Below are 288,358 nucleotides of genomic sequence, written 5' to 3'. Positions count from 1 at the left end.
TGGTTGAATTAGTGTGCCTTTTTTAGATAGAAAACTTTGTTCAATCTGGAGCACTGCAGCTGAGTTGAGCTTAGTTGGTGATGGAGGTATATCATGATGGGGCTGAAATTCTAAAGATGACTAAAGCCAATGTTGTAAATCACTCAGAAAATTCCCTTTACCCTTCTGAATTTTTATTTAAACTGTCTTGCAAATCAGAGTTTGTGTGCCATTCTGCTAAATGAAGTAAATATTCCATTTAACTCTTTCCAACAGGCAAATGCTGCTTTATTCTCAGGAAGTGGGGGGAGACTGCAACTCTAATGAAGAGGACCTGTTTATTATGTAAGTATGTTTACATTGGGAGAGAGCTAAGAAATTAAATTAATTCTGATTAGGAGCCAGTTTATAATGCAATTTATCTTTTTCTATAGGTTTTTCATGGAACAGAATAATCGTATTTTTCAGATGTTGTTGGAAGTTTCAGCATGTCAGGATAAAACTCTAACAGCTGACCATGTAAGGAGTATGGGGCTGGACCCCCAGGGGGATCGCATCTTCCTGATGGATCTACTTGAGGTTTATGGGATTGATGTGATGCTGGTTATTGACAATCCTTGTTGTCCATGATCCAAGACTTGTGAACTGCTGTATAAACTGGACAGATCCAAGATACTAAGTGAACTGATGAATAGCCTTCAAAAATAATTTAGAAACCAAGTGCAATTGTACCTTAGCACACAACAGTTTCTTGAGCTGTGCCCAGGTCAGTTCACGAGTCACTTGCTTTTCTCCCTTTTCCATTTAGATTTTGAAACATTAACTAAAGGGATAAATCAGGATGGTTTCACAGGAAAAATGCTAATTTAAAGGATTTTTGTATTGCAAAGTGTTCTTGAATTTTATCTTCTGTTGCTAAAATCTGTTGTGACTTTTTTGTTGCCATTTGTGATAGCAACTGTGAATTGGAACATGCACATGTGGATTTTTGTGCATATACACAAGTACATTTCCAGGACACAAAGATTCCATGTTGTTCCACTGAACTGCAGGGAGATGCTTTCTTGTGTTATTCTCTAGACAAGATTGGATTCTGTTTTTAAGAAAGTGTTTCATTTGATATCACCAGGCTCTCACTAAAGTGCACTGAGGGCTTATTTGGTATTGTCAATCACCCACTTATTTTTAGCGATGAATTTGACCATGAAATAATGAAGTATAATGTGACTGGTAGGAAAGGAACCACTTCTTTGAACTGCCAACTTGAAATATTGTACGATTAATCTTTTAACTTATCCCTCTGGTTACCTATTGCTGATAACTTGATATCAAGTATTGCAGGTAAATTTACCTGGTCACCATGTATCCAAGAATTAAAAAATGTGTTGTGATTTGAACTATAGCCTTACAAAGATAGCGAAAAATTAATTTGAGAGAACAAGTTCAGGGTATTTACCATTAAACATCTGTTCAGTAATTGGTTTATAGGTCTGGCTACATTTTGTGTTTTATTGAATTGAAACTTCAAGCTAATATTGAGCTCTGTTTGTGGAATAATCCAGTTTCTCAATGTTAATTTTAAGAAATAAGGAATGCAAGTGATAGAGTTCACACTTTAACTAGGCATTTAGAATGAGAATCTGTTGAGTAATATTGTGCTAAAAGCTGGCCTTTTGTCATGAGTAAATAGTTGTTTGCAAGATTTTACTGCTTTGTAATTTATCTGATGAGTGAAGAAATTGAATCAATGTGACAGATCTAAACACAATCTGCTGGTGGGACTCACCGTGTTGGGCAGCATATCAGTGGGAGAAAGAGAATGGTCAGCATTGTGGGTGGGAACCTGTTATCAGGGCTGAGAGTGGAAGTGAGAGCTGGGGTTATGGGGTTAGGGAGGGGAGGAGAGAAGTGCCCAATGGAGGGGAGGGGATTATTAGTATAATAGACCATATGGAATGAGGAGTGGGAGAAGAAAATAATCCAAAGGGGGAAATGAGTGTGGAAATGGAAGAAGCCAGAGATGAATGAGAGTGGGGCGGAAGGGAAGAGAGAATAATGTCAATAGTTCAGAAGAAAGAGGGGACATGTTACCAAAAATTGGAAAATTTGGGGCTGTCAACCGCCAAGGTGGAAGATGTGTTGTTCGTCTAGTTTATGTTGAGCCTTTCTCTGGCATTGGGTGAGGCCCAGGACTGGCAGGTCACTGTGGGAAGGGTCATGCAAACAGGAGCTCAGGATAACCATTCCAGACAGAGCATGAATGCTCTGTGAGCCGGTCCAAATCTGTATATGGCCTCACTGATTCTCCATCAGGAGCTTGGAATGCAATAGATGAGGTTCACAGAGGAGCATGTGAATTTTTGCCTCTCAATGAAGGGCTGTTTGGCTGATGATAAGGGAAGATGTGCAAGAGCAAATCCTGCACTTTCCTGTAGTTGCTGGTGAAAGTACCTGGGGAGGGATGAGTAGACAAGGGAATCCTAAAGAGAGTCATCTCCACGGAAGATAGAAAAGGGTGGGGAGGAGAAAAATGTGTCTGGAGGTGGAGTGTCATTGCAGCTGGTAGAAATGGAGGACGATGAGCAGAATGCAGAAGCTAGCAAAGTGATAGGTAAAGATGAGGAAACCTTTCCCTGTTCTGTTTGGGGTGGCGGGGAGAGGAAATTTGGGAAAGGCTCCATTGACCACTGCAGAGGAAGCCGAATTGTTCAAAAAAGAGGACATTTCAGATGTCCTGGAATTGAGAACGATGCCCTAAAGCTGAAGAAACTGAGAGAAAGGGATCATGTCTTTACAGAGGGCAGATGGGAGGTGTAGTCTTCCGGTACGTTTCCAATGGTGGGAGGAAACTGGAACCCCTGGGGAAAACCAATGTTGGCCTAGGCAGAACGTACAAACTCCTTACAGTCAGCACGGCATTTCAACCCCAGTTCCGATTGCTGGTGCTCTAAAGGCACATTAATTGCTACGCCAACTGTGCAGCCCCAACTGAGATGGAGGCGTGTGTAGAAAGGGGAGAGAAGTGTTAGAAATGGTCCAAGTGAATTTCATAGTGGGTTCGTAGCAAAGTGGATAAAATTGGGAAGCTTGGGGGGTGGTGCTGGAGTAAGTTCCATTTAGCCAATAAAATAAAAGAGGCATTGCTTGGACCCATGCAAGTGCCCATGGCTGTGCTATTGATTTGAAGGAAAAGAGAAGTGTCGAAAGACGTTAAGGGTGAGGACAAGTTTTGCTGGGTAGATGATTGTGTTAGTGAAGGGAAACTTGCCAGAATGTTCCAGGGATAAACAGTGGACTTTCTTCTCTGATGGGAAGTGGAGGCAATCAGAGGCCAGACATCTGTGGTGAAGATGAGACAGTGGGAATCGGGGTGAGGGTTGGGGGGGTGGAAAGAGGGAAGTGATGAAAGTCATGGGAGGTATCCTGAATGTAGGTAGGAAGGGACTGAAAAAGGTGAGGAGGATGGTCAAGAAATAGGTTCAGTAGGACAAAAAGCAGTCAGAAACAATGGGACTGTTGTGGATCTTCATTAAGAACTAGAGGTGGAAAGTGCAGGTTTGGGACAGTATTAGGTTTGATGGATCAGATTTCATCTGATGCAATGAAATCTGTGGCCCTGTGGGAGGCAGTGGCCTGGCAGACAGTGGAGAGAGGGCCAGACATGGTCCAGGGGTAAATATGAGAAGGAATCAGAAAGATAGAAATGTCAAATTTGTATGGCATTAAACATGCATATATAATTGAAGATGGGTGTGTAGCAAAGAAAATTTTATAACAATTGAAGGGGTGAAGCTCTAAAAGAATATCCAATGAGGTGTTAAGTAAGATGTTAAATGACTATTGTGTGTGCTTATCTCTCCTCCGTATATTTTAATAAGAATGAAAATACGAGAAATGTTAGTGGAATTCCCAAAATAAACCAGGTAATTATAGGCTGTTTAGACAAATGTTATTCATTAGTTGATATTAAAAGCCAAATTGGCTTAATTTTATAACTTGTCCATTCCAATTTCTGCCTTGTTTTTATTTTAAGATCAATAAGCCCCTTGCAAATGTGGTGAAATTATTCACTCAGTAAAGTTAGGAATATGAGATACATTGAGATCAAAAAATGTTTTTCTTTTCCCAACCCTACCACGAAGTATCAATGTACTAAAAGAAGTCTAATAAAAGTACTTAAATTAAATGGTAATATTTAGTGAGGGTATCTGTTTAGGATCATGAAATGTCTGCACTTTATGCTAATAATACATTATCACAGGTTCAGAAAATTGAATCAAAATGAATAAATACATAGGAGATTGTGGATAGACAACTGGCATGTGAGAGAATGCAGATGCTGAAATGTGGAGCAAAAAAGCAATCTGCTGGAAGAATTCAGCACAAGTGGCATCAGTGGGAGAAAAAGAATGGCCCACATTAATGTGGAGATGTATTAAAATAAATTCTCTTTTAACAAGTTATCTGTTTCCAGAAAACATTGCTGCTGGAAATCTGAAATGTTAATATAAAATCCTGTTACACGAATTCCTACTTTATTTTCTACAAATGCTGCCTGACCTGTTGTGTATTTCTAGCATTTCATTTGATCTTTTTTTAATTTAAAAATGTCATTTGAAGAGCCAAACATTCAAAGCCACACATGTTTGCCATTCATTTTTTAAATAGCCCATTAGATGGTGATTCTAGAATTGTCAAATTTACTTTGGCCATTATCGAAGGGCAGTTAAAGTTAAATCCAATGTTATCTCTCCTTGTTACCAATTTTTAATCCTGCAGAAACGGTGTACACTGGTTCTCAATACCTTGTAGAATTTTGAAAATATATCATTGACCAAATGGATGTCTTAACTTTTGTCCCATTGAAAAGTGATCTTATTTTTCAAGAGTCTTAATACTGTCTCATTTATTTGTTTTTAACTGAAAAGCCTTCATTTACAATTTTATATTAACCTAAACATTCTAGTGTTGGTCCAGCATTTCACCATCGATGAATGATTATTGGAAAGGAAGCATGGTTTCCTTGCTTCTCCATAGCAATCTATGTACAGTGCCCTCCATAATGATTGGGACACAATACTCCACATTTTAAAATTTGTAATCCAGTAATTCACATGAGATTAATGTGCACATTCCAGATTTTATTCAAGGTTATTTGTATACACTTTTTAACCATGAGGAAACGACAGTACTTTTTAATACCTAGTCCCCTCATTACAAGGGACCATAATATTTGGGACTAAACAATGTTAAAGTAGTTGTGTGTAATACTTTGTTGCATATCCCTTGCATGCCATGACTGCTTGAAGTCTGTGATTCACAGACATCACCAGGTGCTGAGCATCTTCTCTAATGATGCTCTGCCAGGGCTCCACTGCAGACATTTTCAGCTCCTGCTTGTTTCAGGGGCTTGTTCCCCCCCACCCCCCTACCCCGAAATTTTCTCTTCAGCATATGGAAGGCATGCTCAATTGGATTTAGATTGGGTGAGTGACTTGGCCATTCAAGATTTTCCCCGTTTTTTTTAGCTTTGAAAAGCACCTTTGTTGCTTTAGCAGTATTTTTGGGATCATTATCTTGCTGAAGAATGAAGAGCCGTCCAATGAATTTGGAAGCATTTGCTCGATCTTGAGCAGATAAGATGTTTCTATATACCTAAGAATTAATTTTGCTACTGCCATCAACAGTAACATCAATGAAGATGTGCATTAGTACCTGTGGCAGCCATACTTGCCTAGTCTATAACACCCTCACCACCATGTTTCACAGATGAGGTGGTATGCTTTGGATTTTGGGCAGTTCTTTTATGCCTCCACACTTTGTTCTTGCCATCACTCTGATACAGATTAATTTTGGTCTCGTCTGTCCATAAGACCTTTTTTCCAGAATTCTGCAGGCTCTTTAAATACATCTTGGCAAACTGTAATCTGGCCACCCTGTTGCTATGTCTACCTAGTGCTTTGCATATTGCAGTATAACCTCTATTTCTGTTCATGGTTTTTTTTGGAAAATTTTATTTACATTTTAGGTCTCAATTTATATAACAATAATATATTGAATATAAAATCATAGAAAAACATTCATAAGGTCTGAAGAAATATAAAAAAGAAAGGAGAGTACCTCTTTTCCCAGCCCCCCTCCCCAGATTTGAAAGAAAGGGGGACAGACAGGAGGAAATAGAGGGAATAAAAAGAGAAAATAGAAAAGAAAAAGATACAGATGAAAGGTTCAATATCTCATAGTCACATCATTTTAAAAGTATTAAATTTCTAATAAGGAGTATACAAATTAGCAATTATTAAAATAAATTATACATCTGGGAATTTAAGTAATCTAAATAAAGTTATCAAATTTCAATAAACATACTCTATCTATTCCTAAGACTACAAGTAATCTTCTCAAGGGGAATACAACTTTGCACTTCCATGTTCCAGTGATCAATGTGAAGTAGTGAATCAGATTTTGGTTACCGTGATACATTTCCTGACTATTGATAACGCAATTTTAATAAATTTAGATTTACTTCTGGAGAAGTAAACTTTTATAACTGCCAAATTCCCCAGAAGAAACAATTCCAGATCGAGAGGGAAGTTCATACCAATATTTTTGTCAATCTTTCCCCCAATTCTATCCAAAAGGGTCTTAATTTAATGCATAACCAGGTGGAATGTAAAAAGATACCAATATCTATACCACACCTATCAGAAATTTCTGGTTTATGTATCTTTTGAGGTGTGAGATATAATTAGTGCATATAATTATTATGAATCCGTGATTAAGGTAGTCATACTATGTACACATCTCTGTTCATGAACCCTTCTGATGACAGTTGTCATTGACACATCCACACTTGCCTCCCGGAGAGTGTTTCTGATTTGTCGGTCAGCTGTTGAGGGATTTTTCTTCATTATGATGAGAATTCTGTCATCAGTAATGGAGGTATTCCTTGTCCTAACAGTCCCTTTGCAATTACTAAACTCACAGTACATTCTTTCTTCATGATATTCCAAACAGTTGATTTTTGGTAATCCTAAGGTTTGGGCAATGTCTTTTACTGTTTTATTCTTGTTTTTCAGCCTCATAATGGCTTCTTTGACTTTCGTTGGCACAACTCTGGTCCTTGTGTTGAAAAATGGCAACCACAGACTCCAAAGGTGATCAAAAGCTTAGAAGCAAGCCTAGCTCTCTTATACCTGCACCAATTAAGCAATTAAATGTACCTGAGTAATCGCAAATACCTGTGAAGCCAAATGTCCCAAACATGTTGCCCTGAAATGGGGGAACTATGTCTAAAAAGTGCTGTAATTTCTTCATGCTCAAACCAAAATGTCTACAAATAACCTTGAATAAAATCTGGAATGTGCACGTTCAGCACATGTGAATTATTTGATTACAAATTTAAAACTGTGGAGCACAAGGGCAAATAAAGGAAAAAGTGTTTTTGTCCGAAACATTATGGAGGGCACTGTATAAAACCCAGATTCTTGTTTAATTAGCAATTTTTATCCTACATGCATGCCCACAATATGTCACATGTGTGTCTCAAATCATCTGGAATATTATGGAGAGGTGAAAACATGGTCTCTATTCAGTTTGGATTTTCTGGCACTTCAACGGAGTGTGAAGCCAGAATGCTAACAAATGAAAAATGGCCCCAGTGTATAATTAGTAACCTGATATTACCAGGGTCTGATGGTAAAAAGTACGGTAACAATTTTCCTCAAGATACAAAGCACTCTATAATCAATCAGCTTACAAAAGTTTTGAAGCTTCAGGTGGTTCTAAATTGAATTCATTACTGATTTTAATTTTACTGAACTAATATACAATGGATCAATAGTCAATCTAGCTTTGTGCATGGGGAAATTGTATCTTGAAAATTTGATTGCATTTTTTTTTGGAGGTTATAAAGGATTTACAACGGAAGGAGACATTATCTAGGTGGAATTTAGCAAGACTTTTGACAAGGTCCTGAAAATTGGATCACATGCACTAGCCAATTGATTTAAAATTGGCTTGGTGGAAGGAGACAGGGATTGGTATTGAGTCCACTGCTGTTGATTATCTCTGAACAATTTGGATGACTTTGTCATTATAAGAGTTATCGTTTGCAGATGACACCAAAATTGGTATAGTGGACAGTGAATACATTTTTAAACAGGATTTACATCATCTGGAAAAGTGGGTCAAAGAATGACAGATGGAATAACTTGAGCAAGTGCACAATGTTGCACTTTGGAAAGTTAAATCAGCCCAAAACCTGTACAGTAAATGGTAAGATTACGAGAGAGAGTTTTAGAAATGTAACCTTGGGAATACAAGTACATAGCTCCCTAAAGATGGCTGTGAAGGTGGTATTTGACATGCATTCCTTCACCACTTCAGGCTTTGAACACAGGAGTTGGGACATGTTACAACTGTACAAAACATTGGTAAGACCACATTTGAAGTATTGTGTGCAGTTCTGATCACCCATCTATTCAAAATATATTGTTAAGCTGTGTAGGATGCATAAAGATTCATGAGGATGTTACTGGGACTGGTGGGCTTGGGTTAAAGGGAGAGGCTGGGACTTTTTTCTGGGAGTGTAGGAGGCTGGGGGCTGAGAATATGGAGATGTATACAATTATGAAGGATAGAAGGTGAATGGTGATGGTCTTTTTCCCAGAGTCTAAAACTCAAGGGCATGGGTTTAAGATGAGAGTTGAAGGACAGCGTCTTCACTCAGGGTGGTGAGTATATGGAATGAGCTGCCAGATGAATCTATCGAGACAGGTAAAATTATGACACTTAAAAGGCAGCTCAACAGATACAGTGATAGAAAATGCTCAGTGGGATATGGGACTGGCTCAGGTAGACATCTTGGTCAGCATGGATGAGTTGTTGTTGACTACCTTTTAACTCATCAATTAGAAACTGTTGACATAAATAAGTGCAATTTGACTTGTTAAAGGTATTTGTATAATTTAAGATCATGCCTTAAATTTTTGTCAGTTTTTGTTCTCCATTTCTTCTCAAGACTGGCTATTTTATTTTTTTTTAAAAGACTGATCTTTATACTTGTTTAAGTGTTCATGCTCTTTGGTCAAAGTTCAGAAAATACAAACCTGTGCGGCTGACTTCATATAAAATTATAATTTTAATGTTTGACCATAGATGTTTGAGAAGGGTATAGTAATTTCTCATCAATACCTTCTGAGCACAAGCCTTGCATCTTCTAGCTTCAGATTATAGATTTGCTTCTATTCAATAATTTTATAGTTTTAAAAGTGGACCTTTTAAAGGGAATGCAATCAAGGTCTTTTTTTAAAGCTGTGACTCAATATTCAAAAAATTAAAGGTTACTCTATGACAGATCTGTTCTAATGATGAGTTGTGTTTGATGCATTTTAAAATAGAGTAGCACAAGTGGAAGGTCAATACTTAAACAAACACTGGACTGATATATATTCAAGTTAGTGTATTACACTTTGCTAAAATGAATGTAGGATTTTGCACTTAATTAGGCTAAACAATTAAGCTATGATTTTTGAATCTATGATTCATTATTTATTTTCCTTGGTTTGAAAGTAACTTTTGGAATTGTTTCGTGCACTGCATGCATTGGCAGATGCTTCTGCCTCTGGTATGGGAGCATTTTATGGTAAAGAATGGATTTTGGAACATTGAAACATTTTCTTGACCAATGCTCTCTGTTTAATTTGGCAATGGTTTGTTTAATTGCTTCTAGGAGTAAAAGCTAAGCCTTGCACATAACATGATTTTATTAACCCCATTGGTAATGTTTACATGCTGTTACTTCATCTTTTAAACCATCAACCAGCTGTGTGGTCTGATTAGCAGTTTTTGTTGCCTTTAAAATAAAACTTTTGATAGTTCCGTCTTTTAGCGCTGCTGCAAAGCATTAATATTCCTTTTCCCCTCTAACAAGAGGTGATGTTTCTTGCAGTCAAAAAGATGCAATCAAGCAGTATCTGCATTGTTAGTAGGAGGTAGAGGGTGAGAGTGTTAATTAAACCAGGGGCGGGGGGGTGGGGGGGTGCAGGTGCTAATATTGCATATAACGCTCCAAAATATGTCCATGGAAAATGTGTCCAAATTCTCGATTTATGACCAGATTTTTTGTTCTCTGTCAAGTTCATCTTGAATTTAAAATAATCCGAAAAAAATGTACAGGAAGTTTACAAAACCCGATTAAGCAATTTGGGCATGAAATTTACTTGTACATTCACTTTTTTTTTGTTGTTCATTATGGTTTGCCCCTAGATGTGGATGTGTTTTTTTTCCAGCATGTCTATTTTTTTCCATCTAATTGCTCTACCACATGTCAATATGTCCAATAGCATATTATTGAACCTGCCTCAAACACTGCCTAAGATAACAGCAAACAAATATTTTTTAAGAATATTATTGTAATTGGCATTTCCAGACATGATAACATGGTGTGGAATTTTTCAGGCACCTACATCTATAATAAAACATTCCTAAAACTATGTCACACTGTAAGGTTTATAAGAGTATTTTATGTTCTGAATTGTGAAATGTATTATTTAATAAATCCAAGAAGCTGAGGTCAGTAAATATTTGTGACTTTTAAGTGTTTCTCTCCATTACTAATAGATTGATATTAGAGCAGTGGCATTCAAAATAGATGCAACAGACCCATTATTTGTAAATTTCATTGTCTGCTGTAGAAATTGCAAACTTTCAGCCATTGTTCAATTGGTAGAGAATAAAGGACTGCTCTTTAAGTGTATGATGGCAGATTTTGTCTTGGGTTATTAATAAGGTAAGGAAAATGTGTGATCTTTAAAATAAATAATTGCCAATGTGCTAGGAAGATGACTGGCCTTTTTCCCACTTTTGTCTCCTGTTTTAAGCCTTTGTTACAGTTTCAAAACAAGATGTATTAGTGGTGGCAATCTACTCAACAAATACTAAAATATTAATCACTTGTGGATGTGCACCAGTAATGTTAAAAAGTAATTAAATTGAAATTGGAATTCTGTAAAAATGACTGGTGAGGGAAATCTTTACATATCAGGATCATGATTAAAAATTAAAGCTTTTGATCTGACTGTGTTATGTAATTGTATGTTTTAAACATTTGTTAGTCTGCTTAAAACATTGATTAATATGAAAGTTTTGAATCCAATCAATAATGTTCTAAAGGTAAACGCTGCAGATGTTGCAAATGTGAAATTAAAAAAAAATATTTTTACCAGAACCAATCAGGCCAGTCAGAATCTCCAGAGAGAACTTGTCAGGTTCCTGACATTTCAAAAGAAGTTTGTTCAGATTGCTGAGTATTTCTAACATTTTCTACTTTTAGGCAGAAATGTTGCAGTTTTGAATTATGTGAAGCACACTGTGAATCTTGTGTTCTTTATTGATGGAGGAAGGGGTTTAAGAGAAGGAAGATCACTTAGATTTAAAAACACTGCTGTTAAAGGTATTTAAATTTTTACTTTTTAAATAAAGTATGTGGAGGAATGTAATTTTTTCACTGTCTTCTGTTAATTTTATACTCTGTAAATCTGAATAGATGTGCCTAATATATTTTCTAATTAAAAGTTATCTGTAGTAAATCTTTTTTGTAAGATGTGTTATATTCTTGAAATACTGATATTTCTGTTTTAAGACAAATGATGCACTTGTAAAAGAACACTAGTTTTAAATGGGCCTGTTCAAACTCTGAATGTATAGCACTACTGTATATTAAAGTATACTCCAGCTTTAGCCTGCTCAATATTTGTTTGCATTTAATATGTTCGGAAACAGTTAGTTAGGATGGCTACAATGGCCATCAGAAGCTTCCATATTTGCTTTTGTTAGATGATTAGTATTGTATGCAAATACCAGAAAATCAAGCTGTAATAATTTTTGTTCTCTGGTCTTGGTGTGGGATTTGAATTGAGGATATTCTGATTCCAATGGGAATGCTACCAACAGCCACAGCAATCATGGTGTGGCACATTAGCGCAGTGGTATTACAGTGCCAGGAACCTGGGCTTGAATCGAGCGCTGGCTGCAAGGACTTTGTACATTCTCCCTGTGTTGACGTGGGTGTCCTCTGGGTGTTCCTTTCTTCCCAACCATCAGAAATGTTTGGGGATTGTTGATTAATTGATGTATTTGGGGGGCACAGGCTTATGAGCCAGAAGGGCCTGTTGCTGTGCTGTATCTCTAATGTTTAAATGCAGTCTGCTGGAGGAACTCAGCAAGTTGGGCAGCAACAGTGGGAGAAAAAGAATGGTGGTTGTTTCATGCTGAAACCCTTTACCAAAGCTGATTAGATAGAGAAGAGACGGTGCAGAGAGGACAGAGTAGGATAGAGGCCTCATGTAGGATTGGTGAAACATGATGAGTAGTAGATTTGTAGGTACCAGACAAAAGAGGGAGAGAGTGGAGTAGGTGATTAGAAGCCCAAGACCAGTATGGAAATCTGATGAGACAATGAGTAGAGGCACAAAGAGATGGTCAGTAGAGGGGGGGTGGAGTTAAGAGAGCAGAAGAATTCAGTGGATGGAACCAGAGGAGAGGGATGAGAATGGGCAGGGAATAGAGGGAAGGGCAAAAAATAGGAAGGGAAGAGCAGAAGGGATGCAGAAGAGGGAGGTGGGGATCTTGTTACCTGAAATTAGAAAATTGTGTTTGTACCATTTGGGCTTAGACTGGAATAGGAATAGAAACCATTATTCCTCTGCTTTATGTTGAGAAGGGCAGAACTGTCAGGTTGGTATGGGATGGGGAGTTAAAATAGCATGCAACTACCGCAGCTGACAGGTTTATGAAATCCTATGGGTTGAGGTAAATGCACAATAAAATTAAATATCAACTTTAATTTCCTTTTTTTTGAGTTGGGGTAGGGGTGGAAAGGCAGTGGTGGACAAGTGATTTTTTTTTTTGCATAGCTGTTCAGAGATTGATAAGAATTGAATGTGTAAAGTCCCGATGTAGGTATAAACAGCAGAATACTCAAAAAGAATTATTCCTGTACCCTTAAGATCTGTTAGAAGCAAGCTGGGTCATTGTAGGGATAAGGCAGCCAGAAGAACCCAGCGATTGGAGATTTCTAAAGTGTCTGTCGCAGGCTTCCTGCTTTCATGGAGACATGAACCATAAAACATTACAGCACAGAAAACAGGCCATTCGGCCCTTCTAGTGTGTGCTGAAATATTCTGCTAGTCCCATCAACCTGCACCCATTCCATAACCCTCTAGACCTCTCCCATCCATATATCTATCCAATTTATTCTTAAAACTTAAGATTGTGTCTACATTTACCACGTCAGATGGCAGCTCGTTCCACACTCCCACCATTCTCTGAATGAAGAAGTTCCCCTAATGTTTCCCCTAAATCTTTCACCTAAAGCCATGTCCTCTTGTATATATCTCTCCAAAGTGGAAAGAGCCTACTCACATTTACTCTGTCCATACCCCTCATAATCTTGTAAACCTTCATCAAATCTCCCCTCATTCTTCTACACTTTATGGAATAAAGTCCTAACTTTATTTTTTCCCTGTAACTCCACTCTTGAAGACCCGGCAACATCCTGGTAAAATCTCTGCACTCTTTCAATCTTACTGATATCCTTCATGTAGTTAGGTGACTAGAACTGAAAACAATACTCCAATTTTGCCTCAACAATGTCTTGTACAACCTCATCATAACATCCAAACTCAATACTTTGATTTATGAAGGCCAAGATCCCAAAAGCTTTTATTTTTATAGCCCTGTCTACCTGTGATACCATTTTCAGGGAATTATGTATATGTATTCCTAGATCTCTTTGCTCCTCCACATCTCAGTGGCCTACCATTACTGTGTATGACCTACCTTGGTTTGTCCATCGAAATGCAACACCCCACACTTATCTGCATTAAATTCTATCTGTCATATACTGGTCCATTTTTCCAGTTGGTCCAGATCCCTTCCTCGCTGTCCACATCGCCTCCAATCTTAGTGTAATCAGCAAACTTGCTGATCCAATTGACCACATTATCATCTAGATCATTGATGTAGACAATAAACAGCAATGGTCCCAGCACAAATCCCTGAGGCACACCACTAATCACAGGCTTCCAGTCTGATAAACAATCATCCACTACCACTCTGACTTCTCCGATACAACCTCTCAATGCTTGAACCTTCTAAAGTAACTCCCATGTGAGACTTTGTCAAAGGCCTTACTAAGGTCCATGTAGACAACATTCACAGCCTTTCCTTCATCTACTTTCTTGGTAACCTCAAAAAAAATTCGCTAAACAGGACCTACCATGCACAAAGCCATGCTGACCATCCTTAATCAGCCCTTGACTGTCCAAATACTTGTATATCCGATCTCTCAGAACACTTTCCAATAATTTACCTACTATTGAAGTCAGGCTCACTGGCCTGCAATTTCCTGGTTTACTTTCGTAGCCTTTTTTAAACAATGGAACCAACATAAACAACCTGCCAATCCTCTGGCACCTCACCTGTTGCCAAGGACATTTTAAATATTTCTGTCAGGGCCCCTGCAATTTTGACATTAGACTCTCTCAAGGTCGGAGGGAATGAACAAAAGGGGAGAATGAGATAGTCGATTTGCAAGTGGCAGACCAATGAAAGGCAAGAGGGGGAAAAAAGTCAACTGGAGGATGAGAAGTTGTTCAGGATGGCTACATGGAAGATGGGAGGAAACAAGCTGCCAGTGCTAGAATATGATCATTAGTGAAGGTGATATAATTTGGGGAGGGGTGAAGGACAGATGGAATCAGGGAGGGGATTGAGTTGGAATGTGAGAAGAGGTTGAAATCTGATGGGGAGGGGGGTGAAAATGGGTCAGGGTTTGATGGAGGTGTGAAATAGCAATGAGACTTAAGGTCATTGATTTCACAGAGCAATCACGTTGACCACAATTCCATTCTGAACTACCCGTTAAATACCACTTTAACTTACTTTCCCATTCCCACATTGACCTGTCATCCTTCGCCTTCTCTGCTTCCAGATTGAGGCCCATCACAAGCCTGGAGAGTAACTCCATTTTCTACATTCAAGATTAATTTACTGTCATGTCATAAAACAGGTATAATACACAAAATTTGCTTGAGTCTGCCAAAAAGCATACAGTTTTGCCATTAGCAGGAATTACCAGGTGCCTCTTGCTGTCAGAGAAAGAGAAGCAAAAGAGAGTCGCTGTCTGGATGTGTCTACAGTACTCCCGCAGTCTCCGCAGCCGCACGGACTCCAGTCCAAACCACTGACAACCCAAGCTCCAGATCTGAACCTCCAACACGATCAGAAAGCCACCAGTGCCCTCTGCACCCTCTTGCATCACGGTTTCGATACCTGGTGCCCCTTTCAGCCTGTCCCCAGCACTCCTCAGCCTTGTACGAGTCATTTGACTGCAGTTGCCAGCAACCCACATGAGTTCCTCACCTTGAGTCACCTCCCACCTGTGTGTTCTTTAACACCGTAGTCAATCGCTGGTCTGCCACTGTGGTCACCAGTGAGTCATCTCTGCTTCTCAAATGTTGTGGGGTGGGGGTTGATGGTCTCCCGGTTTTCTGGTGCTCTTTGCCAGTCCTCTGCTTCCCTGGAGTCTGTAACCACTCGTGGCTGCTTCTGAACATGAATTCTGTCAATTTGGGCTCAAACCACGGTAACATGATTTTAAAATAAGCCACCGTTGGCTCCTTTAACAGCTCCAGCTGTGCCACTGTGAGTAGTCTACTGTCCAATGTTGTGAACATCGAATTTTCCCATTTCAGACATGTCTCTCTTTCTCTGAACTATTGTTCTTTTTCCTTTCTTCCCTCCTTTTTTTTTTACCTCCACCCATTTCATCTACCAGATCCCACCAACAGGATCCCCTTCCATTTCCACCTGTCCTTCCACTTTTCTCTAATACATCACCATTATCACCTTAACTATCAACAGGAATATTTTTCTTTCTAATTGTCTTGTGTGATCCAACTTCTTCCACCTGATCCCCTTTCTTCTCTATCTCCCTTTGTCTATGCTTTCAGCCCCCATTCTACAACACTTCTCACCCTCTCCATCTGCCCATCATCTTTCACCCCTCCCACGCTGTCCTCAAACTGTCTTGATGAGGGGTTCTGACCTGGAGCACTGACCATTCTTTTTCTCCCTCCCAAGTTTTTTTTTTGCTTCTGCATTCTTCAGTGGGCTGTGGCTCCTCTCACAGACACCTGAATAAAGGTGACTGTTCCCACAGCCCCCTCCCCAGTTCAGGACAGTAGACCAGCATGAATGTGCCTCCATTCTATTGCTAATAAAAGCCTATCAGTTTTACACAACTTCGTCTTTTGGCATTATTGATGGTATTAGCAATAGTACCTGGCGTTTAAATCATAACCTTGACTCGGTGTTCCTATTTGCCTGTAATAGCACTCCACTTCCACAATTAAGTATTTATCAAATTGTGTGAAAAATGCCAAAAATTGTAGTTGTGCCAAACTTGGAAGAGAGTTTAGAAGATCTGTGAACCTATTGAGAGGGAAGATTTGCCTCCTTTCTGCTAATGAAGGTGTTATTCATCTCCCTCAACATAAGGCTGGGGTTGGGGGAGTGGATGGTAAAAATAAGAGTGGATCTGGAAGTGCAGCAGTGCCATCTAGTGCTGAGAGTGCACAGAGGCTTTAAAAATCCTCTTTCAAAATTCATGCACTGCCAGACTGAGAAGCACCTGCATGCTGGAGCAACAACCCCTCATATTCCATCGGGGCACCCTCCAACCAGATGACAATAACAGCCACTGCTCTGGATTTTGATTCTACCTCTTTCCCCACCTCCCCTCCCTCGCATCTTTCCCTCTAGCTTTGTCTCTTTCTCCTTTTCCCTCTCTCCTTTCACAGACCGAAAAACAGCCACCCCAAACCCCTGCCCCAATCAATTCTCACCTTTCTTCCTATCCAATTAACACATATTCTGTGGTCTATTCTCCTCCCCTTCTTCCCTTTTCCCCCGACCATTTAACACAGACTCCTCTTATTTTGCTTATACCTCAAGGAAGGCCTCAGACCCAAAATGTCCATAATATATCTTTACCTCCTATGGACGCAGTGAGACCAGCTGAGTTCCTCTACCATTTCTGAGTTTTTACTCATTTTGAAATTCTGCACCTTCTGGGTAGTCTGTTGGGCTTCCACCCCATTTCTGCATTCTGGGTTGACTGAAGCCAATGAGAAAACTGTAGACTCTGTCATAACTTGGGCAATAGGTTCATGTTGGTGCAAGTGGATTGATAATTTTGTAGGTGGTGTACTCTTGCCCATATAGAAAAGACCCGTGTGCTTTCTTATGACTAGATTGAAGGATCTCAATGTGTTCCTCCATTTTTGAACAGCCATGGGACACAAGTTCCCAGAGGTGGGGGGAGGGTGGGAAATATCACATTTTTCATGGTGGCATTGAGACTTTAATTTTTGATGCCAACCATGTAAATAATCTGCCTTGCACATTGGAACTGACTGGAAGTAAGAATTTTGGATTGGACAAAATATTGATGTTTATCTTGGAGGGTTTTGCTTGATACAGCATTGATATGATCTCTCTAACATTCTGAGGTGCTTATAGACATCTGCATCTTTAAAGCATGAAGATGGATGCTATGTGGAAGATCAAAAACATTGTCCAGGGTTTAAATTTGAACAACGTACATGTCTACCACCTGTCCTTGTCAAAGTTCAGATTTATTGTCATGTATGTAGTCGGACATTGCATAAAACCCTGAGATTCTTTTCCCTGTGGGCCAGGCAGAATTTATACTTCTCAGTAATTCCCAAAAGAAAACTGCACTCAGGAATCTATATGAACAAAAGAAAGAAATGAAAACAATAAGGAAGTGAATGAAAACTCATCAAAACAGAAAACAATAATAAACACTGTGTAAATAATAAACACTCTGTAAATGAATCTCTGATTTAGCTTGTTGGAGTCTAATGATGGAGGGGTGGCAACTGTTCCTGAACCTGGTGTATTGAGTCAAGTGGCACCTATAACTCTTTCCTGAGAGCAGCAGTGAGAACAGAGCGTACCCTGGGTGGTGTGGATCCTTGATGATTGCTGCTACTCTCCAATGGCAGCGTCCCTGTAGGTTTCTTGATGGTGGAGGGAGTTTTGCTTCTGGAGTACTGGGCTGTTTCCACATCCTTTTGGAGTAGAGGTGCTTTCTTTATAATGCCATTTACATGTTGTGTCCAGGAAAGGTACTCCGAAATAGTGACTTACAGGAATTTAAATTTCCTCCCCTTCGCCTCCTCTGATTTTCCCCCCCCCCAATGATCACTGGATTGAACACCTCTTGTTTTTCCTTCCTGAAGTCAACAATCAGCTCCTTGGTTTTGCTGACATTGGGTTGTTGATGGTGCAGCATTCAGCCAAGTTTTCAATCTCCCTCCTGTAGGCTGACCTATCACCCCTTTTATTCAACCCACTACCATGGTATCATCGGCAAATTTGTAGATGGTGTTATTGTCGTACTGAGCCATACAGTCGTAGGCACAAAGTGAGTAGAGCAAGGGGCTAAGAACATAGCCCTGTGGTGGTGCAGTACTGATGGGGAATTGTCAATGCTCTTCATCACCTCTTCAACCAAAAAACTCAATCAAATTTCTAAGATGATTTCTCATATTCAAAGCCTTGCTGACTGTCCCTAAACAGTTATTGTCTTTCCATACAATGTTAGTGAAGTGCCAGCTGATGAAGTAGACAAAGACGATGTGGCTTTTATTAGCAGAAACTCATGGTACAATAATGAAAGACAATAGATACATATACAGTTATATGCAAGGAGAGTGTCCTTAGTAGAGATAATGCACAGCAAATGTTAGTACAGCAAGGCTCGCCAGAGGAGAGACAGGCAGCTTGGCTGTGAAGGGGATTGGCAGCTCTATACCTCCACCTGCTGGTCTGGGTTTGTGCCATTGGCAGCTCTGTACCTCCACCTGCTGGTTTGGGTTTATACTATTGATTAGCTCTGTACCTCCACCTGCTGGTCTTCCAGGTTTCTGCCATTGACAGCTCTGTACCTCCACCTGCTGGTCTGGGTTTGTACCAGTGGCTGTGCTGCCATTTTATTTGTACATAATGTGACACCAAAGCCTTCGACATCGTGAGCAGGAAAGGGCTTTGGCAAATACTAGAGCGCATCGGATGTCCCCCAAAGTTCCTCAACATGATTATCCAACTGCACGAAAACCAACAAGGTCGGGTCAGATACAGCAATGAGCTCTCTGAACCCTTCTCCATTAACAATGGCGTGAAGCACATTGACCACCGCCAGTGGGCTGATAACGCCTCAAACCGTGCATCTTGGCGCCTCACAGTTTGGCGGGCAGCAACCTCCTTTGAAGAAGACCGCAGAGCCCACCTCACTGACAAAAGGCAAAGGAGGAAAAACCCAACACCCAACCCCAACCAACCAATTTTCCCCTGCAACCGCTGCAATCGTGTCTGCCTGTCCCGCATCGGACTTGTCAGCCACAAACGAGCCTGCAGCTGACGTGGACTTTTTACCCCCTCCATAAATCTTCGTCCGCGAAGCCAAGCCAAAGAATGTGACAGCTAGTAAAACCAAGAGTACTTGTTGCAAACTTCAGCTTCTGCAAGCATGTAATTCTTTGACATTCACTAATATTTGGCATTTTAAAAAATCAAACTTACAATTCAAAACATAAATAAAAATGATCTAATTTCTCCACATTATTGCAGAGAACATATAAGGTTGAATTTGGTGATTTATCAGCAAAGCTATTGGAAAGTGTCCCATTACCACATCCCCACGTTTAAAAGCTGTAGGCCAGTCATTGATTATAAGTTAGATTAGGATTTCTTTGTTTGAGATTGATTGATGGTGATGAATGAAAATTCTAACAGATGTCTCAGAAATATGGGCAAAAATATGTATATATTGAGTTTTAGTGAAGATAGAGTAATTGATAATTTTGACCAATTTCAACTGAATTTAACTTGCTCCACCACTAACCTACTATCACAGTCTATTTATCCTTGTATCGCTCCCTGTTGTCTTCCCTTTCTACCTCTGGCTTTTCCCTGTCCAGTTCGTCCGCCCAGTCGGGACCGGTGAGGCGGGCCATGAGTGCTGACTTAAGATGGCAGTGCAGACGTTCGACCAGTGCATTGGCTTGCGGGTGGTAGGCCGTGGTGCAGTGTAGCTGGATCCCTAACCTGTTGGCGAGCTGTGCCCAGAACGCAGATGTGAACTGGGCGCCCCGATTGCTGGTGAGGTGACCCGGGACTCCGAACCGGGAAACCCAACCATGCAATGGTGCTTGGGAGCAGGAGTTGGTGGAGGCATCTGGCATCAGGATCGCCTTGGGCCAGCGAGTGGTGTGGTCCACCATCGTAAACGGGTAATGGTTACCCTGGGAAATGGGTAAGGGCCCGATGATGTCCACGTGAATGTGGCTGAACCGTTCCTAGACATGCTCGAACTCCTGTACAGGCGCCCTGGTTTGCCTGTGCACCTTGGACGTCTGGCAATGGGTGCATGTTCTGACCCAGCCCGCGATCTGCTTCAGCAGCCCATGCCATACGAACTGTTCTGCCACCATCCGGACCGTGGACCTGATGGACGGATGTGAAAGGTCATGGATGTGATGGAAGACCTGCCTGTGCCACTGCTGGGGAACCACTGGTCACGGGGTGTCCAGAGATGTTGCACAGGATGATGCCTTTGCCGCTCAGAGTCGGGAAGTCTCAGACCGCAGGCCCGTGATGATGGTCTTGAAGGCCCTCATCTCCTCATCAGACTTCTGATACCGGGAGAACTGGTCGAAGTTGAGTGCATCGGCAACCACATTGTCCTTCCCCGTCTTGTGCCGAATGCCGGAGATAAACTCCGACACGAAGGAGAGGTGATGCTGCTGGCGGGCTGACCAGGGATCCTTTGCCATCACGAGCACATGGGTGAGGGGTTTGTGGTCGGTGAAGATGATAAAGTTCCTCCCCTCCAAAAAATAGCGGAAATGCCGCACAGCCAGGTACATGCCCAGCAACTCACGGTCAAAGGCACTATACTTGCGTTCCAGCGGGTGGAGCAGGCGGCTGAAGAATGCCAGCGGCTTCCAATGTCCATTCACCAGCTGCTCCAGGATGGCACCGATGGCTGTGGCAGAAGCATCGACTGAGAGTGCCATATGCAGGTCGGTGTGTGGGTGGGCAAGCGTGGTGGCCTTCGTGAGGGCATCCATGGTGGACTCAAATGCGGTACAGGCTTCTGGGTTCCAAACGAGCGTTTTGTGCTTGGTTGCGATGAGGGCGAATAGCGGCTGCATGATATGCGCAGCTCCCGGGATGAAGCAGTTGTAAAAGTTAACCATACCCGTGAACTCCTGTAGCCCCTTGAGGCTGTCCAGCCGTGGGAACTCCCTGATAGCGGCGACCTTTGCAGCAACGGGTGTGGCTCCTTCGGCCGTGATGGTATGGTCCAGGAACTGCATGGACACTTTTCCGAACTGGCGCTTGACTGGGTTGATGGGAAGGCCGAAATCGGTCAGCCGGGAGAAAGGGGTCCGTAGGTGGGCCTTGTGTTGCGCCTGGACCTTGCTGGTGATGAGGATGTCGTCCAAATAAATAAAGACTAAATCCAAGTCCCTGCCCACAGAGTCCATGAGGCGCTGGAAGGTCTGCGCGGTGTTCTTGAGCCCGAATAGGAATTTGAACAAGCCAAAGGGGGTGACGATGGCCGTCTTGGGTATGTCCTCAGAGTGCACCGGAATCTGATGATATCCGCACACCAGGTCAACCTTGGAGAAAACCCTCGCACCGTGCAGGTTGGCCGTAAAGTCTTGGATGTGAGGGATGGGGTAATGGTCAGGAACTGTTGCCTCATTGAGCCGTCAATAGTCTCCGCAGGGACGCCAGCCGCCGGAGGTTTTCAGGACCAGGTGGAGCAGCAAGGCCCACAGGCTGTCGGACTGCCAAATGATCCCCAGTTCCAACAGGTGTGAAAATTCCTCCTTTGCCACCTGGAGCTTGTCAGACGGGAGCCCGCGTTCCTTGGCATGAACCGGTGGGCCCTGGGTGGGGATGTGGTGGAACACCCCATGGCACGGCGAGGCAGCAGAGAACTGTGGCTTGAGGAGTGTCGGGAACTCATCCAGGATTTGCTGGAACTCGTCTCTGGGCGTGCTGATTGTGGCTATCTGCGGCTGCTCTGTGCGGGAGGCGTCAAGGCGAATGGCCTGGAAGGTACAGGCGTCCACCAGAAGCCTGTGTGCGAGGAGGAAGTCTGCACCTAGGATGGCGGTCAGGAGGGACGAGACGGAGAACCTCCACGTGAAATTTGATTGGCTGATCTGGAAGTGGACTGTCTTGTTCTCCGTACATCCGGATTTATGTTGCATTGGCCGCACGGAGGGGAGATCCATGAAGTCTGTTCCTGGACTCGACGGCCATGGCCGGGTTGACGCTGATCTGCGTTCCAGTGTCAACGAGGAACCGCCAGCCACTGACTGAGTCCTGCAGGTAGAGGAGGCTGTATATTTGGCCAGCCCCTGCAGCCATTAACAACAGCTGGCCTGGTCATTTCCCTGGAACGAGCAGGGCTGACGACACTTCTGAGCCTTGGCTCCCCAGCACTGGTGGTAGAAGCAGAGGCCTGGACCGGATGCTGTGGCCTTGGTTATGCTCTTGGGGGCTCTTGCAGGGGCCGGATGCTCTACCGCAGCGCTAGGGGCAGGCTTGGCATGGTCATGCCCGTGCCTTGTGACCTGCTGGACCGCTGAACCCTCCAGGACTTGTGTGAGCCATAGCTCTTGTGCCTTCTGGGCGACTTTCTTCGGGTCGGTGAAGCTCTCCTGCACCAGTAGCGGCTGGATGTCCCCAGCCATATGGTCAAGGAAGATGCGCTCAAAGAGTGAGCAGTTGGTGTGCTCACCCATGAGCACGAGCATTTCATCCATCAGCTCCATTGGGGACCTGTCCCCCAGGGCGTCGAGGTGCAGCATCCGAGCAGCACGCTGGTGTCTGGATAGTCTGAGGGCTCCGGTAAGCACTCGCTTGATGGTCTCATATTTGTCTTCGGTGGGTGGATGCTGAACGAGGTGCAGCAAACGTCTGGTGGTGGCCTTGTCTAGGGCAGCGACCACATGGTGGAATTTGGTCGTGTCGGACGAAATCTGGCGAAGGTGAAACTGAGCTTCTGTATGGCCGAACCAGGTCTCCGGCTCCTGAAGCCAGAATTCAGGCAGTTTCACGGCTATAGCGCTGATCCCAGGCTCGCTCATGATGGGTTCAAAGACGTTTGAACCAGTCGGGGTCACCAATTGTAGCGGCAGCTACTCTGCTCCTGAAGGAACACACATATCCAGACGGGTTGAGCTCAGTGAGCAGACTGGTTTATTGCAGGTTTCTGGGCTGCACTTATACTCCCAGCCAGGACCTGGCTGAGAACCTCACTGGAGGGTGCTGACGTCACTGGATAGTGCCCCACTCACAAGGCAGCTAGAAAGGGTCTGACACAGTCAGCATTGTCCAAAGTCAACCGGTCCCTGACCTATCTCGGAGGTAGTCAGAGAACCCAGCTAAACGTACCCAGGATGTGTCAGCCGGCGGCTTGGACAGCAGAATGGCCGCTGGCGACACAGGGAAACCCAGGCTGAAGTGTCTGTGGTGATCAGGGTGGGAGACGGGTTGCTGCCAGGGCCCGGGGTGGAGAAGGTGGGGGTGAGAGGTCGCTGCCGCACAATTGACGGTGGGAGGGAGACTGACAGCTAGTAGGGGGCAGGGGAGACTAGTTTGTGTGACGCGTCACTTACTGCGTCATCACGGGTTGGTGATTTACTGGGGCTATATCCCTCAGCTTAAAAGGTGCTGAAGTGCCCCACTAATCGCACCTGGGTTCCAGGAGGGCTACCTGGGTGCTGCAGCTCAAAAGTGCCATGTCTTCACACTCTCTGCTTAGCCCCATTTTCTAAATCTCATACATGGGGAATTGAGTGGATTGGCCCCTTGGTAGAAGATGGATTATTTTGTCTTGGAGCATGAAATGAAACGAAACCCAATGCCAATTTGTCCATGTTGATTAAATTGCCTATCTGATCTTGTCTCATTTTTCCCATATCCCTATAAATCTTTCCTCTCCATGAATCAACATCATTTTTTTTGTACCTCCCACTAAAGTGTACCATTTACACACCACCCTCTGGGAGGGGGTGGGGGGGGGGGAAGGAGATACCCCTCAGTCCCTTTTAAATCTTATCCCTCTCACAAATTTTTTGCCCTCTAGTTTGATACTCCCCTTCTCTGCATAGACTCTGCCTATTATCAATGCACTTCCTTATTTTATGTGCAAGGTCACCTCTCAGCCTCTTACATTCCAGGGATAAAAGATCCCAGCTTATTCTGTGTCCAATAAATCAAGCCCTCCAGTCTTGGTAACGTCCTTGTGGGTTTCTGCACAGTTTTTAGTGTAATGATATCCTTCCTATAGAACTGCACACAGTGCTCCCAATTGTGGTCTTACCAAAGTTTTGTACAGCTATATTCTCCAGTATTAAGTTGATAAATGAAGGCTAGCATTCCAGAAGCTTTATTCACCACTGTCACCAATTCACCGAGCTATGTCCTGGCACGCCAATGTCACTTTGTTTTCCAGGGTCCTCCCATTTGCTGCCTTAGTTTGTAACACCAAGCACATCTGATATAAACTCTGTCTGCAATTCCTCAGCTTGCTTACCTAGTTGATGAAGACTCTGTTGTAATCTTAAATAACCCTCAATGAAAACTATACATTAACTTTAGTTTTGCAAACCTAGTAGCCATGTCACCTATGTTCTCATCCAAATCATTATTATAAATGAACAACAGTGGAGCAGCATCGGCCTCTGGTCACAGGCCTCCAATCTGAAAAAACAACCTTCCTCAACCACCTTCCTATACCTCCTACCATTCCAGTTTTGAATAGCGAGCCAACACCCTTGTGATCTAACCAGCCTACCATGCATGTAATTAAAAGCCTTGCTACACTCCATGAAGAAGACATCAACTACTTTGCCCTTATCAATCTTCTTGGTTACCTCTCTTTATTAAAAAAAATCATAATTGAAAGAGATGATTTCCCATGCACAAAGCCTTGCTAACTTTTTAATCTGTCCTTACTCTTCAGTAACTTAGCATTAACTGATTTTAAGATCACCAATCTGGAGTACCCAGGGCTTGTCCTTGCAGACTTCCTTAAGTAAAAATACAACAAGCCACCCTCCACTCTTCCCTAGCTTCCCATAATATCCTATGACCTACTTGATCAGCCCCTGTGAATTTATCAACCTTTGTGCTTAAAGACCTCCAGCATGTCTCTTCAAGATATTACCATTTATTTCAACCAGGTTCCTTTGCATACATGTTCTTCTCTAGGATAAGAAATAATGGTAAATATTCATTTAGGATCTCTCCCATCTGTGTCATTTAGGATCTCTCCCTCTGTGTGGATTGAGGGATCCTATTTTCTTGTCACCATATCTGGCCAGAATATCTAAATAAGATGCTTTTGAACTGTGGTTATAGCTTCTTAAATTTCTGCCTTTTTCATGTTTACCCTGGAAGATTATTTGTTGCACCATAAACTATCTTACACCCTCTCTTCTCCACCCACACTTAAATAATGAATCCAAAGATTGAAACTCATCCAATCTTGTCTCTTCCTGTCTCCTAAATATCCTGCTCGATAACAATCATGAGGTGTCTGTGCTCCTACAGCCTTGGCCTCTTGAACTTCACATGCCTCATATGTCACAAATGTTTTAAATAGACAAGGTCCTAAAATCTAGCATCAATATTTTTATTTGCTGATATTCTAGTGAATTATCTTGGGATTTTTTTGTAAAAATTGCTATCTAAACTAAATGGAAGCTGTTTTATGAATTCTTATTCCATATTTGCCCTATTATTGACCTTATACTTTCTGAATATAATAGAAATATAAACAGGACAAAAGTTTGGCCATTTGGCCCTTGTGCTATTCAAAATGTGTTTGTTTATTTTTTGACATCATCTTTTTTTTGGTAATATTCTGATGTCTCATGATTCCTGTCATTTTGAAAGCTCAAACATTGGAAACTGGTGGCAATATTGATTGGAATAATTTCTGCACTTGTCACTTTAATTTATCCTCCACTGAATTTTCAAGGTTATTTAGAAAAGTCAATTCTTGATACTTTCATTAAACTTGCTGACAAGGGTAATGTTTTTTGGTGAACCAATTTTTGTTGTGTTGAGAGAGAAGGTTTCTGCACTTGAGAACGAACTAAGGTCACTCCAACCTCGGACATTGAGCTGCAGTATGCAGCCAATAGTTATGTATTTGCAGAGGCGGAACTCTAAGTCAGTGGCAACTCGTTCATCTGAAATATAGGAGAGAATATGCCTTCCATTAAATTTCTCTAAACAAATATTCTCCCATCAACCTACCTCACTTCACAATAATAAAGGGGCCTGATGACACCTAATAAAATGTAGGCCACTTTTTTACATCTTGCCAAATAACCATACAACAATTACAGCACAGAAGTAGGCCAGTTTGGCCCTTCTAGTCCATGCCGAACGCCTACTCCCACCTAGTCCCATTGACCTGCACCCAGCCCATAACCCTCCGCATCTCTCTTGTCCATATACCTATCCAACTTTTTCGTAAATATTAAAATCGAACCCACATCTTCCACTTCGGCCGGAAGCTCATTCCACACTCTCACCATCCTCTGAGTGAAGAAATTTCCAATTATGTTTCCCCTAAACTTTTTCCCCTTCAATCTCAATCCATGACCTCTTATTTGAATCTCCCCCACTCTCAATGGAAAAAGCCTGACAACATTGATTCTATCTGTCCCCCTAATAATTTTAAATATGTCTATCAAATCATCCCTCAGTCTTCAGGGAATAAAGTTCCTGCCTGCTCAACCTTTCCCTGTAACCCAAATCTGAAACTCAGGTAACTTTCTTGCAAATCTCCTCTGCGCTCTCTATTCTGTTTGCATCCCTACTATAATTCAGCAACCAAAACTGCTCACAATATTCCACATTTGGTCTCACCAATGCCTTGTACAACTTCAACATGACTTCCCAGCTCCTGTCTTCAACAGTCTGATTAATGAAGGTCAACATTACCAAATGCTTTCTTCACCACCTTATCTACATGTGACTCAACTTTCAGGGAATTATGTACCAGAATTCCTAAATCCCTTTGTTCTATTGCACTCCTCAATTGTCTACCATTTAACGTGTATGACTTTTGCTGATTAGTTTTGCCAAAATGTAGCACTTCACATTTATCTGTATTAAACTCCATCTGCCATCTTTCAGCCCCCTTATCTAACTCTCCAATATCCAACTGCAAACTTTGATAATCTTTTTCACTGTCCACAACAGCACAATCTTTGTAACACCTTATCATATAGATCATTTATATATGAAAAACAACAATGGACCCAGTACCGATCCCTGAGGCACTCCACTTGTCACTAGCCTCTAATTTGACAAACAATTTTCCACTACTACTCTCTGGCATCTCCCATCCAACCATTGTTGAATCTATTTCACTATTTCAACATTAATACCTAATGCTTGAACCTTCCAAACTAACCTCTTATGCGGAACCTTGTCAGAAGCCTTACTAAGTCCATATAGACAACATCCATAGCCTTCCCCATATCAACCTTCTTAGTAACTCCTTGAAAAACTCTTAAGATTTGTTAAACATGATCCACCATGTATAAAACAGTGTTGACTACTCTTGATCAGTCTTTCCAAATAATTGTATATGTCACCTCTAAGAACACTTTCCATTAATTTACCCACCACCAACATCAGACGCACATGCCTATAATTACCAGGTTTACTTATGGAGCCTTTTTTTAAACAGCGGAACAACATGAGCTACCCTCCAATCCTCTGGCACCTCCCCCATGACCTGTGACATTTTAAATATTTCTGTCAGAGTCCCCACTATTTGTACACTAACCTCCCTCAGGGACCTAGGGAATATCTTGTCAGGACGCAGAGATTTATCCACCTTCATTGTCTTTAAAATAGTCAATCCTCATTAATCTGTATATTGACCTCACTACAGATTTCCTTACTTCACTTCGCTCAATATTCCTTTCCTTAATGAATACGGAAGAAAAATAATTATTTAAAAAACCCCATTTCTTTTGACTTCTCACATTCCCTACCCCTCTGATCCTCAGGAGCCCAATTTTATCCCTCACTTTTCTTTTACTTTTAATGTACCTGTAGAAACCCTTTGGATTTATTTTTACCTTGACTGCCAAAGCAGTCTCGTATCTCCTTTTAGCCTTTCTAATTTCTTAAGCTTTTTTTTACACTCCTTGTATTCCTCAAGTACCTCATGTATTCCCCGCTGTCTATACCTGTTGTCCACATCCCTCTTCCTCCACACCAAATTCCAATATCCTTTGAAAACCAAGGCTCCCTATATTTTTTAACCTTTCCTTTAATCTTCACAGGGCATACTGACTCTGTACTCTCCAAATTTCCCCTTATGAATATCCTCCACTTAGCTGTTATATCCAACCCTGAAAATAAATTATCCCAAATCCACACCGTCTAAATCCTTTTGCATCTCATCGAAATTTGCCTTATTCCAATCAAGAATCTCAACTTAGGCCCAGCCCTATCCTTCTCCATTATTAACCTAAAGCCAATAGTATTATGATCACTAGACCCAAAGTGTTCCCCAACACAAACCTCTGTCACCTGACCGATCTCGTTCCCTAATAGGAGATCCAATACTGTCCCCTCACTAGAAGGGAGATATTGGTAATGAGAGAATTGATAATGGAAGACACTGCCTTACTTTTATGCACTATTTTTTTTAATCATAATGTCATAATATGGTTGTAATATGTATGTTTGCACTGTGATGCTGACACAAAATACCGAATTTCATGACTTGTTCATGACAATAAATTCTGATTCTGAATATGTCCAACAATGCAGTCTACGGTCTTCAAAGTTGCTGTGGACTAAGAACCAATGATTCCCACCCTCCTGCACACTTCACATATTGACTGTCTATGCAAAACAGTGAAGTTGCTCTCTGAATTGTTGGCCTAGTCTATGTTTGGTCTTCCTTATATAGAGGTAACCACAATGGGAGCATCAATTGCAGTAGATTAGGTTGGAGGAGGTCCATGTGAATTTTTGCATAAATTGGAAGGTCTATCCACGTCCCTGGATGGTGGTGAAGGGTTGCAATTCTCTTAATTGCAGATGAAAGTGCTTGGAGTCATGGAGGGGTGAGTAGAGAGGAATGAGCACACCAGGAAATCAAAGAGAAAGTGGTTCCTTTGGAAGATGGGAAGTGATGGGAGTGGATAATGGGGTTGGTCCCCCGATCCCATAGAATCTGCCAAAAATTGACAAAGGATGATGTTCTGAGTGCAGAAGCTAGGTGAGGACAACGGAGAACTTTACCTCTGATCTGTTTGGAGGGAGGATGAAAAGAGAAGTCTGAAAAATGATTGGAAGAACCACATTTCTTGAAAAAGGAGGACATTTCAGATGTCCTGGAATGGAAGGTCTTCAGATCCAGTGAAATCCGAGTAACTGAGAGAAAGTTATAACATCCTCACAAGAGGCACTGTAATCTAGGAAGCTGTGGGAGTTATTGGGTTTGGAATAAATGTCAGCACTGAGCTTCACTGTTATTAATGTGTGACGCTGAGCTATCAGTCATTTTCGTGTAGGTTCTCTATCCTACTGTTACTTTAACACCTCTTTTCTCCGGTTCTAATTAAGATCAAGATAAGCTTGGGGAACAGCATCTCATCATTCTTCAAGGTTTGTTACAGTCTTCCGAACTCAATATAGAGTTCAGTAAGTTCAGATAATGATTCTGCTATTCTTCCTTGTGTATCCTTTGACCCATCCTTTTCTTTACTTATTCCATTATCATCTCATTTGTCATTTGATCTCTTCCTGTCTCCACCACAGTCCTTCCCTTCTTGCTCTTTCATCCTCTCATTACTTTTTAAAAGTTGATATAACTTTAACTTTTAACATTTCTGAAGAAATAGCATTGCCCTTGAAGGGAAATTCTATATTCCTCCCAGCAGGTGTTCCCCAATTTACTGTATGTTTCCTGGAGAATGTGAATTTCAGAGCTGGCGGCAGGACACATATCAATGTTCATAATGGTCAGCAATGTCTAAAAACAAATCCTGTATAAGATGACCCCTTGAATTTCCATCTTAAATGTAGGTTTTGAGTTATACTCACTGTATAACGCTACCCCAACTGTGGCACTTACAGCTGACCAGTGGACTGATGCAGCTGGGCACATTTGATAAACTAATTCACAATATTTGAAAAGCAAAATGCCCAGTAAAGGTTTACATTTTAATGGCATATTTTAAAATAAACCACAGTTGGCTCCCTTAACAGGCCATTTAAAGCCTGTACAGACCCAACAGCAGTCAAACAGAGTCGATGGATCGTGGGGGAGTGCTGCGACTTCACTGTTAATGTTCGGATTTTCATCTTGGTGCATAAGAGGACCCTTGGTTTTGGGATGACATTTTTTAAAGTTCAAGGACTGTGTCTTATATGCCAACATATATAAAACCATATAACAATTACAGTACGGAAACAGGCCATATCGGCACTTATAGTCCGCACAGATTTAAGTGAAACTCCACTAGTTCCACCTACCTGTTCCCTGCCCATAACCCTCCAACCCCCTCACATCCATGTACTCATCCATCCTCCTCTTAAATGACAAAATTGACCCTGCTGCAACCACCTATTCCGGAAGGTCATTCCACTCAGCCACCATTCTCTGAGTGAAGAAGCTTCCTCTTATGTTACTTCTAAAATTTTGTCCCCTAACCCTTAACTTATGACCCCTCGTTCCAATCTCTCCTACCCTCAAGGGGAAGAGTCTATTGACATCTACTCTATCTATTCCTCTCATAATTTTGTAGACCTCTATCAAATCCCTCCTCAACCTTCTACGCTCTAATGAATATAGACCCATTCTACTCAACGGTGTACTCAATATACAGTAAAAAGGCAAGGAGATCCAAGAGGTGTATTCTGCTACAACATTAAAGGATTTGAACATTATCCAAATATGTATAGGTGGACAAATATATGCTTTCATGGAAGCACACCATATTTGTGGAAGAAATTTTTGCTTTATCGAGAAAATACTACCATACATCTTCCAGCCCTTGTCAAAACTAGTGAACTCACTACTTTTGAAGGTGTCAGAAAACATAAACATGGCAATAAATTTGCTCCTTTTGACAGTCATTATATGTTATAATTTGTACATGTACAAATAATAAATGCATACTCTCCTCTGTCATTTCTCAATTGCCAAGTAAGTGCAATGCTATTACAATCCCAGCAACTTAGGTTTGAATCCGGCACTGTCTGTAAGGAGTTTGTATGTTCTCTCTGTGATCTGTACAAGTTTTCTCTGGGTGCTCTGGTTTCCTCCCATCCTCCAAAGCGTACTGGGCTGTAGGTTAATTGTGTGGCACGGGTCTCAATGGCTGGAATCGGCTTCCATTGAATTGTAAATAAAACATTTTTTTTTAAATCTTGGCTTGAGATTTAAAAACATTATTTTCCAGTGCAGCTTGTTCTCCACCTTTAGTTAGACTCAGCATGCAGTATGTTTATCATAGGCGTAGTACAGAGATCCAGTAATCTTAAACAGCTGATATAAATTAGAGGAAAAAAGTTTAAATATTTGTCTTGCATCTTCCCAGTCATTCATTTGAGTCATTGAACATGGCTAAACATCCTAAGAGCATTATGGGAAATTATGTAATGGGTGCCACGTGAATTATAAGGTTAGGGAATATGGTCAAATAGTTTCAAGAAGCATCTTAAATGAGAGTAAAAAAACAAGGTATTTGGAAGGAATTCCAACGCTTAAGGCTGAGCCACCTGAAGGCACAGTGGCCAACATTGTTTGGGGAGGTGGGGTGAAGGAGGTATTACTCAAGTACAGGCTTCGAGCACACAGTGATATTGGATTGTTGTTGGACTAAACATTATCAGACACAAGGGGCCTCCTGCTTACAAAAGAATTCTGCCAAATGTTTCCAGAATTTTAGAGATTAATACAATAATCATTAAATATATTATAACATGTCTTTGGAAGCATCAAGAATCCTATATAGATATATATATTTCTTCATATAGCAGGTCAGCAGTTTGTCAGGGGAAAAGATGTAATGAGAATAAGAATTTTCCCTTGGCATTTTCACATTAGTGCTTATATTATTAAAACACAGTTATAATTAAACAAAATGCAAATGGTTAGCTAAATAAAGTAGTTAAATAATTTGTTTTTTTAAAAAGTTCCCTGGAGGAAATGAGTGGGATGCAGAGGAGTTGAGGGCTGGAGCATGATCCCTAAACTGCAGGAGATGTGGGCTACCAAAAGTGATGAATATATTCAAGAAGATGGAGTTGGTAGAGTAGCATCGTTTGGAAAGCAGGTTTGGATTAGAAGTGGCAACAATGAAAGGGAGACAATGACTCTGAAGGTATGTGATCATAATGATAGCTTCAAACAAATTATGGATACCAAGAAACATTGTTTGCTTGCACAGATGTCCTGGAAAGCAGGTTGAATTTGTTTTTGTAGGAGGGAACAAATAATGAACTCAATCTTCCTATCCATTGAACTGGAGAAAATTGCATTTGTCAAGTCATTTCACAGTGGAGGCAGTGAAAGAGGTTGGGGGAAGTGATGGGTTCGTAGGGATGGATTCCATCGATATTGGTAAGATGATCCACTGACTATGTCTGATGTTGCTTAGGCACAGAGATGGCAGTGATGGGACAAGAGGAGAGTACTGGTTATGATTGAATACCTGAGTGATTGTCGATTTGTATTGTGAACAGCTGAGCCCCAATTACCAATCCTTGTGCTAACCTAAAAATGGGCCATTTTTTCCTGTTGTTTCCTGTCAGTCAAGTTTCCATCAATGTCAGTTTCCAATCCCAAATTCCATGAGCATGAATTTTGCATACTCTTTCCTTACGTGATACTGCATGAAAAACCATCTGGAAATTCAAATACATCACATCCACTCATTCGTTCTCATCAGGAACAAAGCAAACCCTAGTTGGTCTTGTTGAAGTATTCAGCTATCATAGACCACAAAAGGCTTTCAAACCAACAGTCAAAGGACAAGCCCCCAAAACAAACAGATCTCTGTCATGAGTCAAGGCTCCTCCGACACTCTCCGAGCCGGAAGCATCGGTTCCTGTTTTGACCCCATCAACTCCTGTCAACCGAAACAGCGATGGTGTCGCCCAGGATGACAAGCTGGTTGATGCCACTCATTGGGCTGACGCTTTTTTAAGTGTCTCCTTATCCCTGCTTAGAAAGATTCACGCCGGTCAGAAGCTTTGTCTGCAAACTTGGGGGGGGGTTAATTATGATTTTGTTGTTCATCTTTTGGGCAGCTTCGTGGAGGGGAAGGAACCTGCGTGTGAAGTTATGGTTAAATGTTTTCAAAGAACCTGACTGCAATTGAAACAAAATGCTTTAAGGGTGATATGTTCATGCAAGTGAACTTTATTCAGTGTAAGTACAGTCTAGTTTTTTTGTCTATTAAACTGTTTATTCTTAACACAGGTGCATTAGTTGGGATTTTTAAAAGTAACTCTCAAGCAGCTGGAAAATATACTTTTCCGGTATCTACCAATCGCCATCGTTGGGGTTTTATCTGAGTCTTCTTTCTTTGGCTTGGCTTCGCGGACGAAGATTTATGGAGGGGGTAAAAAGTCCACGTCAGCTGCAGGCTCGTTTGTGGCTGACAAGTCCGATGCAGGACAGGCAGACACGATTGCAGCGGTTGCAAGGGAAAATTGGTTGGTTGGGGTTGGGTGTTGGGTTTTTCCTCCTTTGCCTTTTGTCAGTGAGGTGGGCTCTGCGGTCTTCTTCAAAGGAGGTTGCTGCCCGCCAAACTGTGAGGCGCCAAGATGCACGGTTTGAGGCGTTATCAGCCCACTGGCGGTGGTCAATGTGGCAGGCACCAAGAGATTTCTTTAGGCAGTCCTTGTACCTTTTCTTTGGTGCACCTCTGTCACGGTGGCCAGTGGAGAGCTCGCCATATAACACGATCTTGGGAAGGCGATGGTCCTCCATTCTGGAGACGTGACCCATCCAGCAGACTGCTCAAACTACAGGGGAATCACGTTGCTCTCCATTGCAGGCAAAATCTTCGCTAGGATTCTACTAAATAGAATAATACCTAGTGTCGCCGAGAATATTCTCCCAGAATCACAGTGCGGCTTTCGCGCAAACAGAGGAACCACTGACATGGTCTTTGCCCTCAGACAGCTCCAAGAAAAGTGCAGAGAACAAAACAAAGGACTCTACATCACCTTTGTTGACCTCACCAAAGCCTTCGACACCGTGAGCAGGAAAGGGCTTTGGCAAATACTAGAGCGCATCGGATGTCCCCCAAAGTTCCTCAACATGATTATCCAACTGCACGAAAACCAACAAGGTCGGGTCAGATACAGCAATGAGCTCTCTGAACCCTTCTCCATTAACAATGGCGTGAAGCAAGGCTGTGTTCTCGCACCAACCCTCTTTTCTTCTTATCTGAGTAAGGAGACGAGAACTGCACACAATAATCCAGGTGCAGACTTGTCAGAACCCTGTAAAGTTGCAGCAGGACCTCACTGCTCTTAAATTCAACCCCTCTGTCATTGAAAGACAACATTCCCCATTTGCCTTCTTGATAACGTGTCCCACTTGCAAAACAACCTTTTGTGATTCATGCTCAAGCACTCTCAAGTCCCTCTGCATAACTGAGTCCAGAATGAATATAGTCACAATTCTGTCTCAATCAACCTTCACCCATTCCAAAACCACTCCCATTTAAATAAATTAGTCAGGCTACCCAGTCACTAAAATAGTTTCACTTTCATTTTGTACTTCTCTCTCCAAGAAAAAATGTCTCTCTCAAAGCTCTCGAAGTATATCTTCAAAGTTCTCTGTTCAAATAATGGGTCATTGTCCTACGAGGAGCTCTGCAGTGCAATGTCTGACATCAGAACAGTATCTGACTTGAATCTTAGCTCTATATTGTCAAACCAACAGCTTTTTCTCATTGTCTCGAGAACTGAAAACAGCAATGTTACTACATCTGGACTGACTTCCGACAGTCAAATTATTTCTGCCTCCTGCATCAGGCTGTGTAAAAACTATCCAGACAAGGATTGTCCAGATTGTGGGAAGCTACATCTCTGCAGGTTTTTTATACTTGGAAATTGCAAGTTTGGAGAAAAAAGGTAAATTGATGTACAAGTTAATAGTGGTGAGAACAGATGTGAAAGTGAAATGACTATTTACAGTTACAGATGGTCCATTTGTGGTTTTTAATTATCTACCATATATGCCGTTGAATAAGATGATAATCAAAACTTTAAAAAGTCATCTTAAAATCGGGTCGTCCTATACAAATTGTCTTAAGAAAAATTTTACCATGGCTCCGATGCAATCCCATGCTTGCCCCTTTCGTTATTTGCGGTCTCAGCGCTCCTTCACAGGGTCCATCTGCTCGGTCTGACTGCTGTCAGCTATGTACAGGCTTTAAACAGCCTGTAACAGGAGCCAGCAGTGGTTTATTTTAAAATATCCAAATAAAATTTGAACCTTTTAAATTATCGTTTGTTATTAAAAATTGTGATTTGTTTTTAACTGCATCCACTGGTCAGTAGTAAGTGCCAGATTTGGGGCTATCTTATACAAAGGGTATTGCTCAAATACCATTTTGGGTGGAAATTCTGGGGTCATCGTGTACATGAGTCGTTCTATACAATGGCATATACAGTATTTTCCACTTTGCATTTGTGTCTTTAGAATTTGAATTATAAGTTAAGTTTTTATCAGTGTTAGATGGAAATTTTCTTGTATTGTCTGAAGCCAGTGTTAATTGGATACTGCAATAAAAGCCAAGAAGCCAGGTTACCTGCTCTGGCAGGAAGCTTGCTGTGTTGGGTACAAATGACTGCTGGGCTAATCACCTGATATTCTCTAATCATGTCATCAACATAGGACTATAAATTCAAAGCAGCATAATCAACATTATTTACTACTAATATATCAAAACTGTATTTTGCTCCATGAATGAATGAAACACTGTAGCTGCTGGATGTGGCAACCCAGTTGTAGGCCAGTAGTATGAACAGGAGCAGGCTGAGCATACAGCCCTGAGGTGCACCAGTGGTCAGCGTAACGGTGCTCGATGTTCTGCTACCATTAGGAAGTCCAGAATCCAGTTACGGAGAGGGGAGTTGAGTCCCATCAAGGACAGCTTCTCCACCAGCATTTGAGAAATGATCATGTGAAACAGCAGGACAGAATGAAGGGACATTGTGGAGACACTAGTAATGATCTTCCAAGAATCAATAGATTCTAGCACGGTGCCGGAGGACTGGAAAAACGCAATGGTCACTCTGCTCTTTAAATAGGGAGGGAGGCAGCAGACAGGAAATTATAGACCTGTTAGCCTAACATCAGTGGTTGGGAAGTTGTTGGGGTTGATTTTCAAGGATGAGCTTATGGAGAATCTGGAGATGCATGACAAGATCGGCCAAAGTCAGGATGGTTTCCTTCAGGGAAATTCTTGCCTGACAAACCTGTAATTTTTTGAGGAAACCATAAGCAGGTTTGACGATGCAGTCGATGCAGTTTATTTGGACTTTCAAAAGGCCTTTGACAAAGTGCTGCATATGAGGCAGCTTAACACGACGATAGCCCATGGAATTGCAGAAAAGATGTGAGTATAGGTGGAGCATTGGCTGGTCAGCAGGAAACAGAGAATAGGAATAAAGGGATCCCATTCTGGTCGGCTACCAGTTATCAGTGATGTTCCTGAGGGATAAATGGCTTTGTGGCTAAGTTTCCAGAGGGACAGTTAGTGAGAGAAAGTGAAAAGGCTGCAGGGAGACTTCGATTAGGAGAATGGGCAAAGAAGTGGCAAATTAAGTACAATGTTGGAATGTGTATGGTTATCCACTTTGGTAGAACGACTAAAAGGGCAGACTCTAGCGACTGCTATGGCAATACAATGGAATAAAGAGATGTCCACGTGGTGCGAGGGTGAACCAGTAACTGACTTTATTATTTGTTGAATTCCTCATGCCGCACACAGGGGAACACCCACTTCCAGTGACGTGTGCGCTGGTTTCTGGAAGTAACATCGGTATGTTGTGGCGTCATTCCCTGGCTGGCGGTGCAGCATCCGGAAGCAGGGAGTTCCCCTGGGAAATGCGTGGCATCAACCGCATGCTTCTCCTGGGGAATGATGGGGGATCTGCGCCATCTTGAGTCGACCAACTGGGGTGGCAATTCAGCCTGTCTAACTGCGTAGTCTCTCGGCCAGCTACAAGACCATTATTTGGATGGGGAGAAAATTCAACATCTGGAGATGCACAGGGATTTGGGAGTCCTTATGCAGGATACGCTAAAGGTTAAGCTACAGGTTGAGTCAGTGGTGAAGAAGGCGAATGCAATGTTGGCATTCACGTGGTGGAATACGATACAAGAGCAAGGATGTGATGTTGATTGCACTGGTGAGGCCTCACTTGGAGTAAGGTTTCAGATAAGGGTTCAGATAAGATTCAGAAGAATGATTCCTGGGATGAAGAGATTAGCATATGAAGAACATTTGATGGCTCTTGGACTGTACTCCGAGTTCCGAAGAATGGGGGAGGACCTCAGAGAAGTATTCAAATGTTGGAAGGCCTGGACAGAGTAGGTCTGGCTAAGTAGTTTCCTATGGTGGGGGAAATATAGGACAAGAGAGCACAACTTCATGATTGAAGGGCACCAATTTAAAACCAAGATGCAGAGGAAGTTCTTTAGCCAGAGTGGTGAACCTCTAGAATTTGCTACCTTGGGTGGCTGTGGAAGCCAGGTTATTGGATGCATTTGAGGTAAATATTGATAAGTATCTGAATAGTCAATGTATCAAAGGTTATGGGGATAAGGCAGTGGAGGGGGCTGAGTAGGAGAATGGATCAGCTCATGATCAAATGGCAGAGTGGACTCTAGGAGTCAAATAGCCTAATTCTGCTCCTATATCTTGTGGTCTTAACACTCCCTTTAGAAGGCAGCACAGCATTAGTGGAGCTACTGCCTCACAGTTCCACAGCCTTGGTTCTATCCTGACCTCTGGTACTGTGAGAAGTCTGGAAACAAAAGCTATGATTTCTTCCAGCATCCAAATATGTCTGTGTCGATAGGTGGTAGAACCTGGAAGGAGAATGTTCATGAGAATTGTCTCAAAAAAAATGTAAATGATTATCCTGCAATGACAGTTGTTTTCTTTCTCTCTCTCTCTCTCTCTCTCTCTCTCTCTCTCTCTCTCTCTCTCTCTCTCTCTCTCTCTCTCTCTCTCTCTCTCTTCCCCCCCCCCCCCCCCCCCACCCAATGGACTCTTAAACTTTCAGGCATTACATTATTTACTTAGATTCAGCAAATTCCACATTAAAGCATTTTTGTTTTATATTTGACCACTAAATAAAACAAATAATAGCACTGGACAACAAAACAAAGGTTTTCCTTCTTGAAAACAAATGGTGATTATGATGGTCAATTTCAAGCTAAACACAAAGATGATTTAAAATTTCCTGTATCGTGTAGAAAGTTGGAGAAACATTAAAAATACTGACACATTGTGTTAGTTCAACTGACCTAAAACTGTATTGCCACTGATTTCCATTTGTACCCAGCATCTGATGCCTCACATATCAGTGTCTAAGAATAATTGGCCACCTGCTTTCAGTTACCAAAACATGGTCGTGCATGCATAGAAGCAAGATGGCTGTCTTCTCAGTTCTCTCATCAATCATCTCTCATCTGAATTTCATATTTGGTTCAAGCAAGCTTCCCACCAGAAAGGAAAATTAGGTTGTGGGTCTCTTGGTAAGGAAAGGATGGAAAAGTCTAGTTTGAGTTTTTAATCTCTGAGTTAATTGTTTCTTATTTTCTTTCAGCAATACCTGCAAATATTCCCATGATATCCATGACTTTCACAACTGGAACGTCATCAGTCTCAATTCCCTGCAGGAACTGAATGTGAATGAGCTACGTGTACTTCTGCTTCAGAATGACTTGTCCCTTTTACCTGAGGTAAAGACCTAGAATCCTAGAGCCTAAAAATAGGCATTGCAGCCCATCTTGTTACTGCTAGCCATCAAGTGCCTATCTATACTAATCACTTCTTCCAATTGATGCAGTCTATGCTGTAGCTTTTCAGATGTTTGTCGATTCACTAGTTAAATGATGTTTAAGTGCTTACCTCCATCAGAGGTTAGATTCAAAGATTACTGCTTTCTGCACCTGATAATTGGACAATAACACCTCTAAAAATTTCTAAAAATTCCATTTACTAAATGTGAATGGAAAATGTATTTGTATGATGCATATTTTCACTTATTTTTGTATCTTTGTAAGAAGGAGGGCTACAGGGAAAAGTTAGAAAATTAATAATCTTATTAATCTTATGAAGTAAAGCACGAAATTCTGTAGAGACCCTGGTTGAAGTAAAAACACAATGCTGGAGAAACTCAGTCGGTCAAAGAGTGTCCTTTGTTTAGGCAAAGATAAAAATACATAACCGATGTTTTGGGCTTGAGCCAGTCATCAAAATATGGAAAAATGTCAGTGGGCATTGACACAACAGACTTGAATTTTATAAGTTGTAAAAATTCAGCATGTGATAAATACCCAAAATTCATTAACATTTGCTTGCTACAAAGGCACACAAAGAGGCCTCACTCAGTGAGCCCCTTCAGAGATGCTGGGTGTCTGTGCCTCCTGCACTCCTGCAGCCTTTGCATCCATCTTCTGTCTGTTCCATTGATAATCCTGATCTTACAGTTCCAAACCTCTGATATGGTCAAGAAGCTGATTTAGCTGAAATACAGAATTACATCTTTTCTAAAACCAGACTATTAAGAAACTTGATTTGAGATAATTCCACTACCAACCTTTACTCTCAGCAAGTCAGAATCATGCCAAGTCCTATTATTTGAGTGAAGTTGCCAGATTGCTCAGCTGTATATTGTGACTGAAGCATTGCTTGAGACACTTAGCAAACTTTGAGAGTGCAGGTACTCCCCGACTTGCGACCGTAATTGGGACCGAAGGATCAGTCATATCACGAAATGAACGTAAATTGGAATTTTGCCAGTGCATAGAATACCGAAGTCTTAAAGCAAACTCTTTAATCAAACGTTGCATTTGACAAACTATAACAGGGATACAGGGCATGTAAGAGCCAAAATGTTGTTAGTTGGCATTAATTTTTATTTTTTTTCTTGTATCTATTTAAAAATTTGATCGTATGTGCAAATGGATGCAAATCGCATGGGTCACAAGTTGGGGAGTACTTATATAGCATCTGTCTTCTGATCAGTTTTTGTTGTCAATGAGGAAACATCAAGCAATGATTGTTTTCCTTTTTTTTAATATTGCTACTATTGCATATTTAAAGCAAAATGACCACATTTGTGTCTCTGAACCAACGTCTGTTCTAATTAGAGTCCCCGCCCACAGCTATCTCATGAAATTACCATGGAACTGGAGTCGTATTTCATTGCCTGCCTCAGACCCATATCTTTGTAAATGGTCTGATTGATATTTTAGAATTTCATTGGTAACCCCATTGGTCTAATTGGTATCCTAATCAAATTCCACATCTACTAGCAATATTTGGAATAGATTCTGTTGCTATGCTGAGCCAGGATTAAATATTAAAAGGGGCAAATTTTATACACAAAGGAAGGAAAAAGGAGGAAACTATAGGCCTGTTTACTTAATGTTTGTCAATGGGGAAAATGCTGGAATCTTTTACCAAGGAAGTAATAGCAGAACATTCAGAAATCCTGACTCAACTGAGCCATCAATGCGATTTCAAGAAAAATAAATATTCCAATAAAATTTCAGGTATCCGGCACCTATGGGGGAACTGGTCGATGCTGGAAAAGTGTATTTTCTGGTTACTCGAGACTTTCTCTTACACCTGCATTAAGAATAAACTGTTTAAAAGACCAAAAAAATCGAACAAACTTCACTTGCATGAAAATATAAACCTTCAAGCATTTTACTTTATTTTCAGACAAATTCTTTGAAACCATTTAACCATCGCTGCATCTGCAGGTCCCTTCCCATCCACAGAGCTGCCCAGAAAACGAGCAATGATATTGTCGATAATTAACTTCCCCTTCCCCAAGTTTACAGATAAAACCTCTGACCTCTGTAATTCTTACTAAGCAGGAACAAGGAGACACTTTAAGAGAATCAGCCCAATGATGAGCAGCATCAACCAGCTCGTCATCCTGGGTGACACCATCGCTGTTTCACACAACTTTATTCAAGCAGATGCCACAAACAAAGCCTGACCAAGGCCCTCCAATGGCTGAATATTTACTCCAAACTTCACCAAAGGTTTATGTTTCTTCAGAGAACATTTACTTTTACAATTCTAAACTTGCGTATTTTTTCAATTCTATTTATTGATTGATTGATTGATTGATTGCTGGTTGCTTGAATTCTGGATAACAGGTATTTTACTGTACTTGACAAATTTAATTTGATATATAACAAGCAGGCTGGATAAAGGAGACCTTGTAGATGAAGCGCATTTGAATTTTAAAGAGACATTTGTTATGTTGTCACATAGAAGGTTACCGCACAAGGTAAGTGCTCATGACATTGGCATAATACATTGCCACAGTTAAAGGATTGGCTAACTAACAGAAAATAGAGTCAGGAGAAATGGGCTATTTTCAGGGCAGCAAGCTTCGTGAGATTCCGCAGGGATCAGCCAATGGACATCAGCCACATGCAATCCATGTTAATGACCTGGACGAAGAGACTGAATGTATTGTGCCCAAATAATGACTATGGAAAAGGCTAGGTTGATAAAGTGTAGGACGGACATAAAATTCACACTGATGGAAAGCTAGCAGTTTTATTGAAAACTGCCAGGTGGTTGCAGGGCAGAAGTTGGTACATTCACGTCTTCCACATCTGAACCATTGCAACTGAAGCTGATGGGCTTGGACTTTTCCCTTCAGTTTTAGGCCAGCCTTGTCTGGCTTTTCATTATTTTGAAAGGGCTACTTTCCTCAATGGACAATGTGAGTGAAATAAAATGTTTTCTTTATTTTATTACTATTAATGTTCTTTGAATAACTAACATTAAAAAAATGTTTTATTAATAATCTATCCCTGTTAAATATTTTGTATCTTAATGTATTTCAATGGATTTTTAATGCCAATGAACGTCGATGATATTTTGAGGCATTTGGAAAGGATTTTGATAGCTCATACAATTTCAATAGGAGTTAACAAATAAATGTTCATGGCAGAACTGCTTAATTTCAATCTGATCTACTTTCTAAATAGAGTTTCTATATAAGAGGTTAGTTCAGGCGCCTTGCTGTTTGGTGTGGGAGATCATGTCTCTCCATCCATCACAGTTGCTGCCTCCCCTGTTTCTAATCATGGTGTGAATCCATCTATCACTTTCATTCTCTGCTTCTTTTTCCTTCCAGCTTTCAGTAAGAGGTACAAAGATTTTAATTAAAATGTGTTTGATGAATATAGACTCACAGAAGGCAGTGCAAAATCCAAATGAACTGGTTTAATAACCAAGATTTATACTATTAATACTAATACAGAGATCGTCTAATTGGTAATAAAATTATTAATGCTATTTATTTTATCTCAAGTCTACTGAGGGGAAATTATCAGGGACAATTTTTTTTCATCTGAAACTGCAGAGTGCATATTCCATTCCAGTTATAGCATAACCATCAAGCATCTTTTTCCAGCGGGAAAATTGAGATAATTGTGATTATTACCCCCACCTGGCTGATAACATCTAACTTCATTCAAAGTGTTAATCCTGGGATCTTTTTGTGATCACCAGGTAGAGTTCATCCCAGATTTCCCATTCATCTGTTCCTATGTCACAAAATGTGTAAGAAGCCTGATTACAAAGCATTTCATTTCCATTTTCCCATTTCTTTACAACATCGGAGGTATCCATTTCAGCCTGTTGACTCAGGTGAAGCAATTCTGTTCCCGACTCACTTTCACTGTAACTCTAAAATTCTCATAATTTGCTCCCACATTCTAATATTTATCTACAGACTAGAAACAATTTTACAGAGACTAATCCTACCAAACTGTTCATCTTTGGACCATGTGCGGGGAACCAAAGCATGCAGAAGAAGTGCGTGCATGCTCCACACAGCTTTGGGATTGAACTTGTGTCACTGGAGGTGAGAGACATCAGCTCCACCTGTAGCAGTCTGCCCTGCCTCTAAAGCAACTTCCTTCAATTGAGGAAAATGGCAAAAACAGTCTGAGAACAGCATACAGTTGTAGAGCTCGTTGAAAGAATCAAAGACTTGTTGATCCAAACCAAGGCTTTTATTAGCAAAAGACAGGAGCTCTTCACAGGTGGCTGACCATTCCGGAATGATCCGACCTGGCTAGGGACACAACCCTTTAAGGCCCAGACAATAGGTGTGGCTTAGCTCTCAGCCAATCGCTGTAAGCACAGTCTAGATACAGTAACTATATACACTATGTACATTGGTGATAGATCTGTACTATCACAACAGTAGAAGTCCGAAAATCCAGACTGCTTGGGAAATGGGTCAGTCTCGAACAGTATTATTAAAATACAAATTTAAGGAGGAATAAAGCTGCACAGCTTGTGGGTGGAACATTTTCAGCTTCTACTGCACCTGCTGTACTGCTTGATGCTTCTTTTGCTTTCTTTAAATACTTTCGTGTAGAACCTCGTTTACAACTTAGTAATATCCTTGTGATAAGAGTATTCCGCACCATGTGCGTATGCAGGATGTCTTGAAGACTAATGCTAGGGTTTTGTTGCACAAATTTAATAACCATTCACATGGACTTTTTTTTTTGTAATAGCTTTTTTATATCATAAATTTTAGACCTTCCGATGTCATATGTTTCCATTAGAACAGTATTCCTCACACCACATTCTAGTTTCCTAATTATTTCAAGTTTATCATTCATTTTCTCTTCACACAACATTTATCTACTTTAGAATCCATTATTATGGGTTTGTAAATATGTATGATATATTATAGACCAATGAGTCTGATGTCAGTAGTAGGTAAATTATTAGGGATGATCAACATGGCTTTGTGCATGGTCGGGCATGTTTAACCAATCTTAGAGTTTTTTGAGGAGGTTACCAGGAAAGTTGATGAAGGGAAGGCTGTGGATGTTGTCTACATATACTTTGGTAAGGCTTGGACAAGGTCCCACATGGGAGGTTAGTCAGGAAGGCTCAGACACTAGGTGTTCATGGTGAAGTAGTGAACTAGATTCGAGAATGTCTGGAAGGAAGAAGCCAGAGAGTAGTGGTGGATAATTGCTTCACAGACTGGAGGCCTGTGACTAGTGGTGTGCCTCAGGGATTGTTGCTGGGACCATTGTTGTTTGACATCTATAATCAATGAACTGGATAATAATGTGGTAAATTGGATCAGCAAGTTTGCAGATGACACTAAGATTGTGAACAGCAAAGAAGGTTTTCAAAGCTTGTGGAGGGATCGAGACCATCTGGAAAAATGGCAGATAGAATTTAATTCCAACAAGTGTGAGGTGTTGCATTTTGGAAGGACAAGCCAAGAAAGCACGTACACAGTAAATGGTAAGGCACTGAGGAATGCAGTAGAACAGAGTGATCTGGGAATACAGATACATAATTTCATGAAAGTAGCATCACAGGTGCATAGAGAGCTTTTGGCATATTGGCCTTCATAAATTAAAGTATTGAATATAGGAGTTGGGATGTTATAGCAAAGTTGTACAAGCATTGGTGAGGCCAAATTTGGCATATTGTGTACAGTTTTGGTCACCTAACTACTGAAAAGATATCAATAAAATTTAAAGATTTACTCAGATATTGCCCAGATTTCAGGTTAGGACGTTTTTCCCTAGAGCATAGAAGAATGAGTGGTGATTTGATAGGTTTTTAAAATTATGAGGAGTATAGACAAAATAAATGTCGGTATGCTTTTTCTCACTGAGGGTAGATGAGGTTTAAACCAGAGGACATGGATAAGGGTGAAAGGGGAAAAGTTTAGGGGGAACATGAGAGAGTGGTGGAAGTGTGGAATGAGCTGCCCCCTTAAGTGGTGATTTTAATGTCTAAGAAGAATTTGGACAGGTACATGGATGGGAGAGGTATGGAGGGCTATGGACCGTGCACTAGTCAGTGGAACTTAGCCAAAAAATACTTCGGCACAGACTAGAAGGGCCTTTTTCTCTGCCGTAATGTTCCATACGGTCGCCACTGTGGATCTGCGGCACTTATTCCATGCACACAAAATCCCACTACATTTTAAAAGGTTGAGAGCTTTTGAGAAGTTTGGATTTGTGGCATTCAGATTTTTGGACTTCTAACATATTATTTTCCTGTAACCTCAGTTCAGTTCAATTTTAATTTTGTATTTGAAAACGTTCCAGATCTGCCTGCATTACAATAAGGGAAATGAGAACCGTCGACATGGAATATGTTCCCGTCAAGAGACCTGCAATAAGATGCACATTTGCTCTCATTATATATCTGGAAATTGTAAGTTTGGGGCTGAGTGCCGTCGCTCTCACAGTTTCTACGGTGATGACGTAAGTGCCCTACTCAAGAAATTGCGTTTGGATGAGAATGTGATCCAAAACCTGCTGAAGATATATCAGAACAGGAACTACCTTAAACAATTTCACAGCTCTGCTGGTAAGCATATGGTCAGAAGATATTTCTAATTTATTTTTGCATGCACATTGAATTACACTTCTGCACTTCCTAGCTGTCCTGCAGGCCTTAGCGTGTAAATTTTATCACAAGTCAACGTGCATGCTTAAGATAGCAGTTCTGAAGTTTACATTTATTCTCAGCGTCCTTGTTAGTGATTGTGAAAGTGCAGAAGGCAGCACATTGACAAGATTGAATTAAAACTTGAAATGACTCACCAGGTCAGAGAGCATCAGTGGAAAGTGAAAATGAATTCTGAAGGGTCTTGGGCTTGAAATGTTGACTCTGTTTCTCAGGCTCTGCTGACCCTGAATGATTCACCTCATCCATCTGACCCCTTTGTTTTTCCTGCCTCTTCCCCACCCCCCTCTCTCCCCATCTCCCTCTGTCTGCCAATCTACTGCCTCTGTCCATCATGTTTCATCTCTGCCTTGTTCACCAATTCCATATGGGGCCCTGGCCTAGTCTCTCCCGCCCTGTCCTGATTTCACTGGCTTCTGAATTTTGGTCCTGATGAAGAGTTTCAGCTCACGTAGTTGACCATTCTTTTTCTCCCACTGATGCTGTTCAACCTGCTGAGTTCCTCCAGCAGATTGTGTTTGGCTTCAGATTCCACCACCTGCAGTCTCTAGTGTGTCTCTGGTTCTCTTTCTGTAAATGCTGTCTGATTTGCTCCAGCATTTTCTATTTCAAATTCCCAGTATCTACCGTTGGTTTTAATTTTTTTTGTAATTGAGTGGAGTGCTTTATTATACTGTTCCATATTGCTTTGCAAACATTAAAAACAGGATATACTGAAGTTCAAAGTCCAGTAAGTCATTTACAAGCAGCTTCCAAAGTGCTGTATTTTAGGAATTTTCCTGGACTCATTAATCAATCACAGTAATTGTAAATCTATCTGCAGCGAAGTATCAACCACTCCACTGTCATTGTGTTATACCACCACCAGGATGAAACTGCAGTACTGCTCCTGCTAGCTATACAGTCTCCTTCTTGCACCACTGCCGAGCTACGATACAAGGCAAGCAGGCCCTGAGCAGTGGAAAGCAAGGATCCATCCCTGTGTCTGATTGTTATTACTCATTTGATTTGTTATGAAAATTTGTTTGGTTAATTCCTTTTGGCTTGCATTTTATAATGAACGTAAAGATTTCTTAATTACTGTAAAGTCTTTGTTATCCAGAATTCAAGTAACCGGCAAAAAAAATCGCATAAAATAAATAGGTAAGAAATCGGAAAGTTTGAAATGACGCCCCCTCGCAGTTAGTTCGCCAGTCAAGCTACATACAATCTCAAGCAACTGGCAAACTCTCTTATCTGACATTTACCAATCTCCATAGGTGCTGGATACTGGGGATTTTACTGTATTTGTTTCACTTGCTCACCTGCAGTCTTGTTTGTTCGCCATCTTTCTCTTTTCTCTGCCATCTCATTTAATTTCCAGCTATTGGCATTTGATATTGATTCATGGTTTTATAATGTAACTGATTAATTCAGCACACAGTTGAGAGTCAAGCATCTGATGACCTTCCTGTGTGAATTATCCATTTTGAAAGATTTCAAAACGTGCTATATTGAGCAACTGGAAGAATCTATGGTTCACTTTGGATTTTTTTATTTGCACAAGTTTCATTTTAGTTGAGCAAAGAGTTCTTCTCCAAGATGGTTACCTCTTTAACAGGAAGTATGAGAGTTTCAACACTTCTGGTTTTTGTAGGAAAGGAGGCTGCTACTGCTTTTGATTCCATGAGAACCAAAGATAATACAAGCAATGAGGAGATCTGTCTGTATTTCGTCCGAAAAAACTGCAGCTTCAAAGGTACTTGTAAAAGCAGGTTGAGTATTTTAGCGATATTTTCTCCTTCTATACCAGGGTTTAACTACACAATTAAGATTTTTTTATCTATTACTTTGTATGTATATGTATGTATATAAAGCACTGAAGTTGCACCTGCAGGCATCTTGAATAAACAAAGAACTGCAGGTCAGACAGCATCCATGGGTTGAAATTATTAGTGAACATTTCAGATCAGGACCCGTTATCTGGAATGCAACTACAAGTTAAGGGATCCTGACTCAAAACGTTGGCTGATCATTTCTACCCGTGGATCCTGCCTGACTCAGAGTTCCTCAAACAGTTCATAAGAAGGTGGAGTGTTAAGGTAAATGAGACAGTACTGTCTTCAAAGAGACAACAAGCTGAAGCTGAAGATTTGTTCCCCTCATTAAGCAACACGTGGATGCTACCGGAAATGCTACTTTTGGAAATCCACATCATCTGTGATTCTGTTTGAGAACGGAATCAAAAACTTGATTGCTCTGTTTTTATTTCTGGTTTCAAGGAAATATCAAACAAAATTATAATGTAACTGATTAATTCAGTTATTTGCATATTAAGCATTGGTGGGAAATTTGTTCTACAACATGAACAATATATTTTTTTATGAATCTAGCTGCCTTGGGTTTATAATGTTAGCTGTATAAACACTTGGATGAACTTAACATAGCATTACAAAGCATGCATGCTGTAAGTGGTTCATTGGGTTTACTTTTTAAAAAAAACATGATCAATAAGAATAATTTCAAAGGGCATATTCTCCAAATGCAGCATTTCCTTGAACAGTACTCTACACACCCACACTTCTTGTCAACTGAACAGCAATTCTGACCATTAGAATCTATTACTTAGCCTTTCATCTTGCAAGCTACCACCATATCACTCTCCAATCATACTGTATCTATAAACTTTGCACCCACATCACATGCAGTAAAACTCCAATTATCTGAAATAGTCGGCACTAACCGGGCCCATTTCAGATAAATGGTTTTTTGAAGAGAACCGGTCCTTTTTTAAGAACAGCCCAGTGGCAACAGAAAATCACTTGTAACAGCATTAAAATAATGTTTAATTCTCACCACTGAGGCCCAGCTCATGCTGGGAGCATAAGGGTTCTGCTCCTGCCTGGGAACTTGAGGTCCCCACTGTCGCCGGGAGCCAAAGGTCCGCTGCTGTTGGGAGCCTGACATTCGGCTCCGAAAAAATTTCAGATAAATGAGGATTTCGGAGAATCCAATTTCAGATAATCGGAGTTGAACTGTAATTTGAACCATATCATCTTCAGCTGTTCTATTGCTGTGCAAAGTGAAGTTGGGCATTCATTGTCTGAGTTTTGCGATGGAAGCTCAGATTTTGTCATGGAAATTCATCTGCTTCCACATAAATTCAATCTGCTTTTATTGGCTCTTGATCACAATGTCTAGCTATTTGTTACTTAACACCAATGGATTAAAGCGATCGTTCAAGAAGATGGAATGATTCCAGTATAAAGAGTAACGTAATTTCATCCTTATGCTTTTATAGAAAAGTGCATCCGAGTTCACTTCAGCCTTCCCTACAGGTGGCAGATATGCAAGAAAACGTGGCAGGATTTGCCAAACATGGAAGAGATTGAAATGGATTTCTGTGACCCAAACAATATCACCAGGTATCTTGTTTTTTTTCATAATTTTTTGTTTATTACTGCACCGTGAAACCACATCAACAACAATACGTACCAGTGTTTATTGTTAAAATATACACGGTGAGATCTCCTTTCCCCCACCCCCATAACTTAAAATAAGAATGAAAGAAAAAACGAATAAACAATAAAAGCATACAACCAGGTATCTTGTTGATTGTGTAATTATAATGAGTGTATCCCCTGTGATTTAAAAATGGAATTAATTGTGCTCTGTAATCTCATTTAATTGTGTACTTCTTTCTTTGCGGTTTTTGTGACCTACTTTAATTTCTAGAATAATGTAAAACCCAAACTGTTCTGAAAATTACTTGAACAGGCTTAAATCATTAAATAATTCACTAGCAATACTATATTTTCTATTTATACCTCAATTTATTGAATCAACTGGAGTATTTCCTTGTCAAAGGCAATAGCCCCTTTTAAATTGCAGCACCTGGGGTAGCCTTCCTGGGACCCGGCTGCGATAACTGGGGCAAAGGTGATTTAAGGGGGATCCAGCCCCACAATGACACGTCACACACTCACCAGAAGTACTGCCGAACATTCAGATGCTGGCTACTTAGTGACGCATGCACGCAAGCGCTGATGTCACCGGAATAAGCAGCTCAGCCATTTTCCTGTTCAAATCGCCCGTGGATGTGACCTAGGTAAGTTTAACTGGGTTCCCTGACTATCTCTGAGGTAGGTCGGGGACTCGGTTTCATTCCGACAGGGTTGACTGGATCAGACGCTTTCTAACTGCTGCATAACTGGGGCGCTAAGTGGGCAAATTGCCCGATTAACCCCATTTTACACGGCAGTTTGAAAGGGCCTAATCAATCCAAATGTGTCTCCATTAGTTCATACTGCAAATGTTAGGCATGTGTTTTATCCTTTCAGTGGGATAATTTCATTAAAACCATTAGCAATGGAAACAAATGGGGATTCTGTAACAATAAGGTTTATTAAAAATTTAGACATGCAGCACAGATACAGGCCATTTCAATCCACGAGTCCATGCTGCCCAATTTATATCCAACTAACCTATATTCCTGGTACGTTTTGAATGGTGGGAGGAAATTAGAGTCTTCATGGAAAACCCACGCAGATACTAAGGGAAAGTACAAACTCCTTACAGGCAGCACAGGATTCGAACCCTGGTCCCGATCACTGGTGCTGCAAAGTTGTTGCACTATCTGCTACTTGATTTTAAAAAAATATATATTTCCAGTTGATACTGAGCGAGACTTTCCATTTGATGCCTGAATGTAAAATTGACTTTTTTTTGTGCTAAAAATCAAATGGTTTGAAAACTTGAGCTTCCAAATTGGTGATTTTCAAACTTTTTCTTTCCACTCACGTACCACCTTAAATAAACTCGATGCCATAGGTGCTCTGTGATTAGTAAGGAATTACCACGAGTGGCAAGTAAAAGTTTGTAAATCACCAATTTGGAAGCTCAAGTTTTCAAGTGACCATAGTACTATGAACAAATACTGACATGTTAGTTTTAGATTAACACTAAAATTAAATTAATATGTGGAGAAGGAAAAGGCTACTTAATTCTTACCCACCTCATATACAATTCAAGGCAAAAAATTTTAACTTGGTGAAAATTACTGACATCCATCATAGCATTTTAAAGTAAACAAAAAAATCTAGAGATCATTACATCTTCATAATGTACAAGCCCTGCTGGCCTGTGTCATGTGTCAATCTTGGCTCTGTTGTCATCTTAACATGGAATATTTGGTGAATGTCTATCATCATTTACCCCTGTACTTAACAGTCCTGTTACAAAACAGAATGTCTATTTACATTAAATAAATTTGTTTGTGCTTGTTCTACAGTTACATTACTCTGCCAGGAGATGCAAAGTGTAATCTTGAATGCTTCCTTTGGTTTCTGCACTTAACCGTATATAATTTCTCGCATTTTAAAGACTTGGACCATCTCTCCTCCAAATTTTCTTTTCCAAATTATTTTAACAGCTCAGCGATTCCTCCCATTAACTTTGAGACAATGACGTGTGAGTCTTACCAGGTGAGGCGTCTCTCTACTGCATCCTCTGTTACTAAGCCCCCACACTACATCCTGACCACTGAATGGCTGTGGTATGCAAAGAATGATTTTGGAACATGGACTGAATATGAAAACCAGGTACGTTTTTTTTGTTCCTTTTCCTTCCCTGATCAACAAAAACAATTCTAAAAACTTTGTAGACTCACTCCTTGCCTAATCAAAATAGTACCTTGGAGATAAATTTTCAACTTGCTATATAGGTGTAATATTGGCACTGAAACAAGAGCAAACTATCTGCAGAAAAGTGCATTAAGAACAGGAAGATATTAAATATTGATTTTTAAAATTTTATCTTTTTAATAAAACTATCAATTTAAAACTGAATATCTTTGCACTCACAAAGTGTAAACATATATATTAGTTTGTGGCGGCATGCCACTAGGCAGGTGAACTGGCCCCACTTGTAATCCACGCAGTGGGGCAGCCGGCCAAAATGGGGCCATCGGGGGTTTCCCCTTCTTCTCAGCACCGGGCTCAGAAGCCCACGCTGGGGGAACAACGTGACGCCCGAGTGACGTCAGCCCCCACCCCCCCCCCTACCACCCCACCCCCAGCGCAGTTCTCAGCCAGGTCCGGGCTTGGAGTACAAGTCCAGTAAACCAGTTTTCTGCTCACTGAGCTCAACCTGTCTGGTTGTCTGTTCTTTCAGTAGCAGTGTAGTTCAACTTTTTCATCAATTGCACCCTTGACGGTGACATAGGACTCGCCGGTCTTTAATTCTCAGTATACTCCCTATGGCCAAGGAGGATGGAAGGGTCATAGCTGATGCCCCAGCTATGTCTTCTTTCCTTCCCTTCCCACAGCTTCCGGGGGTATATCACATCTGGCTCCGAAGACATAAATCTTAATGTTTTCAAGAAGATCCAGCACTTTTTCTTTCCTAATCTCAACATCGTTCAGCACACAAGCCTATTCTATTTTGACTTCACTTTGATCAAGGTCATTTTCTCTGGTGAATATTGAAAGCATTCATTAGGACCTCCTCCACCTCGAGCCACATGTTTCCTCTCTTATCCTTAAGCAGCCATACCTTCATTTTTTTCATCCTTCAGTTTTACACGTAAGCATAGAATGCCTTGGGATTCTCCTTAATCTTGCTTGCCAAGGCCTTCTCATGCCCCCTTTGAGCACTCCTAAGTCCTTTCTTAAGCTCCAGCCTGGCTATCATATTCTTCTCATGAGCCCTTCCTGTTTTGTTTTTGCTTCCTAAATTCAATGTATGCTTCATTATTCCCTTTTCCTACATTCTTTTCCCTGTCTCAGTAGGACAAACCTATCCTGAACCCCACACATCTGGTCACAAAACATTATCCACACTACTTCAGTGCTTTCTCCCGTGACATCTGATCCCAATTTACTCTCCCTAGTTCCTGCCTCATCCCATCGTAATTAGCCCTTCCCCAATTAAACACTTTCCCATTTTGTTTGCTTTTAACCTTGTCCATAGCTAAGAGAAAGGTCAGGGAGTTGTGGTCACTGATACTGAAATGCTCCCCCACCGAGACGTCCAGCGCCTGTTCGGGGTCATCACTCAGTACTATATACACTATGACCTCTCCTCTAGTCAGCTGGTCCATATACTGTGACAAGAATCCTTATTGGACTCACCTGACAAATTTTGCCCCTTCTGCCTTTCTCGTAGTCGAGAGGTGCCAGTTGATATTATGGAAGTTGGTCTCCCATATCATCAATCCTTTATTTTCTACACCATTCCAAAATCTGCCTTCTTATCTGTTCCTTGGTGTCCTGAGGCCTATTTGAGGGCCTATAGGCTACCCCCTTTACAGTGATTACTCCCTTCCTATTTCTGACTTTCACCGTCTCTGACTCAGTAGACATTCCCTGTACAGCATCCTCCCTTTCTACAGCTGTGATACTATCCTTGACCAGTAATGTTACTCTTCCCACCCCCACCTTACATCCAACCTATTTCTTTTAAAATACCTAAAACCTGGTACCTGCATCAGCCAATCCTGTCCTTCCACCAGCCAAGTCTCTGTGAAGCCCACAACATTGTAATTCTATGTACTGATCCATGTTCTAAGCTCATTTCTTTTGTTCCTAATACTCCTTGCTTTGAAATAGACACATTTCAAACCTTTCATCTGCCTACGTTTATGCTTTCTCATTTGCCTGTCCTTTCTCACAAACTATCAACACATTGCATCATACTTTCTACCTTCTGCTCTCTTCTCTATATTCACCACCTGGTTTCCATTCCCCTGCCAAGCTAGTTTTAACCCTCCCAACCGTTCGAACAAACTTCCCTGCCAGGATATTGGTCCCTCTCCAGTTCAAGTGTAGCCCTTCTTTTTTGAACAGGTCAGATCTGTCCCAGAGAGATCCCAATGATCCACAAATCTGAACCCTTGCCCCTGGCACCAACTCTTAAGCCACACATTCAACTACCACAGTTTCATATTCCTACTTTCACTGGTGTGTGGCACAGGCCGCAATCCTAAGATTACCACCCTTGAGGTCCTGCTTTTCAGCTTCCTTCTTAACTCTCTTTATTCCCTTTTCAGGACCTCATTCTTACTCCTATCTATGTCATTGGTAGGATTGTGGACCATGGCAGCTGCCTGGTCTCTTGCTTGAGACCTTGAAGGGAAGCTTGCCTCGTATACCTTCTTTGAACTCTGCCCTCTGGTATTTGTTTTTCACTGGGTGGAAGTAGACTCGCATTATCTCTGTCATCTATAGCTCTCATAATTCAAGATTCAAATTGATTCCACTTTCCTCAGCTCCAACACTCCAGAGAAAGCAGCTGTACTGACAATAACCACAACAGCAGTGCGAGTATAAGACAGCTTTAATAAACTAATATATACACTAAGAGGTCTTGTCTCTCTGCCAGACAAACCTGGAAGGCTAGACTGTAGCTCTGGACTGCTTTATATACAAGGTCACCAGGATGACCCCTGGTGACATAATGGTGTAATTACATATCACCACAGCAACAATGTACATTTGGAAAATATTATCTGGGCATAATTTTTCTCAAAACAACCAATCTTCCTTAATCTTCTATAATCTAAATTTTAGGCTTCAAAGTTGAGACATTTGCTCATAACTGTCAACCGCTGTGTGTTTATTGTTATTTCTGGGAGGGAACAGAATAATCATCAGGTTGGTATGTTTGATAGGGTCAGAAATGTTCAGCAGACCTGGAGAATTTCTACTTGATTGAAAACAGTGAAGGAGAATTCAATGGAAAACCAAATTTTAAAGGTACATTTAATGTCATTTGTGTTATTTTATTGCAAGTTAATAAGCACATAATATTATCCAAATGTGATTCATATTTTCATGTGTCTGCAGTAAATAAATTGCAACAATGGAGGAAAGGTGTCCACACTGGGATAATGCAGTTTGGGGGAAGTTTTAATGCTCCAAGATATGTGGAAGGGGTAAATATAGCAAAATATATCTGAATGACAAGATGGATCCAGATTAGCTCTGTGGTTCTCTTAGCAATCCTATTCCCCACAAATTTTCCTTGTGACCTATTCACTCCACATTATTTAATTTAAAAAAAAATTAGACATGCAGCATGAAAAGAGGACATTTTAGCCCACTCAATTTACACCCTATTAACCTACACCCCCAGTATGTTTTGAACGGTGGGAGGAAGCCCATGCAGACACAGGGAGAACATACAAACTCCTTAAAAACATCACAAGGTTCAAACCCTGATCCGGTATCTGATCACTGGTGCTGTGCCAACCACTGTGGCAACCCATGCCACCCTTATCATTTTGCAAAACCATGAAATGAAAGACTATGGGGACAGGAAAGGAGTGGAGTCATATAGAATGGGTGGGGAGGCTGGAAGGGGCCATATGGCCTATCTTTTCCTCATTCTAAAGTTTTGTAAAAATATTAGTGAATTAACAGCTTAGTAGTACAAGTTTAATTCAGATGGAGAAGTTCCCAGGACCATTGTTTTTTGAAAGTCTTTTTAGACTTCGTTTTCATATGAGAAGTTATTGTACAGGTCTGAAGTACTAAAGTTTTTCTTCTCTTAGAAATATTTCAGAATTTTAAATCTTTCAAAAGAGATGCTGATTTTCGCAGAAGGCCAAGATTTGTCTCTAAACAAGATGTGGAAAGAAAAATACAAAGGTATTGAATCCAAATAAGCTCCTAAATGATCGAAAGAACTATTCAAAGATAATACTTCTGACAATTTTGCTTCTGCTTTTGTTTGCTTAGTGTCCCGGAGGGGGGGGGGGGGGGGGCGTTGGAATGGGTCTAGCACAGACAATTGCCACACTTGCTAGGTAAACATGCCCAAGGCAGATATCAGAGGAATTTGCATACTTACATGCTGGAAATATGTGCATTTTTTCTCTGTTGCATCATGTAGCTTTATTTATTTGATCTTCTTTACTTGTGCGGCAGAACCCCAAAAACACAAGAAGGAGCCAATGTCTTGGAATCAAAAAATATTCCAGAAAATTGGGACAAGTCAGCTTTGGTGGACATAGGATTCAAGGTAAAAACTTTTACTTGCCACATTACATTGATGTGGCAGTGAATTTGCAGCAGTTTTTAAAAATTAGATTTTGAAGTTTCTGTCAAAAGCAAAATGCTGCTAATTTGAGGCATTAGAAATGCTTAAAGTACCCAACATGTCTGGCAGCATTTTCAAGGTGCTGATGAAAAGAAAATTGTACAATGGCGCCAGTTCTTTGCCTGTCTGCTGATCATATTCTGACCATTCCTTAATGACTCTTCAAAGGCCCTTTTAAACACTGAGGCATTTTGGATCTACTCTGTGCTTTTGGACAAAAAGTCTTCATCGACTACTTTTGATGTGTCAATCCTATTTTTCTTCCAGCATCAATGTTCTCCTGAAGTAGCTACAACAGGGCACCTGCCATGGTGCATCACCTGGAACTTCTGTACAAGACTGTGTAGTAGATGCATGGTTGCCGATCTTTGCTTCCTTGATGTTGTCATTGGAGTATCTCTGATTTGGAATCTTTTATTGCTAGTAGTGTTTTCTGATCTGTTATTGGGGTAAATTAATTGCCCAGTCAAAGCTGATGGAATTTCTAGACTCCAACCAATATTCTATTTGCTTCTCAATTTGTTTACAATTATTGAAAGAGAGCAAGTTGTTAAAGCAATGGGTTTCTTTTGCTCTCCAGCAGTTAGAATCAGAATTTATTGTCATGAACGTGTCACAAAGTTCAATGTTTTGCGGCAGTTTTGCAGATAAATATTGCTATAAAACTACATTAGTGCAAAAAGAGGGAAAAAAAGTGAGGTTGTGTCTATGGTTCATTGTCCATTCAGAAATCTGATGCTGGAAGGGGCAAAAGTGGTTTCTCTACTGTTGCGTGTTCATCTTCAGGCTCCTGCACCTCCTTACTGACGGTAGCAGAGTGAAGAGGGCATGGCCTGAATGGTGAGGGTCTTTAAGGATAGAGGCTGCTTTCTTGTTTTAAAATTTTATTTAATTGTTTGCATCATTACAGGAAAAAAATGAATAAAACATTAATCAAATATCCACAGCCAGTGATACAAAAAAGTACTTTTATATATTTTGTCCCCATCCCCCCTCCCACCCAAAAATAAGAAAAGAAACACCAATAATTTAATATGCAATAATATTAGCATTAATTGTTATTAAAAATTACTAATTAAGAGGAGTGGATAAGATAGAAGAGGTGGATGGAAAATTATCCATAAAATCCATATATGGTTTCCAAATAGTATATAAATTTTCAGCTTGATTCCAGAGGTGTACAATTTTGCATCTTGTTATACCATCTACTTAATAACACTTCTCCGTCACCTTTCCATGATATCGCTGGACATTTCTTTGCAGTTGCTATTGCAAAACTTAAAAAAAAATTTCTTGGTATTTGTCCAATTTTAATTTTATATCCTTTTCATAAATATCTCCAAGTAAAAATATTCTTGGATCCTTTGATATCTTTATCTTCATAATTTGCCCTAGTAATAAACTCCGTTCATTCCAAAACCTTTCCACAAGACCACAGGGAATGCAAAAAAAATGTCCCTATTTCTTTTGCACATCAAAAACCCAGTGTGTAAAAGTAGATGACACAAATTTCTTATTTATTTTCATTGTGAGATGACATTGTTTAATGGGTTTAATGTATCATATATGTTGAACGGTGGGGAGGGGGGGTGAAGGAGGGGGGAAAAGGAGAGAAAATGACACTGTATATATTCAAGAGGGAAATGTTTGTGTGTATTTTGGTCAGTATGGTTCATAGTGTGAAAAATAAAAAATTGAACTTGGACACAGAAAAAAAACACTTATTTGAATAATTAGGATTAAGTCCATTTAACTTGTGGCTGTTTTCTTGAGACCTGCCTCTTATAGAGTGAAGACTGATGCCCATGATAGTACTAACAGAGTTCACAACTTTACCTGTCCTGTGCATTGGCAACTCCACACCAGACAGTGATACTACAAGTCGGAATGCTCTCCACGTGTAGAAATTTACAAGAGTCTTTGGTGACATATCAAATCTCCTTGAAAAGTGTAGCCTTTTCATCGAATGGACATATTGACACCCAGGACTTTTAAGTTCTTAACCCTTTCCACTGCTGACACCTCGATAAGGACTGGTTTATATTCTCCTGATTTCCCTTTCCTAAAGTTCCCAATCATTTCCTAAATTTTGCTAAGGTTGTTGTTGTGACACCACTCAACTAACTGATGTATCTCACTACAGTATAGTGTTACTATTCTTTGGCTTGGCTTCGCGGACGAAGATTTATGGAGGGGGTAAAAGTCCACGTCAGCTGCAGGCTCGTTTGTGGCTGACAAGTCCGATGCGGGACAGGCAGACACGGTTGCAGCGGCTGCAGGGGAAAATTGGTTGGTTGGGGTTGGGTGTTGGGTGTTGGGTTTTTCCTCCTTTGCCTTTTGTCACTGAGTGTTACTATACAACCTACGATTTCATTGAAAGTAAATAAAAGGTTTCAAGCCCATGATTTTTGCTGTTGTCTTTCTTCCTGGGGGTGTGAAATTGCAGAGTGACCCCTATTGAGCAATGTTTAGTTGGTTGTCCTTTTGTACTGATGATCTGCTTTCCTTTCACAGTGTATTCAGATCGCACAGTCCTCTGAAGAGTACAAAAAGATCGAATCCCTTTTCCAGAGCAGCTTGCAGTCAACCAGAATCCAAAAAATCGAGAGAATCCAAAACCTTGGACTTTGGGAAATATTTCAATGGTTAGTATAATATTAGACATGATATTTATCGACCTAGATAACTTGTATGACAAATTCAATTACAAATCTTTCAATGCAGAAGCCAGGTCAATAACAGAAGCTTCCAGAAATAAGTATCACTTAGAGGTAGTCTTCATGGGTGTGACACAGTGATGAGATGAATGTTTCACACTTATTGTTCCTTCTGAGGAACAAGGAGTACATGAATTTGTACAAGTGTGGAAGAGAAACTATTGCAAATGTTTAAAAATTGTTTTTAGCATTTTAATAGAAATAAAAGTGAGATCTATAATGATGCCCAGTGGTTTAGCATTGGATCTGATACCTATCATTTCCTCAAATGTTTAGAACTATCATTTTTGGCCAAGGGCGGGAATGTGGCAAAGCTTGCATTCTGACATGTGAAAAAGGAAAATAATTTTGCAAGAGATTATAGAAAAAATAATTTGGCCTCATCGTTACATAAATCTCTGTACTCCATTTGTATGAATTTGTGCTAGAGACCTTTGGAGTTCTTCTCTTAATTTTTGGAAGTAGGCACTGATTTTTCTTTTTGGTGATTATCCCTAGTTTGAAATCTACTTTAACAATTTTCAGATTTAAATCCCCCAAATTAGGTTTCTGCCCAGCCAGGGTCCTCGAAACTGAATTTATCAGCGTCGTAACATCCATCATGAGGCGGGGGGGCAGTGATAAATTATTATTCGTAACCTTGCTGCAGCATTTGGCATAAATGACTAATTAATCTTTCTCTAAAGATTGAGCGGTTGAGATAGGTGATTCCTTGGTTAAAACTGGTTAGAGAAGAATGGAATCAGATAAGTGTAGTGACATCTAGCTAGAAGGTCTAGATTAGTGGTTCTCAATCTCCTTTTTTCCCCCCAATCACATGCCACCTTAAGCCATCTTTGACTAACCACAGAGCATCTATGATATCCTTGGTGGGCTGCAAGACCAGCCTCATTCAAGGCCGATACATCTGGAATCACAACCAGGTGCTACAGTCCCATGCAGCAGTGCTGGAATAGCGGCAGACAAATGTCAATTCTGTGCCTCCCCCTTCATCCCATTGACCAGGAAGGTGAGGGTCAAGGCAGAATCGCCACATTAAGATCAGACGAGGCGGTTTTAGTGTTGCTGACGTTGGGTAGAGGGAGCATGTAGGGTCCTCTCCATAACCTCTGGAGATTCATGGCAGATGGCAAGACATTGTATGCAGCCCTGATGGTGAAGCTTGTCCTAAATGTCTCCCATCTCTCCCAGCTCTTTCCAGGATATCTTCCTTTTTTCTACCCCCTCCCATCTCACCCATTTGCCCTTGCCTTGCCTGAGTGACAGCCTTAGCGAAACTTGCTGCCTCCTCCTGCCGACGTATTTCCTGCATCAAAGCCTTATGACTCTGAGACGGAAGGGCCTTGTTCTAGGGTGATGTACTGGCCCAAAGACCAAGACCATTCCTCCTTTGCTGCACTCACTCCACTATGTTCCTTTTGCTCAAGTGCCGCCTTTGCTTGCTTAGTTGTTTCTGATGAATTCCATTTCCTCTCAGTATCCAGGATAACAGCAGCTTGAGCTACAAATGGATCACTCACCTCTGTTAACATTTCCAGTTTTATTTTGGTGCAATTGTACTCCTCTGAAAGACTGGTCATGGGTAGCTCTAGGACTCCTTTGCTGCGGGGGCACCTGGGAAGACCAAGCCACTTCCTTAAGTATGAGTTGATCACCCTCTCCAGCTTTTCCACATTTGAGACCAGAACTTCATACAGAATTAGTGGCCACATGAGGCTTGGAAAGAGCCCAAGTTGCCTACACCAGAGCTTCTAATTAAGTTCTGCACAACAAATTACAAAAAGCTGGTGTGAAACAGCTTTAGGATAGTTTTCAGCCAAAAACAAGCTATATGGTAAAATTTGCATGACTCACGACAGAATCTCAAGCCCAGTTCTCATTTCTCCAGGCACTTTGGATGTCATCCAAGGGAAGCCAAACACACTGTGATATGGAAGAGACAATGGCAATAGGGAACAAAGGAACTATAACTCAAATAACTATGCATCAAAGAAACTAACATCCATTTAAATAATTGGTGAAGCAAATTACTCCTCCATGTTATAATTGGTGTAGTTGGACCATGGAGAAGATCACTGGGTTTGCACAAGAGGATTTTTCAGGTTCTTTATGAACCTTCTATCTTATCAGCGAGTTTCTTTGTTCATTTAGGAGATGAGTCAGTGGATGCTGAGCAAGAACATCTCTCTGACAGCCCCCATTGTCCTGCTTCTCTTCAGGCCCTCGGGCTTCCTGCTGCTCTTCCCTGGCATCAGCTGCAGCCTTAGCGAGGTTTGATAGCGTGGATAAGCCAGAGACTCCAGTTCAAATCCTCCACCATAGCTGTAGAATTTAAATTTGGATAATCTGGAACTTGGAGAAACATCTGTTAGTCTTGGTCATATTGTTTATATAAACCACTTGCTTGTTATTTAAAAAAATAATAATTGGTTCACCAGCATTCTTTAAAGGAGGAAATCTGTCATTCTTATCTAATTTGGTCTGTCTGTGACTCCATGTAACAGATTCTTAAATGCTCTCTGAAATGGCTGAGCAAATTTGCCACAGCCTTGGATTACAAAAAGATATCTTTGGGGCAGGGATGAGGAGAAATTTCCTTAGGACAGGGATGAGAGCAGTGAATCTATGGAATTTGTTGCCATGGATGACTGTGGAGGCCAAGACATTAAGTATATTGAAGCAAAGGTAGATAGGTTCTTAATCAGGAAAAGAATCAAATGTTACAGGGAGAGGCAGGAGAATGGGATGGAAAAGGATAATAAAGCAGCCTTGTTGGAATGGATCCCTCGCTTTTATGGTCTTGCGGATCAATCAAAAAATGAATAGAACAGAGGGACCACTTGTCTATGTCCTCTCCATGACAAGTCACACTCCGCCCAGTCAGTGTGACTTGTCATGGAGACTTTGCAAACTTTCCCTTGCAAGCTCCAGGGAACTGGTGTCCAGATTAGGAGAGCTGTGCACGTCCTAGTTGAGCAACACCCCAGCATGTTGTACTTGCAGAATCATACATAGAACATGGAGCATTACAGCACAATATGGGCCCTTCAGATAATGTAACAGATCCCTACTTTATAATCCCCATATGCATCCAGTCTTACTATCAGGACAAACCTTGCAGAGGTGACAACATTGTAGGAGAGGTGTGGCCCATGGGTAGTCAATATTGACTCTATTGAGCAAGACTTCTCCTAAATACCTCCAAGCATCCTTTCTCAGTTGATGAAGCACTCTTGCAATGAGGACTGAAAGTAGAAAGGGCACAGCATGTCCTCTAGATCCATCATCAAGAGTGGCTTGGTACCACTCTCACAGACTAACTAGGTTCTGCAAATTGTGGTAAGTGAACTAATTTGAATAGGTAAACCTAATTGACCTCCTCATCTGCATCAACCTGTGGCAGATGAACCTGCCTTGATAACATTAGTCCACAGGGAGACAAAGTCTAGCTTTTGCACTAGATATCCCTCCACACTGTTGTGGGTCACGACTAAATGGGATAAACCAAGAACAAATTTGGCAGCACAAAACTACCGAGGGTGCATGATGAATATGGGAAACAGGTCCTGGTAAGTTTAATGAGGATGTGGCAAGTGAGCCCAGTTGGTTTTTAAGGAACACAAGAAACAAGACAGCATTTAAAGGCAACGTGGGAAATGTGTGCATGGGAAATTAGAAAAAAAAGCACAGGAAATAACACCTTGTAAATTCTGAAATTCTGCCTGGCCCACAGGAAAAAAGAATCTCAGGGTTGTCACGCAATGTAACCTAGATGCTAAATCCTGGGATGGTTTCTGAACTTTGGGATTGTGGATTATTGGAGTTTTCATATACTCAATCAATGATTTCAAATTGCATTTGGTGGAAAAAAAATCACATGCTCAGTATTCTTGTTCATTTACAATCAATAGCTCCTCAGGACAGAATTTTGTTTGCTTGCCTATTCCCACAAAGAGAGACCTTTCAGCCCATCATTTCATGCTGGCATCCAGCAGACCAATCTTCTGCAATTTATTCCCTCCCACATACTCATCAACTCCCCTTCTCTTGCCATTTGTCTACACTGGGGTAACTTGATGTAGACGGTTAACATTGAAGCATGTCTTTGTGAAAAGTCTAGAAAAAATTGGTACAAAAAGATTCTATAAATAAGATCCCATAAGATAATAAACTCAAAACCAATCTCTTGTAACTCTCAAGGAAAATTTTGGCATTGAATTTGCTTTTATTTTGCATGTATTGGTTTTCAGGAAAAAAGAGCAGATGAAGAAAAAGAATGGATTCCAAAATGTGAATGAGCGACATCTTTTTCATAGGATCACAACTCCCACCATTGTTGATGCCATTTGCAACCAGAACTTTGATTGGAGAATCATGACACATGAAGGAACTTTATATGGAAATGGTTGGTATTGTTGCTTTAATTAATTCTTATATTTTATCATTAACCTACAAAGAAAATTAATTGGGTACATCAGATGTGTTCTGACCCCAACTAAATTGTAATTTTATCTTCACCACTGTGAACTCTTTGAATCATATTAACTGTCAACTGAAGTAGAAAAGGCATTGAAAGATGTACAAAGTGATTATAAATGACATGCAACAGTCCTCATTCCCATTTTCTGAGTAAGTGCTCAGACACTGAGCAATAAAATCTCCAATCAATTGGTTAATGTCTGTGGTGGTAGTGCAATTAGGCTCTAAAGGTTGTCATAGCTGAAGGGTGGTAGTGGGGATGACCACCCACTGCTACACAAGTGCTCTTCATGTTGTGGGGCTTGCAGCTTCTGACAACCAAGTCCAACTCCTGACTTTCACGTGTGGCATAGTTCTTGTGCCTGGCAGAGCTGTTCTCACTGACAGGAGAAGGGACAAAGGTGGGTCACTGGCACCTTGAAACCAGTTGCTTTGGGTAGATGGGGCTTGTTAAGCATGGATGGTAACTCATCTAGGAGAGAGAAAACTCCAACTTCAAACCTTTGCTGCCTTGTGGCTATACCCGGTCATAGGAAAGACTTTGAGAATAAACCGTGAGGAAAAATCTGGAGACAGTGCCCCGAAGGTGGCTGACTGCTGTACCCAGCACTGGCATGGCAACTTTTGCTATGCTGCTGGCACCAAACTGTATCGACTTTTGTCATTCCTTTGTACCTGTCATTAGCACGAAGAGGGGGACCCTACTGCATGGGTAACTGACGGACCTCTACATCAACTCTGCCCTGGCTTGCGCCCTGGAGAGGCCACTCCAGTTACTACCAGAGGTGCAGTACCTATGGTCTACCATGACTGACGGAGGTCACAAGGTGCAATTGATGTTTATCATTGCAGGAGTATGAGAAAGAAATGTTTAATTATGGCTCTCACCCCATATCATTACTTAAAACTGAAATAAGGATGAAATCCTTTTTTATTTTTAATGTTTCTAGCTGTTCAAGAAAAGACTCCACACTTGGCTTGGTATTTGATATTCTGATCACCGTGCTACAGGAAAGATGAAACTAAGCTAGACAGGGTACAGAAAGGATTCACAAAGTTGTTGCCAGAACTGGAGGGCTTGAGCCACACAAAGAGATAGCGACTGTTTTTCCTGAGTGCAAAGAAAGCAGAAGGATGCCCTGAAAGAGGTTTATAAACTTGAGGGATAAAGATAAGACGGATGGTCAAAATATTTTTTTGTAGGACAGGGGAATCCACAAACTGGAAAACAAAGGTTTGTGAGGGGACAGATTCAAAGAGACCTGGGTACCAAGTTTTCCCACGCAGTGCTGGGTATATGGACCGAACTATCAGAGGAAGTAGTAATTGCGGGTACAATTACAATGTTTAAAGGACATTTTTGACAAATACATGGATAGGAAAGGTTTCAAGCCATACAAGTCGAATGCAGAGAAATGGAACTAGTTCAGGAAGTTAGTTCAGGAGTTAGGCTGAATGCTGTTTCCCTACTGTATAACTTCTGTGGCTTGAATTTCCTGCTGACATTTGTTGTTAAGGTCAAACTCAAATAATAGCTGTACTAGAAGTAAGCCTGCCTCCATGGGGATGGCTTCAAAGTGAAACTGAACCTTCGGGAAAGTAAAATGGAAAGTATATCCAAAACATTCCCGCCAGACTTTCAAATCAAAATTTCTGCTTACAGAGAACTGGAGAATAAATGAGGACATAAAATCAGCAAGCTCCTCTCTTTCACTCTTCTCAACCACTCAATGAGATTATTATTGTTCCTGCACCTCATCCACTTTTCTCCCTGATTCCCTCGGTGTACAAACATCTATGCATGCCAGTACTGCATTTGGAACCACAGAACATTACAGCACGGAATCAGGCCCTTCAGATCATCGAGTCTACACTGAACTATTAATCTGTCCAGTCTTGTTTGTTTATTGACAGAACATCAACGTCCCTCCTCGATTTAAAAAATTGCAAAAATTCACAGGCTTCTGCATAAAGATATTTCTATGTATCTCTAGATGGCTAACCTCCTTTATCCAGTGCTAGATTAACTGAGGAACTAACATCTACTGTAACCATCCCTTCTGTCAAATCTTTTGGAATTATGTACGCTTCAACTAACTCACTTTTCTTCTAAAATCGTGAATACAGTCCAATCTCCTTCATTGTCATCTAATGTGACAGCCCCTCATCATAGGAATTTAACAAGGTAATATAACATTAGCAAGGTAAAAGATTGGCTTTGGGACACAACATGGAGAAAAGGAGCAGGTAAGTTTTTTCAAGTGGGCACAGTGACCACAATTTGATGTGAGACCGTACCATTCTATACATGATTTCCTTCCTTTGTACTCTAACCACATTGCTCACCCAATAATAAAGGACAACACAGCATGCTCCTTCCTAATGCTGGAATTTAGAGCAAAACCTGGTCCATCATGCACTGAACTCTCTGGGACCCCTATCCCCGACCTGTAGTGTTTCTGTTTTCCAACCATCTTTCTACTATATTTGGTTCCACTATAAGCTTTGTCTCATCATCTGCAGTCTCCACATCATCTCCCAGCATCTGTCGCTTTCTCCATCCTTCCCTCCTCAAATTGGCTACCACCTCTTCTCTGCTGGATCCACCTATCACTTGCCTGCTATTCTCCCACATCTCCCCCTCGTCTCTTTATACTGGCTATCTCTCCTTTACATCCTCAGTCCTGATGCAGGGTTGTGACCTGAAACATTGATTATCCCTTGCCTGCACAGATCCTGCCTGACATGCTGAGTTCCTCCACCATCTTCTTTTGAAGTTTTTAAAGAATTTTCCCCACACAAAAATGACTACTGCATTTCCCCCCGCAGTTCATTCAATTTACTGTTGCAGTGGTTTTGCAGATTTTTCCTTCCAGTTCACTTGCACACCAAGCTAGGTTGGATATGATGGTATTCATCTACGTTGTTAAGTTATAATGTAAATCACTGTAAATTGTTGTGGCGCATCTCAAGTAAACAATCTTCCAACGTGAAAATTACTTGATTATTCCTTTTTTATTAAATTGATGAGCATGTAAGAGAGAGAGAAAGATGTAGGGCTGCAGAAAAATGAGAGGGAATTGGACTGATTGGATTGCTCACCTGTGAGCAAGCATGGGCTAAAGGACTGAATGGTCTCCTTCTGCCATCTTTCTATTAACCACTCTTGTGAGCTCTTGTTACAAGTGTTTTTCAGTGACTTATCAAAAAGAAATTTCATTTTTATTTGCTGTTCATAGACTATCAACAAGTCAATTAATTTATTTTCATTTACAGGAATACATTTTGCTGAGAAAGCATCTTGGTGTTTTGACATGTATTCGGAGTCGACAACAGAGTGCAACATCATGATCATGGCACGGGTGTTGGTGGGAGAATCTGCTCAAGGACACAGAAATTGTCACCAGCTCCCATCTAAGGATGGCACAAGGCTCAATCTCTATGACAGCTGTGTCGACAGCATCAGTGATCCCTCTGTCTTTGTTATATTTGAGAAACATCAGATTTATCCAGAATATGTCATTGAATATGTTAACTCATTGTAGAGCCTGAGCAGTTTAGAAATCAACATTTTCTTTTTGGGAATTCAAAGTTTCCTACTGCTACCAGACATAATTGGTGATGGCCTGCACATTATTAATCATACTGCCACCTACCATAAAATAAACCTTCATGAATTTGTGATCATGAGGTCAGACTGCAATCCCCAATGCAGGGCAGATGGCAGCAAATTATTCGCACCCTTATAAATTCTTTCATTAACTAACTAAACAGAGGATGAGGGAGAGAATACAAAATTCTGCATTGGCAACCTGTAGTAAACTACTATATGTAAATATTTTTCTGTTCAGGCACATCCATTGGCTGACTGTACCTGTGACTCCCCAGTTCAGGACAGTTGACCAGCATGGACTTGTCTCCATTATATGTTAATAAAAGCCTATCTGTTTTACAAAACTAGCCTTTTGGAGTCCAAGACACAAGAGCAACTTGTCCGTGAACTACTCTTTGCAGACGATGCCGCTTTAGTTGCCCATTCAGAGCCAGCTCTTCAGCGCTTGACGTCCTGTTTTGCGGAAACTGCCAAAATGTTTGGCCTGGAAGTCAGCCTGAAGAAAACTGAGGTCCTCCATCAGCCAGCTCCCCACCATGACTACCAGCCCCCCAACATCTCCATCGAGCACACAAAACTCAAAACGGTCAACCAGTTTACCTATCTTGGCTGCACCATTTCATCGGATGCAAGGATCGACAACGAGATAGACAACAGACTCGCCAAGGAAAATAGTGCCTTTGGAAGACTACACAAAAGAGTCTGGAAAAACAGCCAACTGAAAAACCTCACAAAGATTAGAGTATACAGAGCCGTTGTCATACCCACACTCCTGTTCGGCTCCGAATCATGGGTCCTCTACCAGCATCACCTACGGCTCCTAGAATGCTTCCACCGCTCCATCCTCAACATTCATTGGAGCGACTTCATCCCTAACATCGAAGTACTCGAGATGGCAGAGGCCGACAGCATCGAAACCATGCTGCTGTAGGTCACGTCTCCAGAATGGAGGTCCATCGCCTTCCCAAGATCGTGTTATATGGCGAGCTCTCCACTGGCCACCGTGACAGAGGTGCACCAAAGAAGAGGTACAAGGACTGCCTAAAGAAATCTCTTGGTGCCTGCCACATTGACCTCCGCCAGTGGGCTGAGATCGCCTCAAACCGTGCATCTTGGTGCCTCACAGTTCGGCGGGCAGCAACCTCCTTTGAAGAAGACCGCAGAGCCCACCTCACTGACAAAAGACAAAGGAGGAAAAACCCAACCCCAACCAACCAATTTTCCCCTGCAACCGTGTCTGCCTGTCCCACATCAGACTTGTCAGCCACAAACGAGCCTGCAGCTGACGTGGACATTTACCCCTCCATAAATCTTCATCTGCAAAGCCAAGCCAAAGAAGAATTACCTGTAACCCTCTTTTTCTTCCATTCATTTGCCTGTCTAAGAGTCTCTTAAATGCCTCCAGTGTTTCAGCCTCCAAAATGCCTCCAGTGTTTCAGCCTCCACCTCTATCCCTGGCAAGGATTCAATCAGCCACAACTCTGTGTTTAAATATTACAAAAAACAACCCTATGTTACGGGCCCAGAGGACCCCAAAACCCAGCAGCAATAGAAATTCACAAAGACAAATGGTTACTTAAACAAAAGTTACTTTTAATTTACTTTAAACATAAAAACTGGATCAAACTTTAAATTATCACTATTAACTTAACCCCCTTCTAATTCTAAGCATCCGTGTATGTAATGTGTGTATAAGTTCAGATCTTTGATTCCCAGTCCAATCTCACTTCTCATTCCTCCAAGTTCACTGGTTGAAGGCAATTCTTATACTGTACACAGAATTTAACATTTATGAATTTTCACCAGGCTTTGGTGCTTGAAAAGTAATTGGTTACTGCTCAAGAAGCTTCTTGTTGGTTTCAGAGAGAGATTTGTTGCTCATTGGACACACACAAACTGATTTACTTCCATCAGTCACTTCAGTATCTTGCCGAACAAACTTGCCCCATCAGGGTTTTCCAAATGATAACCTTCTAGGTCAGCACAGAGTTCCTTTCGTTTCCCTTATTTCAGGTGAAACACTCTAGCCAGCCATTTCCACAAGGATTTTTCAACAGGCTGAACTCAGAACTCGCAACCCATCTTCATAATGGGGTTTCATCTCTCTCTCTCTCTCACACACACACACACACACACACACACACACACACACACACACACACACACACACACACACACACACACACAGAGCTTGTTTGGTCTCTCTGCAAAACCACACGACCTTAGAGCAGCAAACTGCAACCAGACAGATTGCGGCACCAGATGCAAACTTCTGAGTCCGTTCATCTATTGCTTTCAAAACAATAATCCATTACTCCATGGTAGGTCCAATTAACACCTCGGGTTCTTCTATTTGCACCTCCTTATGAAAACCTGTAGTAAAGCAATTTTCATTTACAAAGGCCCTGGGCCCAGACTGTCTGTTTTGAGCAAAACTCCTGTATTTTAAATGAGATCTGTTTTGTGAAGTGTTTGTGACCTACACTAACCCCCCACAATCCATCTCTTCCAAAAACATCTATACATAATATCAATTATAATGTAACCAATCATACCTGATGCCTCCCCTAAACTTCCCTCCCTTTACTTTTTACATACAGTATGTCCTCTGGTGTTTGCTATTCCAGCCCTGGGAAACAGGTGCAGGCTGTCCACCCTATAATCTCATAATCTTGTAGACTGTTTGGAGTTACCAATGGAGTATCTGTTTTCCAGAGAGAAATAGATAGGTTGGTAGATGCTGTGACAGATTATGTTGTGTTTGTATTGTATATAGATATGTTTTTGGGAGATAAATTGGGGGCGATTTTTTAGTGTAGGTCACATAAAAACACTTTAAAACAGATCTCATTTAAAATACTGGAGCTCTGCTCATGCTAAACAGGCTGGGTCCAAGAGCCTTTGCAAAAGCTTTGGAGAGTGCCCAAGAGATTTCACAAAAAGGCAACAGATGAAAGAACTCATTTGAGGTGCAGACTGTCTGGAGTGGAACTTGCTGTTTTAAGAGGGTCATGTGGTTTTGCAAGCAGAGGGAAATAAACAGGATATTTCTCAGAGAGAGTGTAAATTCAGTTCTGCAGTTTTACAGTCAGCAGCAACAGCTGGGACTGGAACAGGACAGGCTGGCAAGCTTGTGGAAAAATCCCATTTGGAAGATGGGTTGTGAGTGCTTAGTTCAGCCTCGTCAAAGCCCTTGTGGTTCATACAGGTGGAAAGGACTGGCTGCCACATGCTTCAGTTGAAATAAGAGAAACAAAAAGGAACTCTGTGGTGACCTGAAAGAAAGAGGTCATCATCTGGAGAATCCTGTTGGGGATAGTTTTTTCAGCAAGATACTGAAGTGGCTGATGGAAGTACATCATTTGTGGGTGTCCAGCAAGCAACAAATCTCTCTCTCTGAAAGCCAACAAGAACCTTACTGAGTGGAAACCATTTACCTTTCAAGCACAAAAGCCTGGTGAACTTGATAAGTGTTAAATTCTGTGCACAGTGTAAGAATTGCCTGCAACCAGAGAACTTGGAGGAATGAAAAGTGAGATTGGACTGTGAACCAAACAACTTTTCAAAACTGACACATACATTACATACACGTGCACTTAGAATTAGAATGGGGTTAAGTTAAAGTGTGATTCTGTTTTCATGTTTAAAGATAATTAAAAGCAACTTTTGTTTAAGTAACCATTTGTCTTGGTGAATATTGCTGCTGGGTTTTGGGGTCCTCTGGGCTCGTAGCAACACACATGACTTACAGGCCACCTTTCTCTATTTGGACAATGTCACCACATTGGCTAAGCAAGCATTCCAAGTCCAGCCTTACTAAATCTACCAGACCTTTTGAGCACCTCAGTGTCGATTTCAAAGGACCACTACCATCTAACATTAAAAATGTTTACTTCCTTAATGTTATAGACGAATTCTCACATTTTCCTTTTGCTATCCCCTGTGCCGATGCATCAGCTTCAACTGTCAGTCTCTCCCTTGATAAAATCTATAGCATGTTTGGTTATCTTGACTTTATTCACAGTAACGGAGAATCTGCCTTTATGAGCACTGAGCTAGGACAAGCCCTCCTCGCAAAGGGCATCGCTACTAGCTGTACCACTAGGATTATACCACATGGTAATGGAAAGTGGAGTGGGGTAATGCCACTATTTGGAAAACTGTCACACTTGTACTAAATCTAAAGGTTACCCCATCAGCCTCTGGCAAGCCATATTGCCAGAAGCGCTACACTCAATTCCCTCCTTCCTATGCACAGCTACGAATGAAAGCCCTCAGAGTATTTTTATTTTTTCTAGAAAACTGGGATAACTTTGCCAGCCTGAGAAAACATGTTGGACTCTGCAAATCTGATCAACTTGTGGAAAGAGTGCAGCTACTCAGCGCAAATCCAAGCAATGCTTATGTATCCAGATGGGAGAGGACATTGTCTCCCTCCGTGACCTTGTCTTGCCCAGTGTACAGTTAACGAACTCCTTTCCTCAAACCACTATCGTCTGCTAGTCACATACAACCCTTTTCTCAATCTGTTGCAAGATTCTGTGTCAGCCCAGGAAATATCACCACAGCATGAGCATGTCCTGCCTACCCCTGAACCTCAACCTTTAGCCACAGCTGGGAATGAACTCGCTGTCTCACCAAAAGTCTTAATTTCACCCCCACAACCTCCACCTGTTCCACTCTGATGTTCAACCCGCATTTCCAAGGTCCCACAGAGATTACAATACACAAAACTCTGAGAAAACTTTCTTAATCCAACAGTGTCCATGACAACTGAATTGTTATTCTTTTTTCATTTTATGTTACGATTCTGTGGAATTTTCTCCCAATTAATTCCTAATGTTTACTCTATGTTATCATTCTTTCCAGTTAGTGCTAAATATATTTATGCTTTTGACCAACAAACTTTGAGACTGCATGTCTCTAAAATTTAATCGCAGTTTCGCAGCCATGTTATGTTCCAGTCAGTATTTTTGAATTCAGCTAAATTCTGGGGTGGGGGGGAGGGGTGGTGAATGTACCATTACTGACTGTCACTGACATAGATGTTCTTGTGTATTGGCTACTGTTGTAGGAGTGTCTGCCTAGCTGGCATAACAGTGTCCCACTGGCCAGACTAAGGTAGCATTGAGTCTGTTAATAAAAGCCAAGTAATATTCCATTCACTTGACTGATCTCTTATTGGTGGCATATCAGACCCCCAAGGTCCCTCTGTTCATCCACGCTTTTAAGTAACCAACCATTAACCTTGTACTCAGCCTTCTGATTTGTTCTTCCAAAATATATCACCTCACACTTATCCAGAAGGAACTCCATCTGCCACTTCTCTGCCCAACTCTGCATCCTGTCTTTATCGTCTTGTAACCTTCAACAACCTTCTACTCCATCCACAAACTTACTGACCCATCCTTCCGTCTCATCGGGTCATTTATGAAAATCACCACAAGCAGGGGTCCCAGAGCTGATCCTTGCGGTATTCCACTAGTCGCTGACCTCCAGGAAGAATACTTTCCACCACTACTCTCTGCTTTCTCCCTGCAAACCAATTTTTTTATCCACACAGCCAAGGTTCCATGGATCCCATGCCTCATGACTTTCTGAACGAGTCTCTCAGTGGGGACTGTTGTGTTGAGTAGAGTGTCTGGTTCAGGGGTTCACAGAGAGACAAGTCTAGACATGTGTTACCATCACATGTAACTTATTAACACATGGGAAACAAATGGGAGAACATTAAATGATACACAATTACTAATTCACATAAACAACGATAAAGACATTCACCTCGGACTTAAGACTCCAAAAATGGTAAAACTTACATTCGACCCCGCTCACACACTATAAACAGGGACACATGTTCCCGGTTCCCTGATCAATGGGGGTGCGGTTCTACTGCAAGCATTGATCTATCGCAGTACTACGGCTCAGCTTCAGTGTAGTGCACACCTAACCTGTGACCCTTCCAGCGGCGCCAACAGTAGTGACCTGGCAAGGAGCAGTGTCTGGGGCTTGGCAAAGAGGATGAATGTGCTCTGCGCTGATGCTAAATACAGTGCTAATCTGTGCTGCTAGTCAATGATGACCCTAAGTGATTTAAATTAGCCAGTGGGAAGGTGTGCACTAATTAGAGGTTGGAGTCCAACCTTGACTGACAGATAATGCAACTTTTGAATAACTTTCAGACAGGGAGGATATGTGACCTCCTGAAATACACATATTCCAGACAGACAGGTTGGGTGGGGGGCACTTTCTCCATCCATAACAGGGACCTGTCAAATACTTTACTAAAATTCATATAGACCACACTTACTGCCCTAGCCGCATCAACTTCTTTAGTTACCTCCTCAAGAAACTCAATTAGGCTCGTGAGGCACCACCTTCCCTTCACAAAGTTATGCTGACTATTCTCGCAAAGACTGTAATTTTCCAAATGCTCAAAGATCCTATCCCTTAATAATCTTCTCCAATAGTTTGCACACCACTGATGTAAGACTCATGAGTCTATAATCCTACGATTTTCCCTATTATCTTTTTTAAATAAGGGGACCACATTTGCCATTCTCCAATCCTCCAGCCCTTTCATTACTTCCTGGAGGGCAAGAAGTTCAAAATTTACATGGACCATAAACCCCTTACCTTCGCCTTCAGTAAGGTGTCAGATTCTTGGTCAGCCAGGCAACAGTGGCACCTGTCCTACATTTCAGAATTTACAACATTGAACACATAGCTGGCAAATCCAATGAGGTGGCTGATGCCCTATCCCGTCCGGCTATCTTGGTGGTGCACAGCCCTACCCCTGGCCAATGCGCAGCAAGCAGACCTGACATTTCGGCGTACGTCCCTGTGGTCACCGGCTTGCAACTGGAGAAATCCAGATTACCCTCCGCAATCGCACACTGTTTTGCGACACCTCGACAGGAAAACTTTGCCATGTCATTCTGGCTTCATGGAAGAGACAGGTTTTCGACTTGATCCACAACCACAGGCCAATGGGTTGGTAGAGAGGTTCCACAGGCACCTTAATGACATGGCATACTAGACCTAACTGGGCCAACAAATGCTCTTGGGTCCTGTTAGACATCTGCACCACACTCAAGGAGAACCTCGAAGCATCCTCTGCTAAGTTGGTCTATGGTGAACCCCAAGTTATACCAGATGAATTCATGATGGCCCCTGAGGACTTAGGGGAGCCCCTGGTGACCACATTGTCCCGACTATGTGAGCACCCCCGCTAAACCCAAACCCCTTGGCCGACCCTGCAAAAAATTTTACTGACTGTAAATACGTGTTTGTTTGGCGTAGGGCTCACTGATCACCTCTACAGTGGCTCAATGAGGGTTCATACCGTGTCATCAGACACAACAGCTCATCTGTGCCAGCCCATCATTCACCTGACCCTGTGGCACAGGGGTCGGCCTTCTAAAAACAGTACCCCAATCATTGATTCTGGGGTGGTGGTGGTGGGGGGGTGGGTCGTGTAGTGGCCTGCGGCTCGGGCTGATACAGGAAATTGCCGTTGAATGTGGGGTCTGGCAAAGCATCTTGTGGGCTGAAATGCCCATTTCCATAGGCCGCCAGCAGAGTGGTGAAACTGGTCAATCGCTGCTGGTGGATCACAGGGGGCCCAATCGGCAGCTGGCCCAATCAAGCCACGACCCCGTGGTGACGCGACTGAGCTAACTATAAAAGGCAGAGCTGCCGCTGAATAAACTCCGTGTCGAATACACTCTACTGGTGTATGTGTCTTTCTTCTCCTGTGGATTCAAGTTACAGCCTTAGGGCTGTAACCAAGAGCTATAACCTAGCTGTAGCCATATTTTGTTTGACTTTGAAATTAACAAAAGATATTTCTTCACATTTTAATCATTAGGATTTACTGTTTTTTAAATATTTCACTGATGCTCAAGTATGTTTAATGCCTTAGAGGGGTTAGAGGAACTGTATCTTATTTGTAATAAAAACATCTCATTCACAAATCTTTGAATGAACTGTCTATAAAAATAAAATTTTGATTAATTATTTGACTGGCGTTTGTGACTGTGAAAAATGCATTACATATTCTGCACCAGCTGATGGAGCTAGAGAACCCGTAAAGAGGGCAAGGCTTTTATTAATTAATTTGCAACTTTTCCACATTTTGAATTTACTGTCATCTATATAATTCAACAATGTTGTTCATGTAGTACATTTATCTCATCTTCTCAGTGTTATGGTTCAAGGAATCTAATTTGGCAGTGAATGTTACCTTGTTGAAGCATTGAAGAAATTGGATAATGTTTGTAGATTAATATCAGTAGATTTGTCTGGTTATCAGCGTTCTATATCTAGGCTACTACAATCAAGTACATGTTGAATTTAGTTTTTCACTGCATAAGCATTCTAAATTGGACACAATTAAAATTTGAATTGGTAAGTATAAACTGCTTGACTGAATAATTTAGATTTCGGATTTCTTGTCAGAGTAAGTACATGACATCTCATACAACCCTGAGATTCTTTTTCCTGTATTGGTACTGCAAAAAAAAACTGAACACAGTGTAAACATGTAACAAAGAACTGTAAACAGATTACAAATGGAAACAAACTGTGGAAAACAGAGAGAATACGAAAATCAATAAAGTGCACAGGTAAGAGTTCTGAAATGAGTCTCTGATTGAGTTTGTTGTTGAGGATTCTGATGGTGGAGGCTGTTCCTGAAGCTGGTGGGGCGAGTCATGTGGCATCTATACCTCTTTCCTGATGGCAGCAGCGAGGACAGAGCTTGTGCTGGGTGGTGAGGGTCTTTGATGATTGCTGTTGCTCTCCGACAGCAACGTTCCCTGTAGATATTCTCAATAGTTTATGGTGTGTGTATATAATTTACTTTATTGCATATGTTCTTTCTTGAGGTGTTTTGCTTCATATATCTTTGGTTTGGAGGAAAGTTTAGGGGAGATGTCAGAGACAGGATTTTTTTAGAGAATGATGGATGTATGGAATGCATTGCCAGGGTTGGTGATGGAGCCTGAATCAATAAGGGCATTTAAAAGGCTCTGAGATAGGCACAGATGTAAAAAAAATAGAGGGGATAGGAGTGAGGTAGGGAAAAATTAGATTGTTATAGATTAGAATTTTATGGGTCTGCATAATATTGTGGCTGAATGGCCTGTGCTCTGCTGTAATGTTCCATGTCATAAGGGCACCATTACCATTCAACATCTTACCATGCAACTATATTTCTCAGGATTTCAACATCATTATTACAGTCTAGGTTGCATATTTGTGCAAAACTCTAAAAGAACTGCAGATGATTGATAGCTAGAACCAAAAAAAAAGAAGACCACATTGGCGAGAAAAGAGACAGGATCACAGGTTCATCGTCACAACTGAAAAGAAGGTAAGCAATTTGAAGAAACCAATTGTCACCACTTCCTCGGGCAGCTCACTCCATAGACAGTCTTTATAAAAAAAAGTGCCCCTTAAATTCTTTTAATCTTTCCCTCTATTTTTTAGAATCATCTACTCCCTTTATCTGTAATATTAGTACAGCTTGTTTTTCTTTCATTTCTTGCACTGGGAGGTGACCAGTCTGACCTGCTCAGGAGGCCCTCCTGCTCTGCATTCTGCACCTATCCCCTCTTTGTCTACAATCATGCCCTCTAACTGCTTCCATCAACTCATTGACCAGATAACCTTGTTCACAATTGACCCCATGTCACCCTGCTTTTTCCCTGTTGGAGTTATCCCCTCCAACTCAATCCTCCCTGCAGATTTATGGCTATCTCTCCTGACCAGCCTAAAACATTGACGGTCTCTCTGCTTACAGTGGTTCCAAGGACTGCTGGGTATTTCCAGTATTTTCTGTTAAAGTATTTTTGTGTCATATTTATATTCCTTCAGGAGGAGGCAGAAGCAAGCTTCTAACAAGGCAAGACCAGCAAAGAATCATTCTTTTATTTCACAGCAAATGAGCAGGTTGTTACTGTCAGTTTTAGATCAATCTATACAATCCATCCTTTGCATAATATTATAAAAAAATGAATATTATGTTTCTCCGTTACATTATGTGACTTAAATGATTTCTAATTACTCCACAGCACCAATCTTTTCTGAGCCTGACGGCTCACTCATGGAATCCTGCAGCATGGAAGGAGACCAGTGAGCTGCTTGTGACAAGCCTATAAAACTATCCAATTCATTTGCTCCTCCACTCTTAACCAGCAGGGTCCCTTCTGTCATTTAAGAGAAGGTTGGATGTGTACATGGAGGTGAGGAGGTTGGAGGGCTATGGACAGAGAGCAAGAGGGGGGATCTAGTGGAGTTGTTCAAGTGAACTGGCGCGGACTCGAAGGGCCGACATGGCCTTTTTCCGGGCTGTAAACGGTTATATGGTTATATGTATAGTCCGCTTCCCATGCCTCTTTCATTGTTTAAATGTCTCAGTAGCTGTCTGTTCCTGCTCATAGTTCAAAAGACAGAATTTCCCCAATGTAATGTGTTCAAGAGGAACAAAAATTCTGGGACAAAGTGCTGTAGGGGGTAAATGACACCAAAGGTATCTTACTCACCTCTCCTACTCTCCTTTTACATTCTGAATGCATGTTAAAGAGAACATCTACAGGGAACGTTAAGAATATCTACAGGGAACGCTGCCATCGGAGAGCAGCAGCAATCATGAAGGATCCACACCACCCAGCTCACACTCTATTCTCACTGCTGCCAACAGGAAAGAGGTAAAGGGGCCACAAGACTCGCACCAACAGGTTCAGGAACAGCTACTACCCTCCACCATCGAACTCCTCAACAACAAACTCAATCAGGGACTCATTTAAGGGCTCTTACTCATGCACTTTGATTTTCTTTTGTATTCTCTCTGTATTGCACAGTTGTTTTGTTTACCATATAACCATTTACGGAGCGGAAACAAGCCATGTCAGCCTTTCAAGTCCGCACCGGTTCACTAGAACAACTCCACTAGCTCAAACCTCCCGCTCTCTGCCAATAACCTTCCAACCCCCTCACCTCCATCTACACATCCAACCTTCTCTTAAATGACAGAAGGGATCATTCCATTCTGCCACCGCTTGCTGAGTGAAAAAGCCGCCTCTAATATTTCTCCTAAAGTGTTTCCCCCTTACCCTTAACTCATGGCCTCTTGTTCCATCCTCCCCTGCCCTCAGGGGAAAGAGTCTGTTTATGTCTAGTCTATCTATTCCTTTCATAATTTTAAATACCTCTATCAAGTCCCCTCTCAGTCGTCTATGTTCCAATGAATGAAGTCCCAGTCTCCTTAATCTCTCCCTGTAACCTAGATGCTGTAAGCCAGGCAACATCCTTGAAAATCTTCTCTGCACCCTTTCCACCTTATCTATATCCTTTCTATAATTTGGAAACCAGAACTGACCACAGTACTCCAAACCTGGCCTCACCAATGCCTTAAACAGCTGCAGCATCACCTCACAGCTCCTATACTATGATTTATGGCCAGCATACCATATGACCTCTTAACCACCCTGTCTAAATTCATTATCTTTTATAGCTCTTTATTTGTCTACATGTAGTTTCTTTTTGCACTACCAATAAGTGATCATTCTTCCTCAAAAAGAACCTCAGGGTTGTATGTGATGTCATATTTTTACTCAAAATCTGAATCTGAAAAGTAAATTTTGTTACAAATTATTGGTGGAAAGTTTGTCGATAACATCTCAAAGCATGCCTGGAAATTTAGTTACTGATTCGGTTTTTATTTGCCTGTGTCAGAAAATTAACTATTGACAATACAAATTATTTTGCAGTGGCCTTTATTATTTACTCCTGGGAAAAGTGATTATAATTACTATATATTGTAATAATAGGAATCCTGAAGCAGAATATCAACTTCAAAAAAGTTTGTAGGCACAGACAAATGGAAGTTCATCTGAACAGGTCCTATCATCCCATATGCCTCCAATTCCTGAAAAAAATATTGAAAAGAACACTTTATAAAATCAGAAATATGGCCCATAAACTCCTTTGTTTATGCAAGTGTTAATTTTTAATTACTTGTGTATTAATGCAGACATCATCTGTTGGACAAGATTACAGAATTAGATAATTGAACAGTTGAGCAGACACGAAGACCGCACCTTGCAACAGCATTCTGTACCTTAAAACTCGACATAACCTGAGCTGTTTGTAAGTTGCCAATGAACAATGTACCTGATTCAAAGGAACCCTTTCCCAAAGGGAGAGTGAGCAGGTGCAGGAAGAGGAGCTTCCAGCAAGTGAACGAGTAGGTCGTTCAGCTTTACCCAACCCACTGATTGCTGTGGCTCAGGGGATGTCGTGGGGGGGTGGGGGAGACAAGGAATGCAGAAATGCCTTGCTCCCATCTGGCACAAGATTCCTACAGCCCTGCAAATCCATCTCACTTGTCTCCAAAATGTTTGCTTGTCTGCACAGTGTGTCCATACACTGTGCCCCTCCTGTATAGGGTATAGGATAAGTCAAGTGAAAGTACAGCTTAAAGCCTAGTTTTCTCAGTAAAACTATTCATCCAACAGGAGATTATTCCCATTGTCAAAAGATAAATTGGCCCATATCTTTCCTAATGTTAGTCCTGTATGTGATAGATATAAATCACAAGTGGCCACACTAACAAATATGTTTTGGTCTTGCTCAGTATTGGAGAAGTATTAGACAGGTTTTTTTCAAGGCTTTGTCAGTTATATTAGATTGCAAACTAATTATTTGACTGCTATTTTTGGAATTCTAGTTCCAGAAGTGGGTCAAGTCCCCACCTCTGCACATCAGGTTGTAGCCTTTACTACACTGTTGGCCAGAAGAGCCATTTTATTGAAATGGAAAGATCCTAATCCACCTACTTCGAAGCAATGGCTCTCTCAAGTTATGTCAGTTTAGAAAAAATTAGAAGCTGCACTGTTGATACCTCTATTAAGTTTGAAGTGACTTGGCGTCCTTTTGTATGAGTTCATATGTATTTTGACTTTATCTCAGACTGTTCTTGATTTCTGTTGTTTTTTTGACAAGGACCAGGTAAATAGTTTGTACTGATCTGTTGTAGTGAACTCTCAGTTTAGGTTGCCCAGACTTTCTTTGTTTTGTTTATTTTAGTAGGTTAGATGGGGTTTTAACAATAATTTTTTTCGCTTTTTTGAATATTCCAAATTGAGGAGAAAGGGACAATATTGTTCAATATGTTATAATGTTAGACTTTATGTATTTACCAAGAAAGAAGCTGCTCAGCCAATAAAAAAAAGCAGAATTCTTATCAGTGATAAATTACTTCACTACTGCCTTCATAACAAATTAAAGATTATGAAAGTAATTCAAAAAGGGTCCCCACAGTGTTCGAAAATTTAAATTCAAATCAGAAATTGAGCACCTAATCTTCTCTAAATTTAAACGTGACATGACGTCACGTAGCCATTGAACTTGAATAGGTGGGGTAACGTCCCTTCATCTGAGCAACACCATCCGCCCAGCCATAGAAGAAATAAAAGCTAATACATGTAGCCCAGAGGTCATCACTCTCTCCAACAAAACCAAATAAAGCATTTAGAGCATTTGATTTAAAATTAAGTGCAGATAAAGTTTGAAATATTCATCCCAATATTGGAATGAAATATATGGAATCTTTAACTGTAACCAAACATTCCAAGACACTTTTTGGCAGTACAACAAATAAGACTCTCATCTGGGAGATAATAGGATAGATGTCCAAAATCTTGTCAGTGTATATGATTGAGTTTATTAAAAGGTAGAGAGAGAAAGGTGACACGTTGAAAGAGAATTTCAGAGCACAGGGCCTTGGGAGCTGAAGTCATTCCACCAATAAAGTCAGGAAGCAGCAGGACAGCAAAAGTGATGACCTGCAGATCTCAGGGGAATGTAAGTAGTAATGGATTTAAGGCGAGATGTGAAAATCTGCCAAGGTCTTAAAATTGAGCTGCTACTCAACTAGAAGCCAAGGTAGAGTAGCAAACAGTGGGAAGGGAGGAGGCTCACCGTGTGCAAATTAGCATACAAGCAGTTGAAACCTGGGTGACCTGAAGGGTTTGGAGAATGCAAGATGGGAGACCAGGGTTCAGTGTTGTAACAGTCAAAATGAGATAAAACTAAAACTCAGGACCAGTGGAGGAGAGATGCACTGTACTCTAAATTCTCTGCTACAGTGGTCAATTATCTTATTCTCCTCGCTGCATATCATGAATTTAAATTAACTTTCCACTTGCATTTATTTGCAATTATGGAGGAAAAATCCTCACAATTCTAAAGCATTATTGACAGATTTCTTTGACACTGCTCCCGCTAAGCCCAAATTTTTAATCACCCCTCTATATTGTAAACATTGTTTGAGTTCCAATTTCCTGTGACATTAGGATCAGGAGCAGGTTCAAAGGGTAATTCTCAGACTTAATTTTCAATTTGTGCTCAACCTGAGTCTATTATTTTTGCCTGTACCTGGAGTGGCTGAACATGAACAAACATTTGACAGTATCATCATCTTCATCTTCACGGCTATCTTTAAAAGTTCTGAATGGCTATTGGTTTATGGCAGTGTAGTGCGTGTCGAAAGAACCAAAGACTTGTTGATCCAAACCAAGGCTTTTATTAACTAAAAGACTGGAGCATATCACAAGTAGGTCGACCAGTCCAGAATGACCTGGTCTGGCTAGGAGCAATTCTTTAAGACCTGCCAGTAGGTGTGGCTACACTCACAGCCAATCACAGTCATCCTACACTACCCTCTGTACATATACACATTGGTGATAGAATTTGTACTATCACAGGCAGCACATTCTTCATTGCATGTCCACAATATTCCAGGTCTAATAGGGTAGATTCTGCAGTAATTGAATATATTTTATTACAGAATGATGAAGTCCCTTCAAAACTGATAGTCCCCTTTTGATTAGATCATTCTTTCATATAATGATAACTAGAATATAAGCACACTGCACACCTAACATCGAACTTCCTCCTAGTATCAGACAATAACAAATGCAGGCAGTTGGCCTCAGCAGGTGGCTCTGGAGTGGAGGAAAGGTATTAAAGAGCTGCAAAAGGACTGTCATGAACTGACTTAATTAATCTGCCTGTTTGGAACTTCATTAATGAGACAGATCAACAAATTAATTTTCTGAAACCACTGGTTAAAATAGCAACTTCATTTGTCAGACTAATCTATGAAAGGAAAGATTTTAGATAAACTGCAAGCCAGATCCTAACACTCAGCATTATCAACACATCAGCACATCCTTTCAGCTAAGTTTGAGTAAGGAAAATGCTCACCCCTTATGTTCCTGGAGTGCATTGCTTAAGGTGAACAGCAGTGGTGAAAGTTCATCTTTTTGTTTCAACACATCAGTTTGTCTCTTCAGAACTTCTATGTACATATGTACCTTAACATAACTTATAACTATAATGTACCTTCAGAATTAATGGTCGCACAGTTTCCCACCTCTTCCTTATCCTCAGGGAGGTCACGATTCCACTTCGTGAAATCAGTTGCAGATCCGTCAGTCCAAAGATAAACACTTTCCTTTGGAAAATAAAGAGTCATTAATGATGTTAATGGCATCAAAATATCATCTGTGAGAAATAGGAAACTGGACGTTAGTACCATTAAGAGCAGGCAACATCTGGGGGGGTAGAGAGTCCTTGAGTGGCTGAAGAGATGGAGACATTCTGGGAGAGAATGCCAAAGTGTGGACTTTAACTAGGCAAGGACACACCTTTAGAGCAAAGGAAATAGAGCTTGTGGAGTCAGCAAGATGTATAGGAATAGCATAAGAGTGGCATGGTTGTAAGAAAGGTAATGGTAATCAAAGGATGATATGTGTGTTTGGAAAGATATAAGGCTAAAACAGATCAGACCACATACCAGAGTTGTATGTTTCATTTAAAGATACAAATTCAGTTTCACCCAGGTTCACCCCATTCCCAGAAGACAATAGAGGATTTCCCCTGTTCTTCCCCCCCCCCCCCCACACCCCATCCCCACTCCCAGAACCCAGACAATCCAGGAATTTCCCCCCCCCCCCACCACCACCACCACTTTCAAGAACCCAGGGACTCCAGCAGCCCACCTCGAGGCCAGGCACTCCAAGAAGCCCCAGTTCCAGAGTCCAGGCACTCCAACAGTCATGCCCCCCCCCCCCACCTTGATTAATTCAGGTGCTATGCCATAAAAGGACTTGGCAAGTAACACCCTACCAACTTGAAAATGACTCATTTCTTCCTATTATGTTTTCTTTTCTTTAATTAATCTTCTATGTGTGATAATATCCCATGATCCTACTTTGTGCAAGAGAATTTCAAGTGGTATTCTGCTTTCTTCTTGTCTATTCTGCTGGTTACATTTAGAAAGAAGTTTCTAAATTTGTCCCTTTCCTCAAACTGCTAACTTGATTTAAATGTGTTTTGCTGCATTATAAACTTTACACTTGTGTCCTTGTACATCCATCATTAAGTTACTACTTTGTCTTTAGTCTTGGCCTTCCCCTTTACCTGGTTTTCTCCTCCCCATAAGAACACCTGCTACTTTTCCAGATCCTATTCAGTACCGTGACTGCAAGGATGGCAGGTCTGATTAGAATGGGTCGTAGAAGGTGAAGTTTGGAGATGGTGATACTAATTGAACCCCTTCTTCCCTACTGGTCATCAAATACAGCCCCGCCCCTCATATTAAAAAAATATTCACTTAAATAAGAACACCATAGCTACAACCATTTTTCATTTTTACCTTGTGGCAATCGCTTAGGCCAATCCAAGTGCCAGTTGGCACTGGGTTGTTGCGTTTTATCAAATCCTGAATGAACTGGTTGTGTTCTTCCCAGTGTATAGAGGCAAGGTGTCCGCCAGGCACATACATTTGGCAAGACATCTTAAAATTAAAAGAAAATAGTCTCAGGTGTTTTTTTTTTCCAATTGTGTTCAACATTATGACCCATCAATACATTTGTAACTCCTCACACATTTTTACATAAAAACCAACCAATAATAAACAAAAAGAGGAATTCCATAAAAGCCCGTCCCTTGACAAAAACTATAGAAAGGTAAAAACAGAACTATGCGTATTCAAGGCCACTCATCTCTATTATCTCCCAGCACTACTGCCTAAAACTTTTCACCAGCCTCAACCTTTTATTTCACCTTATTCTAAGTTCAACATTGGGATTGCACTGGGATTGCTTCAATGAGCCCAAAACTCCATGACCTCCCCCACTTTATTTCCTCATGTGTTTGCCATGCTCTCGACCTGACAACCCTCACCCTGCTCTTCCCTCTTACCCTTCTCCATGCCCCTCACCCCCTTCACCCTGCTCTTTTCCCATTAACCCTCTCTATGCCCTTGACACCCCTCACCCTGCTCTTCCCTATTGCCCTTCTCCATGCCCCTCACCCCCTTCACCCTGCTCTTTTCCCATTAACCCTCTCTATGCCCTTGACACCCCTCACCCTGCTCTTCCCTATTGCCCTTCTCCATGCCCCTCGCTCCCTTCACCTTGCTCTTTTCCCATTACCCCTCTCTATGCCCCTGATACCTTTCACCCTGCTCTTTCCCCATGACTTCTCCCCATGCACCTCGCATCCCTCACACTGCTCTTTCCCCTTTACTTAGTTAATTCAATAATTAGAGATACCTTTGGGCACCAAATTCAATCAAGGCTTCAAATTGGGTCTAAATGAATAAAACTCAAGTAAATTTTTAATACTCTGTCCTTGCCAACAGATTATTTGTTTCTGTATCAGTTTCCAGTCTCTTTCTTTTTCCCATGTTGGCGAGGGGTGCGAGTAAGCTTCAGTACCAATTCAAATCTCCAAAAATTACTTGTTTAATACTCAACAAAATGAAGAGATTACATTGGATGCATTTTGAATGTGAGCTATTTACATAAAAATAACTACTATTTTATTGCCTTTTCCTGTTGTAATAAACAAATGAGCTATTAAGAGAAGGAGACAAAAAATGATGGGTTTTCAGTCTTACCTCAGCTTGAATCCAGTTCATTTTAGTTTGGTAGAAACTGTAACAGGTAGATAGGTCATGGTTATATACCCACCCATCTAAACAAGATGTTTGAGAGGTTCGGGCAATTATTTCATTGGGCGAAGGCTTCTTTAGTGTCTCGTTCTCTGAAGAATTTTCTTTTTCGATTTCATCTTCTGCAGAAGAATCATGTTCCTTCTCTAGCTCATCTTCCAGAGAAGGATGACCTTCCATTTCTGTCCCATTATCCGAAGAATGTGGGAATTGTATTTCTGACTCCTGCTCTGAAGAGGAATACAAATCCATTTCAGGAAAAGGATAAGATACTTGTTTGTTGGGACTAAAAGCATTTAAAGAGAAAGGAAAAGGAACAAGATGAGGACTGGTGTTTGGGGAGAGTTGATCTCTGGTGATTGGATGATTTTGAGGAGGTTGTACCAGAAAAGGATGAGCAAAATCTCCAGTAAAAGATGGCTTATTCTGAGGAGAAAAAGGGTAAGGGAGGTCGTAAGGCACCTCTCGGTTGTCAGGAGGGGTGGGATAGGAATAAAATGGCATTGCCTTGTTGTTCTCAGCTGGAGAATTAGGATGGACGTAAGGTTTCACTAAGTTGTATTTCTCATGAGCAGAAGAAGAATGAGGCTGCAACTTCACTCGAGCCTTGTTGTCTGGTAAATCAGGTCGAAGATTTTGTACTTGTTTCTCATTCAATCGACTTGCTATATTGTGAATACTGACCATTGCTGTTAAATTAAATAAAGCAAACAAAATGAAAACAAAAAATCATCAGGAGCCCCAAAAGTATTTTATTTCTAAGAGACAGTAATCACTGCATTTAAGCTAAATTCAACTTAAAAGTATGTTCCATTTAAAAATGCTGCAAAGATTTTGCAATGTTATACAGATTAAATTTTAACCCAAACTGCTAAGTGAAAACAATTTGTCAATTATTGCATAATGATCAAACTAGCGTCGAAACAATTAATAACATTTGCAGGATGCGCCTTATTTAATACATCTAAAAAGCCAAAATATGCCTTAACATTTTTAAGCAATCATATAGCAAAACTTTAACCTTCAAAAAAGGGAAATTATTAATAAGCTACAAGTATTAATGGGTATCTACTAATCAGTGCAAATCAAAGAATCAGCAAACAGAATTATAGTGGTAAAATAAAATTGCAGAAAATCATTGAGAATTTGAATAGATCAGAGGGACTTTGATGACATTCCAAAGGGAAGGTTGATGGTTGGAATCGTGCCGTCAAGGTAAAAACAAAGATGGATTCTGAATGCATCACATGGTGTGTGATCCAGAAAACTGAAATTCAGAAGTATCTTACATGAATATACATGGAATCCATTAGCATTCCTGTCACCAGATGGCTGTTCATTATCACAAGTCCATCATCTCTTCTATCAGTGGTGCTCTTCGGTTGTATACAGCTTACACTTTGAGGTAGCTACTCACAGGGTATTTCTCAATCACTTAAACAAACAACTAGAGCTTCTTAAGGGATGCATCCAAGGGACCCCCATTTTGACAGGATTGTTTATAATGGGTCTTCCTCTCACTGATCTTTCTTTGCATTGATATGCATTTAAAGTACAAAAACACTTTTCAATATAATCTGAAATTTACTTCCATTCTTTCTGTTTTCTCTTATTATCTTTTAAAGTCATAGTATCCTAGATTTATTTGGTCAAAGAGCACAAAAACAGGCCCCTTTGTCTGCTATGTCCATGCTACCGATCTATTGGAATCCCATTTTCCAGCTCTCAGCCTAGAACCTTCCATATCACGGTGCTTCATTAGCTCATTCTGCCACCAGAAGAATGCAGAGATTGGTGGGGAAGCCCTTCAAACAACTGAAAGTGTAGTAAAGCCAGGGAACCACATTAGAGGCAGTGTTGTTATATAGTATGAATGTGACACTAAGAATATGAAAAGGCTTTGTAAAGTTTCATTTGTATGTATTTTTTTAAATTGTGAATAAAGTTTATTTTTGACATTAAAATGTTTAAATGCTTTGAGAATAGCTGCCTCTTGCAATGCCACACTCCTAGGTTAAAAATGTTCTTCCTCAAATTCCCTCTAAATCTCCTACCCCTGACTAAAATAAAACATAGTCTTTAATGTAGCTGACCACGATGTTTAAATTTTCTCAATTAGTAGAACTGAGGGGTGTCAGGATAAATGAAGAAAAGATGATTTAAATAAAGTGTACTGCATTGAAGTTATTCACTGTGTAACTTAACCTGTACTCAGAGTCAATGTTATGATAGATGTATACAGGAGGCCAGTTTTGCCATTACATCCATGAATTACATTCTCTCTGAAGGAATTGTCCAATTAAGCCCTTTCATTATTAACATGATTAGAAACAACAATAAAACAAAAAGAAATGCCGGTAGGTCCTTCGGTTCATCAATTGAATCAACCTATTGATTAGGCCATGGTTGAGATGTTCCATCAAGTTTACTAGAAGGACAAGTCCCCATTCATCATTGTCGACTCCCAAGTCAACACTCCTAGTATTGGGAACCTGGTTATTCTTTGTCATCCTGGCTGCATTGGTCACCTCCTGATACCTAAAACCTGTTTATTTTGACCACTATCATGTGAAGAGATTCGTAGACAGACAAAACAATAGATACACATTTGTGTCAAAGTCTCCACAGAATCTCTGGCCATGAATGCTAGACATAAAAAGGAGCTAATGGCATGGTATTGAAAACCGATTGCATATTCCGTACTGCCTGTGGTTGGTGGGGGATTCTTTCCATCAGGTTTGAGGGTTTAGAGCCCTACACCAGATTCTTAAGCAGAACATGAAAGCTAACGCTTCAGTGGAGTTCCACGGACATGTTGTATAATGTTGGCAGTGCTGCTTTTAAATGAAGTGTTAAACTTAAGCCTGACTTGGCATTTTAATTAGATCCAAAGGACCAAACGGCACACAGCAGGGAGATTTCTCCCTGGTGTCCTGAACAACAGTGAAATGGAAATATTATTTAGAAATACAAGACCTATAGAAATACTTTGCCATTTGTAAATACTTCCTCAGGTACCATCTGTCACATTTCATATATAATAACTATTATAATGTTGCCAAGTGCTTCTTAGTTATTTTGGAAAGATGTGAAGGGTACTATTGAAATGCAAAATACTGTTGGATCTCCTGAGGTAGTGCTAAACATCTTCTAATATCTTCAGAAGATATTACTGAGTTCTTTGCAATTAGAGTTTAGAGGTGAGGGGAGTTACTGAAATGGAGATGATTTTCAAGGTCCTTTCTATTTTTCTGCTTCACAGTAGGGCCTATAGCTCCTTCTGGGCTGATAGCTTAAAATAAAGTCCATCATCTCCAAGACAGACCTCCATTCAGGATCATAATGACAAGATTTTTAGCATTCTGCATTGCTTAGTTTTAAGTGAATTTACATTTTAAAAATTGTTAGAATTCTCATTTAATGGATATTTTCTGGCTTATCAAGAAAGTAAAAAGATATGGACAAAACATAACTTGAACCTTTTCCACTTTGATAAAGAGCATTAAACAAAATGTCGCTGAAACTAACCTGCAGCATCAATGTAGAGTAGGGCAGTGATTAGCGAAATCATTCTCAGTCTCAAGGTTGGAACTATTTCTCCCGTTGTCTGAAATGAAAAAAAAAGAATTTTAATGCCAAAGAAATTTTAATTTCTTTCAACAAAGCAGGTGCTGCACACTTAGTTCTTCATTCAGCATGATCATAAGATGTGTCCCAATTATATATGGGACACAAACTTCAGGCCTCTGGAACTGCAATAACCACATACAATTGGTTGGATCAGTCTTGATGTAAAAATCACCAATGACCATTATGTTATTGACTGCAATAAGTCTTGGCTGCAACACTGGTAATTCAGGTACAGAAAGTCACATTATTTCTTCACCCCAACATCATTCATCAATTTGCTCTTATTGTACATGATGACATTGAAAGGCGGGAGTCTGGTGATTATTAAGTTCAGGCGAAGACCCCCAAGCAAAGAGAAATTTAGAGAAAAATACCTGTTTAACTCCATGCTGAAGGCTATCTTCCAATTCTAATCCATAAGTAACTTATTAACTGTCTTTAGAGGGAAAGTACATGTACACATACCTAAAATGGAACCCCAGAACAAAGTTTGTTTGAGCCAAAAAAAATTTTAAAGTACATGTTGAAACAATTAAAGTTGATTTCTCCATTTTACTCATTTTTGTGGTTTATTTCAATGGCTAAATCACCTATTAAAATTCCTTTGATCGGGAGTAGAATCTCAGGTCAACTGTAAGATACAAGGATGTGCAGTTTCTGATTTAGAACCAGTCAACATGCTTCTCCTTTGCCCTTAAGCAATACTATTTTCAAACGTTTGCTCTACACTAATTTCCACATCTGTTTGTGCAAAATCTTATTGATGAAAATGATCTGATTAATCATAATGATCTTGTAGAAGTAAGTTTAGATTTGATGTAATTATTACATCAAATATATTTAATACATAAATACAACTTAGTTAATGATTCAGGTGCAGGTGCCCAAGGATAGTGTGAGGCCCAGGATGTGTGTTGTCTGGCAATGACTTCCAAGCTGAAATTCCACTCGCCCTGACCAAGGAGAGCAAGAGGCCCCAGGATATGAGTTATTGATAACAACAGCCTGGCTGATAATTTTCCAACAATCCTGTTTCTCTCTAGAATCATGTGATTTACAAGAATTAGGGGATCCGAAACTGTAAAAATACCTGAGAGGAGGGGGACATGTCTGTGGTTGGTCCACAATATGATGGACATTGCATAGCTTAATGCTGATGGGATAATACTTGCTGCCAGGGAGGTGACTGTTTTGAGATGGGTTAATGTCAGATAGTATGGGAGAAATTAAACCCATGCATTGGTATGTTCAGAGAGTTCCTTGATCCTCTGCGGACCTGCATATCTAATAGAGGGAATTAGCTAAAGTCTGAGTCCTTCATTCCTCAGGAGTGTAAACTGCTGATTGGGACTTCAACCCCAAATCCTGAATCGAGGATCAACAGCGATCCTCCACAATCTCTGGCAAGGCTAGAATTTAATGGTGAACTAATGATGACAGGCCACTTTCCTGAACTACTCCTGGATTGTTTTTAGGTACTGGGTTCCAGGATTTCGACCCATTCCAATGGGAAAGCAGCAGTACAAGTCCCAGCTGGGCAATATGCTTTTTTTTAACAAACTGAGTAACCTACCGCGTGTTAACTGCATATACATGCTACACCAGATTTTTTTTTTAACGTATTGAATATAAAATTGAACTTATTTAACCATCAACTGGTTTTAAATAAAAAATTATTCTAATCGCTTAAATGAAAAAATTCTGGTCAAAAACCATATAATAACAAGTAAAATGCTGGACAACATGTTAAAGTCAAAAAACCATATATTATCTGAAATAACAAGTAAAATAATGATGTTGTTTATTCATCTTCTTCATTATCATCCGTAAACCCTTCAAATACATCAAAGATGAATTGTTCCCTGTCTTCATTAAAATACGTTAGGACAGCCTGCAACCATTCTTCCGTTACTGTAGTCAGTACTGACATGTCATTGCTTTCATCATTAGTGGTGGAGTCCTCAACATCAATATATATTATGCCGCCTTTTCTGAATCCACTACGAATAGTTTCTGGTGTTATCTTATCCCACACTCTGGCAACCCTTTTGCAAACTTCAGTATAGGTTGCTCTTTTCATGCATCCGGCAGGGGTGAACTCATGAGTCGTGTTCTGCAACTATTCCTCCCATTCTGATCTGATGAACATCTTGAAAGGATGATTCATGGCAATATCAAGTGGCTGCAGTTTACATCTCAACCCATGTGGAATTACTGCAATGTGGGTGCCAACAGAATTTATTATCTTTTGTGTTGCATGCTCTTTGTGGGCTGTCATTGAATCAAATATGAGTAAAGGCCTGTGACACCTTTATACCCACAGTTTCATAGCATTGGAGTTTTTCCAACCCTTTTTGTTACAGTACACAATCACAGTATTGGGCAGTTTTTCTTGTGGCAATGTTACTCTCTTAAATATGATAATTGGCTTCAACTTGCAGCACAGGCAAGGACCACAGTAAAGCACGCCTTTCATGTTCAGTTTTTGTTCCCGAAGCAGCCACAGTTCTTGAGCCGGGGATGTCTGTAGAGCGCGTCAAAAGAACCAAAGACTTGTTGATCCAAACCAAGGCCTTTATTAACTAAAAGACTGGAGCATATCACAAGTAGGTCGACCAGTCCAGAATGACCTGGTCTGGCTAGGAGTAATCCTTTAAGACCTGCCAGTCGGCGTGGCTACGCTCTCAGCCAATCACAGTCATCCTACACTACAATCTGTACATATACACATTGGTGATAGAATCTGTACTGTCACATTGTCAAAGACCATTGGGAATTCATTCATGTTCATGGCATCTGCAGATGTCATTCTAAGTTCCTAAGTTTCATTGATGACAAAGCAGTGAAAATCAATGATTTTTTTTTGTTCCCAATTTTCTGGAAGTCACTGACTTATAGTTGTTCTAGTTCTTATTGACAATGCATTTTGCTCCATAAACTTTGATATCCACCGGAATCCCGACTTGAAGTCCAGGATGCCTCTTTCACATGCTGATAGTCTTGCTTTTATCTGAATGGCGACTGTAGATACAGCCTGAATTTGTTCTCTTCGATCAAGAATCCACTCCTTCAAGTCAGACTCTAACTGGAGGCATTTAGCTTTGGGTCCATGACACATGTGTTTTTTTGTGGATTCATCTTCTCAATCTCCTCTTTCTCTTTCTCCATTTGCAAATAGATGATTTGCCAATCTCGAATGCTCTTGCTGTCACTCTGTTGCCAGTTTCTTCTGCTCTTGTAACTACTTTCAATTTGAAATTAGCGCTGTGAGATTTGAGTTTGATTCCTCACATTGTACTCTAGTTCTCAAAGGTAATATGTGCGGAGCACAAAATGTTAGGTCTTTTATACTGACTAGGCTAGATTGAATACAGATGATAGTTATACAGAACACGGACGTTTGCTGGGGTGTACCTGTACTATATTTAGAATCTAATATACATGAAATTTTAAAGCAGACAGAGAGTCGCCACTTTGTCCAATGCTCCTCACAGAAACCTACACCACCTGGTGCTCCTAGGCGGTCTCCCCTCCAAGTACTGACCAGGCCTGAGCCTGCTTAGCTTCCGAGACCAGACCATCACAGGTGTATTCAGTTTATTAGGCTTCTGCATTTCAAACACCGATTGCACTCCAAAAATACTTGATTGGATGGAAAGCACTTTGGGACATACTGAAAAAAGCAAGTTCTCCTTTAAAAAATTTTTTTTCATCAAAGATCTGCTTCATTTGCCAGCTGTCAAGAGAAGGTGAGAGTTGCTTACTTCTGGACCTGACAAATTTTGAGTCACAACAGAATGAGAGGAGAGTTGTTAGGGTTGGCGCAGAAATAATCCCTGGTGAGTCTGCATTCCTGCTCCGCTTGGCTCCACATTAAGGTAGAAGTGAAGGATGGCCTGTAAACCTTGAAGATAATGATCCGAGCATGGATAGCAGATACCCTGGAAGTTGGACCACTCTGACTCAGGAGATTCACCCAGTTTCTGCCATTTACCTAGATACAAGTACAGTAGAGTTCACTTTTGGTCCCAGTGTTTGCTTCCTGCTTGTTTTTTTCTCTGAAGGTATCCACTCCTTTCATCTTCTCCGTAATGCTTTCTTGTCACTGGTTTTGTTTCTAGTGGTCACTGTGTTCAGAAGTGCTGGTTCTCTTAACTGGAATAAGAATAGTACATTTCATATCTTTGATAACCCAGTGTTAAATGTCTTCTACCAGCAGATATATCATCAGTCTCTCTGCAATGAGCTTTTCACATTGGTTAATGCATTGATCTTATTGCAAACCTGGTCCTGCTCTCTTTGCAATTCTTCGAATAGAGCAAGGATATCTCTAGCATTCAACTAAACAGGTAGATACGACACCCAGTTTAACATTTTATTCTAGAGAGAGAGAGAGAGAGAATATTTCTGGCAATATGACATCCTATCAGTACTACACTGAAAGCAATAAATTTAGTATAGCTTTGAATTTTAATTCATGTGGGTGCATGAAACCAGAGTCATCCTACATTCCTTTTTTTTTCCTTTTCCTTGCCTCTTTATCTAAACCATCATTATTTTAATGTTAACAAAACAGCACAGTAAAAAGCCTTTTTGACCCATGAAACCTGTCCCACCTAGTTAACCTATCAACCTCATATGTTTTGCAAGATGGAAGAAACAGGAACACCTAAAAAAAAACCCCACACTGGTAATCGAGGGAATGTACAAACTCTTTATAGACAGCGCTGGATTGAACTCAGTCACTGGTACTGTTATCTCCGTGATTCCTATGAACTATGGAAGCTATTGCTTTTGCCTCAGTCCTCATCCATGATACTACAATCTGCTCTGACATTGGTCTGTGCCATATTCACACCACCGATCTTGTAAATCTCCACAAGCTTTTGTGCTAAATTTTTTAATTTGGTATCCATTTGTACTTTCACCCATTCTTCTTACATTCCTCTAAGGATTTCACTTTATTTACTTCTCCAACAAAATAGCTGATCATCCAGTCACTGACCTCCTGTTCTCTCAATTTATCTAGTTTTTCTCTGCCATCCTTCTGATCCTTCTCTCCTCTCCTCGTTCTTCTCTTCTTTCCCCATATCACTAACACTCCAACCTCAGTGCTCGCCATAAGGTTTGGCAGAAAGGCACCTTCATTTTGCCCTGTGATCCAATCAAACAATTCACGTAATTACAGTGCACATTCTAGATTTTATTTTATTATTTTTATACATTTTGGTTTGACCATGTAGAAATTACAGCACTTCTATGCACAGTCCCCTCATTTCAGGGCACCATAATATTTGGGACATAATAATGGTATGTATATTAAAGTACTTGTCTGTAATAGTCAATACCATGTAAAAGTTGACCCCCTTATTTTTTGACCAAAAATGTGGTGTTTTCCATATATCGGATGTTAAAGTCACCCTTCTCCCCACCCCCATTTTTGGCCCAGATTTACCACCCTCAGAAGTTGCCAGCGCCCCAACCGTGCACTCTCATCTAGACATGGCCACCCACTCACTGGAGCTCCCGACACTATGACCGCAGACTCTCACCTAGTCCTTGGCTGCCCGCCCAGCAGAGCTCCCAATGCCCCACACATAGCCTTAACAAACAGTCCTAGCCACCTGCCAACTCATCCTGGCTCTCAATGTCCAGAACACGGACTTACTAAGTGGTCTCGACCAACCACCTGCATATCCAAGCTCCCGATGCCCTGAATGCACACATATCTCAACCATCCTCCCACCCTTCTGAAGCCAAATGTCTGAAACATTATTATGCCCTGAAATGAGGGATAGCAGACAGCTACAGGAAACATAAGATTGTGATAGTAGGTGATTTTAACTTGCCACATATTGACTCAGATTCCCATACTGTAAAAGGGCTGGATGACTTCAAGTTGGTCAAATGTGTTCAGGAAAGTTTTCTAAATCAATATATTGAGGTACCAACTAGAGCGAGTGCAATACTGAATCTAATATTGGGGAGTGAGACAAGACAGATGACAGAAGTATGTGCAGGGGAACATTTTGGATCCAGTGATCATAATGCCATTAGTTTCAAGTTAATTAGGGAAAAGGATAGGTTTGGGCCTTGAGTTGAGATTCTCAATTGGAGAAATGCCAATTTTGAGGAAATAAGAAAGGATCGAGAATGAATGCATTAGGAGAAGTTATTTTCTCGCAAGCATGTACAAGGTAAGTGGAGGAACTTCATAGGTGAAATTTTGAGAGTACAGAGTTTGTATGTTACTGTCAGGATTAAAGGCAAATTAACAGGCATAGGGAACATTGGTTTTTGAGGAATCTGGTTCATAAAATGAAAGAGGTATATAATAGGTATGGGCAACATGGAGCAAATGAAGTACCTGAGGAGTATTAAAAAATGCAAGAAAAAAACTCAAGAAAGAAATCAGGAAGGCTAAAAGAAGACATGAGGTTGCTTTGGCAGACAATTTGAAAGAAAATCCAAAGGGTTTTATAGGTATATTACAAACAAAAGGATGGTAAGAACAAAATTGATCCCCTTGAAGAGCAAAGTGGTCGGCTGTGTATGGAGCCAAAAGAGATGGGGAGATCTTAAATTAGGTTTTTGCATCAGTATTCAGTCAGGAAACTGACAGAATTAAAGGAAGTTAGGAAAGCAAGTAGTGAGGTCATGGAAACCAATACAGATTAAAGAGGAGGAGGTGCTTGCTGTCTTAAAGCAAATAAGGGTGGCTAAATCTCCAGGGCCTAGTGTGGGAATTGCAGGGGCTCTAACAGAAATATTTAAAATGTCCATAGTCTCAGGTGTGGTGCCAGAGGATAGGAGGGTAACTCATATTGTTCAAAAAAGACTCCAAAAGTAACCCCAGAAATTATAGGCCAGTAAACCTGACATCAGTAGGAGGTAAATTATTGGAAGGTGTTCTAATAGATCAGGTGCACAAGTATTTGGATAGCCATGGACTGATTAGGGATAGTCAACATGGCTTTGTGTCATATTTAATCAATCTGATAGAGTTTTTCAAGGTTACCAGGAAAGTTGATGAAGAAAGGCTGCGGATGTTATCTACATGGACTCTAGTAAGGCCCTTGACAAGGTCCCACATGGAAGGATAGTCAGGAATGTTGATAAGCTCGATATTGATGGTGAGGTAGTGAACTGGATTCAACATTGACTATGGGGAAGAAGCCAGAGAGTGGTGGTGGATGATTGCTTCTCAGATGGGAGGCCTGTGATTAGTGGTGTGCCTCAGGGATCAGTGCTGATACCATGGTTGTTTGTTGTCTATATCAATAATCTGGATGATAATGTGGTAAATTGGATCATCATATTTTCAAATGACACAAAGATTGGAGGTGATGTGGACAGTGAAGAAGGTTTTCAATGCTGGCAGAGATATCTGGACCAGCTGGAAAAATGGCAGATAGAATTTGATGCAGACATGTTTGAGGTGTTGCATTTTGGAAGGACAAACCAAGAAAGGACATACATGGTAAATGGTAGGGCACTGAGGAGTGGGGTAAATCAGAGAGATCTGGGGATAGATACATGGTTCACTGAAAGTGCCGTCACACATGGATTGGGTTGTAAAAAGAGCTTCTGCCATATTGGCCTTCATAAATCAAAGTAATGAGTATGGGAATTGAGAATTATGGTAAAGTTGTACAAGACATTGGTGAGGCTAAATTTGGAGAATTATGTGCAGATTTAGTCACCTAACTAAAGGAAAGGTATCAATAAGATAGAAAGACGATTTAATCAGATGTTGCCTGGACTTCAGGAACTGAGTTATAGGGATTTTATTCCCTGGAGCATAGAAGAATGAGGGAAGATTTGATAGAGGTATTTACAATTATGAGGGGTATAGACAGAGTAAATGTAGACAGGCTTTTTCAACTTAGGGTAGGTGAGATATCAACCAGAGGACAATGGGTTAAGGGTGAAAGGGGAAAGGTTTAGAGCAGGGGTGTCAAACTCAAATTCACGGAGGGCCAAAATTAAAAACTTGGACTAAGTCGAGGGCCGAACTAAATATTTATTGAAAATTTTCAACAACATCTGCATGTTTTCTCTTCTTTCAACATATGTAATGTTAAACTTTAGGATATAACTTTAGGAGGATAATGTTACAGGTCAGGAGTAGGTAGCTCAAGTTCACCCTTTGCTTGACCTGAGGGAAACATATTTGGTCCCTGTGGAGATGTAGTCAGCATTCACAGGCTGTGTCCATTTTGGCCTGCATCAGGACTCAGCATTTCCTGCTCACTCCTCAGGCTCTAGGCCTCTATTCACCCTCGACCCACCATCCCTCTACCTGACCAGTCCTTTACCCAACCTCTACTCACCCCTCACTCCACTCGCTCTGCCTCTACCCACCCCATCCTATACATGCCCCTCTACTGCCTCTCCCCTCAACCTGTTCCTCCCTCTACCCATCTCTCACCCTCTCATCACCCCTCCCCTACTCACCCTGCCCTCCCCTTTTACCTCTTCCCTATCCATCCCTCCTTCTACTCATCCCTTCCTCTAACTGCCCCTCGCACCACCATAACTTCCCCTGCCCATTACTCCTCACCTACACCCTCTGCCCACCCCTGCTTACCCACCCATTCAGGCCCAGCGCGCTGCTGATCAGCCTTTGCGGAACAGCGGGGGCCGTGCGCAGTCTGCCATGTCTGTCGCGCCAACAGGAAATCACAGGCGCTCGCCAATCCGCCACACCGCTCGACAGGTGGGAGAAGTGACTGGTTGTGCGGGGAGCCTTCCAACTGGCTTGCCGGCTGATGACATCGACAGACTTCTCGTGTTACAATTTTGTTTTCCCCATTCTCAAAGTTTGCACGGTCAACCTGCAACACTCTTGCTCCTTCCACGTCCCGTGGATCTGATGCCCGGGTGTTGTTAGGATTCCCAGTAGAAGGTTTGTGGAACTTTAGCATTCTGGATTCCTTTTTGAGACTATTCTGGCCATCTTTTAAGGGGGGTGGTTTTAGGGGGAAGTGGATAGTTAGGGGGTGTGGAAGGATGTGCAATGAAGGTGGAGGATGGTGGGGGTGACATTACCAAAAAACAGCATCGGCTCTCGCTGCAGGGCAGGCCACCTCTAATATATTTTTGAAATGATCTTGCGGGCCAAATATAATTATATGGCGGGCCAAATTTGGCCCGCGGGCCAGAGTTTGACATGTGTGGTTTAGAAGAAAGATAAGGAATAACTTCTTCACACAGAAAGTGATGGGGGGGGGGGGTGGAATGAGCTGTCCCCTGAAGTGGTGAATGCATGCTCAATTTTAACATAAAAAAATTTGGACAGATATATGGATGCGAGGGGTTTAGAAGGCTTTGGACTGGATGCAGGACCGTGGGACTCGACAGAAAAATACATCAGCACAGACTAGAAGGACCAAAGGGCCTGTTTCTAAATGGTACTGTTCTATGGTTTTATGTATAAAAAGTACTGTAATTTCTATATGGTCGAACCAAAATCTCTACAAGTAACCTTGAATAAAATGTGGAATGTGCACTTTAATCACGTGAATTGCTTGATTGCACATTTAAAACTGTGGAGCATTGGGGCAAATAAAGGAATGGAATGTGTCTTTGCCCCAAACATTATGGAGGCCATTTGAGGTTCATCCCCTCATGACAAAGCCATGACATGCAGATTGTCACTGAATCATTTTGAAAATTCTACAGTTGCATCTGTTTTTTAGCTTAAACACATTATTAATATCAATATGATAAAGATTTAAGGAGGAGAAATTGCTTTTTGATTATCATTGATGAATACGGAATATTGACTCCTCATTCTTTTGTTTTACATCACTCAAAATAATCTATTGTCAGAAAGTAGTAATCTAGCACAAAATATCCAAAACTAAATGCCATATTCCAGCAGGATCCAAATATCTGAAACCCATGTTTCATCCTCTGAATTAAAGGTCTACACAGCATCGGTCAGTTTACCAGCATATCTGTGCAACATCTTCCAAGGATTTTTGATAATGGACACTTCACTGTGCAAGCAGAGTCTTTGCTGATTAGGATTAGGAATTGAATTTGATTTTGGTGCATATTATCATGTAAGATGCAGCTGTGTAGAGAACAACAGGCTAATTACAGTTGGCAACCCAGCATGTCTCAGACTTGCATGCGTATGCGAGATAAGAGGAGGTCAGGTGCCAATGCATCTTACCCACTGGATGGCTGCACTCAGCACCGAGCCCAAGCACACAGCATGCATGCACTGACAAGCCAGATGCAGTTTTACACTGAGGCTCTAGTTTATTTATTTCATTTTATTTTAATGTCTTTAATTAGTTGCTCTCATTTTTAATGTTAACCAGTGGGGCAATTGTCAGAAGCTCTTGTGTTCTTCTGTGCATTTTCTGGAGACAGGGATCAGACACTTGAGGCATATCCATAGTTTTGAGCATGCAACACCTCACAGGATGCCACTTGTGCACAGAGGATTGCTTGGCCAGCCCTCTGGAGATGAGAGTGGGCAGACACTATGGTTTGTGGGTTAAGGCTAGCTTCAAGACAATCCAGTTCATCCTTCTAGTTCAAGGATGACCTATTGTGAGCCTCGTCTAGCACAATGGAACAATTTATCTCTCTCTCCTGATGCGATTTCATTTTCACTATACACTTCAATGGTTATGGTATGAACGACAATTAAATGACAAATAAACACTATTTGACTTGACACCTGACATGCTAAAGTTTAATGCAACAGTTTTTGGCTTTACCAATTCTTGTTTAAATCAAATTTGCAAAAGAGGGCACTTTTAATTTCTAAGGTGCACCAACTACAGGCCTCAGTCTTGGAACCTATATCACCAGCATTACATTCCCAATCTTGCATCTTGACAATCTTTAACTAGTGACCCTGATCAGGTGACACAATAACATGAGCCAGGTGATGGTCCACTGATGTATCAACCAGGTTACGGATCTGCACAGATCATTCTATTCCCAATAGTCTTGGCACATTTAGATGGCTTTAACTAAGGTAATGAAGAGCCATCAATTTTACCTTTTCATTTGCCCACTTGAATGCACCAGTCGAGAGAACAGGAACAGCTTTAACCCTAGAGATCACTTGCTTTCCTGCCTCCTCTACATCGTGCAGTTTTTTTTACAGTTACTACGCTGAACTATTTCCAATGCTGTTCGAACTAAGAGGATGAGAAAGATACTCGGCCAACCAAAACAAAACTATGACAAGAAACATCAAGAATTTTGAATTTTGATCATTCCAGGAAAATAGAAACAGGACAGGTAAACATGAAATCTGCAGATGCTCAGGTCTGGTGATGGAGAAACTCAATGAGGAGAATGACCATAGGGGAACACTGTAAATTTAATGTTTAAAAACTTTTAGTCATAAAGCATGATAACAGGCCCTTTTGGCCCATGAGCTCATGCTGACCAATTACATCCAATTGACCTACAAACCCAGTACGTTTTGAAGGGTTGGAGTTAACTGGAGCACCTGGAGGAATTCCATACAGACATAGGGAGAGTGTACAAACTCCTTACAGACAGCAGAAGATTTGAACCCCTGTTGCCGGTGCTATAACAGCGTTGCGCTAACTGCCATGCCAACCATACTGCTCTCGACACTAACCGTGCCTCCCTCTACTCTAACCATGCCTCCCTCTACTCTAACCGTGCTGCCTCTACGCTAACCATGCCACCCTCTTCTGTCTGTTTACTCTCCCAGTGGTCACCCATCTATCTGCTGCCTGCCCCTTGGGTGTGACCACCTCAGTGAAAGACTCATCTTTAATGTTCTCAGCATCTCAAATGATTCGAAGCTCCAGTTCCCTGACCCTGTCTTGTCAGAAGCTGCAGCTGGGTATGCTTCCCACTGACATAGTCAACTTTCCAAAATTATACTTTATTCCCAATAAATTATTTACAAAACAGGAAACTGTTCAAGACCTTTTACATTCATAGTGTTAGTCATATCTATACTATACATTATTATCAATGTACATTGTTACATTACCACCACTGTGGCATCTTGTTTCTTCCCGCTCTGGTGGTGGAGGGGCTTTCCCTCAGTCTCAGCTCTCAGTGCCGTGATATAGTCAACAGGGAGAGCACAAGGCTCCTTCACCACTCGGCCCTTTCTCCTTGGAGAGGTGGAGGATGAGAGGTGACCTGATAGAGGTATTTAAAATGGGATCATCTGGGTTCTCTGCTTTCCTCCCACCATTCAAAACATAGCGGGGTTGTGGGCCATTTGGTTGTATTTGAGCAGTGTGGACTCATGAACCATAAGGGTCTGTTACCATGCTGTATATCTAAATTTAAATTTCATTTAATTATAAATGTTGCAGCTCACTTGTCTCCCTCCAATTCCTGGCTACTATTCCCAGGTACTTATAGAACCATAGGATTAATTTGTGGGACAGTGTTTGGCTATGCCACCCACAACCTCTCAGATTCACCTTTGATTTTGCCAAATAATAGATGAACTGACATTTTAGTAAAGTCAACTGCCAACATGAAGGCTTAGCTAAAAAGTTAAAATATTAGCATCCTTCACCAATCGCTCTGTTCCACAAGTCGTTGGTTCCAATGCAATAAGTACTTTTCACCACTGCACGATCCTTCTGTGGTAACATAAATTGTTAAAATTAAATTTGATTTTTTTTTCCCAATGGAACTACAGCACCTGTCCTCTCTGCACCTGAAGCTGTGAATAATTATAGAAATTGATGATCCATGTAACTTAAATGCTGTTGAGCAAATCAGCCTCACAATGTCAAGAACCAGACAGACCCAGACCCTACTCTTGCAACTCAGCCTCTAATTTGGACAACATTTTTCTTCTAAAATATTTGTCATAGCAGAGCCCACTTTAGCTGTCAGTTAGTTACATAGACATTTCATTCTTGTATTTTGTATTGCTGAATTCACTTATAAAGAATATATAAATAATCCTTTCATGGCATGCTCCATCTCTTTTTCAATGTGGAATCTGCATCAAGCTGCATGGAGCCAGTTAGCATTCTTATCATGGTTTCTGGCATCCATGAAGTAACATGTGCTCCATACAGCAATATATTTCACAAGCACCCTTCACAGCAAAAATCGTTCCTATAAAATGCAGTCACATTATCGTGCGAGGAATTGTGGCAGCTACTTTGAATCCAATAAGTTCTCTAAAAAGCAGTGATGAAATATCAGGTCATTTGCTTTGCTGCTTTGGATAGAGGCTAAATATTGGCCAGACACAAGGATAAACCCTGTACTCCATAAATATATTGGAATCTCTAAATGCACGGTCCCACACCAATCCTCTATTGTGGATTATGTTCTTAAATCATTGGATTAAAGCTCAATCATGACCTATTTTAGAGGAGGGAATACCATTGTTAAGCCAAGGCTCTCAATGAATGATTAACATCTGTTCTAATAAATCTCAAATGTCAGTCTACAAGGGAAGTTATACTGGGATAATTAAACTGAAAATTTTTTTTCAAATAAATACTTGAATTGCAGCTGGAGCAGATTTTCAATGTTTTGTTCTTGCATACAGATTAGTTCACCAAAACTGAAATTAATGGACATTAAAACAGGCAATTCGGGACTGGAGGCCAATATATAATAAGTAAATACACAATGCTGGAGAAACTCGGCAGGTCGAACAGTATATTTTATGTAGAAGAGTTAAAGATACAAAACCAACATTTCGGCCTTGAGCCCTTCATCAAGGTCAATGCATAATGCCAGTTTAATACCCAGGTGTCAAAGTTCAAGGTCAACTCATATTTTCCAGGAAATTACTTTTATAGACTGCAGAATATTGATAATTTAGTTTTGCTATATCTATGAAGGTTATCAATGTGATTTCCTTGTTGATGAGTCTTTGAAGCAAAAAGACGTTCACCACAGGGATTAAGCTCATTGTGTTGGTGGCATCTCTCAGCTGGATCTGTCCAATTAGCACCACTTCCCAGGTTTTTCTCGATAACTCTTAAAATAATTTTTTCAAGTAAATATGCAATTCTCTTTTGAAAAGTCTTGGATGGACTCCACTGAGCAGTGCTTTAAAGATCACAACAGCTCAATGCTTAAAAGAAATTCTCATTTCCTCTCTATGCGAAGTCATCCAATTAGCACTAGTCATAACAGCTAGTACAATGCATGCACTTTATCCTGCTGCTGCAGAGTCATGAATATTACTGGGAGAGCTGAATGCAAAACACTGCGTCTAATGAGGAGAGCTGAATATTGTTTCTCTGGCAAAAATCAGAAACAATAGAGCAGCAACAAGATGAGTTGAGTTGATGAGTTCAATGTAGCTAATGTAGTAGGCATGAAGAAATATCAAAATGTGGGAGCTGATGCTATGCAGTTACAACAACCACAATATAGAAAGCAGTTCAAGCTTCAAAGCAATTAGGTAGAAGGAGCCAGCTCCTGGGAGGAAGTTCCATGAGCAATGAATGTTTGTTTTAAGGAAATTAGTCTATCCGCTTGTGACCCTGATCTCACCAAATGAAAATGACCTTCTCTCTTAGTTATTGTTCTGCACGACTCCACATAGTAAGTGGAGGAATGATGACTGAGACACCATTGATGGTGAACATCGGCCTCCATATAAAGCCCATTGAGAGTTTCCCTCCGTTCCCTGTGCAAACATTTAATAACATTTACAAAATCTGAGTGAGTTCTGATTCATAATGTATTAGGGGATTTAGAACACATCAATAGAAGCAGGAGCAGGTCACTAGACATTTCCACACTCCAACACTCAATAGGATTACAGCTAATCTTTTACTGAGTACCACTTTTTTACACCAATCTGGTATCACTTCATTCCCTCAAATTCCAAAAGTCAAACAATACCCACAGGATTCAAGGATGGAGGCTTTCAAAGATTCCCAACCCTTTGGATGATAAAGATTCAAATGATCTCAGTCCTGGTTCTGGACTCCCCAGCCGGGAATGCATAAAATCCTCATCTCCCTCGTTGACCCTCAAAGTAATGTATGCTTCAATGATATATCTCAGAGGAGTCATGTGATGGAGTAGTGGCCGGTAGGAGAATACCAGCCCTCTCCAGAAAAGAAGGAAAAAAGTGGAGAAAAAGCAAAGCCCCAGACACACAAATCACAACAAATAAAAAATAAAGGTGTGGAGAAAATGGCATCTAAGAAAGAAAAGCCAAAAACAACGGGAAGAAAGGAAGAAAGAAAGACGCCGGAAAAGAAAGGTGAAGGCCTTACCTGCACGAAAAAGCAGGAACCCGCCGTGGAAAGAGGAGCCCACTCCCCGAGGTTAGTGGAGTCCCCGCAGGGGACTACTTCATTGGGGTAAGGGATGAGTGTTAAGGCTGTGTGTTGTCGGGAGTGCCAGATGTGGGAGGTCCTGGAGTCTTCCAGACTCCCGGATGTCCATATCTGCACTAGGTGTGTCGAGTTGCAGATTGTCAGGGACCGTGTTAGGGAACTAGAGCTGCAGCTCGATGACCTCAGGCTGGTTAGGGAAACAGAGGTAGTCATAGACAGGAGTTACAGCCAGGTGGTCACGCCAGGGCCACGGGAGGATGAAAGGTGGGTAACTGTTAGGAGAGGGACAAAAGAACGTAAGGTGCCAGAGACGAGCCCTGTGAATGTAACCCTCAGCAATAAGTACGCCTCTTTGAGCACTGTTGAGGGGGACATCAAGGTTGGGGGGAGTGACAGTGGCTGTGCCTCCGGCACGAGGTCGGCCCCTGTAGCTCAGAAAGGGAGGGAAAGGAAGAGGAGGGCAATTGTGGTAGGAGACTCCATAGTCAAGAGGACGGATAGGGGATTCTGCGGACGCAGCAAGGAGAACCGGATGGTGGTTTGCCTCCCTGGTGCCAGGGTCCGAGATGTTGCTGCTCGTGTCCCAGATATCCTAAAGTGGGAGGGACAGGAGCCAGAGGTCGTGGTACATGTAGGTACCAATGACATAGGGAGAATTAGAGAAGAGGTCCTAAAAAGTGAGTACAGGCAGTTAGGTAGGGAGTTAAAAAGAAGGACCGCAAAGGGGGTAATCTCTGGATTACTCCCTGTGCCACGTGACAGTGTGAATAGAAATAGGATGAGGTGGAGGATTAACACGTGGCTGAAGGGGTGGAGTAAGGGGCAGGGTTTTAAGTTTCTGGATAACTGGGACCTTTTTTGGGGGAGATGTGACCTGTATAGTAAGGACGGGTTACACTTAAATCCCAGGGGGACCAGAATCCTGGCAGAGGTATTTGCTAGGGCTACTCAGGATCCTTTAAACTAGAATGGTTGGGGGGAGGGAACAAAATAGTACAGAGCAGTAAGGAGAAGGTTAGAATGAAAACAATGAAAGTTTGTAGTAAGTATTTGAATATGGATGGGCAGGTGATAGAGAAGGGAAATGCTCTGGAAGAAGATGAAGGGCAATTGTCAGGAAAAGTAAATAATGTTGTTCTTAAAGATGAGGGAAAACAGGGATTAAAAAATGGGAAATCCCTGAAATTCATATATTTTAATGCCAGGAGTATTGTAAAAAAGGTGGATGAGCTGAAGGTGTGGATTGATACTTGGAAGTATGATGTGGTAGCGATTAGTGAGACATGGTTGCAGGAGGGATGTGATTGGCAACTGAATATCCCTGGGTTTCGTTGTTTTAGGTGTGATAGAGTCGGAGGGGCAAGAGGAGGTGGGGTTGCATTGCTTGTCAGGGAAAATATTACAGCGGTGCCTAGGAAGGATAGATTAGAGGGCACATCCACGGAGGCTATTTGGGTGGAACTGAGGAGTAGGAAAGGAGAGGTTACACTTGTAGGGGTGTATTATAGACCACCCGGAGGGGACCGAGGCCTAGAGGAGCAAATCTGTAGGGAGATAGTAGATATTTGTGATAAGCACAGGGTTGTAATTATGGGAGATTTTAATTTTCCACATATAGATTGGGAAACACATTCTGTGAAAGGAATGGATGGGTTAGAGTTTGTGAAATGTGTGCAAGATAGTTTTTTACAACAATATGTAGAGGTGCCGACCAGAGAAGGAGCAGTGTTAGATCTACTGTTGGCAAATGGGATGGGTCAAGTGACGGAGGTTAGTGTTGGCGAGCACTTCGGGTCCAGTGATCATAATGCCATCAGCTTCAATGTCATTATGGAAAGAGAGAAATCAGGGCCAAGGATTGAGGTTTTTGATTGGGGAAAAGCTAGATTTGAGGAGATGCGAAAGGACTTGCAGGGTGTGCATTGGGACAATTTGTTTTATGGGCAGGATGTAGTAGAGAGATGGAAGTCTTTTAAAGATCAGATTTTGAGAGTGCAAAAGCTTTATGTTCCTGTTAGGTTAAAAGGAGGGGCAAAAGGTTTGAGAGAGCCGTGGTTTTCAAGGAATATTGGAAACTTGGTTCGAAGAAAAAGGGAGGCGTACATTAGATATAAGAAGCATGGAGTTAAGGAGATGTTTGAAAGATACATTGAATGTAAGAGGAATCTTAAGAGAGGAATTAGGAAAGCTAAAAGAAGGTACGAGAAAACTATGGCAAGCAGGGTGAAAACAAATCCAAAAGAGTTCTACAAATATGTTAATGGTAAGAGGAAAGCTAGAGACAAAATTGGTCCCTTAGAAAATCAGAGTGGAAAACTGTGTGTGGAACCTAGAGAAATGGGGGAGATATTGAACAGTTTCTTTTCTTCGGTATTCACTAAGGAGAAGGATATTGGGAGATGTGGGATAAAAAAAGCAAATTGGGTAAATATGGGGAATATAGAGATTACAAAAGGTGTAGTTTTAAGGCTTTTGAAGAATATAAAGGTGGATAAGTCTCCAGGACCAGACGGGATCTTCCCCAGGACATTGAGAGAAGTGAAGGAGGAAATAGCAGAGGCTCTGGCGGTAATTTTTCGAATGTCATTAGATATGGGGATAGTGCCGGAGGATTGGCGCATTGCGCATGTGGTTCCGTTATTTAAAAAGGGTTCAAGGAGGAAGCCTGGCAACTATCGGCCTGTAAGTTTGACGTCTGTGGTAGGTAAATTAATGGAGAAAATTCTTAGAGATAGTACTTATAAACATCTGGATAGACAGGGTCTGATCAGGAGTACTCAACATGGATTTGTGGGAGGAAGGTCATGTTTGACCAATCTGATTGAATTTTTTGAAGAGGTGACTAGGAATGTGGATGAGGGTAGCGCAGTGGATGTTGTCTATATGGACTTCAGTAAGGCCTTCGATAAGGTACCACATGGAAGGTTAGTTAGGAAGGTGCAGTCTTTAGGTATAAATTTTGAGATAGTCAAATGGATTGAACATTGGCTGAAAGGGAGAGGCCAGAGAGTGGTAGTGGATAATTGTCTGTCAGGTTGGAGGCCGGTGACCAGTGGTGTGCCTCAAGGATCTGTATTGGGCCCATTGTTGTTCGTTATATACATTAATGATCTAGATGATGGGGTGGTGAATTGGATTAGTAAATATGCAGACGATACTAAGATAGGTGGAATAGTGGATAATGAAGAAGGTTTTCTAGGATTGCAGAGGGATTTGGGCTGCTTAGAAAAGTGGGCTGAAAAATGGCAGATGGAATTTAATGCTGATAAGTGTGAGGTGCTTCATTTTGGTAAGAAGAATCAGAATAGGACATATGTGGTAAATGGGAGAGCATTGAGGAATACAGAAGAGCAGAAAGATTTAGGAGTGACGGTACATCGTTCCCTGAAGGTAGAAACTCACGTGAATAGGGTGGTGAAGAAGGCTTTTAGTATGCTGGCCTTTATCAATCATTGCATGGAATATAGGAGTTGGGAGGTGATGTTGAGATTGTATAAGACGTTGGTGCGGCCTAATTTGGAGTTCTGTGTGCAGTTCTGGTCGCCTAATTATAGGAAGGATATAAACAGAGTGGAGAGAGTGCAGAGAAGGTTTACCAGAATGTTGCCTGGGCTTAAGCATCTGGAGTATGGGGAGAGATTGGACAGATTGGGTCTTTATTCTTTGGAGCGTAGAAGGTTGAGAGGGGATTTGATAGAAGTATTTAAGATTATGAAAGGGATAGACAGAGTGGATGTGGATAGACTATTTCCGTTAAGAGGAGGAAAGATTAAAACAAGAGGACATGAGTTAAGAATTAAGGGGCAGAGGTTTAGAGGTAACATGAGGGGGAACTTCTTTACTCAGAGAGTGGTAGCTGTGTGGAATGATCTTCCGGGAGAAATAGTGGCGGCGGAGTCAATTGTATTATTTAAGAAAAGGTTGGACAGGTATATGGATGAGAGGAAGATGGAGGGTTATGGGCATTGTGCAGGGAGGTGGGATTAGAAAGGGGTGTTTGGTTCGGTGCGGACTAGAAGGGCCTAATGGCCTGTTTCCGTGCTGTAATTGTTATTATTATTATTATTTATTATTATAGGGTCGCGACCCACTAACCGCAGGACTGCAAAAATAGCTCACGGAGCCAAACAGGGGTGTGCAACTGCGCATGAGCGAGGAATCATGCATACGCGATGCACACGACAAGGACAACACTGACGGGAAGGGGGACCAGCTGTGGAGTTTCATTCCACAGCACGAACAGCTGAGAGAGTCCCGACAGCAGGGCTCCCAGCTGGAAGATAAAGAAAGCAACGGGAACGGGAGGGGAGAGAAAGAAAAAAGGAAACTAGAGACACAACAGATAACCAGACCAGAAGAAGAGAACCACCATGGAAAAAAAAAATTCCTAACAAACTGAGACAAGCAGCTCAACAAGAAAGTCAGAAGAGACACAGATACAAGGAAGAGAAATAGAAGACACAAACCCAAGAGCAGACACAGAAGATAAAGAAGGAGAAGAGCAAGCTCTGCACAGAGGAATAGGAGGTAAAATGAATGGACAGTACATAGATTTTAAAAAATTTCAAGAACAAATGAAAGCATTAAAAGAATGGCTGACACTAGAATTTAGTGAACTGAAAAGAAAAATGAAAAGTACAGAAGAAAAAGTGAGTAGAATAGAGCTGGTCATAACAGATGAGGGGAAAGGATTAGAAAATGTGGAAGAACGTGTAATGGCGGTAGAAATGGAAGTGAATGACTTAAAAAGAAAATTGGAAGAAAGTGACAAAAAAGTTAAAGAAACACAGGAGTTGTTAGCTCAGAAGATGGATATAATGGAAAACTATAGTAGCCGAAACAATATAAAGATAGTGGGCCTAAAGGAAGATGAAGAAGGCAAAGGTATGAAAGAATTTATAAAAGAATGGATCCCAAAAGTCCTGGGAAAGCCAGAAATGCAGGAAGGAATGGAAATAGAAAGGGCACACAGAACATTAGCCCCGAAACCACAGTCACAACAAAAACCAAGATCAGTTTTAGTAAAATTCCTGAGATACACGACAAGAGAAAATATACTGGAGAAGGCAATGAATAAAATGAGAGAAGACAAAAAACCACTGGAATACAAAGGTCAATTTTTTTTTCTACCCAGACAGTTTTGAGCTCCTGAAGAAGAGGAAGAAGTTTAATGCAGCAAAATCGATCCTATGGAAGAAAGGCCATAAATTTATGTTAAGATATCCAGCGGTGCTTAAAATAGTTATCCCGGGGCAGCAAAACAGACTTTTCTCAGATCCGGAGAAAGCACGAGAATTTGCAGAACGCCTGTAAGACAGAAAGAGAGGTGAAGAGATGTAACAAGAACAAAGAATGATGACAAACTACATATAAGGAAGTATAAATAATGTATAAGTAAGAACTAAAGGAGGGAAGAAAAGGGAAGTAAGGGAGAATGGGGGAAAAGAGGAGGGGTTAAAAAATAATAATAATAAATAAATAAATAACAAAAAGAACTAGAGAAGAAAAGAGGGGGAGCTTTGTTGTAATGTGAAGATAAAAGTCTTTTCTGGAGGGGATTGGGTGGTTGAGAATAACAGTTGACACTTGCGAAAGGATTCACAGTCCGAATGGAGTGGGGAGTTGTGGTTGCCTGGCAAGGGACAAGTGGCGACTCAGAGAGAGGGGGGACACTTGGAGTTAAGGAATTTTAGATGTGGGAATGATTGAAATATTTTATGTTTTAGAAGTGTTGTCATACAATGTGTTCAAAAAAAGAAAACTGAGAAATGGAAATGGGGAAAAGGGGAAAGGTGGTGGTGAGGAAGCGGAAATGAGATGTAAAGAAAGTATGAAATGGCCATGTTGAACTATATGACTATAAATATTAACAGAATACATAACCAAATCAAAAGAAAGAGGCTATTAAATTTACTGAAAAAAGAAAAAAATAGATGTAGCATTCGTGCAGGAAACGCATCTAACTGAAGTAGAACACAATAAATTAAAGAGAGACTGGATAGGGCACGTAACGGCAGCATCATATAATTCAAAAGCCAGAGGTGTAGCTATATTGATCAATAAAAATGTATGAAGAGGAAGATGAGGGGAAAGGTGATAAGAAGAAAAAGAAGAAAATTAAGTACAAATACATTGAGGGAGAAGAGTTTAATAAAATTAAGTTAATTTCGATAGAGAATTTTGAAGATGTTATAATTGAAGAATACGGAGAATTTTATAAGAGTTTGAACTTTTTTCTTTTTTTTCTTTTTTTTATATAAGGGGAGGGGAAGGGAATAAAAATTTTATCTGATTGTTTTTCTAAGGGATGTTTTTGTTCTCTCGATGAATTATAAAGGAAACTTTGTATTAATGGAAATTCTGTATTTATGTATTATTAATTATGATTTTTTGTATAACAGATATGTGGTTGTTATATGATTTTAATATTTGAACTTAATTTTAAAGTGGATTTCATTTGTTAAATACATGTATTATGTATTATGTTTGATTTAAGGGTATTATTTTAGTATTGATTTTTTTTGTTGTTAGTAATTTTTTTTGTTGTTAAGTTTTATCTTTTTTTGTAAGTGGGGTTTTTTCTATTTTATTTACAACATTGTTAATTAATTCTTCACTCTTTATTTTGGGGGGAGGGTTGGACTAATTTTAAATTAGATGATTAATGTTGTGTTATAATTATTGGGGGGGGTTAATTTGTGTAGTTTAATGATGTAGTATTCTAATTTTTATTATCTTATTTTTTATTATTTCTTTAAATGTAATTTTTATTTTATTCATGTCATAAAATTTTAAATAAAGTTTTTTAAAAAATCAATAAAAATATACCAATCAAAATAGGGGAGGAAATAATAGATCCAGCAGGGAGGTATGTAATGATAAAGTGTCAGATATATTCAGAACTCTGGAATTTGGTCAATATATATGCACCTAATGAAGAGGATCAAAAGTTTATGCAAGATATTTTTTTGAAGATTGTAGATACGCAGGTGAATATATTGATAGGAGGGGACTTTAACCTTAATTTGGATTCAAAGATGGATAAAACTGGACAAAAGACTAGCAGAAAGAACAAAGTAGCCAAATTTATGGTTACATCAATGCAGGAAATGCAACTTTTGGATATATGGAGGAGACAACACCCAAAGGAGAAGGAATACTCATATTATTTAAGTAGACATAAAACATACTCAAGGATTGACCTGTTCCTGTTGTCAGCCTATATCCAAGGGAGAGTTAGGAAAACGGAATATAAGGCTGATTGTTATCGGATCACTCACCCCTGTTATTAGCAATAGAGCTGGAGGACATCCCACCATGCTACTTAAAAGACAGGATTTTAGAGAATTTATTGAGCGCCAAATTAAAATGTACTTTGAAATAAATACGGAATCAGTGAAAGATAAATTTATATTATATAACCACTTACAGCACAGAACAGGCCAGTTCGGCCCTACTAGTCCATGCCGTAACAAATTCCCACCCTCCTAGTCCCACTGGCCAGCACCCGGTCCATACCCCTCCAGTCCTCTCCTCTCCATGTAACTATCCAGTCTTTCCTTAAATGTAACCAATGATCCCCCCTCAACCACGTCTGCCGGAAGCTCATTCCACATCCCTACCACCCTTTGCGTAAATAAATTTCCCCTCATGTTCCCCTTATAATTTTCCCCCTTCAATCTTAAACCATGCCCTCTAGTTTGAATCTCCCCCACACTTAATTTAAAAAGCCTATCCACATTTACTCTGTCTGTCCCTTTTAAAATCTTAAACACCTCTATCAAGTCCCCCCTCAATCTTCTACGCTCCAGAAAAAAAAGTCCGAGTCTGCACAACCTTTCCCTGTAACTCAAACCTTGAAATCCTGTTAACATTCTTGTGAACCTTCTCTGTACTCTCTCTATTTTGTTTATATCATTCCTATAATTTGGTGACCAAAACTGTACACAGTACTCCATATTTGGCCTCACCAATGCCTTGTACAATTTCATCATAACCTCCCTACTCTTGAATTCAATACTCTGATTAATGAAGGCCAACATTCCAAATGCCTTCTTCACCACACCATCTACCTCGTGCCTTGAGGGTACTATTTACCATCACTCCTAAATCCCTTTGTTGCTCTGCACATCTCAATAGCCTACCATTTAATGCATATGACCTATTTAGATTTGCCTTTCCAAAATGTAACACCTCACACTTATCTGTATTAAATTCCATCAGCCATTTCTCAGCCCACACGTCCAGGCTTCCTAAATCACCTTTTAATCTACGGTAATCTTCCTCACTGTCCACAACACCATCAATCTTTGTATCATCCGCAAACTTGCTTATCCAATTCTCCACCCCTACTTCCAGATCGTTAATATATATAAAACAAACAATAGTGGACCCAGGACCAATCCCTGAGGAACTCCACTAGTCACCAGCCTCCAATTGGACAAACAATTTTCTACCACTACTCTCTGACACCTCCCATCCAACCATTGCTGAATCCATTTCACTACCTCCTTATTTATACCTAATGCCTCCACCTTTTTTCCTAACCTCCTGTGGGGAACTTTGTCAAAAGCCTTGCTAAAGTCTAAATAGACAACATCCACAGCTTTCCTTTCATCAACCTTTTTTGTAACCCCCTCGAAAAACTCCATCAGGTTTGTCAAGCATGATCTACCCCTGACAAAACTATGCTGATTACTCCCTAGCAACCCCTGTACCTCCAAATATTTGTAAATACCATCCCTCAGAACACTTTTCATCAACTTACCCACCACAGATGTCAGACTCACGGGCCTATAATTCCCAGGTTTACATTTGGACCCTTTCTTCAACAGCGGAACCACATGCGCCACCCTCCAATCATTTGGCACTACCCCCGCGACCAGTGACATCCTAAATATCTCTGTTAATGGCCCCACTATCTGTCCACAAGCCTCCCTGAGTGTCCTTGGGAATATTTTGTCCGGTCCCGGAGATTTATCCACCTTTATCTTTTTCAACACAGCCATCACTACCTCCTTGGTTATCCTTATATGCTTCATGACCTCCCCACTATTTTTATTTACTTCAACTGGTTCAAAATTTTTTTCCCTAGTGAATACCGAGGCAAAGAAATCATTCAAAATTTCCCCCATTTCCTCAGACTTCTCACTCAGCCTACCCTCGCTATCTACAAGGGGTCCAATTTTATCCCTCACTAATCTTTTACTTTTAATGTACCTATAGAAACCCTTTGGATTTATTTTTACTCTGTCTGCCAAAGCCTCTTCGTGCCTTTTTTTGGCCTTTCTAATTTCTTTCTTAAGATTCCTTCTACACTCCTTGTAGTCCTCCTTCAAACTCTCAGCTCCCTGCTCTTTATACCTCTTGTACACCTCCCTTTTTCTCCTAACCAAATTTCCAATATTCCTCGAAAACCAAGCCTCCCTATGACTTCCAGCCTTTCCTTTGATCCTCACTGGGACATATCTACTCTGTACCCGCAAAATTTATTTTTTGAATATCCTCCATTTTTCATTTACATCCTTACCTGAAAATATCCTGTCCCACTCAATACTCCCCAAATCCCTTCTTATTCCTTTGAAATTTGCTCTTCTCCAATCCAGAACCTCAACTTTAGGCCCCTCCTTGCTCTTCCCTAAAACTACCCGAAAACTAACAGAGTTATGATCACTAGACCCAATTTGTTCTCCAACATTAATGTCTGATACCTGACCTAGCTCATTCCCTAACAGGAGATCTAGTATTACACCGTCCCGAGTTGGTTCTTCTACTAATTGATTTAGAAAACAATCTTGAACACATTTAACGAACTCTAGCCCATCCAGCCCTCTAACTGTATGGGTATCCCAATCAATGTGAGGGAAGTTAAAATCTCCCATGATCACTACCTTATGATTCTCATACATATACGTTATCTCCCTACAAATTTGTTCCTCTAATTTTCTTGGCCCATTTGGTGGTCTGTAATACATTCCTATTAGCACCCTCATGCCTCCTTCACCCCTCAATTCCACCCAAACAGCCTCACTGGACGATCCCTCCAGACCATCCTGCCACTTCACGGCAGTAATGTCCTCCTTAACAAGCAGAGCAACTCCTCCCCCTTTTTTACCCCCTGCTCTATCACATCTAAAACAAATGGGATGCAATGAATGCCTTCATCAGAGGGCAGATAATAAGTTATGTAACTAAGATGAAAAAGGACTACAATCGGGAAATAGAACAGCTGGAAAGGGAAATAGTAAGTACAGAAAAAGAACTAGCAACAAGGGAAGATACAACAAAAAGAAGAGAATTGGCGGACAAAAAATTAAAATACAAAACACTACAAATGTATAAGGTGGAGAAGAACATAATGAAGATAAAGCAGAAGTATTATGAGCTAGGAAAAAAAAACGCACAAAATACTAACTTGGCAGCTTAAAACAGAACAAGCTAAAAGAACGGTATTGACATCAAGGAAAAAGGACAAACTAATTACATATAACCCAACGGAGATCAAAGAAAACTTCAAGGAATTCTATGAGCAATTATACTGAACTGAGAATGAAGGGAAAGAAGACAAAATAGATGAGTTTCTAGCTAAAATTGAACTACCAAAATTGCAAGAGGACCAAAACAAATTGATAAAACCATTTGAAATAGAGGAAATATAGGATATATTAAAAAAGCTACCGAACAGTAAAACACCTGGAGAGGATGGACTCCCAATAGAATTCTATAAAACATTTAAAGACTTATTAATTCCTCCTCTCCTGGAGTAATGAACCAAATTGAAAAAACACAAAACATGTCAGATTCATGTAAAACAGCAACAATTACAGTAATACCAAAGACGGGGAAAGATCCACTAACACCAGCATCGTATAGACCAATATCTCTACTTAACACAGATTATAAGATAATAGCAAAACTATTAGCAAACAGATTGGCCAACTGTATACCAAAAATAGTAAAACTAGATCAAACTGGATTTATTAAGAAAAGACGAACAATGGACAATATCTGTAAGTTCATTAACTTAATCCATGCACTACCAGGAAATAAGATGCCAACAGTGGTGGTTGCTTTAGACGCAGAGAAAGCCTTTGACAGGGTAGAATGGAATTATTTATTCAAAGTACTACAGAGGTTTCAACCTACCAGAGAAATATATTAATTGGATTAAAGCATTATATAAGGGACCATTGGCGAAGGTGACAGTAAATGGATATATATTGAACCAATTTAAATTAAGCAGGTCAACTAGACAGGGATGTCCAGTACCTCCTTCACTGTTCGCTTTAGCTATAGAACCCTTGCCAGAACTGATCAGAACAGAAAATAAAATAAAAGGGATAAAAATAAAAGAAAAGGAATATAAAATCAGTCTATTTGCAGATGACATGATAATATACTTAACAGAACCAGAATTATCAATAAAAGAATTACATAAGAAATTGAAGGAATATGGAGAAATATCGGGGTACAAGATCAACACAAATAAAAGTGAAGCGATGCCAATGCGGATTTCACAAAGTTTAAGAAGGAATCACCATTTAAATGGCAAACACAAGCAATCCAATACCTAGATATTAGACTAGATAATAATCTAGGTCATCTATACAAATTAAATTATCAGCCATTAATGAAGAAATTACAAGATGACTTAGAACATTGGAAAGATTTACCACTAACACTGATAGGAAGGGTAAATTGCATTAAAATGAATATCTTCCCAAGGATACAATTCCTATTTCAGTCGTTACCAATTCCCCTAACTGAGAAATTCTTCAAGGAGCTAAAGAAAATAATAAGGAAATTCTTATGGAAAGGGGGGAAACCGAGGATAGCGCTAGATAAATTAACAGAATGATACAAACAAGGGGGCTTAAAGCTACCAAACTTTAAGAATTATTATAGAGCAGCTCAATTAAGATATCTATCAGATTTTTATCAAACAAGGGAAAAACCAGATTGGACCAGGTTAGAGCTAGATAAAATAGGGGAGAAAGTACCAGAACATATACTTTATAAGTGGGATGAAAAACTGGTGCAACATAGAAGTTCACCAGTACTGCACCATCTGCACATAAAAAATGAAAAATGGGAAAAGCTATGCTCCGGAACTATGAGAAATACAATAAACACAAGGTTACGCATGATACAATATAATTGGTTACACAGGCTATACATCACGCCCCAAAAGTTAAATAAATGGGACCCAACAGTATCAGATAGATGTTTTCACTGTAAGAAGGAAATGGGAACAACAGTACATGCAATTTGGGCATGTGAGAAAGTGGAAACATTTTGGGAAGATCTAGATCACAATAAAATCACAAAAAGCAACATACCAAAAAATCCAGAGATCTTTCTTTTAAGTAATATAAGTAGTAAGGAATTAGGCCTTAAACTGGATGAAGCACAAAAAAGATTTATTATGATAGCCTTAGCTGTAACAAAAAAATCTATAATGTCAACCTGGAAATCAGAAGAGAGCCCGAGAGTACAGCAATGGTACATCGAAATGAATAAATGTATTCCATTGGAAAAAATAACATATAATTTAAAAAATAAAGTCACATTTTCGAACAAATTTGGGAACCGTACAAGGAACACAACAGAGAGGGCCTACCACGGACCTCCACTCCCTAAAATGATAGAATGAGAAGACGACAAAATGAACTGCCCAGTGTGTAAAAGTAGATGATGTTATTTTCTTATTTATTTTCATTGTGTGATGACATTGTTTAATGGGTTTATTGTAATGTATATGTTTAACGTTGAGTGGGTGAGGAGGGGGGTGGGAAGGAGGGAGGGAAACGAGGGGGGAAAAAGGGGAGAAAATGACTGTGTATATTCAAGAGGGAAATGTTTGTGTGTATTTTGGTTAATATGGTTCATAGTGCGAAAAATAATTTTTTTTTAAAACTGATATATCTCAAAGGGTGTATCTGAGCATCAACAGTCTCAGTTCTCAGGTCAAGTCACCTTTAAGAATGGCTCCTGTAGGTTCATTTTCACTGCCAAAACCTGCTTCGGCAAAAGCTGTCTGCTGCACCTTAATTTTGCAGCAGGTGTGGTACATTGTTGAATCTTGCTGCATATTTCCAAGTACAGTAAAATCCCCAGTACCCAGCACCTACAGGCATTGTGGATGCCGAAAATGCAAATTTTCCAGTTGCCTGAGGCACACTCTCACAATGCTGAACTACTACAGTAGTTCAACAGTTTAAAACAACAAAAGACAGTGCAAAATGTAATTTGGAATAAAAAATCAGTATTGTAGTCCTTAATTAAGTAAAGTTCACTTTAATCAGGTAATTCCCGTAACTTACAAATTTTAAATTTAAATTCGAACCCTGGTCCCTGAACTGTGCCAGCATCATAATTAATGTCTCCCTCCCCCAAGTTTACAGATAAAACCTTACTAATATACTTAATAATATACTAATAAAGACTCTTACGAGACAGGGATAGGAAGACACTTGGAGAGAGTCGCCCCAGCGGCGAGCGGCATTAGCCAGCTCTTCATCTTGGGTGCCGCCATCTTATTCAAACACAACTTTATTCAAACAGCTGGTGCGGATAGAACAAGACCGGGGCGCACTGCTGGCTGAAATGTTTGCTCCCATCTTCTCCAAGTGCTTGTGTGTTGCTTTGGAGAACATTTACAATTTAAAACTTTTATTTATTTTCTTATTTATTTTCATTTTATTTATTTACTAAATTCCTTAATTTTTTTGCCAGTTGCTTGGGGTTGCCAGTTGCTTGAATTCCAGATGCCGGGGATTTACTGTACCTTTATGCATTAACATGCAGAAGCAAAGACACAAGTAAATAGGAGCAGGAGTAGACGAATTGGCCTTTTATGCCAGCCCTATCATTTAATATGATCATTGCTGATCTGCTCCAACCCTCAGCTCTCATTCTTTGTCATTTTCATAGAGCCCTCATTTCTCCGATCTTTCAAAAATGTATGCATGTACTTCTTAAATACCTCCACTGTTCTACCTGCACAACTCACTGGATAAAGAATTCCAAAGATTAACTATTCTGCAAGAAGAAATTCAGTTCTCAGGTTGGAATGATTGCCCCTTACATATGTTCGAGTCTTTCTCATGAGTGGAAACATCTTCACATGATGTTACTTGGGCTCTTAAATATTTCAACAAGATCACATGGAACAGTTGGCGTATCGGTGAGTGCAAAGCCTTTACAGTGCCAAAAGTCGGGACTGAGGATTGAACCCTTCACTACCTGTAAGGTGTTTGCACGTTCTCCCCATGTCTGCGTGCATTTTCCCTGGGGGCTCTGATTTCTTCCCACCATTTGAAATGTATTGGGGGTATAAGATTATTAGGTGCAAATTGGGCAGGATGGACTTGTGGGTCCGAAGGGCCTGTTACCATGCTGTATGTCTAAATTTAATTTAAATTTAAATCTCTCCTCATCTTTCTGAACTCCAACAAATAGTAGCCAGCTTGGAATTCCTGCTCCACATTATTTATAGAAGCAACACATATCATTTGAACATACCGATTGCATTCCAATTGCAATAGAGGATTGCAAACACTTCATTGGATATCTTGGAAAGAGCAAAGTAGATCACTGGAGAATTAAATTGTTACGGGCAACTCCACACATTCTGCCTCTCACAATCTCTCTCGTTCTTTGCATATGTTTTGAAAGTCTCTTCCAAGTGAATCTCTGAACTCCCATGAAAAAGAGCTTGGGTCTCTGAACAAGGCAGGATTGTCAGCAGTGATTGCCCTGGATGGAGACACCCTTGCTATTTCTGCCCTTTTTGTGCTGTGGAGTGGGAAGTGAGACTTTTAAAACAGTCACAAAACAATGTTAAGAAACTCATACTTAAAAGCTAAAAAGTTTGTCTCTACTTATGAATGAATTTCTGCTCAGTATAATTTGGAAGCACTGAGGACAATATGAAGCACCAATAAGATGCTCTTCAGCATGAGTCCACGATCGATCCCAAACTGTTGACGTGCATGATCCAGGTTCTGTTTAGACACTGGCTTAAATTGTTAATTTAAAAAAAAATTAGGCATACAGCACAGTGACAGGCCCTTCTGGCCCACGAACCTGTGCCGCTCAATTACACTCAGATGACCAACAACCCCATATGTTTTGAAGGGTGGGAGGAAACCGGAGCACCCAGAGGAAACTCATGCAGACACGGGGAGAACTTACAGACAGTGCCAGATTTGAACCCGGGTCACTGGCACTGTAACGCTATACTTACAACGCTCCCTTACTTAACCATTTACAGAGCGGAAACAGGTTCTTGGGCATTATGGCGGCTAGCCTTTAATTAGGGATCCACAGTTCTATTGGGCAGTTTTTATCATGAATTTTATTCCATGCTCCTTTAGGGAAGAACTTGGAAGAAAGAATTGACACCATGACTTGAGGCACCAACTTTTTACTCAATGTAGTCTGTCATTTCAGGTCATCACAGAGACCACTCTTTCCTCTTGTCATTTTACTGTTTTATAAAGCCACTTTTTTCATATCTGATGGTTGCAGAAATTATAATTCTAGCATTGACACTGTGGTAAATTATCCATTGCACAAAGTAAAGTTATTTGGGAAGACCAATGTAACAGGAATTATAAATAGGGTCAATGCGCATTCAGGTGTGTTTTGGATATAGTGACATTATATGAGGTTAGCTAGACATTTTCAGAAAGGTCGTTATTTCATCTTCAAAGTTATTTTCTATTCAAAAAAAGTGACACGGTTAGTATAATAGTTGGCACAATTCTATTACGGCGCCAATGACCCAGGTTTGAATCGGCTCTGTCTGTAAGGAGTTTGTACATTCTCCCTGTGACTGTGTGGGTTTCCTCCGCCTGCTCTGGTTTCCTCCTTTCAAAGTATACAGGGGTTGTAGGTTAATTGGGGCATTTGGGTGCACAGGCTGAAAGGGCCTGTTATCGTGCTGAGTGACTCAATTTAAAATTTTAAAACGTGATCACCATTGATCGACTAATGCTGGATGTTGCTGTTAGTTAATCAATGGCTTCCATAGAGTTTCCACTTTTTACCAGCACCTAACCACTGAAGGCCCAAACAACTCAACACGTTGGTTTTTAAATCTGCAATTGGTTTTACTCTTCTAACCTGAACTGCTTGTCATTTTCCAAGGTTTAATTTGGTTTGTGGTATCTTTTGGCTCATATGTTTCTTGACAGCAGAACCTGATTCCCCACAATAATCTGGATAACATGCACATTTTTTCACAGATGGTCACCGAGATTAAAAAAAATTCAAAGATGCACAGCCATAATGGTTAATTATTACTTTCCTTTGTTGCACAATGTGCTTTTCTATGGCTTTGGCATTACATAAAAACAGTTTGTTCTGAGATTCTGTTCACAAAGAGTTTCAGGCTATTAAATGGTTAACAAGCTACCAAATGACTAAAATGACAAGTGACACAAGAGACAAGAGTTGATTTAAAAGGAATTGTCAGGCAATTTTGCCCCTTTGTTTAAGTTTAGTTTGAAGTTTCATGCCACCAGAATTGCAGCTTTCTCCTTGATTCCACTTGGAACATTTGCTGTTAACAATCCGACTTAAAGGTTTGGGAAATGGTATGGATTGTAATAACTGTTGCATTCTCCAGTACTGTGAAAACTCCACCAGCTTCACGTCTTCTTTCCAATAAGAAGCAAATACTAGCTGGTGGTCGTTTTGACTTCTATTAATTATATCAGATTTCTCAAATACAGTGCAAACCAGATGTGTACACAATTACCAATGTAAACTATCACTTGGAACAGGATCGGAATTTCTTTCTTTTCACAATAATTATTTTAAAACATATTAATGAAAAGTTTTGTTTTTCCTTTTATACTGCAGGAATAGAGCTTCATGATACAAACATGATAGAGAGGATCATTGTTCTGATCAGCATTCTCTTCTGTTCTGATGCTGCAGGTAATTGCAACATGATATTTGGCAACACATGCTAACTGATGAATGGATGGGTGTGTGTAAATAGCAGTTGATTCGTGGATAAGGTGATAAGGGACTGCTTTGATTCTTTGACATGTTTTTGTAAGTGTGTTGTCGATCCAGATGACAATCTTTAAGGCCTGTTTTGTCTGTAGTGTCCATTTTCCACCCATTCTCTTTAAAGGCAGAATTATTACAGATTGTAAAGCATAGTGGTTGAAAAGCGCCAACGGATATCTGGACTCGCAGCCTGCCATGCACGTTGGAAAATGTAGATATGCTGCAAGCAGGATATATGGAGACAGTGGGCTCACTCATCCATTTCAGTAAAAGTAGTCCATTGATCAAGGAATTGTCTGGGCCCATTGAGGTAGCAAGTCTGACTGTTAACCAAATAAGCAAGGAGGTTTAAGCAGAATTCCCTCACTATCTGATTTCACCTCTGCCCTTGGTCTTCAAATTTTGGCAGTGGTGGTGGTTGTATCATGTCAAGGAGCCACGCTTAAGGGATATAGTGGAGTTACTGAGAAGCTTTATCCCTGGCACCATAAGATATAAGATGGAACTTAATTCACATTGGTACTGTGTGATTACAATTATGGATCTACTGAATGCTATATCATTCTGAGCTAGAGTCAGGCAACTAATCCCAGAATGAAGGCTGAGGGGACTGACGCTCAAATAGCAACTAAAGTCTTTTGGAAAAGCACTTTTTTGTGTTCAAAAGTGCTGACAGTATTCAATGGGTCTCATTGAAGAGCACTTCATCAAGGTACATAAAGTATTCTACTTGACCTGCTGTATTTCTCCAGCATTGTGTTTTTACTTCAACACAATAGGTGTACAAACTCCTTACAGGCCATATGAGTTGCATAGTTTTATTAAAGAAAATGTTCTGTTTTGCATAGCTGAGTTTTTGAAGGTGGAACCAACAGGATAGATGATGACAAACCTGTCTTTGCAGGATGTATGAATTATCAAAGAGCATTTGAAAGGCACAAAATCAAAGGTTATTCTATTTAAACAAGGAGCCAGGCTTTGCAGGCAACGTACTCATATGGATGGAGAATTAGGCAATGTTCATGGTAGAAATAATAAGACTGGTCCAGTGGAAGACAATTCTACAGAGATAGTTCTACAGCATCTGTGGAAAAATAAATAAAGCCAAAACAACTGTTTCTATTTCCACGTATGCTTCCTGATCTGTTGAGTGTATTCACAACAATTTTACATTTTAAAGCATTTAATTTTTAAAAATGTGAGAAATACAATAAGGTAACAGGTTCTCCTGGCTCATGAGCCTGTGTTGCCCAAGTACACCCATATAACCAACTAATCTACTAACCCTGTATGTTTTGGGAATATGGAAGGAGGTCGGATCACATGGAGGAAACCCATGCTTCATGGGGAGAATGTATCTTGATGAAGTGCGGCCAAGAGGTGATTTAATAGAGGTCTATAAGATTATGAGAGACATAGATAAGGCAGACGGTCAACACCTTTTTCCCTTGACTGGAGTAGCAAACACCAGAGAACCTCTGTACAAAGTGAAGAGAGGAAAGTTTAGGGGAGAAGTCAACAGTTTTTTTTTACACAGAGTGTTGTACCTGCCTGGAATGCATTGACAGGGATGGTGGTAGAGCTGAAACAATAGAGGCAGTTAAGAGATTCAGTCAGGTGCATGGATAAAATAAAAATAGAGGGTTATGAAGTAGTGAAGGTTTAGTTTCTTTCTTGGTTTGTTTTGGTCTGTATAAATAGGCATAATATTGTGAGCCAAAGAGTCTGTACAGCGCTGCAATGTTCTATGTTCTCCGATGAAAAGGAATCATCAGCAGTGCTATCAAATGGCACTTATACACCAATTAATTACTTGTTTGTTGAGGGTTGAGACCCTCCAGAGTTTACTACTACCTTGGTTCTAAATGCACTCTCAAAAATCTAAAACACTGAACCAAACTAAAATATCTGAAACAAATGTAACCAATTTTTTTCTTCCCTACCACCCTAAAATCCTCATTCAAATGAGTTAGTTCCTATACTAACCCCAATCAAGAATAGATTCCTAGGGATAATTAAGGGAAATTTCTCTCCTCAGATTTGCAAAGCAAAAAGTCCTTGCCCTTTTCCACTCCCATGCAGTCCAGTGGAATGAAGAGGCCAATTCCTGGGTATTGAACATTAAGCATGTCATTCAAACCTTTCAGGATTTACCAAGGGTTAAGTAAGAGTACTCCAACTTTCCAAAGTACAATGGTTCCCTCTCTTCATGACGTAGGTACTCACTAAGACATGCTGCTCATCGCAGCCACAATAAATTTCAAAGGACATTGAAATAGAGAAGTGCCCTGTCATTGCAATATAGGTGGGACTTGTCTTTTGCTGCCTTCAAGATGAGCTGAGTGCAATTGCAACCTGTCCATGATCCATGAAGCTACATAAAAGTTCTGGCGATCACCCTGCTAAATTCAGGCTCTTCTGAAATATTAAGCTTCTCTTGGTTCTCTTATGTAACAGAGTCCTTCAAACTCGATTTACAGGTATTCATTAAAAAAAAGCATGGTCATCTTCACTGTCACTGGTAAAAGAAATCTTGCTCTGCTCTGCACCAGCTATTGTAGCTGTGGAAAGCTGCATGCTTTTGTGAGTGGCTTCTTCAAGAAGGATCTACTTTACCATTTTGACCCTCAATGAATTAGAGTACTGTTACCTGAAGACTCCTGGCAAAGCTAGAAAGGCTAGAATGACCAGGCTTAATCTTTCATTGAGGTTACCTCATAGCTACAATGCTATTATAAGAAATTCACACCATTATGTGAATCTGAATTAGTCAATTATATCAATTATCATACACCCCAGCGTGAAGTGCATTTCAGAGGACAACTTGCTCATTCTCGCATTTAACAATTCTTGTGTAGTCTCCAGAAGATATTGTCCAATTTTTGTCTTAGTATCAGTTAGCACTTTACTGATAACTATTACAAATCACTGAAATTTTTCCAAATTAATTCTGTCCATTAATACCAGTTGGATTGACACTTGGAAGATATGCACCAAGCATTTTTCCTACAAGTATTTTGGAAAATAATCTTTTTGTAAATTATCCAATATATCTTGATATTTTTGGCCATTTTAATAAATTTCATTTATTCTCTGAAAACGATTGAAACCCTACATTTGTACAAATAGCATCTCTAATGTCAGGATTTCATTTGAAATGCTCTGTGAAGTGACACTAAACCAGTAAGTGTTATGATTGATTATATTCTCTGACCAGGTTTGACCTTACATTAATATATTAAGTTCAAAAGTAAAATAATACACAATGCTTTTAATTCATTTAACTGATTAAAGTCTTAACATTTATTTAAGTAAACAAATTACCAATGAAAATGTAAGTGTCTGTGCATTAATCATCTGAGCTAAATGAAATATGTTGTACTCTCCAAAGACATGTGAAACATGCTTTAAACTTTAGTATTAGATGCTCCTTTATGCCATTAATGAGTTGCTTCATCATTAATTAAAAAGTTAAATTAATCTTTTACAAGTTCCATCACAGCTAACATTTAGATTCCCTCTGTAGAGGCCATTTTTCTGTTCTTTTTAGATTGTGTTTCAAATTGGCATGGAGTGATATGCTATGTGGGTATTCTACCTTAAAATTATTTCAGCTTTAATTTTTTTTATCACAGCTTTTGATATTCGGAACTTGTCAGGCATGTTGAAGAAACGGCAAATATTACAACGAGTACATCCCATAAATGAGAAACTTCCAAATCCTTATTATGATAATGAACAAATTCAGCCTTCATTTCGTGATTTAGCACCAAATCCTTATCCCGAAGTACAACTTTATCTTGATTATGCGGATGTCAAACAAAGTTACGCTCAACCTTATCCTGAAAAATCGACATATGCTTTTCCTGAGAATGGAAGATTAACAGAACCAAATCCTTCCCCTGAGGCAAAATTTTATGCAAAGGAATATCTTCCTGATGTTGAATCTAGTTCCATTATGGATCCTGCAGTGGACCCTGAAAGTAACTTTGAAGTAGAACAAGGCAATCACGCTGAGTTGCCACCTTACTCTTTCTCCAATCCCAATGTGGGATCTCAGCCTAATGCTGAAGAAAACACAGTTCTCTACCATGAAATGGCACCTCCACTTTCTGCTGAAATGAAGTCATCACCTTCATCTACAAGTGACTCTCTGACTTCTCATGAAATAGATGCAGCACAAAGTTCTGAGCTGGTACAACCCATTTTACCTGAGATGGTATTACTGGTGTCCAAAGAATCACCTCAGGCCTTCCCTAAAGTGGCATCAACATCTAAACTATCACCCCTGACTCCTCCACCATCCCCAGCAGCCCCTTCTCCATCATCCCCAGCAGCCCCTTCTCCACCATCTCCAGCATCCCGCACTCCACCATCTCCAGCAGCCCCTTCTCCATCATATCCAACAATCTCTACTCCACCATCTCCAGCAGTCCCCGCTCTGCCATCTCCAGCAGCCCCCGCTCTGCCATCTCCAGCAGCCCCTGCTCTGCCATCTCCAGCAGCCCCCGCTCTGCCATCTCCAGCAGCCCCCGCTCTCCCATCTCCAGCAGCCCCCGCTCTGCCATCTCCAGCAGCCCCCGCTCTCCCATCTCCAGCAGCCCCCGCTCTGCCATCTCCAGCAGCCCCCGCTCTGCCATCTCCAGCAGCCCCTGCTCTGCCATCTCCAGCAGCCCCCACTCTGCCATCTCTAGCAGCCCCTGTTCCATCAACTCCAGCAGCCCCCACTCCATCATCTCCAGCAGCCCTTCCTCCACCCTCTCCAGCAGTCCCTCCTCCATCAGCTTCAGCAGTACCCCCTTCTCTATCACCGGTAGACCCATTTCCATCATCACCTGAAAACTACCCTTCATCACCTGAAATCTCCCCTCCATCATCTCCAGCAGATCCCCCTTCATCTTCATCAATAGTTCTTCCTTCATCATTACGAGAAGTCCCTTCTCCATCATTTCCAACAGTCCCTCCTTCATTGCCACCAGAAGTGCCCCCTCCATTATCACCAAAGGTCCTCACTTCATCATCTCCAGTCCCTCCTCCATCATCACCAGATTTTCCCCTTCCATCATCACCAGCAGTTCCCCCACCACCATCATCAGAAGTCCCCCTTCAATCAACATTAGAGGCCCCCATATCATCATCTATGTCATCAGCCAAGGTCCCCCCTCCAAGAGCAGCCATAGTGTCCCCTATCACATCAATTGCACCAACTCCTTCTTCACCAACAGTGTTCCCTCCATCTTCCCCCTCAGTACAAACTCCAGATTCACCTGAACTACCACCTCAAATTCTACCTGTTGAACTATCTCCAACTTCACCTGAAGTTCCACCTTTACCCAATGTCGCTTCTCCATCTTCCCGTGAATTGCCATCTTCACCTCCATCTCTCTCTGAAAACCCATCTCCAGCTTTAATTGGAGTGCCGCTATCATTTCCACGTGAAATACTACCACCATCCTCACCCATTGTGCCACCGTCACCTGTACCTGAAGTGGCAATGTTGACTTTATTTAACGTGAAATCTTCTTCAGCTGAATTATCCTCTCCACATGCTCTCACTGAACCTCCAACAACACCTACTGTGGCATCTGCACCACCACATGAATTGGCAGCTCCACCTCCATATGAAATGGCATCTCCACCTCCACCATCAACTCAAATTGCACCTCCATCCCCATCTGAAGAGGCACTTCCACCACCATCTGAAATAGAACCTCCACTCCCACCTAAAATGGTATCTCCACCTCCACCTAAAATGGTATCTCCACCTCCAACCCCACCTAAAGTGGCATTTCCATTCCCACCTGACATGGCACCTCCACCCCCACCTAAAGTGGCATCTCCACCCCCACCTGAAGTGGCATCTCCACCCTCACCTAAAGTGGCATCTCCATCCCCACCTGACATGGCACCTCCACCCCCACCTAAAGTGGCATCTCCACCTCTACTTGAATTGGCATCTTCACCTCCTCCTGAAGTGGCATCTCCATCACCACCTGAAATGACACCTTCACCATTAACTGATGCGATTCCTCCCTTATCATATGAAGGGGACTTACTATTACCCCCCAATATTCCATCTCCACCTTCATCTGAAAGAGCATCTTCATCAACAGCCAATGTGCCAATGCCACAAACATCTAAAGTGGCACCTCCATCATCTCCAGAGGTTGCATCACCTCCTTCCACCAAAGTGGCACCAACTGCAATCCCACTTACATCTTCCATCAATGTGCCACCTCCTTTATCCCCTAAAGTAGCATCTCTGCCACCAACTTATCCTGAAGTGCTACCTTTCTATTCTCTAGAAAGAGAATCACTGCCTTCTGCTAATGTAGCACGTCTGCTGAACCTTAAAATAGAACAACGTCCTTATTCACAAGTATCATCTCGACCTAACCCAGAAGCAGCATCTTTTCCTCAGTCCGAAATAATGTATCCAACATATTCTAGAGTGGGAACTCTCTCCAATCCTTCACTGATATATATGCTGAATCCTGAACTAACCCATCTGCTGAATACCAGGGGGGCATTTCTGCCCAGTCCTGATGCATCTCAGCTTTATTCTGAAGAGGTAACTCGTCCTGATTTAAAAAGAATATCAACACCACTTCATTACAACATAGAACACAAACCATACTCCAGAATGGAAAGACTAGCTCAGCTTACATTGAACCGTTTACCTTATCCTTGGATGGAGCCTCCATTGTATCCTAAAATAGGATACCCACTATATCCTAGAATAGAACCTCTCCTGTACTTTGAAATGGGATCTCTACCTAAACCTGGACTTGAACCTCCACTTTATCAGAGAATGGAAACTCCACCGTATCCTAAAATGGAACCTCCGCAGCACATTAAAATAGAGCCTCCACTTTATTCTGGATTTAAAGCTCCATTTTATCCTGAAGCTGAATCTTATCCTAAGAGCAAACATCTACTCAACCATAAAGAGCTATCTCCACCTTACCCTGAAGTGGCAGCTCCAGTTCATCATGAAAAAGCATATCCGTATTTTTCTGTTATGAAACAAGGAGTGGACGATTCCTTTTATCATGTTGGCAGGAATGCTGAGCCTTATTTAGAAACACCAGTCCAGCAAGTGTGTCTACCTGGGTGGAGTCATTACAACCGTCTATCATCTTGTTATCAATTCTTCCCTAAGATGAAGGTAACCTGGTTAGAAGCAGAGGTAAGGCAAAATAATTCTAATACTTTTCTGAATATGCTGATTCTTGGGTTCTGATATTGTGCCAGAGGAAGTAGGTCTTCTGTACCAACAATAGTCTTTGTGATGAGGGTACTTGCTCTTACTGCTGGTGTTCCAGAGTTTTAATCCATAGACAATGATGCGAAGTCAGAGTGGGACGTGACGTTGATGGGAATTTGAAAGTGACCATCCTTCAGTGTGGCTGTCTTCTTTACCTTCTTGGATGGTGAAAGCCCAGGCCATCCTTTGTCCTAACCTAGATGGACCCTCTGATTTATCCTGAACTGCAACCTCCACCATATCCTAGAATGGGAACTCTGCTAGATGGGCTCTCCACCTTATTCTTGAATGGATTTTTGATCCAATCCTGGAATTGAAATGTTGCCTTAGAATGGAAACTCCACCTTACTGACAGCATTTGTTCTTCAGCGACATTGGAAGGAACAGATCCGCAGGCTGAATATGATCAAATAAATGCTTTTGTCCTGCATGATGTTGAGCTTTCCACTTGGAAAGTGAGAAGATATCCCATCACATACCTAATATGGCTTATTGATTGTGAGAAATCTTTGGGGTGTGAGGCACATAATTGTTGATTCCCCATTGTCTGACTTGCTTTTACAGCTGCAGAATCTACAAGAGAGTAGAACTGAGTTTGTTTCTAAATAATGTTTATGTTGGGAGATTTGACAATTCTATTTTATTAAATAGTCTAAATAGACATAATTTTTTTTCACATGTCATTGGATCACACAGCAAATGACAAACTTGGAGGTGTGATGACATATTGATTAGCTCCCACATTAGAGATGATTTTTAATCATTATTATTTAGGTTTGCAATTTCTCCCACAAGCCAGCACTGCTATGAGCAGGGAAGAGTTAGAATAGTGGAAAGTTCCCTCAAAGTCTTGGGTTTCTAGGTTGATTAATTTCAGTTAATGATTGTGTAAAAAAAAGATTCTGCGGTACTGGGATCACAATATTATTGTAAGTTGTCCTGGTATATCATGGCATTTAGTATACCTAACATCCATTGATCACTTTCTGAAGCTACTGAACTACTTTTTAATCTCTTCCCTGCTCATAGCAATGCTGGCTATAGTCATTGATGGTGCCTTCGGATTGGTTAGAAATCTAGACCAAAAAAAAACCTTATCTCATCCTGGTCAATGATAAGTCCATGCCTTGTGGTTATCCAAGAAGCTGGACAAAGATTCAAGTTTCAAGGACCTTAACATGTTGGTGGAGGTTAAGGAAATGACACCTTCATTGGATGGTGACACCATCATTGAATGGTGTGTGTTTTTGGTGACTGCTGCCATGGAGATTCAAGATCAAATGACGATTATTTTTTTCTGAACATTGCCCAGAAAACAATTGAGATGGTGAAATAGAGATGCTTCTCCCATTGGGACCCATACAAGTTGCAATTCACAAGTGTCAAACCACACAAACAAGCACTTGTTTTTCTACCAGTATGGCGATCTCTTGGGGGATCCATTTTGGATCTTGTAACCAGCAAAGGTACAATCCAAGTTCTAATAATAATGTTTCTTATTTCTCTTTGCTATTGTGAATTGCATTTTACACATCAATATTGTTCTAATATATGAAATTTCTCTCAATGTGTTAGCAATTCCTAGAATCTGCGGCAATATAAAACTGATTACACAAGAATAACTGAAAAAAAATAATCAAGCAAAAATGCTAAAACTGTTTTCTTTTCTATGTAGTTGCAGTGCCGGCAATATGTGCCACATGGCCATCTTGCCTCCATCCACTGGAATGAACACAATCAATTCATTCAAAATCTGATTAAGGCACAGGACCCATCACAGCCCATCACTTGGATTGGTCTTAGCAACTGCTATGAGGTAAAGTTTCTCTGCTGCATTCACCTCTAATATTACAGTGTCTTCTTTGGCTTGGCTTCGCGGACAAAGATTTATGGAGGGGGTAAAAAGTCCACGTCAGCTGCAGGCTCGTTGGTGGCTGACAAGTCCGAGGCGGGACAGGCAGACACGGTTGCAGCGGCTGCAGGGGAAAATTGGTGGGTTGGGGTTGGGTGTTGGGTTTTTCCTCCTTTGCCTTTTGTCAGTGAGGTGGTGCTGCCATCACAAAACCTCTTCAAATATTCATGCCAAATCCTGTGTTTTTACGAAGAGTTATCATCCATTTGAAACAAATGATTCACATTGCATGCTTTTTACAAAATTAAGGACATTCAAATAATCATATGCTTCCCCATGTAGGAGGGCATTTTTCTGTGGAGTGATGGATCTGTGCTAGATTTTACAAAATGGAACAATGACCAGCCTGACAACGTGAAGGAAAATGAGAACTGTGTGAGCCTTAATTCTGGAGGTAGGCTGCAGCTTAGATTGCATTGGAGCCCTTGACCAATATCTTTTTTCCTGACTTGAAAAGTTGAGTAACTATTTCTACCAATGGATTATGTCTGTCCTGCTGAGTTCCTCCATCAATTTTTGATTTGCTCAAGATTCCAGCATCTGCAGCTTTTGTGCTTGCCTATGACCTCCTATTCTGTCTGGGTCATCTGCAACTTAATGCCATGAGCAAAAATTCTCCAATTTTGGGTATTTTCAACCTCTCGGTTCCTTTCTCTCTTCTTCTGATCCACCCCAGTCCACTTCTCCCCCTCTCTTCAACCCCCACCATCTAAACTTTCTCTACTGCCCCACCTGGCTCCATCTTTCTATCACCCACACACTCAATCTACTGTATTTCTATCCCCTTCCCCCACTGTTCCCATTTGTCCACCATCCCTTCTTTATCTGGTTCTACTCATCACCTTCCTTCCTTATCAGATTCCTTCAACTTCAGCCCCTCGTTGTCTCCACCATCTCCCAGCTTCTGTCTCTGTCTCCACCTCTACCTGGCTCCATCTGCCAATCAAACACTTCTCACCTGGCCTCTCGCCAGCTCCTGCCTCCCCCTCCTCCCCATCATTGCTATCTATAGATACCGGTATCATCCCTACATATCTCGAATCCAGATGCTGAAATGTTGACTATCCTTTGGCTTCCACAGATGTTGCCTGACTGGCTGAGTTCTTCCAGCAGCTTGGTTTGTGCTCCATATTCCAGCATCTGCAATCTCTTATGTGGCAAATGTATTCTGCAGTTACAGGATGTAAAAAGCATTGTAGCAGTTAAATCATGTAACTGAGCTGATGAAAACTTACTGCTGACTTGCAGGTGACAGATATAAGTCAACACATCTGACCACACCTAAACGTAAGTGTTCAGGGTCTCAGCACATATTGCTCAGAATCAGTCACACCATCCCTGTATGTAGGAAGTTTAAATTGGCAGTTTCTTGAGAGCAAAATCCTTTAACGACTGGAAACTGAGAAATTAAAACAGAAAATCCTGGAAGAGTTTAGCAGATCAGGCAGCATTTGCGCTGCAAGAAAAAGAAGAACGTATTCCAAAATAATTGAACAACAAAGCTCCATTACTGGGTATTCAGGCATGGGTGCCCTGATTGATGGACTATAGAATCAAATTCTGAGAGAAGAGATGTGTGAGGATGAACGAGACGAGGAACACAGGATTCTGCGCTGTGTTGGATCTAAAAGAAGGCTGCAAGTTGGCAGGAATTCTAGGTTCCACTGTCCCTAATTGTTGCGCAATTGCTACCAACTGGGTGGAGACACAAGAAGGCGGTGGTGTCTTTTCTGCATCAAGATTGTTGCCCTGTAACAACAGGGTGGGGAGGCAGGTTCAGAATCTGATCGCAGGATGAAGTAGATGAGAAGACGACTTTCCTAAGCTTTGCGATCAGCAACAATTAAATATCCCTCAAACAAAATTATTTTCTCTGAAAATCACAGTCTCTATGTGTCAACAACTACAGCTATTCCTTTCTATGAAATGTACTCCAGCTTATTACAGAGTTTTCAGAAGTCTATTTTTGGCCAAGTTGTAGTCAGACAACTATTCTTCCCTTCCCTTTCTATAGAAGGGCCCATTGATTCCACTTCTGAGGTGACCTGTTTTCTTCCTGTAATAAAGAGAATTTTTGATCAATGCTGAAGAGCTCTTTGGGAAATACAAGAAATAGGAACAGTTGATCTGAATGCAAAGCATAAACTGATGCTCAGTCGCAGTCTGAAGTATATGAAAAGCAAATCAAAACATTTCACACATCTGTATGATTCAATGTCAGCAGGAATCTGTGCGATATTATTGTCGTTCTGCTGTCATTTTGTATTACAGATACTGAAGGCAGATGGAACGATACAGACTGCATAGAAGATCTACCTTTTATTTGCGCCTACAAGCTTACCTAAAGTCAAGAAAAGTAAATGATACTCAGCATGCTTTTAAGAATAAGTTAATTATCTTGAATGACCTTGGAATAGTAGAGCAATTAAGGTGATAGCACTGAATTTATAATTTATAATAATCCCAGCATTAAATAATAAAACCAATTGCAAAAACACTGATTTGATATGTTCTGCAACTCTCCAAGCATTCAGGATTCTTAGGATCACAGAACCTCTTAGTCTGTCATGCTTCAGTAAAATCTAGTATTTCTACGGTCAAGTTTATTATCATCTGATGGTATAAGTAGACCTGGACCAAACAATCAGCTTCAGTCCTTGATGCAATGCCATGCAAACGCACATACAGAGAGAGCGCACATACAGACAAATGATTCCTATGCAGTACATGTACACTGGTCTAAACTATAGGAGAGTCTTGAAAGGTTTGCATGAGCAGTTCATCAGTCATTCATCAGTCTTACTGCCCGTGGGAAAGAAATAGTCTCTCAGCCTGGTGGTTCTGGGCTCTGATAATTCTGTATCTCTTCTCTTTCCCGGCGGAGTAGCTGGAAGGTGCTGTGTGCGGGGTGTTGGGGGTCCTTAACGATAATGCGAGTTCTTGAGGTATTGAGAACATGGCAATTGACCACTAATGTTTTGAGAAATTAATTGCCCTCTGGATTTCTGATTTGAGTGTCCAGATCTGTTCCATGCAGTTTATCCTGTGTCTTATCACTTGAGAGAGTATCTGGAGACGAGAAGAGTAAATGACTCACTGTTGTATGGCTCCAACTTCTTATTCTCAGTAAAAAACCAAAATGAATATTAATAAAACTGACTAGACTTTAGCTACCATACATACAAGATACATAAAGTGATTTATGTTTTGCAGGTTTCCTCTGAAAGTTTAGAAGTTATTTTTCCAATTAAGCACATTTACATGATGCTTCTGGTATCTCTTCATTTATGATCGGCCAAGGTATTAGTGCAGGTGCAATAGAGATTAAAATTTGAAAAAGAAGCAGACAGGATGCAAATATTTAAAATATTTCTTAAGGCATTTCTCTAAGCGGAAACCATTACTTCGCTGTAACATTTTAACAGATCTGGCACTTTATGTTTTAATTCCAAAAAACAATTTTGACTGGGCACATGCAGAGCTGCTTAACAAACCAAACACTTGGTGCTCAATGCACATTTCCCCCCATCAAATGTGTTTTCTTCCTCCATAAATCTTCGTCCGCGAAGCCAAGCTGAAGAGATAAGGACCTAAGAGACAGGGACAAGACAAGGTTGTGTTGTCCCTGCACCTATTCTACCTTTCAATACACCAGCAGATTCCAAGCTCAACGTTAACTTACACCTTCCTCACTTCATTTCCTTAACCCTCAGATATCTGTTGACCTTAGCCATGAATACATTTAACAAACAAGCAGCCCTTTCTTGCTGGAGTAAATAATTCCAAAGACCTTCAACCTTAAAGAAACATATTTCTTTTCTTTTCAGTTCTAAATAATTGAGCCTGTGTCCCTGAATTCCAGATTCTTCAGTCTAAGGAGCCTCTCGGAATTCAATCTGATGAACATTTTTAGAATCCATTATGTCTCACCACTTTCTAATCACTGAATACAAAACAATCTTCCGTGATCTTTACTCATAGCAGTGACATGGATACATTCCAGTTTTCCGATCATTGTAACAGGTCCCACGATGGATGCCATCTTGCTGGCTCTACACAAAGCTCTGGTCAGCAAAGCTTCATACATCAAGATGCTCTTTATCGACTACAGTTTGGCATTTAACACCATCATCCCCTCAAAACTGATCTGCAAACTCCTAGTCCTGGGAGGTAACATCCCATTGTGTAATTAGATCATGGATATCCTCACCTCCAGACCACAATCAGTGAAAATTGGTAAGAACTTCTCTATAATCTCCATCAGTACTGGAGCACCACAGGGCTGTGTTCTTAGTCCCCTGCTCTACACATTTTACATCTACAAGTAGGGATGAAGAACTGCCAGAGCTCACTGGAGTGCCGCTCTGGCCCCTCGTGGGCCCACTCAGGGCAGTGGGCGGGTCCGCCCACTGAGTGCTATTCTAGACATACCTGGTTCTTCCACGACCGGTCGTCCTCCAGTTCTACAGTTCACAATGCCAATACAACATGGCGGCCACCAAGGCCAGGTCTCGTGAGATGTCCTTGTTGCTGTGAGGGCCGCTGGACAAAGTGGCAACTCTGTCTTCCTTACTGTAGACAAAGTTAAAGAATTTCATAAATTTTATATTTTTTTAAGAGATAAGAATAAGTTAACTAAACACATTAAAACACTCAGCAATAATTACAAAGATTACAATTAAAATGATAAATTTAAAAAACTGATATTAGTTATCTTCTCTTTTCTTTTCTCTCAATCACTATCTCCACCCCCGTCACTGCTCTGATGTTAGGTCTAATTCACAAGGCAAGGGAGAGCCAGATTGCTGGGGGAAATGCTGGCATGATCGGACTCTGCTGCTGTCTGTCCTGGACTTTCAGCTGATCTGTGATAATCAGGAACTTACTTACCTGGGAGAAATGAATGTTGGCAGCTCCCTTTGGAACCATCCATTGCAGCCTGCTTGATTCAGTAGATCAGTTCTTCAGACATAAGCGACTCTTTTGTGTAGTGCAAGGTTTTAGTGTTGCCCTAAATGAAATACAAAAGTTTGTGGACAACATGGTTGAAGTAAAAACACAATGCTGGAGAAACTCAGGAGGTCAAACAGTGCACTTTATATAGCAAAGGTAAAGATACATAACCAATGTTTTGGGCTTGAGCCCTTCATTAAGGGCTGCTTTGTTGATGAGCGAATGAAAGGGAAGCATGGTTAGTGCAACACTGTTTCAGAGCTAGTTACTGGGGTTCAAATCCAGCACTGTCTGTAAGGAGTTTTTTATGTTCTCCATGTGTCTGCATGGATTTTTTCTGGGTGCTATAGTTTCCTTTCAAAATGTATTGGGGTTGTGTAGAGCTTGTCGAAAGAACCAAAGACTTGTTGATCCAAACCAAGGCTTTTATTAGCAAAAGACCGGAGCTCTTCACAGGTGGCCGACCAGTCCGGAATGATCCGACCTGGCTAGGGACACAACCCTTTAAGGCCCAGACAATAGGTGTGGCTTAGCTCTCAGCCAATCGCTGTAAGCACAGTCTAGATACAGTAACTATATACACTATGTACATTGGTGATAGATCTGTACTATCACAGGTTGTAGGTTAATTGGGTGTAATTGAGCAGCATGGAGTGAAAGGGCCTGTTACTTTGCTGAATGTTTAAATGTTTTAATTTAAATTGAACATGTAGGCTGAAATATTTCAAATGACCCTACATTTAGAGAGAACAGAAAGTGGGTGGCTGAACAAGAGTATGCTAAATATTCAGTGTAGGAACAATAAAGGCACATATGAGTGGATGTGTGGTAAATTCACCAAAATCAATTCACCGACAAAAACCACTGACCATCAAATTCACCGACGGAAAATTCACAGACGAGAAAAAGATGGAAAATTCACCGACTATCGAGTTCACCGACGGAAGGCCGAGTCAAAAGGAGTAACCTATCAAACTCAACTGTTAATAATAAATGTTTAGTTTGGTTGGTGGGTTGATTTAGTTGGTTGGTTGGTTGGTTATCAATGAATTCTTTTTTTTCGGTGATTTTTATTGGGGTGAATTTGATGGTTGGTGATATTTCTGTTGGTGAATTTGACAGTCGGTGAATTTTCATCAGTGAATTTTCCAGCGGTGAATTGATTTTGGTGAATTTACCCGTAACTGTATAGTGTATCTGTGCAGATGAGGTAGGAGTGGGGTCAGCAGATGTCCTGGAGATGACACACAAATGTCCAAAACTCACCTCAGAGTCAATTATTGTAAATAGGCTATAAATTAGAACCAAGCTAAGTGCAGCACCAACTTATGTCCAGCGGATTCTATTTCAGACTCTTGTCCTAGAGAGGGATCTTCAAGACTTGAACACTATGGTTTAGATTCAAGCTGATGTTAAAAACTAATGCAGCATGTCTTCTTCACATATCATCACCAACATGACATATAGAGGAAAGGCATTAATGACTGTGCAAAACCCTTGGGGTTAATGAAAAACATCAGACACCTTAACGTAAAACACAAAAGTCCGCAGACACCATGGCTGAAGTCAAAACACATTGCTTGAGAAACTCAGCAGGTCAAACGGTGTCCCTTATATAACAAAGATAAAGATACACAAATAATGTTTCGGGCTTAGGCCATACATACCTCGATGAAGGGCTCAATTCCGAAATGTTGGTTCTGTAGCTTTATCTTTACTATGTAAAGGACATTGTTTGACCTGCTGAGATTCTCAAGCAATGGGTTTTAACATTGGACAGCTTAATAACAGTTTCAGACAAGCCGTGCAGCCAGTTAAAAAAAAAAGTGTCATCAGAAATTCAACTTAATTTATTGTTTCTCCAAAGCAGCATCACAAGTGTGGTGTCACATAAACAGAAATCAAATAAATCCATAACATCTTTAATATAAAATGAGTAAGGAACACAGGGTTTCCTGAAGATTTAGATAAATTCAGTAACTATGATAAAAGTCTCACAATAACTCCAGGGCTGAGAAATTGGGCTCCCTTTGTTAGGGAAATGAAACTGCTGTATGCTTTAAATTTCTTTCGTCTGTAGCAGCCTCACGCTGCTGTCAAATGGGGAATGATAACATTATATATGAACCTTGAGTGTTTCCATTGGACATGAGGCTAATCAGGAATTAATAATATAATGTTGTATTCAGCTAAGCCATGTATTCCAAACACAAAGAGAACTGTGTTTAGCATCAGAAAGAACTCCCTTCCCTTGGTTACTTGGAGAGACAAAAGATTATTCACAGATTAATTTGTTGATTGATTAGAATGGCCTCTATCCTCAAGGACCTCCACCATCCAGCCCATGCCCTCTTCACTCTGCTACCATCAGGAAAAAGGTACAGGAGTGCAAAGAAAAGCACTCAGTGGCACAAGGCCAGCTGCTATCAGATTCCTGAATAATCAATGAATCAAAGACACTGCCTTATTTTGACTTTTTGTGGTCTACTTTTATTAATTGTGGTTTATATGAATAAACTGTGATGCTGCCATAAATTCTGATCCAGATTCTGTGTTCTGAATAATGCCAGACCTTGGAAAGTCTTCAGGGAGTCATGTGGCTAAGTCTAGAGTTGAACCTTACTCTCTAACCCTGCCAGATGAAAGGGGTTGGCACTGTAGGGTTGAAGAATGAGGAGAGGGATGTTACGAAACAATACACTCAGAGACAAATGAGGAGTACAAACAGGCTTTTAATAGCTTACAATCAATGGCCGGTAGAAACAATAGTCCTTAGGTGAATCTGAGGTAAGGTGGGAAAACCAGGGTTTATATTGGGGTAGGTGAGGGTGGAGCCAAGGAAGGAGCCAATAATACACAGACAGTGAATTCTAGTTCACTGCACAGGCCCTTTGGCAAATTAATCCCACTTGCCTGCAATATTTCCATATTCCATGTCATCCTGCCTATTTAAGTACCTGTCCAGATACCCCTTAAACATTGTTACCCTTTCTGACTCTAATATAAGACACTTTTAGCCTGGGAGAAAGATTCTGACTATCTACCCCATCTCTGCCTCTTGTAATTTTATAAACTTTGATCAAATCTCAGCCTGCAATCGATGCTATAATTTTCATCACTTGAACACCTTGGTCAGCAGGAAACAGAAAGAGAAGCTTATGAGGTTGACAAGTTAGGAACTCATTGATGTTAGGAGCTGGCAAATGGTTTTGATGTTAGAGAATGCTAATGTGACTAAAAATCATTTATGGTCAATAAATATAGAGACAGCTATTTTGCTTGTCAGCTGTAGTACACAATTCGAACACGGGGTGGCAAAATACACTTTCTACCAGGATAATGATCACAGTTCTAACATTGTGCTGCGGCATTTGGACCATAGGAAAGCCAATATTTATACCATGGTTCTTACTGCAACAGAAAGACGATGCGTCTTTCAACAGGAATGCAACTCAAGTTCAACAAGTGTATGCAACAACTAGTAATGGGAGCTGGCAGTTCAAATTTGCACAAGCGGACATATCACAGATTAATTAGATCATCCAGTAATAAAGGCAAGTAAATTTGTCTAGAAGAATGGAATTAAAGCGTGACAAAGTTATGCTAAAAGATCTTTGCTTAATTTGTAGAGTCTGTAAAAATTATATCTAAGGTGCAAAGGTGACATTTTGATGCAATCAGAATTAAACCGAGTACAAAAGCAAGAATTAAGTGGTTGGACTAAAGAGCCTGTTTCTATGCTTGCTAATTTTTTTAGAAATGAATATAATTCATTGAACGGTTTCAAATATTTCCCATTTCCTTTCTGTGTGTACTCCTTTGAGCTGCTGACAGACATTTCCTTCAAATATGTGTCTGTGGAGCATTCAGTGTCCGGGATTGACCTTGGTGACATCAGCTGTTGTTCAAATCCAAAAACATAGCTTAAGATCCTCCAGCTGAGATCATGTCCCACATGTGATCCTCACGAGAATTTATTTGAGCAATACATTTTGATTTTCAGGTTAAATATGATGCTTTTGTTTGATAATCTTTTACTGCTTATTAATATAACACATTGGGTGGAATCCTACTCAACTCACTTCTTGCCAGGATCCTCTCCCCACTCTCACACTAACCTGGGAATGAGTGGCCTGGGTTTCCTGATAATGGATTGAGTGGCTGAGGTCCATCACAGCCCCAGCGATGACTAGGCTTCAACTGGGGAAGCAGCAAGACACCTTTGACAGCCAAAGATGGGGGAGGAGCCTTGCTTCTGTCAAACTCTTTGATGGCTTGCATGAGTTTAATTAAAAAAAAGAGATGACAATTATTAAATAATTTTAAACATCAGAAAACAAAAGAAAAAAAAACAAGTAAAACAAACTGAATATATCATTTTTGTTTGGCTGATCGCTTGGCTGGAAATCTCGGTCCTGCCATAGCTTGACTTCAGTGACAAAGCTAAGTGACTCTCCTGTCACTCACAATCACTTACCTATCACTCATCTGTCACTCATTACCACTTGTCACTTATCTGTCATCAACAGGTCACTCATTCATCACCTCCTGGTCCAGAACTTAGAATGGAGCAGCAAGCATCTGGTGCATTCCTGGGTACGGTGAATGCTGCCACTTCCCAATCGATCATCCAATGGTTATGAGTTGGATTTCAGTGGTTGTGTGGAATTAATTCTCGAGTCCTACTCAGAACAGACCCCTCAGCTGGACCAATCCTACATTAATTATATTTTATTTTCCACAATTCCATACTATTCCCCCTTCCCTTTTTCTCTCCATCATCTACAGTTCTTGGTTCACATACCAACCTGGGGTATTGCAGAAAACCAGAGTGCCTGAGGAAACACAGACAGAAGGTACAAACTCCCCACAGACAGCACCAGAGGTCAAGATTGAACCTGAGTCACTGGGGCTGTGAGGTGACCAGCTCACTAGCATTGCCACAGCCTGAAAAAGGAAGGATTAACCTTCCTGCTGAACACAACAGAATTCAAGTGAAACTAATTTAGTGGCAAATCCAGAAAGTCTTCACAATAGTCCTAAATTATGGTCTGAGACATTAACAATGAAGGATCAGTGGACGCAATTAAAAGGGAGCTAATGGTGCTTATGTAACAGTGCTAGGAAGTATGGTTAAAGGAAGAGTATCGATATTAACATGATAAATGAGCCTCAAATAACAAATTTATATTCAATACCTGGAATGGCATCTTCCTGTTTCTAAAGTTGTGAATAACTAATCATAAAAAGGAATAGAGGAACAGTGGGAAATACAACTAGGACAAATGATCTTGGGGTCAAGTGACAATAAGAAGCAGGTGATAAATGCTGGTCCAACTACTAATGACCATGACCTATAAATGTCCTATAAATAAAGTATGCCACTTTTGAATTGATTAAAGGCCTTGAAACATGACAAAGACATATATTGTGATGACAAAATTTTTCTCCTTACATGTCATTACATCCATCAGAATATGATGTTACAATACAGCATCTACTGCAAGACCAGAGCAAATGAACAGCCAGGTGGTTAGACGGAGATGTTGAGACGGTTGTAGTGCATGTCGAAAGAACCAAAGACTTGTTGATCCAAACCAAGGCTTTTATTAACTAAAAGACTGGAGCATATCACAAGTAGGTCGACCAGTCCAGAATGACCTGGTCTGGCTAGGAGCAATCCTTTAAGACCTGCAAGTAGGTGTGGCTACACTCTCAGCCAATCACAGTCATCCTACACTACCCTCTGTACATATGTACATATACACATTGGTGATAGAATCTGTACTATCACAACGGTGGATAGAGTACTATCACTTCTGCTCATTTGGCTTTGGGGCACCTCTGATGCATCCTTCCAGTGATTTTTTTAATTTTAAATTTAGACATTCATCCTTTTTAGCCCTTGAGCCTGTGCTGTCCAATTACATCCAAATGATCTCAAACCCAGTTCGCTTTGAAGGGTGGGAGGAAACCCACGCACTCTCAGGGAGAACATACAAACTCCTTACGGACAGCGTCGGATGCGTACCCAGATTACTGGTGCTGATAGACGATAGAACATAGAGCACTACAATACAGTACAGGCTCTTCAGCCCTCGATGTTGTGCTGATCCAAACAGCCAAAGTTCCATGAATCCCATGCCTCATAACATTCTGAACGTCTCTCATGGGAGACCTTGTCAAATGCCTTACTAAAATCGACGTAGACCACATCTACTGCCTTACCCTCATCAATTTATTGTGTTACCTTCTCAAAAAAATTCAATTAGGCTCTTGATGCATGACCTTCCCTTCACAAAGCCATGCTGACTGTACTTCTCCCAATGTTCAGAGCTCCTATCCTTAGGAATCCTCTCAGAAGGATATTACCACACCTACTCATGCTCAATGGCTATGTGACGTCATGTCATGTTTAAATTTAGAGAAGATTAGATGCTCAATTTCCGATTTTAATTTAAATTTTCAAACACTGGGGACCTTTTATGAATTGTTTTCAGAATCTCTGACTTGATATGAATGCAGAAGTGTTGACTAATAAGGTCAGTTATTACTTTGATTAGGAATTTATTTTCCTCTTGTCAAACAGCTTCATTTTTGGTAGTGGGTTTAGATCTTTTTGTAATAAAATATCACTGTAATATAATTTGTTTAATTGAGATGCAGGGTACTTTGGATGAACTGGTATGATCTAAGTGTAATGTATATGTGATAGTACAGATTCTATCACCAATATGTATATGTACAGATGGTCGTGTAGGATGACTGTGATTGGCTGAGAGTGTAGCCACACCTACTGGCAGGTCTTAAAGGATTGCTCCTAGCCAGACCAGGTCATTCTGGACTGGTCGACCTACTTGTGATATGCTTCAGTCTTTTAGTTAATAAAAGCCTTGGTTTGGATCAACAAGTCTTTGGTTCTTTCGATGTGCACTACAGTATATTTTTATACACTGTATATTTCAATGTGGAACTTCAATTTCAATTAAAATTTTGAAAAAGAAGAATCCTCTCCAATAGTTTGTACAAAATTGATGCAAGACTCACTGGTCTATACTTCCCAGGATTCTCCCTATAGCCTTTTTTAAACAAGGGGACCACATTTGCCATTCTCCAATTTTCTGGCACCTCCCCTGCGACCAAAGAGGACTCAAAGATCATAACTACTTCCCCAGCTATATCTTCCCACAGGGGTATAATGTGTCCAGTCCAAGAGACTTATCACTCTTAGTTTTTAAGAAGGTCCAACACTTCCTTAATCTCAACAATGTCCAGCACACAAGCCTGTTCTATTCTGACCTCACCTCGATTGAAGTCCTTTTCTTTTGTGAATGCTGAAGTAAAATATTCATTTAGGACCTCCCCACCTCCTCTGCCTCCTGGCACATGTTGCCTCCTTTATCTTTTAGCGCCCCCCCCCTTCATTCTCATCATCCTTCTGTTCTTCACATATACATAGAACAGCTTGGGGTTCTCCTTAATCCTAATTGCCAAGGCCTTCTCATGCCCCCTTTAAGCTCTCCCAAGTTCTTTCTTAAGCTCTTTCCTGGCTACCATTCACTTCTCATGAGCCCTTCCCATTTCCTGCTTCCGATATCTAATATATGCTTCTTTCTTCCTCTTGACCTCCTGCCTCACCTGTTTTGTCAACCATAGTTCCTTTTTTCTACCATCTTTTCCTTGTCCCAGTGGGTCAAACCTATCCTGAACCCAGCAAAAGTGGTCCCTAAACTTCCTCCACATTAGTTCTGTGCTTTCTTCCTTGAACATGTTTCCAATTTACTCTCGCCAATTCCTGCCTCATCCTTTGTAAGTTAGCCCTTCCTTCCCCAGTTAAGCAATTTCCCATTTTGTCTGCTTTTATCCTTTTCCATAGCTATGCTAAAGCTAAGGGTGTTGTGGTCACTCTCACCAAAATGTTCCCCCACTGAGAGATCCACCACCTGACCAGGTTCATTACCCAGAATTAGATCCAGTGTGGCCTCTCCTCTCATCAGTTGGTCCACATACTGTGTCAGGAATCCTTCCTGGACGCACCTGACAAATTCAGCCCCAGCTATCCCTCATTCAGTCAGGAGGTGCAAGTCAATATTAGGGAAGTTGAAATCACCCATAACTACAACCCTGTATTTCCGCACCATTCCATTCTATTTGGGGGTCTATAGATGTACTCTCAGCACAGTGATAGCTCCCTTTCAATGTCTGACTGCCTCCCACATGAACTATCTGGACACTCCCTCTGCAGTGTCCTCCCTTTCTATATCCCTGTCCAGTAATGCTACTCCCCTCCCATCCTATTTCTTTTAAAACACTTAAATCCCACTACCTTCATTAGTCAAGGCTCTGTAATGGCCACAACATCATAGTTCTATGTACTGATCCATGCTCTAAGTGCATTTATTCCTAATATCGGTACTCCTAGCATTGAAATGGACACATTTCAAATCCTCTAACTTAGGGGTTCCCAATCTGGGGTACATGTACCCCAGTGGTACATTTGCAATTTTCAGGGGGTACATTGGGTCTGAGAGAATAACCACTACTGTACATGGTGTTGTAATCTGCAGTCAGATTGCACAATGTCATTTTTTTTTTATCCTTAAATTTTAGGGGTACACGGGAACCTATAAAAATGCCCGAAGGGTACAGATGAACAAAAAGGTTGGGAACCCCTGCTCTAACTGGCTACATTTATGTTTTGTCCCCTGCCTTTTCTTCCTCACAAACTTGTACGACATAGCATCATGGTTTTGACCTTCTGTTCTATTCTGCACTCACATTCTGGTTCCCAACTCCCGGGCCAAACTAGTTTAAATCCTCCCCAACAGCTCTGGAAAACCTGGCAACCAGGATATTGGTCCTTTTTCAGTTCAGGTGCAGCCCATCCTTTTTGTCAATGTCAGACCTTCTGCAGAAGAGATCCAATTATCCACAAATCTGAACCCCTGTCCCCCTGCACCAACTCTTCAGCCACACATTCATCTGCCACAACTTCCTATACCTACTCTCTCTGGTGTGTTGCACGGGCAGCAATCCCGTGATTACCACCATCGAGTTCCTGCTTTATAACATTTTACCTAACTTCCTATATTCCCTCTTCAGGACCTATGCTACTCTTATCCACGTCATTGGTCCCCACATGGACCACAACATCTGGCTGCTCACCCTCCCCATCCAGAATGCTTGGAACTTGATCAGAGACATCCCTGAACCTGACAACACACCATCCAGGAACCTTGATCTCATTCGCAGAACCTCCTATCCATTCGCCTAATCAACAAGTCCCCAATCACCATAGCTCTCTTCTTCTCCCTCCTTCCCTTCTGAGCTGAGGGGTCAGCACCTGCGCCAGAGACATGACCACCACAACTTGTCGCTGGTAGATCTTCTCTCCCCCAACAATATCCAAAACCGTATACTTATTGTTGAGGGGAATAGCCTTTCCCTCCTAACAGTCACCCAATTACCTGCCTTCTGACTTTTGGGGGTGACTGTCTCCCTAAAGCTCCTCTCTATCACTGCCTCTGACTCCCAAATGATCCAGGGTTCATCCAGCTCCAGCTCCCTAACTCGGTGTCCCAGGGGCTGCAACCGGAAGCACCTCTTGCAGGTGTAGACATCAGGGACAATTGTGTTGTCCCAGATTTCCCACATGCTGGAATTGGAGCATTCCACTGCCCTTGCTGCTGTCTCCATTAACTCCTCCTAATTTAAATACAAATATCTTCACTGGCCTTCCTTTGCTGGAAACAAGTTGGTCCTCAGCCTCTGCTTGCTGAAGCACACTGGCTGCTCCATTTGAGCGATCCCTCTTTTTATTTGTCACTGCCCTTTATCTCTATTACTCCTCCCACCAATCACCATTCTGTTGAACCCTTAACTTGTCCTCTGCTCCCTTTTGACGTGCCTACTGTTACGTTAACTGTGCTGCCCAATATTATATAATGTAGTTAACAGCAGAGACTTCTGACATATCTAGAGAAATCCAAGATAACCCCTCAACTCTTTTCTGGCCCACAAGAAATCTTTAAAATGATAACAATTATGATTAAACCTCCTTTAGTCTGGAATCAGATTGGTTGCAAGGCCTGCCCAATTGTTACTGGGCTTTACACTTCTGCTGACTGATGTCAGGAACTCACACCACAGTGAACATCTCCACCCCCTCTACACTCTCAATCTTGAAGTGGTTTGACAAGTTGAAATTGCTAGCTTCAAAGTGTAGGATATATTGGTACACATGGAGGCTCTATTGCAAGTTGCAACATATGTGTACTTGCAGGTGGAAGGCAGTGTAAATCTAAGCTCAAACCCTAACAATCCTGGTGGCTGCTGTCAGGAGGTGGTATAAATACTGAGATGTGACAGTGGTCTCTGCTGTCAACTCTGGCATGAAAAGGAATGATCTACCAACACAGGGCCTTTGGCAGATTGGGAATGCATCAGAAGTGCCCAAAAGCCAGAGAACCAGAGTAATGGTATCAGGATTATTGGAGAACTTTGAGAGATTAAGAATGAACCATTTTCAGTGAAAGGGAATTAGTAATAGGAGAACATAATTTTAAGATAAATGGCAAAAAAAGAGGAGGAAGTATATTTTTCATGTATTGACTGAAAAAGCTGTGGAACCAGGTTCATTAATAAAGGAAATTGTTTGGAAAATTGTGCAGATCTGGCAGTGATAGCATCCACTGCCCAGCCAGATGCCTGGCCATCCTAATAGATTCCCGAGGGCAGAGGACGCCACTGATAACAATGGACAACAATTTTTTCCAAAAGGTTTTCTTCCTGAAAATAAATTGATAGACAACTTCAAGCTGAACACAAAGATAATTTCAGATTTGTTGTATCACATTGGAAGTTAGAGAAACATTAACCTTCATTGAATTTAGCATGTTTAATTGCATAATTATCTCTGGCACCACAAGGGGGGTGCGGATTGCACCGGGTGCCACCATCAGAGGGAATGACACCAAAATGACTGTCTATAAAACTTTGGAGCAGTGTTTCAGCAGAAATTTATTATTTTTTATAAAAATATCCTTGCAGTTAGTTATAACAACAAAAACATTTTAAGTAAACCCAGCTTACATGTATCAATATACCTACAGGGCTAAAACTATATGCTAATTTACTTTTTAAACCTTCTAATGTGCTCCAATCAGAGCTATAATTATTACCCAATTACAATGACATTTCGAATCGAGTGGTTTCATCTGCCCATGCTACAAGCAAGCGCTGTTGTTTTTGTTGCTGCTGGTGTTTTGATAGTCACTGCTTTTGTCAATTTTTCTGGTGTTTTAGCTACAATATTGTGGTAATTAGTATTTGTGAACCTATAATCAATAATTTTTTTTGAGAATGAAGTAGTAATTAAAGGAAAATTAGAAAAATCAAAATCAACATAATTTTGATGTGGTTCTTAAGTTTTTACTTAGAATTCTATTGTTTTACTTAACGAAATTTCACTTTAACCACATGAAACTATGTAAATGTAATTGTAATTTAAAGTTGTTTATCTCACTACTATTGCCATCACATTCAGTGATATATAGGATTACCATTTATGAATAACGTTAGTATAAAAACATTACTAAGGATTCCATATGATCTGGTACAGGAGGAGATCCATGTGGAGGGGTGGGAGTAACACCATGAGTTATCACACAGGGTGACACCAACCCTAGTGATGCCACTGATAATGATGCTGACTAGTGCATTAGTTCAACCAATCTAAAAATATTGTGCCTCCAATTTTCATTTGTGCTCAGCATCTGATGCCTCTCACATCAATATCCAAAAATAGTCGGCCAGCATTGAAAGATTTTAGTTGCTTTGATACCACTTTCCCCATTGTTGCAATATCCTGGTGAAACCTTTAACCACGTTTGCCACTGACTGCACCAGGATCAGCAAGGAAGTCTAAGTATGAAGGCAGAAAATTAATTATCAATGACCTGTTGCACTTCACGGTTTTGTATGCTTAAAGAACGTTGTCAATCAGCTGGATGTAGTTTGGTGAATAGGTAATATCCAAAAAAGGGTATGTGATAGGAACATTTTAAGGTAATTTTTGTGATCAGTAGGCCAAAACCCGTAAAATACACAGGAAGAAAAACCTTTGTTGCCCAGTGTTATAGGTACAAATTTTCAGACCACACTGATTGCTGAAAAACTGGAACTAGTCCAGCTGGGCACATCTCTCTGTTTCTGCGCATTAATGATGATATATAGATGGGCTTTAATTTTAGTCTGTTTTGTCCAAGTATGATGATATTCACTGTGTCTAATCAAACAACAGATATGCAGTTGTTTCTATTAAGTATATATTTTATTGAAACATAAATATTTCACTTGAATAAAGCAAGTTGGATGAAAGCAATAAAGGGATAAACTTTCACAAACCAATAGGAGGTACACAATAGGGCAGCAGTGGTTTGATAATTTAACAATATTTCAAATAATTTCAAATCTCTGGACTCCATGGTTACTGTGATGTGTCTGAGCAGGAAAGAACTGTGTGCCCAGGAGATATTCTTCAAACATCATTGCCAAGTTATTCATGCCACAGGCATTTTGTGCAACTGTAATCTTCAGAACTAAAATCCCAAAGTGATTAGAAAAACTTTTAACTTTGCTTGACTGGTTTATTTGTGCATGTGTCAAATAGTGAAGCAATGCTTGGCATCTCTGGAGCAGTGCCCTATTTAAGTGGTACATACCATCCTGGAAAGTTCATACTATCATTCTTATCAACCAGCAGCGCAAAGTATTTTGTATTTCCTTGTACCTTTGACTTAATCCAGGGCCTTAAACCCCTTGGTATGCAGAAGTGAGCAGTAGAAAATTGACCCATGGCTAATCATTTGTGGTTTAGACATACAGATCTTTGATAGGCCACAAGGTTTCTGGACAAGCCAGAGGCAGTTACTAGGATCGAGGAATTGATTGATAATAGCAGAACGATCTCCAACTTGCTGTTCTTTGCCACTGGTGACCTTCATGAAGGCAAAGGAGAGATCGAGTTTTCTCTTTGGTTTGGAATGTAAGCCCCTGCACAAATTCAGTTAAAAACCGTCTTCGTTTTGCGATGAGTAAATAAATCCTTACAGTTTGCAGGGAAAAGACATTTTCATTCTATCAGTGTAGATGGATTCAAATTCCAGGATTCAGAGAAGAGAGTTTTTATGTTGTAGCTGCAGCCTGTACTGTCCATTCTCCACATTAGTTTGCGCTGGAGGTAGATTCAGGAATGAGTACCTTGACATCAGTTGGGCTGTTTTCTGCCCTTCTTCTCTGGGCTTCTAGTTCTTAAGATAGCAAGCAGAAGCCTTTTATCTTTATGCCACAAACCATGCAGTTTAGGGATTGCTATAGCCTCCAAAAGAATAAACATCTTTATCAGGAACAACATGTATTTCTAAAATGTATTTTAAATGGATCAGCTTTTCAACCAGAAGTAAATGACTAAGAGTACAGTAACACATGCTACCTAAACTAGGAAGCACAATTGAAGAAATTTTACACCTCCAATCCTACTCAATTATTGAGACAAAGTTGTAACAAGACAAGACCAGCAACCAAGTTAGTTCTAAATTTCAGAAAAAATTTACTTAAATTTTATCTACGTACAACACAACTGTTTTATAAGCTTGGCCCAGAATGTCCACCTGGATTGACAGAATACATTTACTCTTATTGATGGGAATAGGACTTGATTCCTGCCAACAGTAATTTTTATATATTTAAGTAAAACTATCAATATTATCCAGTATGAAACAGCCAAGATACATGAGGCAGCCTCTGAGAGGGAAGAGGGTGAGGGTTGATGTACTCCCTCCAAATATTTGGTATAAAAATAACGTACTTCTTCCCCAGTGAATCCTGGATGCCCATTAATTTCTCATTCCAAACACATTATACATCCTCTTTTTGCACCTGGATTTGTTACACATTGTAACAGTTGCTCAGGTACAAACTCAGTTTATATTTTTGCCTGTTGCTGAATGCTGTAGTCCCTTGTGACTAAAGCTGAGGGAGACCCTTGGTAAACGAAAGGGTGTTGACTGGATTTCACTCCTAGTCTTCTTTATTCATGCTGTACCCTAGCCCTTCCATCTGCTTCAAAACAGAACATTTATCACACATATTTATTATCTATTTTTTTTAAACTCACATTTTCATCAAAAATATAAGGATACCTGCAAACATTACAGAAACCAAGTGATGATTCTGTGCAATTTCTTCTCTGAGGCAAAACCAACTTTGAAAATATTTACTAATGTCTAAAGCATTAAATTCTCTATTATGAAATCATACTATTTTACATCTTCACTTTACACAATTCCGTAAACAGTGCACTCAAAAACGTCCTTTTAAAAGTGCTTTCAGGTGCAAGATTATTCTTCATAAATTAAGAAGACGTTTATAAATATTATGGAAAAAATATAATCATATTTCAGTAGTTTATTTATTTAATATTAGCGCTTTCTTCCTTGGAAGTCTTATTGATTGATGGAATGAACTCAATTTCTGGCTGTCAGCACAGACCCAGATGTACAGGCAGTGTTTTCGTTATCCCTGATGTCACAAAATGAGAAAGACAACTGAAGATATTTTACTTCTGCCTGCTTCTATCTTTTGAGTGCCTTAAAGCATTCAACTTAATCTCCCATAATTTCTCCATTGCTTAACCAGCATCGAGCCTGAGATTTGCAAATATATATTGAGAAGAAAGACCAAAGCCATTATTTCCTGTACCTACCGTCAACTCTGTTCCTTACCCATTGGCCTTTTCTATCCGGACAGTTGGTTGAAGCTGCTCATTCCCTTGATACTTTGGCATCATATTTGATTCTGAAATTATTTTTCACCCACATATGTATGCCATTTCTATGACTAATTAGTTCCATCATTAAATCACTGAACCTTGCCACACCTCACCTGAATCCTCCCCCATGCCTTTATTGGCTCTGAATTCTTTCAGTTCACCTTGGGTAGGCCTTCCTTATTCAACATTTCCAAAATGTTTGGCTCTCCAAAGTTCTGCTGCTCATCTCATTCCTTGCACCAAGTCCCGTTCGCTCAACACCCGCACACTTTGTGATTTAAGTGTCCAATTCAACAATATCTCGATTTTAAACAAAAAACACGAGATTTTAACCTTTACAACTCATGCTTTTAAATCTCCCCAATCCTCTTACACTTCTTTTTATCTGCCTTCTCCTTCTCATAACTCTCTAAGCTCTAAACTGTAATTGCTCCACAGTTGGATGGTCTGCCATCAGCCGCCATGGCTCGAGGCTCAAGTCTTCACATTCTAATTATTTACCTCAATAATTCTCTATTTATTACTTGAAGTTCTTCCATAAAAGAACTTTGATTAAGCCTTTGATCATCTGCCCTGACAGCTCCTTATCTGGCTTAGAATCACATTTTGTTTGATAATACTTCTATGAAGCTCCTCAGGATGCTTTGTTGTGCTAAACATGGAATACAAATGAAAACTGTTGAGATTTTTATTGTTGGCCAGAACCTTGATGGTGAAGATACCAATTTTGGTGAAAAGTTGAAAAAAAGAAGCTAAGTCGTTCTGCATCTATTTTGAAGTCTGGATTTCAAATGGTGAAACTCAACAAAGTACAAATAAATCAATCAAAATAGGTATTAGATCTGGGCTGGGAATTTAATGAATGGAGAAAGTTACCGTGTTGCCTATTCTATATTAAAGGGAGCAACTTTCACTATTCAGGCATTAAAGGGTCTCCATAGTGACCAAGATGGGGTTAAAACTTTGGCTTGGAGGAGACACCATCTTGGTAAATGAGGTGAAGCCTGCACTGGGAACTGCCACCTGGAGTCGAGTGGATGGTTTGGATTCCCTATTATTGCTCTTTAAAGAAGTTCCAACAGATTTTGGTGGTTAACACTTTCTGGATAGTTTTCAAATTATGCTCCATTATTGGAAGCAATCTAAATTAAACTGTAATGATCCACAGAATATTTCATCATACTTAAACCCTTTGGTCACATTATTAATCAGATATTCACCATGGTAGCACCTTATGAGTGGAAACAATCAATGTATGGAATGGATCGTCCTTAAATTCAAATTACAATGAAAAATGTAACTACTCTACCACAAAACTCAAGCATTACCTTTTTAAACTTGCAACAGGAAGTCCTGTGAACATACAATGTAAAATGCTCTAAATTATACAATAATATGCCACAGCAAAAATTTAAAATATCATTTCTTTTGTTATAATAAATATTACATACATTAATAAATAATAACTTTAGTGTAAGTTGGATTTCTTAAAGATGATTAACAAGCACACAACCTATCCCTATCACACAATGAATTGAAATATAATCACAAAATATTGATTATATATTGAAATTCTTTAAGCATCATTTATTGAGAGAATTGTGATTCAATGAAAAGTGTGCATTATTGGACCAAATATCACTTATGTCAAAACTAACAAGGTGACAATTCAGAGACCACGGATGATTTTTATCCTAGTGTTTTTTTTATATATAATCCTACAGAATAACTTGTTAAGTCAAATCTGACCAGAGCCAATTGAATAAAACATCCTCCAAAACTGGGAGCAATAACAAATACAGAAAGAACATCTCTCGGGAACATCATGCCCCTCTGATTAACTGTTATTTTTCTCAGTGTACCTTGGTATCTCAATGTAAACTATATACATTATAAAATTCCTGTCTCCTCTGCAAACCTCTGATCTCACTTTCTTCTTTCTCCCACTGCTACTGGAGACACAAAGTAATTGAACCCTTTACTATCAGGTGTTGTTCTTCAGTTGCATTAAATATATTGCTACAGTAACGACTGAAATATTCTAATTCTAATCAAAATTATATTTTATGAATAAAGAAAATATAAAATTTCTGAACTCTTATTCTAAACTGAATTGTTCTATAAATTCAGATACATTTAAAACAGTAGTGCATGAAAACTCAATATAAAAACCTACTCTGCTTTCTTTAATCTACCAAAAGCTTATTAACAGCAAATTTAATAATGGTCAATTCAATCTGTGAATCTGGATTATCTACAATAAAGTTGAAATGCTTCTATTAAACTGCCTTAAAATTTGGTGAATTTTATCATCTAGAAATTAAGTTATCAAAGCTGTGCCCTGGATGTCCAAAGATACACAATTTTCATCAATCAAATGTTCATCAAATCACTAGAAAATTAGTTGTTAATGATTGTGAAGTCATATTGTGTCTTTCTGTTTTCAAGCCAGAATAAGTCTATTGTTGATTTGCCAGGTTTGTTTCCTCTCTGCTGAGGGTTGACTATTGAATTCTGGAAGCTAATCCCCAAATTTTCTACAACATGTATCATACACAGCCTGATAATGAAAAGATCAGGATAAACAGGGTCCTTAGATCATCATTGCCGAAACCAAGATTGATGATTTGAAGAAGTGTGAATTGCTTTTAACTGTAATATACCCAAAGCACAGGATACACATGGAAGGCCAGTTAATTGTCCAGATCTGACCGGTTCAGATCTCAACGTCACTTAATGCAGCCATTCTCAATGGTGGGATTACGCCCGACCCCAACCCCCCCCCCCCCCACCTCCGCTGGCCACAGCACATTTAAGTAAAAGAGTAAAGTCTTTTTTTCTTTTCACCTCACATAACAAATATTTTAATGTTTTTTTTGTAGTCAGTAGGAGAGAATTACAGAAGAAATCAAAACAGTCTGCTTCATTAAAAAAATTTCCAAAAAAAACTGTCTGCTTCACAGGAAAGGGGGTCCACAAGCATTGCTCAAAGTCCCAGAGTTCTTGGGGGGGGGGCAGGGAAAAATAACTGAAAAAAGGTTGAGAATGGCTGATTTAGAGGGAAAGAATAAGGGAATACTTCATAGACTCTTAAACTATATCTTCTGGTGGATAAACTATTAGTATTATCTACAAAATCAACTCTATACAATGATTATCTCACCTCCTTGATGGAACAGGAAATTAGGACAAACACAGTTAGCCATTAGAGGAGAGATAATATTGGGTGGAGAACGTTGGAAAAAGAAAACATTTTTAATGGAAAATTATTTACCATGATAGCCCATGAGAGATTTGAGCCAATGTACCAAAGAAAGACAAACTGCTATTTGAATGATAGGGAATAATTTTTCAATGGATAATTTAGCTACATATGGACCTGTGAACCAAAAACATGCTTAATCTGGCTTTAAAGTTACGCATTGCATGGCTACACTAAACTTCGTGATCCACTGGAATATCTACGTCTGTGTACAAAAGAATTGGGAGGACAGTATTGGTGAGGGTGGTTGTAGGGTGGAGGCGGAGGTGGTAAAGGGGGCTGGGGAATGGCTTTCACAGGTGTTCCTTGAAGCCTGTCTTCAACTAGTTTGCGAGGTGTTGAGCAGGAGGAGTTGGTGTCTGTTCCCACTTGATGAGTAGGGGACTCATTCTGCGGGCTGTCCAGCTTGTCAGAATTCACTGGGAGGACGATGACATTCACAATCTGTTGGCACTGGAGTAACGTTTCAGGGAGGTGATCCAAAGTTCCTGATGCTGTCGAGTTTTCTTGCTTGATGTTAAGGATGGTGTTTTGCTGGACTGCACATTCCTGGTTTCCCACTGAATTATGTTGGTAGGCTTGAAGCCTGTTGTGAATTGACACCTAAGTTAGAAATAGTCAAAACATTGTTACTTTGAACATTCGCACATTGCAACTGTTCTTACTAGCTAGTGCAGAGGAAAGAAGACTTCATAAATCTGAAACAGTGATCTTCTGTCATCCAAATGAACCACAGACCAAGTGAGACTCTGTCACCAAAATCATTCATAGTAGAAGAACTCCTAACATCAAAAGCAGCCAATGTATAGCCTGGAAATCTGGTGTTTTTATTACAGTGCTATGTGTTCGATAACCCAAATAAATGAAATATGATGGCCATCTTTACAGGGCCACTTCACATCACTCACACAATTCAACAAGGCAATTCCTATCATGGATCACTTACTCACACCAAAGTGATCTCGATATCAAGATATGTAGGACAGTTCAATTTGCTGTGTAATACTCCTTTCGGAGTATGCAGGGGAACTTGGACTATTGGTTACTCTGGAATGACCATGTTAGGTTTTATAATATTGAGTGACAACCCCATTGAGGATTTTAGTAAGGAACTGACTGCTCTTTGAATAAATTGTGAAAATGTGAAGGAAGTAGTTTTCATAAAGTTTTCCCTTGCTGTTTGTTTCTGGAGAGAGGAAAATACTTGCTCTCACTGAAAGTGCTTTCTTTATTAGTTTAACCCACCAGCTATCTATCAGCATTTTAAAAAATAATGCAGATATGTTTGGGTCCACCTAAGACAACCTGGTCATCCAGAGCTGTGCCGGGGAAGCCTGCAGAGTAAGTGAAATATTTTTCTATATCCTTTGCCACCCAACTCCCCAATCTGTTTTTTCCTTTAGTCAAACCATCTCTCTCCTCACAGTCGTTCCCAATTCCCTCATTGTTAGTGTTACTCGACCACTAATCGTGCCAGCCATCCCCAGATTTCCCTGCCTATCCATCTCTGGCCCTCCCACTCTTTAAATTTTTTTTAGACATACAGCACGGTAACAGGCCATTTCGGCACATGAATCCATGCCGCCCAAGTTATGTACAATTAACCTACACTCCCGGTATATTTCGAATGGTTGGAGGAAACCAGAGCCCATGGGAAAAACCCATGCAGAGACAGGGAGAATGTACAAACTCCTTAGAGACAGCGCAGGATTTGAACCCCAGTCCCAATCGCTGGAGTTGCAAAGGCTAACCACTGTGCCAACTGTGCCACCCAACCTGGTATTTGCCACTTCATTCCAGCCTCTCCAAACACAGGAATGAGGAAATCAAATTGGAACTCAGAAATGACTTGGAAATTACTGCAAAAGATGACTTAATAATGGAAATGTCTGCAAGAGCCAGGTTTTAGAATGAAGGGATGGAGGAAGAGCAGAGTAAGTAGAGCCTGAGATTTTCTTGAGAGGCCACATAGAGCCAACCTGCACATTTAATTGAGCAGCTAGCCCAGCCCATTCTGATTGGGCCTTTCTATGATCCCACCAGCCAATTGCCTTTAAGCCAAGTAAGCAGGAGGTCACTGGGTGATCATGCAGTAATATCCTAGAGGAAAGGGGTTCCTCCATCCTTGCTCTCTGGCCATCATGCATCTCTGAATCACCAATAAGATTGAGATTTAATACCTTCTCAGTTCACAGGCAATTAGTGCTGTCTAATAACCTAAGAATCAACAATTAAAAACAGCAATGCCTGCACAGCATGGGGCAGATTGTAGGCCAAATCAGTCAACAGCCGGGACAATCTGTGGAGGGGCCACTTCTTTGGGTGTGTCCGTGAGATGGCCATAAGCATAGTTCTTGTGGCACCTACTAGTGTATTCCTGCTTCCCTTGCTTGGTCTATGAAAATAATTTGAGGCATTTGAACCAGGAAATCGAGATATATTACACACACTGTGTTTTCTCCGGAAATAACAGCCAGGGCCTTTTTATATAGAAGCTCTGACTTGTGTATTAAAGGTCAACAAACAACATCGTCAGGAAGGATTGTTTTTCATTTGGAATGGTTTCGATTGGAATAGTGTTATAGTACATAACCTGAAATCTTTGGGATCATCAGTCCTGTCTCTGCTCAGTATGGCCATTAAAACCCCTTCCTCCTCTCTCATACCTTGGAAGTATGCAGAATCATTGCATGGAGCAGCTATGACTCCAATTGACCAGTCGGAACTGGTATGCCATTTTTTGTTACATCAGGAAAACTTTATAAATTGTTAACTAGTTGCAAATATACAACTCCCTCCACTTTCTCTCTGCAGCTTATTTTAAGGTAAGAAATTCCCAACACAGACCAGGGAAACAAAAGGGTAGATAAGAAGTGGCCATGTTGAAGCTGTCAACCTGGGGCTTGCTAAATGACAGCCAGTTTTAGCTTTGGTCTCTCTTCATTTCCTGAGGAACACCATGATTTATTGAATTTAAACAGGTCTTTATAACTGCCCAACACAATCAGTATCAATATCATTAGATATCATAACAGGTCACTTTGATTTGCAGTCCTATTTCTGTTTTTGCTCACAGCTTTGTCCAGTTGCAAAAATTGATTCAGAAATTGTGGTCAAAGTAATGGCAGGGCTAATAGAGCCCAGTGTAAATGTAATGAGATCTCCAGTCAAGGGCAGGGACACAATTAGACTTAGATATCAACATTTTTCTGTTGGAGACTCATCCTTTCAGTGTTTATTCAAATACAGGATGCAGCATGAACTTGCTGGACTTAAAATCAGACGTGAACTTGATTAAATCACATCATTGCAATGGAAATACATTCTTAATGACAAAATGTGTTAATTACTCCTCAACAATGAAAATAAACTATTACAACTCAGCAATTATTGGAGAGCTTACAATTCACACTACTGTGGTGGAACACTGTATTACAGTCATTGTACTGGTTGACCCGCCCTGATACTGTAACTCCTCCCCCTCCAGGATTCCTAATAACGGCGAAATCACCCAATCCTCCCCCTCGGTACTGCCTTGGAATTGGGCCAACAGTAAGATATGACTGTAAGTTTATAGTGATTAAAGCCTATTATCTCATCTTCTGGTCTGTCAGGTCTAATTGATAGCACTACAATTACTTTCTGACCTTTTTTTAATTACCCTCCTTTTCCAGATTTTCTATTTACTTTCTGATTGAATTTATAGTCCTACTTGCACTTGTTTCAAACTCTATTTCATTCCTTCTCTAATTTTCAGTAAAGCAGGGCAAAATCTCATGGAAATATATAGAATGGTGACGTACAGAATAGTCTTCCATTGTGATTTTCACTTTCTGCTGCATGAAAGTAGATTGTGATTCCATAGTCAAATTGGTTAATTACTTTTATTTAAAAATAGTAAAAAGAAAACTGCAGAAAGAGAGTGGGAGAAACTGTATGGTGGGTTCTCACCATACCTTCAGGAGAAAACCTTGAACACGGTGTAATCAGCTCATCATATCCTTTCTTATAGATTTATACAATTTTTCTGTTTGCACAAAAGTTGGGGAAAAGCACGTTCCATCCTACTGCTGCTGTAATTTGAGAGACGCTTACTGCTTTACAAATTCAGAGTCTAACTCAAAAAGTAATGAAATGAGATATTTCTGTCACGTTGAGGTTCCAGTTTACATAAGGTTAAAGGATAAGTTCTGTGTGTGAGAAATCTGCCTCAATCCTTGTGCATTATCAGTATTTCGTCTGGTAGAAATATTTTAAATGTTAACTGTGATAAAGAGATACAATACTAGTATTGGTAAATTTAAAAAGAATGGCAGAAGACTTTAATATGAGTCGTGATTGATGCACCCAGCACACTACTACAAACTGTGAAAATAGTATCGGAGAAATATCACTCCTCCAAATACTTTACCTCTTGATTATTCTGAAGGAATACAGTGATCGGATGAATAAGGGGTGTGGAACACTGATATCATTGAGGAGTAGGGGAATTAATGGTCAGATGGGTGAACACTTTCTAGATGAGACAATGAGTTAGAGTAGAATAAAGTAGTCTAAACAGGTTTTGTGCATAGCTCCTTGCAGTGAGGCAAAACATTTCACAGTGGTAAAATACATCAGAAGAGTATAAAAGAAATATCCACATTATTATTATTTTTTTATGTGATATTACACTATTCAAACACATCCAGTGCATGAGAGGTACAAGCATGGTCAGTCTAGTTGAGTACATTCTCCTGTCATTCCTCCCTTGGTTCCCTCCCTCTTTCCAATCTCTGTCACCCCTTTGAACTCTTTTCTTGCATCCCCACTCCTCTATTCTCCACACAGCCCGCATCCTCTTCTCATTTACATTCCACATCAATCCCAGCATTTTCTCCCACAGATATCCTGTTCTCTTTCCTCTTTGCTCTCCTCCTACTTCAATATGCAATCTGGTTTTCATGCTTTGTCGATCTCCTAATGTCTCCATGTTCTCCAGCCTGTGGACAGTCTGATACCTGATTAACATACATTATTGCAAGGCCTCAGCCAAGCTTAGGGAGGAATGTGAGGCACAAAAACATTCCACCCCCCCCTCCCCCCCACCACCCCCCCCCCCCCCCCGGCATGGGCACAAAATCAGAGGAATACATTCCTCTCATTTACGCCTTCCGGTACTCAGGAACTTTTCCCTCCAAACACAAGAGGTGTAGCGAGTGTCCCCTCATCGCCCTGACCACCATCCAGGGACCTAAATGGCCTTTCAGGTGAGGCAGAGATTTTTGTGCACCTCTTCCACCCTATTACATTTGATGTTCCCAACATAGGTTTCTCTACATTGGTGAGACCAAAAGCATTCTAGCCACCAACTTTGCCAAACAACTGCACTCTGTCTGGTTGCTCCCAAACTATTTTATCTCTCCTCAGCCTCCTCTGGAGCTAGAGTGAGGTCAACACAAACTAGAGAAACTCATATTTACCTCATATTCCACCAGGCTGGTCTACAACCCAATGCCCAATGTTGAATTCTCCGATTTCAGGCAGCCTGCAGCCAGTCTATTTCTTTCTCTCTCTTTCTGATTCATTCAGGTCCTCTCACAAGCATTTTTCTCTATTCCTCTTCCCCCTACCAGTCACTTGTTACTCAGTTTGTTTCCCCCCCCCCCCCCACCCCCGGCTCCATCTGCCTATCGTGCACACACTCACCCAAATCTCAACTCAACTCTCACTTGATATTGGCCATCTTCCCTTATCATTCTCAGTCCTGTATCCCCCCTTTCCCTATTGTTCCCATTGCCTGAGATCCCTCCCTTATCAGGTTCAACTCATCATATTAAATTCTATTATCTGCAGCCTTTTGTTGTCTCCACATCACCTCCCAGACTCTGCCACCATCTCCATCTTCCCTCCCTCACCTGGCCGCATCTGCCCATCAACCCCTTCTCACCTGGATCCACCTATCACTTGCCAGCTCCTGCTTCATCCCACCCTCTTACCTCTTTATTCTGGCTATCTCCCCTTTATGCTCTCAGCCCTGATACATGTCTCGACCTGAAACATGAACCATCGCATTGTTTCTACAGATGCTGCCTGACTTTCTGAGTTCCTCCAGCAGCCCTTTTCTTTTTGCTCTAAAGGAATATATCGTATTTACTAACAGACACCATTAGGTATTTTCACAGGGTTAACTTTCATCATCCCAGATGCTTCTGGGATTCTATTTACTAAGGTCTCTGATGTTTTGTGGCCAGATAAATCTTTCATGACTTCATTATTTTCATTGATCTTCTTCTTCTGGTTCACCTGATGTTATTCCATGCATTTTAGTGTTTGTTTCTGGGAGATTTCACCACATTTTCAGACATGCTGTATTTGAACTGCAAGGAGAGGCAGATCTGTGAATGTAACACTGGGCCAATCCACATCACAGAGGATGCTAAAATAAGATTGTAGCTTACATTGCTGTAATCTGCTTCTCAGTTGGATAGCAACCAACAATTTTGAGTTATCACTTGCTAACTCATTTCATACTTTTCCTTTTTGGATAGTTTTCAAAATGGATAAATATGATGCAAGTTTTTTTTCTGAGGCCATCCTTTCCCAATGGAGTATCTATACTATATAATGAAGTCCCATGAACCTTGTGTTAAATTATCAAATTACCATCAATAAGACAGATTTCTTTGTTTACAAAAATCGATCAATATTTAAGATTTGAATGTAATCAATGTTGTGATCCACTTTTGGGGAACCACATGAAAATACAGGTAGGTTGGGAGATGAGCCATACAAAGACCCCTTTCTCATTCTGCTGCTCCAAATTCTTACATTCATTTTCCAACTGTGTAGATATCTACAAGTGTCTCCATGACCATATCCAACATTGACTGCATCAATGCAGCACCAAGAGGAAAGTTTTTATTTGATCCAAAGCAAGGTAAGATGGTCAGTCAATATTCTGAATGTTATGACATGCTCATGTCCGCACATGTGATCTACGTCTTCCACAACATTCACCCACACATTCTATCAAGGTTATAAAACATCACTTGGAGTGACTCAGCATCAATTTCATCAGGATATTGCAGCTTTGAAAGAATATCTTTTGCAATTTTATTTTCTCAATTTCTCTCCATTCGCCAGATTATGCTTAAACTGCTTTAAACTGCTTTAAAAGCACTGCCTCCATATTGAAGAAAACGCGAAAGTCATCCTGCATAACTTTCCTTTATCAGGACACAGATAGCAAAAACAACAATAGAACATGAGAGAATTATTGGGGAGCAGAGAAAGGAGGACTGAGAAATTAAAGCACTTTGGGTGGAAAGGCAAATGGTGGGATAATGAGAAAGAGACTGAAGAAGAAAAGCAACTGTGATTCTAGAGGTGGGCTGAGTAAATTCTTCATTAGGGAAGTGGAGGATAAGGTGAGAGCACCTGGTAGAGAGTGACAACAACAACAGTTGTACTTGTATAATGCCCATAGTGTAACATCCCAAACAACCAAAGTTTACCAAGATTAGTTCACAGGTTGGTCAAAAATATGAGATTTAAGGAACATCTTAGAGAACAAAAGGAGTTGGAGAGGAGGGGAAATTTAAGGGGGGGGGGGGATTTCAATGCAATTGTCTTTAACTCCAAGCTCAGCACTGGAGATGGAGCAATTCAAATCAGTGGTGTGTGAGAGGTTAGAGTTGGAGGCACAGAGAGGTGTCAGGGCCAGAGGAAACTTACAATTTATAATTTAGACGCACAGCACGGCAACAGGCCCTACTGGCCCACGAGCCTGTGCCCTCAAATACACCAATTAACCTGCAATCTCTTACACTTTGAAGGGTGGGAGGAAACCAGAGCCCCTGGAGGAATCCCATGCAGACATGGGGAAACTGTACAAACTTCTCACATAAGCAGGGAGAGGAAAGTTTTGAAATTGGAGGGGTTTTTTTTTTTAGAATCAAAGTATCCCTTAACAAGGTGACAGCGTGAGCCAGTTGGTGCAATGATGGATGCAATTTACCAGAATTAGTTGATAGGGAGTAGTGCTTTTAGTGTCTTGATCATTGGGGGCTGGAAGATGGAATCCTGGCTGAAGTGCATAATAGACTATCCAGAGTAATAAATGCTTGGTTGAGCTGATGCAGGTGCACAGTTTCAAAAAGTAAAATGGGTGGGAAATACATGGACGCCAAAGCTGCAGGCAACTTGTTTCAGTTGTGGACTGTTGCCAGGGAGAATGAATCAGAAGCTACATAAATGAAATGGGGATTGAAGACATTGGTTTCTATCCATTATTCCAAATGGATAAGATAGAAAACATTGGGATAATAATAAAAAGCTGTCTAAAGATATTAGGGGAAAAAAGTGGATAAAGCAAGATGGGCAAACATTGGGACATAGCAAAATAAGCAAGCAGAAAAGTATTAAAAATAAATAAGGAGTTCCAGTTGAGTGACCAAAGAGTGGAAAAGATGCAACCAAATTACAAAAGTGAAAAAAAAAGCCTTTGCGGAAAAAACCTTGAAAGTTGATTATCAAATAATTTAAAAGAGGGAGAATATTGAGGTCCTGGCATGGAATAACATTATTATAAAGTAGCTGATTGTAAGTGGACATGAAGAAGCTGGAACAAATTATAAAGGCATGGGGAGGAGTTGCAATGGGGAGAAAATGGTGGACAGAATAGTGAACATCTTTGGAGGAAATAGAATGGCAAAGGGAGACAGGAACACTTGGAAGATGAGAAAATAGGAGTAAAATTTAAAAGTATGTGATAGAAAAAAAGTTGAAAGGCACTTGAATTATTGATGAGTTAAGGAAGAAAATAATGTATAACTGTAAATGAATGAAATAAGATGCTTGTCGAACTGAGACAAGGATAAATATGCCAAAGCACATTGGCAACTATTGGCAAGGACAAGTATTGAAAAGATAGAACCTGGAACACTTAGAGAGGCAAATGTACACAGACATGCACACACAAAGAAAAATGCTGTAATACCAGTGCTGCTACTGGTGTGGACCCAAGAGAGCAGAGAGTGGTGACATAGTGCTGTTTCAAAGGGGTCAAACAGGCATTAAACAGCCTGTGTTCAGCAGCGGCCACAAGGGGGTTGCAGACTACGGGGGAAAAGCGGCACCAGAAATGGGGTGAACACCCCCATGGAGAAAGAGAAGCAGAGGAGATTGTGGTGTTACGACCACCAGCCTACTGAAGGGGGCGATCTCTGTACCTGCAGGAAGACCACCCAAGGAGCTGACTCCATCTGGCTGGCTGTCATTCAGCTGACCAGAATAGCCTAAGAATGACCTTCCTGTACTTGGACAATGTCACCATCTGTGGCCACGACCAGCAGGATCACGATGACAACCTGGACAGATTTCTCCGGTTGGCTGAGGAGCTGAACCTCACTTACAACAAAGAGAAGTGCGTGTTCAGCACCACCTGCCTCGCCATCCTAGGGTACATGGTATCATTGGTCCCAACCTAGAACACATACGTCCACTAATGGAACTATTCCTCCCCCACATGGTCAAGGCCTTCTGTAGGTACCTTGGGCTTTTCTCCTATTACTCCCAGTGGATACCCTGTTTTTCAAACAAGGTCCAACCACTGGCCCAAGCCACCATCTTTCCCCTCCTCCCAGAGGCGCAAGCAGCTTTCGCTTACATCAGGCAGGACATCACCAATGCCATGATGCATGCTATGGACAAGGACACCCCATTCCAGGTGAAGTGCAATGCCGCTGATGTTGCCCTCACGGCCACCCTCAATCAAGGGGGGTGACCTGTGGCCTTCTTCTCCAGGACCCTCTACGGTTCCGAGCTTGGGCACTCCGCCATTGAAAAGGAGGCCCAGGCGATCATGGAAGTGGTCTGCCACTGGTGCCACTACCTGGCAGGCAGGAAGTTCCCCGTACTCACCAACCAACACGCGGTGGCATTCATGTTCAGCATTGCCCATAAGGGCAAGATCAAGAATAATAAGATCTTGTGCTGGAGAGTCGATCTGGCCACATTCAGCTACGACAACTAGTATAGACCGGGGAAGTTCAATGACTCCCCTGACGCCCTGTCCTGGACCTACGCTACTGTGCAGTCCAACCATCTACAGGCGCTGCACGACACCCTCTGCCACCCGGGGACCATGCACCTCTATTACTTCATTAAGTCCCATAACCTCCCCTTCACCGTCCAAGACGTCCGGACCATGACCGAGTCATGCAGGGTCTGTGCGGAATGCAAACCGCACTTCTTTCACCCACCACAGGCCCATGTCATCAAGGCTACTCGGCCCTTCAAATGGCTTAGCATCGACTTCAAGGGCCCCCTGCCCTCCACAAACAAGAATGTCTACTTCCTCGCGGTCGTAGACGAATACTCCCATTTTCCCTTCACCATCCCTTGCCCTGACACCTCCACAGCCACCATTATCAGGGCACTGACGCAGATCTTCACCACGTTCAGATACCCTGGTATTCATGCACAGTGATCGAGGGTCCAGCTTCATGAGTGAGGAGCTGTGCCAGTACCCGGTAGCATGAGTCATTGCGGCTAGTTGTACTAAAACCCAAGGGGCAATGGGCAGGTGGAGCGTGAAAACAGGGTGATCTGGAAGGTAGTTCTCCTGGCCCTGAGATCCAAAGGCTGGTCCATTGACTATTGGTAAGAAGCCCTCCCCGAGGCACTCCAGCCCATTCGGTCACTCTCATGCACAGTTATAAATCAGATCCATCACGAGCGCCTTTCTCGTTCCCTAGGAAATCGGTGACTGGGTTCTCCCTTTCAGCTTGGCTCACATCTTTGGAACCAGTGCTCCTCCACAAACATGTGTGGGCCCAACAGTCAAACCCGTTGGTCGAGCATGTATTCCTCCTCCATGTAAATCAGAACTACGCCTACGTCAATGGCCATGAGGACACCGATTCGACCAGGGATCTGGCACCAGCAGGGGCCCCACCACCCCAGCATCAGGACTACCCAGCCCAACCTCCCCACCAAGGGTATACCTTGGCCCACCAGGATTCGGGGCCAACCTCCCTCCACCCCTCCAGAGGGCTCCACTCCCAGCAGACCAGACCCACCCAGCCACCCCCCCCACCCACTGTGGACAGACATAGATAGACACCCACCCCCCCCCCCCACCGAGGACAGACATACAAATAGACACCACGCTGCCCACACCAAACCAGCTAATCCTCAGGCAACCATGCCCTCAACCACCTTTGACCAGTAGCCAAACCTGCCACAGTCCCAGAGACTCTGACGGTGCCGAACCACCTGAATTTGTAAATACCACCCGACACCATTTTTACACACTTCCTCCCCAGCCTATTGCCGGGGATGATCTCTGTACCTGCAGGAAGACCACCTAAGGGGTTTACTCCACCTGGCCGGCTGTCAATTGGCCGACCTGAATATAAACCTGCCGGCCCCTCCTGAGCCAGTCACACGGGGAGCCACCAGGGCATAAACTGGTATTCAGACTTCTACTGGAATAAAACCCGTTGTACAGTCTTTTCTGAGTTTGTGCTTGCTTGCTGCTACCTCAATGCCCCACAGCAGTGGATCAGCAAGGGGCTTAGCAGCTGAGGGACCCACACAGGCTGTGGGTAACGTGGTCCATAAGATCTGCACGGGCTGTGGGCTGCTGGAGACTCAAGGGAACCAGCAATTGGTGCCAAGATTCAAGAGTGTACTGAGGACAAGAAGGGCCTTGGGCACTGAAGGCTACCTGATCATGTAGGAGGTTTGGACCTGGAGCTTGTTTGCTGATTGATCGAACAGGAGTCTGTGGGGCTGCACTGTGGAAACGTTTGGGTGAATCCATGGACACTTAGTGATTCTGAAGGGACTCTCTTTTGCTTCTCTTTCTCCTGTATGGTAAGGGGCAGAAGGTAATTTTGTATTATGTTAAATTTTCTGTCCTATTACATGGCATTAAAAGCATCTTGAATCTTGACACACGTACGCGCGCGCGCGCGCGCACACACACACACATTTCTTTTCTCTCTAGTGATTGGTTGATGTCACTCATTCCATTTCCAATTTCATTTTAATTATTAATGTAAATTTATGCAGTCTCCTTGGTTAATTTGAAATAATGATTTGAAAAAAATAAATATCTTTGAGAAGGAATTAATCATAAAATCATGGAAGCAGCACAGATAAAGACGATTCAACCCAGCATGTCTACCACAGTCAAAAGTCATGTTAGGGTATTCTTACACCTCACCCTTCGATCAAAACCCAAAAGATTACAGTTCATTATGTATTCCTTCAGAGACTTGTTAAATGTGCTGAGAACTTCTGCAGTGAGTTCCAGGATCCTACAACCCTTCAGATGATTTTCTGTTTTCATTATTTTCCACTAATCACTCTGTAAATTAACTTCGGTCAATGTTTTCAGTTTACTGACCTCTTTGTCATGAGAACCATGTCTTTCCTATTCACCTTACATAATTTTATGCATCTCAATTAATTTCCTTCTCAGTTCCCTTTGTTCTAAAGGGAGTGCAACCACAGCCTCATTATTATAATTCTGCAGCCTTCTATATTATGGAACAGCTTTTCTGTAATACAATGACCAGCATTACACAAAATTGTTGTGATCTAATTGCTATTAATTGTTACCCTTATATTTGATCTTCCAAAGTGCAGATTAAATTCCATCTGCCATTTTCTGCGCATATCTTTTATCTTTAACTGATCAATATCCTGTTGTATTCTTTGGTAACCCTTTACACTATCCACAACTGAGCCAATCTTTGTATCATCTGCAAACATACTAACCCAACCACCTATTTTTTTCATCAAGCCATTTACCAATATCACAAACTGTACTGACAATACCCACACCAGCAGTGCGAGTATAAGACAGCTTTAATAAACTAATATGTACATTAAGAGGTCTTGTCTCTGCAAGATGAATCTGGAAGGCAAGACTGTAGCTCTGGACTGCTTTATATACAAGGTCACCAGGATGACCTCTCTTCTATGAGCCAGCTAATTTTGTATCCAAACTATCAACTTACCATGGATCTTATGAATCTGCATCTTCTGGATCAGCTATCCAAAGGGACCTTGTCAAAGACAATGTGCAAAACATCTATGACCCAACCATCTTTATCTTCTCAATAAACAATTAATTTGGTAAAGACATGACCTGTCCCTCGCAAAACCTCATCAACCGCCCACAATCTGACCAAATCCTTTCCCTAAGTATCCCTTCAAATAGTTTCTTCACTATTGATGTGATGTGAGGCTTACTGATCTATAAATTCCTCAACTATCCTCTGTTCCCTCCTTGAACAAAAGTGCAGCCTGAGCGATTTGCCTTCCAAAGGAAACAGATGGTCGTCACTCACCATATCTATACTCTTCATGATTTTATAGACTTCAATAAGATCCCCTCTCAACCTCCTATAGGCCAAGGTTTATCCAGTCTCTCATGAAAACCTATCTTCCTTAGTTCTGGCAAAAACTTAGTAAGCCTCTTCTGTACTCTTTACAACTTTACAATAACCTTTCTGCAACTAGGAGGCAAAACTGCACATAATGTTCCAAGTGCGAGCTCACCCACATCTTGTATAACTTCAGCAAGACTTGTATTCAATGCCCGACCGATGAAGGCGAGCAGACCAGATGCTCTCTTCACTACTCTGCTATCTTTAAAGAGTTATGTACCTGCACCCCTAATCCTCTCACTCTCTTTTGGGCACTGCTATTGACAGCGTTAATCCTGCCACGTTTTGATTTACCCAAATGCAGCCTTTTGAATTGACTCTGCAAAAGGCAAAGACATTGAAAAAGATAAAAAGCATTAGAAACAAAGAAGTAAACCACAGAGCAGGTAAGAGAAAACAATTAGGAATAAAACAGCTAAGGTAATTATGGTGGAGAGGAAATAAACTAATATAGAGGAGAGAGAGTGAGTTGAAGGGAAGTAGCAGAGTGTGTAAAGGGGGAAACATTTCGGGAAGAGAAAACAAACATTTGGGAAGAAGAAAAAATAGACAGAGACTGGAGAGAGAAAAATATCTGCAATTTCTGGAGGTAACAGAGAAAATAAATGACAGGTAGTTAGTTAGTGGTGAAACAATTTATAGGTGGTGAGGAGCATTGTGGAAATCTGATCTGGAAGGCAATGGAGAAACAACAGAGAATGAAGCCAGTTTTCCATTCACCAGGTCATCGCTCCCGATTGATTTTAAGCGTTGCTCAATAATGTTAGTAGATTAAAAAAAACAAATGTTAATGCTGATAATAGATTCTTCGTTTGCCTTGACATGCCTTGTTTTATTGATCTCAGGACTTACAAGTGTTCAGAATTAAATCCAGTCGTGTGTTCTAGAAGGAGCTAAAGACCCATGCCAGATCTGTGTATTTTATATTAAAAATAGGCAACTATGAAGCAATAACACAGACCTATTCCAAAGCAGGAGTGTCTTACCTCCACAGCGTTGTTAGTGGTCTTGTTTTCTCCAGACTCTTTTTTGCCTTTAAAACAAAGAATACATTTTTTGACATCAGTTGAGATGCAGGTGTCTGTAGTTCTGAATTCTAGCTGAGCTGTGGTATTCCAGTCTTTGTTAACCTGCACCAATAGATATCAAAGGGATTGTCTTTCATTGAGCAGCACCTCAATATTTTTAGTGCTTTGGATGGAAAAGCATTTATATCTGCTTGTGGCATTCATTCCCTGCTTTGTTCTAATAGTTTGTGATCCATTTTCAATAACATTATGAATGAGCATATTCTATTCTGCTCAGTATTTCCATTCCTATGAACAAATTGCATACTGCTCAATACACCATGGCAAAGGGACCAGACAGAAGCTGCATTCCTTCTATTTCTAAAGAACATTAGAACCAATAAATTATAATAAGATATTCTCCCAGGGCAAAGAGAGAAAGTAAGTGTGTGTGCGTGTGCGTGGACACACACATACTGTATATATGTTTCATTTATTTTAATATTTAAAGAGTAGGAATAATTAGTCAAATAATCTTTTATAACCTAGTCCTTTTTCAAGTTGTTCTTTTATTTTAGAAAGTGGAACTCAGTCAATAAAGTTAAATCTAAAAATAGTTCTATTTTACCACTAACGTATTATGGACATGTTCTTCTGATGTGTTAGCCTATAGCTTCTTTTTGTTCAAGTTTTTAATGAAGAAGTAAAGGTTCAATGCTCTCATGACAGAAAAAAAGCCTTGTGTTTTTGGGTGTCTGATCAGTTCAGAGAACTAAGATAATTCCCGTTGTTTACCAGATGCATTGAGTGAATATATACAAATATACAGGAGAAGGGCTCTGACGCCCATGATCAAATGTGATATTAAAACAAACCAATGCCAAAAGCAGATCTTGTGGGCACAATCACAGAACAAAATAGAGTGCTTGCTTTGGTATACTGACCTCTCCACCCTTTGTTCTTTCAATGTTCCATGTTAGGAACTAAGTTGGCTAAATTGGACAGCACAGGTTAATTCATCTATGTATAACCTCATGCAATATGCAGAAATATTTTGTGCTGCAAACCCTGGGCCCCTGCACCTTACTCTGGCACCGGATCCTTGACCACAGTCAGTACGAATTGGAAAAGAAATCTCCTCCTCACTGACAATCCACACACACACAGACGTGTGCGTAGCCCACTGCTCTCATTACTATACACCCATGACTGTGTGGCCAGGCACAATTCAAATTCTATCTACAAGAGGGAGATATATCAGCTACTTGAGGGGGTTCACAGCAACAACCTTGAATTCGATGGTAGGAAAATCAAGGAGATGATTGTGGACTTCAGGAAGAAATCAGGAAAACATGAACCATTGAGGGATCAGCAGTGAAGAGGCTCAAAAACTTTAAATTCCTGGGCGTCAATATCTCTAAGCATAAGTCCAGGAGCCTCCACCGATTCAGTCACAAAGAATGTTCACGAGCAGCTATACTCTGTGAGGAGTTTGAGATTCCATACGTCACCGAAGAGTGTTAAATATTTTACAGGTGTATCGTGGACACTATTCTGGCAGGGTGAATCTCTGACTGGTATGGAAGTACTCATGCTCAGGACAATAAAAAAACTCCAGAGGGTTGTTAACTCAGCCTGTGACATCATGGGCACCAGACGTCACTCCATCGAGGACATCTACAAGAGGTGGTGTCTTAAGAAAGCAGCCTCTATCTTCAAGGACCCCACCACCCAGATCATGCCTTCTTCACTCTGGGCATTGGCAAGGTTTCCTCCATTCATGTAGCATTACAAAGAATGGTGTTGTTTGGCTCTCGCCTCATGCAGGGCTTTGTGCAGACGGAGTTCAGGTGTTCCAGCATGGAAATGGTGCCAGGTCCATTTCCAAGATGGCAGATCCAACTATCACACAGTCTCAAATGTCAGCATCAGTTTGTTTCATTTGCAACACGATCAGAACCCAGTCACTATTTGAGTGGTGCAGTGGAAGCTCAGATCCATGACATTATGGATTAGCATGTGACCATTCAAAGTTGCATTCTTTGTTTTGCCACAACAATCCAATATCTTTCTTTCAAATAATTCATCATAATAAAGTGTTTACTTCCTTTCAATCTTTTTCAATTTGCCAAATGTTATGATATCTAGTTTATATGTAGTTGTTTTTTTTCTTCAAAAAAGGCTTTCTTTTGTATATTCTCTTTTATATACAACTTTTGATTTATGACTACTATTTATATATTATTAGTGTGAAAATCAATTTAAAAATATTGAATATGGTAAAGATTGCTAAATTTGTCATGTCTCCCTTCACTCCAATCAACAACCTGTGCAACAATCTCCTTGCCACTCGAGGGAGAGCTCGATGGGGCATGTGACATGCTTACCCTCTTTTATTCCCACCTCTGCCATTCCACTTTGTGATGGTGTGTGTGTGTAGCAACCTGGATCTCACTCTGGTCAACTTTTCTTTGTGGATTTCGGACTGCAGATATTTATCTGGTGGTGAGAAGATAGTGCTTGTCTGCATTTGGAGGTTGGGCCTCAGTTCTACCTCATGACTCTGAAAAATCTTCCTTGCAGACTGATGAAAATAAAAAGGTTCAATACCACCTGTTTATTTCCTAGTGAGCCTCATGATCCTCTGTGTATGATCACAGTCTAGCTACTCAATCAGGAAGCTAGCCAATCTCACAGCTAAAGCGACCATGGTTAAGTTCTGACCTCCAAGTTTGCATGATCTCCTCCAGATGCTTTGGTTTCCTGCTACCCAATTTTGCTCCCATAAATAGTGTGCTTGAATGGTCGGAACATTTTGGGGGTAGGGGAGTGATGTTAGTGAAAATGTAAGAGAAAATAGATGATAGGGAAAGGAGTGGGGGATTAGGATTGATGGAGTTCCTCTGAGTCTGGCAATGGATCAATGGCAGCTAAGGTTATAAGGAAAACAGCATGGACCACCTGCACATGCTGAACATCTCGCGATTAAAATCCAGACCCTCAGCATAGTGAAGGTGCATTCAGGGCACCTTGCACGTTGGGAGAATTGTTATCATGCCAGTGGTCCCCATCAAGGGGAAATAAAAAGTTTATTCTTCCTGGAATATTCAGGCCCAGTTAATACAGTTCTTACATTGCTCTGCAACAAGTAGCATTACACCTCCAACATCTTGTTGGGAAAGTGAGGTACTCTCATGCCTTTTCTTTCTCAGCTGACCATAAAAGGATTATTCTTGGCAAGTTCTTGTCGGATATGTTCTCCTGCTGACAGGCCTTACCCCATAACTGCTCCTTACTCTTCTAGCATGCTGCTCATGTCTATGTGCCTTGTCCTCATTCTCCTGGGCATTCTGAGCTATCTCCGGAGGAAAAGAAATCCAGAGGTAAAGACACAATTTCTGATCCTTGGCTCCTTACTATTCCTTCCACTCATCCCTTACCACTAATCGCCCACTTATCACCTCCCTCTGTGACCCCAGGAAGTGCTACACTTGTTCCCCCACTTCCTCCTTCACCACCATTCTGGGCCACAATAGGTTCTTCCAAGTGAAGCAACAATTGTGAGTCTATGGGAGTCATCTATTGCATTTAGTGCTCCTGTTGTGGCCTTCTCTGCATCAAAGAGACTTGATGCAGACTGGAGGCATCACTTTGCTAAGCACCTTCATTTTGTCCGCATCAATAACAGGGATCTCCTTGCAGCCAATCATTTCAATTCTGCACCTCACTCCTGTGCAACATGTCTGTCCATGGCCTCATACACTGCCAAACCAAGGCCACCTGTAAATTGGAGGAGAAACACCTAATATTCCATCTGGGCACTCTCCAAATGGATGGTATTAACGTTGACTTCTCCAATTTCTGCTATAACACTCCCCATTCTCCCTCTCTTCTCTTTTCCTCTCTCATTCCCCTACAACTCTCCACCCACTTCTCTCTCCATTTACAGAGCTATCCCCACTCCCTATTTTCACTTAAGCTTTCCCTACCTTATCCACATTACTATTTGCCTGTGGGACTGTGCTCCTCCCCCTATTCCTACCCCCAGGTGCCTGACTACATTTTGTTCATAACATGATGAAGGTCTCAATCCCAAAATGTTGGTTATGCATCTTTATCTTTGCTGTATAAAGTATGCTGTTTGACCTGCTGAATTTCTCCAGCATTGTGTCTTTACTTCAACGATGGTATATGCAGACTTTCTTGTTTTAGTTTTGTCTACTTGTTGTATCACAAAATAAATGAACAGAAGTAGGCCATTTGGCCCATCGAGTCTGCTTCGCAAATCCCTCTGAGCTAAACTGTTCACACATCTAGTTCCAAGTTCTGGCCTTTTCCCCACATCCCTTGATATCTTGACTAGTTAGATACCTATCAATCTCCCCTTAAACTCCTCCAATAATCAGGGATCCACAATTGCATGTGGCAACGAATTCCACAAATCCACAACCCTCTGGCTAAAGAAATTTCTCCTCATTTCTGTTTTAAATGGGTACCTTCTAATTCGAAGACTATGCCCTCTTGTCCTGGATTCACCCATGAAGGGAAACATCTTATTCATATCTACTCTGTCCAATCCTTTCAGCATTTGAAATGTTTCTATGAGATCCCCTCTCATTCTTCTATACGGCAATGGATACAGTCCAAGAGACACTAAATGCTCCTCATAAGATAGCCCTTGCATTCCAGGAATCATCCTGTTAAATCTTCTCTGTACTTTCTCCAACATCATTATATCTCTTCTAAAATAAGGGGCCCAAAACTGTCTCACCAGTGCCTCATCAACACCTCTTTACTCTTATACACTATTCCTCTTGAAATGAATGCTAACAAAGCATTTGCTTTCTTTACTGCCGATCCAACCTGGTGGTTAACCTTAAGGTTATCCTGCAAAGTCCCTTTGCACTTCTGAATTTTGAATTTTCTCCCCATTCAAATAATAATCTTCTTGTTTATTTTCTCTTCCAAAATGTACAACTGTACATTTCTCGTCATTGTATCCCATCTGCCATTTCTTTGCTCACTCTCCTAAGCTGTCAAGCCTCTCTGCAACCTTTCAGTTTCTTCAACACTTCCTACTCCACCCCTTATCTTGGTGTCATCTGCAAACTTTGCCACAGAACCATTCAATCCATAATCTAAATCATCAATATACATTGTGAAAAGAAGCGGCCCCAACATTGACCCCTGTGGAATGCCGCTTGTAACCGGCAACTAACCAGAACAGGATCCCTTTATTCCCAACCTTTGCTTAATAACTTTCCTATAATTCCATGGGCTCTCCTCTTATTAAGCAGCCTCTTATGCGGCACCATGTTTCCATCATTTTCTGCTGACATTTCAGATTTCCAGCATCTGTAGTATTTTTTGATTTCCAGCTCTTGCAACAAGATTTACAATAAGAACCAACACCCCTCAGCAATCTACACACCTCCCAAACCACTGTTAAAAACTTGCAGTCATTGAAGATGTCTTAATAAAAAAAAGGACTGGTGTGGGAGTAGGGCAAGGAGATATTTTCAGTGATGAATCCTGGGTTCTCTGTGCAAGTTAGTTGCGTCGTTGATGTTTTCTTTGACAATATGGGTGCCACATCAATGTTACATTAAGATTGATGTCATGACTTTACCAATCCATAACGTAACCTGATGCATGGGCTATACAAATGCCAGTATGTGATGTTATAAGGCAGGCAGCACAGAATACCACAAGTGAGTGCTTGAGCAGTGCACATTAATGTCTAACTGGTCACAACAGGGTGGAACTTCATCACCTAAAGTTGTACTTTGAGTGATGGAGCAGTTTATAAATTAAAGTCTGTATACAGTAGTCAGGTTATTAAAATAATGTTGCCTTAAATGATGCAAATTAAGCCCTCTAGCCCCACCATAATAAAATACAATATGTCACCCATTTTTCCACAAGAAGGAACCACAATGAACAATGAGGTAAATGAGGTAAGCTGGCAAAAGCTAAGTCTTAGCTGGGACAAAGAGAAACTAATTTCAAATAGTTTAACGTGGTTTCATAATTCCACCTGAGGGGAAGGTGGAATCTCAATTTAAAATTCCATCTATTGCACAGTAATTCAGAGTATGACACAAGGCAAAGAAATCTCATCCTGGATTGTGTTCTTAAATATCTCAAATGGATTTTGAACCATGTTTATTTTTACTCAAAGGTTACTTTAATGAACCTATTGTTTATTTTTCAAAATCCAGTCACCATTATTCACTATTATCAGAACTTTTGCTGAGATCTCCCTCTAAGTAATTAATTTCAAGCCAGCATAACATGATACAATTACTAGTGCAGTAGATAACTCCATTTCTGGATCACTGACAATGAACGATATGACTAGTTTGACCCTGTTCATGCCACTAGAGGTGCTTATTATCTTTGTCCCTTCTCTCCTATATGGATGCAAGACTTGGAGTCTGTACTGATGACAAACAACTGGAGAAATTCCACATGTGCGCTATCCGTTCCATTTTTGGCATCCATTGGTAAGACCATGTCTCCAACCTGGAGGTATTGGGTTGCAGAAAGTCCAGTGGCATTGAGTTCTTGATCATCAGAGCCCAGATGGGGTGGGTGGGACATGTCATCAGGATGGACGACCAGCCTTGCCAGCTGCTGAAGATCAGAAGGAGATCTCAAGGTCGTCCACACAAGTGCTATAAAGATGCTGTGAAGGAAACCCTGCACTACTATGGCATCCTGCCAAGAGAACTAGAAGCTGCAATTGCTGACAGATCCCGTTGGCGAGCCCTGTGCGAAGAAGACAGGCACGGCCAGAAACTGGTGGAAGGCCATAAACGGCGTTGCAGAGCAGCAGCCACAGTACTAACAACAATGACTTCCAGTGTCCCCATTGTGCTAGCCAAGTGGTTCTCAACCCTTTTCTTTCCACTCACATCCCACTTTAAGTATTCCCTATGCCATAGGTGTTCTGTGATTAGTAAGGAATTGCTTAAGGTAGTATGTGAGAGGAAAGAAAAAGGGTTGAAAACAACTGTTGTAATCGTACCTCATTAACTTGTTATGTGCACAGTTTCATAACTCCAAAGGAAATGGGCCAATGATAATTTTTCTCAAGCTAAGTATTTCAGTAACAATTGGGATTCCTTACTAATCACAGAGCACCGATGGCATAGGAATTACTTAAAGTGGTATGTGAGTGGAAAGAAAAAGTTTGAGAATCACTGGGCTAGACTTTACACTTCCAGACTGGGGCTGCAAAGGTGATAAATAATAATACATAAAGTTTTAAGTAAAAATTTAAATAAAAGGTTAAAATTGTAAAAGTAAATGTTGTCTGATGCAACACACAACCCCTTGCGGGCAAACAATCAACCAGCGGAGTGCCCCGCTGTGTCCCACCCACAGTAGCTGTTTGAATAAAGCTGCATTGGAATAAAATTTGTATCTCCAGCATCTGTGATCCCCTATAGGTGCCGGATAATGGGGATTTTACTGTAGATTTATCATTTTAAATAAAAAACTCTCATATTTTTTGTTACTATGAAAGAAGCTCATCATTAGTCCATTTCACAGGGATAATTTCTTCAAAATGGAAACAAATTTCAGGATCGGAATTTGTTTGATAGGGATTTTTCAGTTTTTTTGCAGGTGGAACAGGAGCAAACAATTTGCAATAAGGTTAGGATAAGATAATGATAGGATTGCAATAGAGTTGGTATTGGGGTAAATGACATCATGTTGGCGCAGTACTGTGCAATTTTCTGGCATTCTGGTATTTGTACGAGAGAAATAAAAACTTCCATTCAGGTAATCCTTTTTCCAGCCTGAAGCCATGCATATAATAGAGAGTGATATCCATGTTTAAGATTAATTATTGTTGCAATCCCTGAAGAGTGCACACAGACAAAGTGCCACAAAGGGCAATATGGTAATAGCCTCAAAAAGACAAGGGGAATTAGATTGTAGTTAGGATCAGAGCCTTACTTACCCATTTTTGATCTTGGTTAAGGAATAAATATAAAGGCACACTGTATCAACCTTACCTTGCTCTTCCGAATACTGCTATGATATTGTTTATAACCACTTGAGAAAGCACTTGGGTTCCTTATTACTTGACAGTTTAAGGTATAAAAGAAAGATGTCACAATTCTCTTTCCAAGCTTGTACAATTTAACTCTCATCTGACGTTGACTCTTATTATTTAATTACCAATGTTGCACTAACGTGGATTTCAAACTGCCTCACATGACAGCACAATATATGTAATTTCACAAGATGCCACGACAAGTACACTGGTAAATCTACCAGAAGAAACAAAAGGGATAATTTTAAAATTTGTATTTGCAGAAAGGTAGTTCATCCATTGGGAACTGCACATTAACAATTTAAGCATGTACTTCCCACAATTTTCTCTTTATTAACACAAATAGATGAGTAATTTCAGGCCATGGGGAGTTTTTACACCAAAATTAAATTGATTCTCTGCAGCATATTCACGCCTGTAATATCTGCTGGGATTTTAAAAGAGCACAGATCATCATTAATGCCTAGGTGTTGGTAGAAAGGTGATCAATAAATGGATGTGGCAGCCGCAACAGCAAGTCTATGCTGAAATGTGAAGCCATAAAAACAAAGCCAACCAAGTTTAATCTCCATTTTGGAGCAGGGTATGTCAAGTCCTGGGACTTGACAACCAACCCCAGCATTTCTCAATGTTTCAAATGGTGAAATCTCCTCAGTTTGTCTTGTTCACTATTGTGTGAATCTTGTTAGGGAAAACATGATTACTCATGTGTACAGTAAGTAAAGATGGGATTTATCTGGGCTCTGATCCCAATTACAATCAAATTCTCATTGCCTTTTTCCGAGGCAGATTTGTGCGAATGAACAGTGATGAGATAAATTCTGACATGTTAGTGTATGTGAGCCCGCAGAAAGTCATCACCTTCAGGGCAGCAAATCAAAAACTGGATAAACATGGAATTATGTGTTGGGAACAAGTTCAAACAGAAAAAAAGTCCATATATATATATTTTTTAATGGAATCATTTGGAATTTTCCAGGAATGAAGTAGTTATTCACTCTATGGCTGTTATTTGTCCTTTCACGAGTCTTGTCCTATTTCACTTCAGTCTGCTGAATAAACAAATCTTTCTCATAGAGTTTTACAGCACAAAAACAGGCATTTGTCCATGCCAACCATTGTCTGCCTGAGCTAGTCCCACTTGTTTGCATTTGGCCCATTTCCATGTACCTGTCCAAGTTTCTGTGTGAAAAAGTTGCCCTCAATTCCCTTTTAAATCTTTCCCTTCTTATACATAAGATGGGATAAGTCCTAGCTTATCCATCCTCTTATTATAACTTGAGTCCACTAGCCCTGGTAATTCCCCCTTTCTGCCACTCTTTCCAGCTTAATGACATATTTCCTATAGCTGGGTGACAAGAATCGCAGACAATATTCCATGTGGTCTAACCATTATCTTGTACAGTTAAAACATGACCTCCCATCTCCTGTAATCAGTGCCCTGACAGATTAAGGCCAGCATACCAAACAACTTCTTCTCCACCCTGACCACCTGTGTCACCAAGTCCATGCAACTATGCACCTGTGTCACAGCAGTCTGCATTCACGGACCTTGCGCAGGGCTGTTCACCGCTGGTGACACATCAGTGGCAATGCTCAGCAAATGTTAATGCACAGGCTGGAACGGGGAGCAGAAAGAGCATTGCGGTCACCTGCAGGTCAGGAGCAAATTGAGTGAGGTTTGCAGGAAAGAAGAAAAGATGGTTCGAAGAAATAAAACAACACAGATTCTTTGCTAAAGACAATTCTGCATATTTAGAAGTCAATACCCAATGTTTTTTTGCTCTACAAACTCTCCAGGATGCATTTACTGTGCATCCAACCTGGTTTAACTCACCAAAATGCAACACCTTGCACTTATTGGAGTTATTGAGCAGGACATGTCTCAATGCTATCAGTCTTGCTGCATGGTGAAACAAGGAACTAAAATTGAACACTGCACAACCATCAGGAAACATCAACAGTTCTAGCATAAAAGAGGGGAGGTAATTGAGAAGGCTGTGGAACATGTTTGGGATGGGGAAGAGAAGCTCCTTTGGCAATTACCTAAGGCTAAAAATATTGGTCCCCCAACCATAGATGCCCATTTGCATACCAATGTAGATTTTTCCTTAATTGTCTGATCTTTAAACCTACCCTTAAATGTCATTTTCGTTGCAACATTGGAGGTTATTTGGTCCAATAATCTCTGCCTACCCTCATAGAAATCCCATCAAGCTCATTCCCATGCAACATGCCTAGTAACACATCCCCAATTCTCCCACTGGTCACTGACGATGCATATACAGTAGATAATTAACCTAATGGCCAGCACCTCTTTGGAACGAGGGAGAAGAGCAGAGGGGAACCCACAGGGATGCAGGGAGAATGTGCAAACTCCACACATTCAGTACAGGAATCCAGAAATGAATCCAGGTCGCTGGAGCTTTGAGAGAGCTGAACTGTTTGCAGGACCACCGTTGTCTGATTGTATCACATAGTCACACATGCTACACATAAACCCTTTTTCTGGATCGATGCCCGCTGCTCTGAAGCCAGCTCAACGAGGGAAAAAAAGGTGGACTTACCTTTTATGGAGAAGGCCTACAAGGCTGATACAGTGTTGCTTTTATGGAAAGCGGCGTCGGGAGCCATCCTCTGGAGCTGAGGGTGGCAGGGCGAATGGCGTAGTAGCACCACCTGTCGCCGTGAGGTCAAACATATGTGGCGAGCAATGGCCATCTTCGATACCCATAATCCCTCACATAGCTGGAACCGTTCTGGGAAATGCAGTGTGGTTCCCATTACGTGGGGGATTATGGGTATTGAAGTCAGCCATTGATCCTGCATTAAAAGAGGCTCACCCCACCAGGCTCGGCTGCGGTCTTGTCTGCTTCCTTTAGGCTCGGATTGGTGAAGGAGCGAGAAGCAGAGGAGGAATGGGAAGAGGACATTTCTGGCAGAAGGAGAGGGCTCTGCTTGTGGCTCCTGGGTCGTGGGCTGATGGCGTCATTGTGATGTCATCAGTCCACCCTTTACAGTTGCTTGCAGCGGCAGTGCCTTTATGGATAAGGTAGAGTGACTGTACTTCACCTCTGAATGTACCCTCAGGACTGATTGGAGTCCGTGTGCTCTCGGAGGTTTTTCGGAGGTAGGTTTAGCGATGTAAGGTGAAGAATATCTGGTTTTACACTCATTTATTTCTTCATTATAAAAAGGCTTATAGTCTAAAATTCTCACCTCAGCACTGGAATTCAGGTATTCTTGTTATGTTTGGACTCAACCTATAATTAAGTCTGGAGCTTACTGGTACAGGCAGAAGACATCTTGAACATCAATGAACAGATTATCTGAGAGTACTAATTCCCAATAACATCGCTCTTTAGGAAGTAGCAGCAAAGCACTTTGTAAATAATAATAGGATTAACCAAGGCAAACATGGATTTATGAAAGGAAAATTATGTTTGACACATCTGCTAGTTTTTTGAGGTTGTAACCAGCAGAACAGATGGGGGCAAATCAACTGATGTAAAATATTTGGACTTTAAGGAGGCCAAAATGTATCATTCGTTCACTACTCACTCACACTGACCACAGTAGCAGGCTAGCAAAGGGGTTTGCAGTTAAGAACACAAACAGGAGGCGAGCTGTTGGTGAGTTACTGGCAACTTGAGGTGAAAGGACTCCCGTCAGGCTGCAGGCTGCTGGAGATTGACTCATGAGAACCAGGTATTGGAATTGGGATCTGAGAAGGTGCTGAGGGCAAGAAGTGCTCCCAAAGGATCCTGGGCGCTGAAGACTTCCTCATCCCGTTGGAGGTTTGGATCTGGGCTCGGACTGCTGATGGTTTGAACTGGAGTCATGTGCGGCTGCAGAGGCTGTGGGAACACTGAAGGTGTAACTCTCTTTTGCTTCTCTTTCTCTGACTATAAGGGCCACCGGGCAAATGCTAATGGTGAATCTTTGTCTGCTTTATAACAGACTGAAGGCAATTTCATGTAATATGACATTTCTGTTTTATTACATGACAATAAATTGCATATGCATCTGTACTGTACTCTGGCAAATCTCAAAGTTCTTCAGGCCAGAACTTTGCAAGACCTGTAGATACTATGCTATGGTGGGTTTTTTAAAATCTTCTATTATTGTTGATCTATTGTTCGGCATCAATTTTAAGGACACAATGTGCATTTTATTTTTAAGACTGTAGTTAAGTTCAGGGCCCACCATTCCAGTAGAACAAAAAGGAATCCATTATTTCATGCAATGCACAGCTATGTGACTGTAATTAATCTTAGATGCATCACTTTAAGTTGAAGTTCAAGTTTGCTATTTTATGGCCACTTTTAGCAGTAGGTTAATGACAAACAGAAGTTTAGCAAGTCAACAGAAGACCACAACAATTCTATGAGGCACATACAAGTCTGGTATTAGTCATTTATAGGCTCATTTTTAATCTAGGGCATACAATTTATGAAGGCTGCAAAAGTCAAACCCTTACAAACTAGGTTCACTAAAACAGGCAAAACAAAATACTGCAGTACAAATCAAGTCAACAGTCCATAACGTAAAGCTTTCTCAATTGGAAGCAATAATCATTCTCTTACCATTTTACTCTGTGACTTTTTTTATACCATAGTTCTACTTTTAATTAAAATAATGACTGGATATGGGACAATAATCATACCCTCTTGTTTCATCATTGTAGCTTTCTCCGAACTGAAGTGTAGTTCTTGTTTTACTTATCCTAGCTATATTTCAAAACTGTCAGAAAGTCATTTTTGTACAACATACCTCTCTAATATGTTTTGATTTTGTGGCAGGATTCCACTCAATTTCTTGACTAATTAAATTGCTCAGTGTCCTTTGAGGCAAGCAAAGTAGTCAGTCATTTCAGTTAATAGCGCTGTCATGGTGTGAAAATCAACTCACAACTTGTTGAAATAGTTTATCGATTCTATAAAATAAAAGGAGCTGCCATGCAGGTAATAAACCTTTCTCAGCCCCCCGAGACTTCAATTGCATGGTAGACATCAGTGGAGTGCCCACTTCAGTACGGTACATTTAACCAACCCCACTAAAACTGATTCACTAACCATTTGCCTCATACCATATGCATTTTGACACTATACAATAATAGGCAGCTTTTGCCTACAGATGAATGCCTTAGATTTAGAACATACAAATCCATTCTACAGCTGCCACTCTTTTTCACCTCTACAGATTTCTTTTAGTTTTCCTACTTCCTGTTTGGTATCAGGTAGCAGTTCCACAAGTGCCTGAGAGCATCATTTGTCCACGTCTGAGCTGAAGGTTGTAATGTTGGCTAGTGGGAAGCAATTTTATTTAACCCAGACCTGCATTCACTTGCGTGCACTTTTTAACATGGTGTACATTAATAATCAGATAACAACATAGTTTTCGATCTCTGGCTTGAATCTGTGCACTGTCACAGGTGAGATTTGTCATCTTAGCCATAACTAGGAGATAAAGCTATAGACTTGGTGATGTACCAATGCAATTGAACAACATACGAAGCAGTTATTTATTGAACAGTTTTGAGTTGTTGCTAATTTCAGCAATCATATTGAACAGTTTATTATTATAGAGAGAAAAGTAACAACCAAATGCATTACCTACATTCAGAAATTAGGCTTCCAAATTTTCAAAGAAATATACTAAAAACTATTTAAATATTGAATTGATGGTGCTTATTTGATTATCTTGGGTATATATTATTTTCTGCATGAATTCAGGAGCTCTTATAAATATGGAATTCAATGGAAGTAGAAAGTACCCAACAGGGCAAACACACAGTTCCATTGTGATTTTATTTCGCACAGCTTTTAAGTTCAGAATGAATGGAACAGGCAAGTTCTGACTTATTTCCATTTCTCTTCGCTTTCCAGGCATCATCTGGAATATTTTTCAGCATTGTAACTAAGGACTGGCATCAAGCTCTCCTACCTAAGACAATTTAAAATGACCATTTTTCTGCAAATCAAGACGTTAATTCTCCAAGTATTTTAATGTTAATCTCATGTAACACCAACACTGATCCAACATATAAAATAGAACAGGCATTTGATGAAACATTCTCCGACTGCCTACATGCATAACAATCAAGCTTAACATTAAACCACTTACTTGATTGATATCTCCTCTAGAACCACACACTTTCAGTTCTTATCATCAGCTCAGCATGGCTGTGCATGTCATTTACTACATGCATTAGATTTATCCAAGAAAAACCATGCCTCTACCTCCAAGAAGGACAAGGTCAGCGGGTGTATAAGAACACAACCACTTGCAAGTCCTCCTTGTTTCTTCACAGTCAATGATTCTACATCCTGGAACTTTCTTCCCAGTAGCAGAGTTTAATCATAGTAGAGTCACAAAGTCAGAGACATACAGCATGGAACAAGGCCAACTCGTCCTTGCCAACCAAGTTGCCATTCTTGGCCAGTCCTACGTAAGCTTGAGAAGGTAGATCATCATCATTTTTTCAAGGAAAATTGGGGTGTAGCAACATATATAAGATTTGCCTGTGATGTTCACACCCACAAAATAAAAAAAAAGAAAGCTCAACTTCAAAAGAGCATCCATCTCTATTGTACCAGTGTAGCATTCCCATTTCGAATACTAGACAACAATGCAAATTAGACCATTCAGATCCATTGCTATAGCATTATAGGACTTGATTCCCCAAACTCAGGCCAGTTTGATTGAAAAGCCTGGCGGGGAGCCGAGAAAGGTCTTTACTCCAATTCAATCAAGTCCTCACTGAAAATACGGCTTCCTTCAACTCCTGTGACTCAAACAGTGGTTTTAAAAATACTTGGCATTTAGAACATATAGCATTAAATCTATTCTAGCATTATGACCTAATCTGAAATATCACCATAGTATTGAGGTCATTTTCCAGATGACAATAAATTATGGCTAAAAGGCCATTCTAAAATGAATGTATTCCAAAATTAAGAAATTTAAAAGGAACCTACTGTGCATTTAGCAGTTCTCATCATATCCCAATAAGGTTAATTTTTCAACTGTCGTGTAAATCTCAAGGCTAGTGAGGTACTGCAGAATACAGCAGAAAGACTAGCTTCAATGACAAACGTGAGCAGTAACAGGGCTTTGGTGTACTCTTCAGAATTTCTTGTCAATGTTTATTATATATAGTTCCATTAATTCTCCAGATAATACAATAGAACAGGCTTCATTATTTTGAAGTATTAAAGATTTAATGCATTCAGAATATGGCTGATTTTTTTGTCTTGAAGTTCATCCCTAAATGGTTGCACTAAGTGCACTAAAAATAGACTTAATGGAATGAAATTTGAAAACATAGTACATCATTCTGACATAACTTTCAATGCAAACTTAGCACAACTGTCCAGAGGTGAATATTTGAGCAGATTTGATTTGCTTTCATTCATCTTTGCTCATTGATAGACTCCTGACACAGGCCATCTTTGTCAAATTAACCAAACCTATCAGTTCCATGAGTGGTTCTACTTCCAAGCACATTGAGTTGAACTATTTGCCATTAAATTAAGAGCATCCATGAAAGTCCTTCAACTACTAGGGTACAATTATCAAGGGAGGTAAAAGAAGAACATCTGCAGTGCTGGATAAACTCAATGGATCATGCAGAATCCCTAAAAGGTCTTTGAGGTTTTTGGTTTGAGCCCTTCTTCACAAGTGCCGAATAACAGGCATAGGCTTGAAATAAAATGCAGGGGTGGGGGGGGGGGGGGGGGAACACAGGCTAACAGGTAATCAGTTGATGAAGGTGGGAGGATCGAAGAGAAAGAAAGTGAGGTGATAGTTGTCTAGAGGCTGAGAGATGGTGAATTGGATTAGAATGACTAGGTTCTTGGTAATTGACATAGACATATTGGGCCAAGGCACTTGCTTCAGGTGCTGCATCTCTTTGAATTTAACTCTATAAGTACACGTTATTCTTTCATCCAAGTCATTAATAGTGATTGTAAATAGCTGAGCTCCTGTGCCACCTATGTTAGGTCTGCTTTGTTCATGAATGAGTGAGACAAACACCAGGCTGAGTCGAAATCAGGGTTCTTTGTTCTTTATTACCGGATTGTAACACTTGCGACCAACCAGGTTAGTCGGAGAATGCATTCTGCCGTTATCAGCAAAATGGTGATTTTTTATACCCTTGGATATGTGCTTAGAACATCATCATATCATTACTTGTCCAATGACTAAAACTGTTGCTATCCTTTCCCTGCTAGCTTCCTGCCTCTCAATCCATCAATGTCTCTCTTATCTTGTAAGTACAAGGATGCATTCACATCTTGTTACTGCCCCGTACATTCCCATCTCATGATGTTTTACCTAACAGGAGTACAAGGACACCTCCCCTTCTTGTTACAGCCTTGTACAAGGTAACTCCCTACACATTCCCATCTCATGATGTTTTACCTTACACCTACCAATTAATAATGGCCAATCCAAGGATGACCCATTTACCCAACCTTTGGTTTTCTGTTAATTTTCTATCCATGTCAACATTATACCAAACAAACTCAGCACTCTTATCAATGTAGTGAACTTTTATGAGGCATATTCCTCAAATGCCTTCTGGAAATCCAAATACACCACTTATTCATCCATCTTTTGTTACATTCTCAAAGGACACAAGTAACTTAGTCAAATACAGTTTTCAAAATGTAATCCATTTTGCCTAACTATTTCATCTTTTGCTTCGGAATCTTCTAAATGTTTGTTATTACCTATTGAGTAATGTACTCCAGAATTTTTCAAATGACAAACATGCCTATAGTTTCCTGTTTTCTATCGCTCCTTTTGGAGTTTGTTTGATTATAACCACAATTCATGCCGCAGCTCTTTTAAGACCCAAGAATCCAGCCTACCAGGTTCAGGAAACTTGTATGCCTTTTTTAGATTACCTTTATTTCTCTCTACTCATTGGAATTGGCTTAAATTTCTTCATCTTCATAGTTCCTTGATTACACTGGATAACTAATTTTTTCAAAGGTTTGCTCCTTGGAAAATAAATTGGGGATTACGATAGGCGACTTCAACATGAACACAAAGTTAATTTCAGATCTGCTGCATCACGTAGAAAGTTGTAGAAACATAATATTAACTTTTATTGCATTTAGCATGTTGATGTTGACACATTACTTTAGTTCAACTGACCTAAAAATATTTTGCCACTGATTTTCATTTGTTATCAGCATTTGCTGCCTCCTGTGTCAGTGTCCAACAATAGTCGGCCAGCATTGATAGATTCCAGTTGCCCTGAGAATGCTTTTCCATGCTTGCAATGTCCTGGTGAAACCTTCCATCAATGTTCATCACTGACAGCCCCAAGATCAGCAGGGAAGAAGTCCAAGTGCAAATGCAGAAAATTAATTTTCAAGGGGATGTTGGACTTCATGGTTTTGTATGCTTGAAGTAGACTTAAAATAAAACAGGAAATCACAAAAATAGGTAATATTTAAAAAGAATACATGATATGAAAATTTTAAAGTGATTTCTATGACCATCAGACCAAAATCCATAAAATACACTCAAAAAAGTTCAGGAAGAAAAATCTTTGTTGTCCAGTGTAATAATAATAATTATTATTGGCATGTTTTAGTGGTTTCTACCATGAAGAGTGGAACAAAATTATTTTTGGAATCCTTATCAACTGCCATTTTCCATTTCTGTACAATTAATTATTCCGGAAACAACAAAGGACACCTGCTGTGGCAGAGCCTAAATGCCAATAACCTCATACAAAATCAAATCTGATTAAGCAGCAGATGACAAAGTTTCTCCCCCAGAGGCACTCTGCCTTCTACACCTGAATTGATGACAGTAACAGCAAAGAAGTACTCCTCTGCACCACCATGTCCCCTGATGATCCCATCTAACAATGATGTGCGTGCTGTCTTCAGGAGAGTAAATCTGAGGAAAACGTCTGGCCCGGATGGAGTACCTGGCTAAGTATTAAAAATCCCTGCTGACCAATTTACATCTTCAATATCTCACTCCAGAAGGCCGTGGTCCCACCTGTTTCAAACAGGCATCAATCATACCAGTGCCCAAGAAGAGGGTAGTAACCTGCCTTAAGAGGTTATTGGCATTTAGGCTCTGCCACAGCAGGTGTCCTTTGCTGTTTCCATTTTCATCCGGAATCTCCACCTTGCCCAGGAGATTCTCTTCTCTTTGGCTTGGCTTCGCGGACGAAGATTTATGGAGGGGGTAAAAAGTCCACGTCAGCTGCAGGCTCGTTTGTGGCTGACAAGTCCGATGCGGGACAGGCAGACACGGTTGCAGCGGTTGCAGGGGAAAATTGGTTGGTTGGGGTTGGGTGTTGGGTTTTTCCTCCTTTGCCTTTTGTCAGTGAGGTGGGCTCTGCGGTCTTCTTCAAAGGAGGTTGCTGCCCGCCAAACTGTGAGGCGCCAAGATGCACGGTTTGAGGCGTTATCAGCCCACTGGCGGTGGTCAATGTGGCAGGCACCAAGAGATTTCTTTAGGCAGTCCTTGTACCTTTTCTTTGGTGCACCTCTGTCACGGTGGCCAGTGGAGAGCTCGCCATATAACACGATCTTGGGAAGGCGATGGTCCTCCATTCTGGAGACGTGACCCATCCAGCGCAGCTGGATCTTCAGCAGCGTGGACTCGATGCTATCGACCTCTGCCATCTCGAGTACTTCGACGTTAGGGATGAAAGCGCTCCAATGGATGTTGAGGATGGAGCGGAGACAACGCTGGTGGAAGCGTTCTAGGAGCCGTAAGTGATGCTGGTAGAGGACCCATGATTCGGAGCCGAACAGGAGTGTGGGTATGACAACGGCTCTGTATACGCTTATCTTTGTGAGGTTTTTCAGTTGGTTGTTTTTCCAGACTCTTTTGTGTAGTCTTCCAAAGGCGCTATTTGCCTTGGCAAGTCTGTTGTCTATCTCATTGTCGATCCTTGCATCTGATGAAATGGTGCAGCCGAGATAGCATGGGAAATGACAGTTGATGGCACTTACATCAACATGATGAAGTGTTTTGAAAGGCTGGTGATAAAGCAGATCAGCTCCTGTCAGAGAGGTGACATGGATGCATCCAAGTCTATGGCAGATGCCATCTCACTGGCTCTACACAAGGCCCTGGACACCAAAGGCACATACATCATGATGCTCTTTTATTGCCTACAGTTCGGCATTTAACATCATCGTCCCCTCAAAATTGATCAGCAAACTCCATGTCCTGGGAATTAACACCCCACTGTGTAATTGGATCATGGATTTCCACTATCTACAAATTTTTTTCTTTTACGGTAGCTGGCTGTATAAAAATAGGGATGAGTCTGTATACAGGATGGAGATTAAAAATGTAGCTGAATGGTGAACTAACAACAACCTTGCACTCAATGTCACCAAAATTAAGGAGCTGATTGTTGACTTCAGGCAAGGAAAGCCAGAGGTGTACAATCCAGTGATCATGGGGAATGCGGTGGGGGGGGGGGGGGGGTTGGGTGGGGTCAGAGGTAGAGTGGGTGAGCAAATTTAAGTTCTTGGGAGTCACTATCTTGGAGTATCTTTCCTGAACCCAACATCGTGAAGAAAGCTTCCTCAGGAGTTTGCGGAGGTTTGGTATGGCACCAGAAACCTTGCAAAAGGTAGTGAACCCAGCCCAGGGCATCACAGGCAAAACCCTTCCCACTATTGAGTACGTCTCCAGGAAATGCTGCCCTCGGAGGGCAGCAGTAATAATCAAAGACCCACTGTTAATGCCATCAGGAAAGAGGTATAGGTGCCACAAGACTCACACCACCAGGTTTAGGAACACCTGCTACACCTCCACCATCAGACTCCTCAACAACAAACTCAATCAGGGACTCATTTAAAGACTTACTTGTGCATTTTATTGATTTTCTTTTTGTTGTCTTTGTATTGGACAGTGAATTTGTTTACATTATCTGTTTAAAGTTCTTTTATTTACTTCTTTACGCTGAAAACAGTTTTTTTTTGCACTACCAATTAGAGGTAATTCTGCGGTGCCCGCAGGGAAAAAAAAGGAATCTCAAGGTTGTATGTGATGTCATGTATGTACTCTGACAATAAATCTGAAATCTGAGTTTCATCCTCCAAAGGACCAATGTTTAATTATTCTATTTTGTTCTTTTGAAGCTCTTACAACCCGTCTTTATATTAATTATGTTAACCTTTGCGCTCTGTCATTTTTATGGTTTCTAAAAAGTTCCCAATTCTTCAACCCACCACTAATCTTCATGCATTTCATGCCTTTTCCTTCAATTTGATACTATCCTTAACTTCCTCATTTACACTGACTTCTGTGGACGGTACATCTTTCTCACTGGAACATTTCTTTGTGAGATTTAGGAAATATTACCTTAAGCATGAGACGTTCTGATCATCCATTCTAACTTTTTATCTATTTTTCTGGCCTATTTCAGCCTCATCTTGTTAAAAAAGTTTTAATTTAATTTTAGGACAATGACTCAGTTTTTTCGTCCTCAAAATGAATTTGAAATGGTGCAACAGCATCATGAAACCACATCCACCACTTTCAGAAGGTTCAATTAAGAAACTGTACCAATTAAATTAATAAGTTCAATTTCAGAACAGATTCTACAGCCAGTAATTTTTTTCCTACAACACCGTGTAACTGTGCACATCATCCAAGAACCAGTAAATTTTCGAAGGACCTGACCAGCACAGTTCAAACACTTCTCAAAGTGCTGCTTGACTAAGAGCTACTAATTTTATTGATCTTCCTGATTGAAAAGCAAGCACGATTCGTCTGCAGCAAGGATTTATGAAGGCTGAGTAATCTCTGATTGTAGAGCGTGTTGAAAGAATCAAAGGCTTGTTGATCCAAACCAAGGCTTTTATTAACTAAAAGACTGGAACATATCACATGTAGGTCGACCAGTCCAGAATGACCTGGTCTGGCTAGGAGCAATCCTTTAAGACCTGCCAGTAGGCGTGGCTACGCTCTTAGCCAATCACAGTCATCCCACACTATAATCTATAAATATACACATGGGTGATAGAATCTGTTCTATCACACTGACTAATCTATTTTTGTGCTGACATCACCAGCATAGGAGATAGGGATGTTGCCAATATCAATAATTATAAAGTATTTGATAAGATACAATGCAAGAAATTATTGACAACAATGAAAAGGGCATCAAGTTAATGTGATGGAGATTAATAGCTGGGAGAAATCAGACAGAATTATGAAAAAGAAGCATTCTCTGAAGTGACAGATGAAGGAACAGAGATTTGCTTATCAGAACATTGTAGTGAGTGGAGAACATTAACTTCTGGGCCCCGCACCTTAGAAGAGTCATATTGGCCTTGGAGAGATCAGTGTAAACACATTAAATTAGAAACACTAGCTTCTTACGTTTAGAAAGAGGATAGAAAATTTAAGCAAGGACAAAATTTCTAAAGGTATTTCCTGGAGCAGATATTGGTATAGAGAAATGGCTTGCCCTTCATCTTAAAATAAGAGCTGGTGGATATAAAATCAAAAGCAGTTCTTCATATATAGAGGAGTGGGGATCTGAAACTCCCAAAAATCAGTGGATGTAGTGTTAATTGTCATTTCCAAGGCTGAGATCAATGGATTTTTATTAAGCCCTAGTATGAGGATGAAAGCCAAGTGGAGGAAAGGTACAATCAAAGTCAAACCCAAGGCTGCAATAATCTACATTAGTGACTCTCAGCTGGTGGCACGAAGCTCCACAAAAAAAAATTAAAGCAATCTACCATCCAGGTACAACCACTTCTGTTATTGTTTCTGATATGAGATATTTTCAGATTAATACCCCCAAGCTCATCAGGCTCAAACGATTGTATAGCCTGCTCCTGCTCCTATGTTCCTACAACTGGTATTCAATGCTTCAAATGATTTTATTTTGTAGTCCCACATTAATATAGGCTTCACGAATCAAAATAAATCCTTAGTCATTTGGTCTATTGCTTAGAAAGCAGTGGATGTTGGTAATTCCGGCCATATGCTATAGATTCATTCATACAATTAAACTCTGGATGAGTATTTATTTGTTTAAAGTGAAATGCTATTAAATATATATTTGGAAAGATGCAAAGAGATTATTCATTCACAGAAATTTTGAAACCAATTTAAAAAATGATTTCTGATACTATAGCCTACTTGATAAGTTCTAATAGCTTGGTGTGAACACAGGAGAGTGGGAAGTGCAGATGCAGCACTGCTCCACAGAGTCCTACTGCCCAGTCCTAATGCCAACTGCTCCGTACAAGCCTGTTAAAAGAGCTAACAATATAAATATTTTTTAAATCCTGCAACCTTGGGGTCTGTGCACAAGATATTGGTGTATCAGCGCAGAGCACCAGAAATGGAGGAGAACACTCCACTCTCCCATTCAGAAGGGGAAGCATAGAAGATGACTCTGGCAGTGGACCATCAAGGGCTCAGTGGCTTAAGGACACACACAGGCTGCAGGTTGTTGGCAACTTGCAGTCCAAGGTCTCACTCAGGCTGTTGGCTGCTGGAGACTGGCTCATGGGAACAAGACATCAGAACCGGGGGTCAAGAGGGTGCTGAGAGCAAGAAGGGCTCCCAAAGGTCCTTGGGCACTGAAGACTTCCTGGATTTGGAGCTTGGGTTGATGATGATTTGAAGTGGAGTCTGTGGTTGCAGAGGCCGCGGGTGCACTTGAGGCGAATCCACAGACACTCAGTGTCTCTGAAGGGATTCACTTTTGCTTCTCTTTTTCCTATTAATAGGGGCACTGGGCAATGCTCATGCCGATTATTTCTGCCACGTGTAGGATTATCCATTATCCTTTGCGTTCCTATTAGTCCTTTCCTTTAGTCTTACACAACAGCTCAACTCTTTTGTTTAATTACACAAATCAATCTCTTGCTTGTTCAGGATAATCAGGTCCTATATTATGTGGTAATATCCAAATCCTCTCTGCATTCAGCTGCTTGGCAATTTCCAATATGTTTGCATTAAAATATATTCGTATAAACTAAATTGAAAAAAGATTGGCTCATTTTTTAAAAAAAACTTTTACCTCAGCATTATGACACTTCCCCAATTTCAAAAAAACCTCAATGAATACCAAAACAGTAACATGTACGATTAGATAGAAGAATAGATACTTGAAAATGATGACAAAGATCTAATGCAGTTGAAGGTTTATGCAAATAATAATAGAACAAATATAATGTGGAAGCAAGTTACTGGGCGAAATATAATTGAAGAGCTTCACTGATAAATTACAAAGCATTCATTGGTGATCTCAAGGCAGAGCTGTGTTGATATTTGATAAAAATCAAATTGAATGCCTGCCAACAATATTATAATAACAGCAAGTTATGATAAACTGATTTAACTTAATTTCTAAGAAAGTCCGAGGTAAACCTATGCCTTCCAATGTACAAAACATGCACCGGCAACAACGCAGTAGAAAAGCTAGATGATGAAAATAATCGGTTCCTCAGGGATCCTTTTGTCTTCCTTCACAATGAAAATAAGTCCAGTGACTTATCACTCACAATTTCCTCTATGCACTGCACTCAAACAAAACTTCCCATGCAAATAACTGAAAAAAATGACCCATCTCATGAATAATGCACCTAAATATTCAGACATGAATTTTGCAGTATCAGCTAACTTTCAGTGCACACTGCATCTTGATTGGCAGCTGATTTCTGGCCAGAAGCTGCACTGACAGGTCAATTCCCCACTCTTTGAAGAATGAAATCCTGCCAAGTTCATTTACCTAGTCCTAATTTAAATCTGTTCCGCCAGAGGGTCTCAAACTCAAAGCATTAACTCTGTTTCAAAGATGCTGTTTGAACTGTTGTGTTGCCAGCATTTTTGTTGTTTTTATTTCAGATCTCTGCAAGCTTTTTTAAAAATTTTCAATTCTAATTTAGTACTTGTCTCTCGACATCTCACCTGCTCCAAAAAAGATGATGAGCATTGACAGAAAACTATTTGTCCCAGGGGCTTTTTACTGAATTTGAGCACATCTAGAGATTTAAATAACATTAGATCATTTTGTTTTACTTCAAATCTTAGCTTGCCACATTCCCAAAGAAGAGAATGCTTTCATGTTAATGTGTGTGAGTGCCAAGTGACTATAGTTTGAAGTATAAAGATTACAGAATTGAAACAGGACAGAGAGAAAAAAAATACCGATACAAATCAGAGAAAATGAGAAATCAAATGAATGAAAAAGATCAGAAATTAAAAATAGAAACATCATGGAAAGAGCAGGTGATAGTCTGATACAAAAGAGCAGGTGATAGTCTGATACAAAACATATGAGACAAAAGCATATGTTTCTATTAACTAATTTGATAACCTATATTCAATACAACTTGACTTGTTTACATTTCACCAACTACTCTTTAAAACTTGTGATGTAGCAGCTTCCTATTTTTCTAGGAGGCAAATTTGTAATACAAACTTTGTGGCGATGTGCCTCACTCCAGCTTCAGGCTGCTGCATCCTTCAGGCATGTGGTGAACACATTTTGTGTACCCCAATCATCAACCTGCATTCTTAACATTAGAAAAGTAACTGGCAAACAATGACCTATCATTGAGTTGCTGTTGATATTGTTCTAACTAACTTTATGTCTCTTGAGAGTAAAATTAATCAGTCTGACCTGACGGAGATCCTGGTTTGGTTCGGATGTTAAGCTGAGCTCCACTGTTCTTTGTGGAAGGGATTTTTGATCCCTGTTGCTTTTCAAGCTCCCCTAAAAAAAAAGATAAAACAAGCCATTAATAGGGTATTTATTATCTAATTAAATCTGTTTTACACTACCCCCCACACCCCATTCTTCCAAAACCATGTCTAGCTCCTGGATGCCCAATTCTACCCCTTCCCCATCCAGTTCCATCTTCCCATCACCCACAACCAAATGGGTCCTCTGTCCTCTCCCCTACCATTCCCATCTGTTCACCATCCATCCCTTATCTGGTTCCATTCTTCACTTCCTTTTTTACAATTAGATTCCATATCCTACAACATTTTGTTGTCTCCACATCACCGCCCAGCCTCCGACATTATCTCCAACCTTCCCAATTCCATCTGGCTCTTATCAAACCTTTTTATCCTGGCCCACTCTCACTTGCCAACATCTGCCTCCCTCTTCCTCTCAATCCTGGTTATTCTCCCTTTACACTCTCTGTCCCAACATAGAGCCTTGACCTGAAATGCCAACCATCCATCTGGCTCTGCAGATACTACCTAACCCACTGAATTCCTCAGGCAGTTTTTATTTGCTCCAAATTCCTATATCTGCAGTACCCTGTGTCTACATATTTCTATAAATTATTGTTCTTATAAATTATGATCTGTTATGGATTTGTCAATTTTATCGAGTTTTTCAAGGAAAGGCTGTGGATGTTGTCTACAGGGACTTTAGTAAGGCCTTTGACAAGGTCACACATGGGAGGTTAGTCAGGAAAGTTCAAATGCTGGCTATTCATTGTGAATTAGTGAACTGGATTTGATAATGGCTGGATGGGAGAAGCCAGAGAGAGGTGGATGATTGCTTCTCAGACTGGAGGGCTGTGACTAGTGGTGTACCTCAGGGATCATTGTTTGGACCACTGTTGTTTGTCACCTGTATCAATAATCTATATGATAATGCGGTAAATTTGATCAGCAAGTTTGCAGATGACATTAGGATTAGAGGCGTTGTGGACAGCAAAAAAAGTTTTCAAAGCTTGCAGTGGGATCTGGGCTGGTTGTAAAATGGCAGATGGAATTTAATGCAGACAAGTGTGAGGTGTTAGATTTTGGAAGGACAAACCAAGAAAGGGCATACACAGTGAATGGTAGACCATTGAGGAGTCCAATAGAACAGAGGGATCTGGGAATACAGTTACACAATTCCCTGAAAATGGCATCACAGGTGGATAGGGTTGTAAAGAGAGCTTTTGGCATATTGGCATTCATAAATTAAAGTATTGAATATAGGAGTTGGGATGCTATGGTAAAGTTATATTCTACATTGGTGAGGCCACATTTGGAGTATTGTGTGCCATTTTGGTCATCTAACTACAGGAAAGCTAGCAATGAGGTAGAAAGAGTGCAGAGAGGAAGTGAGTTAAAGGGAAAGGTTAAACAGGTTAGGACTTTAATCCCTGGAGTGTAGAAGTATGAGGGGAGATTTGATAGAGGAATTTAAAATTATGAGGGGAATAGACAGAGTAAATGTAGATAGACTTTTTTCCACTGAAGGTAGGTGAGATACAAACCAGAGGACATGCGTTGAGTGAAAGGGGAAAAGTTTAGGTGGAACATGAGGGGGAACTTCTTCACACAGAAAGTAGTGGGGATGTGGAACTAGCTGAAGTGATGAATCCGGGAGCAATTTTAACATTTCAGAAGAATTTGGACAGGTACATGGATGGGAGAGGTATGGAGGGGTATGGGCTGGGTGCAGGTCAAGAGTCGAGGTAGAAAAATAGGTCGGCACAAACAAGAAAGGCCAAAGGGGCGTGTTTCTGTGCTGTAATGTTCTACGGTTTGTATGCTTATGTAGAAGATAACACATTGCCAAGGAGAAAACCTTATCACTTATTTTCTTATTAATATAAATGGTGTTTGCCTTTGCTTGGCAATACCAAGCATTTTAAAAAAGGTTGAAATAAATTGAGCACTAATGTATGCACTTCTGGAAGAACTAGGCATAGAAAGAATCCAACTTCTCTTTTCTTTTTAAAAATATTTTTATTAACAAAAACCCTTTACAAGGCTCAGATAGTTCAGTGGTTAGAGCACTGGTCTTGTAAACCAGCAGGCATGAGTTCGTTCCTTGCTGGGGCCTCATTTCTGTGAGAGGCGCTGGACAAAGTGGTGACTCTGTCTTCTTTATGGTAGAGGAAGTTAAAGAATTTCAGCTATGTTATGTGATATGACAATAATGGAACCTTTACTAATGAGAACATAAATCAAATCATATACATAACAAATGTAAATTAGAAGCAGAACCATAATTATTACATTAACTTATTTCATTCAGGACATCAAATTCTACAATTATAATAATTAGACAATTAAATTATAACTCGTTCTAGGTCTAAAAATAATATTGAATACAAAAATTATACAAATAATACACCTAAAATTCCCTTAAATATTTTATACTTCTCTGATGATGTGATCATGATGTTCTGACTTTTTCCTTCCTTTTTATTATTAAGACTACTAAGTAAAGAATCCAACCTCAATTCTAGGGCATAAGGAGTGTGCAAAAGAACTGGTGCTTTAAAGAATCTGTTGGAAAAATATAAACTGAGAATTGAAGCATTTCATCAAATACACTTGGTTTTCCCTGGACTCTTCCAATGCTGCTTTCTTTCATATTCCTGATTTTAACCACCTTTTCAATGATGGCCATCTTCTTCTCACTTTAGCCCTCAGGTTTGAGAATGACTTCCTTCCATTCTGGTTTTCTTGTTTCTGGATTTCCTTAGTGAAATGGGAATGGCAAACTCTTCTGCAGGCGGGACAGATGATGACATACATTCAGCTGCTTGACCCTAGTCATTCAAACAATTCTCAAACCTTGTCACCTCTTTCGCACTCCACCTTCATTTTTCATGTTATTTAGAAACAAACGTCTGGCTACCTGTCCTCATACGGTATCAATTGGCTCAGTGTCATAATTTGTTTGGCGTGCCCTTGTGAAGTGCTTTAGGATGCTGATGTTATTTATTGTTCTTTGTATTCAAACTTCCTACCTTGGAAACAACACCAATGCTTTATGTTCGTATGAAATTTATCAATGTGGCATAAAATGGGATACACTTTGACAATTCCTTTAAGAATCCATACATCATGCACGAGTTTGATCGTGCCAGCCTGCTGTCTCTCATTTTCCTTAGAGGAGAGAAGAGATGAAATATAATTTGGAGGGCGGGTGGGTGGGGGGGAAGTATACCAATCTTGATTAACATGAATAATCTGTTAGATGCTTATACAGTTTTCAAAAGCTCTGGTCTCTGCTTTCCAAGTTTGTAAAAGGGTTGCTCGATGCCATCATTATCCAAATCCGAAGCAGAAACTATCATTAAATAAAGGTTTATTCTACAGAATTACCCAGTTTCTTACATGGCTACTGCTCAGCCTTAACAGATTATATCAAGAATGTAATCTTAATATCTCCCATTATTTCTTCAACCTGTCACATTATTCAGAAGAACTTGGATACTGAAAAGATCCATTTATCGTCAGGAGCAAAGTATCATGTGTTTATGTCACAGGTTGACATTAAAAATGGAAGTGTCAGAAATGGAAAACAGCAATGAAACGTGGTGTTAAAATTGAGCAATATATTAGGACTACATCAATAAGGCTTATGGCAACCAACTGAAAAATGTGAATATGTGACTATTACACCCAGATTACCTGCACAAGCAACTCTCAGGATAAACATTTAGATAAATCTTACTCTTATCAGACCACAAACACCTTTTGCTGTTTTTAATCACTTCTACTCTCCATACATTTCATACAGCATCATTGCTCAATGATCCACAGCTACTTTATATTCAAAAGGGTTTCAAATGCATGTTCTAAACATCACATGCAGGCAGCACAAAGTGGCAACACCACACGCCATTTCAACCAACTTGCAAATGTTGGCAGCTACTTTCTTCCAAAGTAATTCTTCAAGAATGAATGAAAATAATTAAAGTTATTTCTGCATTTTCAGTACAGAATACGAACAAAAATGTATGTCATTTAATTTTTCTCTTGGGGAATGTTCTTCAACAAATTGATACAAGGTTTCCCTCTCACTTTGTGTGAGGTTCACTCATTTCAGGATAACATTTTAATGCCTCTGTTATGGGGTATATTATATATTAATATGTCTTTAAAAGAGATAGATTGTGGGGGTTTAGTGTAGGTCACTTCACAAACAGATACTTACACTTCACATTTCATTTAAAATGCAAGAGCTTTGCTGAAAAAGAGATGTCATGTCCACTTTGAAGAATGCCTATGGAGACTTCATAAGTAGGTGTTAATTGGAAGGATGTTGTGGAGTAAATGGATGATTGTCTTTAAAGCAACAGATGGCCAGGCTCAAACTGATTTCAGTGCCAGCAATTTGTCTGGTTGCAGTTTGCTGTTCTAAGAGGAGTCATGTGGTTTTGCAAGTAGAGAGAGAAGAAAGAACCAACAGGATTTCTCTTAGAGAGAGAGAGAGAGAGAGAGAGAGAGAGAGAAGATAGTTCTGCAATGACCTTTGAAGGCTGAAACATGGCAAGCTGGCAACCCGTTGAAATCCCATTTTGAAGATGAGTTGTGAGTTCTGAGTTCAGCCTGTTGAAAATCCCTTGTAGTCCTCACAAGAGGAAATGGCTGGCTAGAGTGTTTCCCCTGAAATAAGGGAAACAAAAGGAACTCTGTGGTGACCTGGAAGAAGAGGTTATCATTTGGAAAACCCATGATAGGGCAAGTTTCTTCAGCAAGACACTGAAGTGACTGATCGTGTCCAATGTGCAACAAATCTCTCTGCGAAATCAACTGGAACCCTGAGCAGTAACAATTTACCTTTAAGCACCAAAGCCTAGTGAAACTTCATAAATATTAAATTCTGTGCACAGTATAAGAATTGCCTGATACCAGTGAACTTGGAAAAGTGAGCAGTGAGATTGGACTGTGAATCAAAAAACTTTTCTGAAATTATACACATTACATACACATGTGGTTACAATTAAGTTAATAGTAATATGTTAAAGTTTGATTCTGTTTTTATGTTTAAACAAAATTAAAAGCAACTTTTGTTTAATAACCATTTGTCTTGGTGAATTCTTTAGCTCTGGGATTTGGGGTCCTCAGGACTCATAACAGCCTCCATCCTACAAGAACAGGAATAGGAGTAGGCCACAGCATCTCAAGCCTGTTCCACTAGTCTTTCTCAGCACTACAAGTATCTCAATCCTATTTTCCTTTTCTCTCTAGATATCCTGGTATCACAAAAAAAATCAATCTCAATCAATAGGACAAGTTCCAGATCTTCACTCCTCTTGACATACAACCAGCCTAATCCAATTTTAAACTGTGTTCTCTTGTTCTGAATTCCCATCAGAAGTAGTGTCTCTTGCTTTCTAGAAAACCATTGTCAACACCTCAAATGGATCATTGCCCAACTACCTACTCTTGATGACAACAAGTCAGCATGTCTTCACACTTCTGCTCTTTAAACTTTCCTATCATTCTAGTAACTCTGAGCTCCATCCCTTCCAAAATAAGGGTTTCTTCCCTGTGCTTTGATGCCCTAAGCTGCATACACAGCAAAAGTTGGAGCCTGTCTAAAGGTTTGTGGGATTTCAGCTCTTTTTTGCAAGTGGCTTGAAATGAAGCTTTTCCCATTATTTAAGAACTTGTGCTTCAGCTTCCAGTTACTTGTGCAGATGCACACTCAAGTATTTTGGCTCATCAATAGCTGTTAGTCCGACACCATTGACATAAGGTTCAGATTTGTCTTCTCAAATTCTTTTAAATTCTCTTAGATACCAAAACCAAGGAGCTGATTGTTGACTTCAGGAAGGGAAAACCAGAGATGTATGATCCAGTGATCATTGGGGGATCAGAGGTGGAGAGGGTGAGCAAATTTAAGTTCTTGGGAGGATCTTTCCTGGACCTAACACACCAATGGCACCATGAAGAAAGCACGTTAGTGCCTCTACTTCCTCAGGAGTTTGGGGAGGTTTGGTATGGCATTAGAAATCCTGGCATATTTCTACAGGTGTATGGTGGAAAATGTGCTGATCGGCTGCATCACAGTCTGGTATGGGGACACCGATACACCTGGGTGCAGTGGGCACAGCCCAGGACATCTCAGGCAAAACCCTCCTCACTATTGAGAACATTGCTGTCAGAGAGCAGCAGCAATCATCAAGGATCCACACCACCCAGCACACACTCTGTTTTTGCTCTTCCATCAGGAAGAGGTACAAGTGCCATAAGGCTCGCACCACCAGGTTCAGGAACAGCTGCTACCCTTCCATCCTCAACAACAACAGCACATTAGAAAACAGTAAACCATTTGATCATTCAGAAGGAAGATTTAAAAGTCTGAATTATCTCGGCAGACTTCCTGTCCAATTCAATTTTCTAATATCATGTAAATATTTGAAGAGCATCTACAAATTCTTTATAAACATTACAGTACTTCTTAAAATGTTATTTTCTTTCAAACCCACATAAAAATACGTTTGCACTGGCATATTGTTTTCATGCAGAACTGGACACACTTGAGGATGATGGCTCTCAGCTCCCTCCAAAAATTGTAGTTACAAGAATAATGCAGCTTGACAATCCATGAAATCAACAACTATGATATTTGCAGAACATTAAAGAATTTTCATTTAAATTAATTGTGTTTAATTGTCAGATTAAATTGCTTTGTACAGAAATAAGCACACACAAACAGAGCTACTCACAGTCAATGCGAATTTGCTCCATTTCTGTAACTTCTGCTATTGATTCCTTTAGCTCCTCGACAAACTTCTGGAGTTCCTCTGCGCTTTGAGCACAAAAATTCAGTGTTTGCTTCTTCTCAGAGCCAGACATAGATGAGACCAGGGTGATCCCATGAGGATAAACTAACAGACAAAATACTCAGGAATTAGCCAGGTAAATGTCAATGTTTCCTTTTGTTTTCTGCAGACTAGACTGTACAATTTCTAACCTTGACTTGTGCTGTAAGAAACTAAGCATAAAGTGAACTGCTTGAAGAGAAAGCTCGGGGAAGTGCACTTTGTGCATCTATAAATGTGTTAAAAGGTTACGGTATCTTCAGTGTATGATCTGATGGCAAAGAATAAAAACGGACCAAGAGCACATTCTAATGATTCAGCGTGTAGGGTTACAAGTGCAAAGTTGTCTCCTGACACAGAAGGAACATAAAAGATAGGAATCACAACAGTATAGCACAGGAACAGACCCTTTGGCCCTCCATATCTATACCAACCATGATACCAATATAAACTACTTTCACCTGCCTGCTCATAGCCAAATCCTTCCATTCCCTGCCTCTTCATTTCTATGTCTAAACTCCTCTTATATTATCTGCTTCTATCAGCTTCCCAGGCAGCAAGTTCCAAGCACCTACCATATCTGCCTCATCAATCTCCTTTAAATGTTACTCATCTCACCTTAAACCTATGCCCTTTAGTATTTGATGTTCCTATCTGAGAAAGATTCTGAGTATCTACCTTGTCTATCCCACTCATAATTTTACATAGTTCTATCAGGTTACCACTCAGTCACTGACACTCCAGAGAAAAAAAAAACAATCCAAGTTTGTCCAACCTTGCTTTATAGTTAAAACATACCAGGCAACATCTTGATGTAGCCCTTTTCTCTCTCTCCAAAGCCTTCATCTTCATCCAATGGTGCAGTAACCAGAACAGCACATCGTACTTCAAATGTGGCCTGAATAAAATTCTATACAACTGCAACATGTCCTCCCAATGTTTATACTTAATCCACCGGCTGATAAATTCAAGCATGCTATGTGCCTTCTTTACTGTTCTGATCACATTAAGGTAGCTATGGGCTTGCTTTCCAAGATTCCTCTGTACACCAGTGCTCCAAAAAGCCACATCACTGCCTGAATTTCCAACTGATTTATATCCTGCTGTATGCTTTGACAACCTTCCTCACTATGCATGTAATAAGTCATCTGAAAACTTATTATAATCACATTACTTACATTGAAATCCATGATCCTTGTCACAGACCTCTGGTTATAGAAACACTCATTATATCACTACCCCATGTCTAGTATGGCCAGATTAATTTTGTATAATAATTTACCAACTCATTATGGATTGTCTTTGGAACCAGCTTACCTTGAGGCACCTTGAAAAATGCTTTACTCTAAGTAGATAACATCTATTGCCCTATGCTCAATTATCTTAGTCACTTTCTCAAAAAACTCAGTCAAATTTGTAGGACAGGACTTTTTTTCTCCACACTAACTCCTGCTGACCCTCCATGTTTTTTTCAAATGCGAGCAAGTTCAGTCCCTAAAAATCTTGGAGCTATTGCATTTTTACAACAAAGCCATTCAGTCCCAGCAACATCTGTTGAACCTTGTCAACACCCTTTCCAGTTTAATAACACTTTCTGTAATAATTTCCTGATGAGTGATACACACTGGCCTACAATTTCCTGGTTTGTCCCAGTTTCCCTTCTTAATTAAAGGAACATCAATGGCTTTTGTCCAGTCTTCTGGCATCTCTACCTTTGGCTGAAGAGGATACAAAGATCTCTGACAAGGCTAAAGCAATTTCCTCACTTGCTTCTTTCTATGTCTTGAGATGGATTTCATTAGGCCTTGATAATTTATGCATTTTAATATTTTATCAAGTACCTGTTTGAACTTCAGTGTAGTATGTACATTGTACAATGTCTATGACAATAAACAATGAATTCATTATAATTTTTCAAGCCACCCAATTCCTTTTCCATCTTAATATCAACATGTCCTGGAATATCAACAGAGCTCTCCTTGATCTTGCCATCATTCATGACCTTCTCCTTGCTGAATACCAATGCAAAGTACTCATGAAGGGCCTCACCCACTTCCTCTGGTTCAATGCCAAAACACCTTTTTTTTTGAGTGGACCTCCACTTGTCCTGGCTACATCTTTGCTGATCCACTGTGGGTTGCCATATTAACAAGTTCACCGAGGTGGCAAAGAATTTCTAGGCCACGAGACTGAATTCTATTGTCATTACAAAATGTAAATAGTCAGAATTGACAGTCATTTTGTCACTCTACCAGATCAAGAAGGATGTATAATGCTGATCCAAAGCACCTGATTTACATGATCAGCTAAGCATTATCCTCAAATGACTTCAGCATCAAGGGATAGGTTATTGGCAAAGGATATGTTACTGTTAACTTATGAAAGGAATTACAACCTTGGAGATTGGGAAATACAATCTATCTCTAATGCAACATAAATCAGCGAGTACAATTCAGAAAAAACTTACATTCAGTCTCAAAGAGATGAATCTGCATTCCCAGTAGTCCAATTGACTTGTAGAAAGTGTATGTAGCAGAAGTTTTCTTTTTTGCACACAGCTTAAGTATCTATAATAAATGATAAATTAAATCAGAACTTTAAGGCTGACTGTGCCCAGATTAGGTAAAGATTCTGTTCCTGAGAATTGTCCCGCAGCCAATTATTCCGCAAGTCAGACATTCATTTTCTATAGCTACCCATTTCATATTGCCCAACATACACATGATACAATTCTTTAATTTCATTGATTATTCATCCTAATGCTACCCATTAATAATCTAATGGCAATTACACTGTAATCAGTCATTAATACTACAAAAGTTACCTTGATAAAAAACTTTTAAAATGTATGGAACATTTGCATAAAGTTGAATTTCTGGACGTCAGGTCATATGTAACCCAAGGAGTCCTGTATATGTTGCATGTGTGGGTGTAGTTTAAAACCATGTGTGCTATATGGAATTATTTTGTGTACTAAATAGTATTTCTTTATATGGAGTGTTAACCACTCACTACTGTTAGATCAGTGCTGTTTGCCTTTAAAAAAGTATGTTGCTCTAGCCTTGTTATTTCATTTACTAAATGGCAATTGAAAAAAAAACTAAATTTAACAATGCTTCAAGAAATCAAGGCAGAAGGAAAATGGCATCATTTTTATTACAGTTTTTGCACATCAATACCAGACATCATCAACACACATGGGTGAGCAGAAGTTATGACAATAGAGGAGCCCAGTTAAAAGTAAAAACACAGTGCTGGAGAAACTCAGCAGGTCAAACAGTGTACTTTATACAACAAAGGTAAAAGTTACATAACCAACATTTCAGGCTTAAGCCCTCCATCAAGATATGAAAAATTTCAGCAGGTGTCCAAACAAAATTCAGGGCGGGGGGGTGGGAGCTCAAACCCAAAAGCAGGAGGAAATAGGTGGAGAAGGGAGGCCACAGTAGCAAACAGGGGAGGAGGGATGGCCCTGTGAATAGAGAGGGAAGATGGATAGCTAAGAGAAAGACAAGGGGAAAAGGGAAGGGAGGGAGGTTGGAGAGTAGGTTAGCAGAAACTGGAGAAGTTGATGTTAATGCCATCTGGTTGGAAAGTGCCCAGATGGAAATTCAAGTGTTGTTCCTCCAATTTATGGGTGGTCTTGGTGGGATAGACCATGAGGCCACGGACAGACATGTGTGTGGGATGCAGAATTGAAATAGTTGGCCACTGGGCGATCCCTGTCACTGATGCGGACAGAGCGAAGGTGGTCAGCAAAGTGATCTCCCAATCTGTACCCAGTCTCTCTGATGTAGAGAAGTCACAAAGGGAGCGCTGGGTGCAGTAGATCCCACCCGCAGATACACAAGTGAAGTGTTGCTTCACGAGAAAGGACCATTTGGGTCCTGAACTGTGGTGAGGGAGGAGGTGTGGGTGCAAGTGTGGCATTTCCAGTGAAGGCGCTTTGGGAGGCGATTGGTAGAGAGGGATGTGAACGAGAGAGTCACAGAGGGAGTGGTCCCTCTGGTAGGTAGAGAGGGGAAAATGTGCCTAGTAGTGGGATCATGTTGTAGGTGGTGGAAATTATAGAGGATAATGTGTTGGAGACGGAGGTAAGGACAAGGGGAATGCTGTGTTTGCTATATTTGGGGGCAGGGCAGATGAGCAAGAAATGGGGGAGATACGGGTAAGGTCTGAGTTAATGGTGGTGGAAGGGGAAGCCACCTTTTGTGGAAGAAGGAAGACAGTTCAGAAGATCTGGACTGGAAAACCTTATCTTGGGAACAGATGCAGTGGAGACAGAGAGATTGCAAGAGGGAATAGAATCTTTGCAAGGGACTGGGTGTGAGGAAGTGTAGCTGACGTAGTTATGGAAGAGCTCATTTGTTTAGGGTACAGAATGTTCACAGCCTAGCTTTTATAGGCTGTTTGAAGACTATCATTCTGCTGTGCTGAGAGCTTTCATAGCATGCTGGACCACATGGAGGAGTCCACTGCCAACATATGAAGAGCAGAGTAATTATTTCCAGGAGGTCAACCTCTGACTTAAAGAGAAGGATAAATTAAGGACTGAATCAATTGAAAACCTTATGATCTTAGCACAGTCCAAAATGATGCCTTCATATCATTACAAATCAGTTGTTAATTCATTAAAAGGAACCTCTTATTGACCAGTTTTGAGATCTTACATCAGAACCTTAATATATGCAGTTGTCGATGTTCATCTTTACATTCCTCTGCTTGTTTCTGGCAAACTCAGCAGACAGACATCTAGAATAAGTTTAAAGAATTAGAAATAGGGACTGCTAATTTCACATTGGCAATTGGTCTATAAGACTGTGGCACATTGTTATGAATAGCTGAAGAATCATGTTTGTAGTGTTTGTCTACTCAGGTGTGTAAGCATCAATTTAAGATTCTTACCACAACCAAGTCATTAAAGAGAAAAACCTCTCGCTGATGAGCTGCCTGTTTCTGCACTTTGTTGATGTCCATGACCTCAAAAAGCCGGCTGCAACAAACCAATCGCCGGTGTGGGACAGACAGATCCTGAAAACACACCAAACAATAAGTTTGCTTGGGAGCTCAAGATGAATGTTATATCACATTACTCCAGCTATTGGTAAGACAGTATTAAATCCTGACAGTTACCTTCAGACTGAATATTGAAGCTCAGTTAGTTACTTGAAATTCCATACAAAAAAAAATACATGAAGCATTTATCAAGTTCTGTTTATACAAAACTAAAGGAATTATTGCATATGCCATTGTATGGGATGATTCCAGTATTTCCATCTAAAATGTTGGTTTTGAGCAATGCCCTTTGTATAAGATGGATTTCACCCCCCCCCACCCCCCCCGCTTACCGCTGACCAGTGGATGCTGTTAAAAACCAAATCACAATATTTTAAATAACAAATTATCATAATTATCATTTAAAGGTTTAAACTTTATTTGAATATTTTAAAATAAACCACAGTTGGCTCCAGAAACAGGCTGTTTAAAGCCTGTACATAGCCAACAGCAGTCACATTGGGCAGATGGACCCTGCAGAGGAGCGCTGAGACTTTGCAAATAATAACAGGGTGTGCCCAAGATTGCATTGGAGCTGGCAGGAAGATAGTAGCGGTGTTGTGACTTTGTTGCCAAGGTAAGAATTTTAGACCCTTTGTATAAATGACCCCGATTTTACGGTGACTTTTTTTTTCGGATCGTCCTATGCAACAGCATATACGGATCAGTTAAACATCTCCTTACTGACAATCAACACAAGAGCACCTCAAGATGCATGCTTAGCCCACTGCTCTACTCTCTGTACACCAATGACTGTGTGGCTACGTGTAATTCAAAAGCCATCTATAAATTTGCTGATGACATTACAGTTGTTGGCAGAATCACAGATGACAGTGAGGAAGCATACAGGAGTAAGATGGATCAGCGAGTTGATTGGTGGTGTAGTGGGCCGAGCGACCGTGCGCTTAGACAGACTGAATCGCCACCTGTCGGTTGATACAAGATAGTGCAGGCCCCGCCCCCTTCCATTCTCAGGAGAAGCTCGTATTTGGCGACACGTGTTGACTGGGAGATGTCGCCACTTCCTGGTTGTACGTCATTGAGTATGCAGAGACTCCGCAATGCACTGACATCACTCCCTTAAACCAGCGCGCTTCAGATAGGAAGTGGGTCATTTCCTTAAAGCAGCACAAGAGATTCAAATAAAGTTCTGTTACTGGTTCACCCTCGTGTTTGGATGTGCTTCATTTCAGTAGCGCTACCATTAGTCGTCACTACAGTGGTGACCCCGACATGATGCGTCCCCTGGCCTTCTTCAGCAAACATCTCTGGACACCAGAATTCAAATACAACGTGTTTGAGCGTGAGCTGTTGGCCCTGTACCAGGCAATACGACATTTCCGGTACATGTTAGAAGGAAGGGTTTTCGTCGCCTACACAGACCACAAGCCACTCACTCATGCACTCAGCAAGTCTCAGACTTTGGTTGCCAGGGCAACAACAACATCTCTCCTACATTTCAGAGTTATACACGGACATTCGCCACGTCGTAGGCAAGTCTATTGTGGCTAATGCTCTGTCCAGACCAGCCATCTCCACCATCTCAGGAGGACTCAATGTTGCTCAACTGGCCAAAGACCAAATGGAGGATGCTAATGCACAGGCCTACTGGACTGACATCACCAGCCTGAAGGTTAGCAATTTCTGTCCTTTACTGGGGAGTCTGACTTTATTCTGCGGCATATCCACAGGCTTCCCCGACCCATTCTACCTGCAACCTGGCAACGGCGGGCATTTGACCAAATTCACAGCCTGTCATATCCTTCAATAAGATCCATAGACCACCTTCTGACTGACAAGTTTGTGTGGCATGGCCTCTGCCACGACGTAACTCTAAGGGCTAAGACTTGCTTGGACCGCTAGTGCGCCAAGTGCACAGACACACCAAGGCCCCAGAGTTTCAACTTGGAGCAGCGCTGTTTTGACATTGTTGGCCTGCTCCTTGTGGGCCAAGGAATGCAGTATTTATTCACAATATACTTGACTGTTTTACCTGTTGGCCGGAAGCGATACCCCTGCCCACATGTGACACAGAGATTTGTGCCAGAGCTTTCTTATCCACTTGGGTCACATGCTTTAGTGTCCCGACCCATCACCTCGGACCGAGGGGTCCAGTTCATGTCCTCGTTCTAGTCCAACCTAGCCAAGTTCTGCAGCAGCCAATTACATCACACCATGGCCTACCATCCTCAGGCAAACAGACTTGTTAACTGCCATCTGAAAGCTTGACTACAAGGCCTGAACTGGATGGATGAACTCCCATGGATACTGATAGGAATTTGTACAGCACCAAAAGAAGACCTGCCAGCATCGTCCGCTGAGATAGTGTACAACTCCCCACTTACCTTTCCAGGGGACATTCACTTCAATCCTCCCAGCCCACATACCAGTGCCTTAGACGTCCTCCAGCACTTGAGGGAAAAAAAATGGGTAAGCTGAAACCTCCGCCACCTTCCCGATGTGGCGCTCTACCCTGCCACATCTCTGCGGATTGACAGTCCACTGACTTCATTTTCGTTTGCAGAGGACTGCAAGGAACACCCCTGCAATGACTTTACGAAAGCCCATTCAAGGTGTTGCAGTGAGACGGTGTTGTTTTCACCCTGGACATTGGCAGGAAGCAGGACATATTTACCATTGACCACCTCAAGGCAGCACATTTAGACCAAGAGGCCACCCGCGTAAAGACAGTACTGTGGCTTGCTCAAAGGATGGCAGGAATTCTTGTGGGGGGGGGGGGGGGTGGTGGTGTAGTTGGCCAAGTGGCTGCGTGGTTACTGCCCCAGTTGATTGACACAATTGGCGCTGGTCCCCTTTCCTTCTCTGGAGATATTGCCTGGGAGATATTGCCACTTCCTGGTTGTATGTTGCTGGGTATGCAGTGAATCTGCAATGCACTGAAGTAACTCCCTTAGACCAGCGTGCTCCAGACAGGAAGTGGGTCGTCCCAGGGGTATCGCTTCTGGCCAACAGGTAAAACAGTCAACTATTGTGAATAAATACTGCATTCCTTGGCTCACAGGGAGCAGGCCAACAATGTCCACGTGATCAAAGCAGTGCGAGAGATTCAGATAAAGTTCAGTTACTGGTTCACCCTCATGTTGTGTCAATGTGCTTCATTTCAGTAGTGCTGGCATTAGCCACCACTATAGTGTCATAATAACAACCTCGTACTCAATGTTAGCAAAACCATGGATCTGTTTGTGGGCTTTAGGAGAGGGGGAAAAAAATCAGGAGAACACAAACATTTGCTCATCAAGCAATGGATAAAGAACTGGGTCAGCAATCAGCAAAGGGTAAAGAACATCTGGGTGTCAACATCTCTGAAGATCTATCCTGGAGCTTTCATGGCGATGCAATCAATGTAGAAGACTCAAAAATGGTTATAGTTTGTTAGAAGTTTGAGAAGATTTGGTATGTCACTGAAGACTCTTGCAAATTTCTACAGGTCTACTGTGGAGAGCATTCTGACTGGTTGCATCACTGGTATGGAGATACCAATGCACAGGACAGGAAAGGGCTACAGAGGTAAACTCAGCCGGCGCCATTATGGACATTAGTCTTCACTCTATTAAGGACATCTACAAGACATGGTGTCTCAAGAAAGCAACCTCTATCATTAAGGGTCCTCACCACCCAGGACATGCCCTCTTTTCACTGCGCCCATCAAGAAGGTGATACAGGAACCTGAAGATTGAGCACTCAACAGCACAAGGGCAGCTTTTTCCCCTCTGGCATCAGATTCATGAATGAACAATGAATCACAGACACTCCCTCACTTTTTTCTCTTCATTTGCACCAATTTTTTTTTTAAATAGTGCAATTTTATACCTGTAATGCACAATAATGGTGCTGCAAAACAACAAATTTTGTGACATGTTCATGACAATAAATTTTGTTTTGTTACTTTTTTTATGCTACAATTCCAATGTTAAAATTCTCATCCTTCTTTTCAAACACTTCAATGATTTACACCTCCCTACAATTGTAATCTTCAGCCACATAACTCTCTGAGATATCTGTTTTGCTATTTCTGCCTTTCAAGCATTCCCAAATTTAATCTGTTCTCCATCAATGTCCATGTCTTAAACTAAAGTTTTAGAAATCTTTTCTTCCACTGGTTGCTAAAACTTTCCTTAAAATCTACTTCAACGAACAAGCCAGAGATAATCTGCCCTAATATGCTCTTTGATTCTCCAAATTACTTTTAGTTTAATAATGCTTCTGTGAAGTATCTTGGGACAATTTTCTACTTTAGAGGTGCAATATAAATCAAATGTTATTATTGTAGTTATGTAGAATTTTCAACCTCACCATTTTTATGAGCCATTCTATTTTAGAACTCTAAAACATCCATTATCAATCTGATAAACCTTCATTTGACCCCTGTGCTGTTTTAAACATCTTCTCTTTATTAGGTGATCAGCACTAAACCACCACTTCGGTGTTCCAGAAAAATTAAACCTCACTCTCTTTTTTTAACAAAAATATAAAGAATGGCATAACACAGAATCCCATTGGACTCCTGTGGCTTTCTTTCTTGCATTTCCACCATTACTGATCTATGGTGCTAAGAACAATTTCATGCCTCTTGATCTCTTATCACCACTCTACTCCTATTCCCAACACCTATACATTCCGGTGGTTATGATGATTTACAAATTTTCTGCTGTTACTTTAGTAGATCACCATGGAATTTCAAGCTATTTATATTTATTCCTGTATACCATATTGTGGCTCTATTCAATTAAGATTATTATTCAAAATATTTACATTTTATTCTGTTCTCTGAAATTGAAGTTTTCTGCAATAAGAGACATCTTATTTTGGAGAAAGAAAGGAATCTCACTTGACCATTCTAGGCTAGACAGTCCACTGTCTGCATGGAATGCATCTCCCGTATGGTAGATTTGCTTCTGAAACCTCAGCTGTGATTTGATTTATTCATCATTCACGAATTGGCCACTGGATGGAAAATCTGAGTCTTTCAGCTTCTCTCCTGACGCATTACCGAACATGATGTGAATGTGTTGACAAGCTCTTTAAAAGCCATTTTGAAGGAAAAAGCACACTTAATGGCAATATTCAGTGGAGAAGAAACAATGTCTGGCATTAATTTGTTGCAAAAAATCAATCTACACACAGATGTGCACACGAAACAAAGAAATCATAAAAATTGCAGAGGCCACTAAAGTCTGTTGAACACTGTAAGCAACTTTGTAACAACGTTTGAGTATCTGACTTCCAGGCAAAATATGGTGCAATTTTGTCTCCAGTGCCTTCTTTCACTCAAAGCTTTGTACAAAACGTGCTGGTGATTTAGTTTAAAGGAAAAGAAAAATGGTGCTAGATGGAAATATAATGCCATTTGACCATTGACCATTTTACTGAACTGCACCAATCAGTTTCTACTCTCAATCTTTTTCCTCACCCAGACTCTGGGCACATTGTGAATCAAAAGAAAATTCACAACTGGCCATAAAGAAACAATTTTGAAAAAGTCATAAACCAGATACAAAGGATAAATGATAACACGGTATCTATTTAGGGAATGAAATTAAGGAATATCTGCATCATTTAAGAATATAAACATGACTGTGATATAAATTAGTGAAAATCTAGTAAACTTACTGCTTTCATGCCCACAATTGATTTTTCTACTTTGGTTACATATGTCACATGATCTTCATTGGATTGTAATTCTTTCTGTTGAATTCGTTCATAAATACCAACAACCATCTCGCGAGGAATATCCACTCCATCATCCACACCTAGTCAGGGGAAGTGAAGGAATGCGGAGACAGAAATAGAATATTGCAGGGCAGAATTGAATAAATTGGATTCACATTAATTAAAATAACAATATTTAAATGTGGTGTATTTCAAAGACGGTCAATTAACCGGAAATGCAAAAGCAAGAATGTTAGCCCTTTCCAGAGAAGCCAAATAGCCTGAGTTGCCAATCATCTGTTAGTTTCCTCCTGCTCAAAGCCAAATGTTATTATTCATTCACTCTTTACATTTAAATGCATAATTATACTCATTGGTTGATTAAGCTAATAGAGGTTGAAGTGTAATGGATAATTGCAGATTATTTAATGCCACTGATTCTGTGATGGGATGCATTCCAAACCTTTATTTGCTTTAATTTTCTGAATCTTCTGAAGATGAAATCAAACGAAAATAAAGATATGTTAATGCAATCAAGCAGCAAATGTACGCAGTCCATAATTGCCAGGCTGAATTCTCCTCTTGATGGTATCTTCTGCCCTTTTACTCACCAAAAATAAATTTGATTTTATACTGCTGGTTACCAGCCGTTTTATTGGCATTTTCTAGTAGTGTGGCTCTAGTTCACTGTAGCTTCTTTCTAAATCCCTCATGGCATGGAAAAGCAGTTTAGTTGCAAGGAAATCATTGAATGACTGGAAAATACGAATGCACTCTTTTGAAGCACCACTTCAAATCCAGCTGCTAGTTACAGGCATCATTTCACAGGAGATGAGAAATGGAGGGAAGCCTTGGAACAATCCCAGACTTTCAATGGGTTCTTCAACTCTGTCAATAACTATGCCTTCATACAAATTTTTGTCATTTCCTTTCTAAACCTCTCCAGTCACTCTCCTTTTGGACGCTTGAGCATCTTCCGCGCACCTTCCCCATCTGATGCCCAGGTGACGTCAGCACCCTCCAGCGCAGTTCTCACCCAGGCTGGGAGTATAAGTGCAGCCCAGAAGCCTCCAATAAACCAGTCTGCTCACTGAGCTCAACTCGTCTGGTTGTGCGTGTTATTGCAGGAGCAGTGTAGCCGCCGCTACACTTTATTGAATATTGTTGAATGGCATCCACAAACTCCTGGGTTCTAGTGCCTGCTATGCTCCTGCTTTGTTCTCTCAACCAGTACTGAATGATTGGAAAACAACCCTGATCCCAGCATCCATCCAGCCTGCCTCCAGTGATTGCCCCATTTTATGTCCTGATTTTCACCAAGGCTACATATAGACCTGCACCACACATGCATAAAAAAAATTCTTCTATTTCTAATTAGAAATTTATGTTTTGTTAACTCCCTGCATCAGTGATAAATGATATATTCCTATAATTCATGAGTTCTCTAAGAAGATAACTTTAGACAGATACTTGTCATGGACAGAATTAACTTGTCCTATTTTATCATTGTTATACAGCCACAATTTTATTTTATTTTCAATTGACATTTTACATTCCAGGCTGTAGTAAAGTAATAGAGGTTCAGGTACATAATCTTTTATCCAAAATTCTGAAAACAGAAACTTTTGAAAACCAAACATTTTTTCCATGGATGTCATCTGCACACAAAAGCTTGTGTCTATCTTTATCTCACTTCATTTACCACCACTCCCATCCAGCACTCCCCCCCCTCCCCATCCAGAGATATTTCTAGTTGGAGAGTGCTTTGTTTTGTGTGAATCTGAAATCAGCATCATTACTTGATGAACCGCTATTACTATTATCCAAAAAAAATTCAAATTCCACAGTGTCTGGTCCCAATGATAAAAGATAAAATACATGTAGTAAGTCACTAAAATAATTTTCTAGGATTTGTGAAATGTTCTCATTACTTTCCAAGAGAATTATATATAAATTTACTCACCCCGTAAGTTACGGATGAAGTCCTCCAGCATCATTTTCCGATCAGGTTTTATGTTGGGGCTATACATGTCTGTGTTCAGCAAAATGATAGCAAAGGCTAGGATGAAGATGGTGTCTGGATTGTGGAACTGTTGAACCACATCGGGGTTGCACATACAATAACGTTGGCTGAAAAATTATACAGAAGAATTAATATGGTCAGAAACATGTACCAAATGACTGGCTGGCTCTGTCTTTACCAACAATAAATTCGATGCATACCTTACTGTAAAATTGCTGTAAAAAATGCATAAGGCAATCCTCCTCTATTGGACGCAATGGCCCAAAGGAGTACATGGATGTGAAATACTATGTTGGTTTAATTCAAGTATTGATTTGACCAGCTGGTCATTCGAGTTCCCACTGTAGCCATGAAAAAGAAGAAACTTCATGACCCAGTTGACATACTTCTAAGAAATTGTGAAATTAATGGGACTATTATCTTCATATAAGTGATCAGCCTAGCAGACTACTTGAACAAATTTGTGCCACTGCACATAAATGTCTAGTGAACAGAAATATGTGTCAGCAATCTGCATTCTCAAAAATGTGCTGAGATGATGAAGCCTGTTGCCTTTGGGGGAGTGGGGTGTTGGGTTGTTGCACAATCCAATCACTAGCATTGAAATGCTGCTGCTATCCAATTCAACTGGACTGAAGACATCCATATTTTTTATCTTGAACGTCTAAAGCTGGCATGTTAAAAAAAATTAGTTCCACTCCAATGGCGTTGAGGAAGTAAACATTAAATCCAGTATTCAGAACAAACAGCATGGAGAATGAGGAGCTTACTGGACACAGGTAGTTCTACATCCCACCATGCTAACCATCAAGTACACATCAATACTATTTGTGACTTTCTATATTTTGGGAATCAAGTGCTCATCCAAATACTTCTTAAATATTATGAGTGTACCTGCATTCAAGATTCCATCCCCTATCTGTAGGAAAACATTCTTTCTCACATTTCCTGCTAAACTTCTTGCCCCTGCATTGAATTTGTGCTCTTCAGTTTAGACACCCACTATGGGGAAAAGTTTCTCATTATTTCTCCCCTCATAATTGTGTTTCTCTCACCCACATCCCTCCTCACTTTCTTCTGCTTCATGGAAAGCAAATCCACATTATCTGTCCCTTTTCATATGGAATGCTCTGATGAGGGAGGTGTTTTTCTTTAATATACACAAGTTATCTTTCCATAGCTAATGCACGACCTGCCGCATGTTTCCAGCATTTTCTAATTGTCCTCTTTCGGTTAGATTGGTTCCTAACCTTTAGAATTCTCTACTGCTGAGAGCTGTGAATACTGGACTATATAAGAGTGAAATCGAAACATCCATTAAGGAAATCAATGCAAATGGGGAAACAGTGGGAAAATGGAATTAATGTAGACATTGAAACATGATTTACTAAATAGTGTAGCAGGTTTAAGGAGGCAATAAATCCTATTCTCTCAAGAAATATGATGTGAATGTGCAACCTGGCAAGATATAAAGGACAGGACAGCACCATGATTTGTTGTCAAGATCTATTCCTCTCACCAATCATCATGGTAGAACTGACATTGAATAATGCCTCAAAATTTGCATCCATATTACTGCAGTTCTGCATTAATCGCCGTGGCCTGCTTTATAAACCACCATATTTTAAAACTAGATTTTAGCTCATTCACATTCTAGGAATTGTTTTCTGCAAATCAAATACAGTAACTGTAATCACAATTAATTCAGTTAATAGGATGCAAACTTTTCTCTCAGCAACATATCCTACACTAATCAGTTTAATTATTCATCTAAATGAGCATGCTTAAAGGTCAATATTGAGCTGATGATGTCAACACTGTCATTTTAATTTGCTTAAATTGTTATATACCATCGTGTTCCTGTAATTATTATAGTGGGGCTCAGACTAATTAAAAAGTGAAATTGGGACAGTTAATTCAAGTTATCACTACAGATTTGCTACTTTGTTTAAATAGTACAACTTGTATCTGCGGACATTGAATCAGTCTGTGTGGAATCTAGTGCTCCCATTTGAATTAAAGTTCACTATTATCGCGGAATGGCACCAAAATGATTAAATGGTTAAATTACTGGACTATGAATCCAACAGACTAATGATCTGGAGGTAGGCAGTTCATAACCCACCATAGCAGCTGGGGAATTTAAAATGTTAATTTTCAAAAATCTGGAATGGAGATCAATTATCAAGAATCTTGGAATTATTGAATTACCACATAACCTAACTGGTTCACAATTGCTACTTATAAAGGACGTGTTATTTTTGACTGCTCTGATCTATTCCAGTCATAGAGCAACAAAGTCAACTTTTTATTCTTCTTTTAAAGGGCAAGACTGTGCAAAAAGAAGCATAGTAAAAATACCTTCCAACAAGTGTTTAAAAACAAAAACGATCAAGCCAGTATTGCATTTGGAAAAGAGCAAAGTACAGCCAGTCCAGTTGAATCTGTTGTGCCTGTTTGAGAACACTTAGGGAATTGTGCCAGTTGTTGGGGGTGGGGGGGGGGGGTGGTGGTGGCACTGGACCAGCGGGGGTGGGGGTTGGGGGCAGTGTTGGACACATACCTCCTTCTCTGCTCCATCAGTCCTTCACTCTCTACTTATAAAGAGGCTAAAGCCAAATACAACATGGCGGCCACCAAGACCAGCTCTCATGAGAGGTTGGCCACTCCTGCCTTAGGTGCTATTTTCCGTAGTCATGACCCTGTTTTCAACCACAAAAGTTCAACCCCCACCTGTCACTATATATCAACCCCATGACATTTATTGACCCCTTAGATTGTCTTATCGACCCCCGGGGTCAATATTGACAACTTTGGAGACCCTTGCTCTGTCAACTTAGCACCAGGCCAAGCAATTGATCCATGCTCAGAGAGAAGCATTGAAGAGCAGGGTAGAAGCATCATTTGACAAACCCAAAACTCAGGTCCCAGCACAGGATATTAAACAGTGATAACAGCTTGTAGACAGCGCTGTGATCCTACCATTATGAGAACAGATCAGAGTTCTGGGCTCCTGCCACATGTATTTATGAATGGTAATGCGCAATTAAACAACTAATGGGAGAAGGAGACTGCAAGAATGTCCCCATCCTCATTGATGCCAATGCAAAATACAAGGCAAGGAGGATTTTATGGCAAAAAAGTACTGAGAGGATCATTTACTCTCACCTTCTCGTGAGATCCCTACTATCACACAAGCCAATTTTCAATCTGTTATCAACAGCTGACAGCACTGGATATAGCAAAGGTACTGAATCTGAAAATTATCCTGGCATCAATGTTCAAGACTGATATTCCAGAACCAACCACACCTCTAACCAAGCTGTTCTGATACAGCTATTGGCATCGATGCCTCAATATGGAAAATTTCTAAAATGTGTCCTATCCACAAAAGGCTAAACAAGTCATATCCTGCCAATTATTGCACCTTCATTCTGTTGTCAGTCCTCAGCGAAGTTGTGGAATCTGCCATAGACAGTGGCATCAAGTGGCACGTCATCAGCAAAACCTAGATCATCGTTCTCATTGAGAGTTGTCAGCACCACTTGACATCAGTCCAGCCTTGTTCAAAAGATGAGACTGACCTTTACATCAAAGCAACATTTGACCAAGTGTGAAAATTAGATTCAATTGAAATCGGAAGGAAATCTTCTCTTGGCTGGGGTCATGCCTTGCACAAAAGGAAGATGATTCAGCAGGAATTCCTCTGAGCAATGTCCTGGGTTTAAAACTCTTCTGTTAATTCATCATAAGAAATCAACATGGGGAAGATAGCATTCAATCAACTACTCTAGATAGTGAAACAGACATTGCAAGACCTGGACAACATTCGGACAGGAACTAGCTTTTGATTAATAACACTTATGTCTTACAAATTCCATTATTCACCAGCTCCACCAGCAGAGAATTTAACTAGCTTCTGTTGACATTCAATGGCATTATATCAGTAAATTTCCCACCATTTATAATTAGAGTTTGACTGGTTTGCACCATCTAGTTCATTGATAGGAAGATTTCACAGACAGCTAAATGCAGGGCATCATGCTCAAAGAAAAATGAGAATTACTGAAAAAAAAAAGCTTAAAAGGTCCTCATTTTAAACCATTTGACCTTGCATCAGAAAAGTTTGCAGATGACACCAAGATTGGAGGCATGGTGGACAATGAAGAAGGTTTTCAAAGCTTCCAGAGGGATCTGGGGCAGCTGGAAAAATGGGCTGTAAAATGGCAGATGGAATTCAATGCAGACAAATGTGAGGTGTTGCATTTTGGAAGGACAAACCATGAAAGGATGTACACAGGAAATGGTAGAGCACTGAGGAGTGTGGTAGAACAGAGGGATCTGGGAAGACAGCTACATAATCACCTGAAAGTGGTGTTACAGGTGGATAGGGTTGCAAAAAGAGCTTTTGGCATATTGGCCTTCATAAAACAAGGTAATGAATATAGGAGTTGGGATGTTATGGTGAACTTGTATAAGACTTTGGTGAGGCAAAACTTGGAGTATTGTATGCCGTTTTGGTCATCTAACTACAGAAAAGATATCAATAGGATAGAAAGAGTGCATAGATTTACTAGGATGTTGCCCAGACCACAGGAACTGAGTTACAGGGAAATTTAAATTCTGTTAAATAGGTTAGGACTTTATTCCTTAGAGCATAGAAAAATGAGGGGAGATCTGATAGAGGTATACAAAATTATGAAGGATTAGACAGAGTAAATGTGGATAGGCTTTTTCCACTGCGGATAGGTGAGAAACAAACCAGAGGACATGGGTTAAGAGTGAAAGGGGAAAAGTTTAGGGAGTGTGGAATGAGCTGCCAGTTGAAGTGGTGAGAGCAGGCTCAACTGTAATATTAAAGAATAATTTGGACAGGTACGAGCTGGGTACAAGTCAGTGGGACTAGGCAAAAGAAAAGGATCAGTACAGACTAGAAGCAGATCTCAAATTATTGACCATGAGCCGCAACCTGCAACTCCAAGATCCAGGCCAGTTGACTAGGTTCCCCCAACCCACCAAATGAGTTCACATTCCAGAAGAGCAGAAGCTGCAACTCTCACTGTTGTCATTCAGGGTAGAGGCCCTCTCCTCGGAAGTATCCAAATCTGCCAATCCAGATTTCCAGCAGAGAACAGAGCGGAAGATCATGTGTAATTACTTAGGCTAAATAGGCTCAGTGGGATCAGTCCCCATTGTGCTCAGTTTCATCCACTTCAATGGAGCTGGTTCTGAGGAAGGTAGTGCAATGTGACCCAATACTAGAGCACCCACTCAGAGCCAGTGACTAAAACAGAGTTAACCTGAATCTACCCATTACTAAATGTTGAAAGATTTTCAATAAAATGATTGATATTTATGTTGTAAGGGGAAATCTTAATGAATATTTGCCTTATTAAATGAAATACTGTAAACCCTGTTATCCGGAATTCAAGCAACTGGCAAAAAAAAATCGCAGAAAATAAGGACGATTAAAATCGTCATGCTTCGCCATTTGTTCACCTATCACACAATCTCAAGAAACCAGAAAATTCACTAATCCAGCATCTACCAATCCTCATAGATGCCGGATACCAGCAGTTTTGCTGTATACACTTTTTAACACTTTCTTTTCTTGAGAAGGAAGTTTTAAATGCATTATATTTTTATGATTATTGTGTTTCAAAAAGAATTGAAGTCAGTTTCCAATATCTTATGTCAGTCTGGGAAGAACCAACAAATTCAGCTAAGCTGATTTTGACAAAGCAATAGATCTCAAATTTACCTTTATTCTGAATGAATAAAAAATTTACTGTCATCAGGATGGAAAGACTTAAACAGCAAGGATATTTACATACAAGAAGAAGCACAAATACTGAAGTCATGACAAAGGCAGCTTCAAAAACATCACTTCTCATTACCTGAATGCTTCAATGAGCCGTTCCACCTTTTGAGCCTCTCCCTGCACTCGAATATGAGCTTGGAACTTGCACAGTCCTTCAGCCAGTTCCATGTTAGAAAAGTCCATCTCATCCACAACACAACTGGAATGAAGCAGAAAGAATGTTGCCAATATCTTCCTCCCATTAGGTAGCGAATGCCATATGGTCATTGGAGCAGGCCATTAGTTTGGGTCACGCCACAGACAATTGCTTCCTTACATTTGTGTTGAGTCAGTTTTCATAAATGAGGAGGAACCTTGTTGATTTTCCTTCCATGACACAGATGCATCATCTCTAACCCTGCCGGAGCTGAGATCAGCCAATTGGCACATATTAAGGATCAATGGCAGTGTCCCTTTTATTTGTGAAACTAACTTACTCAAACCTCCAGAATTATGGGGAAACCTATAACCCTATCCTCAAAACTGAAAAATGATAAAGAAAACCACAGCTTTCTAAAATAGGTAAACAGAGAAAGGTTTTCTGGGTGTCTTTATGTTATAAATAATAAGAAATGCCTTCCAGTAAGATCCACAATAATTTAATCTCAAGGTTCAAGTGATGCAGAGAAATTACTTTTTCCTGTTTACAATGCTGTAGGAGTCCCAGTGGACACATGCCTGCCACATAAAGGGAAAAGGGCAGATATTGAAAAACACACAAAACCAATTTATTCTCTTCTTTTAAAGCATCAATCAATAATGAGTTTTCTCATCCTTCCTAAATGACTTCACCCTCACAGAGCTCTCTATGCTTCAATGGTTTATCTTTCCTCAGGCATGTTTGAGAGTGCAAAGTTAATTTGAACTCAATCACCTCCATCTATAAACTCAAATTTTCTGAAGTCTATCCAGAATACTTATTCTACAACTGAATGTTCCTGCTTCTTTCCCAAAAGATGCTCACATCCAAAGAGATCTGTGCACCCTGGAGAATTTAAATTTCCTTCTGTCATGTCAACTTGGAGCATGTTCTGAACTGGAAGAAAATATTGAATTAAAAAGCACTTAATGGTACTGATTCTGCATTCAAGCTTGCCACGCATGTTGAAGCTCAGTCATCTACAAATCGGTCAAAGGTATTTATTTATTTTTCATGTTCAAGGAGTGCCGAATCACCTTGGGGAGTCCGGGATCTGAAGTTCAGCAGCTGTTAAAGTGCTGCCCCACAGCAATGGGGCGGGAACAAAAAAAAAATTGATTTCACCATTGCATTCATAAAAATTTCCCCTGAAGAAAAAATTTGTTCTTGGTAAGGAAGGGATATAAATAGAAGTGACCATTTTAGTAGCAGAATATAAGAGCAAAAGAAATGGAGCAAAGGTAGGCTACTCAGCATCTCACGACTGCTCCACCATTTATTAAGGTTTCTTGGGGAAGTTTGGGGATAGATATTAAGACTGACCTGGCCATTGACACTCAGATAAGACCATAAGGCTTTGGAGCAGTATTGAGCTACTTCGATCACGAGTTGGCCCCATCATGACTAATCAATTCCATTCTCCTGCCTTCACCTTGTAACCATGATTCCCTTCCTAATCAAGAACTTATCTACCTCTATTTTAAATATAACCAGTGGCTTGGCCCCCCACAGTCATCTAATGCCAAAGAGTCATCATCCTATGGATAAAGAAATTCCTCATTATCTCTTTTCTATAGGGACACTTTGTATTCTGAAGCTGAGCCCGCTGGTTCCAGACTCCTCTACAAGAGGAAACATTCATTCCACATCCTCTCTCGTCAGTACTTTCAGTATTTGATAGGTTTCAATGAGATCCCCTTCATTCTTCAAAACTCCAGAGCCTTCAAGAGCTCGTCAAATGATAATCATTTCATTCCAGGGATAATTCAAGTGTTCCTCTAGGCCCTCTCCAATGCCAGTGCATCCTTCCCTTGATAAGGAGCCAAAACTACTAACAATACTCCGTCTGGACTGATCATTGCCTTATAAAGTCTCTGGTTTTATATTCTGTCCCTCTTCATTTGTCTTCCTTATCACTGACTCTACCTGCGTTAACTTTTGGGGAATCTTGCATGAGGACTTCCAAGTCCCTATTCACTTCTGATTTCTGAACTCATTGTCCATTTAGGAAAAAGTCTACACCTTTATTCCTTCCGTAAGATGCACGATCAAAACCCAAGTCCTTCTGGAGACTTAGTGCTTCTTCAACACTACTTCCCCCACCTCCTGTCTTTGTATCACCTGCAAACTTGGCGGCAAAGCCATCAATTCCATCATCCAAATCATTGACATGTAATTTGAAAAGAAGTGGTCCCAACCGCCAACCAGAAAAGGCCCCTTTTATCCTCACAGGTGCTGGAAAATAAATGAACGAAAAGAAACATTGGACATTGGCATCATTAAAGATGCAATTATTCAGGGAGACCACCACCCCTCCCACTTGCTGCTAAACTGCCCAGCACCATTCCTAGCTGGATATGATACTGCTGCAAAGCTTTGATCTAATCACATCCCAGTGGAATGGTTTAGCTCTATCTGCTATTGGAGTATTGATGGCAGCATTTTGTGAATAATATGAATTTAAACTACGCATCAAGAAGCTAATGGGATTGAGCGTAGTGCAAATTTGCAAAGTTCTCTCACTGAATTTTCTGAAAGTTGAGAGTACATTTGATTATATTGCAGGGCCGGATTAACCTAGTAGCAAAAGCAGCTCATCTTATGGGTCCCCATTTTCAAGTGTCCCGCGCTAAATGCTTGCAAGCTATCAATTCACGTACAAGGACATGCTGCACTTCACCGTGGCCTAGTTTGAAGCAGCCTACCAGATGGGAGACCCAGATCGCGTCACCGAGGCCTACCTCAACCTGGCGCAGGGCCACAAGAAGCTGTACAAGTTCTTCGAGTCCATGGCTTACTGCGGGCACCAAGGGCAGTACGCTTTGCCTGCAATTCAAAGAGCAGGTCTGCCTCAGCATGGGCAACACTCACTTCGACCTCAGTGCCTTTCAGAAGGCACCGAGTGCTTTGAGAAGCCATCAACGACAAGATGCTGGAGTGCTGCTTGTGCTGCAGCCTGGGTGCTTTCTGCGTGCAGCTGATGTTTTACGAGAAGGCGCTCTTCATCTCCTGAAAGTACACTGAGCTAGTAGCTGACTGTGGCAGGGGCTGGAGACTCAAGTACAAGGCCATGAGCCGCCACTGGGACCTCGGGTCAGTGGGGTAGGGGTGGGGGTGACACTGGGATAGGGTGGCTATTTCAAACTTACCAAATTGGAGGACATGCAGGGTCAGCATCAAAAAAACTCTCTCAGGGGATGAGGGATGCTGCCGTCACACTAACCCTCACCGTGCATGCTCCAGCCGGCACTATGGTAACACTACCCCCTCACCGTGCATTCTCCAGCTGGCACTATGGTAACTACCCCCTCACCGTGCATGCTCCAGCCTGCACTATGGTAACTACCCCCTCACCGTGCATGCTCCAGCCGGCACTATGGTAATACTACCCCCTCACCGTGCATGCTCCAGCTGGCACTATGGTAACTACCCCCTCACCGTGCATGCTCCAGCCTGCACTATGGTAACACTACCCCCTCACCGTGCATGCTCCAGCCTGCACTATGGTAATACTACCCCCTCACCGTCCATGCTCCAGCCGGCACTATGGTAACACTACCCCCTCACCGTGCATGCTCCAGCTGGCACTATGGTAACTACCCCCTCACCGTGCATGCTCCAGCCTGCACTATGGTAATACTACCCCCTCACCGTCCATGCTCCAGCCGGCACTATGGTAACACTACCCCCTCACCGTGCATGCTCCAGCTGGCACTATGGTAACTACCCCCTCACCGTGCATGCTCCAGCCTGCACTATGGTAATACTACCCCCTCACCGTGCATGCTCCAGCCGGCACTATGGTAATACTACCCCCTCACCGTGCATGCTCCAGCTGGCACTATGGTAACTACCCCCTCACCGTGCATGCTCCAGCCTGCACTATGGTAACACTACCCCCTCACCGTCCATGCTCCAGCCGGCACTATGGTAACACTACCCCCTCACCGTGCATGCTCCAGCCGGCTCTATGGTAACACTACCCCTTCACCGTGCATGCTCCAGCCGGCACTATGGTAACACTATCCCCTCACCGTGCATGCTCCAGCCGGCACTATGGTAATACTACCCCCTCACCGTGCATGCTCCAGCTGGCACTATGGTAACTACCCCCTCACCGTGCATGCTCCAGCCTGCACTATGGTAACACTACCCCCTCACCGTCCATGCTCCAGCCGGCACTATGGTAACACTACCCCTTCACCGTGCATGCTCCAGCCGGCACTATGGTAACACTATCCCCTCACCGTGCATGCTCCAGCCGGCACTATGGTAACACTACCCCCTCACCGTGCATGCGCATGAGAAGAAAGACTCCATTTATAGCCTTGCAATGAACCAGATGGGAACAGTAATTGTTTCTGGATCAACTGAAAAGGTTCTGCGAGTTTGGGATCCCAGGACGTGTGCAAAACTGACATGCAGGTAAGTGTCCTTTCTGCCCTTTAATTTGTCCTTCATTTTGGGGTTGTCGGCTTGAGGTTAATCTGTTTTAATATTTATGTGCATTTTTAAAATGTAGAGCCCCTTTATAACATATACTATAGGCCCCGCACTAGCTGATGTGGCCCTGTTAAATTGTCATTTCTGAAAATGATATTTGCATTAGTGGGAGGAAAAGTAAGGGAGTTGGACATCAATCCTGCTCTACCTTAAACCATTTGCACTGTGTGGTGAAACCACTATTGTATATGTAAATGATGTGACTTTTTATGCTTGACCCTGCTCTCACTGGTCAGCTTGTGACTCCTCCCCTTTATCCCCCATAAAGGCAATCATGCCACAATCCTGCCCCTAGTTCGAGACCGGATCAGAGAGAGCCAGCAATACAAATGATCCTGTCCATCTCTTGTTACTAAAAGCCTTCAGTTCCAGTAACTTCAGTCTTTGCGTAATTGATCGTGCATCACACTGTTGGGGGAAAATATTTCCATTGCATTATGAAAGAACACTCTCAGTTCAGATACAGATCTGCACCTTATAGTTACAAGTGAAAAAAACCAAAATGTTTTTCTTTGGATCGCTTCAGTTTAATTCACTTTCTGTGATCCAATTTCCTCCATCTGCAGAAATGGTCAGGTACACTAAAGTATTGGCTGGAAGCAAAAATCTAGCTACAACAAACTCTTGGCTACTACTCACAACAAGTGTAATGAGGAAAGGTGATAGACTGAAAATCACCAATGGCTGATAAAGACCAAAGCACTAGACAATTCAGGTGCAAATTCAAGGGTAATTTTAGGGCATTTCTACATTCAATGGCTAGCAAAGGCCAAAGCACCAGGGAATTCAGGGAAATTCAAGGGGAAATCACCAATGGCTGGGAAAGACAAAAGCACCGGGTGACTGAAAGGCAAAAGCACCGGGCGACTGAAAGGCAAAAGCACCGGGCGACTGAAAGGCAAAAGCACCGGGCGACTGAAAGGCAAAAGCACCGGGCGACTGAAAGGCAAAAGCACCGGGCGACTGAAAGACAAAAGCACCGGGCGACTGAAAGACAAAAGGCACAGTTTCTTTCTACAGACTTGACGATTACTCTTTTTCAACTGTGTCCTCAGTATTTAGAAATGGATTTCATTTCATTGGTACCCAGCTCTAATCCTGTACTGTTATTTAATGATTTAATAAGAGAATTTCTGACTAAAACTTGGCTGATGCAAAATCTTTTAAGTCTCAGGTCACTACATGTATAATGATTTAATTTTGGGGACGCCCACTACATTCCTGTACCTTCATGGAATGTATTTGTGTTCACATTAATGCACTTACATACAAAAAAAATCTATCATTCAATACTTGTCAATTCCCAGGAACTTTAAGTTGCTTCATGAAAGTATGACACAGGGTGCACTATGCACACGAGTTTAACGGAGACAACTTTTGCAGGATGATTTTAAAACACATATGAATACATGCATGCTTAATGTGTATATTAATTATGATACCAGTGATGATCCACATCCCTGCTGGCCTTTCCTCTAAGAAATAACAATGGCTAATGTGACCTATCTTTTCTAGTCTTTACTGTGACCAGACAGAATAATTAAAATATTGTTTTCTTATTCCTGCAGTTTCTTTATGAACACGTCGAGCAAGAGATGATTCTTGCTCCATTAGCTTAGCCCAATGCAGTTAGTTCACAGTGAACAGAGCAACTTGATAAGAAGTAGGCAGAAAGCCATAGGCTTGATGTCACAGTGACACAGCTGATAGTCCTGCCGCCTCACAGCTCTTGCCACTGTACCTTTTCTCTGTGACTGTGTGGGGTTTTTTTCCCTGGGTGCTCCAATTTCTCCAAAATAATTGGCCACCTAACTCGTCCCCACTATGCAGATGAATAGTATAGTTTGATGGGATTGTAGGGAGACTAAACTGGATTGGGAAGGGATAGGTGTAAAATTGGGTACTTGTTGATTGGTGAATGTTCAGTGAGCTGCAAGGCCTATTTCCATGTTGTACCTCTCAGTGACTCTCATCAAAATTTGTAATGCCATAAGGTGCCCCATCTAGAAGAATTTTGAAAAATGTGAATAAAGGGTCATGTAAAAGCTAGATACCTGGGTGCAATGGAGTCCTGGAGAAATCAATCATATGCAGCTGTCTACTTTTAATTCGACATTTGGTCAGGGCATCATTAAGCAAATTATTGACATTAGGTTATTTTGCACCAGCAAAATGAAGATCTTAAGGGCAGCATGGTTAGTGAAATGGTTAGAGCGCCGGTGGCCCAGATTTGAATCTGGTATTGTGTGTAAAGTGTTTGTACATTAATCCTGTGCCTGCATGGGCTGCCTCTGGGTGCTCTGGTTTCCTCCTACATTCCAAAGACATAAGGGGTTAGAAAGTTAATTGGTTGCACTTGGTCGACACAAGCTTGAGGGCTGAAAGGGCCTGTTGTAGCACTACATTTAATAATGAGATATTTAGGCAAAGACACAGAGCAAAGTTAAGTTCCAGTTTGGTGTGGTGATTAGCTTAAATTGACAAATAAAAAGAAGCTAATGCTTCAGTGCATTGTAGCAATGTCTGACTCTAAGAGAGAGTGACTGTGTGAGAGATAGAAAAAGATCATGGGAGAGGGAAGTGTGAAAAATGAGAGGGAGCAGTAAACGTTTTCTCCTGTGAGCTGCTTGGTAATTGTTGCTTCCCAATTAATGGTTTATTATTCTTCAACTTTATAGGTAATTTTTGATCCTAAGACTAATTAAAATCACTTGCTCCCAATTTGTGCAAACCCCTGTATGGACAGTTCCCAGTGGTGTACATAAAGACTTTTTTTTTCTGCACAGCTAGTAAAATTTCACATGTGCAGTTGGGACAGTCGAGGCCAATTTACAGCCTTGAAGCAAAATATTTCCTCAGAAAATGAAAATATCATTATAAATGGATCCATATATCTAGAAACAAGCAAGTCAATATGTGACCTTAAATTCATAACTTAATAGAGTATAAAAGAATACAGAGAAGCATTGAGACACTTTGATGATCCATGGAGATATTTGCTTCACCAGACTGAGAGCTTTTCCCACCAGCAGTGCCTGTTAAAAATCTGGCCACAACTGGACATAGTTCTCTGACTGCTTGTGACTTATAGTTCTCCATCTCCTTCCACAAATTTCAGAAATGACCCACCTGAGCAAAGTATTGATCACCCAGGGCCTGCTAGAGCTATATTGCAGAGACACACATTGCTCAGTACAATGATTTTAATTCCACTCTTAGTGAATCTATCATCCCTATAGCACTCATTCTTACTTGAAAATAACAATGGACAAGTTTACTGACTAAACAATTAATTTTGCAGAACAGTACAATTTTTTAACTGATTAACTCTATTACCAACATTTTTACAAACTCATTCTCGGAATCAGGTAGTGGTCTTCTTTTCCAACTAGAATCTTGTCATAAGATGGCCTAACTGCTATCTGAAAGATCATAAAAGAAGCTGATAATTACTCCTTTTATTATGATAGAGAAGGAACTAGCTTATCAGCCAAAATTACATTGACCTCCATACTATGTAGGTGATTCGTTCATTACCCAACTCATTATTCTATTTTTTTTTCCACCATCAGATTCTGTGGAGAAAGTGTGAGAAGACTGCAGGCTTATACCATAATTCAGTCTTCCTCTTGTAAGCAGAACTGACAGATATTTATCCATCAGTTCATTATGGAGTTCTATGTAAGGGTTCATAAACTACACTTGGAAATTTAACTTCATGCTGATTCTGAACCCCGCAGGGATGCAGGTCCCAGCCAGACAGCAATATTGGTGCTCGCGTGTGCAGTGGCGTATCTAGGTAAAGTGACACCTTAGCGCAGCTACTGACATCGGCACTCCCTTTAAAAAAATGCACAAAAAATGCCACACACCAATTGTGCCGCTGCCACCCAACATAATTTCCATTTTAAGCATTGGCTTTTATTGCGACTCTTTGGTTAAGGTGGGATGGGGGTCCAAGAGGTTGATTTGCCTGAAACTCTACACGGGGACCGCACAACAGCCCTGGTCCTGGCCAATGCAACCCTGGATCTGGCCAGTGTACCCCTTACCCAATGTATTCCCCCTAGTTCTGAGCAGAACTGGTGCTTTCTGCTGTTTGGACAACACACACTGATGCTTGGACACCGCACGTGTGTAGGACAAGGCAAATAGTTCGACAATTCCCACTCACCTCCCTCCCTCCCTCCCTGGGCCAAGGCTCAGTTTTCCCTCCCAGGGCTAACCTGCTAAGGACAGGAGGGTGTCATCGTTCCTCACTGGAGGACTGAGGGTTCCTCTCCACGCTGCACACATTGGCGAAGTTCAGCCCTTTGGCAAAGTTACGGCAGCGACAAAGCTGGCCCCACCCCAGTTTTCCCTTCCATTCACTGCCCACGTCCGCCATCCCTGCCCAGGCTGCTGCTCCTCGTCCTCCACTCAGGACTTTCTGCGAGTTGGACTGCTCACCATTCTGACAGAGACCCCCTTGTCCTGCACCCTGAGCTGCTGAGTGCTTACCCTAAAGCGGACAAAGTGGATTCCCCTTGAATGAGACACAGATTATGGGGTGGGTGGATGGGTGGGCGGGGGTTATCTTGCGGCATTTCAACCCACTATGTCCATGCTTGTCAAGGAACTCCCTCGCCTTATCCCACCTTCCCTCCTGGTTCTAGCACCCTGCTGGCCACAACTCTTGACAAACACATCCAAGTAAACATTTTTCCCTCGAATCTACCGACTAAGTGTTTTCAATGTCTCCCTCTCTGCTAAAAGACAGAAGTACTAGTGATTGCGGAGGTGCTGGGGCTGTTGAAAATGAAGGGCCTGAGGCATTTGCTGCTTTTTCTAATAAGTTAATCCAGCACTGTATCCAGTGGGTGGCCAGATCCTCTGGATGGGTGCCGAGCCTGACTGAGCCCGAGGCGTCACAGCCTGGCATCTGCACTAGCGAGCCTCGGCTCTCCAAGCTGCACACAGTGCAGTTGACCTGTGAGCCACTGACAGCCTGCGCTGCTCCTTACCTTGATCATGGCCACCACCTTCACAATCTGCTTGGCCATCATGCAGCCAAACTTCTTGTGCTGCCTGGCCTCTGCTTCTTCACCACTGCGTCCAGCATCTCTGCTTTGTCCGCCGGTGCTGCCACTGCGGAGAGCTCCACACCCCATCCAGTACCCATGCACTGACATCGCTACCGTTTGCCACAGCTCCGCTCAATGCAGGATGAATGGGGAAAATGGCCGTCTTCGTCTTCCTTACCCATAATCGCAGCTGGAACTATTCTGCCAGTGCCAGGTAAATGCAGAGCAGTTCCAGCTGCATGGGGGATTATGGGTAAGGAAGTCAAGACAGCCATTTTACCCGTTCATCACACATTGAGCGAGGTGCTAGAGCAGCTTCAAAGCAGCCCGATGAGATGCCAGCCTGGAGCGGAGCTTCGGGGCACTCAAGTGAGCCCTGGAAGCACAGGACTGCTCCCCTAGGATGGAGATTCATTATTGGGCTAGGGATTTAGATATTGGGCAGGTGAAGTGAGGCAAGGATAGTGGCACCCATCTACAAGTGGCGCCCGGTTCTGTGCACACCTGCCATATCCTAGATACTCCTATGTTGCTTGTGACATGAGAAGAGTTGGGCAGGATAATGCTTGGATTCCCCAGAAACCTTTTAGTTTATTAATATGTTCAATGTCAGCAAAGGATCAATGAAGTTTCAGCATGTTAAAGTTACAGCTGTGAAGATGTAGAAGCTCCAAGGAATTTCCCAGGAATTAGTTGAGAACCCACTTAAAGTGAACACTGCTGATAAGGAACAGGACTCCCACTCTTGTAGTGCCTTGCCATCAGACAATGTGTGTCTGAAGCAGTTCCTCCCATTACATCTCAACTTTTGCTGCTTTACAAAATGGAGTTTGCTTTTCTGCTTTATATTTGATAAATAATGTAAGCTGTAAAATCAGATGTTGGCTTCACCAATCTTTGGCTTATTTATAATTGGTTCAAGAGAAACACAAAAACTGTGTCAGTGCAGAATGAGAGGAACAAAATGCAATCAAGGTAGAATAACAGACCATTATTGAAACTCACTAAAGATGCAGCTGTGGTAAAAATAGAAGCAGGCTTGCGTTTCTGCTTTTGTCTGATAATCAAACTGGCAGCTCTGTGCGCAATGCAAGTAAACCAGAACCTCTTGGAGGCAACATCACCTTTGAACAACTGGCACTAATATAGAGCATATTATCATGCTTTGATGAGTTTTAACAATTTCCACACTGAGAGAGTGATTACTAAATCAGACCTGACATTCCTTCAGCTTGCCCATTAATCAGTATTAACTTTTTGAATGTAACATTAAGGACTTGGTTAGGTCTCAAACTACCCGATGACAACAAAGAAATGGTCCTCTTGGGCTTTCTTGTGCTTTAAGTGTTGGTTAAACTCAAGGTTCAGGGTTCATATCTCCTTTTATTGTCATATAATAATACATTAAAAAATGTAATACACATGATATACTGAAACTTTTGACTGCCGTAAGGCAAAGATTTGCCGTGAGCATTGCCTGCTGCCCCTCACAATAAGAGAAAGAGAAACAAAAAAAAAGTATTTTCAGAGAAAATAAATGTTCACAGATTGGCCTCCAGCAGACACCAGCCTCTCCAGCTGCACAACCGCCAGTCTCGAGCAGTCTGGAGCTTGTGTGGGTAGTTCAATGTCAAGCCACCCACAGCCTGTGTGAGTCCTTCAACTGCAAGTCGCCAACAGCCCACAGCCTTCCGTGGGACCTTCTGCCGCTGAGACCCTTACTGGTCCGCTGCTGTGGCCACCTTCTCTGTTGGATCGTCTCCATGCTTTAGCTTCTAGATGAGGTGCGCTCTTCTTGTTGCCGGTCTGCTGTTCCCCTGCAGTCTGCAATGCCTCGTGAAACATTGATCAGCACCTGCCCTCTGTGGTTGAAGGATCTTTTAAAAAAAAAACCCCACCATCATCTGCTTTAAGAGGCTGCATAAAGCCTGTATGGGGCCATTAGCATCACGAATGGGTGGTAGGACCCTGTGGAATATCACTGTGTCTCGCTCCCCACTCTCTCTGGCCCACACCAACTGCAGCACTTCTGTTAGAGCAGCTCTGGCAGACCTGCCATTTCTAATTTTTTATTGATGATTCATTAAATTCCTCCTTGATTTATAATTATTTGGAGACTGTTTGAAGTTGGAGATTTGGAGAAAATCCATGGAATTACAGAATCCCGAGCTTTACCACTAATTCTCAAATAGAACACCACAGCACCATATGGTCCTTCAGCCTACAATAGTGTGCTGATTGAAATGAGCTACTCCTAAATAATCTTGGAATAAGTAATATAAATCAAAGGTAAAATCATGAAAAGCGACACTGTTCAATGACCCTTTTGTGCAAGAACAGGAACTGATCTGAAATGCAGTGCCATGCAGATTGAGGACTTGTAATGGGAATTCTTCAGTTACTGTTGCACTCCAATGAGTGTAAGTTATCAACATAACATAAATAATTTGTCCTCCTTCTTAGGCAGTTCCTTGAGATCAACAATGACTTGCTTCCATTTCTGGGTTCAAAGGTGGTGAATAAGACCAATGTGGGAACTTAATCTCTTTAACAGACGGAACAGGGAGTGCCTGACAGATTGGGAGTTGATAGTTTGTGACTACCCATTTGCCACCACTTAAACACTAATACTTCAGTGTTCTCCTGGTCCCTAAATGCATGAGATCCTTAATTTCATCCCATATACTCCTTCTTTGAATCATCATGAACCAAAGATTCACAGGAGTTAGTGAAGATGATACATTTTATCAAACTGGGTTGACCATTTCCTGGAATCTTTTCATCTGTCCACTTGGCCATCACTTTCCATGATAGAACTTGGAAACAATGCCTGTTTCAGTAGTCTGTTATCGAGTACCAGCACTTAGCCATTGGTCTATCCAATGTAGCCGATAAAGAGTAACTTGGGACTCAATACAGGAGATCTGGGGTGTCGTTGATTCACATCCTTCTAGTAAGTGTGGAGGACTGAAGGCAGCACTGATGGCACTTTTACAATATATAATCCATGTCTCAGAACCATATATGAAGCCCAGGGATCCCTGATGCCCGATAGTCGATGAGGTTTGTAAATATATTAGATCTTTATCTTCAAAAAACCCTAACCTTACCCTTTCCTTCAACTGGCCAAATGCTGACATGGTGCATTGAAAGTGTTGGTAAGTTTTAGCATCAACGTCTGTCTTCGTCAAGAAATGCTTCCTGAGATATTGGGAGTAGTTGACATTTTACAGGATTATGAAGCTTTATTGCTGAAAGGCAGTATGGTACAGTGGGGTCAGATTGGTAGAAGACCTTCATCTTGCATTTATTGGGTGTACCCCAATGCTTCAGTGTGAATGTTCACAATGGCTTAGATCGCAACCTCTAAATGAGCGTAAACACATATGTTACCTGTGTACTACATGGTCTTAGTCTTCTGAATCAGTCAGTCATGAGTTCTCAGATGCTTTAGTGAGGTTCATTTGGACAACTTCCATTATTCTACCCATATCAGTCATTCTAGGTTGAATAGTTTTCCATTTGTTAACACCACTGGACTTTACATTAACTTTGTTTTCTGGATTGATCTAGTAGAGGCAGCTCTGGCCTAAGATGAGTAGCAATTTTCAATATATTTCAATTTATTTATGGACACAATAGGTGTGGACAAGTTGGTAGAAAAAAGAAGAAAACCTAAGCAGTGCATTCAAAGGCACTTTGGTATCTTTGTAAATGAATCACTGAAGGTTAATACAGAGGTGCAGGATGAGAACATTTAAAGTCTGAGTAAAATCACTTGGCCTTGGCAAGAGAGCACTTGGAAAATTATATCATGTCTGATTTTCCTTCCAAAGAAAGGATATATTTGCAATTGGAGAGTGGATTGAAAGTTGACAAGATTGATTTCTGAGAGACAGGAGTAGGCAGTGCCCTGAGGGAATTCTGTGAGGTATTAAACAAAATGAGCCTCTACTCTCTCGAGTTTAGAAGGAAGAATGAGAAGTGACCTCACTGAAGCAAACACTTTCCCCACGGAACTTAGAGGGCTGATGTAAAGGTGATGTTACCTTGACTGAGGTGTCTAGAATCGGGATTTGGGTCAAAATAAGGGTCAACTATTCTTCAGAATTTCTTCTCCCAGAATCTTTGCAGTTCTGTACCCAAAAGAGCTGTGGAGGTTAGATCACTGAGTATATTTATAATTTAAGAGGATATACATCTTTGGATATTGAGGGAAATAAGAGATGGGGTGAGCGCATGAAATAATACTAAAAAATCAACCATGCAAGGAAAGTGTTAGCGCAATAGGTTTGTATAGTCTTTCCTTTTCATGCACTGTTTAAATAAAATCACTTTGTGTACAGCTGCAATGTAAGCTTTTGAATAGTTTGCATATCCACACTTCAGCACTCTGGTGAAGAACTGTACTGGTATTTCACTTTACTTCCAGTAGCAGTTATTATGTGTTGAGACAGCAGCACCAAATACATCGAGGTACTTTTACTGCCACTAGTCTTTGTAAAAGCAATTTTAACAAGTTATGATGACTGGAATGAATAGATGGGACTTGGGAATGAACTGCTTTAAACAGAGGTTTCCGCTGTAGTTTATGAAAGGGTTTTTGAAAGGTGAATGACTGGCCAATTTCGGTTGATAAATAGTGGGTGGAGAGAACGTTAGATGAGATATCTCATCATTACTCACTCCAAAACATCCCTGTTGAATTGCTTCTTGCTGTTGCCCAGAAATTCTCCAATCATCTGGCGACTCAGCCCTTTTCGCTGGAGCAGAAAGTGGGCAACTCCGATCGGCGTGTCCGGGATGAATCCACGTGCGATCAGAAACTGAATTCCTTTGTCAGGATTTCTGTAAAAGAAGAGCAAAGTGAAGGTGTAAAGAATGATGAAGGGCACAATGAGAACACAAGTCCTAATATTAATTCTTATGGCCAAATAAATAAAGAGTTGTGCCTATATGCAATAAATTCCAGGAAATTACAAGCTTGCTAAAATCACTCAAATCACTAGATTAGATGAGCATCAGCATGCAGAATCAAAACTCAAATCATATAAGAGATGGTAGGGTTAGGGACGTGATCGAGAAGGGTGGATTAAAAGTGGAACAAGACAAGATTGAGAGAGTTCCAGAGTTGTCCCACACAATTGCAAAGATTCTTGTGGTTCTGCAGTAAAAATCAGGAATGTGTAAGAAAGGGAAGAGCTCTGAGGAAACAGAATGAGAATTTTAAAAATGAGTACCAATGAACCAGGGAGAAAGCAGGTGAAGGGCAACAGGACTTGGCGTGAGGTACAACACAAATCTCTATCCATTTAATTGTAATTTGTTGGTATTTTCAAGGGAACGTTGGCACTTGCCAAGACAAAAACTGCCTTGAAGCATAAGGTCTACCGGGAAAGAAACACTTCCACAGAGAAGATTTGACCTCCAACATTATGTCACAAAATAGGAGATTAACAATATTTAACAGTATAGAGACATAAGCTTATGAGCATAGCTCAGCCTTGGATAGTTCCAGAAACTACTTTCTGGAGGTAAATACTATTTTGTCTCTCTCCTGACCAGCTGATTTTGAAAGCTATTAGTTTCCCTACATGAATTACTAATTACTTGCAGATATGTGCACAGGAATCTAAATTTGATGATTTATGGAGGGTACTGTATACAAGATGCATGTACATACGAAGAGGAATCTTCCATAATAAGTTTAGTGACCTGCGCCCCCTCCCCCCAAATCCCTTGTACAACTCTCGCACTAAATTGCTCTCAAAGAAGCCTTGCTGAAGTGCATTCAGATAAGGATACACACAGTAGATATGGCACACTGCAGATGGAGTAATGCATGTTTAACATGCCAATTTAACAGGCTGATTTATCCTGTTTCAAGCATCATGAGAGTTGAAGCTGCCCTCGGGGTAACTGGAGAATATTCAGATAAGAGAGAAGTAAATGATTGGAAACTTCTTTTATGAAGGTCCAGACCCCAGAAGTTAGACAAGATGGAAAATTCACACCAGTTAATAGTCATTAAGATGAGTCCATGTTGGTGCTTGTTCCTGATTGTGTACCCCTGTGTCACCATCTCTGGGATTCTGTCCTACAGATGAAAACCATCCACCCTAGATTGTTTCAGTGGAGTCTTGGGTATTGGCTGAAAGATATAACTCTGACCATTCTGTGGAATAGCTCTCCTAATTTTGACTGTGCCACATCATAACAGCAAGCTCATTGACTCAAACTATGTATTCTTACACAACAATGCACACATTTTATAGAGAATGAGGTGGTAGAAGAAAAAGGATCAGATATCTGAAAGATCTCATAATAAAAAAAATCAACTCAAGAAATATAGAACCAATTACAACGACCACAGATCTTTCTTGACTGTATGGAGCCTTTAAATAATTTTGAGTTTTGTTTGGACTATGATTCTGATGAATAAGGCCACAGGGAGGAACATACAGCATGGCAGCATGTTTTGGCAGCATGTCACATAGCAGCAGATTCAAATACAAATTCTTATTTTTATAATGCTATTTACATTCAGATTTTGAATAGAGGCCGTTACTCATATGCCAGCCCAGTTCTTCACTCTAAATTCACTGTGAGTTGCTTCAAACGTACGGATTTATTTTCTACTCTCTTGCTGTTGTCTGCATTACCCAGCACCTCTAGATATGTTCTTAAGTTGCCTAATCCACAATGAGTTCCACCATCCCTTCTCTATCATCAAATTACACACGCCCTTGATTGCAAGTGAATTACCCAAGGGGTGTTTCAGGGACTTCAATTTAGCCCTACTATTTTTTTTACTCAAATGATCTCCCTTTCAAACTGTTGAAATGTCTTCTTTACCATCGTCATGCCTCATGGGGTTCTAAGGCCTAGAGGTTTGACCAACCACCAGCCAATCTCCAAAAATATTGACTCAACTAGATTATCCAGCAACTACTTAATATTTCTCCATCATTTTAATACAAAGGTTATAAATTAAATATTCTCCATTATTAAAGAAAATTATAGTTCAAGTGCAAGTTGTGTCGGGACAATTAAGTGGTATTTGCAAAATATGACATGGAGCATCAAACTTTAGTTAAATATAGAACATTATTACATAACATTATATAAATAATATTTTAAAATTAGTCTCATATGATTGCTCAAATCTCACACCCCCCCCCCCAACTGCTAACATTAAAATAAAACAAAAAAAAAGTCCATAAAAGAAGGGGTGTTTGAGCTGCCTTCGTTAATTAGTCCATATCTTGATCTTCAGGAAGTCAACACTATTAATCTAACTATTTATTTTTACACCTTTTTGGGAAAAGTTAATTCAACCCTTAAGCCAGTATGATTCATATAAAGTTGTCATATTTCAAAAAACATGTCATATTTCGTTCTAAGATTATAGGTTATCTTTTCCAGGGGAGGCACAACTTTGCATTTCCATATTCCAGCGAGTAGAAAGTAGAGGGATCTTTACACTAATCTTGAGCAGTTATAAAACCTCTCCAGAACTCCATCAAGTATTCCAAGGTAAGATGCCACAAGGATTGGATGAAAAACGATTTAACAATGTGAACTTTCTATTTCATGTAATAGCCATTCACATCCTCACTCAAGTGAGATGCCTAACTTGCTGCACCTGAATGAACAGAAAATTACTTTTACAATTAGTTGGGCCTGAACATAAAAACAATATTCTCACCCTCTACAAAGCTTGATTCCAACTTTGAAACCAAGTGGTTAGTTAGCAAGTTTTATTGTAGATGGAGAAAATATTTTCCCTTTAATAGACACAGTTAGAGAAACTACAAACAAGTAATTTCAATAAATGTATCAGATTATTTATATGTGGAATAATGGGTCCCTCGGGGATGAGTTCAGGACTTTGATCTAATGGGAAGATTCGGATGGCTTATTTGTAGGAAAAACCCATATTATCATCTTTCTTTCTTAAATCCTCACTAACTGGTTTCCAGACTGAGGGAAATAAAGTGAAAAGAATAATTGCAGGTTGACAAGTACAGCGAACTGAGATATGTGCCCCTTGGTCAATTTTTATTACTTAATTTCAGAAATATAATTGAAAATAATCTGTGAGATGTATCATGGAAATATTCCATTAAGATATGTTTTTAAAGTAACAAGACTCAAATCAAACTTTTTGTTTGAACAAAGCACTCAATATAGATTAGCTACAAAGCAGAAAGGAACCAAGTTCACATCGTAATTCTCCGCTGTCTTGTCTTGAACAGAGTAATAATACATGGAGTTTAATTTATATCCCTGCTGTGTCCATTTAACACAGAGCAAGAATAAGTGGAAAAACTGTATACTGTGAATTTAGAAATAAAACTATTTTTGTAAAATCCATTTATCAAGATAAACTATCAATATTGCAGTAGCTCAGGAATAATTTTGTTTGTACTTGCACAAAGTAATGCTTCATCAAACTGATTGCATTAGGACAGGTCTATTTGCTGCTTATTTTTCTTTTATTAACTTTCTTTCTATCTGTGTAGCATTTCTGTGCCAGGATTCTGAATAGATTATTACCATTGTGCACTTGATTGCCAAATTAATCTTTTTATTTGCACTGTGCCCTGGTAACCTTATTTGAGTGTTGAACAGGTAGTCAGGGAGTTTTAAAAGGTAAATTAAAATAAGGCCCAATAGATAGTGACAGTCTATTAGCTGTGAGCAATAAAATGACATGATAAAAGTACATTTTCCAATAATGAACTGACGGCAGGAACACTTAACCGCCAAAATTGTTAACCCACTTCCCACATATTTCTGCCCATTGAATTAAAACTGGAAAATTGTAGGAAACGTGCTTAAAAATATTCTGATTCATGTCAGAATCAAGCTTCCTTAAAATAAAGTACAAGTTTTCTTCATTGGCTTAAGAGCTTCACCAACATTTACCGCCCATCTAGTTAAATAGGAATGTCTACAGATGCTGGGGATGTGGTGGAATACACAAAGGTGCTGGAGAAATTCATCAAGTCATGCAGCATCAAGAGGAAATAAAAGGTAACTAATGTTTCAGGCCTGAGCCCTTTGTCAAGGTATCAGCCAAAAGCAAAAGGTGGGTTGGGGAAGTTGGGGAGGGAGATGGGAAGAAGCGAGAGGAAGGAGAAGGACATAGGGTAGCAGGTAAGAGGACATAGGTGGGAGGACAGGAGAGTAAAAACCTGGTAAGTGATAGGGGGAGGGGGTCCAATTGTTCCACTGTGGTCTCTTCGAGGGATGCCTACCCTGAAGAAATTCTCCTCCTCTCTTCTAAGGAAGTTCTGTGAGTGTCTCTCTCATTGCTCCCCTTCTCCAATCCCTGCTGCATTCCCCTCCCCATCACTTCTCAACTTTTTTCTCTTCTGTCCTTTTACCTATATGACCCCTTACCTGTTAGCCTGTGCTCCTCACCCTGCTCTTCCATCCCTCCTCTCCCCCCTTCACTACCCCCACCTTTTATTCAGGTGCCTGCCTGCTTTTTGTTCAGTCCTCGACGAAGGTTTGACGAAAGGCCCAAAATATTGGGTACCCTTTACTTCTTATAGATGCTGAGTTTCTCCAGCACTATTGTGTAATGCACTATGGCACATCAAGAATTGTCCTGAGAATGTGAAATTGCAACTAGTTCAGTAAGACATTGCAAAAGTGACGTTGGGAGGATTTTGATCCAGTAATTATGGCCAACAATATATTTCCAAGTTGGTGTGGAGCTTGCAACAGCTTGCAGGAGGTGGGGTTTTCCATGCACCTGTTTGGAGCCTCCAACTTTAAATGGAGTCCATTAGATTTGAATAATATTGAGATAATTTAGAAAGGAATTTCACAAAACATGTACGAACAAAGACAAATACACCCGATGTGCTAGCTGTGTGACCATAGGACAGGTAACAGACCCCAAAAACCCACAGAAGGGCTTCAACTCCATAAAAGGAAAAATCTGTAAAGGCAACAGGCATTACTGGGACAAGGAGATGTCAACACATTTAATAAATATGAATAAGTGGGGATTTTACTCTAAAAGATTTGAGAACCATAATCTGAAGTGATAAAATCAATGAAAAAATATGTGGCTCAAAATTGACAGGTCAAAAATTCTGTTTGTAATTAATTAGGCATTAGATTTTAGATCAGGTCTGAGCTGGTGTAGAGTCCAAGTAGTCATTTCCTAACTTATGCGAGGGAATCCCATCAAAACTGGGCTCCTTTATTGGACCTACCAAGTATTATAGTGGTAAGTGCGATGCCATATATCCCTGAATCCACACAAATTAAAATGGTGGCGCTGCTGGATCTGCTGCAATGATGTAGACCTAGGAGAGTGAGGAGCAGAGACACAGCGCTGCTCTGCAGGGTCCTACTCCCTGATTCTGATGCCATCAGCTCCATAGAGGCTTTAAACAGATAGTTAAAGGAGCTGACAATTTTTTTTAAATCATGCAACCATGGAGGTCTGTGCCCAAGATGGTGGTCTCTATATTAGGCAGCATATCACGAGAGGATGCAGGGGGAACAGCAGACAGGCGCAGGGCACAAGAAACGAGGAAGCATGGGAGATAACACTACGGGGAAGGTGACCATGGCAGCAGAGGAACGAGGGGGTCAGCGGCTGAAGGATCCACACATCTGTAGGCTGCTAGCTATCTTGTGGTCAAAGGACTCGAACAGTCTGTGGGCTGCTGGAGAGTGGCTCATGGGAACCAGGTCATTGGAAATGGAAGCTGAGGGCAAGAAGGGCTACTGAATTTCCTGGGGCACTGAAGGCTTCCTGATGGTATTGGAGATTTGAATCTGGAGCTCGGGTTGCAAATGGTTTGAGCAAGAGTCTATGAGGCTGCAGGAGCAGGGAAGGTGAATCCACGGACATTCGATGTCTCTGAAATGACTTTCTGCTTCTCTTTCTCAATGCTCATCGACTCTTTGTTTGCCTATGGCAGACAAAAGTTGAAGTATATCACGTATAGTACATTTTTATGTATTATTACGTGACAATAAAAGGAACCTTGAACTTTGAACAATAAAAAAGTTCAATATTTATTAGTGGCTGAATGCTGGTGGCTGTGATTGAAGCTGTCAACTCCAGCAAGATTCACACAAGGAACTGAATTACTCTGTCAGCATGTTGTGCATCAGTTTTCTAAAAATTGATTCATATGATGGGTTTCAGAGCTGTAGTAGAAGCTTTTACCTACAATCGCAGCCCCCTGCTCCACCAGAGAAACATGCAGTATTCCACATGTACCTTTAAAATACTTGGCGCACATGGGGGGGGGGGGGGTCCATCAAAATGTTATAAAATATAATGTCTGTATTATGTGATATCAACCGTTTTTCACTGAATATAAGCAGCGTTGATGCCGACTTTTTAAATAGAGCTCGGTATCCAGTTTGTATACCAGCATACTCTGGGATAAGGACAGCTGCTGTTAACTTGATTTTTCTTTTAAGACATCACTGGAGTAGAATGCCACATCACATCAGTGGAATAACTGAAAAGCATACTGTATATGCTGGTGTATATGATAACTCGTGCATAAGACAACCCCCTGAATTTCTACATAAAATGTAGGATTTGAGCTATACACACTGTATATATAAGACTACCCCGAGTCTGGCACTTTCTGCTGACCAGTGGAGTGATGCTGTTAGGCACATTTAATATACTAAATCACAATATTTTAAAAGCAAATTATACAGTAAAGTTTTAAATTTTATGAGCATATTTTAAAATAAATCACTGTCAGCTTCTTTAATAGGCTGTTTAAAGCCTCTACAGACCCGATGGCAGTCGGACTGGGCGGATGGACTTCGCGGGGGAGCGCTGAGACTTTGCTGTTAAGGTTCGGATTTTAGTGTATAAGACGATCCTGGTTTTGGGGTGACATTTTTAAAGTTCAAGTCCAAGCCTATATGCCAGCACAAAGAATATGCTTGAATTTGTTAACAGCTGTAAAGCACAAAAATGGTAAAAAAGAAACAATTGAGAATAAACTAATAGATAGCTCCTTATTAAATATTTTTGGAATTAAAAACATGCAGTCAAATATCATTTGAATGTGTAGCATTTGGGGCATCATAAAGTTATTCAAGATTCCTTTATTGTCATGTAATTAAACAGAAAGTGAAATATTACACAAAATTGCCTTCTGCCTGCAGACAAAGGCTAAATTAGAAAGAAAAAAATTACACACTTTAATTAAGACATGCAAATGGCAATGATGAAAGTAAGGAAATGCATGATTTTTTAAACATCTTAAAAACTAAGTCATGCCTTTAACATTTACTAATGGCATCGAAAAGAGATAGAAGTTTAATGACGATGAGAATTGAAAACAATGCAATGAAACTGAAGAAGTCAAGCTGCATGGGTGGCATTTAGTGTACATGTTCAACACAAAGTAGTCATTAATCCCCTCCAAAATTAGCAGGGCCAATACAGAATAATCCAATTTAAATAACTTTGTTACCTGTATATGTCTGTGCCCCTATATCATAAAGCACAGGCACCTCAGTAGTAGTGGGAAAGAAACAGTGGCAGAATCCCATCACCTCTGGTCTTTTGGGATCTGCTGGCTCATTATGAATGGGAGTCCATCTATGGATGAAGCCAGCATAGGGAGTCCAGAAGATAACAAGGACTCAAAAACTTTTTCAGTAAGTTTTCTATCTCTTGTCAAGCAGACCAAGGAGTGGATCTGCAGACAAGATGAGGTTAAGAAACCCAACTCCACTATCCATGCAGCCTCTGAGGAGATGCCCATGTTTTAGTCTGGTTTTCCCGTAACACTTATTACAGAGGGCTAAAAAAAAACATGGAAGTTTCAGGGCTGTGAATCAGAGAGGAAAACAACAGCAGAATATTTTTCATCCAGACAAATTACAATTCAAAACTCCAGCTACTGTAAGTATTTCAGAGTAGTGTGTAAAGGGAGTTTACTATCACTATTCCCGACATGCTTGCTGTGCCGAGATAATATTGTGCACATGGGTTTCTCCAGACAAAGCCTTGCATTTTTTTTCTTACTTACACGTTGAACAGATTGAGACCAATGCGGTAGAGGCGTTTACGGATGATGTCGGTGGAGAGTGTTGGTGACTTGCAGCTGCTTGGATTTTCACAGTGGTATCTGGGCATACTCAATATCATGGCATGCAGGGCCTCTTTAGAAGAGACCTCTGATGGAGACTTGGCAGAGATGGAAGTTGTACTACCACTGCTGAGTTGTTCTGCATTCTCCAAACGATTGGATTCCAGAGGGTTTTCCTGTATGAGCCCATTGTTGTGATCAATTTGAATATTCTGCATTGTAATTTGACTCTGTCCCATTAAACCCCCTCCAAGTCCATTCGAGTTGATGTTGACATTCATTTCTGTGAAAGGGTGACTGTTTGAATTCAGTGCCTGTCCCTGTTCTGAAGCCACATTTAGGCATGCTTTGTCCTCTTCCTTGCCTGGGCCATCATCTTTTGCTGCAGCACTCTGCTCAGGTTCTGACTGAGAATTCTCACAGTTCGCCATGGCAACGGATGCAGATTCCAGCAGTGAGGAAACAGACATGTTTTTGTTTTCAATGTGAAAGGTGACATCCCTGAAAGCCATCATTAGCGTACTGCTACTGTGTGCCAGGCCCTCATCCAGCGGGTCATCACTGCTCTCTTGTCCTGCTTTCTCCAACTCACATGCCTCTCCTTCCTGCATTGATCCACTGCTGAAGGTCTCTGTGAATTGGTAGGTACTGCCATCTTGCAGCGAGCACATTGTTTTCAAGCTCCATGAGCTGAGAGCATCATCAATCGACTTAGCCAATGACTTAACTTGTTCAGTGAAAGAGTCCTCAAGATCTGTCAGAGCACCACTGATACTTGCTGGCAAGGACGGTGATCGCACCAGGGGAATCCCTGCAAAGTTATATCCCTCCATTAAACTCTCAGCATTCTGTAACCTGACCTTCCGCAAAGAAATGCGCCTGGGCATGCGGCTTTCCAGCAAGGAATTCCGAATCTTTTCAAAGTTCTTGCTGAGTTGGTACTGACGGAAAGCCGTCTGGATGGTGCAGGCAGCTCGGCGAGACACCAAATGGCCTCCATATTTATGTTCCAGCATTTCAATCTGAAACAGGAGAGACATGGAACATCAGATGCCATTCTGACTTTAGCTATCCACATACAAAACTTAAATGTAGAAAATACGATTCCTCTGCATTAAATGAATGCTTGGCTTGTGCCACAGAACACTTTGGCCTAAGGTTGGAGATATTACACACATCATTTATCTTACCTGTGAAAGGTGTGAATCTTGGAGAAAACTGGCTTCCCTGCAAAATGTTGTAAATGAACAATGCTACAATCCTTTGTACTCCAACATAAAAACACTGTGCAACCGCATTGTGACTGTGAGCAACTACTTTCCAGGGACCCCTACGGTTGTTAGGTCAATGAACCCTCCACATGGCAATACAATCTCCAGTCCGATTGAGGACTGTCATCTCTCATCATAGTCAGAGATGGGTAGCATTTGCCTTGCTTTTTGTTGATTGAATTACTGATTAGGAAGGAAAAATAACACTGGAATGCAAAATTTTTGCTCCCTGAACACGTTGGGTGTATTTTATGAGTTTTGGGCACATGATCACGAAAATTACCTTGACATTTTCCTATCACATACTGCTTTTTAAGCTATAGCCTATTTTTTGTGATATCCTGTTATATTTTGAGTCTACTTCAAGCATACAAACCATGAGGAGCAACATGCTATTGAAAATTAATTTTCTGCATTCACACTTGGACTTCTTCCCTGTTGATCTTAGTGCATTCTGTGATGAACATGGTGAAAGGTTTCACCAGGACATTGTGACCATGGAAAAGTAGTATCAGGGCAACTGGAATCCATCAATGCTGGCCATTGACATGAGAGGCATCAGATAGTGAGTTCAAATGAATATCAGTGGATAAAACATTTTTGGATCAGTTCAACTAATGCAATGTGTCAGTATCATTTTGCAATTAAATCTGCTAAATTCAATTAAAATCATTTTTAACATTTCTCCAATTTCCTTCATGATACAGAAAATCTGAAATTATCTTTTGTGTTCAGCTTGAAGTTGACTAACATAATTCACATTTTTCTTTTAGGAAGCAAACATTTTGTCAAAGATAAAAGGTGGAAAAAGGAAGGAAGATTGCAATACATTCAAAGAGTCTATTTGACTCAGTGGTAGCATCTGTCCTCTATCAGAGAGATTCTGAGTTGAGATCCAGTTCCAGGATTTTAATATGTTTGTGTAGTATAGAAGCTTGCCATGGTAGATAGACGGAATGGACTCAATCGGCCGTACCACTCAAAGAGTTCATGATTAAATGCTGTTTGGGAAGCATTGGTGGGTAGAAACATGTGTCCACTGTCATAAAGCACATTGGAATAGCCCAAAAATGAATCATGAAGCAGTTCTTTCTTTATAATGGTACAAGGCATTATTATAAATTATGCAGTCACACAGGATGGTGCTTTAAACACTGTTTGTTGCATCGCCAATACAGCTCAGTAATCATTTCTGGGCTCTTGCAGCTGAAAGATGCTTGGATTATATTTTGATACTCCACAAGTAAGCTCCATCTTTTTTGCTACTTACTTACAAAGCAGAAAAAAGCCAGGGTGAGATAAGAATTTGATTCAATCAGTAACTTGTTATGATTTGATACGTTTTTATTGAAAGGGCGATAGTAACTCGAAAGGAATTGGTTAAATACTCATAAAGGATATGTTTTCAAAGCTACGTGGAATAATAGGTGAGTTCAGTTAAATAGAGAGCTTTTTCAAATAAAATCATTTCAAAGAACCAGAAAATGCAGGACAGGCGGAACAGTCTCCTTGACTATCACCATCACCAGTAAGCCAGAAATTCTAGCCGTGATGAAAAAGCAGAGCATGAACTCTCAGCTATTCCATTTTCTCTGGCAGCAACGATAGAAATATGTTCATTCTCTTCCCTAAATAATGAAAATCTGATGGCCAGATTCCTGCACAAAGTATTGAACAAGTGCACTTGTCCTTGTGATTAACTAACTCAACCATTCCAAACAGTTCATTTATTGGATATCTCGAGTCCTGGCCAAGCTGTAAGTTGATGGACATTGATGATTTTTAAAAAATTTTTATTTTTCACACCATGAACCATACTGACCAAAATACATACATTTTTCTCTTGAATATATAGTGTCATTTTCTCCCCTTTCTCCCCCCTCCCTTCCCTCCCTCACCCCCCATCTATTCAAAGTTCAATCTATATTAAACCCGTTAAACAATGTCGTCACTTAATAAAAATAAACAAGAAATTTTTATCTTTTACTTTTATATACTGAGTCAGTTCATTTCGTTGTCTTCTCCTTCTGTCATTTTAGGTGGTGGAGGTCCATGGTAGGATTTCTCTATTCTGTTTCATGTATGGTTCCCATATTTGTTCGAATATTGTGATGTTATTTCTTAAATTATATGTCATTTTTTCTAATGGAATACATTTATTTACTTCTATATACCATTGTTGTATTCTCAAGTTGTCTTCTAATTTCCAGGTTGACATAATACATTTTTTTGCTACAGCTAGGGCTATCATAATAAATCTTTTTTGTGCTCTATCCAAATCAAGTCCAAATTCTTTATTTCTTATATTACTTAGAAGGAAGATCTCTGGGTTATTTGGTATATTGCTTTTTGTGATTTTATTTAATATCTGGTTTAGATCTTCCCAAAATTTTTTCACTTTCTCACATGCCCAAATTGCATGGATGGACATTGATGTTGACGCAGTATACAGGATCAGGGGAGGTTTGCTCAACGTTCTTGTCAGGCACTTGTGCCAGAATCGATATAAACTTGCCTCAACAGCTAAAGTCCCAGAACTGGTTCTGACCAACCAGCTAACTTCATACAGTGTGCTCCACCTACCACCTACAATCTGGTGGGGACTTGTTCATTGCCCATATTGCTTGTGCTTTGAGCCTGGCCCACAACTGGGGCAGCCAGCTGGCACATCTCCAGTCTCTTAGCTTTGCACTGGTTATCAGCAAGGTATCTTTAGCCAAAGCCAAGAGGAACCAATTCCTTGGCCCCTGTATGCTCAATGTCCCATTCTACTATAATTTCTCCCCTCCCCAGCCTCAGTTATTTGATACAGAAGGTTCATAGCTGGAATTGTGAAATCCAGACATATAGCATAGTTACAGGCTTTTTCAACCCACAAGTCCGTGCCACCCAATTACACCCCATTAATTTACACCCCCCTCCCAGTACATTTTGTGAAGGGTGGGAAGAAACTGGAGCACCCAGAGGAAACCGGCGCAAACACAAACTCCTTACAGACAGCGCCGGATTCGAATCCTGGTCACTGACATTGTATCAGCGTTGCACTAATTGCTATACTAATCTTGCCATCCTTGCTGTTACCTCAAGGATCAGCAGAAATAAGAAACAGGTCTGAGACTACCTCATTCCTGATTGCAGTCTGATTTGTTGGCTTTCCACCATACTCTTACAGGCATTGCAGGACTTGTTTCATTCAACCACATGGACTGTGGTGAATTAGAATCCTCAGATGAAATGACAGAGCAATGCTTCATGAGCATTTGGTTCCCAAGATCAGGATGACAAAAGGAATCTATGTTCAAAGACCCCTGCTGGAAGATGCATGTGTGAGGACAACCATTTTGACATTAGCCGTGGTCAAAATCACATCTCAGCAGTCAACCCTCAAGGACGCGAATCATATAGGAACAGCACACAGGAGAGGGGAAAAAAGGCTAAATAAATCACTGAAACTCATTTTCACCTGAATCGTCATGAAATGATTGAAATTCATTGCAACAACTGGCAAGGATGCTGTAAGTTAAAATATCACACTCCCCAACCCTTCATGGTGAAATGAAACAAAGGTATCATTAAATTTCTTACACGTAGCAAGCACAATGGTGAATCAGAAGTATTTCAGCCAGCACATAGTCCTCCTAATTCAATTATAACTGATAGATTTAATACCTGAGTAGAGAGACTTGAAGCACAGAAATAATGTTGGTTTATGAGCAAACAAAATCTGCCAGCAATTCATTACCCTGAAATCCTATGGCTCTCTAAAAATAAAATAATCTTTACAATTGTAGGTCTCTCTTTTGTATGAATGATCAAAAAAAATCGAGCTCCTCTCTCTAAACAAGCTTCAATTGTTTTTGCAGAAATATGCCTTTTAAATTTATGTCTGGCAATAAATAATAAAAGCAAATAAAATTCTTTAAACTGGAAAATACTCAACATATGAACCAAATTAATTGAATATTCAGACTGAAAAGATTATTTTAATGACTCAAAAACGCAGCTATTTCCCCTCTGTTTTTTTTTGTTCACATCCTTCCCAATCTCAATCTGCTGCATCTTACATTTGGCTTATCTCCCTCTGACTGCATATTTTGGAGAGTTTGGACAGGAAGATCAGTTTGCATTTTTATGAAAAAAATGGGTTCTGGTTAAAAAGTAGAAGTAAAGAAACAATGGTAAATTATCCTGATATCTCATTTAAACTCATAAAACTGACTTCCCCTTAAGCCCTCAAAATTAATATGTTGATCGCTCACCACAATTTGAATTAGATTATTGACCAGTGAATTAAAAGAATGAGTGATTGCACTTTAAGAATTGAGGTAAAGTAGAAGTCTGCAGATGTCGGGAAACTGGAGCAACATACAAAGTGCCAGTGGAACTCAGCAGTTCAGATAACATCTGTGGAAAGCAATAGAGAGTCGATGTTTTGGGCCAAAAAAAAATCCTTAGTCAGGAATAGCAAGAACAAATAAAAGGGTGGGGAGGATGAGGGAGAGCAGCACCACGTTACAGGTAATAGGTAAATACAGATCGGGGGGGGAAGAAAAAGAAAGGAGGCAAGAGGTGACAGAAGGGGCAGAGGGCTGAGAAAGTCACACTCTAATGTGAAGAAGGGAAAGTGTGGGTGGCTGGAGGAAGGAAGGTGTGGGTGAGACATTTTTGTTGCCTTATCACTGGAGCAAAGCCAACAGCAGCTCTTGCAATTTAAAAAAAAAAATTATTTTAGATTTTCAAAGACTCATATAAATTCAAACACACAGCACACTCTCTTTCAACCCCAACATACAGAGTCCAATTTTTATCCCCTCTTCCCCCTTCTCACCACCCCCCCCCCACCCCATCCCAAAACAACTAAGAATCAAGTCAAAGATACGGAAAACAAAGAAACCCAGGAAAAAGTCTTGGAAAAAACCACCAAGGTGACCGAGTAACTAAAGGTAAAGAATAAAAAGAAGAAACAACTAATAGAGCATGTCGTCTGCGCCACGTCCCACTTCACTGATCCCAATCGTTTCAGTACCCTTATTCCGAAGAGGGATAGTCATATCTGCATACCAATATATTTCAGGTAAGGTTGCCACACTCTAACAAATGTCATATTTTCTCCAAGGGAATGCAACTCTGCAATATTTAGTTGGGAGTCAGACTTCCACGTGACTGCTATACATTTCCTGGCTACCACCAAGGCAACTTTCACAAAATTAATTTGGTACCTGGATAAATTAAAACACATGTCCATAATGTTTCCCAGAAGGTACCATCCGGATTCTGTGGAAAATCCACCTTTGTAATTTTTTTCATAATGTCCCCCAGGTCCTCCCAAAAGGATCTCACCTTTGTGCACAACCAGTTTGAACGGATAAAGATAGCAATCTCCATACCTCACCTAAAGCACATTTCTGAGATTTCTCGTTTAGATTTATGTAGTTTTTTGTGGTGTGAGATACATTTGATGCAAGAAATTGTATTCCACCAAACTGTACCTGGCACAGGTACAACTCTGACCAGCACCGCTCGTGGATTGTGGTGCCTAAGTCCACTCCCATCTTTCCCCTGCTTTGGGATGGGAAGTACATCATAGAAATAAAGTTAATCACATTTCCCCTTCAAATTAGAATCTCCATGTCACTACACACAAGCAGGGTCAGAGATGTCCCCAATTTGTCCCTAAAAAACTTAATTGCAGATAGCAGAAGAATGTTCTATTAGACAAATCATATTTATTCCTCAATTGCTCAAATGACATGAGCTGCCCTTGCTTGTAACAATCCTTGATATGCCTGATCCCCTTCTGACATCAGGAGTCCAGGATCTAATTGTCCAGAGTCATAGGTATTAAGTTGTTCTGGGTCAAGAGCTTTTTGGGAGCTATCCCCACCTTCAAACCAATACTCTGCCATTTCAGAAGAACATGATTTAGTATGGGATGTCAATTTTCTTTGAAATTATTTTAAGTGTCCCATTTATATATAAACTCTCCTGCTATCTTTTCATATTTTAGTATCTGATTTGTGCCCAGGAGGGGGGAGGACACCCCCTTCCTCAAAGATTAAGGTGATCAACCTCACCTGGGCCACCCAGTAATATTTTTCAAAATCTGGCAATTTTAAACCCCCCAGTATATAATCCCAAATCAACTTTTCCATGGAGATTATAGCCACTTTAACGTTTTACAGGAACATTCTGATATATCTGCTGAGCATCATAAAGAACCCCTGGGACAATAGAATGGGTAATGACTGAAATAAATACTGTAGCCTTGGTATCACCTTCATTTTAATACAGTTAACTCTGGGCAAAGTTCTCCATCTATCGAGGTCCTCCTCAATCTTCTGGAGCAAAGGGAGATAACTTAGTTTGTACAAGTTGAGTAAATCCTTGTTTAGTTTTATCCCCAGATATTAGTGCCTTCTTGCAACCATTTGAATTGACTTCCCTGTTGGTATTATCTATAATCTCTCTTTATCAGAGGCATGATCTCACTCTTGCCAGATTTACCTTACACCTGAGGCCTACCCATAAACCTCCAGTGCGGTCCTCAGCTTGGCTAACGACACCCACCCCCCCCCCCCCCGGGTCCATCATATTCATTAACACATCATAATGAATAAGTTAATTTTGTGTTCCACCTGGCCCATCTTAAACCCCTTCATGTCTGGATCCTGCAGAATGGCTTCCGCCAGCGACTCAATGGCCAGTATGAACAGCGCTGGGACAATGGACAGCCCTGTCTACTCGACCTACTCAGTGGAAACACTGGAGACATCTTCCCACTTGTAATAATTTAGGTTGGGGTTTACAATGGAGTGTCCTAATCCAATTAATAAATGTTTGTCACAGACCAAATTTCTCCAGTACCTAGAACAAAAGTCCCACTCCAATCTGTTGAATGCTTTTTCCACATCCAGAGCTCCAGCCACTCCTGTATCCACCTCTGACTATGCCAAATGTACTATATTAAGCAATCTAGCTATATTGTTTGCTGATTACCTCATTCCTACAAATCCAGCTTGATCTGGATTCATTAATTTCAGCAAATATACTGCCAACCTATTGGCCAAAGCTTTTTCTACGATTTTATAATCTGCATTCAATAATGAGATGGGCCTATAAGAGGAGGGATTCAATGGATCCCCATGATGATTGCTGTTGTGAAAGACTCCGGGAGGGTATGCATCTCTGCCACCTGATCCACCACCTTCATGAGAAGGGGCATTAAGAGATCTTTGAACTCTTTATAAAATTCCACAGGGAAACCATCATATCCCGGTGATTTATTAGCCTGCAATGAACCCAAGGATTTTTCAATCTCCTCTCTAGAGAACGTGGCATTCAACCCCTCTCAATCTTCCTGATCCAAATTTGATAGTTCCGATGTAAGCAAGAAATCATCTATTTTAGTGGGATCCACACCCTCCCCCCAACCCCATCTCTGATTTATATATTTCTTTATAGAACTTTCTAAATGCTTTGTTTATTTCCTTTGGTTTTTGTGAAATCTTGCCTTTGCCCCATTTGAATTGCACTGATTGTTGTTGAGACCTCTTCCGTCCTCGCCTGCCAGAACAACTCTTTATGAGCCCTCTCCCACAGTTTGTAATACTGTTGTCTAGATCTTAAAATAAACTTTTCTGTCTTATATGTTTACAGGGTATTTGAACTTTTTATTTATTGTTCCTGTATTTTTCTTCTGAACCCCCTCTTTGATAGTCTTTTTCCAATTGGGCTATTTCCTGCTCCAGATTATTGATCTCCTTCATGTGCCCCTTTTTGATACCTTTGGTATATCCAATTATCTGGCTCCTAAAATAAGCCTTTAAAGTGTCCCATATTAGGAAATTAACATCAGTAGAGGGGCAGTTTGTCTCACAGAATTACTCTATCTGGGCTATAGCAAAGCTACAAAATTCTGAATTTCCCAACAGTTCAGGTCCCATCTATTCGCCGTGGCCTGCTTATTTGGCATTATGATGGTCAGAGTCAAGAGTAAATGATCCAACTGCAATCGCGCTGTATACTCCATCTCCATTATATTACTTTCCAACTGGGATGATCCCAAAAAAGGATCAATTCTGGTGTAGGAATCATATTCTCTCAAGTATAAGGAGTAATTCCTTTCTCTTGCATTCTACTTTTTCCACAATCACAAGACAGAATTTTGAAGGAACTCTTGCAGTATCATCAAGTTTGCAGATGACGCAACAGTAGTTGGTCTCATCATTAATAAAGATGAATCGCACTACAGAGAAGTGGGAGAAAGTCTCATGAAATGGTGCAAGAGTAACAACCAGAGTCTCAAACTGAACAAGACAAAGGAGATGATCGTGGATTTCAGAAGGAATAGGAATGACCACCCTCCATTACACATCAACAACTCTGTAGCTGAGAGAGTGGAGGGCGCCATGTTCTTTCGAGTTCACTTAACTAATTACCTATCATGGACACTCAACATCTCCTCACTTGTCAAGAAGGCACAATAGTGATGGCACTTCCTGAGAAGACTGAAGCAGGAAAGACTACTGGCTACCATTATGTCAGCCTTCTAAAGGAGCTCTATCAAGAGTGTCCTAGCTGGCTGCATCGCAGCATGGTACAGATGCTGCACAGAAATGGATCAGAGGTCAATCCCCAGGACCATAAGGGTGCCAGAGAGGATCAGTGGAGTCTCCCTCCCCTCCATCGACGTGATCTACTAGGATTGTTGATGAAGAGGGTGCACAAAATCATTGATAACCTCCTTTCACCCTCTACACACCACCTCTCAGCAGCACCAGGCTGAGAAACAGCTTCTTCCCACAGGAAGTGAGAATATTGAACGACCAAAGGAACTGCTGACACTAACCATCCAAGGCTCTCATATGTACAAAACAAATCGAATTAATTAATGAGTTGTATTGATGTAATACTTGTCCTGTATGTACAGTTTGTATGTATGTGTGTTATGCCTGGTTGTGAGCTTGCATGTTTTGCACTGAGAATGCTATCTCATCAGGTTGTACTTGTACAACAGATGACAATAAACGACGATCTGCCACACAGGGAGTAACCACTGCTTCTGATGGGAAGCAAGATCAGTGGTTAAGAGCAGATAATTAATTGCCTTTCTTGAGGTTTCTCAGCCCTACTGTTCTCGCAGGGAAAATAGTAAATAGATAGCAGCTGCTATTCCCATTTATTGCAAGGGAGGCAACAATATGACACATTTCCTGGTGGTACGTTGGAGGGATAAACTGACCTATACATTTTCATAACTAACACCCTCACTCAAGCAAATGAAAATAAGCACTAAATTAAATGGCATTATCTATCTATTAAAATTTCCAATAGTTAGATGCAAATAAAATTGAAATCCTTTGCTAAATTATTGATAGTAACTGCAGCTCTGCATCACTGATTGCCAATGCATTGATCTTTGCTGCTAACATTCTGAGCCATCAAAGTGTGTGGAAGTGTATTTTGGAAATAGAACACACCTACATGCTAATAAAGGTGTAGCCAGCACAAACAACTGCAAAAAAGATCTCCCTCTATTATGAATATCAAATTGCAATTAAAGAATACCAGCCAGGATTCTACTTCATGTTTCACTTGTTCTAGAAGAAGTATAGACCCTTCAGGATGTTGACTATGGCAACAGATGAGTGAGGGGCTCAGCGGTCAAAGGACTCACACAGGCTGCAGGCTGTTGGTTAACTTGTGGTCGAAGGACTCACACAGGTTGTAGGCTGCTGGTGACTTGTGGTCGAAGGACACACACAGGTTGCTGGCTGTTGGAGACTGGCTCATGGGATTTGGGATTGAAGAGGGGCCTATGCAGTGGCAAAGGTGGTGGGAGCACTGAGGCAAATCCACTCAGTGTCTCTTAAGGGACTTTATTTTGCTTCTCTTTCTCTTACTGTTAGGGCCACCGAGCAACACTAATGGTAATTCTGAAAACCAGCAACCTCCAAAAATCAGCACTTTTTTTCAGTCGATGACATTTTCTCATCAGAGATGGAGTTTGGTGCCAAACAAGACCTAACATGACCATCATTCAAATCCCATGTATCCTGTCGTGTTCCACATCACTAATTAGTGGTATCATTACTTTATATGACCCTTGCTCAACTTGCGCTGGAATATCTCGTTGTGTTCTGCTACTTTATAAACACCTCCGAATCGCCATATACTGACGCCTGTCCAGCATCGTGGCGCTTTCAGTGGGGGGTGGGGGGGAAGAAAGATGGCAGCATGACTTGATCAGGCAGGCAGGTGAACAGGGTGGGGGGGGGGGAAGGGAGAGGGGAGAAACAGCAGCACAACTCAAGTGGGCGGGCTTAAAGGGATCGCCATTTTAAAATTACTAAAAAATCTGGAAGAGTCCAAACAATGGCAGGCATGTGGTGGGCGAGCAAGCGAGCGAGTGGGTGGTAGAGAGATGGCAGCATGACTCAGGTGGGTGAGAGGGGGGAGACAGAAACATGACTTGGGAGGATGAGGGGAGGAAAAATGGTAGCACAACTCAGGTGGGTAAGCAAGTGGGCAAGCGGAGAGGGAAAGACTGCAGCCTGACTTGGGTGAGCTTAAAGGGACCGCCATTTTAAAATTATTCCAAAATCCAGAAGATTCAGAAGTAAGCCAGGTGTCCAGTCCTGACGATCTCAGATAAAAGGTTAGGCTGTGGTATTACATGGCAATAACAGGAATATTGTATCTTGATTTCACCCAACACCCAGAGGTGATGAGAATAGAAGGAAAAAATGAAGGCCAGAGCCTGACAGAATGATCAAATATTAAACAAAGCAAGTAAAGAACCCGTATTCAGGTAAACACCATAGTCCAAAGCGATGGAGTTTAGAAGGATGAGGGGAGACATGATTGAGGTATTTAGGATTATCAAAGGGCTGGACAGGGTGAAATCAGAGTACATGTTCCCAATGATGGGAAAGACTAGACATAGTTTAAGAATACAGGGAAGGCCATTTAAGACAGAAATGAGGAGAAATTTTTTTACCCAGAGAGTTGTGGATCTGTGGAATGCATTGCCACAGAGGGTAGTGGGGCAGATTTGCTGGATAGATTTAAGAGAGAGTTAGATAAGGCTCTTATGGGCAGGGGGGTTGAGGGTTATGGAGCTAAGGCTGGGATTGGTTATTGAAAGAGAAATATCAGCCATGATCCGATAAATGGCAGTACTGGCTCGACAGGCCAATTGGCCTACTCCAGCATCTATTGTCTATTGTCAGATTGAATTCAGAGAATTGGGTCTAACTTTGATTTACAACTAATTAATATTGTAATTGATGCACGGAAGACTTTCTGACTTCCTGATAACCAAAGGCAAAAAAAACAAATCGGTGAAGATCAATCATGTCAACATTTTAACCATTTAGTGCATTGCCCAGTTTTCTAGTTGGGTCAGAACAGCCCAATAATTTGTCATCAATAATGTTGAAATTACTCACTTATTTTCATTCCTGTTCAATTTCCCAGCATCTATAGTGAAAGAAACAGAATTTCTGCTCTTGCTTTTAAGTCTTTACATTTTCTATATAATTGATTCAAATTCCTTTGCCATTGGCTCTGGCATTGCGTTTAGGGTTATAAAAATGCCATAAGTCAGCACTAAGCTTTAAACAGTGTACCATCTTTTCAAGATATCATCAGGGAAGGGGAACAAATTGCTAATTGTGTTCAAGTAACTGGAATTGCTATTTAATATTGTAGACGTTTAGCACATTATCTGCATGGAATTGAAACCAAGGACACTCGTCATTGCATAATAACTGATGAAATAAATGCAAGTTGGGTAAAATGCAGGTAAGACGGGATTTTTAAATCTCCACATCAGTCACAGCTAATTGAACTAAAGCTGTGACTTGAGTTTAGAATGAGTGAATGCTAAACATAAGAGAAATGACTTGCATAAAATAAAAACTCATGACCCTGAACCAGCCTCCGCATTCGGCACATCATCCTTTGTCATTTCCACCAGCTACACTAATGGCAATAACTATGGTGGGATTTCAATATTAAAACTGGCACCATAAAAATATTCCTGCTAATGAAACCAACCCAGAATCTAGGAGAAATTATTTCCTGAGAACATAAAATCCTATTGCAAAAAGTTGTTCAAGGCAAAAAGCATAAATGCATCAGCAGGACTTCAAGTAAATGAGAGAAAAGCAAAGCAAGTATATGCTTGATGGATGAAGAGGGATAACAGAAGGAGGTAACATAGATCATAAAAAGTGAAATTAGATAAATAATTTGTGGTCTGCTCATAAAACAAGTTCTAAATAATAAAAAAAATTATGTGCAAACATATTGCTGACTATCTGAAAGGGAAATATGACATTTGAACAATAGGGTACTGACAAATGGATAGCACTGTTTATTTGATAAATGCAGCTACAAAAATAAATATTGACAGTATAAATGGTGCATGTTCACAGTACTGGGACAATGGGAGAATCCTTATAAAGCTTCATTTAAAAAAAAGAGCTTGACTGGATGATATAAAGAAAAAAAATTGCAAAACCAACCCAAAATAATCAGGCTATCTACCCAACTATTTATCAGTCGATATATGGTTGGAACCTGGAGGGACATGTGCACTCCAATGTCTTACGGTGAAGGAAAGTGTATAAATGGATGCACAGAAAGTGGTTTCACTATGGCAGCTGTCCAACTTGTTGCAGACTCCTAGTCACTCAGTGATTAAATGAATTGCACAATAATGATAGTAAATTATTCAGAATCTGAATGAGTGCAATTTCCATAACTATTTGCAGCTGGGTGTCAGTGAGCCAGATACTGTGGGATAGAAACTCATATAAAAAGTATGAGCAAAATGTGCTTATATATAGTGCGAGAAACCCTGCCCCTGAAATTCTGGTCAATTGAGTACAAAGGAGCAGAATTTTGGAAGGAAGTGGAACGAAGATGTACAATTATAAAACTGTTTAGTACAAGCAATGAGATCAAATTCGTGCTCTGATGAATTTAGGAGGGGAACAGACACAGGAGTTAGGGAATTCCAAGTTCGAATGCCTCTTAGGGATCCCTGCTGAAGAGAGTACATGTACAGTGAAATAGGATTCATTTTGACCATGATGAGTATTATAGTCAAAGTGTTTTCCAATATATTTTAGACTGTAAGAGTTGTGACTTAAACACATAGTGGTTTGCTTGCTAATAACCATTGGATCAGCTCTTACATCATTAGATAATAAATTGTTTTTGTATTTTTGTGTTGTTTACTTTTGACTACTTCAGTTCAGTTACACGGAGGAAGATGTCAAGCAAAGACTGAAAATTATAATGCAAGGAATTACAAATTTAAGCAAAGCCAAAAAGTTCATCAACTGTGTACTGAGCTTTGAGTGAAACGCCCACACATTGAATGAATTTAGCTGATCTACAGGCTAGGTTTTCTAAGGGATAAATTCTTTATACTTCAATTTATTATTTCTTGAGATGTAAGCACTGATTACAAAATCTGCCATACCTCTGGGGAAATAAAGATTTTCAGCAAAGTCTTCAAAGCATAAAGAAAAAGCAATTCATTAAACTATTTTCCACTAGAATATCTTACACACATATTTTATAAATCTATCATCAACTCCTGGAGAGTTATTGATGTCTTAAAAGAACATTAAAACAAAATACATGGAATATTCCAGATAAACTGCTCAATCAGTCTAATCTTTCAACCTGGCACTGCATGATATCCTTACCTCGCCTTCAGCACTTAGTTCCGATTTTAGATTTTCATGTAATTACTGTCATCATAGCAAACTTCAACCATGTTAGTAGAATTCAGATTTATTGTCAGTGTACATATATTTGACATCACATACAACCTTGAGATTCTTTTTCCTGCAGGCTCAGTAGAATTACCATTAATTGGTAGTGCAAAAAAAAACTGTTACACAGCATATATATGTAAACAAATAAAGAACTGAAAAAGATAACAAATTTTTAAAAACTGACTGTGCAATACAGAGAGAATAAAAAAGAAAATCAATAAAGTGGACAAATAAGAGTCCTTAAATGAGTCTCTGATTGAGTTTGTCATTGAGGAGTCTAATAGTGGAGGGGTAGCAGCTGTTCCTGAATCTGGGGTGCGAGTCTTGAGGCACCCATATCTCTTTCCTGATGGCAGCAGTGAGGACAGAGCATGTGCTGGATGGTGTGGGACTTCGATAATTGCTGCTGTTCTTCGATGGCAGCATTCCCTGTAGATATTCTCACTAGTGGGGAGGGTTTTGCCTGTGATGAGCTGTGTTGTGTTGCGTTAGGTTTATAGGAAGCCATCATTAGTATCCAGCATGCTTGGGCCAAGGTTACTACAACAAATGGAAAATTTGAAGCATTACCTACGTTCAGGAAGGTAAAAAGAAGACATGAGGTCGCTTTGGCAGATATTGTGAAGGTGAGCCAGAAGGATTTCCATAAGTATATTAAAAGGATAGTAAGGGACAAAATTAGTCCATTAGAAGATCAGAATGGTCATCTATATGTGTAGCCTCACAAAACGGGGAAGATCATAAAGAGTTTTTTTGCATCAGTTTTTACTCAAGAAACTGGCATAGTGTATAAGGAAGGAAGAGAAACAAGTAGTAGTGTCATGGAAGATACAGAGATTAAAGAGGAGGAGGTGCTTGCTGCCTTACAGAGAATAAAGGTAGATAAATCCCCAGGGCCTGACAAGATATTCCTTCAGACCTTGAAGGACCTAGTGTAGAAATTGCTGGGGCCCTGGCAGAAATATTTAAAATGTCCTTAGCCATGGGTAAGGTGCCAGATGATTGGAGAGTAGCTCGTGTGGTTCTGTTGTTTAAAAAAGGCTCCAAAAGTAAACCAGAAAATTACAGGCCAGTGAGCCTGACATCAGTAGTAGGTAAATTATTGGAGGGTGCTCCGAGAGATCGGATATACAAGTATTTTGTCAGCCAAGGGCTGATTAAGGATAGTCAGCATGGATTTTTGGATGGTACATTATGTTTAATGCATCTAATAGAGTTTTACGAGGAGGTTACCAAGAAAGTAGATGAAGGATGCTGTGGATGCTGTCTACAAGGACATAAGATCCTTGACAAGGTCCCACATGGGAGGTTAGTTCAGAAGGTTCAAACACTAGGTATCCATGGCGGGAGTGTAAACTAGATTTGAAATTGGATGAATAGGAGAAAACAGAGAGTGGTAGTGGATGATGCTTCTCAGACCGGAGGCCGTGATTAGTGGTGTTCCTCAGGGATCAGTGCTGGGACCATTATTGTCTGTTGTCTATATCAATGATCTGGATGTTAATGTGGTAAACTGGATCAGCCAGTTTGCTGATGACACTAAGATTGGAGGCGTTGTGGACAGTGAGGAAGCTTTCAAAGCTTGCAGAGGGATCTGGACCAACTGGAAAAATTGACAGAAAATGGCATATGTAATTTAATGCAGACAAGTGTGAGGTGTTGCATTTTGGAAGGAAAAACTAAGGTAGGACATATACAGTAAATGTTAGGGCACTGAAGAGTGTGGAAGAATAGAGGGATCTGGGAATACAGATACATAATTCCCTAAATGTAGCATCACAGATAGACAGGGTTATAAAGAAAGCTTTGCCATCTTGACCTTCACAAATCAAAGTATTGAGTACAGGAGTACAATAAGACATTGTTGAGGCCAAATTTGGAGTATTGTGTGCAGTTCTGGTCACCATACTCTCGGAAGGATATCAGTAAGATTGAAAGAGTACAGAGAAGATTTACTAGGATGTTTCCAGGTTTTCAAGAGTTGAGTTCTAGGGAAATATTAAACAGGTTAGGATTTTATTCCATGAAGCAAAGAAGAATGAGGGGAGATTTGATAGAGGTTTACAAAATTATAAGGGTTATAGACAGAGTAAATCTGAGTGGGCTCTTTCCACTTAGAGAGGACATTACTATAGGGTGAAAGAGGAAAGATTTAGGGGGAACTTAGAGTGATGGGAGTATGGAACAAGCTGTCATCTGACATGGTAAATACAGGCTCATTTTAGTTTTAAGAATAAATTGGATAGATACATGGATGGCCAAGGTCTGGAGAGTTATGGACTGGGTGCAGGTCAAAGAGAAGAGCGGAATAATATTTTGCACAGACTAGAAGGGCTGAATGGCCTGTTTTCTGTGCTGTAGTGTTCTATGGTTCTATGTTCCATGAAGCTGCACTCTGTTCTCCAGGAGGCTCTACAGAATAAAGAAAGCAGAATGGATATCTAACCCAACATTGACATCACTAAGAAAGGCAACAAGAAGCCAGCCCACTACACCAACATGCCCATCAAATTTTCAGCATTGGAAAGGAATTCCAAAGATGCCGCTGAAAGAGAAGCTTCCCCCATCTTTCATTGTAGTTTTGTTTCTTGTATACTATATTTTTTTTCAGACATTCATCCCCCTGAAATCATGTCAATACAAGGGGATAGAGCATCTCCAGTGAGGTTTCCATCTGGACTGCTCTGTAAATAACAATTCCTGTTTACTTATAGAACAATCCATGTTTTAAAAAATACACTACTTAAAGAATCAAATTGGATAAAATACCGTGCTGTACATTCTTTAGCAAAAATAACAAACAACTGAAGGAACTCAGGGAGTTGAACAGCATCAGGGAGAGCAAAAGGAATGGTTGACATTTCCAGTCGAGACCTTGCATTAGGACTGAGAATGGAGAGGGGAGAGAACCAGTATAAAAAGAAGAGGGATAGGGATAAGGGATTATGTGATAGGTGAACCATGATGGGATGAAGGAATCAAGTGGGTGATGGGAGAGGTGGAATTGTGAGACAGAAATACTGTAGGTAGAAGTAAACATGGACAAAAAGACAGACGGAACTCGAAGAGGAGGGGTAAAAGTGCAAACAACTGCTGGAGGATGATAAGCAGGGACATAAATGCTTCCAGTGCTAGAATCTGACAAGTAACAAAGGGAATCATTAAGAGAGAGATGAAGGGCAGATGGAATCAGATGGGGCAGCAGTTCCAGTACAAGAAATGCGTTAGCAGGAGTTTGATAGAAGCAGGAGGGAAAAGGGATGAAAATGGGTGATGTAGTGCTTGGAAATGATGTACAGAAAAGTGAACAAAAATCGGAGGTTGCCAGTACATCAGAAGGAGAGGTGTAGGGGGCACACAGCAGTTAAGAGTTCCCTAGTATTGGAAAATTCAATCTTCACACATCAGTGGTCAATGTTCCATAGACAGATGTGGGAATAGTCGATGCATTTTGAAATGGTATTTTACAACCAAGTAAAAGCTATTGAATAAATTACACATTTGTTTTAATTAATTTCTTCTATTCATAAATTTATATAGATATAAAAAATTAAATCCTAGTTTTTAGGTAATTAACTAAGAATCTGTTTTCACTTCCAACACTCTGTGCCCTCGCCATTTGCGTTGGTTTTATTGTCATGAGAAATAGAGGTAGACGTGTGCATCGTGAACTATTGTTCACATCAGTATTAAGACTGAATTTTTCAATTTCAGGGTTTTCTTACCTTCTGTGTTCCCCCTCTCTCTCTCTTTTCTTCCAATCCATCTCTAATCGTCCCATTTTCCTTCCCTTTTGTAACAGCTCCCTCCCCCTGCCTCTGCCCATTGTCACCCGGGTTTCCTCCTTCCTATGTACTATGCTCACCTTTCACTCAGATTTACCCAATGAAGACTTTCCTGCATCGGGTTCCAGCCACTCCTCATCTCTTCCCTGATCGTTCCCATGGTCTTCTTCCTTATTTCTCAGATACCAGCACTAGTAATCTTTCTGTCCCTGCATAGCACACTCCAGAATTTGTCTCCACCTTCATCCCTCCCTCCTCTATCTGGCTCCATCTGCCTTCTTTCTTCCTTCTCTGCTGCTACCTATCAACCACTTTCCTCTGTCTCACTCCTCCACCTCTCCCCACCTGGCTCCTATCTTCTCTTCTTCTCCTTTCCTCTTTCTACTGGCTATCCTCCCTTTCAGCCCTGATGCAGGGCTCTGACCCGAAACATTAACCTTCCTGCCCCCTCACTTGCTGGACTCCTCCAGCAGCTTCTTCATTTCCATGTTTCCAGCATCTGTAGTCTCTTGTCTTCATTTGTCAGCATCTTGTTAGCATCTGTACTCTCTTGTCTTCATTTGCTCATGCTTTGACTGTTTTAGCCATGAAGGTCAGGGCACAGTCACTTTCAACCTCCTGGCTCAGCTGCAACCGATAATCTCTGACGCATTTCAGTTTGTTGCTCACTGCTGCTCCAGGGAGTCGAGAACAGTGAGAACTTGTAATGTATTAAAAAGAGACGCTGCACCGAATCTGACAGGGAAATTCAACAATGGTGTTCCGTCAACCTCACAATTAAAGTTCTCAGAATTTAGGAGGTTTTCACAATCAGTGTTAGGGTGATCCAAAAGGTGGTTTTAATTTCAATTAAAAAATGTTATTTCTAAATGACTGCATCACATTGGATTATGTGGAATGCATGTCGCTGAACCAACCAGGGCATTTATGACCCTCCCAATTTTTCTTAATTAAAACTATCAATGTTGCTTTCTGTTCCCTTGTTTCTCCTTAGTTCCCTCAATCAAGCCACAAGGTGGCTGGTTCCACATATCCTTCACTATTATCATCCTTTTGTAATATCTGATAAACTGATTTGTGAAATACATATCCCTGCTGTCACTTGGACTACTCCCATCTCCAACAGCATCACCTGACTCAGCCCTTTCTTCATTTGATGCTGAACTGTTATCTATCTAACAAGGAGCTAGCCACTGTCCTTAGTAACCTCTGTATACATAAGGATGGAGAACTGCAGATAGAATTTAATCTGGACCAGTGAGAGGTGATGCATTTTGACAATTATATAGGAATAGGATATATACATAAATATTAGGGCTGATGAACTTTGGGGTTCAAGGCCATAGTTCCCTGAAATTGGCAATGCAATAAATAAGATGATGAAGAAGGCATTTGGAAAGCTTCCTTTCATACATCAGACCCAAGAATCTAAAACTTGTAAGATTATGTGACAAGTTTACTAAACTCTGCTTAGACTATACTTGAAATAATGTGTGCATTTCTGATCACCACACCATTGCACTAGAGAAAATGTGCCCCCATCGTAAACTCTCACCTTGGCTCTGATGGCATTCAGGACCAAGCCTCCGTCGTGGGTTTCCACCCTGGCCGAGGTGACCCACAGGACTGAGCCTCCATCACAAACTCTAATCCTGGTCTCAGCGGTCCACAGAACTGAGGCTCTGTTGCAAATTTTCACTCTGACCCCTCTCACCCTCCCCTTCCCCCTCTGACTACCCCAACCCTCTCCTTCTTCCCTTGAATCCTTCATGCCCACCACCTCTTGATCCACCCCATCATCCTCCCCCTGATACCATCCATCCCAATGACCCCCATTCTAACTCTTGCCTGGTCTTTACCATCCCCTCCAATCTTCCCCTCTTGGAGATGGATTATTCTATCCTCAGTAGAGGACTCACATTTGTCCCCCTTCACCCACCTCACACATCATGGTCAAACTCTTCTTCCATTGGTTCTGTCTCCATGCTTTCTTCTTCTGAGATATCAACTGTCTCGACTTCAACACTCCTCTCACTCATTCTAAGCTCACCACCTTGGAACGCCTTGCCCTCACCTCTCTCTACAGTAATCCCAACCTCACCATTAAACCCGCAGACAAGGAAGGCACTGGTGCATTGACCTCTGTTTGGCTGAAGGCATGTCCTCCTACTTAACCCTTCAACAAGACCTACCAAACTCATTAAACTACCACCTGACACATTATCTCCAAATCAGTGGTTTTCAACCATTTTAGTCCCACTGACATACCACCTTAAGTAATCTCCATTTCCTGCACCTCTGTCCTCGCCTCCTCTGCCCAAATGCACAATGACAGGATTCCCCTTGTCCACACCTACTACCCTACCAGCCTCCGCATTCAACAAATTATCCTCTGCCATTTCCAATGCCTACAACATGATCCCATTCCTACCCTCTCTGCCTTCTGCAGGAACAGCTCTCCATGACTCCATTGTCTACTCCTCCATTCCCACCAATCGTCCCCTTGGCATCTACCCCTGTGACCGCAGAAAGTGCTACGCTTGCACCACCATTCAGAGCTCAAACAGTCCTTCAAAGTGAAACAACACTTCACTTGTGAATTTGAAGAGGTCATCTACTGCATCTGGTGTTCCTGTTGTGGTCTCCTCTACATCAGAGGGGCTGGATGTAGACTGAGAGATTACTTTGTTGAGCTCCTTGGTTCTGTCCACTGCAATTGTAGAGATCTCCCAGTGGCCACCCATTTCAATTCCCCACCCCATTCCCATGAAGATATTTCTGTCGATGGACTCATGCACTGTCAGACTGAGACCACCTGCAAATTGGAGGAACAACACATCATATTCTGTATGGGTACCCTTCAACCAGATGGCATTAACATTCAGTTCTCTGGCTTCCATGAGACTCTCACCCCCTTTTTATCCCTATTTATTCTTTCCCCTAGCTCTGTCTCTCTTTCTTTTTCCCTCTGATTTCTTTCCTCCGTGGGGAATAGTGTAAAGGAAACATGAGGGGGAACTTCTTCACCCAGAGAGCGATGTAAGTGTGGAACGAGCTGCCAGCTGAGGTGGTGAATGCGGTCTCAATTTGAACATTTAAGAGGAATTTGGGCAGGTCCATGGATGGGAGAGTTATGGAGGGTGATGGACTGGGTGCAGGTCAGTGAGACTAGGCAGAAAAATAAGTCAGCACAGACTAGAAGGGCCAAAGGGGCCTGTTTCTGTGCTGTAATTCAGGCAAAAGTAATTAGTAAATATAGGCAAAACTGGTGTCAAGGAAGGCTGAAGGGTCCATTTCTGTGCTGCACTGCTCTATGACTCAGCACCATTATACTGGAAGACCTATGCTGGCTTCACATTAAGCAGCCTCTCAAGTTTAAAGTTTTCATCCTGGTTTTCAAATAGTCCCTCTCTATCTCTATAATGTACTCTATAAACCTATAAATTAGCTGCATATCTCCAATAGTGTTCTGGACAACCCTGAAATTATATATCCTGCCATTGACGGTAATGCCTTCAGCTCCCAAAAGTCAAAGATTTCTCTACTTTCAATGCTTAAACCAACCTCTAAGATCATACCTACACTAACATTTTAATTGTTGCTTGGCAACTTTTTCTTTGCTTCTGTTCTATAAGGTGCTTGGGTTATTTTATTATATTATCTTAAAGATTTTGGCAGTTTCCGTAAAGCAGGACGTCAAGCGCTGAAGAGCTGGCTCTGAATGAGCAACTAAAGCGGCATCGTCTGCAAAGAGTAGTTCACGGACAAGTTTCTCTTGTGTCTTGGTGTGAGCTTGCAGGCGCCTCAGATTGAAGAGACTGCCATCCGTGCGGTACCGGATGTAAACAGCGTCTTCATTGTTGGGGTCCTTCATGGCTTGGTTCAGCATCATGCTGAAGAAGATTGAAAAGAGGGTTGGTGCGAGAACACAGCCTTGCTTCACGCCATTGTTAATGGAGAAGGGTTCAGAGAGCTCATTGCTGTATCTGACCCGACCTTGTTGGTTTTCGTGCAGTTGGAAAATCATGTTGAGGAACTTTGGGGGGCATCCGATGCGCTCTAGTATTTGCCAAAGCCCTTTCCTGCTCACGGTGTCGAAGGCTTTGGTGAGGTCAACAAAGGTGATGTAGAGTCCTTTGTTTTGTTCTCTGCACTTTTCTTGGAGCTGTCTGAGGGCAAAGACCATGTCAGTAGTTCCTCTGTTTGCGCGAAAGCCGCACTGTGATTCTGGGAGAAACTGCCAAAATGTTTGGCCTGGAAGTCAGGCTGAAGAAAACTGAGGTCCTCCATCAGCCAGCTCCCCACCATGACTACCAGCCCCCCCACATCTCCATCGGGCACACAAAACTCAAAACGGTCAACCAGTTTACCTATCTCGGCTGCACCATTTCATCAGATGCAAGGATCGACAATGAGATAGACAACAGACTCGCCAAGGCAAATAGCGCCTTTGGAAGACTACACAAAAGAGTCTGGAAAAACAACCAACTGAAAAACCTCACAAAGATAAGCGTATACAGAGCCGTTGTCATACCCACACTCCTGTTCGGCTCCGAATCATGGGTCCTCTACCGGCACCACCTACGGCTCCTAGAACGCTTCCACCAGCGTTGTCTCCGCTCCATCCTCAACATCCATTGGAGCGCTTTCATCCCTAACGTCGAAGTACTCGAGATGGCAGAGGTCGACAGCATCGAGTCCACGCTGCTGAAGATCCAGCTGCGCTGGATGGGTCACGTCTCCAGAATGGAGGACCATCGCCTTCCCAAGATCGTGTTATATGGCGAGCTCTCCACTGGCCACCGTGACAGAGGTGCACCAAAGAAAAGGTACAAGGACTGCCTAAAGAAATCTCTTGGTGCCTGCCACATTGACCACCGCCAGTGGGCTGATAACGCCTCAAACCGTGCATCTTGGCGCCTCACAGTTTGGCGGGCAGCAACCTCCTTTGAAGAAGACCGCAGAGCCCACCTCACTGACAAAAGGCAAAGAAGGAAAAACCCAACACCCAACCCCAACCAACCAATTTTCCCCTGCAACCGCTGCAACCGTGTCTGCCTGTCCCGCATCGGACTTGTCAGCCACAAACGAACCTGCAACTGACGTGGACTTTTTACCCCCTCCATAAATCTTCGTCCGCGATGCCAAGCCAAAGAAAGATCTTAAAGATATTCCATAAATACAAGACATTGATGTAACATTTGTGGATATTTTAATGGATGTATTATGGCAACCAAAAAATGCATTTGTTTGCTGCACAAGTCATACTACCTGCCATATTGCCAAGGGCATAGAACATGTGGCAATAAAATCCAACAGAAGAATACATGATATAAAAACAAAAGCTAAGCAGATCAAACAGTGTATTTATATAGCAGAGATACATAACCAATGTTTCGGGCTTGAGCCCTTTATCAAAAAATGAGCAAAATGTAGTCAGGTGCCAGAATAAAATGGTGGGGGTGAGGGGCAGGGAGAGGAGCACAGGCCAGCACGCAAGAGGTCATAGGTGGATAAGGCTGGGAGGATGCAAGAGAAAATGGTGGGGGGGAGGGGGCTGGGAGAAGAGCTCAGTGAATAGAAAAGGAAGGGGATACAAAGCTGGAGGAAAGAGAAAGAGGGATAGGGAAGAGAGGGAGAACAGGGAGTGGGCTAGCAGAAATCGGAGAAATTGATGTTAATGCCATCCAGTTGGAGAATGTCCAGATGGAATATTAGGTGCTACTCTTCCAATTTATAGTAGCTTTTGTTTGGCAGTGCATGAGGTCATGGACAGACATGACAGCCCAGGGATGGGGCACTGAATTGAAATGGCTGGTCATTGGGAGATAGTTGTCATTGATGAGGATAGAGCAAAAGTGCTCAGTGGAGTGGCCTCTCAGCCTGCGTCCAATCTCTCTGATATAAAGAATGCCACAATGGCAACATTCGATCCAGCAGATGACTCCCGCAGATTCAAGTGTTGCTTCACTTGGAAGGACTGCTTGGGGCCTCAAAAGGTGGAGAGGGAGGAGGTGTGGGCACAGTATGGCATTTCCTGCAGTCATAGGGAAAGGTGTGAAGGGAGCAATTAGTAGGAAGGGATGAGTGGACAAGTGAGTCACAGAGGGAGTGATTCTTACAGAAGGCAGAGAGGGGAAGATGTGTCTAGTGGTGGGATCACATAGTAGGTGAAAGAAATTGTGGAAGAGTATATGTTGGATGCTGAGGCTGCTGGAACGGTAGGTGAGGAAAAGGGGAATCCTGTTTTTGTTGCATCTAAAGGCAGAGGGAGCCAGGGCAGATGTGCGGGAAATGGAGGAGATGCTGGTAAGGGCTGAGTTGATGGTGGTGGAAGGGAAGCCACTTTTTGTTTTGAAGAAGGAGGTCGTCTCAGATTATCTGGGAGCAGATGCGATGGAATACAAGTCACGATTATGTCTCTGACAGCTTGCGATTATCAGCTGTTGAAACTGTTAGATTTTTGTTGGTTTGGAATGCATGCCAAGCAAACCTAGCTTCACCTGAACCGAAGCATTTAATTGAAGAAATTTACAGATAAGCATTTGGCAGTAAGTTGCAAGGACATTTCTGAATAATTTCGCAATGCCTTTTGCATTAAAATTAATTGGCATTGCCCTTATCAATTGTTTTTTACTAGACCAAATCCAGCTTCACATTGAGTTTGACTTTGGAGGACGTGTTTAGAAAGTTCCATCAAAACCTTTAATGATCATTTTTACGTGGAACTGAGGAACAATCAATGTCAGGAACAAGGTCTTCAATCCAAAACCAACTCTGTTCTTTCTGTAGATGATGTCTGTTGTGCGTTTCCAAAATATTTTGCTTTTCTTTCAGATTTCTAGCATCAGCAGTTTTTGATTAATTGATTTTAATTGGAAAAAAGTTACGGACTCTCACAAAACAACAGGCAGGTATTTGAGCTGGGATATAAATTTAACCCTGAGACCTTCGCTTGAGCTAGTGGAGTTGTTCTAGTGAACCGGTGCGGACTCGAAAGGCCGACATGGCCTGTTTCTGCTCCGTAAATGGTTATATGGTTATAGAGAAACTCATAAATATTTTGAATGACAGAACTTCTGAGAGAAGGCAACTTATGTCTTGTAGCAGGGATTTAAAAACAAAAGCCAACCCCTGCTCCCAGTCAAGAAGAATGCCTGAAAGAAGAGAGATTGAAGAAACAAGCAATCCCAATTGATAGTTAATTTATCTCCGAGAAATAGATGGATGTCTGAAAAATTAAAAGGAATGATATGGAAAAGCATACAGATAATTTATCAGTGAGGCTGACAGACATTTAAACCGAAAAATACAAAGGACTATGGATATGCAGACAAAAAGTAAACAGACATTCAGGAGGGATTTACCACAAATCCATTTTCCCATGGAGTTTGCAGATCTAGTGATTTCTTTGTAATTGTCATGGAGTCAATGACTAACCTTGATTTAGTGAGTTATTACAAATTGTGCAGAGGTGGTTTTTTTGCTTCAAAGATCTTCTCTGAATAATTCCCTAAAATATTAAAATGTGTCTAAAGAAATGTGCTGTGGATAGTTACAAACCTTAGCCAATTCTGCATGGCAGAGAAGGGCCATAACTGGCAAACAAGGCAACCCTCGGGGGGCCTCATGGAGAACCTATCATATATGGAATTATATTCCATTGTTTGCTCACAAACTGCTCGGGTACATTTACCACAATAGGATCAAAGAGGAAATGTTCCCTGATTGAAATCCTAACTCAGACAAACTAAATATATCTTGGAGGTCAATCATCCTATCCCCAAAATATCTCAACAGCCTCTGTCTTCTTATTCTAATCATCCTGCTCTTGCACCTGGCTCCATCTGTCTGTCACTCTCTTTCATCCACACATCTGAGGAAAGGTCCACCTCTTATATACTGACATCATCCCCTCCCTTCTTCAAAACCTCCCTCTCATTTCCCAGTCCTGAACTCTGGTTCAGATCTGAAATGACAGCTGCCCATTTCCCTCCAGGTCCACTGCCTGACCAACACAGCTGCTCCAGCAGTTTGCTTATTTTTTTCCCCTAGATTCCATTTGCATTCTTGTGTGTCTCCCATGGAATTAAATTGACCCTTCATTGTCAGTGGGTCTACATCCCGAAACCTCCTCGTCTCTGCACTATTGGAGCCACTAGAAAGACAACAGCAGCTCAAGGAACAACTTGCCACCAATAACCACAAATGGATAATAGATGCTGACTTGCATTCTGTAAATGAATATCCCCACCTAGCGTTCCCTTTCATTGCACTTTCATTTTACACCTCTTGGAGCCCAGCTATGAACCCTCTTCCCCACCCATCCCTCCCTGGCTGAATTAATACTTGTTTCCTGAGCAAACATTCATCTCAAGTGTGCACATGGATCAAACTTACTCTCTCACCAAGTTATTTTCCATCACATTCAAGGCATGCACAATAACAAGATAAGATTACAAGCACCAGTTTAGTGTGATTTTAGCATGTTTTAGTTTCCTTCCAACAGTTATTCTTCGATGTCTTTCATTTGCAAGGATCACAAAAATTGGAAGTATACCATTAGTAAGATTTTCTCTTAATAATCATTTAGCTTTCAAAATTACATTGCTCTCATCCAAAAATAGGAATAAAATAATTACTTCACTCATATTTTTCTAATTCTTGTAGCACATAAAGCTTAAAATACAGGGAAATACAGAGGCTTGTCAGGTTGATTGTGTGAGTCCGTTTCCCCCAATACAGTGTTAAGATTGCAAATAATTTTTTTTTTTAAATCATGATTGCAAAACTACAATTTTCTATGTTAAATCATTGAATATTTTCCATGCTGAAGAAAATAGATTTTTGGATTTCAAGAATATGGTAGTGAAGTGAAATGGACTGAATATTTCATCTCATTGAATAAACAATGATTTTTATGAATAGTGGAGCAATTCTAGAAACTGCTCGGCCTGTCTCCACCCTTGGTCTTTACTCAGAGCAGATAAACATGATGCTTTTGTAACACATTACAATATTGACTCACCCCTGACATCCTTGAGTAAGGATAATTTTAAAGGGTAAGACAAAATCTGTCCCTGATGAGCAAAATGAGCAATTGAAGCAGAAGGAAAGACAGTGGGAGAGAATATCAGCTTATATTTTTTAGAACAAAATTCAAGTTTGGTCTTCCTTCCCTTCCTCAGGGGCCATTATTTTCTCCCTCCATTAATGGGGAAAGTTGATTAAAAAAAATTCTTGGGTCTTTTACACCCCTTCTTCTTACACTAGGAGTGGGGAGACGTGGGGGTGACAGCTGTAATGCAACCACCTCTTCCTGCAGAGAAATGAACTTCCAACTTTAGAAAACAGTTTTAACTATGTCAAGCAATAGACATGTTTTTACTCTGAAAAACATCTTTAATGACAGGTTTCTTTAATAGTCTGCAATCGGTTCTGTCTTTTATTTCTGTGTGTTCATTCTGGTTGGGTATTTCTAATACTTGTTCATGATTTTCTACCCATTATGTTGGGCACAAAGTCAAGAGCAAAATTCCTGTGATGGCTTAATATGTGTGGCAGGCAGACAAGTCTTCTGCTGCCAAACTGAACTCGGAAAATTCCTATTTTCTGATGCCTTTCTCAATTGTCCCCAGGTGAATTACACTTTCTCCTCAAAACTATACAAAGTTATCAATGTCACCTCAGAACACAACCCAATTTCTATTCCTCAAACCAAAGAACAGGAAATTTAAAAAAAACTCTGTCCCTCTTCACCTTCTCATTGTTAGTGTCTGTGGGATAAAAATTTCCCTTCCTGGATTTAACTGTATATTGAGACCAACAGGACAAGATGGTTTGACCAACCTATTTGTTTCATTGTTCCCCATGCCAGTAAAAGTCCAGCCTTCACCCTGTGGTAAAACAACTGCACTCACGTTTCACAAATAAAAAGGGACAGCCCTTACTCCCCAAGCAATAAAAGACAGCTCCAATTATCAACATAATTCTCTCCAAATCCTTTTCTAATGCATTACCACCCCATCCTTAATTTGCTCTGATTTACACCAGAATAACACACATTTTAATTAAAAATAACGGTGTTATCTTTCTTTTAATGTGCTCCTGCCAATATCTATTTTCTTTGATCCTTGGGAATAACTACTTGGAGATTCATAGCAGTGATTTTCCAACCAATTACCATGCTTTGTGGTGCAGATACTTGCTTGGAAAAATATAGAATTGTTAGAAGGCTCAATAAAAAAGCAAAGCTACTGGCTCAAAATGTTGTGTTGGTTCTAGTAGTCTTGGATGGTGATGAAATATGAATGTAAAAACACACAGAAATGCTGGAGGAACTCAGCCAGCCCCACAGCATCCATAGGAGGTAAAGATATATTACTGATGCTTTGGGCCTGAGTCCTTCTTCAAGGTACAGTTATTAGTAAAAAGCAGGAACTTTAGTTTAATGCTGCAACACTGACTGGTTTCTTTGAGTTCATGCATGGTCTAGAGATTCAGGTGAAGGACTCTGATAAAGAACAAGATTTTCAAAATGATTGTTATATTGGACCCAAGGCAGAAATTTAAAGTTCTAACTTACCCCCTTATTTACTTTTGATTCTGTAAGCATGGATTAATTTTGTTTCAATGTGTTCATTTTATACCAAAGATTTTTATAGTCCAAACCTGATTACTTAGCAAGTTCTCTCAAATTTTTTAATCTAAAATTGGATCATTATGCAATAGCTCAACACAAAAAAGAAACAAAGTCATTTAACGATATTAGGATGAAGGTGGTGCTCTCCATTCATTTTCTGTTTTGGAGATAAATTGACTGGATACAAGGGCGTCCATCAAGTAAATAATAATATGAAGGTTCACTGATGGTGTCAAATTATGAGGTAAAATGTGAGATAAAGATCATGAAATAGGCATTTACAGATGGATGATGTATGCAATTCGATGCAAAAATGTGAAACATTTTCATTTAGTATATAGTTTTTTTTTACATTGTACTACCTGTATTACCTACTTCTATCACCCATCAAAGTGCCCATTTTAGGATTGAAATATACAGAACGAAATAGAATCAAAGTCAGCAAATCCCAGCACTCTGCTCATTTACTTCGACACAATCAGACACATCAAAGCTGACTGGGCAGGGCTGGGAATAGTGGCCGCAGTGCCCTGACCCCCACTTCTGATGAAGGGCTTTTGATCTGAAATGTCACCTGTTTCTCATTCCACAGTTGCTTCCTGACCTGCTAAAGTGTTCCAGCAATTTTTGTTTTAGTTTTGGAAAATAGCCATTAGGCATGGACCAATACCACCACCTTCCTGTTCAGTTTCTGACAGGCAAGCAAGATTGTAATTGTGTGCATTGTCAGATGCAAGAAATTAAATTGGCAACTGTACCATTTACTTGGTCTCTCTAATATTTGCCCCTAATCTTTCTCGAGAGGTCTGCCTGGTTGTTTAGTCTCCAGGTACGTTCCAAAATAAGTATTTCATTGTCAGAAAAAGGCTGTTTGAGGAGAAATCTGACAGGAATTTCATTTGATAATATAGGATCAAACAAATGTACAAGATATTGTTCCTGATTTTTTTTCACGTCTTAGCACCCCTTAATTGCTTCAAACACAAATATAGCTGACAGATATATAGATGCAATGGTGGTTCCAAGAGATAACCATTAATTTTGTTTCCAGTGCAGCTTTTGCTCACACAGTGACCTAATTCTGAAACCATGGCAAGCAGTTCATCAGGTGGGGAAAACACAAATCTGATAGAATTGTTTCATTTGCAGGATTTTGATTGAACTCTTGTTACAATGTTCTCTGAGTAGAATTTGGCATTTTTTCTTTCATTGAGGAAGTACTTGCCCCCTTCTTCATTTCTATTCTCAAAAACTCTTTTAACCCCTAGCTTTGCCACCTTGTAACCCTAATTCAACAGACAAGCTCCCTCAGCAACAGAAAATGCTTGTATATAAAAAAACTGCAAATCTGAAAGAAAAATAGAAAATGCTGTCAACACATGGCAGATCAAGTATAATCTTGTGAAAAGAAAAGCACAAGTCACCTGCTGATGGAAGATATTAAATCTAAAATGTGAACTATTTCCACAGATCCTGAGTGTATCCAACAGAAAATGCTTCATTGGCAGAAGGTCCAGAAACTTTGAAGTCTATAAGCAGTCATAGTAATCAAACTAAATTAAAATAACAAGTAAAAAAATGTGAAAATATATTACCAGAATTTCAGTCTGGATATTTTCCCCGACTAAAGCAATTACATTCTCTCTGATCTCACACTCTATTTAAAAATAATTAGTTTCCGGCACATCTCAAAAGGACACAAAATCAATTAAGGAAAATAACACATTGTGCATTGAATCACACAATACAACGGACCTTAAAAAATTCAGATATATTTTTTGCTAAGCAAGCAAACATTTCTCAGGATAACAAACAGAAACAGGGGAAAATTATACTCCATATGTGGTCCTGATTTCTTAAAAGTCCCTGCAAAGATAGGAGTTTACAGTTTACAGTTGACTCTAACACAGGAAATTGAATTGGGTTATGGGGAAACAAACAAAGAGGGCACTCCAGCTTAGTAAACTAGTGTCAGTTAAGTACTTCCTGCGTCACATCCAAGGGAACTACCTCAATACCATTGCTACATCTATGCATTAGTTTCCTGCAGATTGAACTATCATTCACATTTATAAAAGAGTGAAAAAACATTACAATTTAAATGACTGACCTTGTACAAACAATTAAATGGTTATATGCAAAAACTGTAATTGTGGTTCCAAAAAATCTAAACTGGGGAGTGCAAAAACTGCCAAGGCAAGACATGAAAAGCAATTAATTGTCTAAATTATACAGCAGCTGAGAGTTAAGATCCAGCAACAAGGTTTATAATCACATAAAAGAATATGCAATTCACATTATTTTTTAAAATTATCAAAATTTCCTGGGCAATGGTATTTCCTGGATTTGAAAAATGTTTAAAACGAGAATGCAACATGAAAATATATCATATGGATGTTTAGGAATAAATTAATGTTGATTTGCACTTAAATAATTCCCCAACCCTTATTTTGTGTCACCATCAAAGGCCAATTTTCTCCATGTGAGCAGTTTAGGAGAAGTGATTTGGATGTCCCATAACGGTCAAATAAACCAGTAGGTGAATACAAATGATAGCCATTCTATTCATGCAAAAAGAAAAAAAACTGCACATAATTGATGGGAACCACTGGAGGGGGAACAGCAGACATTTGTCCACCAGCTCACCAGGAGGACACAATAATTGAGATATTAGGTTCCTATACAGCTGCAGTGAAAGGAAAAAATGTAGGACATGCATTCACCACTGTCAGCTCACACAGAACTACTGCTTCTCTTCAAAGATGCTAAACACAGTGTTTCCTTTCCTGATGTTCATACTGTGAGGAGAAAAAAAAAGCAGTATTCATAGTTAGCACAGTACAAACCCCAGTTTCCCATAGCTGGGCACAAAAATGATAAGACAGAGAGCAAAATTGATTCAATTGCTACACCTTATGGAATAGTTATTCAACAAAACTCCATTCACACTTGCACACACTCTCATTTCATAATTGCACTGCTGTTCCATTCTAAATGTTTGCCAATCTACAAAAAAAATGTCAGTTCAGATAAACATCACTTAATAGTACATCTGATATGAATACATAATAAAAACGAAGCAAGTGGAAAATTTGGGAATATGGAAAAATGAGTTCCTCAGTTGAAGTCAAGGAAATCTCTCCTGGACATTGATCTAGAGGTCCTACTGTGCAGAGAAGAAGAATAACAAAGCAACAAACTCAGAAACATGTGGCAAAGGTTTAAAATGTACGAGATGTACGGACTGGCAGCTGAGCATTTACCCACTCAGATAACATCAGGGTGTTTTCAACAGCTCACACAGCTTGGAGTGAGTGTCTGTTGTGAAAACCTCTGTTTCATTCCACATAACACTAAACCCTGGAGGCAACATATGTCAAGTGTACAAATATTAGTAAGTGACAAGTGTCTTAGATGTGAGAATGCAAAGAAGAATAGCAATATCTTTTGGGTTCTAGCATGTCCTAGCACCATCACAGTAATTCTGATTTCTATTCAGAAACTTTCATGAAGGGATATTATTAACTTAACTTCTAGAGATCATTGAACTCCAATCTTATGAAGTCATGTTGTAATTAAGAAATGATGGTCAAGATTCCCAAACCAAGCTATCGTGTGTCATCATATCCACTAGGTCTGGAGGTAAGGATATGGAAATCAACTCAAGAAGCCGTTAAACTAGGGTCTTAACCGGGATGTATTAATTTTCCTGGAAGGGGTGCATGTTCTTATTTGAGATACACTGTCCAAATAAGCCTAACATGGCCTTGCTTCATGTCTCTTGTGATAGGAATGGGATGTGCCGACAAAGTGGCAAATTACCCAGGGAACTTCCTCACAAAAAGTGGGACAAATCCAATGTAGAATTACCATTCTATCAATCTACTCTTGAACACCAACAAATTAATGAAAGATTCATTCATGACTAGGTGCATCAAGCACCAATAATCCATTTTTTGCTGCAGTTTGAATCTCCAGACTTTGCAACTACATTGGTAATAATTATGGGCAAAGTGCAGAATTCTGTGATGAAATGGGATGACTGCCTTGACAACAAGGCAGCTTCAAGGAATACGAGTAAAACTGAAGTTAATGAAGTCACTGGACAGGGCGATACAAAACTTGTCAAAGGATAATTATCTCAACTAAGTTTTGCCATCTCTCTTTGACATTCAACATTCATTCAAGTGCCCAAATCTCTACCAATTTCTTAAGACTCAACATGCACCAGAAAATAACTCAAGTATTATGTAAAATACTGTAGCTACTGGCTATTCTCTAGTTGGAGACTTGACTCAAGAAAGCCTTTCCATTAGGAGTATGATGCACTCGGATGTGTAGCTTCAGCAACATTCAGGGAGATCAATATTACCCAGCCCAAAGCATTCTGCATTATAGCTGCCCCAGCAAGACTGCAAATATTGGAGGAACACAGGAGACAGCAGATAATGGAATCTGAAACCAAACACAATCTTCTAGAGAAAATGGATGCATCTGATCACACACACCTGTGAATTCCCTTTCATATCAAACACCCATTCTGACACAGAAATTTAAAAAAAAAACAAATTTCACCTTGTCCCTCTCAGCAGCACTGTGACCTTGCTCTAATGCCATGGGATAACTTGATAGCAATGTAACATTTACAATTACCCAAATAAATTTGTGTGCTTTTCACAGAGATGTTGCACATATAGGAAATTGAAAGGTTGTCCTTCAAATAAACATTGACAAAAATCTAGAATGGAACACAAATATCTACATTCTCCCCTCCAAAGCACATATCATACTTTTACTGACTTAGTACAACACAGAAGACTATTCATCCCATCAGGTCCATGTTAGCTCTCAGTAGACAAATACCACCAATCTTAACTCCTTATTTTTTCTGCAGTCCTTCAACCTATCCTCTCCTGTAGGCACAAAACTATTCCATCATCATCCCTTAACCTAAAATTCCTTGGCCAATAATACAGAGAGATAACTCTCACTAAAGGACTACAATAGTTTAAGGGAAAAACACACCACCACTTCTCAAGGGCAATTGGGGATGGGTAATCAATGCTGCTCTTGCTAACAATACCTCTGCAAATGATGATGAGCTTTTTAAAGTTATTTCTGAGCTTATTCTGAATGTGCAACATAAATAGAGACACTTTCTTTGTCAATAAATGATCATCAGTGTTAAGCCATTATTTTGCAGTGGGTAATTGCAGCTGGCAAGCATAAAATCTCTCACTCTATATGACGCAATACAAAAACCATGAAGGTTCTGTCTTAAAAAAAACAGAATCATCAACTAATGAACAGTTTTTACCAGCTGTGAGTTATGAAAATATATTCAGGATCTCAAACATGCTTCAACAACTGAATATATTTCACTGATAGATAACTAGCATGAAGCAGTCCCTCGTGAATTATGTACTAATCAGTAGCAGAACGCAAATAAGTATTTTCACACTTCACCAATGACCAACCTTTTCTGAAGATTACTAACAAGGAAACTTATTTATCAGCACTTGACATTTTGAACATTAACAGGTCATGAATTAGACCCCTTATCAACTATAGTTTTTTATGTTCATAAATTGCTATACCCAAGGACTGCTAGCTCCTTAATGTGCCTATCAAGGTGAGTTTTCAGTCATGCAAAACTGACATTTTTTCCCATCTTGTCAGCTACAAGCACCCAGATCAAGTGCATCAGGATTCATTTCAGAGCAAAGCTGCTTCATTTCTGCTTCTCCACAGCCATAAGCGTCTCCACCTCCCAACCCCAACCACACAACAAAGCAGTACATTCCATTCTTGCTAAATTCTGCATTGGTTTTATGATGATATCATCCTGGTAGGGGTTTTTATTTTTAATTAATTTTAGGGATCTGTGCATCACTGTTAAGGTCAGCATTGCCAAGGGGATGGAATTTACAAGTTGCATAGAAACACATACGACATGCATATCTGTCTTTTGGATTCCAGCAGTCGCATGGGGATTGGAGTTCGCCCACGTGATTCCATTTGGGTCAACTAATTGCAGCTAATTTAAAATGTAATTTTTTTTAAACAGAAACTAAATAAACTGACTAAGTGAAAGAAATAAAACAAAGGAACAAGTTAGAACTCTCTTTAGCTGTAAAACATGCTGGGCAATTTCTGCTAATCTTTGTCTTACAGTAGACTAAAGGAAAATTTGTGTAATACCACATTTTCTATTTTATTGCATGACAATAAAATAATTTTGAATCTTAAAAAGACATTATCATCTGTGTCACAGAAAAAGTACAACCCCCCCCTAAATTTTATCGTGATAATCTGTAATTGAGTAAAATGCACTGACTGAATTTTAATACTAAGATATCACGGTATTTGGAAAGATAACTTTATAAAAATGTGCTTCATTTAAATGTTTATGCCCAATTTTTGTTCTATGCCTAGTATTAGCTATTCTTGGCTGACAATATTTTGCATTGCAGGTATATTCCGTCAGATGTGTCGAATACCTGCTTATTTTTCAGATCCAAAGACAATTCGTAATCAGAGGCTGGCATGTGTGAACATGCTGCTGACCCTTTGCTTCGCTGCATTCTCATCGGGGAAGTGGTGTGGTGCAAGCTTGCTTTCTGCAGCATCATGCTGGAGACTGGAATAACACGGCATGGCTTTCCCTCCTTGGCATCAGCGGCTGGGCATTTCATTTGGTGAGAAGCAGCATCCACGCCAGCCCCATCTGAGCTGACTCCACTAGAAACATTGATAGCACATTCACTTGGAATCTTCCCAGGATCATCTGCCTCAGAGTTAATGGATTTGTCTCCAGGAGGGATAGTTTCATTACTGCAAAAATAAGGTGAAATACGTGCTGTTAGTAACAGGCTTCACACACTGAAAGGCTGCAAACACTTTACTCATTGACTCACATGGAAGGTGGCTGTACATGGAAAGATCAATGGAAAATTATAACAGACAGAAAATTCAAATACACGAGGTGGCAAATATAGAAGTTAGATTTAAGCTCAAACAACATGAGTGAATATATTAAACTGGAATTTATCTTAATCTATCTTATCTGGCAAGAAATAATGCAATAGACCTGACCTTCCACTCCATCCTGACACACCTAGAGAATGATGCCTTATACACCAGGCTGTTATTCATTGACTTCAGCTCAGCATTCGACATAATCATACCTCAGAGTCTGGTGGATAAACTGTCCTCACTTGGACTCAGTGCCCCTCTGTGCAACTGGATCCTGGATCTCTTGATTGAAAGACCACAGTCTATCTAGGTTGGCAGCAAAGCCTCAAGCCCCATCACACTGAGCACTGGTGCATCTCAGGGCTGAGTGCTCATCCTGCTACTGTTCATGCTGCTAACTCACGGCTGTACTGCCAGGTTCAGCTCCAACAAAATCATCGTTTTCAATGTCATAATGATAGTTGACCTCATCAGCAACAAAGGTGAATTGGTTGATAGACTTGAACAGTGGTGCAAGTGAAACAACCCCAGACTCAATATGACAAGTCCAAGCAAATAATTGTGGACTTCGGGAGGACAAAGTACCACTCCCCACTATATAGTAATGACTCTATCATAGGGAGAGTGGGGAGCAGAAAGTTCCTTTGCATCCATTTAAAGGACACTTCCTAAGGAGGTTGTGGAAGGCAAGGCGACTGGCCACCATCCAAAACAATTTTCTACAGGAACACAATAGAGAGGCTACTTTCTGGATGCATCATAGTGTGGGATGGTAGCTGCAAAGCATCAGATCGAAGGTAAAACTGCTGAGAAGGTCAATGGGGTCTCCTTTTCCTCTCTAAAGAGCGGTGCTTAAAAAGGGCTCAAAGAATCATTGAGGACCCTTACCATCCAGCTCACCTCTTTGTGACACTACCCTGTAAGAGGTACAGGAGCATAAAAACCAGAAGCGCCAGATTGGGAAACAACTTCTTCTCACAGGCGGTGAGAATGAACAATTCTAGAAACCCATTATTCAATTTTTATAGAGGTATATATTTACTTTGGATCACTATGTATATATGTTGTTTGTGTGAAAGATGTACTGTGTGTCTCTATTATGGTCCAGAGAGATGCTGATTTGCCAAGTTCTAATATGCACAATCAGATGACAATGACCTTGAACAGATGGGATTATATTGCAGACATTTCTACATCCTTTCTAATTTTACCTATGAGCCATATCAACGAAGATTAAATTGGAATTGGATAGATCAAGCAACCACTCTCACTCCGTAATGTTTCCCATATATAAATTATTAAAATCATTCCCATTTTCTCCTTGTCTGAGTAAGAGATCAGAGAGAAATTCTGGTTAGGATTATCATTGACTAAAACCATTGTTAATTTGTGGTTAAGACATGCCTTTGGGGTTTAATTCCATTGTCTTACTTTCTGCACCTTTCATTGAAATGAATACAACTATGGAAGCAGAAGAATTGCAGATGCTGGAATCTTGGTAGGTGAGAAATAGAGAGTCTATGTTTCCGATTGGGACTCTTTATCAAGACTAATACATGTATAGTTTGGCACACTGCTTCTATTATGTTTAATAATTGAACTCTGGGGCAAGGTAGTGAATTAGTTGCCATTTACTGGACTAGCTCAACTCTTGATGCACTTTATTATAAGGGCAGAATGGAGAGTTGGTGCTCGGATAATCTCCAGATTAGATGAGGCCAGACATCTAAGTGGAGAGAAATATATCTGGAGTTAAAATGCTGAAATGGGCTAGCATTTAGATTCCACATGACAAAGAATTCTGAACACTATTACCCATTAGGCTTAGAAAATGCCCAACCCCAATTTTATTTTGTTAAAACAGTGTTGGTGGGCACTGCCTAACATGTTGCCTATATAATACCAAACTAAAATTGATGGGCTGGTTTCAACATGGTGTTTACTAAGGATGTGCTGTGTTTTTCCATTTCTCAAGGCAATTTTTGAAATCAGTTCTTATTATAACAGCACAAGCAACACTTTTCAAGCAGAATGATGACATGTTCAAATGAAAGAAGAAGGATGTGAAAGTCCTCCTAGTGGTCAGAGTATTTTGAACAGGGTGGTGAAGAACAGTGCCCAAAGCATGTACTTTGAACTTCAGGCCATAGAACCCTCCAGGGGTGCAGTCCTTGGAGGAGACTATAAGAGCAGCCTAGGAATGGCAGTACTTTAGGGAAGTTTGCAATCTCTCATGCACTGGAGGAAAAATAGAAGAATTCTTTACTTCTTGAACAAAGAGTTTGGTAAAGACACAGATGCTGGAGGAACTCATAGGAGATTAAGATGTATTACCAATGTTTTGGGCCTGGTCCTGGTCCGAAACATCAGCAATACATCTTTAGCTACTATGGACACTGTGAAAACACCTGTTCATCCTGCATCTCAGAGTTTTTACTACAACCACAGATTCTGCAGACCTTCATGTTTCACTTATAGAGTTTGGGTGACCACTGACTAAGCAGTGAAATCTGACAGAGATCAACAGCAGCACAGTGGGTGGCATGGCTAGTAGAACTGTTGTCTCAGTCATTTCCAGTGATTTAAGTTCAATCCTGACCCCTAGAACTGCCAACCTGGAGTCTGCACATTCCCTCTGGGATCACATAGACTTCCTCATGTTGGGCTAATGTAAGCGAGTGATTAATGATTAGTGCAGAATCAGTGTAAAGTAAGGCCTGTTTCCATGCTGTATGACAAGTCTCTGCATTCTTTTGATGGCTTGAAGCACAATACCCAGCAAGGCCTACCCCAACCCACACATCTGTCACTAATTGAGGTAATATTAGCGTGGTAAACCACTGTTATGCTATGATTGGCTGCTGCCTGCTGAACACACCTCTCGAGACTGATCCTATCCATAGTCCTTTGCATGCTCCCCATTCCACTCTTCCTTGATCAGTCAAGGAGGTTGACAGCAGTTAATAAAAGCCTATCAGTTTCACAACTTCAGTCTTTTGTGGTAATTGATGATGCATCAATTAGGCTTTCATAAATGCAATCGGAAAGTTGGAAAAGCACATGATAAGAGGACATTTCACATACTGTATTTGAGACCAAACGTACTTGTATTGTTCCATGACTGTTTTGCAAATAGGTACTTGAAAACACTTTGGACTATTTCACAACCTTCTTGCTATTGTGCTATTTTAGTACAATTCTGAGAAGCTTTTAATAGTGCAGCTGATCTAATATCTTAGACTGTCTATCCAGAACTGAGGTGTGTATTTGAAAAGTTTATAGAGACAGTAGGAGAACATTTTGCATCATGTTTGTTGATAGCTGACCAACCTGGCATATCAGTGGGAGTTGGAGGAGAAGCAAAGCGCCTGGAGAAAACCTACCTGACCTAACCCCAGCTTCATGTTCATGCCCACACTATTGTTAAAATATGATGAGACTTTCTGTTTTTACTATCCTTTCAGGCATTGAATTCCAACCTCTCATCATCTGGATGATCACTTCACTGATCCATCCACAAATTATTTTAAATCTACATCCGCTCACTTTTTACAAATCTGTCAGGGGAAATAGATCCATCCTAGTTATTTCTTGATCCTTTATAATTTTATACTCAAGTTATCTCATCCCTCAGTCTCTTGAAAAACTATGAAAACAATCCAGACCTCAGGGCCTGTGGGCTCATCCTGACCTCAGTCTGGCCAGAGTTGCACCGTGACTGCATGGGTTTCCTTGGGGTGCTCTGGTTTCTTCCCAAATCACGGTTATACGAATAGTCTAATAGGCTGCTTAAAATATCCTCTGATATAGATTAATGGCAAAAGCTATCAAAGGAGAATTCATGGGCATGTGTGAGAAAGTAAAAGTTGCAGGATAATGAGAAATTTAGAAGCCAGTAAGGGATAAAAGGATTGCTTCCAACCTATGCTAATCTAACCTCTTTACTAATATTTTTCTGTCCTAGTAACACTATTGTAAATCCCCCCTGCCTTACTTCAGTGCAATTAATGTAATGTGGACCAGAACTATAGACAATATTCAAGCTGGGATATCCTCTCTGGACACCCTTCTCCATTAAAATGTTCTAGAGGGAAAACAAAATATTGGAAAAAAGCATAAGATATATTTATAACTCAATCAATTTTCCCTCTCCATTTTGACAAAAGTAACATTCTTATTGCATCACTTACGATTTCAGGTTGAGAAAATATCACTTAAGGGATGCAAAGAAACCCATGTATGTAGCTATGATTCCCCTGTGAGGGTCCTGCAGACAGAAGTGGAAACCAATTCAGTGCCTCTCAATTGCTGCCTTGAACGTCTAGGCTGTGGATCTTCCCAAACAATAATCAGAGGTTGATCAAACAATGTTATTGAATATTTATATCATAGTTTAAGTCAGTGATTACTTAATTTTTCCATGATAAAATCCAGTAATACAATTTTTTCAAAAAGAGATTGAGACAAAATATTGCTTGTTACCCACAGTCCGCAACCCACAAAACCGTGCGTGATAAACATGTAGCCACTCCAACTCCTCCTCCTACCCTTATGCCACTCCTTTCATGATCAGCAAAGGGGTCCACTGTATTAACGCGTCCCAGTCTATAATCACAGGTGAAGAATGTGTTATGCCTCATACATAAATGTTCCAGAGAAATTCAGCAGGTCTTACAGCATCCATAGGAAGTAAAAGGTAACCAATGTTTCAGCTTCTGAACCCTTCATCAGAAATACTCTGGCCCAAAACATTCAATACATTTTATTTCCCGTGAATTCAGACCCAAAATGTTGGTTACCTTTTACTTCTATGGATGGTTTGTGGCCTGCTGAGCTACTTCGGCACTTTAGTGATTTGCACTACGACCGTGTCTGTAGAATTTCTGGCTTAACTACATGTTTTTATCCCATGGCCTGACCTGCCACATGATGTTTAATATTTACTGTGTTGTCTGTATCTCTATTACTTGAATATACATGGCCTCCTTTTGGAAGAATGTAGAAAATTGAAAATATTAGAAAGAATAAAGATATTTACCACGCGCATGTCTTTGATAGCACAAATATTGCCAACAAATACTGCGGCCAATTTTTGCCTTACACAAGTAACATTTGATGACCCCCCCCAGCTTCTGAACGTAACGTGACTGAATTAATATGTCACCAGGCAGCGATAATAAGCCCAATGTAGCCAAATACATGAGCAGCTGGGCAGAGTGTAGTGTATTCACCTTTACTGCTGCTGCCCAAACTTAAACTGAAGTGCTGCCATGATAAATTGCAAGGGCATCTCTGCTTGATTAAACAAAATGTGAACAGAAATTAACATTGGCAGCTGGCGGCGAGATTCCTTTCCTTGCTAGCCGCCAGCACAGTACATGAGCAAAACAACAGACACTGCAGTGGTCTTTATCCAGGCTAGATCTCCTCAACTGATAGTATTTAGACACTTCTTCAATCACATCTATTTTCTTTATCAATGTTTTCCTCTATTTAGTTGCATTGATAAATGGATTTTATTACCATACTTGCAGGCAAGAGATTAAGCAACCCATGGAGTTCTCAACACATCATTCTGCATGTATCATGAGTGCTGTCATTTTATAAAAATAACCAGATTTTGTATTGCTAACCTGTATGATTGGGAGGCACACTTCCTAAATAACAGTGACCCAAGTGGCCAAAGCTTATATTACAGTATATTCTCACTCATAATTGATCCTCTGCTGCCATCAACATCATGTAAACAGTTCTATATTTAGATAGTGCCAAGGTAAGGGTCTTTATGATTTAGACTGGTGTTAAATCATTAATCAATTAACCAAAATATTAATAATAAATACAACTTGGTTAATGCTTTTGCTGGGACATTGGCAAATAACCAAGGATAGTGAGGAGGCCTCGGATATGTGTTGCATGGCAACAACAGCCAAAGTTGAAATTCCCTCGGCCTGACCAAGGACAGTTAAGACTCTGTAATGTGGGTTGTCCTGGTAACAGCAATCTGAGTTGATGAATTTCTGACAGTTTAAGTTTTCTCTAGAATCATGTGATTTACAGGAATTAGGGGAAATCGAAACTTAAATATACCTTAGAGGAGGGGGACATGTCTGTGTGATGGGTCCATAGAATGGTGCATCATGTAGATGGACATTGCATAGCTTAATGCTGATGGGATAATACTTGCTGTCAGGGAGATGACAGTTTTGAGATGGGTTAATGTCAGAAAGCATTGGAGAATTTAAACCCATGCATTTCTATGTTTGGAGAAGTCCTCAAACCTCTATAGAGGTGACGGTCGTTCTGTAGGCCTGTGCATCAAATAAAGGGAAAATAGGCTAAAGAAAAGTCTGAGTCCTTCATTCCTCAGCAGAGCAAACAGCTGATTGGGACTTCATCCCAGAATCTAGGTCGAGGATTGACACCAATCCTCCACAATAGATGTGTAGAGCACGTCGAAAGAATCAAAGGTTTGTTGATCCAAACCAAGGCTTTTATTAACTAGAAGACTGGAGTGTATCACATGTAGGTCGACCAGTCCAGAATGACCTGGTCTGGCTAGGAACAACCCTTTAAGACCTGCCAGTAGGCATGGCTATGCTCTCAGCCAATCACAGTCATCCTACACTGCAATCTGTACATATACACATTGGTGATAGAATCTGTTCTATCACAAGTTGGAAATAAGTACAAAAGGCAAGTGATAAGAATTCACAGTGACAGAGATGCTGGGAACCAGAGAGAGGGAAAACAACGAATGGAGAGCTCAACAGAAAGGCAGGGATATACACATAGATGCTTTTTGTTCCAGAGTAGTGACTAATTGCTCAAAATAATACATTCCCTGATTTTCCTTATAAGTGGCATTTCGCTCATTGAATGACAGGAATTTCAATTCTTCATGCAAACATCTCATGAGAAATGCTTGCTGACAAATTCCTTACTCAACTGATGATGCTGCCAGACCAGAGCTGCTGCAACGGCAGCGCTGCCACTGGTGTGGACCCATCGAGAGCAAGGAGGGGAGACAGAGTGCTCCTCCACAGGTTTCTACTGCCCAGTTCAACTACCGATGGCTTTATACAGGCTTTAAATGGCCTGTTAAAGGAGCCAAAGGTGGTTTATTTTAAAATATTGCAGCCATGAGATCTGGGCCTAAGATGGTGGTGCCTATGTTTGGCAGTAGTCTTGAGGGATTGCAGACTCCAGGGAAGCAGAGAACTAATGCAGGGCACCATAAAATGGGAAGATTAACCACCGAATTGAGAAGGAGAAGCAGAGGATATGACCCATGGAATGATAACCACAACACTAAACCAGTGAGGGGCTTTGCAGTTGAAGAATACCCAGGCAGTGGGCTGTTGGCTACTCAAGTCGAGGAACCATGCAGGCTGTGAGCTGCTGGCAACTCTTGTCAAAGGACTCACACCAGACTGCTAGAGATTGGCTCAAGACTGGCTGAAGAGACATCAGGTGTCTGAACTGGATGCCAGAGGCTGCTGAAGGCTTCATGATTGTATCAGAGCTTTGGATCTGGAGCTCAGGTTGCGTTGGTTTGAACTGGAGTCTGTGTGGTGGCGGAGGCTGTGGAAGTGCCAGAGCTGAATCCACTAGCACTCAGTGACTCTGGGGAGACCCCCTTTTGCTTCTCTTTCTCTGACTGTAAGAGGTGCCCAGCAATTTCTGCTGATGGCAAATCTGTCTCCCTTTCGGCAGACTAAAGCAAAGAAATATTATACCTGTTTTATTAAATGACAATAAATGAATCTTGAATCAGACTCCATAATGAACCCTACAGCTGAATACAAACTTCCTACAATCACCCTGCAGGTGCCCTGAAAAGTCTGCCTGCTGAATCTGCAGGAGCCAGCTAGGGAAGGGAGCATCTGAAAGAGCCAAAACAACCAAATATCCGTGCTTTTATTTTTCTCATTTGGGTTTGTACTCAGGCCAATATTTTCATCTGCTAAGTGGCTCGGACCTGGGCAGAAGAACATGAGTTCAATATACAAATCAGAAAATAACATGGCCCACTCATTGACACATATTCCCAGCACTGGGATCTATGCTGGAAAGATATGGCCTGTGGGTCTGTTTACATGTTGTCCAAGAAAAGTGCAGAGAACAAAACAAAGGACTCTACATCACCTTTGTTGACCTCACCAAAGCCTTCGACACCGTGAGCAGGAAAGGGCTTTGGCAAATACTAGAGCGCATCGGATGCCCCCCAAAGTTCCTCAACATGGTTGTCCAACTGCACGAAAACCAACAAGGTCGGGTCAGATACAGAAATGAGCTCTCTGAACCCTTCTCCATTAGCAATGGCGTGAAGCAAGGCTGTGTTTTCGCACCAACCCTCTTTTCAATCTTCTTCAGCATGATGCTGAACCAAGCCATTAAAGACCTCAACAATGAAGACGCTGTTTACATCCGGTACCGCACGGATGGCAGTCTCTTCAATCTGAGGCGCCTGCAAGCTCACACCAAGACACAAGAGCAACTTGTCCGCGAACTACTCTTTGCAGACCATGCCGCTTTAGTTGCCCATTCAGAGCCAGCTCTTCAGCGCTTGACGTCCTGTTTTGCGGAAACTGCCAAAATGTTTGGCCTGGAAGTCAGCCTGAAAAAAACTGAGGTCCTCCATCAGCCAGCTCCCCACCATGACTACCAGCCCCCCCACATCTCCATCGGGCACACAAAACTCAAAACGGTCAACCAGTTTACCTATCTCGGCTGCACCATTTCATCAGATGCAAGGATCGACAACGAGATAGACAACAGACTCGCCAAGGCAAATAGTGCCTTTGGAAGACTACACAAAAGAGTCTGGAAAAACAACCAACTGAAAAACCTCACAAAGATAAGCGTATACAGAGCCGTTGTCATACCCACACTCCTGTTCGGCTCCGAATCATGGGTCCTCTACCGGCATCACATACGGCTCCTAGAACGCTTCCACCAGCGTTGTCTCCGCTCCATCCTCAACATTCACTGGAGCGCTTTCATCCCTAATGTCGAAGTACTCGAGATGGCAGAGGCCGACAGCATCGAGTCCACGCTGCTGAAGATCCAGCTGCGCTGTGTGGGTCACGTCTCCAGAATGGAGGACCATCGCCTTCCCAAGATCGTGTTATATGGCGAGCTCTCCACTGGCCACCGTGACAGAGGTGCACCAAAGAAAAGGTACAAGGACTGCCTAAAGAAATCTCTTGGTGCCTGCCACATTGACCACCGCCAGTGGGCTGATCTCGCCTCAAACCGTGCATCTTGGCGCCTCACAGTTCGGCGGGCAGCAACCTCCTTTGAAGAAGACCGCAGAGCCCACCTCACTGACAAAAGGCAAAGGAGGAAAAACCCAACACCCAACCCCAACCCACCAATTTTCCCCTGCAACCGCTGCAACCGTGTCTGCCTGTCCTGCATCGGACTTGTCAGCCACAAACGAGCCTGCAGCTGACGTGGACATTTACCCCCTCCATAAATCTTCGTCCGCGAAGCCAAGCCAAAGAAGAAAAGAAGTAGCATATAAGAGGCTTCTATGTATATGACGAATATGCATGGGATAGTGGGATATGTACCATTTACCATATACAGCAGAGTTACAGATTCAGAATTTATAGTCATAAACTGGTCACAAAACTTGTTTTGTGGCAGTATTACAGTGCAAACATGCATATAAACCACCTTACAACGATAAATAAAAATAGTGCACAAAAAGTCAAAGTGAGGCAGTGTCTTTGGTGATTTGATCATTCAGGAATCTGATGACAACAGGGGAAGAAGCTGACCTTGAGCTGCTGAGTGTTCATCTTTTTCCCCAATGGTAGCAGAGTGAAGAGGGCGTGTATCCTTTGGAATTGCCTCTTTGCTTCCTTCCGCAAAGTACCTGGAATTCTTGCAGAGATCTGGATTCCTGGCCTTAAATGCCCTTGATCTTACCCTCAGCAGGTTGTGAATCTCTGATTCCTTGAAGGCTTCTGGTTGGCGAACACCCAGAGCTTGGGCACACTCTCATCCACGCAGGTTTTGATGAAGTCGTGACACATGTTGCATATTCATTCAAGTTTAAGGATGAACTCTTGAATATGTTCCAGTCCACCAATTCAAAGCAGTCCTGCAGATGCTCCTCCACCTCTCGACCCTACTTTCGCTGTCTTCACTACTGGTTCTGTGGTTCTCAGTCTCTGATTATACACCAGGAGTAGAAGTATAGCCAGGTAATAAGACTAGAATAAAATGGGCATCATATTTGGCTCAGACATCATGGGACAAAGGGCCTGTTGCTGTGAAGCACAACACTGTTCAAAGAGCACATATTACCAAGAGGGAGAAATTCTCACCTTCCATTACTTAAAAGGCCTGTGCCTAAATGCGTCACAGACCAAAGCTTGACAGGAAAAACTCCAACAGCATATTTGGGCATGACAGTTAGGGCAAAACTATTACACCACCAGTGACAACAATTCGAATCCAGTGCTGTCTGCAAGGCATTTGTGCTTTCTCCCTGTGTGTGTGGGTTTCCTCCCACCCTTCAAAACCCTGTTTGAATTTAGACCCTGTATTTATAAATTTTAAAAAAACATATGGGGTTTGTAGGTTAATTGGGCAGCATGGGCAGGAAGGGCCTATTACCATGCTGTATCTCTAATTTATATCTCAAAATTTATATTTCTTCAGTGACTTTTTTGGCATTGTTCTCTTTCTGCCCAGACACCCCACTCACCACCTGCCTTGCCCTTAAACCTCATCAATGACTGTGAATTTCCATCAGCAACTAGAGACAAACTATCTCATGCTCAAACCTGCCTTTCAACACTCAGAAGAAAATTTGCTCCAAAGAAGGTATACTGATTCAAGGAGAAACTTCCAACATGAACTGCCATTTTAAGAGTCCATGAAGAGAAAGTCACTTCACTTCTGACTTTTAGTCTATAGTGTGGTCTGTGGTCGTTATGAGCCCAAAATCTAGGACTGACACATTGACTTTGCATTTGGCACAGAATTAATCAGTAAATTATGGCCAATCTAAAATAAGGTTGGCCACACCATTGGATTCCAGATGGAATTTAGTCAACCGGAATAAGCAGACGGTGCCTAATTTAGTTCCATAGGAAGGTCCTGTATCCATGGTCTGCAGTGAATGTTGAACATTCAAATTTCTGACGAAGAGAAGAATGTTACCAATGCTTCTCAAATTCTATCACCAAAGTTGAAGAATACCCATCCCAACATGGAATGCGTAGAGAGAATACAGGGTTATAATTCACTGTGATATTCAGTCCCCAAACTCTGAAATGAATTGTATACAAATTGTCAACTATGTCTAAAATAAAGTAGCAGAGAATTTTTATTTGTTCCAAATTAGGCATAACTTTGTTCCTACAGCAAAACTCAGCTTTGTACAGTGACA

General features: G+C 40.8%; 5 protein-coding genes and 1 long non-coding RNA gene across 14 annotated transcripts in view; 3 read left to right on the top strand and 3 right to left on the bottom strand.

Moving 5' to 3' along the window:
• dennd11 (DENN domain containing 11) overlaps window positions 1–11,567 on the top strand; it is a 42,150-nt gene extending 30,583 nt beyond the window's left edge. Inside the window, exons 8-10 of one of the 5 annotated variants that reach the window (XR_011346653.1) lie at window positions 256–324; window positions 414–745; window positions 7,056–7,138. Coding sequence is in view for 4 of the 5 variants with exons in the window: in XM_069903702.1 (XP_069759803.1) it covers window positions 256–324; window positions 414–498; window positions 7,056–7,193 (292 nt within the window). In the remaining variant the exon portion in view is untranslated. Of the gene's footprint in view, window positions 1–255; window positions 325–413; window positions 4,166–7,055 lie in introns of those variants that run through there. The other 4 variants (XM_069903702.1, XM_069903700.1, XM_069903701.1 and 1 more) reach the window with 4 other exon arrangements.
• A 23,370-nt stretch (window positions 11,568–34,937) lies between these two features.
• Window positions 34,938–67,132, top strand: LOC138746019 (protein mono-ADP-ribosyltransferase PARP12-like). 2 transcript variants are annotated; one of them, XM_069903698.1, is made up of 12 exons: window positions 34,938–35,295; window positions 39,007–39,142; window positions 45,539–45,803; window positions 47,539–47,640; window positions 49,183–49,306; window positions 51,313–51,481; window positions 54,550–54,634; window positions 55,432–55,528; window positions 55,808–55,901; window positions 58,494–58,624; window positions 62,947–63,101; window positions 66,452–67,132. In XM_069903698.1, exons 1-12 carry the CDS (start codon window positions 34,958–34,960, stop codon window positions 66,718–66,720), a joined length of 1,965 nt encoding a protein of 654 aa, XP_069759799.1. In that variant the 5' UTR covers window positions 34,938–34,957; the 3' UTR covers window positions 66,721–67,132. The 2 variants fall into 2 exon arrangements, with proteins under 2 accessions (XP_069759799.1, XP_069759800.1); XM_069903699.1 differs by lacking the exons at window positions 58,494–58,624; window positions 62,947–63,101; window positions 66,452–67,132 and adding an exon at window positions 56,247–57,257.
• Window positions 67,133–78,548: 11,416 nt separating this feature from the next.
• On the bottom strand, window positions 78,549–88,907 carry LOC138746018 (uncharacterized). Of its 4 annotated transcripts, XM_069903697.1 has the most exons (7): window positions 88,700–88,750; window positions 88,342–88,420; window positions 85,321–85,502; window positions 84,760–85,038; window positions 83,512–83,652; window positions 82,197–82,308; window positions 78,549–78,717 (listed from the first exon to the last, which is right to left on the bottom strand). In XM_069903697.1, exons 1-7 carry the CDS (start codon window positions 88,733–88,735, stop codon window positions 78,644–78,646), a joined length of 903 nt encoding a protein of 300 aa, XP_069759798.1. In that variant the 5' UTR covers window positions 88,736–88,750; the 3' UTR covers window positions 78,549–78,643. The 4 variants fall into 4 exon arrangements, with proteins under 4 accessions (XP_069759798.1, XP_069759796.1, XP_069759794.1 ...); XM_069903695.1 differs by lacking the exon at window positions 88,700–88,750 and adding an exon at window positions 88,818–88,907 and having other exon boundaries at window positions 84,760–85,502; XM_069903693.1 differs by having other exon boundaries at window positions 84,760–85,502.
• Window positions 88,908–92,368: 3,461 nt separating this feature from the next.
• LOC138745232 (uncharacterized) lies at window positions 92,369–132,407 on the top strand. Its single transcript, XM_069902295.1, has 7 exons — window positions 92,369–92,447; window positions 120,612–120,689; window positions 124,403–124,912; window positions 125,462–127,956; window positions 129,710–129,850; window positions 130,229–130,340; window positions 132,218–132,407. Exons 1-7 carry the CDS (start codon window positions 92,369–92,371, stop codon window positions 132,289–132,291), a joined length of 3,489 nt encoding a protein of 1,162 aa, XP_069758396.1. The 3' UTR covers window positions 132,292–132,407.
• A 164-nt stretch (window positions 132,408–132,571) lies between these two features.
• On the bottom strand, window positions 132,572–139,249 carry LOC138745573 (uncharacterized). Its single transcript, XR_011346345.1, has 4 exons — window positions 139,018–139,249; window positions 134,837–134,957; window positions 134,378–134,518; window positions 132,572–133,015 (listed from the first exon to the last, which is right to left on the bottom strand). It is a non-coding gene; the product is annotated as an uncharacterized lncRNA (long non-coding RNA).
• A 13,357-nt stretch (window positions 139,250–152,606) lies between these two features.
• Window positions 152,607–277,331, bottom strand: LOC138746017 (IQ motif and SEC7 domain-containing protein 3-like). The gene is made up of 13 exons (XM_069903692.1): window positions 277,161–277,331; window positions 276,474–276,807; window positions 240,420–241,501; window positions 232,063–232,224; window positions 217,709–217,831; window positions 211,752–211,918; window positions 209,750–209,889; window positions 203,969–204,094; window positions 201,531–201,630; window positions 198,968–199,129; window positions 192,163–192,255; window positions 167,423–167,469; window positions 152,607–153,594 (listed from the first exon to the last, which is right to left on the bottom strand). The coding sequence occupies exons 2-13, from the start codon at window positions 276,666–276,668 to the stop codon at window positions 153,160–153,162; spliced, it is 2,832 nt and encodes a 943-aa protein (XP_069759793.1). The 5' UTR covers window positions 276,669–276,807; window positions 277,161–277,331; the 3' UTR covers window positions 152,607–153,159.
• Window positions 277,332–288,358: the final 11,027 nt, after the last annotated feature.

This window comes from Narcine bancroftii, chromosome 11 (genome assembly GCF_036971445.1).
Source record: "Narcine bancroftii isolate sNarBan1 chromosome 11, sNarBan1.hap1, whole genome shotgun sequence".
Taxonomy (NCBI): Eukaryota; Metazoa; Chordata; class Chondrichthyes; order Torpediniformes; family Narcinidae; genus Narcine; species Narcine bancroftii.
This window is presented reverse-complemented; position numbering and strand designations above follow the sequence as displayed.

Coding starts and splice junctions, on each gene's coding strand:
- LOC138746019 (XM_069903698.1), top strand. CDS start 34,958: ATGTCTCTCTCAAAGCTCTCGAAGTATATCTTCAAAGTTCTCTGTTCA. Junction 47,641..49,182: donor AAAAAACTGCAGCTTCAAAG/GTACTTGTAAAA, acceptor ATGCTTTTATAG/AAAAGTGCATCCGAGTTCAC. Junction 49,307..51,312: donor GACCCAAACAATATCACCAG/GTATCTTGTTTT, acceptor TTATTTTAACAG/CTCAGCGATTCCTCCCATTA.
- LOC138746018 (XM_069903693.1), bottom strand. CDS start 88,735: ATGTACAATAAGAGCAAATTGATGAATGATGTTGGG. Junction 85,503..88,341: donor ACTCTACATTGATGCTGCAG/GTTAGTTTCAGC, acceptor TTAATTTAACAG/CAATGGTCAGTATTCACAAT. Junction 78,718..82,196: donor TGCGACCATTAATTCTGAAG/GTACATTATAGT, acceptor TATTTTTTTCAG/GAATTGGAGGCATATGGGAT.
- LOC138745232 (XM_069902295.1), top strand. CDS start 92,369: ATGGATAGCAGATACCCTGGAAGTTGGACCACTCTGACTCAGGAGATT. Junction 127,957..129,709: donor TAACCTGGTTAGAAGCAGAG/GTAAGGCAAAAT, acceptor TTTTCTATGTAG/TTGCAGTGCCGGCAATATGT. Junction 130,341..132,217: donor TGTGAGCCTTAATTCTGGAG/GTAGGCTGCAGC, acceptor TTTGTATTACAG/ATACTGAAGGCAGATGGAAC.
- LOC138746017 (XM_069903692.1), bottom strand. CDS start 276,668: ATGAAATGCCCAGCCGCTGATGCCAAGGAGGGAAAGCCATGCCGTGTT. Junction 211,919..217,708: donor CGGCTCATTGAAGCATTCAG/GTAATGAGAAGT, acceptor ATAATTTTTCAG/CCAACGTTATTGTATGTGCA. Junction 153,595..167,422: donor CCACTAACAACGCTGTGGAG/GTAAGACACTCC, acceptor TTTCTAACTTAG/GTGTCAATTCACAACAGGCT.